The sequence below is a fragment of the Pinus tabuliformis genome, chromosome Q, assembly GCF_031772625.1.
Source record: "Pinus tabuliformis cultivar Carrire ecotype Pingquan chromosome Q, CPIR1, whole genome shotgun sequence".
NCBI lineage: Eukaryota > Viridiplantae > Streptophyta > Pinopsida > Pinales > Pinaceae > Pinus > Pinus tabuliformis.
Window position 1 is genome coordinate 319303366 of NC_142296.1, and position 288358 is coordinate 319591723.

The 288358-nt window shown below is 38.6% G+C and overlaps 1 pseudogene; it reads left to right on the top strand.

Annotated features, from left to right (window-relative positions):
• Positions 1-17525: 17525 nt before the first annotated feature.
• On the top strand, positions 17526-151286 carry LOC149219472 (magnesium-chelatase subunit ChlH, chloroplastic pseudogene; annotated as a pseudogene).
• The last annotated feature ends 137072 nt before the right edge of the window (positions 151287-288358 follow it).

Below are 288358 nucleotides of genomic sequence, written 5' to 3' on the forward strand. Positions count from 1 at the left end.
ACAACTGTCATATGTTGCAGGAGTACATAGAGAATTCACAACAGTTGTTCTGAAATTTCTATAGATTAGTGGGACATGATGAGCGCACCTGTAGAAGTTATGAGGTAATGATGGGTAGAAATCCTACCTATAGGGTTCAGGCTGAAATGCGGTCCCTAGACCATGGAGGAGGGATGGTGTGGGACAGATTCCAGGGACATGGACGAGGCCAAGGTGGAGGAGGACCTTGGAGAGGTCACGGGCAGCTGATATGCTACAATTGTGGAGGGCCAGGACATTATGCCCGTGATTGTACGAATCCAACCCATCTAGCATGTCTGTATTTATCCTGTTTGATCATGAGATAGAGGATTGTCCCATGCTAATAGCTAGGATATGCGATAAGGGAGCGCTCCAACCTCCCTTGACTCAGAACCTGGAAATGATGAGGTCTGAGCTACGCGAGGAAGATCCAAATGTAAACGTTATGCTCTGAAGTGGGATTATGATAGGAGAGGATAAAGGAAAACAACCTGAAGGTATTACTTGGGTTCACAAGGCTCTGATGAAAGAGCCAGAGTTTTATTTGGAGCATGCTAAGGAAACCTTCATGGAAGCTAGGAAGAGCTTCACTAATGCCTCCACTTCAGGAAGAAAAGATAGATCGGAGATGGAAATGGACTCATCTATACTTATGACATTCCTAGAAACATGTATGAAGTTACTGTGCGATAGTAAGGTAGTAAAGGGACTACAGGAACTCATTAACAGATGCGCTGGGATCATGGCAGGAGAACCGTTCATGGTTCATAATATTGGAAAGCACAAGGCAAGAACAGGAAGAGAAATGAGGCTAACTCTGCAAATTGCCGAATATGAGATGGACCAAGTAATTTTTGATCTAGGATCAAATGCGAACGTTCTGCCCAAGCAGACATGGGAGCACATGGGTAGGCCTACACTGCAGTGGTCTCCTAATCAGCTGCACATGGTGAACCAACAAAATATAATACCCCTAGGGCAATTACAAAGAATCCCAGTGGATATTGAAGGAGCGAGTGCGCTAGTCGACTTTGAGGTGATAGAGATTGTCGATGACAACAATCCCTACCCTACACTCCTAGGAATCGATTAGGCCACTGACATGAATGGGGTGATTAACGTGAAAAAGTGCAAGATGATTTTTGAGAAGAAGTCTCTGCATGTAGTGACATCTTTGGACCTTGCTGAGGGATCACTCTACACTGAGCCAGTGCGCAACTATGAAAGTGATGATGACTTAAACTACATCTACAAGATAACCACACGAGAGAAATACTAGTTAAATCCCACCATGGATGGACGAATCTCATGGGAGCGCGAAAGATCCTGTACGTAGGATTCGGGTGAAGAAATAGAGCGATGGCAGAACCGGTTACATGAGGTAACCACGCTGAACTACAACATGATGACAAGATTGTTGTGCTATGTTTCAATGGAAATGATAGATTTACCTATTTGTGATGGATTAGGTGAGGTAGATTCTTTCTTGGATAGATTTGAGAGGGAGGTGCTAGAGAAACAATGTTTCGAAGCCTTGAACTGGGTACTAAACGCTACACTCATGAGATGGTCAGGTATGCACAAAGGAAACTTTGATGACTGGCGCGCATGTAGAAGGATGATGTGCACATGGTTTGGAAAGCCACAAGTATGATTCACAGATAAATACGATGGGCATGATGATCCACGCATGCATTTGGCTAAGTCGACGGAGGCCTATGGGGAAAATCCATAACCAGAGTGGGTGCACCTGCTATATCATGATCTAGATGTTATATCGATGAACTGGTATATAGAAATAGAGCTTCGCCACAGGACGAACGAATGGGATGTTCTACATGAAGGATTTGTGATGACCTTTAACTTGGATTATGGATGGGATAATATTAATGAAGCGCTACAAGAAGTAAAGGCAGCCATATTTATAATGCCATAGGAGCAAGTAGCATTGACTTAGCCTGAGTGGGTTGCACAATTAACTTGTGCACTGGAGTGTTATAATGTAACTACTGAGGAAGAGGATGAAGATTCGAGGAACACTGATATTCCAGAGATAGAAGGCCAGCACGAGGTTCAAGGACCACAAATTGAGAACCCTAACATAACCGCGCCAATAAAGACTAAGTAGGTAAATATTGGTACAGAGACAAAGGCTAAATTTGTGAAGATTGGGGACTACAGGGATGCCATGATGGTATATAAGCTCACTGAATTACTCTGCGAGTATTAGGACTTATTCCTGACCAAGTTCGCGAACTTAAAGGGAATAATCAGAGACTTAGGAGTAATGAGGATCACGTTAAAACAGGACGCGAAGCCTGTGAAGCAAACATTGTATCGCTTAAACCCAAAGTATAAGGAGAAGGTCCATGTAGAGTTAGATAAGATGCTCACAGAAGGCATTATTGAGCATGTTGAACAATCTGATTGGGTAAGTCCAATGGTGGTACAGGAAAAGAAACAGAAGGAAAAAATAAGAATATGCATATATCTTAGAATATTCAACAACGCATGCATCCATGATCCATTCCCAACCCCATTCACAGATGAAGTATTGGATAATGTAGGTGGTCAGGAGGCATACTCTTTCATCGATGGGTTCTCAAGATACCACCAGATCAGGATCATGCTAGAAGATAGGAGTAATAAAACCTTCCTGACAGAGTGACATTGCTTTCAATACACTGTCATTCCATTTGGATTGAAGAACGTGCCAGCTATCTTCTCGCGCATAGTCATTGCAGCATTGAGGGAGTATATTCATAAGTTCTTGGACGTCTATTTCGATGATTGGACTATCTTTGGGTTGTTTAGGAACCATGTAGAAAATCTATGCTTAATGTTGGATACATACTGAAGATACCAAATCACGCTCAACCTCAAGAAATGTACATTTCTTGTTCCTTTCTGAAACCTATTGGAACATGTGGTTTGTAAATAGGGGCTGATGGTAGACCTCGTGAAAATTGTAGTAATTATGGATTTGGAAGCACCGCACAGTGTCAAACAACTACATTCTACTTTGGGACACACTGGGTACTATAGAAAGTTTATCAAGAGTTACGCTCAAATCACCACACCGATGGAAAAACTACTGAATAAGTATGTCATGTTTTGCTGGGATGATGACTGTAAGAAAAGCCTAAAGATATTGAAGTAGAAGATGGTTACTGCACCAATTCTTGTCTTCTCAAACTCGAAGAAAGAATTTCATGTTCATGTTGATGTGTTGTGTATAGCATTTGGGTCCGTACTTACACAAGAGGATGGACAAGGATTGGATCACCCTATCATGTTCGCGAGCCGTAGATTATCTAAAGCAAAAAAGTACTACTCCACCGCTGAATGTGAGGGACTGGCTATGGTGTACGTGCTCCAGAAATATCGGCACTATTTGCTAGGAGGACACTTCAAGATGTACATAGATCATTCCATGTTAAAATACTTGGGCAATAAGCCTCTGTTAGGGGGGCGCATATGCAGGTGGCTCTTATTGTTCCAAGAATACGATTTCGAAGTTGTTGTGAAGCCTGGACGGTTGAATGCGAGACCAGATCACTTGTCGTGCATTGAGACAGGGGAGGAAACTACTAGTCTGGAGGAAGTACTATCTAACGTGCAAATTTTTACTATGAACATAGCAGATGGACACTTTGACGATATAATCCACCTCCTAACAACTGGAATTGCGTCAGAAGGTTACTCTATCCAGCAAAAAAAGGAGTTAGTGGTGCAAACGGAAGACTTTTCTGTCATCGTGGGGCATCTGTATAAGACGTGGAATGACAAGATACTGCGAAGGTATGTACCAGAGTTTGAATGAAGTAGTATCCTCGCAAATGCTCATGGACGCCCCACAGGAGGTCATTATGTAGGAATAGCAACTGCATAAAAGATTCTCCATGTAGGTTTGTGGTGACCGACCCTTCATCAGGATTCAAAAACACATTGCAAGGCATGTGATATATGTCAAAGAATTGGAAAACCATCACGAAGGGAAAGATAGTCTTGCAATATATTATTACTGTGACTGAATACCCGATGCATTGGGAAGAAGCACAACCAGTAAAAGATTGTGCAACTGCGACAACTGCAAAGTTTCTATTTGAGCACATACTGACATGATTCGGGTGTACAAAGATCTTGATGAGAGATTGCGGTACACATTTCTTGAATGATACAATCAGCGCGCTGACAGAAGAGTTTTAGGTGTATCATTAGAAAATCACGTCGTATCACCCACAGGCTAATAGGACTGTAGGAGCCTTTACCAAAGTATTGGAGACCATGTTGACAAAAGTATGCAATGCATAGTGAAGTGATTGGGACTTACGCGTCCCCGGAGTACTATGGGCTTACAGGACAACATGCAAGAAACTCACAGGACAAATGTCCTTTAGGCTAGTCTATGGAGTGGAAGTCGTAATTTTGATGGAATATATCGTGCCTAGTCTACACATAGCGGCGCTCAAAGGCGTGACGGCTGCGGAGCCCTAGAGGAGAGTCTTGCGTGGTTGGAAGAAATTGAAGAGGAACGATTTTTGGTAGGATTTCATCAAGAGGTACAAATGTATCATGAAAAGGCATGGCATGATTGACATATTAAGTTACGCACATTTAAGGTGAATGATTTGGTGCTGTTATAACATAGAAAGTTTAATAAATTCCCTGGGAAACTCCAAATGCATTGGCTGGGACCATATGTTATTAAGGAAGTCATAGAGGGTGGCGTGGTGCAGTTGGTGAAACTAAATGGCAAACTCTTCTCTGGAAAAGTAAACGGTAGTTGATTGAAGCCTTACACATGTGGCCCCGCCATATGACTAGTCGATGGAGATACAACAGGAAACTGATCAATGTGCTCTCGACCTTGTAGCAGTCTGAGTAGAGTTGGGAGGTCTCCATGCAAAGATCTTCACGTCGAGAGAGTGACTTGAGGGTGAGTCATGATGTTTGTATTGGGAGCCTGTTGGGCATGGGATCCTCTAAGGAAAGTTTTTGGGCTTTGAGCCCAAGTTTTGACTAAGTCTAATGTAAAGACTCCGCGATGTGTGGGCATGGAGCACAAAGATTGTAAAAGAGTTAGAGGGTTTTCCACCCTCATTTTTGTAACATAATGTTGGCTTGAGAGATCTACCCATGGCCCACGGACCATGGATTGTATAAATAGAGTGAGGCTCTAAGTTGTAGACAATAATAAAAAAATTAGAATAGAATGGAATGAATGATAATGAATTGAGTCTAATCTAAGTATAGGGTAAATCGTTGGGTCATAGAGTAGGATAAGGCTCTACAGATGAGTGTGGAGAGGCCTAGTAGTCTGCAGCTGAGTGTACGGACCCTTGCAACTATGTGCGTAGGGCAGGTTGAGTCTGTAACTGATTGAAGCAATAATAAAGAGAAGTTTTACATTATTTATGTGTATTGTTTCCTGTCTTATGCTTTGAAGTATATTGGGCATGAATTGTAAGGTTACTATTTATTTGCTATGAGGACTTATATGAATATGTTGAATAAGTGAATATAAGACAAAGTATCAATATACACAAAGATAACTAATTATTATAAGAAGATAAGTAAGATCTGCAATGTAACTTGGGGAAATTATGTACATCGCTACTCTAGCTAAGCGAAGGCCTTGCAAGTCAGGAAAGTGTTTAGAGTAAACTACATGAAGGTATTCATTGTTGGACTACATCGACCCCTTAGACATCTCAAGAGTGCATAAACCTAGTTCCAGCATCCCCCCATACTGCTTCAGGTGAGACCTCAGTCTGCACTCCGCTGGCCATTTCTGAAAGGGCCAGTAGTACAGGGATTTGTTTGGCTAAATAACTCCGAACCTAGGTCAGGCCCCATCAAGCCAACAACAGGGAATCACTTTGGATATTGAGGGAGAGAGCACGCTAGCAAACTTGGAAGTAATAGAGATTGTTGATGACAAAAATCCCTACTCTGCACTCTTAGGAATTGATTAGGCCATTGACATGAACAGGGTGATTAATCTGAAGAAGCACAAGATGATTTTTGAAAAGAAGTCACTATGCATAGTTATACCCCTAGACCCTAATGAAGGATTGTGCTATATGGAGCTGGTGCACGACTATGAAAGTGATGATGATTTGGACTGCATCTATAAGGTAAAAGTGTGGAACCAAGACTAGGCGAATCCCACAGCGCATGGGTTGATTTCATGGGAGTGCAAAAGCTCCTGTACTATGGATTCTGATGAGGAGATAGAGCGATGGCAGAACCAGTTACATGAGGTAAGCATGCTTAATTGTAATTTGATGACAAGGTCATTGCGCTGCATATCGACAGAAGTGAGAGATCTACCTACTTATGATGGGTTAAGTGAGATAGATGCCTTCTTGGACAAATTTGAAAGGGAGGTGCCAAAAAAGAAATGCTTCCAGGCCTTGAACTAGGTACTGTGCGCTACGCCTGTGAGGTGGTGGGGTGCGCACAATGGGAGCTTTGACAACTGGCGTGAATGTAGAAGGATGATGTGCACATAATATGGGAAGCCTAAGGTGTGATTGACAGATGAATACAATGGAAAAAATGATCTACGCACAAGGCTGGCTGAGTGGATGCAGGCATATGGAAAACAACCTGCATAGATGCACATGATCTTCATGCTTAAAGGTATGGTCAATAAGTATGTACTGGGGGGACAAATGTGCAAATGGCTCTTAACATTGGAAAGACAATACGTAGGAAGGACAATCATGTAGAAGGTTATACATGTGGAAGCGTTTAGTAAGGTGTGCAATGCACTGACCAAAGTATGCAATCCATAGTGAACTGATTGGGACCTGTGCATGCTCGTAGTACTATGGGCTTATATGATGACATGCAAGAAACTGATGGGACAGACACATTTTTCGCTTGTCTATGGAGTAGAAGCCATAATGGCTATGGAGTACATCATACCTAGTCTATGCATAGTAGTGCTCATAGATATGATGGATCACAGAGCCCTGAAGGAGAGGTTCAAGCAGTTGGAGGAACTCGAAGAAGAATAGTTTTTGGTTGGATTCCATCAGTAGGTACAAAAGCAGCATGAAAAGGCCTAGCACGATTGACATATCAAGTTGTACACCTTTAAGGTGAATGATTTGGTGTTGTTATACGATAGTAAGTTTGATAAATTCTTAGGGAAACTCTAAATGCATTGGATGGGACCGTATGTTATTAAGGAGATCACAGATGGTGGCGCGATGCACTTGGTCAAATTGAATGGTGAACTCTTCCAAGGAAAAGTAAATGGTATTCGTTTCAAGCCATACTAAAGTGACTCGGCCCTCTAACTAGCCAAGGGGAGCATAGTCTTAGTGCTCCAAGCAGCTGAAAGGAGGTGGGGGACTATAAACTATTCTGCCCAGGAGTTGCGCGATGTCAGGACTGCGTGCACTAGCGAAGTATCACAAGGTTCGCGACAACACCAGGGTAGCTATGCTACCACATGGATTGGCTAGAAAGTGACTTTTACAGTCACTATTCATGATGTGATGCTTGGTTTGAGATCAAAGAGAGTGGGTGAAAGGTATTTAAGGTGAACTTTATGGGCTAGATTTGGGAAAATATTTCGCCAAGGAAGCATTAATGGAATGAATGTGGGGTGAACAGTCGAATTCAAAATTCAAAAGGCGCTATATAGTGCAAAGGGATGCCTAGCAGACAACACTTCGAAATTTAAGAACTAAGATATTGCACACCCAGAGATTCATGAACCCTGATTCGTTCGATTTTTTGAAGTTGAAGGGATTGTTTGAGCACTTACCCGATCTGTTGAGAGAATTCTGGAATAGCAGTATGGCCACACCAAGGGAAGCCATGGATATTGGAGAGATGACCACTGAGGAGACCACACAGGCCATAATAGTAGGAGAAGCCCCAGAAAGCACCAAGATAGTCATAGAAATCCCTAAATCACCACACACACCGAGACCCAAGAAAGATAAGCAGCCTATGGAACTAGTGCACATGTCCCCCATGAATCCGTTAAAGATGAAGCTCACCATGGGGAAGGCGATCAATTTTGAAGCCAATGAGGAGGAAGAATACTTTGAAGAAATCCTAGTAGAGGAGGAGGACAGGGAAATGGAAGAAGAAACCCAGGGTGTGGACCCTCTGACCAAGCTACCCGTGTATGTTCCTCTGTGGAACGAGAAAGCAAGGGTCCCCAACGACCTATATGAGAGCAAGAGCTCTCTGCATACTCTAGTGCTCCCCGATGACATCATATTTTATGGAGTGCACTTGGGACGGGTGTCGATTTTAAAATTTAAATATTGGGATCTCGCAGACCATGAGAAATTCCCACATTTGGCAACTGCACAACTAGTGCACTAGAAGAAAAACACACTGGTGGGAGTCATAGAGTTGGAACCCCACAAGTGGTTCCGAGGAGTAGAGAAAGTAGGATTGTTAAACCTACTCTGGGTGTTGCATTACCATCGCGCTCCAGTGACTATTTTTGTCATCAGGTAGCTGCTCTACCTGGTGCATGATGGGTGTTTGTGGCCAAAGGAGCCCATCCCCATCACGAATCATTTGATTCATAGAATTACTCGGCTCACTTGCGAAGGGGGGGATCCAACGAACATATCTGAGGGTAAAAGTGATGATTTGGCCATCATGGAGGACATGAATAAGAAGTTCAAGCTGGAGAAGAAAAAGAGTGGGTACGCGATCTTTAGTATCAAAAAAGTTGCAGGTCGGAGTCGTGACATAGATGCTGGCTAGGAAGGTTATGAGGAAGTGTGATGCAGATGCGGTGCCCACGCCAATGGTTGCACTTGTCGCGTAGTGCACAGAGGGGGTCCAGTTTAACTAGGCACATTACTTGTGCAGAGAGTTCCTGGAAAACTGCCGCAAGGCACAGGAACAAGGGAAGACTTTCCACTATGAATGGATTCTATTTTCCATAGTGTTGGTGGCTTAAGAATTGCCCGAGGACAGCTAGTTCCCAACGATTGCATAGGATCTTCTAGAGGCAATGAAATACACTTCGCTATGGGAAACTAAATATGCACAGAGGATCAGAGACAACAAAATATTCTGGGTGTTCATGGAGATGAACATCAGAATGGGGATTCACCACAAGATGTAGTTATCACCCACTGTCTATAACAGTATGTAGAGCTTCACGGAGTTCAAGGCAGAATTTCATCACATGTACATCAAGGTGAGGAAGGACCGCATGAAGGCATGGAAGGAGCTACCTTATCTGGCAATGGATGATTTCATATTCGTCATTCTTGATTCACGACCACCAGAGTGGCATGCTCCAAGTAGCTCCACAGTGGAAGCAGAGAAGTCCGCTGCACAAAGGAAGAAGGAGGAGGTAAAACTACAGATGGCACAGCTCGCAGAGAAGAGGAGGAATGAAGCAACAATAGCCAAGGTGTAGGAGGCGTAGGATGTTGCGAAGGTAGTAGAAGGCAACTGAGAAGGAGTGTGAGGGTGAAAAGTTGCCTTCACTTGAATAGGAGACAAAAACGAAGGAAGGTAGCACAAACCCACAGACAGTGTCCACATAGCTAAAGCAACAACACCCGAGAGAGCAAGTGGGGCTACGGAAGAAGTCAAAGGCCTCAAAGACTTCTTTCGACCCAATCACCCTCACTGAGGGGGATCTCCATGACATTGGGGAGAAGGTGCGTGATGTCATCGCGGAGGCCCTCTAGTAGTTCTTGGAGGAAAGCTAGATGGTGTTAGGGGCCCTTTGGGCACAGACACAGGAGTTACAGGTGCAAACTCCATAGGTTGGTACTTTGTTAACCAGCCTCATAGTAGGTATGACCGCGACTGAGGAAATGTTGCGTGCTTGCATGACCAACACTATAGTGCAACTAGAAGGAGCACTGGTTACAGAAAATGAGGCCAACAGGCCTATGGTCAGTGTGATGAAGGGAGTTGGAATAAATATGGCTGTGCTCCCTCGGGATGCGCTCTATGTTCTGTAGGACGGAGTGACTCCAGAACTGCGATCCAAGGAGGGTCACATGGTCCAGGTCATGAGCGAGCAACCTGTTATGCTCCTATACCAATAGGTGTCATATATCATGATTGACTTGATGAGCTATGTAATATGTTCGTACCTTTACTTGTTGCAAAGGTTTTCCATATTTTCAAAAAATCAAAAAATTTAAAAAATGTAAAGAGGGTATAACCTAAAAGAAAAATAAAAGGGTAAAAAGAATAAAAGATGATCAAAAAATCAAAGAAAATGAACCCCAACAGAAAGAAAGGCCAAGGAAAGTGTGCAAGTCTAAATGCCACTACTTTTTTACTTTATGTATAATAAACAATTGTGTGTAGCTTGTCACCTATGCCACAATTCATGAATAGTCAAATAGTTTAAGCTTGGCTAGTTCATATTTCAATTTCATGTTTTAGATATAGAGAATAAAGATATGACCAAACAGTATAATCTTGGCAGATAAGTGGATAGGTAGAGTGAAAAAAGGAGCTCAACAGTTTAATCTGAGCCCTTGGATGTAATAAGTGTAGACTTAGATAGGCATTTCCATGTAAAAGAAAAGAGAAGCTTGATAAGGGTTTTCCAATCTAAGTGCACCCAAATAAAGAAGTAAAAATGCTAGGTTAAAGTAGGTAGGGTAGGTAGATGATGGTTACAGAATGATACATGATGAATGATGACTCTAAATGTGTTAATATTTTACTTTCATCACAAGGCTAAGGCATGTATTATATTGAAAACATCTCAAGCAAAGAAAAGTCAGAATAATTAACTCGCCTACTCATTTTCCCTAAATTTTCACTAATTTCCCCTAAGTGCTAAGGTATTTGTCAAATTAGAGGGGCTCAGAGTATTTCTCTGACTTCTGGAGGGACCGGACCCTCGACCCAATATTTTATAAAGCCTAAGTACTTAAAACCATTCATAAATCATTCATTTACCTTCATAAGTATTTTCCTAAGTAAAATCCTATTTTACTTACGAAAATTACAAAATTTCTCATAAAAACCCTTTTTCACTTTAAGCCTAAGTTTAAATACACACATAAAATGTTTTAGACTTAGCGATTTTTATTTCATTATCATATTAACTATTAACATATTATTATATAAATTCCTTGTAAAAATTAACCCACTCCCATATTATTGTAACTATATAAACCCCCAAATTTCTATATATCCCGCCCCTTGGTTAATTATAACCATAATACATCCTTAAACTGGGATTAATTAGTTAGTCAGTAACTAATTAACAGCCCCGACCCACCGCTACATTAAAAGGGATTAATTAACCCTTGTGGTTAATTAATAACCTCCCCGACCTATCCCACCGCTCCTGATATGGTTAAATTAATCCTTAATTATATTGGGCCCACCTTTGTTAAAACCCCGTCAAATCACATCACCCGTCAACCGTTAGATCATATCTCTCACATCCAATGGCTATAATAAATTCCGCACGACCCTTTGTGACCGCACGTTAGCGTGCGATCACAGAGCGGTTTCCTAAACAATACCCCGCCATGCGTCAACCGCTCTATGGAATCCCTGGCCCAACACTAAATACCGCCCTCTCCCATAAGCGGTGCGATATGAAACCATTTACTACCCTCCCGCAAACAACAAAAGATCATGTCATCTGCCACTGACGTCACCCATCCAAAATCCAAAAGCTTGCCAACCCTTGACTTTGTAAATAAAACAAACAAGTCATTTTCAATGATTTATCCTATAAACCTGTACGCCCATGGAAACGAATGTCGAGGTCAACTAGCTCGACCTTTCAGTCGCCAACCTGCTCCAAACCTTGTAGTCGACGCCGCCTAGAACCCTTCGGCCACATCCAGTACTTGCATTTCATTTCTCATCCCCCAAAAATAGGTATTTATCGAATTTCCGACAAAAACCCTGCAAATACTTGTTTTCCACTGTAAATTGATGAAAAAGGCCCAAATTCATTATAATTCAGCTATTATTTTCATCATTCAAGTCCCCTATAGCCTCTGTGTTGCCCATTTCACAAAGAAAACCACAGTTTCCTTTTGAATCCACAAGAACCAGAAATGGAAACCTTGGTGGCTTTGAATGTTGCACCCATTAATGCCCCTCATCGAGATTTAGACTATTTGTCTTTGGTAGATAAGGACTTCCAAATAAAAGACCTAACTGATGATAAAAATCACCTCAAAGTCTTTTGCCAAAGTAGAGATGACTACTTGAAAGGCTCTAATGTCAAAGGATCATGGGAATCCAATCTTCCCATATACTTTCTCCCCTCAGTCCATGTTTTCCCTAATATAATTCATCAATTCCATGCCAATTATGACCCTAGTCGCAGAGCAGTTATGTCTCCCAGCCAAACATTCCTCTTCCCAATAACTGCTGAATCAATCAATGAGATGTTGTAATTTCACCCCAGTCAAGCTCTCACTCCCATTTCCATTGGAGATTTACTTGAGAAATCAACTAAATTATCCCAATCAGAACTTAATCGCCTCTATCAAATTTTCATACTACAATAACATCAGCCTAAGGACCCACCTCCTTATATTCAAACTTTCCTAACAGATATGGGTAGACTCATAGTTGATATGATATCTGTAATTATGGGATTCAACGCTAGTGAGTATGTTGATGAGTTTACCCTAGTGTTGTTGTCAATATTTACTCCTAGATAGCCCCCTGCAGTCAAGTATGATTATGCCTCCTTTATTGCTGATAAAATTCATGACTAGTTCATGAGATTGGAGAATGAAAGGGTTTTCAAATATACCACCTTCATATATCATCTCATGCTTTATTATCAGTCAGATAATTTCCCATTCCCTGTCATGAAACTTGATACCAAGGGAAATCTAAGGTCTGTTATCTTTTGGACTTCCATTTTCCATGAATCCTTTGATTCCCTTACTCATATAATGAGTTCATTGATCAGTTTGTTCATCCAGCAACCACCTTATTGATAGGGATTTCCCCTCCCAAGATCAGTGGTGACATTAAGAGGATCCTTCAGCTCTCCAAGTAGTATAGAGTGGGTGACTAGTATCTATACCAGAACTATACAGAAATCAAGATGTATGAGTGTGAACTTCCCCTTTCAAGTTACCAAAATATGTTCCAATGAGACTGTTTGCATTGGAATACTATACGCAAATGATAAATTTAGACCTGGTTCATTTTACTAAAGCCAAAAAAAGCACAACTCAGAATCAAACATCAATTAGGCCCTTTCATCTGCAACACTAGAGAATCGGGGAAAGAAGCAGAGAGAATTCTAGAAGATCATCTCAAATTGCACAAAAGTTTTGGCTGGATTCCATATGACCCTCATAGCTTTATCTATGATAGAAGGATGAAGAATAGGTTGTCACCATATTTGCATGAAAGAATCCCAGAGATTGAATAATTTGCCAACATGGATGAATGGAGGGAAGGGACCTTAGTAGAAACTGAAAGTGAGGAGCAGGTCAACATAGAAAATGTAATGAAAGATCTTGAAAATACTCTTGACCTAGATTCTTTTGGACAGGTACATTTTGAGACTTCTCAGAAGTCAGCATCAGGGATAAGTGCCTCAATAGTTGGGACCTCTCAAAGGCACTCATAGCAAACCGATACACTAGTTACAGGGACTTCCAAAGGTAAAGAAACAAATACAAGCACTCAGGCTACAAAACATTCAATAATGTCTAAACAGCCTGAAACTTCTAAGGAGCAGGCACAAACACACACTCCTCCAACTCAAGTCAATGTGGGAGAACCCCCAATCTTGCAGACTCCTCTGAATGAGGAAAAGAACAAAAAGAGAGACATGGAGGTAGCTACCCCTGCCAGTGGACCCTCAGAATAGCTTGGTGCTAAAAGGCATAGGCTAAATCCTCTTTCATAAGGGGAATTTTTTGAAGAGACTACTAATAGTCAAAGAAAAGAAGGTGTAGATAGTCATCAAACTTCCCCAATAGGTGGGACACCTTCTAGCTCACAAAGATAGAAGCTGGAGAGATAAAAAAGTGCAAAACTATCATCTTTCAAGCCGCCGGGAAAAGACAATCCAGATATCAAAAAGAAGTTTAAATAAATAAAAGCCAGAAATGAGCCATTAAGGATCCAGGTCTACAATCAGTATTTGAAAATGGTTACCACTAATCAGAACAGGTTGATGTGAGCCTATGACATCAAAGAAGGTAAAATGCTAATGAGTTTTTTCAAACCCAAAGTGCAATAGCCTTAATCAACAGTAGATTACCTTAAAACCGATTTTGAGGTCATGGCAAAGGACATTAATCCCTTGGACCAGATTGAGTTACACAAATAGATAGGGGAGATGGTCTATTCTACATTGACTAGTAAGGCCATGATTGCCCAAAGACTAGAAAATTCTTTGAATAATACAACTGCCCAATTACAGCTGGAGAATGCCTCCTCACAAGATAAAGACAATAGAATTAAATCTTTAGAAGAATTGATCATTGGATTGGGTCATGATCCAAAATATGTGAAGGCTGCAAAAGCCTTAATTAAAAAGAAAGATGAAGACATAGATTCCTTAAGAAAGCAGCTAAATTTGCCTCCTTCAAGGCATCCACAGACTACTGAGGTCATACAACAAAGGTCTAAAGAAGTGCTTATGGACTTAGTCCTAAAGATTAATGAATAGCTCAAGGAGACTGAACAAGAACTATAAAAATCATTGAAGGACAAGTAGGGAGAGTCGACCTCTCAGCCTCCCAATGTGATTCCAGTAGTTTCCACTACAGTCCCTTCAACCCTTGGAACAGCTCTGGCACCAAACGTTCTAGTGGTCACAACAGAAGCAATAGCAGGAACAACAATAGTAGGAACAACACAAGCAGGTATTTCAGGTCTAAGCATAGAAGAATTGATAAAATCAATGGAGGAATTGAAGCTCCAAGTTTCAGAGTTACAAAAGGTAAAAGAACAATTTGTTACCTTAGAACAAAAATATGATCTTTCAAAGATAAATTTTGCAGAAAAGGTGAGGGAAAATAAAGGGTTAGAACAAAAGGTGAAATCATTAGAAAAAGACCTCACATTTGATAAACCCTTAGCAGATATTAGGAAGATTCTTTGGACCAACATCACTCAATCAATAAATGATGTTTGGCCATCCATACAAATAATTTTTGAGCAGATTGATTTGGTAAAGCTAGCTCTTGAAGAAGTCCAGAGAACTAAGGAAGAATTAGGAAGGATGCCTAAGGAAGCTACCAGACTAATCAATTTTTTGAATACCAAGAATAAGTACCAGCTCGAAGAACTGGGCATTGGAGACAGAACAGGGACTATTCTGGAAATCAAGAAGGTTTTAACTAAAAGGTCTTTAATGCAGAATTTGGAAAGGAGATGCCTAAACATGCAAGAGGAAATTGATGATTTTATGCAGAAATTTGGCATATTGCAGAGTAAAGGACTTCCCAGTCCTTTAGTTATCAATGAAAAATTGATGACACAGATAGACTATGTTGACAAGTTGGCTAAATATGCAGACAACTAGGCTAGCTCATCTGCTAGTGTAGCTGCACCAAAAGCAATACCTACAGGCAGAGTTCTTTTTTACAGTCTAGAGAACCTATTCTATGTGGAGCATGAAGTAAAACATCTGTTCCAAGTTCAGCCTAATTTTTTCAAATACACCGAAGCTAATGAGATCCTTAGAAAACTTCAAAGGACTAGAATACCATAAGAAAAATGGTGGACAGATATGACAGAAATTTTGTGATTTACCCTTGGTAAAAAGGTAAATTTCCATTTTTTTACCATAAGTCAATGATGGTAACAGAAGATGAATAAGGATCAAACAGGTAAAGAGTATCAGTAAGAAGATGAAAAGAAAAGTAGCCAGCACAAAATTACAAAGAAGACAGTAAGATGCCAAATCATAGGGCCTGCTTCTAGCACATACACAAGAATAGGGAAAACAAGCCATCAATTTTCCTTTATCTTCTATCTACAAGACCATCTGTCTCTAATTTCATGTAACATATAGTTAGTCATCCTAGAATATATCTCACTTTGTCATGAGATATTTTTATTGTATGTTTTTGTATAAATACTCCCTCATTCAGAGTATTGAGTGTGGATTCTCAGACATTGCCATAAAACTGATTACCTTGGAATAAAGTGTTGTTGGACAAATCTTGCATGGTTGGCTGGATGAAGAATTAATTCAAAGGAATTTTCACAAGATTCATGTATCAAACACCGGACAAATAAGTATATTATATCTCATGTGTTATTGTTTTCTTGTTTATTATATCAATTGTGTTTCATATCTGAATATTAAAATGAAAAAGAATAATTCAGAAAGTGCTTAAGTGCAATCTGTCTTCAATCGTTTTTATTCTAAATGTTTTCCTCTAAACTAGCATAAGTAGTGAATTCTTAATTGCTCTTGTTTCCTAGTTTACTCATTTTGATCATTTAGCAAAAAATCCTTAATTTCTTTCTATTGGTGATCATCCAAGTTCCCTCCTCTTAAAATATGTTGAAGGATTCTTAATTGCCCTTCATCCCTTTTAATTCCATTCCATCTTTTCAACTCTCTATTTGCTCCTTGTTTAGATATCTTTCCCTGTGAAGCCATCCTTTATTGAAAAGCCAAATCTAGTTGAGCTATCATTTTTTGACTCCATTAGCCCAATGGCCTAAAATATTCGGTCCTACCCCTCTGCTATTGAATTTCACCACCAAACACAATCAAAACCCCAAGCTTTCATAACTAGCCTAATATCTATCTAAACAAAGCTAAATCCTAAAGAGAGAGCCATCTCTGGATACAGATTGGCTAGATTATGTACCTAAAAGTTGGTTTGTGGTTACCTCGGACCCCTTTCCCTCTTCTTACAACTTCTGGGAAAATCTGAGTGATAACACAACCAATAAATATGGAACAGTTGAGCTTGCAGCATGATGAGGTAGTGGCGTAGAACTGATAGATTGTGCAGGTAGTCGAGGACACCTGCTAGATGGTCTAGGAGTTGACCATCCTAGTAGAAGACCCAGTGGAGGCGTGCATCTAGAAACTCATAGTAGGGGTGCATGAGGCGAAGGAAGAGATTGCCATGGTTCATCTAGAGCTCAATCTTCATATAGCTGAGCTCCAATTGAAGGCGTAGCCTTCAACTCCGCTAGAGGTGAACGAACAACACACCAACACTATTACAACAGGAATAGCGAAGATCAACAGTGTAGTGAAGGACTGTACGAAGTTATTTGAAGAGTTCTTTGAGGTCCTCACCACTCTACAGGAGGGCCAGAACATACAACACTTAGAAGCAGAGGTGTGTGAGCTACAGGAGAAGTACGATGAAGTAAAAGGGACTGCACAGATGGTGGCCCTTACATAGAGGCTCGCGTGGATGAATTAGGAAAAATCGCTCAAGGAACAGGTAGCTGATGTGCGACATAAGGAAGTTTTTTCTAAGGTGCACGTACAACCATGGATTGATGAGGAATTCATAATTACCACCTCGATTGAAGCAAATCCCGCACAAATGCGGGGAATGCAGGAACAGATTCACAAAAGCAGTTCAGATGCCGCGGTCTCTGAACATCACGTCCAGGAAGTGCATCAGGCAACCACTCAGTGCACTGTTGATCTTTCTGTAGTCCATGAAGAGTTGGGGGGTATGCGCACAAAGATCTCTGCACTGACAAAGTGACTCGAGGGCAAGTCACGATGTTCGTGTTGGGGGCTTAATGGGTGTGGGATCCCCCAAGGAAAGTTTTGGGGCTTAGAGCCCAGATTTTGGTTATAAATTGTATCATTGATGTAAGGACTTCACATTTTGTGAGCGCGGAGCACGTAGCTTGTAAATGAGTCATAGGGTTGTCTGCCTTGATTTTTGTAATGTAATGTTGGCTAGAGAGATCTACCCATGGTCCACGGACGATGGAATTGTATAAATAGAGCGAGGCTATAAATTGTAAAAGAATCAATTGAATGATCATGGAATAGAAGCATAGTGGAAGATCTAAGGGTAAAGTCAAGTCTTTGGGTCATAGAGTAGGAGAAGGATCTGCAGCTAAGTGCACAGAGGGCTAGTAGTCTGAGCTGAGTGCGCAGACCCCTGTAGTTGAGTGCGTAGGGTGAGTCGATTCTGTAATTGTTGGAGCATTAATAAAGAGAAGTTTCGTATCAATTCTATGTATCTATTTCTTGTTTTATGCATTGAGTATATTGGGTATGAATTGCATCTTTATTGTTTATATGGTGTGTGAACATATATGATTGTGTTGATTAAGTAAATGTGAGATAAAGTATCTGTTTACAAGAAGTTAACTAACATTTGTAAGAAGATAAGTAAGGTACGTGGTGTAACTTGGGGAAATAGTGCAGATCACTGCCCTAGTAGCGCGAAAACATATCAGCCCTTGGTTAGGGCTACGTGCAGGTGATTATAACTGATCGCGAAGGTCTTGCAGGTCAGAATAGTGTGCAAAGTAACCTGCTTGAAGGTAGGCACAGTTGGACTAAATCAATACCTCAAACATCTCAAGGTTGTGGAAAATTAGTTGTAGCGTCCCCCCATACTACTTCAAGTGAGACTTCATTCCGCACTCGCAGACTGATGCCAAAAGGGCCAGTAGTGTAGGGATTTGTTTTGCTAATTAACTCCGAACCTGGGTCAAGCCCCATTAGGCCAACAAAAATATAAGAATTGAGCGTAAAATTTTAATAACCTCACAATTATTGATTCATCCCCCTCCCAATAAATAATTATTCCAATAGTTTGCTTTTGTGAAGCTTTTACTTTGTGGAAGACAAAATATGTGTATGAGTACATGGTATAGAGGGAACTTTATTTCATAACGATGTGATTAATTTCAAAATTATTTGCATTTAAAAATTATACATATTTAAGTATGCCAAAGAGAAGTCACATAGCGCTATGAATCGATGTGGGATGGAGGGTGTATGGAGGATGGGATATGTTCAGGAGAATGAGGATGAAAAGGGAACTTTCATTAATGTAACTATGAATAAATATCAAACTAATATTACTATGTTTCATTGTGAAGAGGTTTCTTGTGCAAATCTTTCCTTGTGCAAATATTTTACTGTTTGAAGGACAAGGTTCATAGGAAACTTTATTTAGTACTAATGAAATTAATGTTAAAATATTAATGTTAATCTATGTGGAATGAAGAATGTGCAGAGCATGTGAGGAAGGATTTGACATTTTCCTATTACATGTGTAGATTTTCTTAATATATAGATTAATGTTGGTGAGCACAAAATGGTGGTGCACAGGGAACTTTATTCAACATGGAAGAAATTAGTGTCAAAATATTAATGTAAATATCTGTGGAATGAAGGATGTATGGAGGATTTCAGGAAGGATTTGTCATTTTCCTATTATGTATGTGTAGATTTGCTTAATATGCATATTGGCATTAGTGGGTGTAGAATGAGGGTGCATAGGGAAGTTTATTTGGCAATGATGAAATTAATCTTAAACTATTAATGTTAATTTGTGTGGAGGATGTGAGGAAGGATCTAACATTTTCCTCTTACATATGTGTAGATTTGTTTAATCTCCAAATTGACGTAAATGAGTGCTCTGAGGCTGGTTTGGTTTTCCTTTTGGATTAGGTATGCATAATTAATTTAACTATTAATGAATCTTGAAATAATATTATTATGTTTCATTATGCAGAGCTTCCTTGTGTGAAAATTTCCTTGTGCAAAGCTTTTACTGTGTGGAGCTTTCTTACACGAATATTTCCTTGTGTGGAAATTTTACTATGGAGACAAAGAGGAATGTGTAGGAGAATGGGGGTGCAAATGGAACTTTATTCCCCATGGACAATATTAATTTTAAACTATTTTACATTTAAAACTATTACAAATTTAGCTATGTGAGAGAGAAGTGGCATAGAGCTATGAATCTCTGTGATGAAATTTAAAACTACTCTTTTGCATTTAAAAGTTTTACAAATTTAACTACGTGGGAGTATATTTGCAGAGAGCTATGAATCGATGGAGAATGAAGGATGTGTAGAGTACAGAGAATGAATCCATGTGTAATGAAATATGTGGAGATGATGGGGTTTGTGTGAGAGAACTAGGTTTTGTGCTAGTGACTATAACATTCACATGGGCATCAAAGTGTGTTGAATCAATATTATTTGACTGTAAAAAAAGCTTTCATCTATTGCACTATGTTTTATCAGATAAATTTCATGTTAGTGGATTTTTTTTAGTGTTTCCACACATTATTCTAAAAAATCCATGACTCACAACACAGTGGGCAATAAATAGTTGCTTAACATCAACCCTTTCAACAAGACCCACGAAGTGAGTGAAGTCTCACTAAAGACGCTAATGGGTGACTTTTGGAACTAGGTTTCCATAGTCTGACAAGAATATCTTATGGCTTACAATTCAATAATCCTGATTGACACATGTTACAATGCCTAACTATGGTTGTGGACCTTGAAAGGTGCTAACCCTTTATATCCATCCACTAACTTAATTCCATAATAACTATGCATGGTATATGACCTTGGATATAGACTCAGTATATTGAAGGAAAATTATAAGCCAAACTCTGACAATTCTGCTATTGACACATAACATTAATTAACACTTTCAAACCCTTTCAGTCATTTGGCCCTTCATGTTTATTCAAAAGGATTCAACACACAACATTACAAGTGCATACTAGACCAGGTCATCACCATACACAAAAATTACATAGCATAGTATTAACATAGACATCAAGTTTATTAGTCAGAGTTATAAACCATCAGCCTATCACAAGTGATACTATAAAATAACACAACAACATTTACATAGATGCAAAACAATAGGTTAAAGTAACATCTCCAATTAGTAATTTATATTCATATTCGAAGAAGAAGCATTGTATCGAAGATTACATTTTTATGTTAACAGGCTAGTCGACCTTCCATAACAATTCTACACAACATTGTTAACCAAACTGTAAACATCAATGTTAATCTCATATAACCAGAGACAAAAATAATTAAAACAAGGCTATGTGTCAGTGATAGACTTAACCACATACCCACATGTTACATCTAAAATATATATATCATATAAAGACTCTATGAGTCAACTTATTTTGTGCTCGATCATCCAACAATTTCTCAGCATTCCACCACCATCTACTGCTACTAATTCCTTCACCCCATCCCCACTTTGTCTTCCACGAGCCATCTTATAGCTTCTTGGAACCCTCTCGAATCTTCTTATATTTGCACCTAACCAATCTAGTTGTCCTGTGAAATTTTTGAGATATTTCCTTTATCCCCCTTAGTTGTCACATGCATTTTAAGGATTGTCTAAAATTTAACTTCCACCATTCAGATCAACTCCACCCCATCTCTTACTTCTTCAAAATATCTCCAACTATCTTCTCGCTACGATCTCCCAATCATTTCCATGCAATGCAAAATCATAACCATCAATCCTTTGCATGCGTCTTATTTCCTCAAATGGAACTATCAAATTTTTGTACGGTGTCCATCTTCGTCATGCTCTTATTCATGCACAAGACCTATGTTTCACTTTGTCTACATTTCTAGCCCTATGATGCACTCAATCTTATCCTTTCTACACCCCCATCCTCATTGTGGAGTCCTACAATGCCAAAAAAAATAAAATAAAATTATGGGCTACATCAAGCATCCAACAAAAAAAGTGGCTTATCCTCAAGCCACTTAGTCTTGCGTTGAATAAATATTCTCCTTCACAACATTTTGTAATGATTCCCGCGTATATTCCTGTTTTTCGATCATGGCTTTTATTTCCTCCATTTCGACAGTTGAATCCCAAGTCACAGCATTGAAGTCCTCACTATTTATAGTTTTCTCATTATTTAGAAGTTAATTCAATTCATTAATCGTAACCTAATCCTAGATATATTTCTAGGAATTTTGTTACTCGCAGAGTTTACCCATAGGTTCCCTAAGTCATGCCTTATCATGCATTACTTTCATTTTGTCAGTGGGGTTCATCTTCCCCACAATTTGACCAATCTAGTAGATTTCGTCATCTGTTTCATGTATTTTCTTAGTAACCCTTTTAACAACTGTAACTTCATAAATATGTTTCATAATTAATCTCCCTCCGATACCACATCCTGACACTTTTCTTCATATTTAGCCACCTATTCTCTCTTCGGTCGACTCATTTCCTCTCGATGTTGACCCTCTGATGACACTTTGGGCGCTGCAAGGAAAATTCCTTCTAGTAGGGGTTATAACAAAGGCTTCTAGTGTTATAAAATTTGTAAAAAAAACCTCTCCTACAACATCCATTTGCACTAGAAAATGTTTTAGCAGAGTTAATAACATAACTTCATCATGATTTAAAAATTTAGGCAACCATAGGTTTTAGTGGATGTTTCTTTAATAGTATGCTTAATGGAAAATAACACTGGTGCAGTACCACTATAAAAGAACCAATGTTGTAAATTTAAATAAAAGCACGAAGAATGGAAACAAACATTTAGAGCATCGGTGCATTCTATTCATAAAAGCACCAGTGCTTTAATAGTAAAAATGCACGAGCTCACACAATATATGATACCATGCATTCAGGCGTTGAATTCAAACAACACCAGTGCTTGAAAAGTATACAACCCAGTGCTTTTGTCTTTTTCAAATGCCTCAAGTCATACTTTTTAGCAATGACATCAGGGCTAGAAAAAAATATTACAGACCCAGTTCTTTTATTTAAATTTACAACACCAATGCTTATGAATTGTAGAAAAGCACTGGTGCACTAATAATATAAAATAATTAGTATTGTTAATTTGAATAATGCATGAGGGTTGGAAATAATATTTTGGAGCACCGGGGCTGTTATCACAAAACTAGACCCTGATAGGCTGCTGATTAGGAAGACTTTGAGTAACTATTTCAAACCAATCTTGTGGCTGAGGCTTAGCCTCCTAAACCTAAGAGGGCTCTCCCACTGGGTTAAAGATTTTAATTTAAGGATTAGATGGCTAACTCTATGGAAAAATCAAACAAAAGGTATAAATGGTTGAAATGTCAATCAACAAACATTCATTGGGTTATGGAGTTTGAGCATGTTTCAGTACAACAGAAAGATCAGCTTAACATGTAAGTCAGGGCATAAAGAGTCTTAATACATTAGCAAAACAGAGTCATAATGCCAGGAACACAGTTCATAAACACATGAAGGAAGTTAGAGCGCTGTCAATGAATTCTAAGTAACATGTGTCCATACCACTACAAGTAGGTAGATATAAAAGCCCATGATAGAATTAGACATTAAAACTCTCTCTAAATCTTGAGTAGTGAAGCCAAAATATTTGTATTAATATAAAACATACAGTCTCTTACAATAACATAGTATGCTTGTTTCTTTTGAAAATTGCCAACCATGAGGCATTCCACCTCTTTTCCTTTATAGATTTGTCATTACAATTTTGGATTCCCTGATCCAACATGAGGGGAATTCGAATTTCCTATCTTGACACCTATTCATTCCTAAAACAAACTATTAATTACGAGTAACAATTATCTAAGAGTCTTAGAGTCCTAATACAATTAGGAGTACAACTCCTTATTATGATAGTAACAACTTAAAGTAGGAAATAAATATGACATTTGACAGTTGTTCCTCCTTAACTTCAACCTTGGTGATGACCATAACCCTGCTGCTCGCCTTCAATAATTTCTTCCCCATCGGTCCTGAAAACTAGGAAACTGTCCCTTGTAGTGCAGTCTTGGTCTTCCATGATGTTCCTCAAATCTCCTGCTGACCAAACTAGCCCCTTTAATCATACAACACATGTTGAATTAGCCATAGAACCCTGCTCTTACACTTGTGCCAAAACTAAACTCCTTGAAGTTGCCTGAAGAAAGTCAAACTGGATGAGCTACGAAATGAATTTTTGTTTTTGTACCGCAAGGTTTAGTTCTTGCATAAATCTTTCATTCCTTGAATTTTTCTTTATTTAGGCTTTAAGCCTTCTTAAATGATATCCTTACATTTCTGCAGTAGCATCCTTCTTCAAAAATAACCTCTTCTTTCCTTCGAAGATTTACCAAAAATAACAAAACTGTACTGACAGTAGTTTCGTAGCGCGCTACAAAACTACTGTGCATGTCACCTGCAGCAGTTTCATAGTGCGTTATGAAACTATTGTGTGAATCGATTTACACAATTTTTCCCCAAAAACATTCTTTCTAAGGATTTTTCATAGCTGTTTCCTTATGTAAATATGCCACATATACTTGAGATCACCCATCTATGAAACTACTTCAAAAAGTAATATCTTTGTTTCAACCGAAATTTTACTAGGGCTTCATCACTTACTGCCCTGTTTATTTGAGCTGAGGCTGACCTCTAGGCTTGCTCAGCTAAATCTCAAGGTCTTCGATTTGTCTTTTCATCACCTTGATATTAGTTCTTAATCTGTCATTGATCATTCTAATATACCTTGTTTCCTTGATTGCAGGGATGGTCCAGGTGAAGTATTGAGCATCTTTGCCAACTACTTTAGGTTTTGGAAATTTTCCATATTCCCACATGGCTTTTATTCTTTTGAAATTAGCTTTTTCAATTTCATGTTTCCTTGCCCTTTTCTTAAGTTGAGCAATCTCAAGATTGGCAAGCTTTAATTTCTTCTTGACCTCCTCAAACTATTTTCTTCTTCTTGAGTATCAACTACTCTATTTCTGTCATCTTCGTGCATGAGTGATGGTTGCACTACTGGACCTATGGGCTCTTCACAGAATCCTGATATCTCCCTTGTGTCACTCACCTCTGGCTCTACCTCCTGTAACCTTTTGGACCGCCTAGTCATAGGCCTTCTAGGGTTAAAAAAAAAAAATCTGAAACTTGATCATCAAACTCTAACTTTTTGGAGGATTTCATCTTTTTTGACTTTCTCTCACCTAATTCAATGAAGTCTTCTTGGACCATAGGGGACTCCTCAATGTCGATTTCTTGGAGAGGATCATTCAAATTGCCCTTTGAGGCTGGGATTTCATCAGTGATCACTTTTTTACCCTTTTCTTTGGTTGTTTGGCTTCTAATTATCCTTCTTTGGACTGTTTCACCAATGGACTGCTCTTGTGCTGATTCCTTAATTTGAACTTTCTTCTTCTGTGACTGTTGAGGAGTATCTTGAACAATCAATGGTGTTCTAGTCACTGGGTCCTTAACTTGTTTTCTAGCCTCCAGCTTAACAAACCTATTTGAACTTTCTTCTGCATGGTGACTAATCACTGGTGATGATATTTCCTTAGCCCTATGGCTAAGTCTTGTTTCAGCTCTCAGACCAGACATAAAGAGAAATGTACATCACTCTCTATCTACCTTCTTAAGTTCATGTAAGACCATTAATTTAACTAAGCCATGATGGAACAATGATGTCTCACATGTCTCTTTATTCAACTGTATTTTATTAGACATCTTGCCTAAGCTCCGAAACATAAACAAAGGTATATCTAGAGATATTATGCCAGTGAAATGCAAAAGGAGTTTGAAATGGTAAGAATACACCTTGTGGTATCTTCCTTCACAGGTGAAATACCTTTGTATGCATGAGAGTAAGTTGGCAAATGAATCTTTGACATAACCCCTTGGCACTGCTTTAGTCAAATCTATGTCTACGAACTCTAGCTTCAGGAATATCTTGCAGGGTGCCATTTCAAACATGAAATTCTTAAACCACTTTTCCTGACCTCTACGAATTTCTATAACTAAAGATATCACTTCAGGAGAAATTGGCAATTCTAACACCCCAATCTTTGTATGTAAACCTGTGAAGTTAAGAGAAAATTCCTTAGTCACCTGGCTATGTCCTCCCTGTAGTTTCTCACAGAACCTCTAGCAACCTACTTTTTTGAAAGCTTCTTCCACTATTTAATCCTTTGTGAGAGCATCTAAGCCTCCAGGTTCAGTTCTCAGACATCGACCTGACTTGTGCTTCTTTCTTTCTTTTGACATTTCTCCTTTGAAATCCCTGTAGATAGAACAACTTGGAAGAAAATTCTTTGCTTAATTGAAGAGTTGCCTCGCTTGAATTTGATGAAGGGCTACCTCACTTGAAACCTGTAGAAGAATTTTGGTCTCTGCTCACCCTGGGTTTGTTTACTTCAAACTTAAGAATAGCATCAAGAGTCTCTTGCATGAATATGACCAAGATCACATGGATATGACCAGGATCAACTAACCCTTTCCTTTTTTGAAATTTGAAATGACTGCGGAAAAATGACCCCTAACGAATCTAAAGATGGATATGAATGGTTGTATGTGAGTGGTAAGGTTCATGGATTGACACCTAATGATGAAAATCTAACGAATTTTGGTGGATTTGATAGTTAGACAAGATTGAACATGAATCCCCAATTTCATAGCACATCTAGTGTAAATTTGAGGTTTTGTGCTACGAAAACACCTAACTACGAATCCCCAATTCCCTAGTGCAGTTATTTGAATTTCAGGACTTTGCGCTATGAAAATGCCTAGACAGTTTCATAGCGCGTTCAAAAGTTTGAAATGACTAGACACATGAAACTTTAAACATGACATGGGATCCATAAGGGGCCAAGCAAGGTTGTTGAACTTTATTTGATGATGGAAATGAGACTCTAATCCTATGACTTGGACTTAAAAACATAAAAATGACTTGATCATGTTTAACAAAAAAACTTTGGAACCATGCGGGCTGTCCAAAATTAAAAAAAAAAAAAAAAAATTATAGTGATAACAGGGGCATCGGTTCTATGAAATCACATATTATTTAAGAATTACAATGCATTGGGGTGCACAAGCTATGATACCAGGAACTGAGGTGCTAAATGCAAACAATAGCAGTGCTTGAAAAGTATAACGCTTAGGTGATTTTTTTTTCCAAATGCCTCGGTGCTGTACTTTTCAGAAAAGGTGTTGGGCCATGTAGAACAATATTGTCATAGAATTGTTTTTACGTAATATAACACACCAGTTACATCTTTTATTATTATAAATATCGTTGCTACAAATTTCATATTCAAACCACTATGCATTATTAATATATGATGTCCCGATATCCATTTTCTCTTTTTTAGAAAGATCGACTTGTGATAGTGGAATTATTGTGATTTTATCAAGAATTTATTCGTTGAAAAAACGACATATATATTATAAAAATATTCATATAAGTTAAATTTTGATTATTGCATTTGTATATGATGTCTAGACTAATTTGTTATATCAACAGATTTTACATCTCTTTACTATAATATTTAATCATCCATATATTTAATCAGTGTTGTGACATTTCATAGAGAGATTAGACAACACAATAAAAAAAATTAAAATGTATATTATTATATATAAATAAGAGGCTCTTTTTCATACAAAATAGGATAGTTATTGGTAACCCCTTGTCTTTCAATTGAGACACTATGTCAATTACATTAACCAAAATGTCTGATTTCCACATACAATTATTTCAAAAAATACAACAACTTGCATTGATATCCAAATAGATCATCTATCTTCATTGGACCTGATGTCGATTCTTGAGCTACTTCCATGACTTTTGTTATTTTGATGAATTTTTTAGTGATGGCATCGAATTTTTTCGTCTTCTTCAAGTTTCTTATGCAAACATAAAAATAAAGTGTAATGAGTGTATCTACATTGGTGAGAATAATAAAAACTGAAATAAATAATATACATCAATATAAATTGAATAGAAATGTACCATAGCAAGAAGTGAGTCATGAATTGTACACATGATTTCAAAACAAAATCTCATGCCTTGTTTCAACAACTCTTTTGTTGACCTAGTGCCATACCTTGTTTCTTGCAAGTTTTATACCCCATAATAAATCATAGATTTACTATAAAGGATTCTTGTGTTCAATAATTATAAACTTAGAGAATTAAAACAACATAGATACTTACAAATGCCAAAATTAATTTTTTGATATGCCAAAATATACTCACCACCCATATTTAACCCATTGTCATTCAATTTTTTTGATGGCTCTTCTTTGTATTTTAGCACCTATTTGAAGACATTCACTGATGCTTGCTGTAAAAAACTTAAAATATACAAAAATGAAATCTTAAGTTGTTATAAGGAAATATTAACAACTAATGAAAAACGTTGATATCAACCCTTTTCTTCCTTGTTGACCTGTTTTATGCTAAATGGGTTCCATCGTTTTTCTTTTCTACAAGAAAATACTTGAAAATTAATATTTAATGCTAAATTATTTGTTTATGATGATGACGATGATGATGGTTAACGTCCACTGAGACCAAACTTTAGTCTACTGGACCTAAAGAAAATGAGTTATTTAGTTTGATTTAATATTTTATTCCTATGCTCAAAAATATTGGAGAGAAGCCTCTCGAGCTCACTATAATTTTGACATCGAAGAAGGATAGGAAGGTCAGTATTGTAACAAAGATTATGAAACTAAGATCTAATGTGGTTGTATGCGGGCAACGCTAAGAGGAAATGATTTTCATCCTCGATGTTCATATTCTCATAGAGATGGCATATCCTTTCCATCCATGGTGTTTTAAGAACTACCCAATGACCCATTTCACTACGGAGCTCATGAGAGTTCATTCTAATATTGGCTATATTAATTTTCTTCTTTGCACTAGTTAAAACTGAGAGATACTTTTGATCTTCTGGGGTGGGGTTGATGACCTCCTTATAATATCTTAATTTTCTTTTAGCTGCTAAATCTTTCTAACACCATATTTTTTCTTTGAACTTAGAAGTAACAATATTTTTAATGTTATTAATGTTTTGCGATGAAACATTCTCGTCGATCTCCCAATCGTTTAACCAGGCCCTAGTGTCTTTATACCAACCTTGTTTAAGCCTTAGGTGGTTTTAGCTAGAATTTAAAGCTATCTTAGAAAGTCTATGGTCTCCTATGTTATTGAGTTTGTGCTTGTACAACAGAAGCCTAGTCATAGCTAGGCTCTCAATAGGGGGAATACCCACTTCTATAAGGAGAATAGGATAGGGTGTATATTTACCTAATAGAAGAATTCAATTATTACATACATTTGAAGCATGTTGTTGTTGAGATGGCTCCTCCTATGAATAAATTATGTCTATTTGTTTGACCATCTCCTTATACACTTTTGGGCATTCCTATTGGCATATTTCAAGTATCATATCATTGATCCTTTGGGATTTTCAGAATCTTCTTCAAAAAGTAATAAACCATTTTTATATAACAAAATTCATATCAATAAATGAATTGTTTGTAGTAATATATACATATAATTCTAGAAAATCATTTTAATTAGGAATATTATTTTATGAACGATTCTTTTTTTTTTTGTTTTATGATTTTTCTATTGCAAGCCTAAATATTCTCATTGACCATTATTCTAGAAACACTTCCTATAGTTTTAATATAACTTGGTTCCTAGAATGATTGGATTGATTTCTATATTGTAAGTGGGAAGTATGTCTACAAGTTCATTCCATTATATCCCTCATAGTTTTGTAAAATCTCCCCTCCCCCACCCTTTTCATTAACCTCCAAAACCACTCCAGATGAGCTAAGGACTAATTCATCGTCATTTACATGTTATATTTTATTTTTTCTTAGAATGACATTATTTTCCTTCGTTGTTGGTCCCTGTAGAAAATTAAGCATATGTGAGTTAATATATTGTTTGAAATATGTTGTCTAATATTCTTAAGTATTTTATTAATGAAAACTAAAAAAAAACTTAAATTGAGTGGTATTTTTTCATTCGCCTGACTCAACCTTTTGCAATTTTTCCATTAGGATTTTATGCTCCTCTAGATTTAGATCATAAATAACCTTATTGAGCTTGCTCATTTTATGGCTCTACATGACACACACTAAGAAATAGATATCAGTTACTTACATATAGTTCAAACATATTAATTTTGTAAAGAATTTACAAAGAACTTGTTTTTTCTTCTTTCTTGGATGCATTATCATTGTGCCAATAATTATTTTTCTTACTTGACTTCTTCTGAGACATTTTTTTATCAATATACAACCTGTAACATTCAATACAAACTCCATTAATAAATATATTTTATAAATAAATCACATAAGCTTCAGGTGAAAAGAATCTTGTAACTGGTGTGCTTATGTGAATAAATGCCTTAGTGCATTTAATTTATAAAACACACTGGGTGTTTAATTGTTTAGTACCAAAAACATAAAGTATTTTTTAAAAAAACTTTAAAATATGAAGGTGTGTTATATAATGATAAAAGCACCACCATCAAAGTAAAAAACAAAAAACATTAAAAAATAAACATAATTTTTTTTTACTTAACAATGCTTTTCTCATAGGTTCACTGTTGCACTATATTAAACATGATGCACCAATAAACATATGCTATTTAAAAAAATTGGATAGGGTTTATAGGGTTTGATTCCCATCAAAAACTGGTCCCCTTGCTTTACATGTTAAACACCTTATATATAGACATAAACCCATTAAATCTAAAATGCCTAGAATGAAAATCCCTAATTGTTAAGTGGTAGAGGGAGTTAAACCCTAAGGTGAAATTTTGTAGTCACATAATTTTGGTTTAAGGGGCCTTGACCCAGGTTTAGTGTTTTTTGTGCACCAACAAAACCCTCAACCACTAGGCCTTTCGGCAACGACCTACAAGAAAATCATAGTATCACTGGAAGCGGTTATGGGAGGTCGTAGAATGAGGTTTCTGTAGCCAAAGGGATATGTGCGCTATTGTATTTGTGTATTTAGTTACATTTTATACCTTCCTACAACTTCACATACACGAATAGTTTCACACTGATGTTTAATCTTATAGATTGGAGCTTATAACAGAAAACATCATAACATGTATTCTTCCACAAAATTTAGTAAACAATATGCATACTGATAGTAGTGACAATAGAGAATGAATACAGAAAGGTGAACAATAATTCACCAAAACTTCTTCTTTATTAATAAGGATCTTCAATACATCCTCTTCCCTGATCTGCACACTCAGCTACAAGTTCTCTGTGCACTCAGTTGTAGAATCTTCAAGGCCTCTGCCCACTCAGCTACATAGCATTCCCCCGAAATACAAACTCAAGACAAAGAATAGAAATAATATATGCTTAGTTCTTCTATCATGATATCATTTAAAAATTATTACATATTCTTTAAATAGACTTCCTTACTACAAGACCACGGTCCACATACCATGGAACTGACAAAAAAATGAGTAAAACCCAATACCTATTACAAAATAAGGGTCTTTGACTCACCCTAAAGCCCCTAAAACACCATATGATCAATATAACTTCATCGGGTCTGCACGCTCCGCTCCTCAAAATGTGGAGTTTTTGAGCCATAACTTGGACCAAGTTGTGCTACACCTAACAGGCTCCCAACAATCACCTCTGAGTCATCCCAGGTCACTCAACTTCGTTTCCCTTGATTTTCACTGCAGTTTCATTGTAAACTACATGATACTGCTAGACTGGCTCTGCCATTTATTTCTCTTATTTGTGTGCTTCCTCCAACAATACCTTTGTGGTTGGGCCATCACTCTTCTGTGGTATCTATGATTCCCTTTTCTTCAATTATTTGAGCCTTTTTTCCATTGCCTGTGATATTTTAAGGGCATCATCCTCCCATGGCTAGGTCCTTCCCTACAAAATTTTCTCCTTCCTCCAAATCCCATCTATATACTTTTGGAGGTTCTTTCCTTCATTAATACTAGAGAGTTTTTGTAAGACTAGTAGGGTCCTCACATCTCCCAATTTTTTTTTGCGCTACTGCTGCTTCACCTATAATTCCTCCTTGATATTTTTGATGTCTGGATCCTCTTGTATTGAGGTCCAAATCTACATTGTGTCGTCCAATCATTTACCATAGTCTACCACTGTGTCAGAGATGCCTTTTAACGTTTCCTTTAAATCATTTTGCCTCTGATCCTACACTTCTGGTAGCGTGGCTAGATGTAACCTTATTTGCAGCTTTGATATTGGTACTTCATACTTGAAATTTATCTTTGCTATTATATTCTTCAATTCCTTGATTGCAAGGGTGAGGTTCACAACCTTCTCTATTGGTGGTTCCTCCTCACCAATCTTCACATTCAGGACTGTGCTTTAACTTTGTTCGATGGATTTTCCAACTATTCTTGCCACTGATATGTGTTGTCTCTTTTCTTAGCCACCTCCTCCAACTGCTTTATCATTGGAACTTTATCCTTTTATGTCTGCATCATCATCATTAAGATTAGTTATGCCCAATGTTGTTGCTAAGTTGTTAAACTTTGATGCAATTTGTGTCGCATTTGAATGGGAAGCACAAAAATATTTATGCTAACATTATCCCATGATTTGGCTCATTCTTTTTCCTCCGATGAGTACCAGTTAAGTTCCCTAACTAGCATTTACACAATTCTAATGTCGAATTGTGTCTTTATTGTTTTCTCTACCTGCAGTGACTGAGCTCTTTCTTCTGGTTGTTTTTCTACTTGTGGCAACACCTTTAGCTCCGTGATTCCCTTCTATACCTCAATCAAGATCATTATATATCAATCATTGATTATGTCCCAAGTCTCCACTATGATCTCCTAAACCTTCTCTTTGATCTTGTCGATGTCCCCATCAGTGAGGAAAAGCATTCTATGCCCTTGGCCTTATATGCCTTCTTCTTTTTCCTCTTGCCTTCTACAATTGTTGTATCTCTCCTTCTAAAAATGAAAGGTGACTCCTATGCTACTCCTACATCACTGAGGGGTTCCTCATGGTCCTTCCTTGTTTCCTCTATTTCCACCTATACATCCTTTCGACTTGTACTTGTATCGTGTGTGGTACCCTTCTCTGTTTGAACCACTCCACCTGGTGGAGTCATCCATTATTCTAGCCATTGTTGTACTACGATGAGAAAATTGCCTTCAATTACTAAGTATGGAAATGGGTTCCATGTCTCAGTTGGGTCATTCGTTGCCTTCACATAAGCTCTATGGAAGTCTACTTTCAAATCTACAAAGTGAGAATACTGCATATACAAACTAGGTGAAAACCTTGGATGTTGATTCACGACCATGTGTAGATCCATTGCTATCACCACAAAGAAAATCATTTTCTTTGTTGAGCGCATCGACTCCTTAGTAAACCAGAGGTAGGCATACCTCGCTGCCTCAGAAACATATACCTCGAAAGATGGAAACTACAATCCTTATAGTTCTTTCCACGCAATCAACGCGATGAGTATTAACAACCAAGCGTAGTGGAATGGCTTCCCCTCTTCCTGTGATTCCCTACAGTCTATCAAGAATTCCTCCCACAGATTAACAACCTAGTTAAACTGGACTCCTGCACTCACTGTGCAGCCAAAGATACTACAACTGCAGGCACCTCATTTTCTCTACACTTCCTCATTATGTTATCTCGACAACGAAACCATTTTTTGGTTTAAGGGGGCTTGACCCAAGTTTAAAATGTCTTGTGAAACAACAAAACCCTCAAGGACTGGCCCATTCAGCACTGATCTATAAGCATATCACAGTCTCACTTGAAGCAGTTATGGGAGATTGCAGAACCAGGTTTGTGCAGCCAGAGGGATATGCACGTTGTTGCGTCTGTGTATTTACTAATGTTTTATAGCTTCCTGAAACTTTGCATACTATAATAATTTCGCACTGATGTTTAATATTACAAAATTGTACTTATAAAATAAAGAAACATAACATGTATTCTTCCACATAATTCAATGAATAGTATGCATAACGATATCAATAACAATAGAGAATGAATACAAAAAGGTACACAATACTTCACCAAAACTTCTTCTTTATTAATAAGGATCTTCAATTGATGCTCTTCCCTAACCTGCGCACCCAACTACATGTGGTCTGCACACTCAACTACACACTCTTCAAGGACTCCACACACTCATCTACGGATCATCCCCCCAAAATACAAACTCAAGGCAAATAATACCAAAAATCTATGCTTAGTTCTTCTATCATGATATCATTTACAAATTATTACATCTTCCTTACTATGAGACCACAGTCCACATACCATGGATCTGACAAAACAATGAGTAAAAATAAATACTTGTTAGAAAATAAGGGGCTTTGACCCTCCCTAAAGCCCCTAAGAAATCACGTGATGAATATAACTTGGTCGTATCTGCGAGTGCCGCTCCTTAAAATGTAAAGATTTTGTCCCAAAACTTCGACCAAGTTGGGTTGCGCCCAACACACAGGCAAGAAGAAGCAAGTGTTTAAGATAAGTATTATTTTCTTCTTATTTTTAATTAAATATAAATAGTAGCAACGATTGTAAGAATTCTTATTAGTAAAATCAATAGTAAAATTTTGACTGTGTAGGGTTTTTATTTTTTTCTGAATTTAATTAAATCTAACAAAAATCATAAAAAATTTATTAGTAAAATCAATATTAAAATTTAAATTTTTCACTATTCAAGGTTTTCAGTAAATCACCATACCTTTCAAATTCTGATCTTCTGAATACTTTTGTTGTTCCAAAGTATTTTGTTGTTCCACAGTTATCCTAGTATGCCTCTCTTGCAAATATCTCTTTTAATTAAATTTAACAAAAATTGTAAAAAAAATTATTAATAAAATCAACAGTAAAATTTAAAATTTTTACTATGGAGGGTTTTGAGTGAATCACCATACCTTTCAAATTCTAGTCTTTCGAATAGCTATGTTTGTTCCAATGTATTATGCTTTTCCATAATTCTCTTGGTATGTCTCTCTTACAAATATCTCCCTTTAAATTTTGGGAAAAATAATGAAATAGCGAATAGCTTCTTAGTATTTAAAACATTTTTTCAAATTAGATTTTGAAAAATCAATTACTGCTTATTTTTCAATTTGAAAAAAATACGCATGCAATTTTTTTTCACATTTTTCTGAACATTAGTTTGTTTCATAGCAAAATGTACCAGCATGTTTACTAGTAATGTGCATCGATTACGATAACTTATTGGTCCACTACTTGTTTTTTAATGCACTGATATGATAGAATTATTTTTTATTTTATTTTTGAAATCCTAGAAACATATGCAGTTATTATTTTAATGTATCGATGCGGTTATTACTTAAATGCGTAGGTGCCATTAGTTTATAAGAGCACCAATATGATAGAATTCCCTTTTTTATTTTCAAAATCCCAGAAACGGTGTGGTTATTATTTTAACGTATTAGTGTGGTTATTACTTATCAGTGTGATTAGTTTTAAAAGAGCATTGATATGATAGAATTCCTTTTTTTTATTTTTGAAATCCTGGACACTGGTGAAGTTATTATTTTAATGCATTGATGTGTTTATTACTTAAAGGCATCGATGTGTTTATTAATTAAATGCATCTTTGTGTTTATTACTTAAACACATCGTTGTTATTAGTTTTATAAGAACACTGAAATCCCAAAAATCAGTGCATGTATTACTTAAACAGTTCAGTGTGATTATTACTTAACGCATAAATGAGGTTAGTTTACAAGAGTGCCAATATTCTTTAAAAGTTATTTTAATTTTTACCACATAAAATGACATACACATCTCAAATTATCTTTTAGGATGCATCCACATGAGTTATAGTAGTTCATAGTATAAATTTCCCACTTAAAGTCACCTTATTCTTGAAAAATGGTTTCAAAACTATATTGAAATTCAAATTGTGGTTATATGGCTCTCGGTATTAATTTGAGGTACGTACACAAAAATATATTGTTGATTTTGCTCAAATGCAAAGAGAAAATATCATAATATCAAATGGCCAAATCTTCAAATTCCATCTTGTTCCATATTGTTCAAAGTCTTTCGCCGAGTTCACCCTTTCCATCTCTAGCAAGTCCACATTTTATTATATTTTGATTATCTAATTGACTTTCTTTTTATCCATGTCAATTTGAATAAAAGTGTATCCAAATTTATAGGATCTTGATTTAGAATCGAGCTTATAGATGGAGAAAAAATTCCACCATTTCAAAAATGTTGGAAGCTCTTACTAGGAGCAGCATACCACAAGTAGTTGGTATATGAAGATGGCCAGCCACTTCACCCTACCAATTGGAACATGGTACCTTTCAGCCGCAATCTTGGGTCAACGATGGTAATAATTGTTTGGTATAATGTAATTTCAACAAACCAATTGCATTGTTCTTACTAATATCATTGATGTACTAACGTTCAATATCTTTTGAAATTAGGATTCTAATGATAATGAGTGACCAACCTTCCATCTTCTGGTGCACCCTAATACAATGCCAACTTGAGAGAAGTTTGCATTAAGAGAAAAAATCATAGAGGAAGCATAGAAGAATGGTTGAATCAACCACCTATTCAATTCCCACTACGTCTAGATTCACCAATCAAGAATGACTACAACAATAGTAGCTCTTCATCACAAGTTGGAAATGGAGGCAATCAAATAGAGTTTGGTATGGATTATTACTTACAACATATGACTACAATGGAGGAAATGTTGTTAGATGTATTCCATAATGATGAGCTAGAGGATGATGCTCATATCACTGACACCTTATTCGAAAGCCTAAACTTTTCTTCCACCACTACTCCCTTTCGACCTGCCAGGTAGTCAAAGTCTACCTAGTTGGGAACAACAACATTATTGTACAACTTGAAAGGATCATTTTGCATGTCGAATGAATGTTTCTCAGAAATATTGATATAATTGAGCATGATCAAGTCCCTTATATTTTGAGAAATCTTGTCACACAATCAACATTAAAAATGCCAATTTATGAACATTAAATACTTACATTCTACATTTATATTTCCCACCAACTGCGTGTTATTCAAAGATAAGGTTCTTCCGAGTGATAATTTCTTTCCCGGTAGCTATGGAGAGGAAAACAAGTTCTTGAAAATATTGCATGTTGAGTACATATCATATCATGCATGTGTGGATGATTGTTTTCTATATAGAGAAGAATATGCAGATAGAGATTTGTCTGAAATGTGAAGATGACAGGTACCATAAAAATTAAATCACAGGGTCCTCTTCATAATATATTAAGGCATATGCCTATAATACCAAGGATTCAAAAGCTTTTTCATTGCAAAGAATTAGTTATGTTGTAGGGATGGCATGCCTCACACAGAAGTGATTCGGGATTTATGTGAATCAGAACAAATTAAATAGACATGAAGCATATAGAGGATACATTGCCCGAAAAATTCAAGGATGAAGTACAAAGTGTACGACTCATCATAGTCATGGATGGCGTCAACCCATTTTCCATCCAAAACATAAATTATTATGTTTTTCCTGTAGTAGTTATCAATTAAAATATCCCCCCATGGTTGTCCATGAAGAATGAACATCTTATGTTGGCTCTCATAGTCCCTGGTAGAAGACAAGTGAATAATATGGATGTCTACCTATAACTGTTGGGAGATGAATTGAAGGAATTGTGGGAAGGGATACATGTATATGATGTATCAATAACCATCACAATAGAGAGGATTTTTACAGTGTATGGCATATTTGATTACACTATACATGATTATCGAAGCTTAGGAGTTTGATCTAGTAAATTACATGTTTGTTGATTTGTTTATATATGTAACAATATTTTTTCACATATTAATTTAATTTGTTGCAATTGTTATGATGTCCATGATCGCTAACGTGCCTTATATTATACACTAATTTCATATTTCTTGTGACAAAAGGTTATCATGGATGTAAATGTTGTGGACCTTCTATAAAGGCTAGGTGGTCCAACCATGTATGGAAGATAGAGTTTGAGTGCTCTAGGGTATTACTCCCATAAGAACACCATTATGTAATAGAAACATCTATTTTCAATGGCAAACTAGAGAGAACCCAAACGCCTACAATAATTACACAAAATGAATGGCTTAGAGCATATGAGAGAGGGAAGGATAATGAGAATACAAAGATGTTAGATTCAAATGGGTAGCCATTGTTCAATGATCCAAAATTCTTCGACGCCTATGTTGAGAAACTGCCCACTGGGATGAAAAGGAAAATTTTATTTTATGAACTCCCATATTGGGAGCATCTTAAGATTTCCCACTTACTAGATACAATGCATATATTTAAAAAAATTTCATCTTCTTTATGGAGGCCCAAATCATCATTAGAAAATTACCCATTAGTTGTTAGGAGAGATATTATTTCTTAAAAAACTAAAAGGAAAAGTTATCCACTACAAGAAAGTAGAGGAGAGGCTAGTCCCTCTTGGTCTTTGAAAGAAGGTTATGTCCCATGGATTTTAAAGAAAGATGATCTTTCTTGAAAATAAGTTATAATGGATGTAAGGGTCTCATGTTTATATGCGTCTTCACTACAACACTGCTTCACTGTGGAAGACCATTTTTCAGGGTTCAAATTACATGACCATTTGAACCTTTTAAGAGTATGTATGTTAAAAATATGATTATATTATTTGTTATTATTTTCATGCAATATTGGAATAAAATATAATTATTTTTTGTATGTGTTTAATTTGCAGTATCATTATCCTTTGCTCATGCCTAGGTGTGTAAACCATGACTTCCCCCAAGACCTATGATGTGACATATTAAAATTATTTGCATTTGTACCTTGGTTCACATCAAAGGAGATTCATATGGTGAGCATTCCACAGTGGCGTCAAGAGATAACTCAGATTGTTTCTATGCTTGAGAAGGAATGATCAATGAGTTTTATGGACTTACATGTCCATCTTATAATTAACCAAGTAGATAAGGTTGAATTAATTTGGATGGTTTATTGTTGGATGTTCTTCTTAGACAGGTACATGAATAAATTTGAAGGTTTTGTTCGACAAAGGGGTAAACCTGAGGGGTCTATGGAAGAGGGGTACATATAATATGAGTCTTTCTATTATTCCAATGAGTATATTAAGAAAACTGACAACACACGAGGTGCGGCAATTTGGTACGATGAAAGGGATGAAGACAAATGAGAAGGGGATCTTCTCCAATCAAATTGAAAAAGGAACATAATAACGAGTAAGTGACTTATCATTTGTCAAATTTATACACAGTAACTATTCACACAGAACTTCATAATGCATATTTTGACTCATACATACTATATTTGTTGGTTTGATTTCATCAACAAATTTAGAAACTGAAGCCACCGACAGATTAAGTCTTTACAATTGACATAACCATGGGTCACATTATACGAACATAAGAGGAGGAAATGGGACAGTGACATGAAATAATTCAAATAGTTGAATAATAGAAGTGTGCTTTATCTTGATCATTTAAAAGAAAATATGCAAATGATATGCCCCAATGGTTGGATTGATGATCAAGTTAGAGAGAAATATGGTGCATCTGGTCATTACTTGTGTGTTGAATAAGATGCACTAAACATAGGTATTAGGTGCAGAAACTCAATAATAATATATTTAGATACATTTTTAACTTCATAATGCACTTTTGAATTATAACATCTATATTTTATATTTTAATTATGTATGGGCTATTAGATACATGAAACTATGATTTTTTCACTTTTTTATAGGTGCATTTGCTCCCAACTATGTGGGCATATGGATATCATTTTGCACAAAGGATGTCAATGATGAATACATGACACAAGATATTGGATTGGAAGTTAAGTTTGACCAATCTAGTCATGCTAGCCAGCACGATCAAAGCCTAATACATGCAACACTAGGTTACATTGAAAAGATACAAGACATCATTGAAGTGCAATTATGTTTTTTCCAATGTGTTATTTTGAGGTGAAAATGGTGGGACACATTTGATAGGAATAATGTAAAGGAAGATCATGATAGTGCGTTGATATCTACCAACTCTAGAAAGATGTGGCATGAAGCTAGGGAGCCTTATGTTTTTCCCAAACACTCCAGCCATGTGCTTTTCAACTGACATGTGTTGGATAGGGATTGGTGGTTCATATTAAGACAAGACCCTAGATCAAAACATATTTTTGAGAATAATTGTATTATCATGCCAAGCGAGGAAGATAATCAGAGTGCTGACAATGAAGATTGATATGTACTTGTGTTATTTAATCATTTATATTATTTTTGTATGTTTTCATTTTCTTTATTTTGATAATTATATTGTTTTTTATTCATTTTGTTGCATTTTATATAATTGGTAAGATTCACAAAAAACTTCACATTTTTTTGCAGTGGAAACATTTTTACACATAAAACTAAGTATTTCCAATTATGTAATTTATAACTTAAAAATTAAAAGTTTAGCATATTTGTTTAATTTTTCTAAAACTAAAATATATAAAAGATAGATCAATGCCTTAGAAATAAGCCTCTTCAACGGGAAACCCTCCTTTACATTACACAAATGAACAATTCTTGGATGATTCAAATGGCAAGACCTCCTTTCTATATATAGGAGTCTAAGGGGTCCCTCCTTTCTATATATAGGAGTCTAAGGGGTCATAATGTAATCAAAGCTAACATAACAATAATAATGTAAGGGCACAACAATAACAATATTGGGCTTCTATGGGGCACAATAATAACAATATGGGGACTACACAGGAACAACAATATAATAAGGGGGTTGCACTAATAACAATAAGGGGTTACACTAGTAGTATAGGGGCCTGACATGCCCCTCTCCTTCAAAACGAGTTGTCCACAACTCTTGAGTAGTTTTGGATGCTTCTGTATAAAATTTTCATCCTTCCATGTGGAATCTTCTCTAGGTAAGTTCTTCCACTTGATGAGATACTCTGAAATTGATCGATTTTGTAGCTGTTGACTTCTCAATTCTGTGACTGCTTCAGGTTCCAATATGATTTTCCTCCCTTGCCAAGTTTTGGCAATATTGTTTGAACTGGGATCTTCTGCAACTTTCACTAGTACCAAATGGATAATTAATTACTAAAAAGATGACTAAAATTTGCATACAAACAACGATTTTTTAGTCAGTGACCAGTAGTAGCTAATTTACAGTATCTTACAACGTGACCAAATCTTAGTCATTTTAACTTAGTCATTAATTGGTTTTCTCAATTTTATCATCTAGTAGTATATTTAGTCATAAATTTAGTCATTGACTTAGTCATTAATTTCCACAATTAATGACCAAATATACAACAAAATATATTACTATATGGTCACCCAAGAAAACCAATTAATGACCAAAGAAATATGACCAAAACGTTAGTCTTGTTATAAGATACCATAAATTAGATACTAATAATCATATATATGAAAATTTTAGTCATCGTTTGAAACCAATTAATGACCAAAGAAATATGACTAAATTTTGGTCGTGTTATAAGATACTGTAAATTAGCTACTGATAGTTGTATATATGCAAAATTTAGTCATCATTTTTAATCACACATTTATCATTTGCAGTAGTCATTTATCTTTTCTTGGTAGTTTCATATTCATTATATAAACGACTAATTTAGTAGTTTATATTCATTTCATTTACTTTCATTAATAATCATTATAAATGACTAATTTAGTCATCTATTCATTTTATTTCTGTTCATCATTAGTCAATATAAACTACTAGTTTAGTATTTTTACATTGATTTTATGTGTTCATTATTAATCCACATGAATTAATTAGTATGATTTTGTGACTAAATTTAGAAAATGTCATACAATGTGCATGTTCATCTAATATGAAAACACATAGTTACATATGTTAATTACAATACTAAACAATATCAAGTGCAACCATAAATAATTTCAACACCATAAATTATAGTATATGAAATATTAAAGTATTACAATCTGAGTTTCCAACATAATATTGGTTGGACTATAATTTACACATGAAATGATGTTTCATCACTTCAAAACATTATCATTGTGTTTCCAAGGCATTGCAGGTCAATTCACCAACTTTGAAGACTTTACCATCAGTCTCTATGCATGTATCTTATGTGGTATATTGACTCTAATGGTATCACTAGATCGACTTTCTTGTCTCTCCCTTTTGGCATTTTTCGCTCCAGTGTTATTTCTCTCAGCCTATTTGTTATCAGGAAAACTAGTGTCTATGCAGCGCTGCTAGTCCCACTAAGGCTGGTAGCTACCTTAGAAACAAACAAACTAAAACTACTTTCGTTTTCCTTTATGAGAAATAGATAAGAGGGGAATAAGGAGACCAACCTCTGTCTTGCGCTTAGTTCCTTGCTCGATTCCTCTCCCTTCTGATAGATCTTTGCTACTCGCTTCCTTATCTACCCAGCTTCACAGAGCACTTGTAGAATCAAAGTAGCATAACACTATCCAAGAACATAGATCTATTATCATAAACAATATAGGACCAGATATATATTGACCACACAAATGCACATAACATCAACCATACAAGAATGTGGAGGAAAAATTGAATAGCTTTATTGATAATCAAGAAAGAGCAAAGAGGATTACAACCAATTGTTCTGACCCAACATCATCCTCTCAGCAAGAAAGCCCTTCTTCACCTCATGAAAAGCTTAGATCACCCAACACTATGATATTGCACCAAGAAACTAGCAGCACTTCCTTACAAGATACAAAATTCCAGCCTCCGGATCTCTGGGATGAGGGATCCATCTATAGATGTTTGCAAGGGGGGTGAGTCAGCTTTTGATAGTTTATTAGTGTCCTCTCTCTGATAGTTCTTGATTCCACTTGGAGATTGATGATCTCTTACTCATCCCTGGGCGAATGCAGAGAGGCAAGTGTCACAGGAGAAGTTTCTAGAATATTCCATGATCCTCCACCTTGCAGATTGACCCTGCCATTTGTCCACTCTCGCCCATCGCACCCCATAGAAGGGCTTTTCAAGATGCATCGCACCTACTATGTGTATTTAGGTGGGATGCAGTGCACTTTGGCCATGGAGTAGGTGAGATGGTCCAGTTTTGACCAGTTCTGAGCAGTTTTTTATGGAGAACTTCTGGGAGAAGATGTAATCAGTTGACCTTGTTCTTTTAGAGGTTGGAACAACACTTTTAGGGACTTAAGAGCCCTTGGTTTATGGACATTTATGATTGGGGTTGCAGTGCCCAAAAATGTCTATAACAGTTGCCCCCTAAAGCATGAGTTCGTTAATCTGTTGATGTCGGGTGAAATGCTTTATCATGAGGATCTGAAGTTCTTTCAAGCTGGAAGGTGACCTGTAATAAGATACAATACAATAGATTATCTTCATAATATTTTCATGATCTAGCTGAGGCAGGCATTCCCATGCTCAGCTTTATAAATTCATTTTCATGTACATAAGACAGACAATCGTCTGAGTGTAGACTGATGGTTCTGGTGGAGCCATCCTCCCTTAGATTGGATGATTATCTGTGCAGTAATGATGTACATTTGATGTCTTTATTTTCCTGAATATATATCGCAACCCGGATGGATGAAACTAGGTCCGGGGTCTTCAATCGCGTTCAATCTTCACTCAAAGTACAAGTCGATCCATGTGAGAGATGTTCTGGAGTCGAACATGGAAAGACATCGTCTGATTACCAGCCAATGATGTAAGTTGTTAACAGGCACGAGAGGAATCACCGATAATGATGATGACCCTAAAGGTACTACAGTACAATTCACGTGGTGTGAATAAGGGACTTGGAATCAAAAACCACGCAAAATCTTTCGGTCGAAGGCCATTGATGTAAACCTGTCGCCGGAAGTGAGAAACTTGCCATTGAGGCATGCAAGCTTCAAAGTACTGAAAGGGTTGTTCCTAGATCGACTTCTTGGATAATGAGCTGATGTCGACAAGAAGCGATCCGTCATAGGAGGGCCTTAGTGAATCCCACATCAATGACATGGAACATAGCAAATGACTTTAATGGAGGTGAAAACGATATGGTGATATAAGGTTCAGGGTGGCGGTCATGAAAGAATGGAGCGTAAATGTATTGCAGTGGGTGAGACACAGGTGAATTCTCTGAGCGACTTCTCTTGAACATACCGGCGACACTGACATGATGGATTGGTAGAATTAACCCCAAATATGGATGGTGTGACGGAACCATGGTGATGTGACCAGTGAATGGAACAACCCAACCCGACTCGGATGCAAAGTGAAAGTGTCATGTTCAAGAGCGACTTACTACCAATAAAGTTTTTTCAAGTTTTCTTCCCATTTTTTCCCCAGTCATTGCTGACCAGTACCTCTTTATTTTTATCAAGCTTGAGGAGGATAACATATGCTTGTTCTATAATTTTCCCTTTGGGCAAACCCATCGCTATGTTTTAACGAGCCTAGCGATAGTGAAACTCGTTCTTGTCTGTATGGACAAGTTTGTTGCTATTAGGTTTTAACGAGTTTAACGACAAAGATAACTCGGTCCTTTTCAATTTTAGAGATTCTGAAAAACGGATGTAAAGAAAACTCCAATAATCCTTTTTCGTCATATAATCCCTTGAGTCTGAAAAAGTATAAAACAATACAAAAGGGATGAATTTTCGGTACTTTTAACGAGCCGAACAAAACAAGCGCTTGATATTTTTGTGTAATAATCCCTCAAGTCCAAAAAGATTAAAATCTAAAGGAGGGATTAGCACTTCTGGTCCCTTTAACGAGCTGGAGAGGCCAATGGCTCGGCAATATTTTCATATTTTACGAGTCAGTTGAAAAGAGCTTAATGGAGACTCGTGTTTTGACGAATGAGTGATAAATATGGGTAGCAGCTGATTCCAGGTAAGGTTTGGAATTTTCCAATCACAACAGTGTCACAAGGATGGCTAATAGGATCACTCTTCGTAGTTGTTCCTCAAAAGGGTAAACAATCAAATGGAGGTGAATGATCAGCCAAAACAAAGTGGAGGCGATGATGAGAACACGACCAAGGCTTCAAAGGCTGATGGTAATACATTCACAATGGTTATTTACCGGAGAATGGTTCATTTTTTAATGAGCTTAAACTCTGGGGGAACATTTGCTCATTGCTTATGTTTATTTTTTAACGAGCTTGAATTCCGCATTAAAACTACTCGATTAATCCAGTCATATAATAAGGATGTCTCATATATAAAAACGGCATTATTTCAAAGCTTTTCCCCGCATCCTTTCTTTATGCAAGTTAGGAAACGACCAATCCTACGAGTTTAAAGGGTTAGAGGACCTATAAATTTAAAAAAATAAATGGTCACTCTTCGCTTGCACGCCAAAGGGTTTGCATGCCCCTAGGTATAGTGAAGTACAGTTTCCAGGTTACCCCTCAATTTGCAGACAAAACATTTGTTTTATCGGGAAAGGCCTACCTTTTCAGGTTACCCCTCAATTTGCAGACAAAACATTTGTTTTATCGGGAAAGGCCTACCTTAACATAGGTATCTTATTCTAGTCTAATCCAATTTTCAAAAATGGACGGGTGTGTCATGCCAGTCATATACTCTTCACGGAAACCCACCCTATACCCAAGGTTTTCCTGTCGAAATAGGCCAGGGTGCATGCCCCCTGGGTTTCAATCATATCCTATGAATCACTCGCTCTCATCAGGAGGACGGACTGGGGATTGATGAGACATTCCTTGCGTGAAAAGACCATTCATGGTTGGTATATGACTATTTTCTATGTGTGAACCGGGGAATGAAAGCTGGTCTACAAGCTTGACCACTCTTCCTTCATGCGGAAAACACATTACTCTAAAGAGTGAGGAGACAATGGCTCCCATGCAATAAATATAGTCTCATCCAAGGAGTAGATTATAATCCAAGGGTCCTTGGACTACCATTACATTCATGTGAACAATTTTCCTTCTCAATGTTATTGGCACATTGGGAAGGATCCCTAATGGTCAACTGGTTCCTTTGTCAAAGCCTATTAGATTTCTCATCTCATGCAAAAGTGATGGTGAAACAAGTGCTTTCGAAGCAGTTGAGGAAAGGATACTCACAGAAGCCCCTTCATCTATGATGGTACCGACCATGACCATTCTATATATTTGAGCAATGATTCGAAATGGTACACTAGCTGGTAAGCAGGGTCTACCTAGTAGATTCCAATCAAAGGAAACAACTAGGTTGCTTGGAGGTGGGACCGAATAGATGGCCGGATACGACTCTGACGAACTTCCTTCCTGTGGTAAAGGAACGGGTAGACTGCCCCCATGTTCATTGAAGTCTATGCTTACGAAAAGAATTTGGATGGTGTCATCCTTGTTCTCTTCGATGACTGTATCATCTGAAGATGGATCCTCTGAAGGCAAGACCGGGTCAACTGCTTCCTCGACCTTTTGACTTTCGTCTGGTGTGGATTCAGATGCTTTATCTTCAATGATAGATGCTTCGGCCGACCACAAGGGCGTGTCAGCTGGATTTTCAACTAGTGACAGACTCGGCAAGAGTTTCTTATATCTTGGAGGAAGTTGTAACGATGAAACCAAATGGTCGTCCAAAACTCTTTTAGCCTCATCTAAGAAGGGACAACGGTGGACGACGTGATCACCTTCACACAATTTACAAGGAAATTTACATCTTCCTTTTTGTCCAGGGGCTTCACTTTCACTAGTTGACAGTGTACCTTCAACATGATCATCAGAGGTTGACGACACCGGATTGTGGAAACGGGGAGACCAGTCCCTTAAGATCCGAGGGATGCAAGTACAATCTCGATGATAGTGGTCTCCTTTGCAAATGACACATGGAAACTTAGGCCTGGTCGGTGCAGTGTGTGGATTTTCACTAGATGATGCTTGGTTGCCACTTTTCGCCTTTGGCTCCTTCTTCTTCTTCTCTTTCTTCTTCTTCTCCTTCTTCTTCTCGGTTACTTGATTTTTGGCCTTACTAGCTTCATCAAGAGAAGAGGAAGGAGGAGAGGAAGAATTGGATGAAATAGAGGGTTGGGGGGTAACTTTGGTATCGTTTAGTTGCTGACTTGATTGTTCAGGAATCACGGGGTTTTGAATGACAGAAGTTGAGAACAGCCATATGGGAAAACCAATTGTCAATCTCGGAAGCGACAATGTGGCCATATGGGGCACACCAACATCTCCCCAAGAGGAGAAGGGACTAGGATCTCCCCCAAGGGGAACTCATTGGTTGGTGGGCTCCATTCTTCTCAACCTAAGACCAACGTAGGAAAGGTGATATTTATTCCATTTAAAATAAATTTTAGACGCTTTGACACAACTTGTTTTTTCAATTTTTAAGAGTCGAGAAAAAACAAAAGATGACTCTAGTCGCCTTTGATTTTTAATGAGCCTGAAGTGACAAGTGCTCAGATGGACCTTTTCCTTTAAGGAGTCTGAAAAGGAACGAAAGGGACTGCTCTGGAAATCTAGACAGAGGGATTACCAAACCAATCTCAAAACTGCAGAATACTTTTTACGGTACGACAGTCAATCTTCCCGAATGCTGTGTTCAGTGCATTGCGATCGATAGGGCGGCAGACACGGCTTCCTATGGATAAAGGATAAAGCCTATTGTGGTCTCCCAATATATACTCGACGGTACATGGGAGCACAAGTCCTTATTGGCATTTATCATCTCAAGGTCGAGGAATCACCCAACCAACAATTAGAACAACAGTTACCAGGCTTAACGACGCTGGAATACGTCTCTAGCCTAGACTTCTAGATGTTGTGCGTTAGGTTCCAAAGCATTTTTAGATTCATTAAATTTATTTTACAGTTGATCTTGCTTAAGAAATTTGCCTTTCAGGTTCACCGCGTGATGTAGATGTACAATTCCTAAAATGCAATCTAAGATGATAAACAATCGTTTAATCTTCTTTTTGCAATGAAAATCCTAGCTACTAAGGAAAGAGAGATAACGTTCTTTCAACATAGAGCAGAGAGCACACACTATATGCACTGTCCTAAATCAAACCAACAAACAGTCTAAATGCAAATGCACATGCATGTATTTGTTTTTAGCCTTCTTAATGCGTGAATGATAAAAAGAAAGCTAAGCGCAAATCTGAATTATTTTTCAAAGCAATGTTACTAACAAGTTCCTTTTCAAGACAAAATGAGGACAATGACGAAACTTTGTGATTTGGAAATGAAAATTTGCTTTTGACACTTGAAAAACTACTAATTCAAATCAAATACAAGAGTAACAGTGTAATTGACTATCAAGAACAATCAGATTCTCTTCTATGACTAAAAATGACACTTGCGACACTTTCAAATCAAGAAGCGACAATACGATTACGCTACTTCTTTGTAAAAGATAACTGAAAATGGCTCAAAATACATAAAAACATTTACAGTCCTTTGCACAATAGAGGTGGAATAATGGCAAGGAAGGGGGTTTCAACAGAGGTGTACTGACTACAGGCAGCAAAACTCTTAAATAGAGCTGAAAAGAGTGAACACAGAACCCAAATCTAGGAGCAGGAAAGGCCTTGTCTGATCAGTGCACCTGTAACACAGTGAACTGGAGATGCAGTGCACCTACTACACTCAGGAAGTGCGATGCATATAGAATTCACAGAAGAGACAGTGCGCTAGACCAGGGACGAGACTTTAATTGGGTTCCGAGTCACAGTTTGCAGCTCAGTTCAGGGATTTAGGCCGAGCAAGTGGTAATCAGTAAATCAATCACAGGGGTAGATCTAAAGAGGTTACTATAGCCTCGAAAAGGGCAATTAGAGAGCTTGTAAATAAATTGTTCAGTTTAAAAACAAAACCTGGAGATAGACTAAAGTAGCATTGATCTACTTTGCACTTGCATAGCAAATGCAGTTTGAAGGCTAGTTGGCTTAACTTCAGGCTCCGTCTGTAAGTTTATAAAGTAAACAAATGCAAATAAACAAACAATCTATTTTCTCCCCAACGGAGTCGCCATTTTGTTATCAGGAAAACTAGTGTCTATGTAGAGCTGCTAGTCCCACTAAGGCTGGTAGCTACCTTAGAAACAAACAAACTAAAACTACTTTCATTTTCCTTTATGAGAAATAGATAAGAGGGGAATAAGGGGACCAACCTCTATCTCGCGCTTGGTTCCTTGCTCGATTCCTCTCCCTTCTGATAGATCTTTGCTACTCGCTTCCTTGTCTACCCAGCTTCACAGAGCACCTGTAGAATCAAAGCAGCATAACACTATCCAAGAACATAGATCTATTATCATAAACAATATATGACCAGATATATATTGACCACACAAATGCACATAACATCAACCATACAAGAATGTGGAGGAAAACTTGAGTAGCTTTATTGATAATCAAGAAAGAGAAAAGAGGATTACAACCAATTGTTCTGACCCAGCATCATCCTCTCAGCAAGAAAGCCCTTGTTCACCTCATGAAAATCTTAGATCAACCAACACTATGATATTGCACCAAGAAACCAGCAGCACTTCCTTACAAGATACAAAATTCGAGCCTCCGGATCTCTTGGATGAGGGATCCATATATAGATGTTTGCAAGGGGGGTGAATTAGCTTTTGAGAGCTGATTAGTGTCCTCTCTCTGATAGTTCTTGCTTCCACTTGGACATTGATGATCTCTTACTCATCCTTGGGCGAATGCAGAGAGGCAAGTGTCACAGGAGAAGTTTCTAGAAGATTCCATGATCCTCCACCTTGCAGATTGACCCTGCCATTTGTCCACTCTCACCCATCGCACCCGATAGAAGGGATTTTCAAGATGCATCGCACCTACTGTGTGTATTTAGGTGGGATGCAGTGCACTTTGGCCATGGAGCAGGTGAGATGGTCCAGTTTTCACCAGTTCTGAGTAGTTTTTTATGGAGAACTTCTGGGAGAAGATGTAATCAGTTGACCTTATTCTTTTAGAGGTTGGAACAACAATTTTAGGGACTTAAGAGCTCTTGGTTTATGGACATTTATGATTGGGGTTGCAGTGCCCAAAAATGTCTATAACACTATTTCTTCAATTCCTGCTTCTTACCATGAATATTGAGTTCCTTTTCTGAAAACAAAAGAATATACAATGCAGAGTGTAAGACATAAAATACAATGAACACTAGAATATAAACTAAACTAGACTATAAAGATTTTATACAACATATACCTCAACATCAAGAATGTCATTTTTCCCCATACAAGCAAGAAACTCGAACAAGTTTTCTTCAGTTGGATGATAGTGGCCATTATAATGTGGATAGATGACCTGTATAAACAAAGAGAATAAAATGTCACCATATGAAATAACACCTTAGTAACTTAGTATTCAACCTTCAAAGAAAACCTAAGAACAATCATGCCAACTAATTTACATGCTAAAATAACCAAGTTGTAGATAACTTGTGAAAACAAATAATCTAAGGTGTGATGTTTAATTCTTGTCATTTTATTCACAACAAAATTTCATTTTCTAATGCATGAACTTGGTCAATTATATAAACATGTGCTCAATAACCACATGAAAGTAAACCTTTTTCACATTCATGATTTTTTTAACACAAAATAGCTATAAGGATTCCAATCAATATCATGTAACACTTATTTCATCTTCAAGCCTTGGTTGTTGTTTAAATGGAAATGATACAAAGTATTTTATATTTCATAGTTAAAGGACAAAAAAAACAAAACAAACGTTCAAAATACAATCAAACAATAAAGAGAGGATATCATGGAATGGATATTGCAATTATAAAAAATGTGTTTACCTATCCACCGATGTCTTGTCTGGCATTCCTAAAACATTTTCTTATCTAAAATAACCATGAGGTGAAATAATCACGACATTAAAATCCATAGGAATCCATAATAGAAACATTTCCAAAGTTGAAGGCTCAGGTGCCTAAAGGATCTCTAACAACAAATGAATAATATCCAATGCATGCTCTACATTGTCTCCCTGTCCTTTTTCCAATCATATTTCCTGTAACCTTCCCACAACAAAGTCAAGTAACAATTAAATGAAGGCATTAACATTTTTTTAATCTTTTGTATCCATAATACTTGAATCTAATTTCTTTCAGGAACATATTATTTCATATTTAAAGTCTTCTTGACATAAGAGAAGGTATCAATCAAGCATGACATCAGAAAATCAAACTCAATGAGGTCCTCAAACAATTTCTACAATATCAATATTTTTCTTGCTATGATATCTTGGGTAGAAAAAATAACATATCTGTAAAAGAAAAATCTATATATTGCTTATGTTCAAACTCTGTATATGGTGTATTCTTAGGAAACATTTTAAGATGTTCCTTTGCCTTTACCAAAGTGAACTGTAGCTTGGTTAAACTTTGTATCCTTTCATTGGGCATCAATTCCTGCAAGATGAATGTCACACATTATTCTTTCCCATTTCTCAACATGCTACATATGATAAATTGAAATTCACATAAAACCAAGAGAAAAACCTTTTCTAACCAAAACAAACACACAAACAGTACCTTCAATAAAACTTCATTCTAATATCAGCATATGAAAAGAGAGTGGAAACATTTTGCTGCTTGACTTTGCCTTTTTTTGTTATGAAAGTGCTTGAGCTTCAGGAACCAACAAACGTGAGAGAAGTTGTGAATATGAAAAAGATTATGTTAACCTTTGTAGACTTCTTCAAAATGATGTGAATGATGCCATTTTTAAATGTGGTAAATCTCATAATAAGAAATGGCCACATTGGATGCAAAGATTAAATATAAAAACTTGTGGATATGGCATGTAATCTAATAAATTGCATTGCAATGACTACCCTAGATCTCCACGGGTTACAGGTCGTCAATATGTTAGTATTGATGACGAAAGAGAGATGACAACAATAAGTATGGGTGGTCCTAGTTTGTATGGTGGATATCTTCAAACCAAGGTCGTCATCTTAATGAACCTAGGTTCTGACATGGTAAATCTGGATCTGGTCCTCACCCAGTTTCATTCCATCATACTTTTTCAAGACTCAAGAGGACATAATGGTCCTTCAGCTTATAATAGGGTTTCTTTTGAGGTTATAGATAAAGCTTATCCAAAGAAAATGGATTTTTGGGCTCCAAGAGATATGGATAATTTAAATGATAACAATCATATGTTCTTTTCCCAAGATTCAAATGTAGGGATACATTTTGTGGATTTTACATGTCCATCGGTGTTTTGTCTAGCATTCCTAAAACATTTGCTTGCCCAAAATAACCATGAGGTGAAGGAATCACAACATTAAAAACCATAGGAATCCCTACTAGAAACATTCCCAAAGTCTATGGCTCAAATGCCTCAGCTCTTTTTGTATTGGCAAACCATATAATGTAAAAAATGAACTGCCATAAGCTATTTTGTCTAGCAAATCCTTCATAGTTGAATTTGGAGGTAGTTCTTGCACAGTAATCTATTTAACAACAATAAGAAATCCTTTATTCATGAAATTGATATGATGGTAGAAATTTCAAAAAGAATACATAAAAAATTGTGTAAAAGATTAGCAAATGAATTTCAAAACAAGCAGATTATAGAGCAGCTACATCATAATATGATGTTTTTAAGAATACAATACTGACTTTATCATCTTCGAACATAATTACAGGGAGACTACTATTTGTGCAACATGGTGGGCTCTATAATTTATCCATATGCGGGCATAAATCTTTATGAGAAGTGACAATAACACCCATAAATCGAGTTGGATGCATTGGATTCTAGGTAGGGAAATCATAACATGGTATCAGTTTCATATTAACAAAACAACCAACACTGCTAGCATTAACAAGCATATTAATAACAATAAAAAGTGTATTATGAACAATGGCTATATAAACATTGCTACATCCCATGCCTCTAAATTTTTAAGAAGTCAATCCATCATCTTATGAAAAAACTATTATTACATCTTTCACAAATGGTTGTCTCAAGATAAATGAGCAAATATTGTTGTAAGTATAGTGTACACCACCCTTTCCATGACATTAGGGGCAATTCAATAATATTTAACTACTTATTCACTTGTAATAAGAGGAAAAACATAAGGAATGCCCCAACTTACACAAATGGCCATTGTGGAATCCCACGCAACAAGGTAAGTGGGAAGCATGGGGTTATGGTTGAGGTTCGAGTGTCACCAGTTAAAAAAACACACTAACAACAATAATAATACTTTTCATTCGCATGGACACATTAAATTTCTCCCTGGTTGGCTCTGCCTTCAATGTGAGCAGAGATTTTCACTTCATGGCACAAAAAATACAAACAAAATTTTGTTAACAAACCAAATTCTAAAACACACCTCGTCGGCCATGCCTAAATTCATATGTTTGAAAATGTGGTTGGATAGAAACATAATTGTCATCCATCAAGAAAAAATATATCAAAAAAGTAGCAGCCAAATTTTAGGGATCTTGATGGGAATAATACAGGCTAATGGAATGAAGAGGAAGAATATCCAGATACTAGAGCAGAAGGAAAAGAGTTGGATCAAAGATCTATTTTAGAAGGGATGGCACATCAAAAATGTATCCTCAAGAAACCCAGATCAGTTTCGGTTGCAAATTTGAATGGATGAGGATGAATCCCAAAAATCAAAAATCTCAGAAATAATTATCTTTCTCAACAGCGTAAAAGGGAAATCCACTACCCGGTGTGGCAAGTGGAATGTGCTTGATCCTGTGGAGGAAATAGAAATAGTTGTGGGTGGGTTTTAGGGAGGCATCAAATAATTGATCAACTGATCATCATAGGAGATTCTTCTCTTATTATGAGATACATACCAAATCTATCCAGTCCAGTGGTTCTTAATCATGCAAGTATAATCTCAAGGGTCAAACAATATGGAAAAAAGGTTTGATTTCATTGATTTTTACCATGTTCTAAGAGGACTAAACTAGAAGGTAGATCACTCAACAAATGTAGAATCTTTCCTACAAGCCAAAAATCTAGTTACAAATGGAAGGAACATCACTCCTCATTGTCCCTATACCATGAGCTTTAATTATGATTTATTCAAAGTTTAATTTTCAAGATATAAAATCAATATCACAGTTCATATGTCATGACAAGAAGAGGCCTGCAAGCTTGTGGCAAGGATGAGCATCAATATTCCTGTGTACAGAAGGGTGTGACTATTAAATACTAGAGAAGATTGTTTTTAACATGCTACGTAGCTCCATAATGAGAAATGTAGATGGAATTGACCTATTGAATGGGTTTTCACATTTCCATTTCTAATATTCTGCAGCTCTTCCTGCTGGAAAATATATGGAAGGAAGTATGTCAGATCCTTATCCTTCCTTCCCTAGGGATTGGTGTTAGGCATCAAGAATGTATATTCACAGGGTAATGACCACTCTGTATTTTAATGGATGGAAGATAAATAATAATAAATAAGGCAACTCATCAAGATCCACTCCTCAAGCTTTAGAATGACAAGCCAATTGATCTTACAAGAGGAAACTCAATGCTCAGTACACCGAGATGTTAGAAATAGTAAACTTACAAAACGTCAAAATTCTCAGCTATAGATAGTTTGTGCAATGACTCTGTGTTCCATTCGACCATGAAGAAATATCTACTATGGGATTGTTATTACAAAATATTTTTCCTTAGTGCAAATCATTTCAGAAGGGGCTAAGAAATTGTAACATTGGAACATACCACTGTCACATAAGTAACCAATTCCTCTTTTTATTCAAATATAAATCCAACACAATGGAGGATTCCCTTGTAGCCTCAAGGAATCCTTAGGGAAGACAAAATCAATTCTAGGGCCTTGCATACTAACTACTTATTACTACAACTTCAACCTAACATTCAAGGAAAGAAATAAAATGGTTTGTGAGGATATTTTGTAGATTTTAGAATATAAACCTTCTAAGACAATTTTTGGATGTTTATCAAGTTAGCATAAGTCAAAGAGTAAACCACAAACAATACAAATGAAGAAAAAGTTATGGCCATTGCGGAAATTGCAACTAAGATAGTATATTTCAGAACACGATTTATTATAGCAGCAAGTAAAATGGCCCTTGAACTTGAATCCCAACAAAAATTAGGGCTGGAAAGAAAAATTACACCATATTTTAATTAACATATAAATTATGAAATTAAAAGGGCATATAAAAGCGCTAAAATGCAAATTGTCTAGCCCTACGAAGGTTGTGAAATAAATCAACAATACAAGATATGATGAATGAGTCTATTTTCAACCATACAAATGCTCAAGTGTGATATTATTGTTAAACAATTCAGAGAATATTATGGGTCAATTATTGGATATGTTGTAAGTTCTTTTCAACTCAAGGCAAGTTAGCGCAAATTACATGTATGAAAGATAGATCTTTGACTTGGGTTTGGATATTGTGATATGCCTTATGCAAGATGAACTATTATGGGCAGTAGCATGGCTTCGTGAAGCAAGAAAAGACCAATACTACCTGAACTAGATGATTGGCAATGGAGGTCCACTTAGTGGGAAAACGTAGGCCATGAATGAACTTAGTTGGGATGATAAATATGCAGGGGTCTAGGTGATTGCATCTAAAGTCATTGTGCAATATCAATAAATAAACCAATTTTCTAATGGTTGTTTATCTAGTTATAAGTAGTATTTTCAATAAGCTTACATTGCAGGCTTCATACAAATGGCCAGATTGGGTTGCTCACCAACTCAATCAGTATGGATTGGAATTAAATGGATAATTGGCATTGTCTCTGGTCTTTGTCATCATCTTCATCATGAGAGAAACCAACATCTTCATCACGGGCTTCCTAAATTTTAGAAATGGACTTGTTGAGAAATAATTAGAAGATTTTCAAGGAAGTTTTGGAAATATTTTTTTAGCAACAATGACTACTTGAATTTGGAGAAATTGTCATCAATTAATGAGGCATCAACATTGAAGTTCATTCCACCTTTGCAGAAATAGCAGAATAGCCAATAATATTGGTACATCTTCATGGAACTAACAAAGTCATGGAAGTTTTGAGATATTTCAATTACTTAACAGTGAAGAGGAAAGGAATATCCATGTTCTGAAATCCCAACCAATGAAAAAATCCTAATTTTGTAGAGTTGTTAGTGCTTCACAATGTGGGTTCAGTTTCAAACCTATGACTCTATCATGGCCCACTAAAATTTGGTTGAGATAGGAGGCCCAAGAGTATAGTTGTTCACATCACAAGGTTGAATATATTGTCAAATACCTCACATTCTTTAATGAGAATGGGTATAATGTGTTTTCATTTTTATTATTTATAATTGTGAATATTAGTAGTATCTTGCACTAAATAGACAATGTTAACATATAATCTTTTATTGTGTCTTTTACTCTGTGTCACAAATTTATTGATATTTTATGATTCTTGGTTTTGATTTCCATGCTAAGACTAGATACATGATGCCTTCTAGGATTTTTAGTTGTACACACATCATATTGCTCACTTCTAATTGTATAAAAATTAGAGAGTATGCACAATGACATGTAGTGACATGTGGGTGTTTATTTTACTCAATGATATGCTTGACTTTTTAACCCATTCTAATCCTAGCGCAATGAAATTAAGAGAGACAAGGACACAACAAGGACTATCAGTAAATGAAATTAGAGACTTTAGAATGCAACTCAAATTGTACTTGAATGTACAATAAGTATTTTCAGCTACCTAGTCCCTGATGAGCATCGAATCACACTACGAAAAATTCCTTGCATTATGAGAATTTGGTTTCACATGCAGTAATCCTCTATAGTTGTTCCTTGACTTTCCTATAGATATAATTTTAGAAACAATCCTACTCTTGTAATTCTTCCCAATATGGAACATCTTTGTCCCCCCATTGATAGTTATTTTTTAAGGCAATAGAATAGAACTATCTACCTTTCAAAACAATGCTTGAGTATTTCTAGGTGATTGTCGAACCAATCTCTACTCATGTCCACAAAATACTTGATTTGTCTCCATCCCATAAACCTCATTTCATAATAAAAATATAAATCTCACATCTTCATTACTCGTTCCTAACATACGAATTCTTTAAAGTGGAATACTTTATCGTTTCTCCCTCGGTACAATAGAGATCCACTACTGTAGCATGGAGATGATTATTGTCATAAAATGGTGCAGTGCATCCTTCAATATATGTCACAGAACTCCTCTCACCTCAAAAAAATCCTCTCATCTACAAAAATAAGAGTCCTATGAAACTACCTCATCTCCATCCCATTCATGCTGAAGTAAGTGGATATTTATATGGGTGACAAAGTGTGCTTGGGGATTTAATAGAAGAATCTATCACTGAAAAAAAAATACAATGTGGAATAATAGTTATCAGCAAGGGGAACAACCCTACCAAGCTACTTCCTAACTAGATCAAGATACTCTCGAATTACCTCTTATAATGATAAAAAGACAACTTCAACTACATATAGATTCTACCTATGCATGGTAGCAATGAAAACACTATCAGAAACAACATCTACAAGAACATTTCTCAATTTCTTCTTCTAGTCAAGGGCATGCCCAACTTTTGAAAAGTATCAAGTAGGTCAGGGTCCACCTTATTTAAGCTCCTCTTCTTCTCCTACTCTTTTTGTTTAGGTTCAAAATAATAGAAAATGTCTTGGAGATTTATGGGTGGGTAAAAGTTATCAGACCATTTGGGTTCATCCATTTTTAATCATTGTCTAGAAGCATTGAGTCTAAATCGCAAAAGCCATTCAAGTTCCTTCTTTTTAGCTGAAATTAACCTAAGATTTGGAGATTTGTAAGGTTTAATGAATCTAATTATATTCTACTTGAAATATAATAACATTGTTTAAAACTGTAGGCATTAAGATCAAAATCTAAGGATGAAACAGAAAAGATTTTATGTTCATGATTACAAGAAATTTACTCATGATTAAAGGTCTAGTATTTGTAGGTCTAGTATTTGCATCCTACCAGAAAATGTACTTGCATCACTTGAGCCCTTTGAATTTGGGCATGGTAGAGTCCATTACACAAAAAATCAAAGACTAAAAAAAGGTCAAAAGAAAAAATAAAATTTCATGCATTTTGACACTAGAAAAGTTAGGGAGGAGTGAATTGATTTGTACAATGAGGACATGAAAAATGCTTACTTGTCCATTGTCTTTTGATTAATTGTTGGTCGCAATATTTGCATTATCATAATCATTAAACGCTTTGTACAATAAGGACATGAAAAATGCTTACTTTTTCATTGTCTTTTGATGAATTGTTGGACGTAATGAAGAACTGCGTTATCATAATCATTAAACCCTAAACTCTAGGTGAAATTTATAATTTGATCAAATAAACCCTTAAAATTGTTTACCCATAAGAAAAAAAATCATATTTAGTAAAAAGGAAGAACTCTCCAGAGCCAAAATTCATACCCATGTACAAATGGCCTGAATCCATAGATCACGTTGATGGTCTTCTTTCTTTTGGAACTTCCACGCAGATATTAACAAGGTAGAGAAAAATACAGTGCTACAATGTGATGTTGTAATCTGTGAATATTTTTTTTATTTAATAATGATTTGTTATTTTTGTGTAAGACGCTAAATTAAAAAGAAGAAGTTAAAAATGATATTGGGATGAGTGTAAACATTTAAATATGGCTTCAATTAATAATAAAAAGTTAAATTAATAAAAGTAATAAAATTCAATTTGGTATATTTTGATTTTGTTATTAACTTGTGAATAGGGTTTGTTACAATACCATGGGCCAATACCATGGCTTATCAATACTACAAGGCCAAAAACCATAACTTATTTCACAACCAAAATATTTTATAACTATATGACAAGATTATAACCGTGGATATTCACCCCACATTGCCGTAGATATTATTAACTTGTAAAAAATAGGCTTTGTTAAAATACCATGGGCCAATACCATTGCTTATCAATACTAAAAGTCCAAAAACCATAACTTATTTCATAACCAAAATATTTTATAACAATATGAAAAGATTCTTAACCCTAGACATTCACCCCACATTACCATAGATATTATTAACTTGTAAAAAATAGTATCTGTTACAATACCAATACCACATGCCCAAAAAACATAAATTATTTCACAATCAAAATATTTTATAACAATATGACAAGATTGTTAACCATGGATATTCACCATCACTTCGCCATAGATATTAACTTGTAAATCAGATTTGTTACATTACCATGGGCCAATACCATGGCTTATCAATATCACATGCCAAAAACCCATAACTTATTTCATAGTAAAAATCTTTTATTTTAATTTAATTTTACAACATTTTTTTAATTGAATCTAAAATGGAAAATGTTACAATTTGAGATATATCTAAACCTTCTATCCTCACAACTACTAAAAATATTCCCATATAAATTAAATTAAGATTTTAATAAAATTAAGCTAAGATGGATCTATGTCAGTTATATATATATATATATATATATATAAGAACTAGCATAGATCCATCTTAGCTAAGGATAGAAGGGATGAGAGCAAGAAAATTGACTAATTATAATAGATTAAATATAGTGCATGATTATTTAAATTTTTTCATTATTTTATTTTTTTGACATGATTGATCCAAAATATAGGTTTAATATTCTACAATGAATTAAGTTTTTTTATTTAGTGTTGGGCAGCGGATCCCCCCATAGCGGGTTATTGGGGCTTGTAGCCCTAGTTTTGGTCAATGTAATGTAAAGACCCCTGTTATAGACATTTTTGTGCCTTACAGCATTGAGCATGAGATGTCCATAATCCAAGGGATCCAAAGTCCCTAAAAGAGTTGTTCCTACCCCTAAAGGAACAAGGTCAACCAATGACAGCTTCTCCCAGAAGTTCTCCACCAAAAACAACTTAGAAATGGTCAAATCAGGATCAATTCAGTGGCTCCACTAGCTGCCTGCGTTGAAATGCAGAGGTTACACTGGCTAGGTGCACTGCAACACAGGTAGAAGCACTACCAGGGTGCGCTGAGCGGGAAATGACAAATGGCAAGTTCATTCAACGAGGTGGAAAGACCCTGGAAGCTTCCAGAATCTTCCTCAATGACACTTGCCTCAATGAATTCGACCAAATGATGAGTAAGAGGTTCTCAACCTCCAAGTGGAAGAAAGAACTGACAGAGAGAAGCCACAAGTCAAAACATAAGCTGACTCATCCTCTCTGCTTACATCTATATATGGATCTCTCACCCAGAGGTTAAGGAGGCTGGAATTTTGTACTTTGCAGAGAATTGATGTTGGTTTGAGATTGAGATTAGTACATTGGGTGATTTATGCTTTGTTGGAGGAGAGGAAGGGATTCCTTTGCTGGGAGGTAGATGCTGGATCGAGACTCATTTGGTTGTATTTCCTCTTGAACCTTGTTATCATATCAATAAAGCTATTTGAGTTTCTCCTATATGCTTGTATTTCAATGATGTTTTGTTATATTTGCATATTTAGTTTACATCTGATCCTAAACTAGTTATGAATGTGAATCTATGTCTTTTGTGTAGTTTTCCTCTCTTGTGATCTTGCAGAAACTGGGTGAAGCTGGACCAGTGAAAGAGCAGGCAGCGGGAAGCGAACAAAAGAGAGAGTGATTGGATCGACAAACTAGCGGAAGACACCGGTTAGTTACATCCTTCTCTCTCTATTTACATCTCATAAAGAAGAATACTCAGATAGTTTTCCTTGTTTGTTGCTAAGGCACTATCACCTCTTAGAGTGGGATAGGGGCATTCCGAATTGGATACTTTTCCCAACAACAACCCCGCAAAATACGGGCGCGGAGCGCGAGAGTCTAGGGTTGTCCTCCCTAAAATATTGTAATTTAATATAGAATGTGTCAGCATACCCATGGTCTGCAGACCATGGGAATGTATAAGTAGAGTGAGGCTCTAAGTGTAGAAGTTAGTTTTTTAGTCCTGATCTTAAGTAATATGGGTTTTTGAATGAGAAATTCGCTCTAAGTCTGTAAACCTGAGTCATGGGTTGTAGTAGTAAGAAGAGGTTGTGTAGTTGTGTGCGCAGAGGCCTGGTAGAGTACGCAACTATGTGCGTGGACCCCTACAGCTGAGTGCGCAGGACAGAGTTGGGATTGTAATGGAACAAAGGCTTAATAAAATATAAGTTGACTATGAAATATTGTGCATCTGCTCCTAGATATGTGTATTTATGCTTCTGTTATATTTTTATGCATCTCTTTACAGTTTATGATTCTGCGCACTTGTTATGAATGTTGAATGATGGATATGACCACTAGGCCCATAGAATTACGTCAGATCTATAATAATAACATAGTAAGGGTAAAGGATCTAGACAGTGCCTCTTCACACTCTATACAGAGCTATGCGAAGGTTGGACGGCTACACAAAATAGTGCAAGTGTGCAGGATTGGTTTGTGAACTTCCTAGACGTCAACAAGTCTACATCCCTAGGGTGTAGAAACCTAGTTCCAGCACCCTCCCATACTACCTCGGGTGAGACCTCAGTCCGCACTCTGCGCACTATTCCTTAAAGGGCCGGTAGTTTTGGGCTTTTTTTGCCTAAATCACTTCAGAACTTGGGTCAGGGCCCAATAAGCCAACAAATGGTTCTGTTGACAGGACCAGGGTCTGCCTAAGGAATGTCTAATGTCAGAACATAGGAATCCTACGAAGAAGGAAACTGAAGAGTGGCTGGATCAGAAGCTTCACGAGTTCATGATATAGGAGGACAGAACTCCACATATATCTGAGAAGAGGTGTCTGGATCACTACATCTATACGGAAATCCACGAGATCTTCTTTGCGTCCTTCTCTTCAGAGCTGTATGTTTGGATCGCGAGGATAGCCAAAAGCCAGGGAAGGTAAGAGCTTGATCAACTGATAGTGTGGACTCCAGAGTTAGTGAACAAAATAGAGGCATCCGAACATAAGATTGTGCAGTCCATGGACCATTGGCTCGACCAGATAATAGGGGGGTTTATCAATGATTTTGTAGTAGACATGAATGTGAGCTATAGTGAAGCTAAACAATGTATTCTCAAGGGATCGCGAGGTAGGTACATCAAATGCCTGAATATCTAAATTAAGATGTTGTTATGTGGAAAGCATTTTATGTGAATACATTGATGTTTCGAATGACGTGGAGCAGAAAGATCTACAAAAATATCGAAGGATTAGGAAACATTCCTTTAATTTCACCTCCATAAGAGAGCGAAGAAGAGTGCGCTCGGGTTTCCCTGAGAAGTGCGGTCAGCTTGATAAGGTAGCGCATTCTGCAGTTATCACCTCCACTTACACCTTCACCCACTTCACCTATTTCATGTCCATCTTCACCCACCCCACCTCCACCAACCCCACAGTTCAGCATGTCGAGCGTGATCAAGCTACCTGTATTCAGAGGAGTAGGGAATGAGGATTTGGACCAATTCTGGTTCGTGTTAAGAGTAGTGTGGGAAGCACAAGGCGTCATGAATGACAACATTAAGAAGGCCACATTGGTAAGCATGCTGCAGGATCGCGCGCTGACATGGTATATCAAGCATTCAAATGATCACCCAAATGCAGGAATAGCGGAGATCCAGAACGTGTTAAACAGAGAATTGTTAAGTTATGGTATGTTCTATGCTTATAACAATTTACTTCGTTTTCTTATTATATTCCATAGATTAGCAATCATATGTACATAAAGTAAAGTGTGGATAGAACATTAAATGATCGACAGAAAACAGGCGAAGACAAGAGACACAATATGTGGCGGCTAGCCAGGGACAAACCCCACAATGTGTGGGGAAACCCATTGATCAAATCTTATTTTATCTTCAATAATTTAGCAGAGAGAAATAGTACAATAAATCTGATTTATATCAGCAGTAGCAAACCCTATATCAGCAACATCAACATTAGCAGCTTCATCATCAAAACTAGGGCAGTCGATATCTCATAAACTAACCGTCGGATCAACTTGATTCCACAACTAAAAGCTATAGCCTTCAGAGGAGGTTCAGGTGAACCTACAATGCAGTTTAGAAGAGGAGGTTTTATGTTCCACACTGGTCAAACTTTGGATTTGCAGTTGCAGCTTCAGTTTTAGCAGCATCCTTCAAACTAGGGCAGTCAATATCTCGCAAATCGATCGTCGGATCGACTTGATTCCACCAAAAGTTGTAGCATTCAGAGGAGGTTCAGATGAACCTATAGTGAAGTTCAAAAGAGGAGGTTTGATGGTCCATGCTAGTTAGACTTTGGATCTGTAGTTGCAGCTTTAGTTTCAGTAGCTTCCTTCCACATGTGTTAGAGAGAGACTCTTTTTTACGCAGTAGAGAAGACCCTCTTTTCTGCACAAGAGAGAGAGAGATGTGATGAGATGACTGAGTGCAAATGAGGAAAAGTCCTCCTGTATTTATACACAATGTTGATGTTTGAATAGATGCGACTGTTGGGCTTCTGAGCCTACATGAGTTGTAGGTCAGCTTGATAATAATTCCATAATCAAAATAAATTCATATCTCCATAAATACTTATCGGAATCGGATGATCTTTAGATCAATTCCACACCTCTCGATGAGAGAAATCTAATAAAAATATTATTAATGATGAGTAATATGAACCACATGAAGTTTGGTCCTAGTTTCCAATTTAACACTCCCTCTCAACTAGGGAGAACTTCATCTGTAATATGTATGTAAGTCGCTACTATTCATCCATCAAATGCACTACCCTGTACAGCCTCACCCTTGCCCTACTCTGCTCTATTCTGCCTGTTCTACCTTGTACTGATCTGTACTGCTCTACTCTGTTCTGCTTTGCTTTTGTCCAAATTATGAAGAAGAAGAAATGATCGAGGATGTATCATACTAACTTAAAGTCAGCCTCGAAGTATGTACCACTAGTCCCAGACTAGTCTCAACGAACCCAAAATTAGTGTCATAGTATGTACAACTCCAACCACTAGTCCCAAACCAGTAACATCCTCCACTAACTCAAAGTCAGTCTCAGAGTGCGTACGACTGGTCCCAGACCAGTCTCAACAGACCCGAAGTCAGTGTCATAGAATGTACCGCTCCTACCATTAGTCCCAAACCAGTACCATTGATCCGAGAACAATGGAGGTCATCCTAGTGTACGGAGTATGGTAGATACAGTGATGCATCCATCGATACTACTATGGTCCCTAACTTCATTTCCCTGCTCATTGATCAAATGAGAGGTACTTCCCATGAGTCCCAGACTACATGGGTAGGATGCCTCGACAAGAGAACTTAATCAATCCTGTCCTCATAGGAGAACACATGAATCCTACTATAATCACCATGGAGAACACATCAATCTATGCCTCAAAGGAGAACACATAAATCCTACTACAATCGCCATGGAGAACACATCAATCCAAGCCTCACAGGAGAACACATCAATCCTACTACAATCGCCATGGAGAACACATCAATCTAGGCCTCACAGGAGAACACATCAGTCCTTCTACAATTGCCATGGAGAACACATCAATCCAGGCTTCGCATGAGAACTAATCATCCTGCTACACAGGAGAGCGAATCATCCTATTCCACAAGAGAGTGAATCATCTTGTCCCACAAGAGAATGAATCATCTTGTTCCAGTGCACACTACTAGGGGAGGGTGAGTCACCTTGTGGTCGTATGTTGCTCCAGTAAGAACTGCAAGCCCTTAGAGCTCCCAAAGCTCAATGTATGCAACATGCAGGACCCTTGTACAGGGGTTTCTTGATGATTCCAAGTCGTTTTGGAAAATAACATATTAGATCTTTCCTCAGGGCTTTGACAAGGTGTATCGACCTGTACATCATCTTAATGTGATGGAGCCTCCTTGCTCATCGACTTACCATATCCCAGATGATGTTTATCTGCTAAAGCAATCAACGAATATGGGATTCCTCAATATTCAACTCCCAGCTCTGGTTGTTACAGAGAAACACAGTGGTATGTGTTCAAACAGTGCACTGAAGAGCTTCCCCAACCAGGTAGCTTCATATGAGATCATAATTGTAGATATGTATCTAGTCTCGGCGATGCTAATGGCAACCAATTTCTGCTTCCTGCTCATCCATTATCTCAAAGTAGAATCCAAAGAGAAACAGCACTAAAAGTGCTCCAGTGATCCTCCACACTACCTGCCTAATCAGCATTTGAATAATCATGCAGTTTCATATTTCCAGCAGTGTATCTCAATCCATGAGAGATTGTGTCCTGAAGACATCTTAGAAGATTCTTGGCAACAATCTATTGAGGTTCAACCAAATATGAGCTCACAATGCTAATTGCAAAACATATGTTCGGACGGAGGTTCACCAAGAACATCAACGCGAATGAGTTTTTGAAACTCAGAGGAATTTCCCAAATCTAGTCCAACATCACTACCATATAACTTCTAAAAGTTAAGATCCTATAGGTAGTCATAGGCTTGCAGTCCACCATACCAAATATTTTCATAATCTTCACCACATATTTTCCTTGAGATAGGAAAATTTCCCTTGGCTTCTGCCACACTTCAAGTCCCTGGTTCTTCATTTCAAATTCAGAAGCCAACTCCCTCTTATATTTGTGAATGAGAGGGTATGCACCTATTAGAAAGAGGTCATCCACATACAACACCAGTATGAGAGGCTCGTCATCTTCAACCTTAAAGTAAATATTAGGATCAGCTTCACTCCTAGTGAATCTCAGCTTCATCAAGTAGCTATCGATCCTCTCATACCATGCTCAGGGTGCTTGCTTCAGCCCATAGAGAGCCTTCTTCAACCTGCATACATGAGATTTTCAATCATAAATCTCAAATCCTTCGGGTTGCTCCACATAGACCTATTATTTGATCTAACCATGCAATAACACAGTCTTGACATCCATCTGATGTAGGTTCCATCCTTGTGAAGCCACAAGGGATATGATCAAGCGGATGGTCATATATCTGGAATCAGGTGCAAATATCACATCATAGTCTATACCTTCCTTCTGGGAGAAACCATGAGCAACAAAACGAGCATTATACTATTACGTACTTCCATCTGCTGCAGCTTTATCTTGTAAATCCATTTTGAAGTAACAATTGGCTTGTCCCGGGGCCTGGGAACTACTTCCAAGACATCATTCTCCATAATGGTCATAGAATCCTTTCATACTTGATGGTTGATGACATTTGAGAATGATGAAGGCTCATTTTGTATGATTGTGCTCATACATGGTCAGTTATCCCTCATACCTGTTGGGTTTCTTACTTTCACGGAAGGTTTCTCAGGGTGCAGCATGTCTTTTAGCATCATCAAGTATCCCCCTAAGCCATGAAGGCCTCTTCTTAGAAGAGGAAGACTCAGGTGGATAAATAGTATCCATCAGTTCTTCCGCATCAGGGATTATTACATCAACTACCCATAGAGACAGCTTCCACAATCATATGGTGCCACACCATTATGCTCTGGAGTATGCAGTGTAGTGTCTCCCTCTTAATGCCAACCTTTGGTATGCCTGAGTGAACCAACTCTAATATATCGGAGGTCTTGCTTAGGCTTGAGGGTAAAGGTCCCCTTTTGAGCTTTCCTTTGGCACATCTTGAACATACACCTTCTTTCTCTACTCGGAATTCAAGAATCCCTATTACCATATGTCTTACCTTAGGTAGATATTTTTAATGAAGGTGGGAAAACCTTCAATTGCAAAGTTTAGACTGAAGAGATGTGTCATAAGGCATGACACCTACCTAACTTTCATTGACCTGATATAATGAATCAACACAAAACCCAAGAGTAAAGATATCTTTAACATTATTTTTCGATACACATACCTTGCCATTGTTGAAGGTTACCTTGTAGCCTTTATCTTCCATTGCTGAGATGAACACCAGGTTCTTTTGGAGGTCACGTGCATTTAATATATCGTGGAATTTATAGCCTTCTTGAATGGTTGTCCTCTTCCTTGATTTCTAGCATTCATTTTACCCTTTCTATTGAATTTTCCATCCCTTCAATTACCATAAGAGGGATTTTGATCATCATCACGGTGAGAGTCCTTTCTATCAGGGCATTCCCTTGCATAGTGACATGCTTTATTGCAAATGTAACATTGTCCTTTTCTTCCACCCTTAGGTCCAGCCTTTCTTTTCGATTTAGACTTGGAATTATTTCTTTTCTTAGCATGAGAAGAAAAGGCAGCAGGAGGACCTTTAGGCAAGGGCATTTCTTGCTCTTCTACCCTTGCTTCTTCTTAAATGCATCTAGCCATTAATTCCTCGAAACCAGGAATTACATTATTGTTTAGAAGAGTAGTCCTGAACATGTACCATTCGGATGGTAATCCTCCAAGAGTTGTGATTGCCATTTCCCTATCAGTAATAGTCCCCCCAATATATAGGAGATCGTTCTTGATCTCGATGATTCTTAAGAAGTATGCTTGCATACTCTTATCTTTACCCTTCATGATTTCCCTCAGCTTATTTGTAAGAAGAAAAACTTGATTTGCATCATTAACTTTAAATAAACTCACCAGTATATCATAGATTTCATTGGAAGTGATCAGGTCAGAGATGTAGGCCACCAAGTTCTTGTCGATAGAGTCTCAGATGATCTTCTTTGTTTTTACTTCTCCATTTTTCCATTTGTTGCAGGTAGCAACGGATGCATTTGATGGAGGCTCAACAATATTGCCTCTTACATGGTCCAACACTCCTTAATCTTCTAGGGTTAAATCGATAGAAATCTTCCATCTGTGATAGTCAGCTTTCTCATGGAGCTTGTCTTCAATAGGAAAGAATGTTGAGGACCCCATAGTTATTTTAGGATAGCCTTGCTAATCTTCTCTTCGGTGATTTCTCTTGCTCTTGCTTAGGCTTTGTCTTCACCTCAGCTCTGATACCATGTTGAGTTATGGTATGTTCTATGCTTATAACAGTTTACTTCTTTTTCTTATTATATTCCATAGATTAGCAATCACATGTACATAAAGTAAAGTGCAGATAGAACATTAAACGATTGACAGAAAACAAGCCAAGACAAGAGACACAAGATGTGGCAGCTAGCTAGGGACAAACCCCACAATGTGTGGGGAAACCCTTTGACCAAATCTTCTTTTATCTTCAATAATTTAGTAGAGAGAAATAGTACAATAAATCTGATTTATATCAGCAGTAGCAAACCCTAGATCAGCAGCATCAGCATTAGCGGCTTCATCATCAAAACTAGGGCAGTCGATATCTCACAAAATGACCATCGGATCGGCTTAATTCCACCACCAAAAGTTGCAAACTTTAGAGGAGGTTCAGATGAACATACAGTGTATTTCAGAAGAGGAGTTTTTATGGTCCATGTTAGTAAAACTTTGGATTTGTAGTTGCAGCTTCAGTTTCAACATCTTCCTTCAAACTAGGGCAATCAATATCTCACAAACCGACCGTCGGATCGACTTGATTCAACCACCAAAATTTGCCTTCAGAGAAGGTTTAGATGAGCCTACAACATAGTTCAGAAGAGGAGTTTTGATGGTCCATGCTAGTAAAACTTTGGATCTGAAGTTGTAGCTTCAATTTCAGCAGCTTCCTTCCACATGTGTGAGAGAGAGACTCTTTTCTGTACAGTAGAGAAGACCCTTTTTCTGTGCAGGAGAGAGAGAGATGTGTTGAGATGAGTGAGTGCAAATGAGGAAAAGTCCTCTTGTATTTATACACAACATTGATGTTTGAATAGATGTGACTGTTGGGCTTCTGAGCCTACATGAGTTTAGGTTAGCTTGATAATAATTCCATAATAAAAATAAATTCATATCTCCATAAATACTTATCGGAATCGGATGATCTTTAGATCAATCCCACACATATTCATGAGAGGAATCTAATAAAAATATTATTAGCCATGAATAAGATGAACCACATGAAGTTTGGCCCTCGTTTCCAATTTAACAAGAATTTAGCTGGCCAAAATCAGAGACACAATCAATCATCAGGTTTAAAGAGATTGCGATGCTTCCAGGTGAGACCCCCTGGGATCTGGATCAGAGGCTGACAAGTATGATTTGTGAGGCTAATATGATGCTATTGGATGTGTAGCACCACACGTGGTTTGTGGCATCCTTGACACCACACCTGAGGACGACGTTATCACAACAGAAGCTTTCAACCCAGGCCGAAGCATTGGAAATGGCGATGAGGTTGCATGAAACACTAATATTGGATCCAGCATTGGGAGTCCAACAAATCGATGTGAAACTATAGAATCTATGCTTGGAGGTCTAGATTTTGAAGCAGGATAGGGTGCCACGGCTAGAGGTGCGCAAAGAAGTGTGGTGCATAAAATGCAAAGGCTAGGGCCACGGCAAAGACCACTGTTCGGTATTAACAAACTACTTGGTAGGAGGAGGGCCAATGCCATTAAGACCAGAGGCACAGGCAGAGCTAAGTATGGTGCCCGTGATCTGGTGTGTGATCTATCAAATAAGAGGAAAGAAAATGATGGATAACTATCATTTGTTGTAGAAGTATACACAGACTCCCCACAACTGTTTTGTAATTTTTTTAGATCAATGGGCCACGACGAGCGTACTTGTCAGAGCTATGAGTTAATGATGGAGCGGACCCTTACATATAGAATGCAGATGGAAACGTGAGGCCTCGACCTAGCTGCAGGGATGGCACACACTCGATTTTAGGGCCAAGGTCGAGGACGAGGAGGGATGGGGCCAGGAAGGTGCCACAAATAGTTAATTTGTTACAACTGCGGAGGACTAGGGCACTACACTCATGATTGTACCAATCTGATGAGACTATCTTGTTCATACTGTGCTCAATTTGATCATGAAGCAGTAGATTGTCCTACATTGATCGCGCAGATGCACGAGAAAGGGGTACTTCAGCCTACTTCGACACATAATATTCAAATGATGAGGTCTGAACCGCACGAAGAAGACCCAAATGTGAATATGGTGCTTCAAAGTGGCGTGACTACAGGGGAAGATAAGGGGAAGCAGCCCGAGGAAGATACATGGGTTCACAAGGCTCCTACAAAGGAACCTGAGTTTGACTTGGAACATGCAAAGGAGACATTTATGGAAGCTAAGAAGAGCTTTGCAGAGGCCTCTACTTCAAGTAGTAAGGATTAGCCAAAGCCAGGAATGGATCCTTCTATGCTAACTACCTTTTTAGAGACATGCATGAAACTACTGCACCATAATAAGGTAGTTAAAGGACTACAAGAGCTGATAACTAGGTGCACAGGGTCAAGAGAACTGCACATAGTCCAAAAACTAGGAAAGAAAGCATTGAACACTGGGAGGGAAATGAGATTGATGGTGCAGATTGGCAAATATGAAATGGATCAGGTAATTCTATACCTGGGTTCAAACGTGAATGTGTTACCAAATAAGACATGGGAACGCATAGGTAGGCCCACATTATAGTGGTCCCCTATTCAATTATGGATGGTGAACCAACAAAAGGTCTTGCCCATCAGGAGGCTGCAAGGGGTAACAGTTGATATCGAAGGCGCAAGCACGCAAATATAATTTGAGGTGATAGAGATTGTTGATGACAACAACACCTACCCTGTGTTGCTAGGAATAGACTCGGCCACAGATATGAATGGGGTCATCAACCTGAAGAAGTGGAAGATGATATTAGAGAAAAATTCCCTTCACATTTTAGTTCCGCTAGATCCAACCGAAGGTGTGCACTACACCGAACCTATGTGCGACGATGCACTGGATTTCATTTACCAGATAATGGTGCAAGACTAGGATCGAGTGAATCTGACTGCTGATGGGAGAATCTCATGGGAGCGTGACAGTTCTTGTGCTTCGAATTCAGATGGAGAGATAGAATGCTGGTAGAACGGGTTGCACGAAGTGACAACACTGAATTGCAACATGATGACTAGATCATTGTGGTGCATGCCAACCGAAGAAAGGGAATTGCCAACATATGAGGGGGTAACAAGAGTGGATGAATTCTTAGACCAATTTGAAAGTGCAATACCAGAACAACAGTGGTATGATGCGCTGGAATGGGCATTGTGCATGACACCCACACGATAGTGGAGTACATATCAAAATACTATGGGGAGCTGGTGCAAATGTGGAAGATGGATGTGCTTACAGTTTGAAAGTCCCCAGTGTTGAACATGAGTCAAGCAGCCAAGATGAAGGAGTCTACACACCCACTTGTGCCGATGGGTGCAGAGGTGTGCTATGGAAGCACCTCCCAGACTAAGGATCGAAAATCAGAACCCAACGCGGTAGCAAGAAAGATGACGCACTCCACAAATATTCCATGATGGATCATTAAAAGGGATATGTAGAGTCATGAACAAAGTTCACCAGGAAATATGAACTGATTGGGACCTGTGCGTACTAGTGGTTCGATGGGACTATAGGACCATAAGCAAAAACTAGAGCACAGAAATGACCCCAACACTAACAAGAGGAGATGAAACCAGGAGAGAGGAGAAGTATCCCCAGACCATAACTCCCGTAGTTGGGACAGGACGCGGGGACCTGGGTAAAGGAATTATGTAGTTACAGGAAGCCATTCAGCGAGGGAGCTTGAATGTAATATTCCTAATTAGCTATGGCTAATTGGAATATTCGATTTTGTTCAATTTTTGCCTTCTATAGTTATTCGTAAATAAAAAGTGAGGAATGGGGAACATAACTCACTTTAGAATAAAAATTCACTTCCTAGGTAGCACAACATTGTGACTTAAGGGGGAACCAAGGGGACCAAAGGGGGACGTAGAAATGGGGCCCACGTAGAGACATAGAGGGACTGCGCAGGAGGGAAGGACATATAGAAAGAGGGGAATCACGTAGGAGGAGGTGAGCCTAGGGAATGTGAGAGGTAGAAGCTATAAAATAGATAGGAGCCCCCTCATTTTGGATCATTCTAGTTATGAGCATTTGTGATAGTCATTTTGACTTAGTGCATGTTGGCTGTTTAGCTAGTCTGCAGCACTGTTTAGTGCATTGAGTGTCTCTGTTCAGAGATCTCACCCTTAGCCCTGGGGGACTTTTAGTGCCTGCTCAGGAAAGGTATTTCCATTGGCATTCTAGCATTAGTTCCATCAACATTTCAGCAACAGTTTCATCAGCATCTTTGAGGAACTGCACAGAACCCCAAGGGGGTGATTTTTGGGGGTTGGCCATTTCAGGAAATCTTTCTGGATTTTTCTGGGTTTCTTGAGTAGAGCCTGAATCCAGAGTCTTAGCTTTTTCCGAGGAGGGAAGTAGCCCCATATCATCATTTGTTTTCTAGCAGTAGCAGCAGTGCAACAACAACATTCACACAGAGAGGCCATCCTTGTCATTCTGAGAGTATTTCTTCACTTGCCTTGTGCAAGTCGAGGTGCCATGTGTCTGATCACCTCTTGTACTCATTTATTGCTCAGTATAATAAAATGGCTTAGCATTTCTCTCTGCATTTCTTGAGTATCTGCTTATAGTTATATTGTTATATGTTGCACCGTTGTTATTTGTATCTCTTTGTGCATTCTCAACCATTATACCACTTGTGTGTTTCTCCTATACTCTTAGACAGGTCTAGAAAGGGCTAGGTAGCCTCCAGATCTCGTCCTCTTTTCAGAGGCGACATATCCGGTAAATGCCCTCCCAGTCCATCTCTGGTTGGAGTTTGCTTGTGTTTGAGGAATATTCTTGGTAAGGGATATTACATTGAAACTTCGTGAACTCGATGAATATTGGGCACGGCTGAGGAAGAAAAGCATGACATTGGATGAAGAAATCAGCGAACTGGAAACCGAAGTCGTGCAAGCGAGCCACAAGAAACTAAGCATGATAGGACCAAGTCTATCCGGCCCCACTACTGCATTAGAAGGAGTTGCGACCCTACTACCATGGCTGCGACCGCACCTTACTAAACGGGGAAACATAACATACAAAGAAGAACGCGACGCACTAATAGACGCACTAATAGACGCAAGGGTATTTGAAGGGTGCCCGCTGCTCAGTCTAGCAGGAAAATTGAAGCCTCAGACCGGGGGTGCAACCACCTAACTATCTGTAGGAAGAATAGTCTCAGCTCTCCAAGTAGATGAAAGAGTGCGTGGGACTATAAATAAGTTTGCACGAGAGCTGCGCAGGAAGGAGGTTCCGCATAGGGCCAGTATCTCACAGGGGGCATGGTCACGCGTAAGTGGCTGCGCTGCTGTGTAGGTAGGCTGGGAGGTGAGAGGTGATGTCATTGTTCATGACAAGAGGTCCAATTTAAAGTAGAAAGGAGTGGGTGACAAGCCATTAAGACAAGAATTAAGAGCTAGATTCGGGACGATCTGCCGCTAAGAAGGTATTAATGTCTCGGAAGTGGAGGGAATGGTTGAGTTCAAATTCAAATGTTACTATAAAATCCCTTGGGGTAGCCTCGAGGCAACACTTGGTTGTTTAATATTTGAACCAGTATAGAGCATTGAGCACCAAGCTACTTTGCCACCCATGCATACGCGACCAAACAGATCCAGTGTAGAAGCGATGACAACTACGAGAACCAGAGTGTGATTCGCAGAAGTTTCCTCAGAGCCCCGTGTGACCCAGGAGGAGCCTGGAGAGGTGGCAGCTACACCAGAGGTTCCAAAGTCCCCACGCATGTTGCGACCATAGAAATACAAGTAGACAATAGGGCCAGTCTAGATATCACCACAGAACCCACGATTTAGTAAATTGTTAATGGGAGAGAAGGGCAAAGCTATCACCGTTGAAACAGAGGAGGAGGAGGAAGATTTGCAAGCCCTGATCATCCAAATTGGAGCACAGGATGATGAGGTGGAGAATGTTTCCCAAGTACCTTTGTCAATAACGTTACCCCCCTATAGCCCCCCATGGAAAGGGACAGCCAAGATACTGAAGGACCTAGAAGCCATGAAGAGTGCACTCCAAACCCTGCTTCTTCTGGTTGAAATAAGGTTTCAAGGTATGCCACTAGGACGGGTACCTAATATAAAGTTTGAATACTGGGACCTTGCGGATAGCGAGAAGTTCCCATAATTGGACACGGAGAAATTTCTACAGCAGAAATGGTTACGCGGTGTGGAGAAGGCTGGGTTACTCCATCTGCAGTGGATACCCCACTACCACTGTGTGCCCATCACAAGTTTTGTCATATGGAAGCTACTATGTCTAGTACATGATGGGTATAAAAGTGTTTTTCTAACCCCTAAAGGAACAAGGTCAACTAATTACAGCTTCTCCCAGAAGTTCTCCATGAAAAACTGCTCAGAACTGGTCAAAACAGGATCATTTCACCTGCTCCATAGGCAAAGTGTGTTGCATCTCACCTAAGTACACTCTATGGGTGCGTTGCATTTCAAAAAACCCTTCTATGGGGTGCGATGGGCGAGAAGTGACAAATGGCAGTGTCAATCCACGAGGTGGAGAGGCATGGAATCTTCCAGAAACTTCTCCTATGACACTTGCCTCTCTGAATTCGACTAAGGATGAGTAAGAGATCATTAATCTCCAAGTGGAAGCAAGAACTATCAGAGGGAAGACACTAATCAAATCACAAGCTGACTCATCTCCCTTACAGATATCTATATATGGATCCCTCATCCCAGAGATCCAGAGGCTGGAATTTTGCATCTTGTAAGGAATTGTTGTTGGTTTCTTGAGGCAACATCATAGTGTTGGGTGATCTAAGCTTTGCATGAGGTGAAGAAGGGCTTACTTGCTGAGAGGATGATGTTGGGTCAGAACAACTGGTTGTAACTCTCTCAGCTCTTTCTTGATTATCAATAAAAGCTATTCAAGTTTTCCTCCATACTCTTGTGTCATTTATGTTTTATGCAGTTGTATGGTCAATTTACATTTGATCCTAGATTGTTTATGATAATAGATCCATGTTCTTGTATAGTGTTATGCTACTTTGATTCTATAGGTACTCTGTGAAGCTGGGTGTACAAGGAAGCAAGTAGCAAAGGACTATCAGAAGAGAGAGGAATAGAACTAGGAGCCAAGTGCAAGACAGAGGTTGGTCTCCTTTATTTTTCTCTCATCTATCTTTCATAAAGGAAAAACGAAAGTAGCTTTACTTTGTTTGTTTCTAAGGTAGCTACCACACCTTAGTGGGATTAGCAGTTCTGCATAGACACTTTTCCCTGTACCAAAATGGCGACTCCACTGGGGAGCGACTAGGTTGTTTGTTTATCTACCTTGTTGTTTACTTTATAAACTTACAGACGGAGCCTGAAGTTGAGCCAGGTAGCTTTCGAACTGCATTTGCTATGCAAATGCAAAGTAAATAAATGTCGCTTCAGTCAATCTCCAGGTTTTATTTATGAATTAAACAACTGATTTACAAACTCTCTAATTGCCCTTGTGGTGGCTCTAGTAACCTCTTTAGATCTACCCCTGTTGTTGATTTACTGATTATCACTTGCTCGGCCAAAATCCCTGAACTGAACTGCAAACTGTGACCTGGAACCCAATGCGCTGCATTTCAAGTTCACTGTGTTACAGGTGCACTGATCAGACTAGACATTGTTCCTGAATGTTGATTTTGTTCATTCTTTTCAGTTCTATTCATGAGTTTTGCTGCCTATGGTCAGTACACCTCTGTCTGAAACCCCTTTCCTTGCTATTATTCCACCTCCATTGTGCAAAGAAATGTAAGTGTTTTTGTGTATTTGTTGAGTCATTTTCAGTTCTCCTTTGCAAAAAGTAACGTAATTGTACTGTCGTTTCTTGATTTGAACGTGTCGCAAGTGTCATTTTCAGTCATAAGAGGGAGTTTGATTGCTCTTGATAGTTGATTACCCTGTTACTATTGTATTTGATCTGAATTTGTAGTCTTTCTAGTGTCAAAAGCAAGTCTTCGTTTTGAATTTAAAAGAAACTTGTTAGTAATTGTCGCTTGAAAGTAATTCAGATTTGCGCATTAGCTTTCTTTTTATCATTCACATATTAAGAAGGCTGAAAAAAAATACATGCATGTGCATTTGCATTTAGACTGTTTGATTGGTTTGATTTAGGACAGTGCATATAGTGTGTGCTCTTTGCTCTTTGTTGAAAGAATTCTGTCTTTCTTTCCTTAGTAGCTAGGATTTTCATTGCACAAAGAAGATAAAAGACTGTTTATCATCTTAGATTGCATTTTAGGAATTGTACATCTACATCACGCGGTGAACCTGAAAGGTAAATTTCTTAAGGAAGATCAACTATAAAATAAATTTAATGAATCTAACAACGCTTTGGAACCTAACGCACAACATCTAGAAGTCTAGGCTAGAGATGTATTCCGGCGTCGTAAAGCCTGGTAACTGTTGTTCTCACTGTTGGTTGGGTGATTCCTCCACTTTGAGACGATAAGTGCCAGTACGGACTTGTGCTCCCACGTACCGTCGAGTATATTTTGGGAGACCACAATAGGCTTAATCATTTATCCATAGGAAGCCGTGTCTGTCGCCCTATCGATCGCAATGCACTGAACAGAGCATTCAGGAAGATTGACTGCCATACCGCAAAAAGTATTCTACAGTTTTGCGATTGGTTTGGTAATCCCTCTGCCTAGATTTCCAGAGCAGTCCCTTTCATTCCTTTTCAGACTCCTTAAAGGAAAAGGTCCATCTGAGCACTTGTCACTTTAGGCTCATTAAAAATCGAAGGCGACTATAGTCATCTTTTGTTTTTTCTCGACTCTTAAAAATTGAAAAAACAAGATGTGTCAAAGCGTCTAAAATTCATCTAATTCAGAAACATACTTCCCCTTGATTTTTAGTTGATCGAGTAATCCACAATTGTGGAATAAAGTTAATTGAAACCCCGTCATTCACGGAGGCTTACGAGTCAACCGTCTTTGTCTCCGAAATCGAAACTATTACGGACAAGGCGAACTCGGTTAACCGGTTCGAAATCTCCTGGTAAAGTTAGAACAAGTGTTCCAACAACATCAGAGACTCCAGTTACTCCAAACATTTCTGGTATCCCTGCCTTTACAGAAGAAGTTCAGCAGCCACCGAAGGACAGTAGTATTGATCCTAGTCTGAGGGTAAACACTTGTATCACTGAACCTGTTCCATCTACAACTGGTTCGGAGAGTGTTGTTCCCCAAACATCTGTTGCTGCAGATTCCATACCTTCTTCGGCACCAGAAATATTCTACAAACCTGACAGTCTACCTCTTCCACCTGGTCTGATTGCTATAGAAGAGATTGTGGAGGATCCTCCATCTAGTACTCCATCGCAATTTGGAGTCGGGATCACTCTATATCCTTCTTCATCAAAAATTAGTCTACCGCCAGGGGAAGCTCCTGTAGAATAGCTAGGTAATCTTTTGGATAGACTACAAATGTTTGAACAACCGTCAACATCTAGGACTGCGTCGTCTGGCACAGCGACGACAGAACTTCCTGCTATCACTCCAACAATGTTCGCCGGTATACCATCTGTCCCAACTAGCTCTCAATCGCTAGAAGGAGCCCACTCAGGGGCTATTTCGACGGTATGGTCCGTTCCTATTTGTTCATCCGGAATAATATCTGGAAACTCTTATGTTGAGTCTCAACAAATTGATCCATTTGGAGGTCAATTTGGGCAGTCTGGTCCTCAAGGACAAACCATTCCCTTAAGTACCAGATTACCGACGTATGGGGGGCAGTATACCCTTTCATTGTCCCCTCCAGGAGGATAGCCATACGGGAGTTCACAACAAAATTCAGGTTATGCTGGGATTACGTCAAGCGGTTGGGTACCGATACTACCTCAACAACCAAGAGTTGTATATTCGATGCAACAATGTTTACCTATGTCAAGTATACCAACTACGCCAGCTATTGTGACAGTGTTGCAAGTACAAGCGCTGCCTGTTGTATGCCAACCTCAGGTTTCTCAGGTTGTAATGCAATAGCCTCTTGACCCTGCAACTCAACCACAATCGCCGACTGGTGGAATAACACAGGTTCAAATGGGTACAATTACCTCTCATCTTGGTCAAACAGTTAGTATTGGGCAACAGCACATGGTTTCACAACCATGGCTAGTGCAATACCAACAACCACAGTTCCAACAAGTATACCAAGGTTTTGAGCAACAAATCTTTGCAAATAGTGGGCAGCCATATATTCAAAACATTCAAAATCAACCATTCTACAATGGTCATGCCCACCAACCTTACCAAAGTTACCAGCATCAAATGCATTATGCTGGTATGCAAAGACCAACTGCTCAGGCGATCCCATCTTATCCTGGGTATGCTTCACCTAACCTGAATCAACAGTTACCCTTCGTGGTGACTTTAGAGTTACCTGATTTAAATCGGTTAACAAACGATCCAATCGCTTACGCCCCTTGGTGGCGAGCGATTCCACATAAACTTCCATCAGATATTCCTAAATTTAATGGAAATCCGGGTGAAGATCCATCGAATCATGTGATGACCTTTCATCTGTGGTGTCCATCAAACACCCTAAACGATGATTCGATTAGGCTTCGCCTTTTTCAGAGGATGTTAACTGGTCCAGTAGAAAAATGGTATATCGAATTGCCTAGAGCTTCATTTGACAACTTCAGTACCCTAGCCACAACCTTTCTAACCCATTTTCAGTTATCGATAAGGTACGAAACGGGAACAGAACTTCTTATCAATTTCAAACAAAAAATGGCCACTCACATATCTGATCATATACATGAGTGGTGACGTCATCGTAGAATGGTAAAAACGTATGTTCCTGATCAGCTTTTAGCTGAATGGTTTATTCAGTCATTATTGCCTTCCATCACAGAAGATGTGGCAAAAGGGGGAGTTGTAACCGAAGAGCAGGTTATCGCTCGTGCAAAATATTTGGACTTGATTTATACTCAGTCTGGCACGCTCTACGATAAAATACCTGATGCTCCTAGACCGGAATTCTCAGTCCCTCCTCCTCCTAAATTAAACAATGACTCTCATGCCGGCGATGGTGTGATTGGCGCAACAGACACGAAATCGAAAAAGGCTACATCTAAAAAGGCCCATAAGATTTCCAGTCAAAATGCAAAAGAAGACCTTCTTGCCTTGGAATTAAATGCCATCTCGACAGATAAAGGCAAAGAAACCAAGCAACCAGGGGGAAAGAAGAAAAGAAAAGGGAAGAAGAAGGAACACGAAGAATCATCACCTGAAAAATCTTCTGCAAACCCTCCTGGAAATAGGAAACCAAGAAATCCATGCTTTATATGTGATGAGGATCATTGGACAGCAGATTGTCCACACAGAGCTGAGCTTAATTTTTTTTTCAAGAATTCAAAAGCTTCAGCAGTATTAACTGATCCGTTTCCAAATCCAGGAACAAATTTGGTTGACAGTGGAAATGCTTCCCCGTCACAAGTGCTGATGTTGTCGGTTTCCAAATAGCAAAATGATGCTTTGATATCGACAAGTAAGAAAGATTACGGGAATCCACAACTGTCGAACAACAAGGATAAAGATCAACCTAGTAGTTCGACAACAACTTTGACAGAAGTTGCGCCACCCATCATTCCTGAGTTAACAATAAAACCGCCAAAGGGAGTAGTACACAAGTTGACGTTTAGTCCTCGTGCTAGAGTAGCACAGCATTATAATATAGTGGAAGATTTGGCCCAATCGCCATCTGCTATGTCGACGCTTGAGGTACTGCAAAATTGCCCATCCCAAAAGCAGGCTTTATTATCAGCCATCGGTGGGATAGACCCAAAGGATTCCAATCTTGTATCCTTTGATCATAAAGGATACGATCCTCAGTTACCAGCTCAACTAGCTTTCCTCGTTCAAGTGAAAGCCCTCAACAAAACTGTTCATCGAATGATTATTGATGAAGGGACATCTACATGTATTATGTCGATGAGTTGCTGGAAAACTTTAGGATCTCCAACCTTGTCGTGATCTTCGACGACATTAAAATCATTTGACGGACGAACATATACCCCATATGGTATTCTAAGTAACTTGAAGGTGGAACTAGGAGGGAAAACAATAGAAATAGATGTTGAAGTAATCGACGGAAACCTCGATTACAACATCCTACTGGGAAGACCATGGATATATGCTATGGCTACTGTTGTGTCGACCTATTTTAGGAAATTGTAGTTCCCTTTCAAGGAGGGATTACAATCGTCGATCAACAAAACTTCCTCCCCAATGGTTCTCAAGTTACGGGAAGCATTCCAATGATCCATGGAAGCCCCCATTCGCTTCAAAATATCAGAGTAGGCCTACTAAAAGACCCTATATTAATGGGAACTTTTTCCCTTCCACCTCCAATCAATTTGGCGGAAGTAGCGTTAGTAGGAACCTGCAATATGATATCTTCGATTAAAAAGATCTCAAAAAACGATATCAACATGGATCATACGTAGGTATTGCCTCCAAGCCCAACAGAAATATTGTAGCAATCAATGTTCCTAGCATGGGAGGCAAACCCAAATCAATGCTCATCAAGCATTTGGATAGATAGGTCTAAGGAATATGGCACCCCTTCAGATCCTTGGTCGCGAGTGCATGTCATCGACGAAGGAATTGTTCAATCAATGGTAATTGAAGGGGCACCATGGGAAGATTACCACCATCGTTCCCTTCTTCCGGATTGTGAAGAAAATACCCCTGATGACCTTTATCATCCTTCAGTTTTCGATTTTCTATCAAATACTATAAACACGGTGGATTCCGAGCGAAACTTGTCCAACATTGAAGAGACTATCGCCATAAATATCTCGACCAAAACACATGTTGTAGAGAATATTTATGTTGGCAAATGTTGTTCTCCTTCAGAACTGGAAATATATAACGCTCTTTTTCGCAAATTCAGAGATGTCTTTGCTTGGTCATATAATGAAATGCCAGGCATTGACTCGAGTATCGTTGAACACGAAATCAAGATGTATCCAGATGTCAAACCAGTACGACAACGGCTACGATAGGTGCACCCCAAGAAAGCCACTTCCATCAAGGTAGAAGTTGAAAAACTTCTCCATGCTGGTTTCATTTACCCGGTTCCTCTAACCGATTGGGTATCGAATATTGTCCATGTTATGAAAAAACAAGGAACGATTAGAGTGTGCGTCGATTATAGGGATGTAAATCAAGCTTGTCCAAAGGACAACTACCCTACACCCTTCATTGACCAGATAATTGATGAATGCGCCGGATGTGAAATATTTTCCTTTATGGATGGATTCTCCGGGTATAGTCAAATAAATATCCGCCGACAGGACCAGTCAAAGACTGCATTTATTTGTCCATGGGGCATATTAGCATATCGAAAATTACCCTTTGGTTTAAAGAACGCAGGGGCAACATTTCAGATGGCAATGAATTATGCATTCCATGACATCAAAAACATCGTTCAACTGTATCTCGACGACCTCCCGACTCATTCGCGAAAGCGGACTGATCATCCGCAGCATTTAAGAGCGATATTTCTACGTTGCCGACGCTACAGATACGACTCAATCCACACAAATGTGTATTTTGTGTCAGTTTTGGTCATTTACTTGGCTTTGTAGTCTCGAAATACGGGATTCGTCTCAACCCATGTAAGGTTCAGGCAATCATAAATTTACCTCCACCTTCGAATTTGCTTCAAATTCAGAAACTCCAAGGGAAAGAAAACTTTCTGAGGAGGTTCATTCCAAATTACGCCGAACTTGCTAAAGGTTATACACGTATTTTGAAAAAGGAAGTACCCTTCATCTGGGATTAGGTCGTGCAAGCTTCCTTTGATGCTTTGAAAGACTCCCTAATGAAAGCATCATTAATGTACACTCCTGATTATCAAAAAGACTTTAACCTATATCTGGTTGTAGCGGATACAACCATCGCAATGGTTTTAGTTCAAGAAGACAAAGGAATTGAACATCCTATATATTATTTAAGTAAGAACTTAAATGATACAGAAAGCAAATATTCTTATGTTGAAAGGCTAGTGCTCGTAGCTGTTCAAGAGATACAGAGATTTCGACACTATGTCCTCTTTCGAAAAACTACCATTCTGTCAGATTGCAACCCCATGACTTATATATTGTCGTGACAGTTGCCGGGGGGAAAATATTCAAAATGGATGGCAATTCTACAAGAGTTTGATCTGGAATTTGTAAAATCCAAGTCAAAGAAAGCTCTGGTTTTCGCAGAATTATTATGCGATCTCCCATCATCGTCCAACGATGAAACATCCGAAGAAACGATCGTGGATGAAAATTTGTTTCTGATATCTTCAAGCAATCTGTGGTATGGGGATATAATCATTTATCTCCAAACCCAAAAATATAGGCCCAATACCTCCCGCTCCGAACAAAAACATATTCGATACCAATCAAAAGACTACATGATCGTCGGTGATACACTTTACCGTCGTGGTGTCGATACAGTTCTACGGAGGTGCCTCACCCATGAGGAGGCCGAAAAAGTCCTGAATGATTGCCATTCAGGCGCATGTGGGGGGAATCAATCAGGTTACGCTACAGAGCAAAAATTTTTATGAGCAGGATACTTCTGGCCAACAATATTCAAAGATTGTATAACGACAGTCAAAAGTTGCCATGCCTGTCAAGTTTTTGATAGCAAAACCAGAAGACCACCCACACCTCTGCAGCCAATAGTTGTTGTTGGGCCATTCGCGAAATGGGGCATCAATTTCATGACATGTAACCCCACCTCGACCGGGGGGCATGGGTATATCATAGTCGCAGTTGACTATTTTACCAAATGGGCCGAGGCGATGCCTACATTAGATAATACTGGTGAAATAGCTGCCCTCTTCTTTTTCAATCATGTAGTCGCCAGACTCGGCGTCCCACAAGCTATAGTCACAGATCATGGATCGCATTTTCAAAATCACATGATGGTCGAATTAGCTGCCAAATTAGGGTTGTCTCACGACAGCTCCACTCCATATTACCCGCAAGCCAACGGACAAGTTGAAGCAATCAACAAGGTCCTGAAGCGCATGCTGCAAAGGATGATTGGAGTGCACAAAAGAAGTTGGCACCTAATCCTGTACTCAGCCTTGTGGGCTTACCGAACATCGGTAAGGAATTCGACCGGGTTTACATCTTTCCAACTGGTGTATGGCCTAGAAGCAGTCTTACCAATCCAGTGTGAAATCTCATCCCTCAAACTCGCAATCGACCTTCTCCCCGGGACTTCAGAAGAGAAGGCTCGTTTCTTGGAACTAATCCAATTGGATGAAACCCGTCGTGATGTCGCTTTGGCTAACGAAGCCCATAAGAAACGAGTCAAGGCGCAGTTTGACAAGAATGTCAAACCCCGTGTCTTCTCAGAAGGTGACTTGGTCTTACTTTATGACCAAGAATCCGATAAATTGGGGGCAGGTAAATTCAAGTCCTTATGGATGGGACCCTATATTGTTAAGCGAGTGTTAGCAAAAGGAGCATATGAGTTAATGGATTATGACGGGATTCCACTGGCACAACCTCGTAACGGGTTGTACCTTAAGCGTTACTATGCGTGATTTAGTATAGTAACCTATATGCTTTTGTTATGATTTTGTTTTCGCTAAAGTATTTGTTTTGGTCAAGTAATCCACTTTTTACATTTATTGCAGATGTCAAACCTATTGGAGTCATGTGTTGGATATGCCGACAGAGCGAGTCGTAGTTCGCAGAACCTATCTTCCGCGGCCTGGGCCATTTTTTATCCAAGCGGTGAGTTAGTAAGTTTTAGAGGGGTATGTATTGGTCGATCAACGAATAACATTGCTGAATATAGCGCGTTGATAGAACTTCTCTCTGATGCCATCACACATGGCATACGCCGACTGATTGTTAGGCTAGACTCACAACTCGTCATACTACAACTCACTAGTATCTACTCTGTCCGAAATCCAGCTATTTATCGCATGTTCCTAAGGGTTAAGATTTTGGAAAGGCAATTTGATTTTATTCAATATCAGCATATTTCCAGAAGCTTAAACACATTAACTGACTCATTGGTAAATTATGCGTTAGATAGACATTTGCAACATTTATAAAAAGAAGCATCTCATCAATATTTGCATCAGGATCATGCATCTTAACCAAAATAAAACTCTGAAAATCAAAAATATATATATAACTGTTTATGGTTTACACATAATGTTCTGTAACCAAGACAAAATTGGTCAAATGACCCAAAACGCAAAACGCTAGGGGGCACCCTAGTCTAATGATGCTCGTGATAACAAGTCACAGCCTGTGCGATCATGCGTAAGAGTCTAGTCCATCGTCTTGGCACACCAGTAGTATGCCACTGCAACCTCAAAGGTAGCTCATCATTCCTCACATCTGGAATACCGAGAGTGAGGCCCTCGACCTGATCCTGTAATGCTGTGAGAGTCTCGGCCACACCAAGGTCGCAAAGGATAGCCCTTCCAACAGCCTCTCCTGCTGGGGCGGCAACTGGCACTCTCAGGCATACTATTGGCCAAACAGGACCGACGTCTGCATGAACACATGAGTTTTGATTAGTCTTGATAGAATAAAGCACAAGGACATTGTAAAAGAAAAACGATAAACAGGAATATGGTCAAAAGAATTTACCAATGGCACCCCACTGTTCGCCAGCCGACAGTACCAAATCTGGGTCACCCCGGAAGTCCATACCGGCATATGGATACTTGGAATAAACCATCTCCTGACGATCAAACCACCCGAGGAAGGTATCAAAAAGGAATCTGAGACTGGCCAGCATGCCTAGACATATGGTCGACCCATCTTTGCATACATAGTTTAGTCGGTGGAGGTAAATCGAGTGCAATATACTGTGGCTGCATCAGTGGTATCTTTTCTAAGGCGAAGGCGGTCAAGATGGAACCATATCCAAAGTTCTTCAGTCTCCTGCTCTTCACCTTGGTCAACTGTTCTTTCATCACAAGGAGTACTGCGTCGCACCAGTTGAACACCTTTGGTTGGAGACATTCTAAGGCGTACTGCATATAAGATCAGTTGGCCACATGAAGAGCCGCTCCACCAGCCATCCTACCAAAAGTGAACAGAATAGTCCTCAAGGACCTGTCAGTGACATCTCGGATGATAATCTTGCCATCTTTACTCAGCTGAGATCCCTCTCTACAATACTTGTGAACATAATCTCTCACAGATTCACCTCGGACCGAACCTGATAAAGAGATGGGGGCACCCCGCCTCGATAAGCCGGTCAAAAAATAGATGTCCACCACAGTCAAGGGGATGGATTTGCCCCTAATCTGGAACACTTGGCTGGTAGGATCCCAAGCATCGAGCAAATACTACAGCAAGTTGATTTGTTGTCTCATGTTAGAAATGCGGAAAAAACTTTAGCAAGCCACAGTTCCGTAGTGCGTTTACTGTGACCGGATCATGTAAAACAAGCATGTCCTCTTCTTCATGCTCACGTTCTTGCCATGTAATAGTCATCTTGCTCCAAAAATCTCTGAAAACAAACAAGAGAAGAGTTAGATCCTGATTTGGTGAAAAACAGACAAAATTTCCATCAAAAACTGTGCATAAATTTCCTTCCTTGCGCTCGTCGCACCTACAGCAGTGTTTTGGGTGCGTTGCATGTTAGTTGGCCAGTAGACAGGCTAACATCCAACGCACCTTTCGATACACAAGGGGTGCGCTGAAGCCAGGGCGAGTTTTTCAAACCCAAGAGGCTCAGAAAAACCAGAAACCAAGCTCAGAATGCAAAATGGAAAGCATGAAATGAAAGAGCTCAGGTTTAGCTCCTACCTGGTCCAGACGGCGCCGAGAATTGTCCACAGAATCTCCCGGAATCAGCTGATGAAAATCAAGGAGGGAAAGCACCTCCAAAGCTCCAACAAGCCAAAGTTCAAGTGAAATGGTAAAATGAGAGGTAAAATCACTTTTAAATTACTTTTTACGTAATTCGAGTAAAATATTAGTGTTCTAACTCATTTTTCAAACATATATTGTTCATTTCTGACTAGTTTGATGAAGCGATTGAAAATGCAGTACAATCTTTGAAAGAACAAAGCTATTTATGGTAAAGTCATGAAATGACTATTGTATCGAGCAGTTTTAACGCGGACTTCATGCTCATTAAAAAATAAACATAAGAAATGAGAAAATGTTTCCCCCAGTGTTTAAGCTCAATAAAAAATGAACCAATTCCTGGTAAATAATCATCGTGAATGTAATACTTCAGCCTTTAAAAAGCCTTGGTCGTGTTCCCATCATCACCTCCACTCTGTATTGGCCGATCATTCACCTCCATTTGATTGTTTACCCCTTTTGAGGAACAGCTGCGAAGAGTGATCCCACTAGCCATCCTTGTAACACTGCCGTGATTGGAAAATTCCAAACCTTACCTGGAATCAGCTACTACCCAATTTTATCACTCGTTCCTCAAAAGACGAGTCTCCTCTAAGATCTTTTCAACTGACTCGTAAAATATGAAAATATTGCCGAGCCATTGGCCTCTCCATCTCATTAAAGGGACTGGAAGTGTTATCCCTCTAGATTTTAATCTTTTTGGACCTGAGGGATTATTACACAAAAAGATCGAGTGCTTGTTTTGTTCAGCTTGTTAAAAGTATCGAAAATTCATCCCTTCTGTATTGTTTTATACTTTTTCGGACTTAAGAGATTAGATGACGAAAAAGGGATTTTGGAGTTTCCTTTACGTCCCTTTTCAGACTCTCTAAAATTGAAAAGGACCGAGTTATCTTTGTTGTTAAACTCATTAAAACCTAATAGTGACAAACTTGTCCATAGCAGACAAGAACGAGTTTCACTATCACTAGGCTCGTTAAAACATAGTGATGGGTTTGCCCGAAGGGAAAATTATAGAACAAGCATATGTTATCCTCCTCAAGCTTGACAAAAATAAAGAGGTACTGGTCAGCAATGACTAGGGAAAAATTCGGAAGAAAACTTGAAGAAACTTTGTTGGTAGCAAGTCGCTCTTGAACATGACACTTTCACTCCACATCCAAGTCAGGTTGGGTTGTTTCATTCACCGGTCACATCACCATGGTCCCATCACACCATCCACATTTGGGGTTAATGCTACCAATCCATCACGTCAGTGTCGCCGATATGTTCAAGAGAAGTCATTCAAAGAATTCACCTGTGTCTCACCTGCTGCAATACATTTACGCTCCATTCTTTCATGACCACGACCCTGACCCTTATATCACCAGATCGTTTTCACCTCCATTAAAATCATTTGCTCCATTCCATGTCATTGAGGTGGGATTCATTAAGGCCCTCCTATGATGGATCGATTCTTGTCGACATCAACTCATTATCCAAGAAGTCGATCTAGGAACACCCCTTCCAGTACTTTGAAGCTTGCATGCCTCAATGGCAAGTTTCTCACTTCCGGCGACAGGTTTACATCAATGGCCTTCGACCGAAAGATTTTGCTTGGTGTTCAACGCCAAGTCCTTTATTCACACCACGTGAATTGTACTGCAGTACCTTGAGGGTCATTATCATTATCGGTGATTCCTCTTGCGCCTATTAACAGCTTACATCATTGGCTGGTAATTAAGCGATGTCTTTCCATGTTCGACTCCAGAACATCTCTCACATGGATCGACTTGTACTTCAAGTGAAGATCGAACGAGATTGAAGACCCTGGATCTAGTTTCATCCATCCGGGCTGTGATATATATTCAGGGAAATAAAGACATCAAATGTACATCGTTGTTGTACAGATAATCATCCAATCAAAGGGATGATGGCTCTACCAGAATCATCAGTTTACACTCAGACGATTGTCTGTCCTATGTACATGAAAATGAATTTATAAAGCTGAGCATGGGAATGCCCGCCTTAGCTAGATCATGAAAATATTATGAAGATAATGTATTGTATTATATCTTATTACAGGTCTCCTCCCAGCTTGAAAGAACTTTGGATCCTCATGATAAAGCATTTCACCCGACATCAAAAAAGATTAACGACCTCATGCTTTAGGGGGCAACTGTTATAGACATTTTTGGGCACTGCAACCCCAAGCATAAAATGTCCATAAACCAAGGGCTCCTAAGTCCCTAAAAGTGTTGTTCTAACCCCTAAAGGAACAAGGTCAACTGATTATAGCTTCTCCTAGAAGTTCTCCATGAAAAACTGCTCAGAACTGGTCAAAACATGATCATTTCACCTGCTCCATAGGCAAAGTGCGTTGCATCTCACCTAAGTACACTCTGTGGGTGCATTGCATTTCAAAAAGCCCTTCTATGGGGTGCGATGGGCGAGAAGTGACAAATGGCAGTGTCAATCCATGAGGTGGAGAGGCATGGAATCTTCTAGAAACTTCTCCTGTGACACTTGCCTCTCTGAATTCGACCAAGGATGAGTAAGAGATCATCAATCTCCAAGTGGAAGCAAGAACTATCAGAGGGAAGACACTAATCAAATCACAAGATGACTCATCTCCCTTACAGATATCTATATATGGATCCCTCATCCTAGATATCCAGAGGCTGGAATTTTGCATCTTGTAAGGAATTGTTGTTGGTTTCTTGAGGCAACATCATAGTGTTGGGTGATCTAAGCTTTGCATGAGGTGAAGAAGGGCTTACTTGCTGAGAGGATGATGCTGGGTCAGAACAACTAGTTGTAACTCTCTCGGCTCTTTCTTGATTATCAATAAAAGCTATTCAAGTTTTCCTCCATACTCTTGTGTCATTTATGTTTTATGCAGTTGTATGGTCAATTTACATCTGATCCTAGATTGTTTATGATAATAGATCCATGTTCTTGTATAGTGTTATGCTACTTTGATTCTACAGGTACTCTGTGAAGCTGGGTGTACAAGGAAGCAAGTAGCAAAGGACTATTAGAAGAGAGAGGAATAGAACTAGGAGCCAAGCGCAAGACAGAGGTTGGTCTCCTTTATTTTTCTCTCATCTATCTTTCATAAAGGAAAAACAAAAGTAGCTTTACTTTGTTTGTTTCTAAGGTAGCTACCACACCTTACTGGGATTAGCAGTTCTGCATAGACACTTTTCCCTGTAACAGTGCACGTAGCCACCTAGCTGCTGGCAGGCAAGCTCATGAGGAAATGTCATGCAGACAAGGTACCAGCATCTATAATTGCGCTGGCAGAGCAGTGTGCGGAGGGGGTTCAATTCAATTGGGTGCAGTTCCTTCGTGATGAGTTTTTGAAAAATTGTAGGGAGGCCCAGGAGCAGGGTAAGACCTTTCACTACATGTGGTTGCTCTTATCCATCATGTTGGTTGCAAGGGAGCTACCGAAGGATAACTAGTTTCCCACCATTGAGAGGAACCTACCCGAAGCCGTGAGGTACACCTTGCTCTAGGCAACGAAAGACGTGATGAGGGTTCACGAGATCAATATGTTTTGGGTGCTCATGGAGGGGAGCATCCGAACATGGATCAACCGTAGACCACGCTTGTCCCCGACAATATATAACAGTTTGCAAAGTGTGGTATAATTCAAGTCAGATATGCATAATCTGTATATCTAGGCGCGAAAGGATCCAGCCCGAACGTGGGTGAAGCTTTCGTTCATTGCAATGGATGATGCAAACTTCGATGTAATGGTGGCATGGTCTCTAGAGTGGCACACTCTAGACTTAGCAGAACTAGAAAGGATCACAGCACAAAAACAAAAGAAGGAGACCAAGCTTCTTATTGCGAAGCTGGCAGAGAGAAAGCATCAGGAACAGGAAGCGGCCACATAGCGAAAGGCGGCTGAGGCAATAGAGACAATGCAAATGGCAGAACCCACAACTGCACCCATCAAAGAGACTGAGGATGGTCAGGAAATGTCCACAGAGTAGGACATATAGGTGGAGGTTGAGATAGAGGAACTCCTGGACCCTACAACAAAATCGATCCAACTCAAGAGGCTGCACGTCCAAGAAAATCCAACCACAAGGAAAAATACAAAGGCAACGAAGACCTCTGAGGGAGCCCTTCTTGATAGTGGTGAACCAGTTCATTATGTCACTAAGAATGCCCTTCCAGAATTAATGATGGAGCAAACAACTGTGTTGGGGGTGCTCAAAGCGCAATTGCAGGCATTATAGGTGTGACCCCTAGGAATGATGACACTGCATCTTGTGGAAGGTGCATCCGAAGCTGCGCAGATGTTGCATGCCCACACAAAAAACACTTTGGTGTTACTAGAAGGCACAGTCTTAGCAGAAGCCAAAGGTGACATGAGGGGCTAGGGGTTAAATTTGGCCATTGTTCCCATAGAAACCCTCTATTAGTTGCAGGATTGGGTAACTGCTGAGCTTTGTGCCAGGGAGGGCCATGCCCTCCAAGTCTTGAGTGTGCAGAAGTTAAATTTAGAATAGCTCAACCTGCAGCATGACAAACTGATCACACAAAACCAAGGACTACAACAAGCCTTGGAGGAGGCCTATAGCAGCATACTAGAGTTGGCCATGTCGGTGGCACTCCCCACCACGGAAAATATTCAGCAATTATTAGCGGAGTCCGCGAGACCCGGGAGGAGGCCGCGAAGGTTCAGTTGGAATTGAACTTGCAGATCACGGAGCTATGACTGAAGACACAGTGCTCTACACCCCCGGAAGTCAGAGAGCAATGCCACCGCACAATTCAATTAGGGTTGGAAGTGATAGAGCACACTGTACATGACTACACGGGATTGTTAGATCAGTCCCTTTTCATGCTCACTTCACTACAGGAAGACCCAACGCTACAACAGTTAGAGATAGAAGCATGGGAGTTGCAGCAGGCCTATGACAATATCCGACGGACCACGCAGATAGTTGCCCTTACTCAGCGATTGCCCAAGATGAGGGAGGCCCAGGCTCTGATGGAACAGGTGAACACCACACCCCAAAAAGAAGTAGAGCTTAAAGCACGCATGCAGCCTTGGCTCGAGGAAGCATTCACGGTCACTGCCACGATCGAGGGGAAGCTGGCATAGATGCAGGGCATGTATGCACTCAAGCAAGGAGTTGCATCAGACAACGATGCAATAGAGAATCGCGCACAACTGATACAATGGACAGCAGAATAATGTGCTACGGACGTAAGTGAAGCACATAAGTTGGTGGATGAACTCTGCGCAAAGATCATTGCACCAGTTGAGTGACTCAGGACAAGTCACGATGATTGTGTTGGGGGCTTGTTGGGTAGCGAATCCCCCCATAATGGGTTTTTGGGGCTTGTAGCCCGAGTTTTGGTCAATGTAATGTAAATACCATGCAAAATGCGAGTGCGAAGCATGAGAGTCTAGGGTTGTCCACCCTAGATATTGTAATTTAATATAGAATGTGTTGGCCTACTCATGGTCTGTGGACCATGGGAATGTATAAGTAGAGTAAGGATCTAAGTGTAGAAGTCAGTTTTTTAGTCCTGATCTTAAGTGATATGGGTTTTTGAATGAGAAATTTGCTCTAAGTCTGTAAGTCTGAGTCATGGGTTCTAGTAATAAGAAGAGGCTCTGCAGCTATGTGCACAGATGCCTGGTAGAGTCTGCAGCTATGTGCACGGACCCCTACAGCTAAGTGTGTAGGGAGGAGTTGGGATTGTAACAGAACAAAGGTTTAATAAAAGATAAGTTGACTCTGAAATATTGTGCATCTGCTCGTAGATTTGCGTATTTATGCTTCTATTATATTTTTATGCATCTGTTTATAGTTTATGATTGAACTCACTTGTTATGAATTTTGAATGATTGATAAGACCACTAGGCCCACAAAATCATGTCAAATCTATAATAATAATACAGTAAAGGTAAAGGATCTATACAACACCTCTTTGTGCTCTATACAGAGCTACGCGAACATCAGACGGTTGCGCGGAATAGTTCAAGCGCGCAGGATTGGTTTGCCACCTTCCTAGACCTCATCAAGACATCCCTAGGGTGCGGAAACTGGGTTCCAGCACACTCCCATACTACCTCAAGTGAGACCTCAGTCTGCGCTCTGTGGAATATTGCCGAAAGGGCTGGTAGTTTCAGGATTTGTTTGGCTAAATCACTTCTGAACCTGGGTCAGGGCCGAACAAGCCAACATTTAGATAATTTCTTAGACACAATACAATGTGGTTAAATTTAAGAGAGACTTGGAGAGGGAGCAGAGAGAGGGAAGGAGATAGTGAAAAATTTGGAGGGCGGAGAAAGAGAGAAAGAGAGAGTGATGGGGGGAGAGAGAGTGAGGTGGGTGAGAGGGAGCGAGAGAAAGGAAGAGTAAGGAGAGAGAGAAACAAAGAGATGGAGTTGAAGTGGGAGAGAGAGGGAGGAAAGAACAAAGACATAGAGAGATAGAGGTGGAGAGAGAGAGGAGTGAGAAGGGAGACATGGAGATAGAGTGAGGGAGACGAGAGGAGGGAAGAGAAAGAAGAGGATAGGATAGAGATAGGGAGAGAAGGGGAAGGGAGAGAGATGGAGACATAGATGTGGAGAAGGACAGGGAGGGGGACAATAGTGATAGAGTTGGATAAAAGAGATACAGAGAGAGGGAGAGTGATTTGTGGGGCGAGATAGAGGGAGGTGGGAGATAAGCGATAAATAGGAAGGAAGATAGAGATGCTAAGAGAGAGATGGAATTGAATGGGGAAGGAGAGGGAGGGAACAAGAAAAACATAGAGGGAGAAAGGTGGAGAGAGAGAGAGGGGGTGACAAGGGAGTCATGGAGGGAGAGTGAGGGAGAGAGGAGAGTGGGATCGAATAGATAGAAGGATATAGATAGAGAGGGGAAGAAGGGGAAGAGAGAGATGGACAGAGAAGGGGAAGAGAGGGAGAAAGAGTGCGTGTATGTTTGGGGGGTGAGATAGAGAGAGGGAATAACAAAGAGACACAAATACAAATATAGATATTACATATTATTATATTATTAACCCTATAACTATCTAGTGCTGAGAGGGATCCAATATCTCGAGGTGCAAACCTTTCCTCAAGTTTTGCACTAGAAAACTTTTTGTTTACCTCAAGAGTTTGGATCCCTCTCGGCGCTTGATAGATCTGGGGTTAAGATGGATCTAGGTCGTTTAATATGAAATGGAAGTAGTTTTTATTTGATATTATAGTCCTAAAATAAAAATTCTCTTAAAATTAATTTCAAATTGGACTAGATTCAATGAATAGAGTTTTAAAGAATACATAAAATAATTGTTTTTATTAAAACATATATTTTTAGAATTACAAATTATTAGAGATAAATAATGAAAATTTGGCTCACCTATACACCATATGAGGATGAACAAGTGCTTAAGGAAGGATAGCCTTTCAACCAATCTTTAACAGCCTTTCAATTCCCTATCACTTATAAGTTTATATTTCTTGACAAAATTAAGATGACTAACATAAAAAATCAATTCATATTATTGTAGTACTTGTTAGGTAGTTGTAGTTCTATTCTTAGACTAAATTAGTCATTCATGTTAGTTATTTTTAGTTGTATTACTTATTAACTAGCAACATATTTTAACCCACGACTAAATTATTTATTTAAGTTAGTCGTTTTTAGTTCAATCACTTAAGATTGCTCATTTTTTGGTAGTATTTCACTTGGAAAAGTTGTGGTCACTAACCTTTTTAGTCATCCAGTCACTAATTTCTCATTTTCTACTAGTATTTTGAATGAGTTCCAACCCTGCTTCATCATTTCTCCATTCATCCTTTCCTTTGTTTATCAAATTTGGTTGGATAATTATACCAACCTCTAGCATTTCTGCAACCATACATTTAATTTCACTCCTTTGGGCATATGGATATCTATAAGGCCTTATGTTTGGAGGAATGGTTACTAGAATCAAATGAATAGCATGATAATAATCACAAATAGGTGGGAGACCTTTGGGAGTCTCAAATACCTTGGAATGATTGTCCAATATTTTTTGGAGATCTAGAGAAATAGATGTTTTCGATGTGGGAAGCTCTAGCGAACATAATTGTGAAATTATGCCCCATTGTTCTTTATTTAGAATCTTTGTCATTCACTTAGAGTTGATTATCTTTCCTAGTTTGACTATGATACCCCTTAATTCAACTTCCTTTCCTTTTGAAGAAAGTTTCATGAAAAGTTCTTGAAAATTAAAAGCTATTGTACCCATGGATTGTAGCCATTGGACTCTTAGTACAACATCAGCACCACCCATTGGAATGGAAAGCATTGGGCTATTCAATAAATATTCTCCCATGGATAGCTTGATATTATGACACTTTTCAGAGTAATTTATGGTTCCTCCACTTGCAACCATCAATTGTAACTCTAGTGCTGGATATAGGAAGCAATTCAATTCCCTGGCTAACTTACAATGAATTAAATTATGGGTACTACCCGAATCAATCAACAATATTACCTATTTATTCTTGATATGTTTTTCTATCCTTATAGTTTTAGGAGTGGTAATTTAGGCCAATGCATTACAATTTATGGTCGGATTCATTTCTTCATTCTCTAGGGTTAGTTCCTGGTGAGTATCCTTTTCTTTTGATGTTTCTTCATACTTTTCTTCCTGATATTTCACTGCTTAAACCTTCTTCTTCTTGATATGTCCTTCTATCTTCAGAGTTTGAGGAGTGGTAATTCCTTCCAATGCAGTATGATATATGGTCGGATTCATTTTTTCTTTCTCTAGGGTTGGTTCCCAGTGTATCTCCTCTTCTTTTAACGTTTCTTGATCCTTTTCTTCCTCCTCTTCACAATCTATGTAAAATAATTTCTTCTCGGCACACTTATGACCTTTAATGTATTTGCTATCACAATTGTAACAAATCCCTTTTTCTCTTTTTTCTTCCAATTGTTGAGGTGTCAACGTTGTAGGCTATGGAAGGCTAGTAAAAACAACACTTCCATCTTTATAGCTATGAGGGGTAGACTTCCTTTTTTCCATAATTTTTCTTTCCAATTTCTTGCCAACCTATATGCCTTCTCCAATGAATCAGGTTCCCAAAGGTGAACCTCATGTTGGATGTTATCCTTGAAAGTTCGTATGAAGCCATCAATCCTCTACTTCTTTGAAATATCATTTACCCTTATATTCAATTTTTGAATGTCCTCAATGTTCTCTTCCATTGAACCCTTTTTTTTGGTATTTATGAATTGGCTAAAGAAGGTGTTACTCTTTGTACTCTCATAATGTGCTATCATTACCTCCATGAAAATTGACCACGTGACAAGTGGTTTATGAGAAAAAGGCCCTTTATACCATAAAAATTGATTTGGTTCTAAATATAAAGATTCCATACATACCTTTTGTAAAAATTTCACATCATGTAGATCAAAATATTGCTCCATCTGTAGTATCCAATTTACTGGATCTTTGCCATCAAACTTCCTCATATTGATTTTTCTTGATTTTAGGAGCTCGATCTTGATATGAATGTAACTTTGTAATTTCAAATCTTTAAGTTCTAAAATATTAGCATGTGATAGCCCTATGAGCCCTCTTTCTAACCGCACAATTATGATCACAATTGGATTCCCGAAGAAAGAGTTATTGCCAATATTCCACGCTGACCTAATTATAGATTGGTCCAGTATAGCGAACTTGTATGACGTGCCACATGTCATAGTTTCAACCTTAGGTTCTGAAAATGATAACCAACAAACTACCGTCCATCTTTTTTTGTCACTTTTTACACAATTTGAATCATATGCTCCGAGAGAGAGTTATGATGATTTTTCCAAGCTGACTTGTTTGGGATGTAATTCGGGGGCCTACAGAAACCCTCATGGCTTAGACTATATCTACGAACATATAGCAAAGAAAAATCTGAAATTTGCAACCAAAATTCACCACGATTTCGGCTCAAATGGTTTTTAATTTTAGAATATAAAACTTCGTACGAATATAGCAAAAATTCCACGATGACCTGTTTGAGATGGAATTCTAGATCTTGCAAAAACCCTAACTTCATCAGATCATATCTCTGAAAATATAGTGAGACAATATCGGAAATTTGGACCTGAGGTTTAGAAATATTTTGTCTCAAATGGGTCTTTCTTATTTATTTTTTGAAACATCGCAGAAAAAAATCTATAGTTAAACTTCAACGAAGGCCTGTTTGGAGCAATGAAACCCTAGAATCCAAAGCTCTAATACCATATGTTATTGAACTAGCTCACAAAAAGATAGAAAATATAGATCAATGCCTTAGAAATAGGCCTCTTTGAGAGGGCAACCTCCTTTACATTACATAAATGAAAAATTCTTGGATGATACAAATGACAAGACCACCTTTCTATATATAGGAGTCTAAGGGGTCATGATGTAATCAGAGCAAACATAACAATAATAATGTAAGGGCGCAACAATAACAATATTGGGCTTTTATGGGGCACAATAATAACAATATGGAGACTACATGGGTACAACAATATAATAAGGGGGTTGCACTAATAACAATAAGGGTTACACTAGTAGTATAGGGACCTAACAATCTTTGGATAGACATCAAGATGAACCAAAGAATTGTAATTCTAAGAATGAGTTATCAATTTTGTACTCTTTTGTTGTAATTTTGTGAAAAGTATTTTTCAAGGATTTAGCATTTTTCCTATATAGTATTGTGGTGGACTATTCTGATTTGAAAATTCATATGTATAGAACATAGGAGAATATTCAATATAAAACATGTATTTTACTATTAAATTTGGTACATTTTTGGAAAATATCATCCATTTTATCATATATATGTAAAAATAGGCAAATGTTTAACCAAATTGGGGAATATTTTTTCCGAAAATGTCCAAAAAATAACCCATTTGTGAAATTTCACCCCTAAAAGTTTCCCTACTTTTGTGACCCCAAACATATATTTATAATCTTCTGCGGCTAGATTTAGATCTAATATTCTGCCTTATTTCTCTATGTCTTTTGTTCTCACGCATCTTATGTATCACCGCCCACGGCAACCAAATTACTGCGAGGAATCTGTTGAATGATCAGGAAGCAAAGAATCTAGAAATAGTATTCACATACTCGAATGTTAGATCTCTGCACAATGAGTAATCATGGGTTCTTTTATCTAGGAAATGCATGTCATGCTCTGAACCTCTGGTGCTACTGAAATCGTGTTATAATAAAAGTTCTGGCTTTGTCAGATCGTGAGGTTACAATTTACTTGGTGCTATAATAAAAGTTCGGCCTTATTTCTCTATGGCTGGGTTATAGATCTAATCTTCTGCTGGGTTCTAGATCTAATCTTCTGTGGCTAGATCTAGATTTAATCTTCTGCCTTATTACTCTGCAGCTGGGTTCTAGATGTAATATTTTGTTCAATCTTCTGTGGCTAGATCTAGATCTAATCTTCTACCTTATTTCTCTGCAGCTGGGTTCTATGAGCAAGTAAAATATGGCTCCGAGCTTCGCAAAAACAGTTGCTGGCTCAATTCCATCCGCTTTTGGATGGCAAGCTCCTACCCATATCGTTAGTGAAGCCATAGCTCCCACTGTCCAGGTGGTCTAGCCCTCACTCGATGAGGCTTTGAAGTTTTCTAAAAGTGCCCTAATCTGCTAGTTCAATGGTTTTTGGCCGTGGTTGATAGCTCTCCACAATTGGATCTCGGAGGTATGGAATCCTGTCATTTCTGATGAAGTTAATATCTACCCATGTGCTAGGGGTTTCTTTATAGTATATTTTGAAAATCCAAAAAGCAGACAATGTATTCTAGATTCTGGCCCTTGGTTTTGGGAAAACTCAGGCCTATTCATGAAGCCATGGAACTCATCATTCAATCCATCAACAACAACCATAACCTCAGCACCAATTTGGGTGAGATTGCCTAGCCTACCCTTGCATCTTTGGAATCTCTCCTCGCTAAAAGCCATTGGAATGCAATTGCCAAATTTTACTACAGGTGCCCAGAAACAGAGGAATATTCTAGAACCACCTATGTACACATCTATGTGGAAATGGACTTTAGTGACGGATTCCCAGCTGAAATAAACCTAACAAGTAAAGACTATGTGTGGAACCAAAACTTCGATTATGAAAGTGTCCTCTTCCGATGTCGATCCTACTTTGAGACAAGCCATCTAGCCAAAAATTGGCCAAAAGCCTCCTAGAAAAATTCTGCTAGAAAAAACCACCACAGATCTACATGGTGGGAAGGAGCACAAAAAGAACACTACACTGTCATTAGAGAAGAATACTCTAGAGAAAACTCTGAATCACAAGAAATCAGGCAAGAAAGAAACAACTCTCAAGACAAGCAGGGACAAAGCTCCACCAAACAACAAAATAGTGAACGTGACAACCCCTCAAGCATCAATAGATATGAAGATTCGAATACTGCACAAAATAAATCTTCATTTAACAGCAAAGCAAATCTCCTAGACCAAACTTCTTCTCTGACTATCTTCAGAAGGACGAACACAATAGATCGCGAAGCTAAGACAACAATGTCCCAAGAACCAGAAGAGTAGAAGGAGATGCAAGATAAAGGAAGCTGGAAGACTGTAGAGAAAAAAACAAAAGCTACAACACCAATCTTGCCAAGAAAGATGAGGAGCTAGACAATTAAAAACTAAGAAAATTACACGTCCGATAGACCAATTTGGTCTCAGTGGACGTTAACCACTATCATCATCATCATCAATATAAAACCTTTTCTACTCTATATAATATAAAGGTCCATGTTGAATCCTAAAGGTGAGTAATCCTTTAAAGGAGCTCTTATGTGCATGTGTAAAATGTTGGTTTCATTTTTTATGGACTATAAGAGAAACAAATGGGCTTGCATGGATGCCTAGGGGTTTTGATTTTTTATGCATGGATAATGGAAGAGTTTTAACTTCTTTTGAATTGTAATTATAAATGAAAGTTGAATTAATAATTATTTTATGGCTAAGAATTAAATGATAAATATTGTGATGATGATTAAGAGGCATTGGTTTGACTTCCTAATAGACTTGGTGATGCATTTTTCTTCCTATTTAGATTATGTGAATAAAGATATATTTTTATGTATTTATAAGTAAAATGTTTAAAAAGATGTGTCTTTATGATTGTAAACATGATGTACTAGCTAGGAAAAATTTAAAAATGTAAAAATGTAAATTTTAGTGACTATATCGTGATAAGTATGTGGAAAAAATAATATTTATTGAGTTGTTCATTAAGAAATAATCAAATATGCCCATGGGGCTTTGGATTGACAGTGAATGGGTGCACTATTAAGGCACTCCTTGCGATAGGTCACTGGTTCAAATCCCCATGGGTACTTAGGTTAGTCTTAACTAGAAAAAAAAAAAAAAATCAGATATATTATTTGCCAAAAATTTAAATCTAATATAGTACGGTTTTTAACTCAAATTTATTATTAAAAAAAGATAAATTTGAACCACAATAGAAAATAAAGAACCAAAATAACACGAAAATGTTCTCTTTATTACTAGAAAAAATTTCACTTGCCTCTTTAAGGGAGAACTTCCCATAGAGAAAATACCTAACTACAAGTAACTCCAAAAACCTTAACTTTACATTTCTTCCTCATCTTTAGAGAGAGAAATTTCTAATTTAAATCGGTAAAAGTTGCTATAAATATTGAATTTAAATTGCTTAAAACTCTCATAACTTTAATGATAAATTAACTTTCATTAAAATATTATTTTTTAAGTTATATTAAATCTAAATTAATTATAAAAAAATATGACTTAAGTTTTTTGAATTTAACAATAGATTGAATTTTATAAACTAGTATAGATCGATCATCACAACAGATCTACTAAGAGTTGAGAGGGATCGAATCTCATTATTGATCCAGACATATGTAGGAACGTAAAAAAATAAAGATATAAACATAAACTTGGAGATGCAACAAAAGTAAATCTTCATTTAATTAATATCAAAGAACTGAAACATGCTTACAAGCAAAATTGAAATAAACTAGCTCAGGCGATGCTAGCTTATCTCTGAGAATAGACGTGGTGGCTACATGCCCCTCAACTGTGTGATAATGAAGCTCAAGGGCCTTTTTATTATTGAAAAACAAATGGAAACCCTATAAAACCAAAAACCTAACCCCAAGGGATGGAACACCAAGAGTTTATGGGCCCCATTAGGGTTCATTGGGAAGCCAACTTCTCGAGGTCGTAACTTGCTCATCTGATCGACGTTTGGCATGTTCAAGACATAGTTAGAGATACCTCTCCGAGTACTATGGGATTTGTGGCTAGATCTTGAATATAGCTACATGCCTACTTCAAGCCTCAAAAAAATGTTGTTTAGGGGGTCAAAACAACTCCAAAAATTCAGACCAAAAGAATACTAAAAATAGTAAATGTTGATATAGTCAAGGAAACTGATCAAAACTGACTTGAGGTCTAGGTGAAATACATGGGTGGCCACCAATATCCACCTGGATCATTCTGTTACACAAAAATATCATCACCATGATTATTTGCAGTCAGTATGGGTCTATCATCACTTGTATTGTCCTCCTTAGCAAGTCTAAGACCTCAGCTCTTCAAATCAAGCTTTGGAAATGGGAGAAAGACATTAAAAATCAATGTAACTCTGGTTCCGCATTTTCTCTCACGGTCACCTATGGTCCCACACCTTCTGTGTACAAAAGCTACGTACCTACCCGCTATGTCCCTAATGGTGTAGGTGCAGACCCTTGTGAAAGTCAAAAGGCGCAAGTTTTATCTTAAAAAAACTCACCTTGGGTTAATTCTAGAGTTTTCTAGAAGGAATTTTGACGTGGATTGTTCGCTCTGAGGTGGTTCATGCATCCCAAAAGAGAAGGAGCTAATCCCTTGACTAAAGGAGCTATCCCTTTGAAGGAGGGCTTTATCCCTTTGAAGGAGGACCTAGTAACTTCCCTCCATTGCACTATAAATACAGGCATTGGGGTGAGGACTAGGGAGGTTAGAAGCTGAACATTTTGAGGGTAAATGCTGGTGAAATTAAGACTTCCTAGTTGAGCTTAAGAGGAGAGATCACATACCTTTTTGGCTTCATTGGGGAGTGAGTGAAACTTGTCAAAGTAGAGGAGACTTCTTGCTGGACCCTGGGAGGAGCTTGTACAACGTCAAGGCAAAGGTTGTAAAGTTCTTCTTCTTTTGAATTAATACAATCAAACTCATTTTTCTCAACAAGTATCTTATGTTATTTGTTTCATGGACTCCTTGACTTTCATGTTAAATATGTTTTATGCAATTGGCTTTTCAGGTGCTATTTAATTTGTTTGCCTTGTTTGTGTTTGCAGATTCGCGAAAAGGAGCTCATTTGGATCAAAGGAGCGAGGGCATCCACAAGCTTGCATTGGACCAAAGGTAGGCCCTAAAAACACTTGTTTGCTATTGTTTATTAAAGCATATTTAAAGAAAGATAGTGTCTGGTTGGTTTGCTTGTCATTAGGTCTTCTTTAGATTCTAGGAAGGTCTATCTTGTCCGCAAGATCGACCCCTTCCGTGTGACAAAATGGCGACTCCGCTGGGGACTTGATTGTTTTCCTTGTTTATACTTTGACCTGAGAAACTGTATTTTCTGTTTCTGTTTTTGACTTGATGATTGTGGGATTAGGTGAATTTAGTTAATTTTTAGTCAATTTTTATTTTTCATAGTTTTGGGAGAAGTACGCACCCTCTGAGTTAAGCACAGTGCGTACCTGTACGCACTTTTTCTTTGTGCACAGAGCGTGAACGCACCTGTGTAAACAGGTTGCCTGCATACCCTATCAAAAATTTGAGAAATTTTAAATTTTTCTCCTTTTTATCAGTTTAGAATTTCTTTATAGGTTTTAGCCATTGCCCAGACCTGCTTGTTCCCTGTCAAAAAAATTCCTTGGTTTAATTTCATTAGTGTTAGGGTTTTAGGTGGAATTCCTAGGAGTTTTTCTTGTTGGGATTGTTTTTCATTTTTGGTTGTGTAGTGGCTCTGAGCTTAGAAGCTGTAGGGACCTCAGATTACCTTGGTGTCTACCAGCCTTCTTATGAGTCTGACCATTTATGAAATCTCCCCTTGTTGAGGAATCCGCTTTGTGTTTTCTCATTTCAAAATTTCGAAAAACTTGTATTTGAAAGTTTGGATTTTCATTTTTAAAAAAGAAAATGAAAGATTGGTTGTTTTTTGACAAATTGTGATTCTGCATAAATTAGTCCTTAGCTCACATTTAGCTAAGTAAAACATCCTCAAAAAGACACTTAGTAGGCTTTGACTTCAAGTAGCTTTTTATAGTTTGTAGCTCTCAAAGTTAGTCATTTTCATTAGTTTTGAGTGTTTTATTTACAAAATATAAAAAAAATCTCTTTTGAAAAAAAGTTTGTTTTTTGTAGTGATTGAGTGCTTTGAAACGAAAAAGGGAAATTTTTGTGAAATAATTAGTTGTCTCGTTTTGAGTGCTTTGGAAAGGAAAAAGCTCTTCTTTTAATTTGTTTAATTGAGAAAGATTTGTGTTTACAAAGTATTTGCATTCTCAAACTCTTTCTTAGTTTAGAAGTTCATCGAAGAGAAAAGATTGTTTAAATCATCTTAGGTGCATCTTTTTAGTGATTTCGAGTCGAGTCTTTACACCACGAGTTTCATCTCCGCCACCCCTTGACTTAAACAAAAACCACTAAAATTAACGCTTAAAGTAAAATTCACCTAGTAACATTTTATTTCTAGGGCTCTGATACACCAACTTAGCTTAGGCTAGTGTCTTGGAGTAGGAGAGTAATTAACTCTCCAAGACAGTAAAAACAAACAAGTAGCTGTATCTTGTGGTAGGAAGAAATCCAATTGTTGCATTTATGCTCTGGGAAAGCTCCTCTTAAAGGAGAAGCATGAGATCGTGTCCGAACCAGTGTGGGAATCAATCCTTCCTCATTGGGAACGACGCCAGATATTCACGTATTAAAAACGATAAACCTCGGATTAACCATTGTCGAGGAACCTGGGGTCACTTGTTGATAAAACTTGGATTATGTCAAGGAGCCTTCAAGGGGATTGAGCTTGCTACTCTGCCCTTGTGTGCGTATCGGATCGTAGACTATTCCCCCAGGTGTATTTGTCTCAGTTGGTAACCTTAGTGGCCATATTCTTTAGGATTCTTCCTAAGGTGACAATGGTGGGAAGATCCCACTGTACCTGGAGCAGACGTCGGCTAGACTCACTTGGATTTTCTGGGGGGTTCACTTCACTCGAGACGGTTAAGTGGAGGAACTTGGTCCAGTCTATTCATTAAGCAGGTTGTCGGGGTAACTGTTCCAACTGCCATTTCTGTACTGAATTCTGCGACGTTGGATTTCATTACCAACTAGTGTTTTCGGTCCGGAAAGTTACTGTTTGTGTGTGTTTGATCTCTAGATTCTTTAGGTGTGTGATTCAAATTTGTTTGGTTCTTTAGAGGCTTTAGGTATTTTTCACTGAGATTTTACTTTGTTTGCATGTGAAGTAGTTAAAAGTTTTTAACTATGGCTGAATTACCAAGACAATCCCATAGACTTTGGGGCCAGTCTCCTGAGTTTGTAACCGTGGCTGATTTACTGAGGAAGTCCCGTAGACTTCGAGGCCAACCTCCTGAAGAAGTCTCGAGCTAGCTTGAAGGCTTGAAAGTCCTCGTAACTCCTAGTGGTAGCAAAGTTGGGTCACTTGAAGAAGGAGAGTCTTCATTGGTTGTACATCCTGATTACCAAACTCTAGTAACGGGTTACGATCCGCAATCGATTTCAGTTTCTGAACTTGCTGGTAGCTTTTCATCTACTAGTGATATAGGTGAAGAACCTGAGATATTTGAACCTGTTACTCCAACATTGGGGTTTGTCTCTCCAACTTTTAGTGGTCCTAATTCACCTAGGGTAGAAAGAGTAATTACCCAAGATCTTCCTTCTGGACTTATTGCTATTGAAGAACTTGCTCCGGAAGAAGAAGTAGGCATCCCTATCCCTGAAAATCAACCTGTTCTTGATCTAAGGGAACGTGAATCAATTTTTTACAGTCCGCCTAGGAGTACTACTTGGTATCTTTCTTTGACTAATTATTTGGAAAACCCAGGGTTAAGTTTTTCACCACCTCGTGCTCCTTATCATCCTAGAGGTTTTTATACTCCCGTAAATATGTCAGGTCAGTCGTCCATGTTTACTCAATCGCTTGAATATTTTTTGTACGACGGTCCTTCTGTTCCTCTAGGTATCAGTCACTTTCTGGTACTTTTTCGGGAGCATCTCCTCAACCCATTGAGCAAGGGTTATTAACTGGAAGCAATGGTACAAAGCCGTTGAGCGTAGAAGACATTCTTATGATGTCAGGTTCTATTCCCAATTCTCAACCTCAAGGTGGCCAGTTACCGCCTGGGGGGCAGCCTTAATTAACGCCTGGGGGGCAACCTCAAGGACAGTACGTACCGACAGTACAGTACGTTCCTCGAGGTCAACCCCAGACTCAATATGTACCCCAAGGTCAAACCCAGTATCAATTTATCCCGCAAGGTCAACCCCAGTATCAGTACGTGCCTCAAGGGTATCTACCCCAAGGTCAGTACTCGAATCAAGGTTTCCAACCACCCCAAGGTCAATCTTACGTTCAAGGAACGGGAAATGTACCTTTCAATTATCAATCCTACCCTCAACCCGGTTATGGTCCTCAATATTCTCAACCTGTTATGGGTCAGTACCCCGGAATGAACATAGTGTGGGATCCATCGCAAACCCAATAGGTGTTGCAGCCAAGTGTACAATTGTCATCTCAAACTGGACAACCCTTAGTTTCTGGTACACCCCAGTAACCAGTCCAGTCTAACATTCAAACTTCTGTACCTTCGGTAGTTTCTTAGTCTGGGCCTACTGCGCCTCGTACTCCATCTCAAACGACTACTGCAACTGCCGCAACATCTGTTCAATCTACCCACCTACTTCTGGAGTATCGACAGCTCCAGTTTCTACTGTTCCTGTATCTACTCCTCAGACATCTTTAGCACCGTCTAGATCCACGATTCAAACTACGATTGTCACAAGTCAACCACAATTCACTTATCAACCGTACCAAGGACAGTACCAATTCGGTCCTGCTGTGCAGCAGCCAGTCTATCAGTATCAACCGTACCCTGGGTACACTTATCAACAACCTCAACAACCCTAGTATGGTCCAGTTAATCCTGGTTTTCTAGGAGGATACAATATCCCGAACGCGATTCCTATTCCAAGTTTTCCCGGATATCCTCCTCCTGGGGCTGGTCTCATGACCCAGAGTTTTAGGGATCCTAATCGGCAGTTACCGTTTATCGAAACTTTGGACTTGCCTGACTTGTCGCGCCTAACGAAAGATCCGATTAATTATCTTCTGTTTTGGCCGCCAATGCCGAATAAGTTGCCCAGTGACATTCCCAAGTTCGAAGGTAAATCAGGAGAGGACCCGTCGAACCATGTGATGACTTACCACCTCTGGTGTGCATCTAACTCCATCACAGATGATTTGATCCATCTTAGACTTTTCCAGCGCACTCTAATTGGTCTCGCGGCCAAGTGGTACATTGAGTTACTGCGAGCCACTTTTTATAATTTTAGTCAGTTAGCTACCTCGTTTTTAACTCATTTCCAGTTGCCAGTCAGATATGACAATGGCACGGAATTACTAACTTCGTTAAAGCAATCGACATCCACTTATATTTCCGATCATATTCATGAATGGAGACGTCGATGGCGTTTAGTGAAGGTATTTATTCCGGATCAGATTTTGGCAGAATGGTTTGTAAAATCTTTGTTGCCAAAGATCACTGAAGATGTGGCTAAAGCCAGAGTTGTTACTGAGGAGCAAGTAATTGCTCAAGCACAGTACCTTGACTTGGTTTATACTCAGTCAGATACGTTACATGAAAAGATCCCCGATCTTCCCAAGTCAAATCAAATTGTTGCAGCTCCTTCGGGATCTCATGCCGCTAATGGTATGATTGGTACAGTTAACACTAAAAGTAAGAAGAAGTCTTCCAAGAATTCTTCTCCTATCATAACCTTGCCTGATTCCCCAACAGGAGATTCTTCTGTAGAGGTTTCTGCCGATATTCACGTTGTAGAGTCATCTACAGCTAAATCAAAATCCGGTGGGAAGAAGAAAGGAAAGAAGAAGAATAAAACGAACAAAAGTTCAAAGGAGAAACCTGAAAAGGTGGAATCTAATGATGAAAAGCGCAAACCTCGTTATCCATGTCTCATTTGTGATGATGAACATTTTACAAGAGACTGCCCTCATCGTGCAGAGGTTGCGAAGATCATCAAAGGTTCCCAAACTCCTGCTGTTTTGAAGGATCCATTTCCAAGTCAAGACAGCAAGATGATAGGTTCTTCCTCGAGTGCCAATGAAGAACCCATATTGATGATGTCCCATGTTAGGATTGCGACTCAATCGCAAGATTATGGTAGTAAAAGTCCTGACCCTGATGATGGATCCCATTTGGGATTTGAAACGTTGGTGTAAAAATTCTCTTACTGTGGATTCTCCGGTCAAAGATTCAAAAAGCACAAACCACAGATCTCTGAAATCCAGTAAAAGTCCTGTTGATGGCAAAGAAGCAGAATCTTCTCATTCTAATCCATCAACCTCAGCTCCCGGTTCCGATCCACTATAGATCGAGAAACCTAATCCAAACTTAGTAATCAAACCACCCACTAAGGGTATACTTCGAAATTCAATTTTCAATCCACATGCGAGAGCGGCTCAGAACTATAACATTGTTGAGGATTTAGCTGTTTCACCCTCAGCAATGTCGGCTTTGGAAGTGCTGCAATCATGTCCAGCACAGCGTAAATTACTTTTGTTGACTATAGGAGCTGTTGACGTTCAGGACCCGAACCTAATAATTTTCGATCTACAAAATAGTACACTGCGTCTCCCTCATCAAATGGCTTTCTAGATCCTAGTGATAGTCAAAAACAGGCCTATTCATCGAACTGTAATTGATGAGGGAGCCTCAACGTGCATTATGTCGATACAGTGTTGGAGATCGCTTGGTTCTCCTTCACTAAATCAATCCCCGACAATTCTTAAGGCCTTTGATAGCCGTGGGTTTCATCCTTTTGTCATTCTACAGGATTTGCCTATAGGGGTTGAAGGAAAAACCGTTAGTCTAGATGTGGAGGTGGTTGATGCCCCTCTAGATTACAACCTTCTCTTGGGTCGAAGTTGGTCTTACGCTATGACAGCAGTTGTTTCATTGATCCTTCGAGTAATAAAGTTTCCACATAATGGAAAGATCGTAACAATAGAACAACTGGCTTACTTTTCATCTGACCCAGCCTCTTCGGAGAGTATTCAGCATGTTGGTAAAACGAATATCCCATATAAGGATGTTGGAGTAGGATTAGTTAAAGATGCCGGTTTACTGGGAAATTTTCCTTTTCCTCCAATCAACACATCATCTTCATTTGCAACCATTCATATGATTACATCAGACACCATTGTTTATGATGATCCTTGGATCATTCCTTCTGAATCTGAGATAGACTCATTTGGTAATTCCATGCCTTTGAGTCCATATGAAATTGCCTATGAAGCCATGCAGTCTTTTGCCAACCTGTGTTCAACCGAAAATGACTTAATGAATGTGGTCCGTGAGGAATCACTTTTCACATCAACCTCGAAATTAACTACGTTTTCTGAACTTGTTCACTCTGATGAGCAAATTCGTGAAATCCTATGTGTAGATGATTTACCATGGGAAGATCTCCATCACAGGTCTTCGTTTTTACCCGAGAATGGTCATTTTGAAAATGATTTCTCATCAATTTTTACGACTGAATATGTCAAGGAACCTCAGAATCCAATGAAACATCCTGATTCAGAGTTAAATTTGGGAAACATCTCTCGAACTATTCCTATTGACATTTTGGTTAAGCCCAGAATTGTTGAGAACATTCATATAGGTGCCTCGTGTACAGATGACAAAATTCAATTATATAAGGCCCTATTTCAAGAATTCTGCGACGTGTTTGCCTGGTCCTATGAGGAAATGCCAGGAATTGATCCTGCGATTGTTGTTCATGAGATCAAGACTTACCCAGACGCTAAACCCATCCGGCAATGTTTGCGTCAGATTCACCCACGAAAAGCTGCTGCAATTAAAGCAGAAGTTGAAAAACTGTTGAAAGCAGGTTTCATTTATCCGATCCCGTTAATGGATTGGGTATCGAATATTGTTCCGGTTAACAAAAAACAGGGAACAATAAGAATATGCATCGATTATAGGGACATTAATCGAGCCTGTCCAAAGGACAATTACCCAACTCCCTATATCGATCAAATCATTGATGATTGTGCCGGTAGTGAAATATTTTCCTTTATGGACGGTTTTTCCGGATACAATCAAATAAATATTCTACCTGTCGATCAACCAAAAACGGCTTTCATTTGTCCATGGGGGACATTTTCTTATTGCAAGTTACCTTTTGGGCTTAAAAATGCCAGAGCAACTTTTCAAAGGGTGATGTCTTATGCGTTTCATGACATCAAACACATTGTGCAACCCTATCTCGATGACTTGCCTGCTCATTCATTACATCGAGCTGATCACCTCGTCCATTTACGAGCAATCTTTATGAGGTGTAGGCATTATCGTATTCAGTTGAACCCACACAAATGTGTCTTCTGTATAGAAACGGGTCGATTGCTGGGATTTGTAGTTTCGAAATCCGGCATTCGCGTTGATCCCTCGAAGGTCAAAGCCATCATCAATTTGCCTCCTCCTTCGAGTCTTCGCCAACTCCAAAGTTTGCAGGGGAAAGCAAACTTTTTACGACGATTCATTCCTAACTACGCCGAGGTTACAAAGGGTTTTACTCGGTTGTTGAAACAGAACACTCCATTCTATTGGGATGAGATAGCTCAGAAATCTTTTGATGCACTCAAACACGCGTTGACCCATGCACCGTTGTTGCATCCTCCCAACTACAACCAGGATTACTTCTTGTATCTCACCACCTCCCATTCCACCATTGGAATGGTCTTAGTTCAGGAAGATGAATTCAGAACAGAACATGTGATATATTACCTTAGTCGAACGTTAAATCGAACTGAGCTAAAATACTCACATGTGGAGAAATTGGCATTGGCAGCCGTTCAAGCTGTCCAACGTTTTCGTCACTACATCTTACTACGTAAAACTATAGTAATTTCGGATTGCAACCCTATGATCTACATTTTGACCAAGCAATTGCTAGGGGGAAAGTACTCTAAATGGATCGTTATCCTACAGGAGTTCGACTTGGAGTTTGAGAAATCTAAGTCTATGAAATCTTTAGTTCTTGCGGAGTTATTGTGTGACTTCCCGCGTGCCGACACAGAAACTGTGGCAGAGGAGCCCATTGCAGACGAATCCTTGTTTCTAATCAGCACTTTAGATCCATGGTATGGGGATATCATCGTCTATCTCCAGACCCAATCCTTTTGGCCAGAAATTTCAAGGTCAGAACGTCGGAAAATTCGATTCCAGTCCCAACAATTCAAAATTATTGGAGATACTCTTTATCGCCGTGGGGCGGACTCTATTTTTCGCCGTTGCTTAACTCACGAAGAAGCTGAAAGGGTTCGAAATGACTGTCACTCTGGAGCGTGTGGCGGTCATATGTCTGGGTATGCCACAGCCCAAAAGATATTGCGAGCTGGCTACTTCTGGCCGTCTTTGTTTAAAGATTGTATTACGGCGGTCCGAAAATGCCACAACTTCCAGATTTTTTATCATAATATGCGTGCTCCACCTACTCCTCTCCACCCTATAATTGCCGTTGGTCCTTTTGCTAAATGGGGTATCGATTTTATTACATGTAACCCTCACTCGGCTGGGGGGCATGCGTATATCATCCTTGCGGTAGATTATTTTACTAAGTGGGCCGAGGCAATGCCTACATTTGAGGCAGACGGCAAAACATCTGCAATTTTCGTGTTCAATCATATAATTGCTAGGTTTGGTGTCCCACAAGTGATAATCACTGATCATGGGCGTCATTTTCGAAACGTTATGATGACCGAACTTACAGGCCAGCTTGGTTTACGTCACGATAGTTCAACCCCTTATTATCCACAAGCGAATGGTCTGGTTGAATCCATCAACAAAGTTTTAGTTATCATGATCCGACGAATCATTGTCATTTATCGGTCGAATTGGCACAACATGCTATTTTCAGCACTTTGGGCGTACCGAACTTCAGTAAAAACATCAACATGGTTCACTCCTTTCCAACTGGTCTATGGTTTGGAAGCTGTGTTACCCATTGAATGCGAAATCCCATCACTGCAAATGGCCATCGAGTTACTTCCAGCCACTTCCGAAGAGGAAAAGCGTTTGTTATACTTAGCTCAATTAGATGAGAATCGACGTGATGCTGCATTGGCAATCGAGACTCACGCAAAACGTATGAAAGCTCAGTATGATCGAAATGTGACCCCTCGAAATTTTTCGGAAGGAGACCTAGTGTAATTATATGATCAAGCTAATGATAAATTAGGCGCTGGAAAATTCGTTCCTATGTGGCATGGTCCCTATATTGTCAAGCGAAAGCTAGCAAAAGGGGCCTATGAATTGGTAGACTTTGACGGGGAATCTTTAGGTAAACCCAGAAATGGTCTTTACCTGAAGAGGTATTATGCTTAAAAGAATGGGTATGGAGATTTTTTTTTAGTTAGGTTAGTTTTTCTTTCTAGCTGGTGTGTTTTAGTTTAAAAAGTGTGCTTAGCTTAGAGAGTGTTTTTTCATCATTATTCCTGCTTATCTTGGTTTTACTCTTGATATTACAGATGTCGATGCCTCTCCAAACATACATTGGATTTGTTGATGGTGCTTGTCGCAATACACGGAACATCTCTTCTGCAGCTTGGGTTATCTATTCGCCCTCTGACGAGTTAGTTTCTATGCATGGGGTAAGCCTCGGTCAAACAACAAACAACATTGCAGAGTATAGTGCATTGATTGAGTTATTATTTGAATCTATTTCATTTGGGATTCAGAGTTTGATAGTGAGGTTAGATTCTGAACTCGTTGTATTACAGCTTAATAGAGTGTATGCCATTAGAAATCCAGTGTTATTGAGATTATTTTTGAGAGTGCGTCTCTTGGAACGTGAATTTGATTACATTGAATATCAACATATTCCAAGGTCTTTAAATACATTAGTAGATGCAATTGCTTCTCGAATGTTAAATAGACATTTGCAATAATCATACATGTAAATTTAAAACCATTCCATAACATGATTTACAAGATAAGCCGGTAATAGTGATATATATATATAGGAGTGTGTCAAAAAATACATCGTCTTCGATCATAGGTTGAAAAACACCTTATGATCGGCAAAAATGATAATCGTAGGAATTTACAGGGTAAGTTCCTCAGAAAGAACACCAAAAGGACACCACTCACAACCAGATCACAGATCAATACACCAGTATTTTTGACGTGGTTAAAACCCTCAAAGAGGGAAACAGTCCACGACCCAAGCCAACGCGGCCACTTCAGGCAATTTATTAATCAAATAATGAAAATTTACATAAGCTTCTCTCATGCACGGATTACCCTACAAATGACCCTCCATGCGCTTTAAATAGAATTCATGGACCAATCGGGTGTCAAGCCACGGATCAAGTGTCGGTAATACCGAGGAGAGAATGAACCGTCGGATCACTACATATCGTGACCGTCGGATTGTAAGTTACAAAATGTACAACGGTAAAGAAACACACTTTACCTAACTCTATATCTAACTCTACACTAGACCAAGTTGAACTTAACTATTTCCTATGTGTCGGAATATCCTAACATCCCCCCTTAAGAACAACTTGGGATAGGATTGAAGGATTTACAAATGTGACACAATAGGAGAAGGAAGGAGGCACTAGAGCCTATCCCCCCTTAGTGACAACTTCCTGAACTCCAACCATAAATCGAAGTTTAGTGAACTTTGCCTCTGTGAGAGCCTTTGTGAAGATGTCTGCAACTTGATCATCTGTTGAACAATATTGCACTTCAGGAACATGGTCGTGAATGAGCTTTCTGATGAAGTGCATGTGCAGTTCAATGTGTTTGCTGCGCTGATGTTGAACTGGATCTTTGCATAGCTGAATGGCACTTTGATTATCACACCAAAGTGTAGTTGAATGTTGCTGCTGAAAGCCAAATTCTGATAGGATCTGTCGAAGCCACAAGGCTTCCTTACTAGCTTCTACGGCACCACGATACTCTGCTTCTGCTGATGAAAGAGAAATGGCACCCTATTTCTTGCAAGCCCATGTAATAGGTCCTTAACCAAGAGTGAAGACATAACCGGCAATAGACTTCCGATCATCAGGGTCACCAGCCCAATCAGAATCAGTGAAACCAACCAATAGAGGAGCTGCTTCGGCACTGTAATGAATCCCAAACTGAACTGTACCTCGAACATAATGAAGTATTCTTTTAGCTGCTTTCCAATGACTTTCACGTGGGTTTTGCATAAACCAAGCAACAAGGCCAACAGCAAAGGAAAGGTCAGGACGAGTATGGGTTAAATACAAGAGTTTTCCTACAAGTTGACGGTATAAGGTAGCATCAACTTCAGGAGAAGTACAAGTGACTGAAAGTTTGACTCCAGACTGAAAGGGAGAAGGGGCTGGCTTACAGTCTTCCATGTGAAAATGACGAAGAATATCACAAGCATACTTGGACTGGGAAAGGGAAATACCTTCCTTGGATTGCAAGACTTGAAGACCGAGAAAATAGTGTAAGTGTCCTAAGTCTGTCATTTCAAATTTCTTTTTAAGGTTGGACTTCACATGGTTTATAAGGTTGGGATCACTACCAGTGAGGATAAGATCATCAACATAAAGAACAAGGATGATACGAGACTTGCCCACTCTCTTGGTGTAGACAGTATTGTCAGAATGACACTTAGAAAAGCCAGATTCTAAAAGAAAGCTATCCATTTTGGCATACCAAGCTCGAGGAGCTTGCTTGAGACCATAAAGGGATTTCTTAAGTCGACATACAAGGCTGGAGTCTATTTGTATGAAGTCAATGGGTTGTTCCATATAGATTTCTTCATGCAAGTCCCCATGCAAGAAGGCAGATTTAACATCCATCTGATGGACTTCCCATTTGAAAGAGGCAGCAAGGGAAAGAACAAGGCGGATAGAGTTCATTTTGGCAACAGGGGAGAAGGTTTCAGTGTAGTCAATGCCTTCAACCTGTGAAAATCCCTTAGCAAAAAGACGAGCTTTATGTTTATCAACTTTCCCATCTGGTCCATACTTGGTTCTGTAAACCCATTTGCATCGAACAAGTTTTCGTCCCTTTGGTAAAGGAACAAGATCCCATGTATCATTTGCCAATAATGAATGATATTCTTCATTCATAGCTGCTTCCCAATCTGGATGGCCTGAAGCTTCTACAAAGGTGTCAGGATCATAATTTACTGGAGCTTGAGCCAGTAAAGAAGAGGCTCTCTCGAACTGAGAACGTGTGCGTCGCTGATCTGTATGATCACCGGCAAGATCACCTGCTGCATCTCGAGTAGCACGAACCCATTTTGGAAGCTCAGGAGCTGAAGGAGGATCCTGAGATGGTGGGGGAGGATTGTCATCCTCACTTTCATCATCTGAAGAAGAAATGTTTTCAAAGGTAGAAGAGATAGAGAGAGGTGGCACATCCGCCGGACTAGGCTCGCAGGCCGATATATTTTCATCAAATTTTACATCTCTTCTAATGATAACATTTTTGGACTTAAATGGAATAAGTCTATAGCCTTTGACATCTTCAGAATATCCAACAAAAGTACATTTTTCACTCTTAGGTTCTAAAGCTTTATGCTTTTCATCTGGAATATGGGCCCATGCTTCACTTCCAAAAACACGAAAGTGACTTACATTTGGTTTGATTGAACTCCATGCTTCTTCTGGAGTGATATTCTTTAGAAGCTTAGTAGGAGTGCGATTTATTATATAATTTGCACAGTTAATTGCTTCTGCCCAAAAACTAAGACCGAGTCCTTTAGATTGCAGCAAACAATTAGCCATTTCCTTTAAGGTGCGATTCTTCCTTTCAACTACACCATTTTGTTGTGGAGTATATGGAACAGTATGTTGCATTTGAATTCCATTCTCAGTGCAATAGTTGATGAATGTGTTTTTAACATATTCTCCACCATTATCAGATCTTAACTTAAGAATTTGATGTCCAAATTGTTTTTCAACAAAGGCCTTGAAGGCCAAAAAAGTGTTAAAGACTTCACTCTTGAGTTTTAAGAAGTATACCCAAGTGCGTTGGAGAAATCATCAATGAAAGTTAAGAAATACTTGCAACCAGAGAATGACACAACTGGAAGTGGACCACATAAATCACTATGCACAAGCTGTAAAGGGGCTGAGGCGTGCCAAGAGGCATGTTTTTCAAAACTGTCCCGATGATGTTTTCCGAGTACACATCCAGAACAAACACCATCTCTGCAAGATACCATAGGAAGACCTGTCACCATATTTTCTTTACATAGATGCTGAAGGGAGCGATAGTTTATGTGACCAAATCGCTCATGCCAAAGTTTGCTCACTTCATCGTTATGAGCAACAAATACTGAGCGAAGATTTGATGACCCAAAGTTGTGAAACTTATACAACCTTGTAGAATCATCAGCAATGCCAGTAGCCAAAATCTGTTTAGGATCTTTTAAGTCCTTGATTACAACATCATGAGGTGAAAATTCAACGATTTTACCTTCACCTGAATGAGTTATCTGATATACAGATAGAAGGTTGCAGGATAAGGTTGGAACACATAATACATCATTAAACTGACCATTGTCTAGATGAACAGTTCCAGTCCCTACAACATTAAGAGATCTATCATCGCCAACATATATATTTTTGGTGTTACAATCATTTAAAGAAGAGAACATGGCTTTGTTTTTGGCCATGTGATAAGAAGCTCCAGAATCAATGAGCCACTCATGAGAATGAGAAGAAGAAGATACATTTAATGCATAGCCAGACCGAGATGCTTGACAACAACATGCAGAAAGTGCCATTCCTGAAGATGAAGTTGAAGTTGAAGATTGCCCCAAATGGATGTTATGCTTCTTCATTGATGCTTCCAAGGCTTCCATCTTTTTAAAGCATTTTGATTCTAAGTGGCCATCTCGATTACAAAAGTTGCAATGTCTGTCAGTCTTCTTCCATTTGTTTTTATTGGTCTTATCATTTTGCTGAAATGATCTTTCATTTTGAGGCTGAGTTTGCTTAGGACCCTTGTTTGGTTTAGGACCATTCTTTTTAGGATATGACTTCTTAGGATTCTTTGAATTTGGTTGCTGCTGGGCGGCTAATGCTTTCTTGGAAGAGTTTCCAAGATTAAGAAGACCAAGGTGTAAGAGTTTTTCTTGTTCTCTTATTAAAGAATCACAAAAAGAGTCAAAGGAAGGAGGCTTATAGTCTTTTCCTTGAGAAATGAAGGCTTCCCTTGTAGAATGGAAGGTGGAAACAAATACAGAGTAGGCTGGTCCCAACTTAGTAAGGATGGAATAAATAATGTTACTATCTTCTTTCTTAACCTTAACACCTTCCAAAAGATATCTAAGGGTCTTGAACTTAGACAAGAAATCTTCAATGCAAGAAAAATTATTAGGGTCCAATGTAAGCAACTCATTTTCAAGTTGATGGGCTCTAATTTCATTTTTAATCCCAAAAACTTTATTGATTTGTTCCATTGCTTCATGAGGAGTTTCAAGTTCTGCAATATGGAATCTAAGATCTGGAGAAATAGACATCCCTATCAAACCATGTGCTTGATCTTGTCTATTTTCCCATTTAGCAGCCTTGTCTTCATCTTTCGGTTTCTTTTCTTGGCCTGTGGCTATTCGGTAGAGACCTTTACTTCTAAGTAAATCCTCCATGTAGGACAACCATTGGAAGTAGTTGGTGCTGTCAAGCGTAACTTGGTATTGACTTTCCATTTCAACAGAAAATGAAGCTGAAGATGCTGAAAGTAAGTGCTCCAATGGATAGATCTCGAAAAGTTAGGTTGGTTTAAAAAAAACGGCTCTGAAAAAGGCTTCCGGATGAAGAAGTTATGGCTTTTTAAAAAAAGTTGTTGAAGTTGCCGACGAAGTGCGGGAATGTGCGGAAATGAAAAAAGTCCGCCCCCAAAAAATGGAGACTTGAACCCAAGACCTCTACTCTCTTAAAATAGTTTTGAACCAATTGATCTATACAAAAAATTTGAGAGAGAGAGAGAGAGAGGGGGGGGGCTTTGGTTTGCGTGCTTGCCTTGAGAAAGCTCTTTTTCCCTACAAAACAAAAAACACAAAACCCAACACGGACATGCAAAGAAAACGAACCTTACGGCTCGAAGTTAGCTTTACCCAAAAAACTAAATATTTTCAAAAATGAACCTTGCGGCTCAAAGTTAGCTTTAGCCGAAAAACTAAATATTTTTCTCAATGTTTCTGATTTTCCGAGATCACACTAAGGTGTAGGGAAAAGAGCATACGCATGAGAAAAATCCTTCCTTTCTGTTTCTGATTTGCCTGGATCGCACAGAGTCACAGGGCAAAGAGCATACGCAGAAATGAAAGGTATAGATCTTGTTAAAAAAAGCTAAATAAACCGAAACCAAAATAAGCAGAGAGAAAATAACAGTAAACTACAAAAACACTGTATACCTCCAGATCTTAAAAATGACGCAGTTAGGGCTACCGGAAACCTTTTCGCATGAAACGAAAGGGGTTCCTCACTGGAACAGATGCTCCGAACACAACAGAGCAGTCCTCTCGGCCTGAAAGCAGTAAAAAACAACAGATCTAGGGAACGACAGTCAGATACAGTTCTACCGGCTTCAGATTTGGATCACCAACGGACGCGGCCCTCAAATAGCTCTGATACCATGTAGGAATTTACAGGGTAAGTTCCTCAGAAAGAACACCAAAAGGACACCGCTCACAACCAGATCACAGATCAATACACCAGTATTTTTGACGTGGTTAAAACCCTCAAAGAGGGAAACAGTCCACGGCCTGAGCCAACGCGGCCACTTCAGGCAATTTATTAATCAAAGAATGAAAATTTACATAAGCTTCTCTCATGCACGGATTACCCTACAAATGACCCTCCATGCGCTTTAAATAGAATTCATGGACCAATCGGGTGTCAAGCCACGGATCAAGTGTCGGTAATACCGAGGAGAGAATGAACCATCGGATCACTACATATCGTGACTGTCGGATTGTAAGTTACAAAATGTACAACGGTAAAGAAACACACTTTACCTAACTCTATATCTAACTCTACACTAGACCAAGTTGAACTTAACTATTTCCTATGTGTCGGAATATCCTAACATGACTTTCTGATTAAAAAAGTCATAACTTCTTTCATCCGGAAGCCTTTTTCAGAGCCCACAATAGGCGATCATCCTATCACTGGTGATGATCTCTATAAGAACAAAAATGTCACATGTGCCCACAATAGGTGATCATCCTATCACTGGTGATGATCTCTATAAGAAACCACTACCCGGGCCACCTTGGAATGGAACCTCCTAAAAGGTCCTAGGACTCCAATCACATAGCGCTGAAGTCGACGAGGAATGTCATCTATAGTGGTCTCAGGAATATCTCCTGTCAAACGCTTGAGATGACCCTCCAACTCGGCCAAAACCTCTGCTGATTCATCCTGCGGGGCAGGCACGGGTGCAACTGGTTGCTTCCTATCGAAAGGCCAGAGAGTGGCTGGTCACTGTGGACCCACATCTGCATTTGAAACTTTTGCTATCAGTTTTGAGATGATGGAAAATAACAAAAAAAAAATTAAAATAGGAAAAATGTTGAAAAGGATTTTACCTGAGTCATCCCACTGCTCTCCTGGTGGAAGAGCCATGTCTGGGTCACCAAGAAAATCTATCCCAGCATAAGGGAAGTCCTGAATGGAAAAGACCTGGTTTTCCAGCCATTGGAAATACTCAGGTTTGAATCGAGCAACCTCTGTCCTCTCGTCCGGGTGACGGGCCATGACTGCAACCCATCGCATCAGTTTGGGCTCTCGAGGAAGCCCAGCTCCAACAGTAAGGTGCTGCGGGATCAGCATAGGAACCCTCTCCAGGCCAAAACTCACGACCAAAGCCCCATAACCAAAAGTCTTTAGTCGTCCGCTCTTGGCCCTGGTCAGTTGGCCTTTCACATTGGCCAGCACAGCATCGCACCAGTTGAAGATGGTGCCTCGAATGCAATCAACTGCCATACGCATCTGGGATCAGGTGGCAATATGTAATGCGGCAGCTCCACAAAGTCTGGTGACAGTAAATGCAATCACCATGAGTTTAGGACAGGATATGGTCTTTATGTCTATCCCTTTGTCTCTAGCCTCGCTGTCGCAGTACTCTAGCTGGAGACTATCGACAGACTGGCCACCTGGCCTAGTCCCATGCAGAGTCAAGTCTTTGCCTCTCTTAGGCAAACCAGTCAAAAAATAAATGTCCGCCGGCTCGATTTCAAGCTAGTGGCCGCCAATGAAGAAGCACTAGTCTTGTATGCTCCATCTGTCAACCAGCCACTGTAAGAAATCCACCTGAGCCCTCATGCCATGAATGGCCCAAAATTTGTACAGTCTGCATTCCCTCAAAGCATCAAGTGAAGGCTGATGATTCCATGCGGCAGCATCCACGTCTTCATGCTCTCGTTCACGCCAATCTAGCATGATGTACTCTCTGCATCAAGTATAATGATAAATTAAATTGCTAGAAAACATTTTGTATGGTCCATTTTTGAGAATTTTTGGGTTCAAAACCCTTGCGGCGGGGTACGCACCCTTCGGGTTAGACACAGTGCGTGGGACCGCACTTTGTCTACGCGGAAGGTGCGGACCCCGAGCTTTTTCCCAATGGAGAAAAAGTTGGGGTTTGCGGGTCTGCAATGGTAAACCTACAGACCCTCGCGCACGGGTTTTGCGCCTAAAAACCCTCCCAAAAAATGAAATGAAGGACTAAAACAAAAAATTAAACGGTTAAAAATGAAGAGTGGGATGATGTGGATTACCTGGAGAAGACGGCGTTCGATTCTGACGGTTCGATTTTCCACAATCTTCGCAGGACGTTTTCTAAGAAAAAGCACTATTTTCTCACCCAAACTCAAACGGTAAAAATGAATTGACAAAGGCCCTTTTTATAAGTTTTTTGAGTAAATGAATTGCAAATTTGTTTATGTTTCACTTTGAAAAGGTATTTTTGAAACATTTTTATCCATTTCAAACAGGTATGAGTAATGTTTGTGTTTTTGTGCAGAATAAAGGATTATTCAAGTGAAATCTATCATTTTCGACGAAGAAAAATGTAGAGTCATCTTTAAGCTCTTTTCTGACTCCTAAAACATGAAAAGATTGCTGGGTGTTTCTTTTAAACTCGTTAAAACGGAATTAAAAGACGGTCCACTTACAGCTCTTTTCCGACCATAAAAACATTAAAAGATTGCCAGATTTTTGTCGTTTCGAATTCGATATTAGTTATAAAACGACGTGTCATTGATCGCTTTTTTACTTTTTCAGGTGAAGGGCACTAATAACGAAAAGTACTCCTTGGTCGTAAAAGATCAAGCGGTTCTCTCAAGTATTATTTTATACTTTTTCGGGCTTGGGAGACACAAATTTATGAAAAAGGTCAACCCTGGAGTCTTCTTAAATTTTTTTCAGACTCTCGAAAATTGAAAAAACACCGAGTTTCTCCTATACTAGACTCGTTAAAATTTCACAGTAAAGGACCTGTTCAATTACAAACAGGAACGAACCACTCCTTCTTAGGGTTCGAATTTAAACTAAGTTGGACTCATCCGAAGGATGAGCTTATAATCAAGCAAATGTTATCCTCCTTAAGCTTGTCAAAAATAAAGAGGTACTTGCCAGAAATGGTGGGGGAAAAAGAGAAAAATGAGCCTGTTTGTCATACTTTTTAACCACTCTTGAACACGACACTTTCATTCACCTGGGTTGGGAAATCCTTTGCCTAACAGTTGATCAAACCACATTGAAAGTCTTCAGCCGGTTTCTGGGTATTAACTTTGGGTCAATTGTCACCAAACCATCTGTCGTGTCATTATGTGTTCAAGAGGTCACTGCCAATAAGCCATTCATCTGCAAAATATCTGTCATCCATCTTGACCATCCCTGAGTCAGTCCTTGCAACTATATTTCTTCAACTTGATCTATGATTTCGTGTTGTGGGCTTGCCTGCGACGGATCGCTTTCTATCGACATCAGCTCATTATCTAGAAAGATGATCTAGAGATCGTCAGTACCTTGGGATCTGCATTCCTCAATGGCAGGTTTCTCGCCTTTGACGACAGTTTACATCATTGAATTTCGATCAAAGGATTCTGTGATATGTTCGACATCAACACATCTATTCACATCTCATGAATTGTACTGGGTACTTTGATAGCCATTGACATCACTGGTGGTTTCTCTCACACTTGTTAATAGTTTACATCATTGACTGGTAATCAAGTGGTTTCTACCATGTTCGACTTCAACACATTAATTCGCATGGATAGAATCGTACTATTTTGGGAAGTAGAAATGAAGACCCTGGATCTAGTTTCCACCATCCAAGCTGCGAGGAATTTTGTATTCATTATGTTGTGGACTATTCATAAACAGATGGCTGCGTCCATACTGTGTTCACATGAGTCTATACTTGTGATGTTTTACAAGATCATTCCTATATCAGAGCAGTAGATAGTTTTCTAGTTAGTTTTGATCTGAGTATGGGAATGCCTACCTCAGCGATGATATGATCTCATATATATATCTTGCATTGAATGTTTTTACAGGTTCCGACCGGGCTCTCCACAAGATGATCCTCCAAATGATAAAGTACTTTACTCTTCCTATATGATAAATGAAATCCTCATCTACTACAGACTTCGCACTTTAGGGGGCAATTTGTTACACAAAAATATCGTCACCATGATTATTTGCAGTCAGTATGGGTCTATCATCACTTGTACTGTCCTCCTGAGCAAGTCTAAGACCTCAGCTCTTCAAATCAAGCTTTGGAAATGGGAGAAAGACATTAAAAATCAATGTAACTCTGGTTCCGCATTTTCTCTCACGGTCACCTGCGGTCCCGCACCTTCTGTGTACAAAAGCTACATACCTACCCGCTCTGTCCCTAATGGTGTAGGTGCGGACCCCTGTGAAAGTCAAAAGGCGCAAGTTTTATCTTCAAAAAACTCACTTTGGGTTAATTCTAGAGTTTTCTAGAAGGAATTTTGACGTGGATTGTTCGCTCTGAGGTGGTTCATGCATCCCAAAAGAGAAGGAGCTAATCCCTTGACTAAAGGAGCTATCCCTTTGAAGGAGGGCTTTATCCCTTTGAAGGAGGACCTAGTAACTTCCCTCCATTGCACTATAAATACAAGCATTGGGGTGAGGACTAGGGAGGTTAGAAGCTGAACATTTTGAGGGTAAATGCTGGTGAAATTAAGACTTCCTAGTTGAGCTTAAGAGGAGAGATCACATACCTTTTTGGCTTCATTGGGGAGTGAGTAAAACTTGTCAAAGTAGAGGAGACTTCTTGCTGGACCCTGGGAGGAGCTTGTACAACGTCAAGGCAAAGGTTGTAAAGTTCTTCTTCTTTTGAATTAATACAATCAAACTCATTTTTCTCAACAAGTATCTTATGTTATTTGTTTCATGGACTCCTTGACTTTCATGTTAAATATGTTTTATGCAATTGGCTTTTTAGGTGCTATTTAATTTGTTTGCCTTGTTTGTGTTTGCAGATTCACGAAAAGGAGCTCATTTGGATCAAAGGAGGGAGGGCATCCACAAGCTTGCGTTGGACCAAAGGTAGGCCCTAAAAACACTTGTTTGCTATTGTTTATTAAAGCATATTTAGAGAAAGATAGTGTCTGGTTGGTTTGCTTGTCATTAGGTCTTCTTTAGATTCTAGGAAGGTCTATCTTGTCTGCAAGATCAACCCATTCCGTGTGACAAAATGGCGACTCCGCTGGGGACTTGATTGTTTTCCTTGTTTATACTTTGACCTGAGAAACTGTATTTTCTGTTTCTGTTTTTGACTTGATGATTGTGGGATTAGGTGAATTTAGTTAATTTTGAGTCAATTTTTATTTTTCATTGTTTTGGGAGAAGTAGGCACCCTCTGAGTTAAGCACAGTGCGTACATGTACACACTTTTTCTTTGTGCACAGAGCGTGAACGCACCTGTGTAAACAGGTTGCCTGCATACCCTGTCAAAAATTTGAGAAATTTTAAATTTTTCTCTTTTTTATCAGTTTAGAATTTGTTTATAGGTTTTAGCCATTTCCCAGACCTGCTTGTTCCCTGTCAAAAACTTTCCTTGGTTTAATTTCATTAGTGTTAGGGTTTTAGGTGGAATTCCTAGGAGTTTTGCTTGTTGGGCTTGTTTTTCGTTTTTGGTTGTGTAGTGGCTCTGAGCTTAGAAGTTGTAGGGACCTCAGATTACCTTGGTGTCTACCAGCCTTCTTATGAGTCTAACCATTTATGAAATCTCCCCTTGTTGAGGAATCCGCTTTGTGTTTTCTCATTTCAAAATTTCGAAAAACTTGTATTTGAAAGTTTGGATTTTCATTTTTAAAAAAGAAAACGAAAGATTGGTTGTTTTTTGACTAATTGTGATTCTGCATAAATTAGTCCTTAGCTCACATTTAGCTAAGTAAAACATCCTCAAAAAGACACTTAGTAGGCTTTGACTTCAAGTAGCTTTTTATAGTTTGTAGCTCTCAAAGTTAGTCATTTTCATTAGTTTTGAGTGTTTTATTTACAAAATATAAAAAAAATCTCTTTTGAAAAAACGTTTGTTTTTTGTAGTGATTGAGTGCTTTGAAACGAAAAAGGGAAATTTTTGTGAAATAATTAGTTGTCTCGTTTTGAGTGCTTTGGAAAGGAAAAAGCTCTTCTTTTAATTTGTTTAATTGAGAAAGATTTGTGTTTACAAAGTATTTGCATTCTCAAACTCTTTCTTAGTTTAGAAGTTCATTGAAGAGAAAAGATTGTTTAAATCATCTTAGGTGCATCTTTTTAGTGATTTCGAGTCGAGTCTTTACACCACGAGTTTCATCTCCGCCACCCCTTGACTTAAACAACAACCACTAAAATTAACGCTTAAAGTAAAATTCACCTAGTAACATTTTATTTCTAGGGCTCTGATACACCAACTTAGCTTAGGCTAGTGTCTTGGAGTAGGAGAGTAATTAACTCTCCAAGAGAGTAAAAACAAACAAGTAGTTATATCTTGTGGTAGGAAGAAATCCAATTGTTGCATTTATGATCTGGGAAAGCTCCTCTTAAAGGAGAAGCACGAGATCGTGTCCGAACCAGTGTGGGAATCAATCCTTCCTCATTGGGAACGATGCCAGATATTCACGTATTAAAAACGGTAAACCTCGGATTAACCATTGTCGAGGAACCTAGGGTCACTTGTTGGTAAACCTTGGATTATGTCAAGGAGCCTTCAACGGGATTGAGCTTGCTACTCTGCCCTTGCGTGCGTATCGGATCGTAGACTGTTCCCCCAAGTGTATTTGTCTCAGTTGGTAACCTTAGTGGCCATATTCTTTAGGATTCTTCCTAAGGTGACAATGGTGGGAAGATCCCACTGTACCTGGAGCAGATGTCGGCTAGAATCACTTGGATTTTCTGGGGGGTTCACTTCACTTGAGACGGTTAAGTGGAGGAACTTGGTCTAGTCTATTCATTAAGTAGGTTGTTGGGGTAACTGTTCCAACTGCCATTTCTGTACTGAATTCTGCGACGTTGGATTTCATCACCAACTAGTGTTTTCGGTCCGGAAAGTTACTGTTTGTGTGTGTTTGATCTCTAGATTCTTTAGGCGTGTGATTCAAATTTGTTTGGTTCTTTAGAGGCTTTAGGTGTTTTTCATTGAGATTTTACTTTGTTTGCGTGTGAAGTAGTTAAAAGTTTTTAACTGTGGCTGAATTACCAAGACAGTCCCGTAGACTTCGGGGCCAGTCTCCTGAGTTTGTAACCGTGGCTGATTTACTGAGGAAGTCCCGTAGACTTCGGGGCCAACCTCCTGAAGAAGTCCTGATCCAGCTTGAAGGTTAGAAAGTCCTCGTAACTCCTAGTGGTAGCAAAGTTCGGTCACCTGAAGAAGGAGAGTCTTCATTGGTTGTACATCCTGATTACCAAACTCTAGTAATGGGTTACGATCCGCAATCGATTTCAGTTTCCGAACTTGCTGGTAGCTTTTCATCTACTAGTGATATAGGTGAAGAACCTGAGATATTTGAACCTGTTACTCCAACATCGGGGTTTGTCTCTCCAACTTTTAGTGGTCCTGATTCACCTAGGGTAGAAAGAGTAATTACCCAAGATCTTCCTTATGGACTTATTGCTATTGAAGAACTTGCTCCGCAAGAAGAAGTAGGCATCCCTATCCCTGAAAATCAACCTGTTCTTGATCTAAGGGAACGTGAATCAATTTTTTACAGTCCGCCTAGAAGTACTACTTTGTATCTTTCTTTGACTAATTATTTGGAAAACCCAGGGTTAAGTTTTTCACCACCTCGTGCTCCTTATCATCCTAGAGGTTTTTATACTCCCGTAAATATGTCAGGTCAGTCGTCCATGTTTACTCAATCGCCTGAATCTTTTTTGTACGGCGGTCCTTCTGTTCCCTCTGGGTATCAGTCACTTTCTGGTACTTTTTCGGGAGCATCTCCTCAACCCATTGAGCAAGGGTTATTAACTGGAAGCAATGGTACAAAGCCGTTGAGCGTAGAAGACATTCTTATGATGTCAGGTTCTATTCCCAATTCTCAACCTCAAGGTGGCCAGTTACCGCCTGGGGGGCAGCCTCAATTAACGCCTGGGGGGCAACCTCAAGGTACACAATTTGCATCTGGGGGGCAACCTCAAGGATAGTACGTACCGACGGTACAGTACATTCCTCAAGGTCAACCCCAGACTCAATATGTACCCGAAGGTTAACCCCAGTATCAATTTATCCCGCAAGGTCAACCCCAGTATCAGTACGTGCCTCAAGGGTATCTACCCCAAGGTTAGTACTCGAATCAAGGTTTCCAACCACCCCAAGGTCAATCTTATGTTCAAGGAACGGGAAATGTACCTTTGAATTATCAATCCTACCCTCAACCCGGTTATGGTCCTCAATATTCTCAACCTGTTATGGGTCAGTACCCCGGAATGAACATAGTGTGGGATCCATCGCAAACCCAACAGGTGTTGCAGCCAAGTGTACAGTTGTCATCTCAAACTGGACAACCCTTAGTTTCTGGTACACCCCAGTAACCAGTCCAGTCTAACATTCAAACTTCTGTACCTTCGGTAGTTTCTCAGTCTGGGCCTACTGCGCCTCGTACTCCATCTCAAACGACTGCTGCAACTACCGCAACATCTATTCAATCTACCCCACCTACTTCTGGAGTATCGACAGCTCTGGTTTCTACTGTTCCTGTATCTACTCCTCAGACATCTTTACCACCGTCTGGATCCACGATTCAAACTACGGTTCAGATGCCTGTAGGACAACCTAATTTGAGTATGGTTGTCACAATTCAACCACAATTCACTTATCAACCGTACCAGGGATAGTACCAATTCGGTCCTGCTGTGCAGCAGCCAGTCTATCAGTATCAACCGTACCCTGGGTACACTTATCAACAACCTCAACAACCCCAGTACGGTCCGGTTAATCCTGGTTTTCTGGGAGGATACAATATCCCGAACGCGATTCCTATTCCAAGTTTTCCCGGATATCCTCCTCCTGGGGCTGGTCTCATGACCCAGAGTTTTAGGGATCCTAATCGGCAGTTACCATTTATCACAACTTTGGACTTGCCTGACTTGTCGCGCCTAATGAATGATCCGATTAATTATCTTCCGTTTTGGCCGCTAATGCCGAATAAGTTGCCCAGTGACATTCCCAAGTTCGAAGGTAAATCAGGAGAGGACCTGTCGAACCATGTGATGACTTACCACCTCTGGTGTGCGTCTAACTCCATCACAGATGATTCGATCCGTCTTAGACTTTTCCAATGCACTCTAATTGGTCTCGCGGCCAAGTGGTACATTGAGTTACCGCGAGCCACTTTTTATAATTTTAGTCAGTTAGCTACCTCGTTTTTAACTCATTTCCAGTTGCCAGTCAGATATGACAATGGCACGGAATTACTAACTTCGTTAAAGCAATCGACGTCCACTTATATTTCCGATCCTATTTATGAATGGAGATGTCGATGGCGTTTAGTGAAGGTATTTATTCCGGATCAGATTTTGGCAGAATGGTTTGTAAAATCTTTGTTGCCAAAGATCACTGAAGATGTGGCTAAAGCCGGAGTTGTTACTGAGGAGCAAGTAATTGCTCAAGCACAGTACCTTGACTTGGTTTATACTCTGTCAGGTACGTTACACGAAAAGATCCCCGATCTTCCCAAGTCAAATCAAATCGCTGCAGCTCCTTCGGGATCTCATGCCACTGATGGTATGATTGGTACGGTTAACACTAAAAGTAAGAAGAAGTCTTCCAAGAATTCTTCTCCTATCATAACCTTGCTTGATTCCCCAACAGGAGATTCTTCTGCAGAGGTTTCCGCCGATATTCACGTTGTAGAGTCATCTACAGCTAAATCAAAATCCGGTGGGAAGAAGAAAGGAAAGAAGAAGAATAAAACGGACAAAAGTTCAAAGGCGAAACCTGAAAAGGCGGAATCTAATGATGAAAAGCGCAAACCTCGTTATCCATGTCTCATTTGTGATGATGAACATTTTACAAGATACTGCCCTCATCGTGCAGAGGTTGCAAAGATCATCAAAGGTTCCCAAACTCCTGCTATTTTGAAGGATCCATTTCCAAGTCAAGACAGCAAGATGATAGGTTCTTCCTCGAGTGCCAATGAAGAACCCATATTGATGATGTCCCATGTTAGGATTGCGACTCGATTGCAAGATTATGGTAGTAAAAGTCCTGTTGATGGCAAAGAAGCAAAATCTTCTCATTCTAATCCATCAACCTCAGCTCCCGGTTCCGATCCACTACAGATAGAGAAACCTAATCCAGACTTAGTAATCAAACCGCCCGCTAAGGGTATACTTCGAAAGTCAGCTTTCAATCCACATGCGAGAGCGGCTCAGAACTATAACATTGTTGAGGATTTAGCTGTTTCACCCTCAGCAATGTCGGCTTTGGAAGTGCTGCAATCATGTCCAGCACAGCGTAAATTACTTTTGTCGGCTATAGGAGCTGTTGATGTTCAGGACTCGAACCTAATAATTTTCGATCTAGAAAATAGTACACCGCATCTCCCTCATCAAATGGCTTCCCAGATCCCAGTGATAGTAAAAAACAGGCCTATTCATCGGACTGTAATTGATGAGGGAGCCTCAACATGCATTATGTCGATACCGTGTTGGAGATCACTTGGTTCTCCTTCACTAAATCAATCCCTGACAATTCTTAAGGCCTTTGATGGCCGTGGGTTTCATCCTTTTGGCATTCTACAGGATTTGCCTATAGGGGTTGAAGGAAAAACCATTAGTCTAGATGTGGAGGTGGTTGATGCCCCTCTAGATTACAACCTTCTCTTGGGTCAAAGTTGGTCTTACGCTATGACAGCGGTCGTTTCATCAGTCTTTCGAGTAATAAAGTTTCCACATAATGGAAAGATCGTAACAATAGACCAGCTGGCTTACTTTTCATCGACCCAACCTCTTCGGAGAGTATTCAGCATGTTGGTAAAACGAATATCCCATATAAGGATGTTGGAGTAGGATTAGTTAAAGATGCCGGTTTACTGGGAACTTTTCCTTTTCCTCCAATCAACGCATCATCTTAATTTGCAACCATTCATATGATTACATCAGACACCATTGTTTATGATGATCCTTGGATCATTCCTTCTGAATCTGAGATAGACTCATTTGGTAATTCCATGCCTTTGAGTCCATATGAAATTGCCTATGAAGCCGTGCAGTCTTTTGCCGACCTGTGTTCAACCGAAAATGACTTAATGAATGTGGTCCGTGAGGAATTACTTTTCACATCAACCTCAGATTTAACTACGTTTTCTGAACTTGTTCACTCTGACGAGAAAATTCGTGAAATTCTATGTGTAGATGATTTACCATGGGAAGATCTCCATCACAGGTCTTCATTTTTACCCGAGAATGGTCGTTTTGAAAATGATTTCTCATCAATTTTTACGACTGAATATGTCAAGGAACCTCAGAATCCAATGAAACATCCCGATTCAGAGTTAAATTTGGGAAACATCTCTCGAACTATTCCTATTGACATTTCGGTTAAGCCCAGAATTGTTGAGAACATTCATATAGGTGCCTCGTGTACAGATGACGAAATTCAATTATATAAGGCCCTATTTCAAGAATTCTGTGACGTGTTTGCCTGGTCCTATGAGGAAATGCCAGGAATTGATCCCGCGATTGTTGTTCATGAGATCAAGACTTACCCGGATGCTAAACCTATCCGGCAACGTTTGTGTCAGATTCACCCACGAAAAGCTGCTGCAATTAAAGCAGAAGTTGAAAAACTGTTGAAAGCAGGTTTCATTTATCCGATCCCGTTAACGGATTGGGTATCGAATATTGTTCCGGTTAACAAAAAACAGGGAACAATAAGAATATGCATAGATTATAGGGACATTAATCGAACCTGTCCAAAGGACAATTACCCAACTCCCTATATCGATCAAATCAATGATGATTGTGCCGGCAGTGAAATATTTTCCTTTATGGACGATTTTTCCGGATACAATCAAATCAATATTCTACCTGCCGATCAACCAAAAATGGCTTTCATTTGTCGATGGGGGACATTTTCTTATTGCAATCTACCTTTTGGGCTTAAGAATGCTGGAGCAACTTTTCAAAGGGCGATGTCTTATGCGTTTCATGACATCAAACACATTGTGCAACCTTATCTCGATGACTTGCCTGCTCATTCATTACATCGAGCTGATCACCTCGTCCATTTACGAGCAATCTTTATGAGGTGTAGGCATTATCGTATTCGGTTGAACCCACACAAATGTGTCTTCTGTATAGAAATGGGTCGATTGCTGGGATTTGTAGTTTCAAAAGCCGGCATTCACGTTGATCCCTCGAAGGTCAAAGCCATCATCAATTTGCCTCCTCCTTCGAGTCTTCGCCAACTCCAAAGTTTGTAGGGGAAAGCAAACTTTTTACGACGATTCATTCCTAACTACACCAAGGTTACAAAGGGTTTTGCCCGGTTGTTGAAACAGAACACTCCATTCTATTGGGATGAGATAGCTCAGAAATCTTTTGATGCACTCAAACACGCGTTGACCCATGCACCGTTGTTGCATCCTCCCAACTACAACCAGGATTATTTCTTGTATCTCGCCGCCTACCATTCCACCATTGGAATGGTCTTAGTTCAGGAAGATGAATTCGGAATGGAACATGTGATATATTACCTTAGTCGAACGTTAAATCCAACTAAGCTAAAATACTCACATGTGGAGAAATTGGCATTGGCAGCCATTCAAGCTGTCCAACGTTTTTGTCACTACATCTTACTATGTAAAACTATAGTAATTTCGGATTGCAACCCTATGATCTATATTATGACCAAGCAATTGCTAGGGGGCAAGTACTCTAAATGGATCGTTATCCTGCAGGAGTTCGACTTGGAGTTTGAGAAATCTAAGTCTAAGAAATCTTTAGTTTTTGCGGAGTTATTGTGTGACTTCCCGCGTGCCGACACAGAAACTGTGGCAGAAGAGCCCATTGCGGACGAATCCTTGTTTCTAATCAGCACTTTAGATCCATGGTATGGGGATATCATCGTCTATCTCCAGACCCAATCCTTTCGGCCAGAAATTTCAAGGTCAGAACGTCGGAAAATTCGATTCCAGTCCCAACAATTCAAAATTATTGGAGATACTCTTTATCGCCGTGGGGCGGACTCTATTTTTCGACGTTGCTTAACTCACGAAGAAGCTGAAAGGGTTCGAAATGACTGTCACTCTAGAGCGTGTGGCGATCATATGTCTGGGTATGCCACAACCCAAAAGATATTGCACGCTGGCTACTTCTGGCCGTCTTTGTTTAAAGATTGTATTACGGTTGTCCGAAAATGCCACAACTGCCAGATTTTTTATCATAAGATGCGCGCTCCACCTGCTCCTCTCCACCCTATAATTGCCGTTGGTCCTTTTGCTAAATGGGGTATCGATTTTATTACATGTAACCCTCACTCGGCTGGGGGGCATGCGTATATCATCCTTGCGGTAGATTATTTTACTAAGTAGGCCGAGGCGATGCCTACATTTGAGGCAGACGGCAAAACAGCTGCAATTTTCGTGTTCAATCATATAATTGCTAGGTTTGGTGTCCCACAAGCGATAATCACTGATCATGGGCGTCATTTTTGAAACGTTATGATGACCGAACTTACAGGCCAGCTTGGTTTATGTCACGATAGTTCAACCCCTTATTATCCACAAGCGAATGGTCTGGTTGAATCCATCAACAAAGTTTTAGTTATCATGATCCGACGAATCATTGGCATTTATCGGTCGAATTGGCACAACATGCTATTTTCAGCGCTTTGGGCGTACCGAACTTCAGTAAAAACATCAACAGGGTTCACTCCTTTCCAACTGGTCTATGGTTTGGAAGCTGTGTTACCCATTGAATGTGAAATCCCGTCACTGCAAATGGCCATCAAGTTACTTCGAGCCACTTCCGAAGAGGAAAAGCGTTTGTTATACTTAGCTCAATTAGATGAGAATCGACATGATGCTGCATTGGCGATCGAGACTCACGCAAAACGTATGAAAGCTCAGTATGATCGAAATGTGACCCCTCGAAATTTTTCGGAAGGAGACCTAGTGTAATTATATGATCAAGCTAATGATAAATTAGGTGCTGGAAAATTCGTTCCTATGTGGCATGGTCCCTATATTTTCAAGCGAAAGCTAGCAAAAGGGGCCTATGAATTGGTAGACTTTGACGGGGACTCTTTAGGTAAACCCAGAAATGGTCCTTACCTGAAGAGGTATTATGCTTAAAAGAATGGGTATGGAGATTTTTTTTTAGTTAGGCTAGTTTTTCTTTCTAGCTGGTGTGTTTTAGTTTAAAAAGTGTGCTTAGCTTAGAGAGTGTTTTTTCGTCATTATTCCTTCTTATCTTGGTTTTACTCTTGATATTGCAGATGTCGATGCCTCTCCAAACATACATTGGATTTGTTGATGGTGCTTGTCGTAATACACGGAACATCTCTTCCGCACCTTGGGTTATCTATTCGCCCTCTGACGAGTTAGTTTCTATGCATGGGGTAAGCCTCGGTCAAACAACAAACAACATTGCAGAGTATAGTGCAGTGATTGAGTTATTATCTGAATCTATTTCATTTGGGATTCAGAGTTTGATAGTGAGGTTAGATTCTGAACTCGTTGTATTATAGCTTAATAGAGTGTATGCCATTAGAAATCCAGTGTTATTGAGATTATTTTTGAGAGTGCGTCTCTTGGAACGTGAATTTGATTACATTGAATATCAGCATATTCCAAGGTCTTTAAATACATTAGTAGATGCAATTGCTTCTCGAATGTTAAATAGACATTTGCAATAAACATACATGTAAATTTAAAACCATTCCATAACATGATTTACAAGATAAGCCGGTAATAGTGATATATATATAGGAGTGTGTCAAAAAATACATCATCTTCGATCATAGGTTGAAAAACACCTTATGATAGGCAAAAATGATAAGTACAAAAAACAAAAATGTCACATGTGCCCACAATAGGCGATCATCCTATCACTGGTGATGATCTCTATAAGAAACCACTGCCCGGGCCACCTTGCAAAGGAACCTACTAAAAGGTCCCGGGACTCCAATCACATAGCGTTGAAGTCGACGAGGAATGTCATCTATAGTGGTCTCGGGAATATCTCCTGTCAAACGCTCGAGATGACCCTCCAACTCGGCCAAAACCTCTGTTGATTCGTCCTGCGGGGCAGGCACGGGTGCAACTGGTTGCTTCCTATCGAAAAGCCAGAGAGTGGCTGGTCACTGTGGACCCACATCTGCATTTGAAACTTTTTCTATCAGTTTTGAGACGATGGAAAATAACAAAAAAAAAAAATTAAAATAGGAAAAATGTTGAAAAGGATTTTACCTGAGTCATCCCACTGCTCTCCTGGTGGAAGAGCCATGTCTGGGTCACCACGAAAATCTATCCCAGCGTAAGGGAAGTCCTGAATGGAAAAGACTTGGTTTTCCAGCCATTGGAAATACTCAGGTTTGAATTGAGCAACCTCTGTCCTCTCGTCTGGGTGATGGGCCATGACTGCAACCCATCGCATCAGTTTGGGCTCTCGAGGAAGCCCGGCTCCAACCGTAAGATGCTGCGGGATCAGCATAGGAACCCTCTCCAGGCCAAAACTCACGACCAAAGCCCCATAACCAAATGTCTTTAGTCGTCCGCTCTTGGCCCTGGTCAGTTGGCCTTTCACATTGGCCAGCACAGCATCGCACCAGTTGAAGATGGTGCCTTGAAAGCAATCAACTGCCATACGCATCTGGGATCTTGTGGCAATATGTAATGCGGCAGCTCTGCAAAGTCTGGTGACAGTAAACGCAATCACCATGACTTCAGGACGGGATATGGTCTTTATGTCTATCCCTTTGTCTCTAGCCTGGCTGTTGCAATACTCTAGCTGGAGGCTATCGACAGACTGGCCACCTGGCCTAGTCCCGTGCAGAGCCAAGTCTTCGCCTCTCATAGGAAAACCAGTCAAAAAATAAATGTCTGCCGGCTTGATTTCAAGCTGGTGGCCGCCAATGAAGAAGCACTGGTCCTGTATGCTCCATCTGTCAACCAGCCACTGTAAGAAATCCACCTGAGCCCTCATGCCATGAATGGCCCAGAATTTGTACAGTCTGCACGCCCTCAAAGCATCAAGTGAAGGCTGATGATTCCATGCGGCAGCATCGATGTCTTCATGCTCTCGTTCACGCCAATCTAGCATGATGTACTCTCTACATCAAGTATAATGATAAATTAAATTGCTAGAAAACATTTTGTATGGTCCATTTTTGGGAATTTTTTGGTTCAAAACCCTTGCGGTGGGGTACGCACCCTCCGAGTTAGACACAGTGCGTGGGACCGCACTTTGTCTACACGGAAGGTGCGGACCCCTAGCTTTTTCCCAATGGAGAAAAAGTCGGGGTCTGTGGGTCCGCAATGGTAAACCTGCAGACCCCCACGCGCGGGTTTTGCCCCTAAAAACCCTCCCAAAAAATGAAATGAAGGACTAAAACAAAAAACTAAACGGTTAAAAATGAAGAGTGGGATGATGTGGATTACCTGGAGAAGACGTCGTTCGATTCCGACGGTTGGATTTTCCGCAATCTTCACAAGACGTTTTTTGAGCAAAAGCACTATTTTCTCACCCAAACTCAAACGGTAAAAATGAATTGACAAAGGCCCTTTTTATAAGTTTTTTGAGTAAATGAATTGCAAATTTGTTTATGTTTCACTTTGAAAAGGTATTTTTGCAACATTTTTATCCATTTCAAACAGGTATGAGTAATGTTTGTGTTTTCGTGCAGAATAAAGGATTATTCAGGTGAAATCTATCATTTTCGACGAAAAAAATGTAGAGTCATCTTTAAGCTCTTTTCTGACTCCTAAAACATGAAAAGATTGCCGAGTGTTTCTTTTAAACTCGTTAAAACGGAATTAAAAGACGGTCCACTTACAGCTCTTTTCCGATCGTAAAAACATGAAAAGATTGCCGGATTTTTGTCGTTTCGAATTCGATATTGGTTATAAAACGACGTTTCATTGATCGCTTTTTTACTCTTTCAGGTCAAGGGCACTAATAACGAAAAGTACTCCTTGGTCGTAAAAGATCAAGCGGTTCTCTCAAGTATTATTTTATACTTTTTCGGGCTTGGGAGACACAAATTTACGAAAAAGGTCAACCCTGGAGTCTTCTTAAGTTTTTTAAGACTCTCTAAAATTTAAAAAACACCGAGTTTCTCCTATACTGGACTCGTTAAAATTTCACAGTAAAGGACCTGTTCAATTACAAATAGGAATGAACCACTCCTTCTTAGGGTTCGAATTTAAACTAAGTTGGACTCATCCAAAGGATGAGCTTATAATCAAGTAAATGTTATCCTCCTCAAGCTTGTCAAAAATAAAGAGGTACTTGCCAGAAATGGTGGGGGAAAAAGAGAAAAATGAGCCTGTTTGTCATACTTTGTAACCACTCTTGAACACGACACTTTCATTCACCTGGGTTGGGAAATCCTTTGCCTAACAGTTGATCAAACCACATTGAAAGTCTTCAGCCGGTTTCTGGGTATTAACTTTTGGGTCAATTGTCACCAAACCATCTGTCGTGTCGTTATGTGTTCAAGAGGTCACTGGCAATAAGCCATTCATATGCAAAATATCTGTCATCCATCTTGACCATCCCTGAGTCAGTCCTTGCAACTAAATTTCTTCAACTTGATCTATGATTTCGTGTTGTGGGCTTGCCTGCGATGGATCGCTTTCTATCGACATCAACTCATTATCTAGAAAGATGATCTAGAGATCGTCAGTACCTTGGGATTTGCATGCCTCAATGGTAGGTTTCTCGCCTTTGACGGCAGTTTACATCATTGACTTTCGATCAAAGGATTCTGTGATATGTTCAACATCAACACATCTATTCACATCTCATGGATTGTATTGGGTACTTTGAGAGCCATTGACATCACTGGTGGTTTCTCTCACACTTGTTAATAGTTTACATCATTGACTGGTAATCAAGTGGTTTCTACCATGTTCGACTTCAACACATTAATTCGCATGGATAGAATCGTACTATTTCGGGAAGTAGAAATGAAGACCCTGGATCTAGTTTCCACCATCCAGGCTGCGAGGAATTTTGTATTCATTATGTTGTGGACTATTCATAAACAGATGGCTGCGTCCATACTGTGTTCACATGAGTCTATACTTGTGATGTTTTACAAGATCATTCCTATATCAGACCAGTAGATAGTTTTCTAGTTAGTTTTGATCTGAGTATGGGAATGCCTACCTCAACGATGATATGATCTCATATATATATCTTGCATTGAATGTTTTTACAGGTTCCGACCGGGCTGTCCACAAGATGATCCTCGAAATGATAAAGTACTTCACTCTTCCTATATGATAAATGAAATCCTCATCTACTACAGACTTCGCACTTTAGGGGGCAATCTGTTACACAAAAATATCGTCACCGTGATTATTTGCAATTAGTATGGGTCTATCATCACTTGTACTGTCCTCCTGAGCAAGTCTAAGACCTCAGCTCTTCAAATCAAGCTTTGGAAATGGGAGAAAGACATTAAAAATCAATGTAACTCTGGTTCCACATTTTCTCTCACGGTCACCTGCGGTCCCGCACCTTCTGTGTACAAAAGCTGCATACCTACCTGCTCTGTCCCTAACGGTGTAGGTGCGGACCCCTGTGAAAGTCAAAAGGCGCAAGTTTTATCTTAAAAAAACTCACTTTGGGTTAATTCTAGAGTTTTCTAGAAGGAATTTTGGCGTGGATTGTTCACTCTGAGGTGGTTCATGCATCCGAAAAGAGAAGGAGCTAATCCCTTGATTAAAGGAGCTATCCCTTTGAAGGAGGGTTTTATCCCTTTGAAGGAGGACCTAGTAACTTCCTTCCATTGTACTATAAATACAGGCATTGGGGTGAGGACTAGGGAGGTTAGAAGCTGAACATTTTGAGGGTAAATGCTGGTGAAATTAAGACTTCCTAGTTGAGCTTAAGAGGAGAGATCACATACCCTTTTGGCTTCATTGGGGAGTGAGTAAAACTTGTCAAAGTAGAGGAGACTTCTTGCTGGACCCTGGGAGGAGCTTGTACATCGTCAAGGCAAAGGTTGTAAAGTTCTTCTTCTTTTGAATTAATACAATCAAACTCGTTTTTCTCAACAAGTATCTTATGTTATTTGTTTCATGGACTCCTTGACTTTCATGTTAAATATGTTTTATGCAATTGGCTTTTCAGGTGCTATTTAATTTGTTTGCATTGTTTGTGTTTGCAGATTCGTGAAAAGGAGCTCATTTGGATCAAAGGAGCGAGGGCATCCACAAGCTTGCGTTGGACCAAAGGTAGGCCCTAAAAACACTTGTTTGCTATTGTTTATTAAAGCATATTTAGAGAAAGATAGTGTCTAGTTGGTTTGCTTGTCATTAGGTCTTCTTTAGATTCTAGGAAGGTCTATCTTGTCCGCAAGATCGACCCATTCCATGTGACACATTCCTCCCCCCCTTAAGAAGTAATGGTCCCCATTGCGTGTAGAGCTTCCATGAGGTGAGGAAATTTCTGGTTAACCTGGTTCCTGGTGAACCGCTACATTCGAGAAGGATTTGACCTGCTTTGACAAGTCAATATAGTTGGATTCTTTGTTGGAGAGTGTTATTGACATTTGTGCCCATGATCTTGTTATTTGTGGCTTATCCAATGCAGCTTGGTTTGAGCATTGTTGGTGTCATTTTCTCAACAATCTTAGATGTGTCCAACAATGGGGGAGAGTATAGTATTTATCAATCCACATTGAATACTGGGTGTAAACCAGGGAATGGTGGAATGGTGAGCTCGAAGGAATTATCCCCTACAACCTTGGTAATGGTGTATGGCCCATATCAAAGAGGAAAATTCTTACAGTTGGGCCCAGTGAGGTGCTTCTTCTACAAATGTAACCAAACTTTGTTTCCCACCTAGAACTTGTGTGGCACCTGATGTTGATCATGATGCTGGGTGTAATTAGCATTGGCTCTATTGAATATGTCATGTACCTACTAATAGATGTGAAGAATTTTCTAAATGATGTTGTTATCCCTATTAGCTTTAGACTAGACACGAGTCGAATCTACTTGAGTATCTACAAATTATATGGCCACGTCAATGGGACATAGTGGACAGAATCCCAACTCCACCTAAAATGGTTTGTGGTTAGTTGAGCTATGGAGAACTCTGTTGTAGTTGTGCTAGACATAGGGAAGGCTTTCATCCCATGTGCATGGATGCTTTGATTTGTCCAGACACATAATGTGCACAATAATCATGTTGATAGCCTCTGTTTGGCCATCAGTTTGGTGGTGGAAGGTCGTGGACTTAGTGAGCTTGGTACCTAGAATCGACCAGAGGCTTTACCAAAATTTAATTAGGAAACTACTATCTCGATCTAAGATAATGCACTATGGGATCCAAAACTGTACCCACACGTGTTCAAATGAGAGCTTTGCAGTGGATTTTGTTATGATAATCTTCTTGCAGACCATCAGAATATCCATCTTAGAGAATATATCGATGATCACAAATATGTAGTCATTTCCATGCTTAGTAGAAGGATGTACCAACATGTAATCCATGGAGATGGATTCCCAAGGCTGACTAGGAATAGGCAGAGGAGTATATATTCCTTTCTTCTTGATTGTCGGTTTCGAAATGGCGTAGCCAATGTAGGATCTAATGTGCTTCCCAACATTGTGTGAAAGGTTCATCCAATAAAATACTTCTGCAATGCTACCATTGTTTTCTTTACTCAAAAATGTCCAATGACTTAACTCTAGTGTGCTACCAAAATAATTTTGGCATGCTCACTTGCAGGGAAACAAAGGTGTCCCAGGTGGCATAACAGTGCACCTTGGAGGTGGAAATATGGAACTTTCTTGCCTTTTAGGAGCATCTGGTATGTGTTACTGAATTTTGGAATGCTCTTGTAAAGATGTGGCCACCACGAAGTATCTTTTCCACAAGATTCGAGCATAGTGGTGAGCGCCATAACTAGTGATCAGCTAAGACAGTTTGGAACATTATTGGTTTTCCCTTATTGTAATTGATAATGTAACTGTTGCAGATATTTGGACCATTTCTGATGGCGATCATTCTGCAACTTCCCTTGTGTCTGTATGAACTACAAGGGTCGGTAGTCTGTGTAGATGACCGTTTCCTTCTCCATAATGTAATGCTTCCATTATCGAAAGACCTGCACAATGGAATACATCTCTTTGTCATAAGTGGGATACTTTTAGACTGTATCCAAAAGTGTCTCACTATGATATGCCACAAGATGCCCCTTATGGGTAAGAAAAACACCAATAGCATAGTCAAAGGTGTTTGCCACAATTTCAAATCACCAGTAGAAAATGATAAATTAGTGACTAGGTGACTAAAAAAGTTAGTCACCACATCTTTTGCAAGTGAAATACTACCAAAAATGAGGAATTTTAAGTGGCCCAACTATAAACAACTAACATAAATGACTAATTTAGTCGCGGGTTAAAATATACGACTAGCTAGTAAGTAATACAACTAGGAATGACTAATGTAAATTAAAGTATGACTAACTTCTAATAGGGTATTTTTGAGCTACTACAACTACTTGGAGTTTATTAATAACATTATTACCAAAAAATAATGGGATACCTAGGACTATTTAAGTTTATTAATAACATTATTCATAGAATTACGTATATTTTCCACCTCCTTAAGGGTTAGTTGATATTCCTCTTATGTGTAAACCTCATGTCCTCTTTCCCTCTTTATGTGAACATACTTGCTTAGGGAGGTCTTTTATACTCTCATGTGATGATTCTTGAATAAATACTTCAAAATAAGGTTTTTAATCATTTTTATTGATACACTCAAGCCAAAATTATCACTCTCTAGGCCTTCAACAATAATAAATATATATCCTCTATGTGAATTGACCTCCTTTTACTCAAATAAAAAAACTTAACTCACTGGCAAAATAGAATATTGACAAATTTTTAAAATCTAATCTAACGCTACTCTAGAATCTGAAACTGACCCATTACTCAATTGACCCATTTCCCGTTACTCAATTGACAAATTATTAAAATCTAATCATTTAATTTCTCGGTACTCTTATTCCTTCCTAGGTTCAGAGAGGGTTCGATGCTCTTCCTCTTCACATGATCATCTCTTATATTTTGCTGTAGAATTCAAGGGGAATGTGTGGATTCTTTAATTGGGTTGTAGAATCCATTTGTTCATCATGGACAAGGGTTTGATACCTCAAGTGGACAACAAGCTTAGAAGGGCGATGCTAATAACGTGGAGATTTGTTCAGCTATTGCTATCATCATCTCATACAATCAGTTATAATAATTGGGATCCATTTCTTTTAGATTAATTGCACAATTCCTCAGTTCTCATTCTCTTCTATAGTTTGTTAAGAGTTTGTGATATCTATAATAGCAGTGAGGATTGCAGTCAAGCCATCAAGAATAGGCCCTGGAGGTCTTTTCAATGAATTCACCATCAGTTTTCCTACCCATGTGACGATTCAGGATTTACCCCACTTAATAGATTACTTATAGGTACCTAGTTTTCATAATCCTCTGATGCAGAACAAGTATATTCATCCTGGTGGAGGGTTTTTTATTACTCAGAGTGATAAGGTCATGGAGAATATAGTTGTGGAAACAAAAGCAATAGGGAAAGAGATGTAGAGGATTTATCATAGAACTGGACCTAGGTCTAATGTATGTTTTATCCATAATGAAGTCAAGGTTGTCATTATTACATGTGGGGGTTCATGTCCTAGGCTTAATATTGTTACCAAGGATATTGTAGATGGTCTATGGATTCAATATGGGGTGAGGGATATGAAGGGAATGAGGTGGGATTATCATGGGTTCTATTCATTTGGTCCTGGTGTTTTGAATCCCATGTTGGTGCATAATTGGCACAAGAAAGGGGGGGGTGGTGGGGAGCTCAAGTGGGGGCTTTGATTTGCACAATATATTTGATTCCATCGAATACCATGGTTTTAAGCAGGTTTATAACATTTTTGGGGATGGAACCATGAGGAGAGTAGTCAACATATTTGAAGAGGTCAAGAGGAGGAATCTTAGGGTCTCCATTGTTGGGGTTCCAAAGATTGTGGATAATGATTGTTGGGGTTCTGAAGCAAGAAAATAACAAAATCAGTGCTAATTATGATGATTTTGACAAACTTTCTATGGTCAATATTTAGGTGCCAAGAAAATCCTCATCTTTTGATGTTGTTCTGATTCCTAATTTTTAAATCAAATTAGCACAATATAGCCTAACATTTGTGTTTTGCAGCAACAGGATAAACGATTGTGGGCTTTTGTGGCTACAATGTACTGGGTTTCAATTGTGACATACATTGTTCTATAGAAAACCTACAATCATGTTCGTCAACTTAGAGCAAGGGAGAAAACTTCATTGGAGTCTAAACCAACACAATTTTCAATAATTGTTGGAGACATTTCTCATGTACCAAGTGGGAAAACACACAGAGAAAAATTGGACTCCATATTCCACTAACAACATCTATACTTGTAGAAAAATAGTTATAATGAATGACAAGATGGTTAGGGGTAATAGCATGGCCTTTCATATAATTTTCAACAACCCACAAGATTCAATCCCTGACACCAATAGATCTTCCTCCCATGCCTTCTCTATGTGAAGACAACATGCTCTACACCTCATTAACCATCCTTGTCTAGCTGCTAGAAGCTTCTCAGATTGGTATTTTTATGATGGGCGTTTTTTTTCTCTGAATAGACCTTTGAATTCTTTCTGAACAGAAATAACCAATCATATTTGTAGAACCACCTCCTAGTATTTGTAGCACCACCTCCTAGGCTGAAATCAAGGCTACACCATAGAGATGAAATATCAAGTTCAGAAGAATACACATATTTATCACTGTAATATTGGCAAGGATATCTCAAATTGCACAATTGAAAATTCCTTGAACAACACTTACTACTAAAACCTGAATTCAAGTAACATTTCATGCCCAATCTACTATTGCATTATTAGAAATAATTGAAGAGCTATTTTATGAACATTACTCAAGTCTATTTAACATTTCACAACACTAAAAACATCTCTACTTGTATCAAAATAGTGATACTGAATGACAGTATGGCTAGGGGTAATAACATGTCCATTCATATAATTTTCAACAAGCCATTGGATTCAATTCATGACACCAAAAAATATTCCTCCCATACCTACTCTACGTGAAGACAGCATGCTCTACAGCTCATCAACCATCCTTGTGTATCTGCTAGAAGCTTCTCACATTGGCATTTTAATGATGATAATTTCCTTTTTCTAAATGGACCTTTAAATTCTTTGTCAACAAGAATAATCAATCATATTTTTAGCACCACCTCCTAGGATGAAATTAGAACTACTCCATAGAGATGAAATACCAATTTTAGAAGAATACACATCTTCATCATTGTACTATTGGTAAGACTATTGGTTGGACTATTAATATTGGCCTTAATATTAAGACTATTAATGTATTATTAGTAGTCCAACCAATTTTGGTAAGACTATTAATATTGCTGGAGTATTTCTTGTATGATGCAATAAAAAAGAAATCTATTGTAGATGTTGTGGTTTCCTTGACTAGTTTTGAACTTGTAGGTGGACCTACTAGATAGGATCATTGTAGTGTCCTATTTTTTTCCTAGTATAGTTTTTTTTTCACTCCTATCAAGGGTGATTTTTGATGAGTTATACATATGATAGATTGATCACTTGATTGAAGAATAATGTTTTATACACAGTTATATTTCCTTTTATGTTTATGTATGGAAGATTGATCACTAGATTGGGGAACAATGATTTATATATTTATATTTCCTCTTATGTGTGGTATCTTTGATTATCTGTATTAGATAGTTTTGATTAAGTAAATTTATACATATGTTTCTCCTTTTTTTCATCTGATTTATGAAGCAAGGGTATGACATGGATGGTGATCCAAGAATGAGACACACAAACCCATGGATGCTCATGTTTATGTGGAATACATGGTTAATTATCATTTATGGATGATACATGATTTGTCTGATTATATATGTCTAATATTGTACTAAGCAGGATGTGGTAGGGTACCTGGTCATTTTCCAACAAGGATGATAAATTATGAATGATTGTGGAATTCATCCATCATTCTTGGTAAAATGTGATTAAGTTAACTTCATTATGAAATTCATTTGATTCCTTTGATCTATGAGATTGTAAAGTGTGCAGGTCTTTGAACAAGGCCTTACCAACGAACCATCAGATGGGTAAAATCTCATAATCAGTACCATAAGGAGAAATGGAAAGTTTCAAAGCACAATAGATGAGAGGGCATGGAAATTAGGGCACGGAGTCGTAAATCCAGTAAAGACAAAGATGTCAAGTCTTGTATATTTAGGTTGTGGATTCTTGAATATTTAAAAAGATCAAGTTGTGGAATCTTGGATCTTTGGAGTAGATCAAGGTGTGGAGTCCTCAATCTACTAAGGCACAGAGATGCATGAAATAGGGCTGTAGAATCATTATTCTCCAGAAGAAAAATACCACTCATGGATGAATTTCCGTAGACAAAATTTCATTCTCACAATTCTGGAAAGACTTTCTAAAAATAGAAAATCATGTCTAGCATCTCAAGGACAACATGTAAATCAATAAATTGGTAAACAATTTTGAAGTAAAACAATATCATTAATGTAATATTGATTTATTTTAATGTTAATTTCTTTTATGTTATGTTACAAGTCATTTTGACTCTCATGGCATGTCAGTTCAAAGATTTCACATCATGTCATAATGCGTGTGAAGCTCCTTATGATGCATTCTTTATTGATAAGTTACACTCCTCTAAATGGAATCCAATGAATGCATTAAAAAAGAATTGGTTGCTTCCTATATTCTCATGTTTCTCACAATTATGATACAATGGAACAAACTTGAGTTTGCACAAAATTACATTCTTACTAAAAGCATTCTCTAGCTATTGAGGTTGGCCAGAGTGGTATTGAGAATGATTCACTAGTAGGAAAATTCTGGTTGTTTTTGGTACTTTTTTGAGCTTTTGTAGTTGGGGAATTCGTATTTCTGGGAGTTTTCTATTTCATTGGATTCATGTTGTATAAATTCAGGGTATGTTGTTATATGTTCCAATTATGGCCTGATTGTCACCACTAATTTTTTTGCATTTCAAAAATTTACATCATGTCTTAATGGTTGAAGATGAGTCAGGTTCTTTAATTGTTCTTATAGTTTAGAGATTTGTTACTGTTGCCTGGTGGTTTGTTTTGCTGTTTTTTTTTTTTTAGTTGTGATTTAATGCTCCAGGGGGATATTAGTGGCAACCCACCAATTCCACTTGGACCCCCACCATTGTTTCCTTTAGCTTTTTCATTTTCCTTAATTCTCACACAGTTTACTATTTTTAGCATTTTTTCAGGTCTTGAACTTCTAGAGCCATTTTGAGGCCCTAGACGACATTTTTTGGGAACATTGGGAGAAACATGGGCCCATGGACTGATTTTTCTCAACCCAAAGTTGTATTCCTCAGATAGATATTTCTAATGAGGTATTGTGCGCATAAAATGGAGATCATATGCCAAGGTTACTACCCCGAGAAGTTGATGTACCAATTTACCCAAACAAGGCCCATAGTTTGGCGCTTCATCTCCTAAGGTTAGGTTTTTGGATGTTTAGGGTTTTCCATTGTTTCTCAACAATAAATAGGACTTTGAGCCTCATTTTAAGATAGTTTAGAGGCATGTAGATGCCACATCTCTCCTCGGAGATAAGCTACCATCGCCTGAGCTAGTTTATTTCCAATTCTGTTTGTAAGTATATTTCAGTATTTTAGATTAATGAAATAAAGTATTATTTATGTTGCATCTCTGTATTTATGGTTATTTCTATAATTTTTTGCATTCCTGTTTAAATCTGGATCAGTGGTATCAGAGCAATCTACTCTTTCTCTATTTTTCTTTTCATGTCCCCAACGAGGTCAGGATATAAGGAGTTAGGGCTTGAACTAGTCGAACCTTTCCTAGTCCAGCTGCACAAATCCTGACGGCCTCCCGTGGTAGATGAAAAGAAAGATGAGGGGGTAGGAGATCCTATCAAAATATTGCTCGAAGAGGCCCTCGAGCGACAAAGGAATGGAATGATGGACAACTTTGCCCAGATCCTTCAACAACTACCCAAAGGTGACACATCTTCTTCCAGCAGCTACTCTGGAAGCACCACACCCTTTAAGGTACAAGTTAACTTTGACATTCCCATATTTGAGGGTCATATAAATGCAGGCACTGTAGATAAATGGTTAAATCTGCTAGAAGTGTATTTTTTTGTTCATGATTTTTCCGGCAGGGAAAAGATTACTTTCACTCTTATCAAAGCCCCCCCCCATCAAGGACTAGTGGGAAACCTATTGCGAATAGAAGGATGAAAGTACGACCTCACTATTTTTAGCCACACCCACTTGGAATTCATTCCGTAATTCCATCAAGGAGAAGTACTACCATGTTAGAATATATGAGGATAAATACATAATGTGAAGCACGCTACAGCAGGGAAGGGACCAAGACATGCCAGAGTTTACCAATGTTTTTCAAACAATTCACACAAAGTTGGGTATCAAGGATTCTCAGCTACATTTGGTACTCAAATATTATGGATTCCTATAGCAGGGAAGGGACCAAGATGTGCCAGAGTTTACCAATATTTTTCAAACCCTTCGCACAAAGTTGGGTATCAAGGATTCTGAGTTGCATTTGGTACTCAAATACCATGGATGCCTACACAGGTACATCAAGGATGAGATGGAGTTCCTGGACATCTCGTCGCCTGACACGGCATATTGATATGCTGTGAAGATCTAGTAGAAGTTTAAACAGAAGAAGTGAGACTTTGGATCTGCAAATCCGAAGCAAGGGAAAGGCACCCCTAAACCGCTAAACAAAGGACAAAGCCAAGGTAGGGCCGCCCAAGATAACCCTCCAAAGCCACAAAAAAATAACAACACCACAAAGCCGAAGAAGGACATGTGAAAGTGGTGTGAGTTCCATAAGAAGTCCACTCACAACACAAGTGAGTGTTGGGTCAAGCAGTCACTAGTGGCCAAGATAAAGTCTTTGGAATCCAAGGCATGTTCCAACTCTAAGTCAGAACCCAATAAGGGGAATGACAAAGGGAAGCAAATTATCGATGCAGAGCCTAACGCCACCATTGCCACTATGAAGATCTAGAAGGAGGAACCCAAAGATCCAGAGGAGGAGGAGCACCTCTTTCACTCCCAGATTTGGGTAAAGGGCTCCCCGCTACAGTTCATTGTTGACAACAGGAGCCAAAAGAACCTCATTTCAGTAAAGGTCATGAAGCGGTTGGAATTACCGACCACAACACATCCACAACCATACACCATCGGGTGGATTCACCAAGGACGGGATCTTCGCATGAGCCAGCAGTGTCACCTTCCATACAACATTAAGCCCTTCATGAATGAGGTATTGTGTGACGTTGTTCCCCTTGATGTTTGTGATGTATTATTAGTCCAACCATACTTGTGGAAGCGACATGCGGTGTATGAGTTAAGGCCTCGTGTTGTTATTGTTACTTTAGGAAATAAGTTGTACAATATACCAGAGGTAGCACCACCTACCGCCATCTCTTCGGTTACTGCAAAACATTGCAGTAAGCTCATTTCCAAAACTAGGAAGTTTGTTTTCCTAATGATACTCCCTCAAGGAAAGAAGAAGACGGTGACTATAACCTCTACATAGGGCCTCTCAGTATGACAACTATAGATGGACAAGGTAATCGAGGAGTACGAGGACGTCTTCACCTCCCTCATAGGGGTTCCTCCGCACTGTCAGGTCAAGAACTCCATCGATCTAACCCCAGATGCATCGCTGCCTAATGGACCAATGTATCGGTGCCTCATTCTGGAGAATGATGAAATCAAGAGGTAGATTTAGGAGCTACTACATAAAGGTCACATATGACTGAGTTCATCACCCTGTGGGAGCCTGATCATGTTGGTACAAAAGAAGGATGGGACTTGGAGACTATGTATTGACTATCGAGCACTAAACAAGATCACTATTCAGAATAGGTACCCGATCCCATGGATTGATGACCTTCTGGACCAACTGAAGGGGGAAAAATATTTCAGCAAGATCAATTTGAAGTCAAGATATCACCAGGTACCAATCAAAACCTCCGGTGTGTGGAAGACTACCTTCAAAGCCAAGGAGGGACTTTTCTAATGGTTGGTTATGCTTTTCAAGTTGACGAATGCTCCTGCAACCTTCATGAGGCTAATGGATGACATCTTGCGGTAGTTCACCAACTCATTTGCAGTGGTATACTTGGATGACATCCTGATCTTTAGCCAGAGTTGGGAAGAGCACCTCCACCACATCCCACAGGTTCTCCAAACACCAAGGAAACACAAGTTATGTACCAGTTTGGAGAAATGCACTTTTTGCACCACCCAAGTTTAGTATCTGGGATACATTATTGGCAAACGGTGGGGTGCATATGGATCCAACCAAGATCCAAGTCATTCGAGATTGGTCAACTTCAAAAACTCTGACAGAGCTTCGTAGCTTTCTGGGTCTTGCCAACTTCTACCGCAGGTTTGTGTTGGGATTTTCTCATATCCCTTGGCCCTTAAGTCAAGTCACCAAAGAAGGAGTGAAAGCAAAATTCTTTTGGTCTGAATCTCAACAAAATGCATTCATAGAGTTGAAACATCACCTCTACCTAGCACCAGTGCTCGCATTCCCAAACTTGTAACAACCATTTTAGATTGAGACAAATGCCTTAGACTATGCTATTGGGGCATTCCTTACTCAACACGGGCATCCAGTGGCATATCACAGTGAGACACTTTCAGACATAATCCGAAAGTATCCTACTAATGACAAAGAGATGTATTCTATTGTGCAGGCTTACTGACAATCGAAGCATTACCTTTTGGGGAAGGAAACAATCATCCACACAGACCACCAGCCCCTGCAGTTCATACAGACCCAATGGAAGTTGCAGAATGATCACCATTAGAAGTGGTCCACTTACCTACAACAATTCCATTTGAATATCAAGTATAAGAATGGTATCACCAATAATGTTGTGAATTGCCTCAGTCAACTACCGACCATGGCATTCACCACCGTGCTCAACTCTTGTTGGCACGAGAGTTCTGATTGGCCACTTCTCTAAATAAGCAACCCAGAATTTGGCCACACATACCAGACACCCTTGGGGGGTCAACATGTTCCATATTTTCACCTCCAGGATGCACTGTTATGCCACCTGGGTCACCTTTGTGTTCCTTCAAGGGAGTGTGCCAAGATGATTTGGGAAGCACACTATAGTCAAGATGCTGGGAATTTCAGGGTCAAGAAAATGGTGGAAGTATTGTAGATGTATTTCTATTGGCCAAATCTTCGTTAGGACGTCGGGAAGTACATCAAATCCTACACTTGCTGCACCATTTCCAAACTGAACATAAAGAAGCAAGGCCTCTATACTCATTGCCCACTCCTAGTCGACCTTGGGAATCCATCTCCATTGATTACATGTTTGGCCTTACTTCTACTAAGAATGGAAATGACGGTGTTTTTGCAGTCATTGACAGGTTCTCGAAGATGGCCATTATGGCAGCCTGCAAGAATAATATCACAACAAAAGCCATTACTAAAATCTTATTTGAACTAGTGTGGGTACACTTTGGGATCCTACACCCTATCAGCTTAGATTCGGACAACAAGCTCATCAGTACATTTTGGTCCAGTCTTTAGTCAATGTTGGACACAAAACTCACTAATTCCATAGCCTTCCATCCCCAAACTGATGGCCAGACAGAAGTTGTCAATAGGATGATCGTACACATTATGCTCATGTACAACTCAAAGCATCCACACACAAGGGATGAGAGCCTCCCCTATGTTTAGCACAGCTATAACTAGGATCTCCACAACTCCACTAGCCATAGCCTTCTCAGGTGGGCTTGGGATTCCAACCACTATGTCCCATTGATGTGGCCATGACATTTGAAGCTACTAAGGAAGATTCGGCTCATGTCCAATCCAAAACAGATAAGGTAAAAAAAATTCATTGAAAAAATCCAACATATCCACCAAAAATTCCATGACATTCTAGAGAAATCAAATGTCATGTACAAGCAGCGACATGATCAACATTGTGTGCCACACAAGTTTCAGGTGGGTGACAAAGTGTGGTTAAATTTGCAAAAGGAATGCCTTACCGAAGCCTATCAGAAACTCAAACCACTCTGACATGGTCCTTACACCATTACCAAGGCTATGGAAGACAATGCATTTGAGCTCAGCATTCCCCCATTCCTTGGCCTACACCCAGTGTTCAATGTGGACCGCCTTCATCCATACTTTCCACCATTACTAGACACATCCGGCATTGCAGAACTTCTCACACCAATAGAGTTAAATCCATATTGTATGGAACAAGATGCAACTAATTAGATCATGGACATGTAGATCAAGCACACTCATTAGCAGAAGATCCAACAGTATCGAGTTGTCAAAGCAGGCCACCTCCTCCACTAGGGCAAGTGGCTCACCAGGGACCAAGTTCAGCAAAAGTTTCATCATCTCATGGAGGATCTCAACGCAATGGGGACCATTGATTCCTAAGGGGGGAGGAATGATCCAGGGGGATATTGGTAGCCACCCGCTAATTCCACTTGGACCCCCACCATTATTTCTTTCAGTTTTTCGGTTTCCTTATTGTAGCGCAGTTAACTATTTTTAGCAGTTTTTTGGGTCCTAAACTTTCGGAGCCATTTTGAGGCCCTAAACGGTGTATTTTGGAAAATGTGTGAGTAACATGGGCCCATGGCCAAAAATTGTTCATCCCAAAGTTGTAGTCCTTAGATAGATCTTTCTAATGAGGTATTGTGTGTGTCAAATGGAGATCGTATGCCAAAGTTACGACCCCAGGAAGTTGATGTACCAATTTACCCAATCATGGCCCATAGTTTGGCGCTTCATCTCTTAGGTTTAGGTTTTTGGATGTTTAGGTCTTTCCATTGTTTCTCAACAATAAATAGGCCTTCGAGCCTCATTGTAAGATAGTTCAGAGGCATGTAGCTGCCACATCTCTCCTCAGAGATAAGCTACCGTCGCCCGAGCTAGTTTATTTCCAACTCTGTTTGTAAGCATATTTCAGTATTTTACATTAATGAAATGAAGTATTATTTCTGCTACATATCTGTATTTATGGTTATCTCTGTAATTTGTTGCATTCCTGTTTAAATCCACGTCATTTACCTGGTAATATCTATTTATGAAACGAGCCTGTTATATAAACTTGGAATTCTTATTTTAAAGTCTCAATGGGTACTACATTGATAGTTTAAATAACTTGTGACTACTTGCTTAATAATTTAATAGCTAACAACTTGTTTTGTGACTGGTAACCATTGTCCAATATTCTCCAATCATTGTAGCTACATTTCTGTGAGCTATTTGTAAAAAAACATTAAATATTTATAGTCATTTATGTGCTTAAATTTTTTTATATGCAGCAATGAAGATGGATGACAGTTCTACTTATGTATTAGGTTCACTTATTGGCATTAGCGACAATGAAAAAGAAGTTAAGTAATCTTAGATTCATGTTAGTTAATTGTGGTGAAATCGCCTTAAGGGTTATGGTCGTAAGTGTTTGACAAAATGCCTCAATGGATGTACATTTCATGATTACAAACTGTTTGACATAATGCTTCAATGGTTGTAACTAATTACATCTATGAATTGTCTATAAATATGACTAAGTGAATTTAGGATTTGCAACCAAGGTGTTTGTGGAAATATCTCAAATAATAAGCATGATGATTCCATTGAACTAAAGATCCATGGATGGAAAATTGGGCAGGTGAATTGTTGTAATTGTTAGCTCAAATATGAATTCATAATAATTGGAAACCACTCCTTTAGAGGTTGAATTGTCTTGTTTTTCTTCCCTCTGTTCTACCAAAGAATTCATAGGCATATTATTTAGAACAAAATCAAATTAGTCTCTCCTAAACACTTTTAATTGCAATAGAATGAACAATTAGCTTATTGGAAATTATGGTTTGTAAATATTGATATTATTTATCCCACTAAAAACTCTATCATTTAAATGTGATTTTAAGACTTATGGCTATAATTTTTGGATCTTGATGAACCATGACCCTGTAGATTTAATGAAAATTTTAATATTACCATGGTTTAGTTAGTTAGTAGAAATTAGTGTGCAATGTAAGGAATACCAATAAAAATAAAAATAAAAATATAGATATATGACCATGCATTAACTTTTACGTCTTAAAAAATTAAACTTAAAATAAAATAATATCGAATTTTGAGTTAGCCTTAGTATAATACTGATGGCTGGTAAGGTGGGACCTTACAATCATCCTTGTGCTATACAAGATTTGTTCGAGCTTGATGTTCCCTACATTGTGACCTCTCCACTAGTGTTGCAGCCTACAAAGGAATGGGTTATTAACACTTTTGGATTGCATCCAATTAAAGTTACATTGCATGTTTCTCATGCTAAGCTTGATGGTGTTTGGAGCCAATTTTTTTCTCCGTCTGTGATGCAAGAAGGGGTATGTTTCATTGTTTTTCTAAACAATGTTTCAGCAACAGCAATGCAAGAATACCAAAACAGGGCCATGGTACCATACAAATATTTAGGATCAAAGTTTCTCTCTACCCATTGCAAGGTTCTTTCGAAGTGGTTGTAAAAGTTTGTTCTAACCTCTTTATATTGATGTGTAGGTAATTCCCATGCACTTGATAAGAATTTTTAACATCTTTCTATAGGGGCTATCAAGTGAGCTCAACTAAAGCGAATAAAAAAGGTGATCATGTCAAAATTCCATTTTAATTTGTTTTTCATGTTACAACCTAATGAGATAATTCAAGTTAGTTGTAATGATAGTCTTCACTGATGCAATGTATTATTACTTACATGTTTTTAGGAGGATAAGAAAATAGCCATAACAAAATTTAGCTTCCCACCCAACAAAGGCAATGTTGGCACTGCAACCTACCTCTTTTTCTCTTCAATTTTCAGTGTATTACAATAACTAAATAAATATGGCTCTAATGTAGAAGGTTTTCCATATACTTATGAAGCACTCATTGAAGACATAATTCATGATGAATAAATTGAGTTCAACAACCGAAATCTTCATATTTCTTACACAATGAATGTGACTGAGTACCAACACCTCACACCTTATGTTAAGGCTTTGGAAGAAAAATAGGGCAAGCCTCCAGGGAACCTTAATTTTGATGGGAAGAACGTACTTGTATATGGAAAAAATATAGAAATGTTTACATTGGAGTGAAACCAACTTTTAAATATGAAGGCAACCAAATGATGTTTCTTTTCACAAAATTAGCAAGTCCACACAATGGATTTGTTTCTTATTACTCATTTTTGGATAAAATATTTAAGGCCAATGCTATCTTGCATTTTGGAACTCATGGATCCTTGAAATTTGTGTTTGTAAAGAAAGTGTGGATGAGTGATGTGTGTTCCCAGACAGTTTGATAGGAAATCTCCCCAACATATACTACTATATTTCAAACAATCCTTCTGAAGCTACTATAGCCAAGTACTGTAGTTATGCCAACACAAGTTATGTGACACATCCAACAGATATTTTTAGCTTATATGAAGGATTAAAACAACTAAGTGAACTCATATCTTCATACCAATCACTAGAGAACAATGGAAGAGGAACAAATATAGTCAATGGTATCATTAGTACTACCAAACAATGAAAGATTGGCAACACACTTGATTAAATTTTCTTGATCATGATGCACCAACTAGGGACATTAATAATTTTTTATAGTCTATTCTCTTAATATAAGTTTTATCTTGGCTTATCTATCTAAAATTTTCCATATATATGTTTTGTAGTGCCTCAGTTGCTAAAATTTATCTGAGTCATTTCCCTAGACACATAGCTTGGTGTCCTTTTCTAATTATTCCATACTCAGATTAGAGTTTTATGTGGAGAGTGAGTTCAAGAGTGATATGGTTTTTAAATAATTAAACAGGAAGCAGATTATACATTCTAATTTTGAGAGGACTTTCATGTAGATAGATTATATTTGGACACTGGTCAAAGTTTTTATAAGGGATTTGAGATTTCCTTACATATTCAGCTCTGTTGAAATGACTTGGAGGGAACAAATGGAAATATAGCAGTTACTTTATTATTCATTACTCTAAGCAACACATAGGGTGGTTGTCATTCTTCTTTTTATAATTTGGAAATTTTTGACATGCACATTACAGGGCAACAAGTTTTACTCCATTGAGAAAAAATTATTGAGATGGATGAAAAACTGGAGAGGCTAGCTGAAAACACCAATATTTATAGGCAGGATGGCTCTAGACCCCAGGCTATCACAAATGAGGAATTTTGACAATTAAGGCAGGGGATAACATGTGAGTCAAACTTTATTCCATAAAATTTAAGTCATATAATCTTTAATTAAACCAAATGGAGGAATGTGCATTGCAAATCTCTCCTTGCAAACTGGTGAGTCATTTTCACAGGAAGCATCAAGGATCCAAAAGGGAATTGGATTCAGAAAGTTACTAGTTTTGAAAGTAAATTTTATTTAGGCTAACCCCTATGTTTATGAGGATATACCATATATACTTGACATAGGTCGAACTGATTCGGGTAACAATTCTAAAATTTCTACGTGGGAAATAGACAAAGTAAACTTGAGTGATTTTAGGAGAAACTTGAATCCTAGATACGTTGAATTTGTCAAAGAAATGAAAACTTCCCACTATGTTGATGATGGTATGTATCAACTGGATAAAGGATTTGTTGCTCATTCTTCTCGACAAACTAGTCATCCTCATATTTTTCCACATACGAACAACCTATATTTACAGTAGAATAGTTCTTGGTTAGCCTAAAGAAATAATAATATTTGACATCTTTCTCTCTTTTATTTACTGTTCTAGGCTGAAGCTTTGATATATCATCGGGGCACTTGTCTAGGCAGTTTCTATCGGTCACTTCAAAGACTTTGCTATTGGGAACTCAGAATTTAGACTTGTTACTGGATTGAAGATCCATTTATTATTAGCTTCTATTGGTAACTCTTAAACATCTCTGAAGAACATTTTCACCTACTTTATTAATGTAGCTCTGAAACTTTCTCGTACAACTCCGAAGCTTTCACCTAGACCTCCAAATGTGAGAACTGAAGGAATAACAAATAGTATTGCCTTATCACAAGGATAATATTAAGTTATTGGAGTTTTCAACAATTGTAAGTTTCAGCTTTGGCATGCTTATCTCTGAGGGAATAGGTAGGGTAGGAGATCTGACCTTCACTCAAGCTAGGTAGGCATTGGTAGACTAGCGTACCAAATGAGTTATGTGATGATTTCCTACGAGATGAGAAAGTACTTTTCAACCTATCCCTAATCCCATATGTTCTAGTAGGATTCTTTAGTAGGGAGATGGGATAAGGATAGGGGAGATTGTTTATGGAGAAATTTCAGTAGGATCATCCCACTTATCGCTATGAAATGTATTGAATATTGGTATCTGTATGCCAATGTATGATGCTTATAAGGATGGGTCTCGATGAGGAGATCAAAAAATAAAGACAAAGCCAGAAAGCCTAAATCCAGTAACTTGAAGCAAGGTGAACTAGTGATGCAACCAACGAAGATCGAAGTAGTATTTCCACCATCAAGCGAGACTTGTAACTATGAATGGTAAGACGAGGAATGGTATGGTTCGAGATGTAATGGTAAGTGTAGTATAATACATGGTCAAAGTGTATTATACATGGTAAATTTAGTATACATTGTCTGAGAGTATATGACATGGTTAGCGGAGTATACATGGTTGGGGGTACATGATGGATTTATTAGGGTACTCTGTCGTAAGTGTGGTTTTGGAACTAAGATGTTGTGGTTCCACGCCTGATGATATAGAAATGTTAGTACTAGATGACCTGTAAAATCTGGTTGAGGTTCTTGTGCTATGATGGCTATGAAAGAGGTGGTTTTGTTGTTCCACATGTTGCAAGGGAATAATTGTAGTGGTGGGAACAGATAATAATAGTGTTGGTTCCCTTGATTGATGATATATAAGTAATAAGTGGGTGGCTAGTAGTATCTAATAAGTGGGTGTCTATGATTTGTGATCAAACTACTAAGTGGGTTGTGGATAAAAAGTAAATAGGTGGTGGGTGATTCTTGCATGACAATAAAGGTAAGTAGTGGGTTGTTTGTTCTTGATGACAAGGGGTATCATATTTGAAATGAAGAGCACTATCTCAGGAGATCTCAATCTAATGAATAAATTTTCTTTTTGGTTCAAAGAATAAAGAAGCCTTAAACTTTAGCTTACAGTCTACAAATTTTTTGACAGAGTGGATGTTTTTGGTGCAATACATGCTTCAAATTATAGGCAACATTATGTTGGTGTGAATGTTTTGATAGGGGTTTGGATTGTGTTGATGATGTTATGTGGTTGGGAATGCTCACAGTGAACAAAAATAAGGTGCATGTATGGCAGAATTTGCTATAGATATTTAATATTTTTCCTGAGCTTATTTCCAGTAGAATGAAAATGTTGTAGGCTGTCTAGCTTATTTTGTAATGATGTTATTTGAAGAATTTTTCATTCACAAGCAGAATAAGAAAGGATATATTTCTAGATCACTACCCAATAGTATTCTAGAATGCTCAATATTTTCAGCAAATGTCTTCATACTCCATATATCAATCTTACCTTTCAGGGACATGAAATGGTTCTCCCTCATGGAAGCTAATGTTCATGTGATCTTTGGAGAAAAAATTATACCTAGGCCAAGTGATGGGAAGCTCAATTATGTGGGTGGAGAGACCCGCATCATCAATGTGAATAAGGATATAACTATGAGGAACTCATGGACAAGATTAGAGATATTGATTGCCTGGTTCTTATTCTGAATTATCAACTACCTTCTAAGGATCTTGATGCTCTTGTTTATGTTACCTCTGAGGATAATCTTGACAATATGATGGAAGAATACAACAAAATAGAAGACAATGATGGATCTTCTAGACTCTGAACCTTTCTCTTCATTTCATTTAACTAGGTTCTTGCCAATTTAATGCACTAGTTGATAGAAGGAATTTAGAGCAGCTATATGTTCATGATGTCAATGGAATCACTGGAATTGGCTTTAGAAAGTATTCATACAACATGGGAAGTATCCCATTGCAACAATCATAGAGTTTGGTTGGGCTAGATGTCATAGAGAATTAGAGAATTACTCAAAGAGATTAAGAAGGTTGTCTTGATACATTTCTACCTCAATTTTCCAAATATGGTGTGAATACTGCAAATATGTCATGCATGATACCACACTTTTCAAAGCCACCTGTATCTATTTCTTATTTCGAAATCAAGTCACCTACCCTTGTACTGCCATCCTCTACTCTTCCCATTCATGTCCAATAATCTGAAGTAGCAGAGACATTTATCCACATTATTATTGATAAAGGATTATAGGTTTATCGTTAATCATAATGTACAATTACGTCTTATATTATAAAGAAATTGAATTAATTCATGGAGCCATGTGCACTAACCTATATAGTTTCTACTTTCATTCTCCATTTTTCCTTCATGGTCGTGTTCTATTGTGGCTTGGTGTTTAGCCATCCCCTTAAGCTACCTTTTGTGAAATAATTTTTTTTGGTTGAAAATCATTATAGAAATTTTCTATGAGAAATAGAGTGAACTTTTCTAATAGATATCCCTTCCACTCAAGGAATACATTGGCAAATTTTTTTGAAGATGATGTTTTGACAAGTCAGTTGGTATGGGCACGTGTGTTTAGATAAAGATAACTTTGATGATTTCTAGAAATTACCCGATATAGTTAGTGGGACAAGATATTCAATGCAACTGAGTAAAATTTGGAAAATAAAATGTTAAAGTGTATTCCTTCTAACTTTCTAAATCTACTTATGTTCAATAGGTATCAATGGAGAGGGAATTGAAAATTGAATACAAATTTAAAATTGGCAAGTTGATTTTTATAACATTTTGGTTATAGAAGAGGATGAACAAATGCAAATTGAACTGGCCTTTTATTTTATGGATTTCTTTCATTGTAAGTGGGCACGATACTGTTCATTTTCGCCTGGTGCTAATGATTTCAGATGTTTCTTATGTTTCACCTGAAGGTTTGAACACCTATGCCAATGTGTCATTTTGATGCATAGAAAAAAACTATATGAACAAACCTCTTTATTTCAGATGTAGGCTCTATCAATAAGTTCATTTCCAATTTGATTGGTTACAAGCCATTGTTTGATGAGTTGGGAGTCAGAAAAACTTAGTAAGGAATTTTTCTTGTTACAAGCCGTTCCTAAGTTAGGGGTCAGAACAACTTAGCAAGCAATGCACATTGATGCACATTGCACAATTACTGGTCAAAATTGTCCACTAAAGTATGAAATGCAACTTTTCTTTATGGATAATATTGGACAACGCAACCATAAAAAAATTAAAAGCTTCAATGTTGTGCATACAATTTGGATCTGTTTAGGAAATATTTCATGCATGATTCACTAATTGTTGTCATAATGTTAGAAAGGAAATTTTACTTGCATATTCATTATATTTGCTTCTTGGTGGTGTTTGAGTGGCAACAAAACTTAGCTATGTATAGAGTTATCAAAAGAATGTATTTGCAATTTGAAGCCAAGGAAATCTCTAGAATGGAGTGAAAGAAAAATAGTCCATGGCAATCTTACAATAATTTATGTTGCATGAAAACCTCATAATTCTTTAAAACATAAATTTCCCTTCTCACCTAGTATGTAATTTGTTGTTGTTTATGATTAGAGGCTTATACCATCTTTGCCAGTTTGTATTGTAGTCAGTATGATAATCTGAAAGAAAAGTTAGGGGGAATATTTCTATATATTTTCATTATACACAAAAAATCCATCCTACTTGATAGTTTCAGTTTGGAATATATTTTTATCCGCAAGTTGATTAACAAGTGAATATTTCCTAGTTTTTAATAATAACTTTGTTTGAGATCTTTTTCTCCCTGTATTTTCGACCATCAGTTACATATGAAAAAATAGTTTCTTGTGAGTCCCCCTTGTTTTTATTGTTTGCATGATTCCTTCTTAACTAAAATCTTACTAAGTCACAATGGAATACCCCTTGTTGAGAACTACATATGCATTGACAAAACATTTCTTTGGGCATTCTGCTAGCCAGACAAGAGTTATCTTGATCTATCACAAGATATTATTCCAGAGGAGAAGTTGGAGCGTTACTGGTTTATGAAATCACAGGGTATTTTTCTCTAGATTTATGGTGATTTTTTCAAAACATTTTTTTTAGTGAAACTTATTTCAATTCATTTAGTAGAAGTGCAAAACATACTTTAAAATATGTTCAATAGTATGCTATATGTTGGGCTGGCATTTTCTTTATATTAAATGAGGATTTTTCTCTAGAATTTTCAGAGGAAGCATCAAGGATCTAATAGGTATCTGGATTTGGAAAGGTATCAGTTTAAAAGGTAAATTTTCCTAAGGCTAACCCCTATGTTTATGAGGATATAACATACATACTTAGTATAGGTCAAACAAATTTAGGTAGAAATTATGGAATTTCTACATGGGAAATAGACAAAGGAAACATGACTGATTTTGGGAGAAACTTGAATCCTACATATGTTGAAATTGTCCAAGAAATGGAAACTTCCCACTATGTTGATGATGGTATGTATCAACTCAATAGAGTGTTGGTTTCTGATTCTTCTAAGAAAACTAGACTTCAACAAATGTCTTCATACTCCGCATATCAATCTTACCTATCAAGGACATCAAATGATTCTCCCTCATGGAAGGTAATTTTCATGTGCATCTTTGGAGGAACAATCCTACCCAGGCCAAGTGATGGGAAGCTAAGGTATGTGGGGGGCGAGACCCACATCATCAATGTGAATAAGGATATTAACTATCAGTAACATATGGCTCTTGTTTTAGTTACATCTGAAACAGATATTGATAATATGATGGGAGAATGCAACAAACTAGAAGACAGAGATGGATCTTCTAGACTCTAAATCTTTCTTTTGATTGCATTTGACCAGGATCTAGCCAATTTGATGCATGAGGTGATAGAAGGAATTTAGAGCAACTATATGTTTATAAATAATCATTTTTAATGGAGTATTCACCTTTAGGATTGAAAATGGACCTTTATATTATCTAGAGTAGAATTTTTTTTATATTATAAATATATGTTTCAGGTCACAAAAGTAGGGAAAAGTTTAGGGGTCAAAATTTCACATATGGGCTATTTTTTGGACATTTCCAGAGAAAAATATTCCCCAATTTGGTTAAAATGTTTCCTATTTTTTACATATATATGATAAAATGGGTGATATTTGCAAGAAAATTACCAATTTTATAAATTACATGTTTTTTGTTGAATATTCTCTTACATTGTATACGTCTGAATTTTTGAATCAGAATAGTCCCGTACAGTACTATATATAGGAAAGATGTTAAATCTTGGAAATATACTTTGCACAAAAGTACAACAAAAGAGTACAAAATTGATAACTGCCTAGAATTACAATCTTTTGATTCATATTGATGTCTATACGAAGACTATAGAAGAATTATATTGTAAATTAGGATTAGACAAATTAAGCAAATATGTTAAAATTTTAATTTTTAAATTATAAATTGCACAATTGGAAATACTTAGTTTTATGTGTAAAAATGTTTCCACTTCTAAAAGTTGTGAAGTTTTTTGTGAATCTTACCAATTATATAAAATGCAACAAGATTAATAAAAAACAATATAATTATTAAAATAAATAAAATAAAAACATAAAACAACAATATAAATGATGAAATAATGCAAGTACATATCACTCTTCGTTGTCATCACCCTAATTATCTTCCTCGCCTGGCATGATAATACAATTATTCTCAAAAATATCTTTTGATCTAGGGTCCTATCTTAATACGAACCACCAATCCCTATCCAATGCATATGGGTTGAAAAACACATGGTTTTAGTATTTGGGGAAAACATAAGGCACCCTAGCTTCATGCCAAATCTTTCTAGAGTTAATATATATCAACCCACTATTGTGATCTTCCTTTACATTATTCTGATCAAAGGCGTCCCACCAGTTGCACCTAAAAATAACAAATTCGAACAAACAAAAGTCCAATTCAATGATCTCTTGTAGCAACATTACCTAGAGAGATCAAGAAGGTTGTCTTGATACATTTCTACCTTAATTTTCTAAAGATGGTGTGAATACTACAAATCTGTTATGTATGATACCACATTTTTAAAAGCCACCTATATCTACTACTTATTTTGAAACCAAGTCACCTGCTCTTCCAACACCATCTGCCACTCTGTCATTTCAAGTCCAGCAATCTGAAGTATCAAAGAATTCTATCCACATTCTTCCTAATAAAGGCTTACAATTTAATTGCTAATCATAATGTAAAGTTATGTCTTATGTTATAAATAAATTGAATTAATTCATGGAGCTATTCATTCAGATCTATGTTGTTTCTACTTTCATTTTCTATTTTCCCTTAATGGTCATGTTGTGTTGTGGCTTGGTGTTTAGCCATCCCCTTAAGAGACTTTTGTAAAATAAATTATTTTTGGTGGAAAAGCTTGATGGCAATTTTCTGTTTGAAACGAGTGAACTTTTATAGTAGATACCCCTAGCAAGTTCCATTCAACTCGAAGAACCTGATTTTTTCAAGTGATATTTATTTGGAAAGTATGAGACACTCAAGGAATTCATTGGTAAATCTTTTTCAAGATGATCTTTTGACAAATCAGTCGATATGTGCATGTGTAAATAGATAAAGATAAATTTTCTGATGTCTAGAAATGGCCTGATATAGTCACTTGGATAAGACATTCAATGCACGGGAGTAAAATTTGGAAAATAAATGCCGTGTATTTCATCTAACTCTATAACTCTGCTTATGTTGAATATGTACCAATGGAGAGAGAATGGAAAATTGAATACAATTTTCAAATTGGAAAGGTGCTTTTTATAACATTTCAGTTACAGAAGAGGATGAGGAAATGCAAATTGAACTAGTCCTTTATTTTATGGATGTCTTGGATTGTAAGTGGCCATGATACTATTCATTTTCCTCTGGTGCTAATTATTTCAAATGCTTCTTATGTTGCACCTGAAGGTGTGAACACCTCTGCCAATACGTTCTTTTTATGCATAGAAAAAACATATATGAGCAGAACTCTTTATTCCATATGTAGGTTCTAACAATAAGTTCATTTTTAATTTTTTTGGTTACAAGCCATTGTTGAATGAGTTAGGAGTCAGGACAACTTAGCAAGCAATGCATATTGATGCACATTGCACAATTATTGCTCATAATTGTCCATTGAAGTATGACATGCAACTTTTCTTTATGGATAATGTTGGACTAGGAAACCATAGAAGAATCAAAAACTTCGACATTGTGCATACCATTTGGATCTATTTAGGAAATATTGCATGCATGGTTCACTATTTCTTGTTATAATGTTAAAAATGGCAATTTACTTGCATATTCATTATATTCACTTCTTGGCAGTGTTTGAGTGGAAAGATAACTTAGCTACGAATGACCTTATCAAAAGAATGTATTTTCAAATTGAAGCCAAGGAAATCTCTAAAATGGAGTGAAACCAAAATATTCCATGGAAATATTACAATAAGTTATATTGCATGGAAACTTGATAACTCTTTAAAACATACATTTTCCTTATCACCAAGTATGTACTTTGTCATTGTTTATGATTAGAGCTTTGTAGAATCTTTTCCAGTTTCTATTGCAGTGGGTGGGATAGTCTGAAAGAAAAGTTGGGAGGAATATTGCTGTACATTTTCATTATACACAACAAGTCCATCCAACTTGATAGTTTCAATTTGGAATATATGTTTATCTACAAGGTGATTAATAAGTTTTTTTTTCCTAGTATTAATAATAACCTTATTTGAGAATTTTTTTCTCCTTGCAGTTTTAGCCATCAGTTGAATATGCAAAAATTGTTGCTTATGTATCCCCCTTTTCATTATTGTCTGTATGGTGCATTCTTAATTGTAAGCTTACTAACTTAGAATGGCATATCGCTTGTTGAGAACTACATATCCATTGGCAAAATATTTATTTGGGCATATTACAGGCTGAACAAGAGTCATTTCAATCTAAAACAAAATCTTATTACCAAAGAGCAGCTAGAGAATTACTGGTTTATGACATCAAAAGGTATTTTTCTATAGATTTATGGTGACCATTTCAAAAAAAATTGTTTATGGAAACTTTTTCAATTCATTTAGTGGATCTGCAAAAGATACTTCAAAATATGTCCAATAGTATGCTTTGTGTTGGGCTGCCATTTTTTTATACTAAATGAGTAATTTACTCTGTAATTTTCACAGGAAGCATCAAGGATCCAGAAGGGATCTGGATTTGGAAAGGTACCATCTTTGAAGGTAAATTTTCCTAAGGCTAACCCTTATGTTTATCAAGATATAACATATATACTTGGCATAGGTCAAACAAATTTGGGTAGAAATTCTACAGTTTCTACGTCGGAAACAAGCAAAGGAAACTTGATTTTGGGAGCAACTTGAATCCTACGTATGTTGAATCTATCAAAGAAATGAAAATTTCCCACTATGTTGATGATGGTATGTATCAACTACATAGGGGATTGGTTTCTCATTCTTCTCGACAAACTAGACTTCAACAAATGTCTTCATACTCCACATATAAATCTTACCTTTCAGGGACATCAAATTAATCTCACTCATGGAAGGTAATGTTCATGTCCATCTTTAGAGGAACAATCCTACCCAAGCCAAGTGATGAGAAGCTCAGCTATGTGGGGGGCGAGACCCGCATCATCAATGAGAATAAAGATATTAGCTAAGAGGAGCTTATGCACAATATTAGATACATCTATGGTCTCACTCCTATTGTTAAGTATCATCTACCTCATGACGATCTTGATGCTCTTGTTTATGTTACCTCTGAGGAGGATCTTGATAATATGATGGATGAATACAAAAAACTAGAAGATAATGATGGATCTTCTAGATTTTAAATATTTCTCTTCATTGCAGTTGACCAGGATTTTGCTAATTTGATGCACTAGTTGATAGAAGGAATTTAGAGAAGCTATATGTTCATGTTGTCAATGGAATCCTTGGAATTCGATTAAGAAATAATTCAGACAACATGGGAAGTGTCGCATTGCAACATTCATAGAATTTGGTTTGACTGGATGTCACAGAGAGTTAGAGAATTACTCAAAGAGCTCAAGAAGGTTGTCTTGATACATTACTACCTCAATTTTCCAAAGGTTGTGCGAAGTCACCTACTCTTCCAGCACCACCCTCTACTTTGCTAGTTCATGTCCAACAAACTAAATTAGTAGAGACTTATATCCAGATTCTTCTGGATAAAGGCTTGGATGTTAACTGTTAATCATAATGTACAAATATTTCTTATGTTATAAAGAAATTGAATTAATTGATCGATCCATCTGCACTGATTTATGTAGCTTCTACTTTAGTTTTCCATTTCTCATTCATGGTCATGTTGTGTTGTGGCTTGGTGTTTAGCCAATGACTTAAGAAACTTTTGTGAAATACATTTTTTTGGTGGAAAATACTTATAGAAATTTTCTATGAGAAAATATAGTGAAATTTTTTAATAGATTTCCCTTCCAAGTTCCATTCAATTGGAAGAAACTAATTTTGTCGAATGAGTTTTATTCTAAAAGTGTGAGATACTCAAGGAATTCATTGGTAAATATTTTTGAATATGATGTCTTGACAAGTCATTCATTATGTGCATGCGTGTTTAGATAAAGATAAAGTTGTTGATGTCTATAAATGGCCTGATATAGTTAGTGGGACAAAAGATTCAATGCAAGGGAGTAAAATTTGGAAAAATTAAATGCCTAAAGTGTATTCTTTCTAACTTTCTAGCTATACTTATGTTCAATAGGTACCAATGGATAGGGAATGGAAAATTGAATACAAATTTCAAATTCGCAAGGTGCTTTTTATAGCATTTTGGTTATGAAAGAGGATGAGAAAATGCAAATTAAATCGGTCCTTTATTTTATATATTTCTTTCATTGTAAGTGAGTCAGATAATATTCATTTTCCTATAGTGCTAATTCTTTAAGATGCTTCATATGTTGCAACTACAGGTCTAAACACCTCTGCAAATGTGTTCGTTTAATGCATAGAAAAACAGATATGAGCATGCCTCGTTATTCTAGATGGAGGCTCTATCAATAAGTTTATTTTCAATTTGTTTGGCTACAATCCATTGCTAGATGAGTTAGGAGTTAGGACAACTTAGTAAGGAATTTTTCTTGTTACAAGCCATTTTTGAGTTAGGAGTTAGGACAACTTAGCAAGTAATGCATGTTGATTCACATTACACAATTACTGGTCAAAATTGTCACTAAAGTATGACATGAAACTTTTATTTATGCATAATGTTGGACAAGAAAACCATAAAAAATTAAAAAGCTTCAATTTTGTGCATATAATTTGGATCTATTTAGGGAATATTGCATGCATGATTCACTAGTTCTTTTTATAATGTTAAAAATGGAAATTTACTTGCATATTCATTATATTCACTTCTTCATGGTGTTTTAGTGGAAAGAGAACTTAGTATGGATGGCCTTATCAGAAAAATGTCTTTGCAAATTGAAGCCAAGGAAATCTTATTGGGAAGGGGTCCCTGGGTAAATTTTGGTAAATTTTGTAATTTTTTTTCTAAAGATGTAAAGTCTCCACAAAATGTGGAAGAGGAGTGTGAAGCTAGTTAGAGTCAAAGGGGCTTTAGTCCCTTAGGTGGGTAGGTGATAGGAAGGCTTTGAGACCTGCCTATAAATAAAAGAGTTATAGCGAGTCTAAGGAATAATGGAAAATTGATATAAATCATTGTAAGGGAAAGTGAGCTAAGGCAGGAAAGGCCTGTTTCCTGTACTTATGTGAAGGGGAAGGCTCCCGCGACTGAGTGCGTGGATACCTTAGTAAGTCGACATGGTGAGTGTGCAAGCCCCTGCAGCTGAGTACACAGGGAAAGTAAGTTTGTACTTGAATGATCATATCTAATAAAGACAGTTTTGAGCCAATTCTTGTGCATCTGAGTATTATTTCCTACTTCTGCAAGTTTCTATATTTTTACTCTATGTTGCAATTTATATGAATTAATGTGTATTTGGTGTGAGAAAGTAATAGATCAGTAATCTTTATGTATGTTATAAATGATTAAAGGAAGTCGTGAAGATCTAGAAGTTGTTTAAGGAGAATATTGTAATTATATGTTTTGGAAGGGTTAAGGTTCATGAAGATAAAATTAGCACTAGGAACCACAATAACCTATGACATTAACACTTGGATGCAGAAAGATGATTCTTCCTTCCCCCAATACTACTTCAAGTGAGACTCCAGCCTGTGCTACATGGGTTGTTGTCGAAAGGGCCAACAATTAGGGTTTTGTTGGTTGGCACAAATAATGTTGAACCTCGGTCAGTCCTCATTAGCCAGTAAATGGTTTCATTGCCAGGATAAAGATCTTGCTAAAGGGACATGTGATAACTGGTTCCCCACTAAGAAATAAATTGAGAAGTGGATCGATCAGAAACTCCACGCGTTTCCAGCACAGGAGAAAAGAAATACACGCTTGTCGAAGGAAGAGTGGTTGAATAGGTACCTATATATAGATGAACACAAAATTTTCTTCTGCTCTTTCCGCTTTGAACTGCATGAGTGGCTGTCCAAATTAGTGGATACTTAGGGTATGTGGAAGCTTGATAACGCTATTGTGTGGACCACTAAATGTGTAAAGTACTTGGAGGCTACTGGAAACAATATCGCACGGGCTGTTGACCATTGGATCGATGGTATTATGGGAGGATTCATCATTGAATTTGTGTTCGATACATCCATCAGCTATAGTGAAGCAGAGTAGAGGTTCTTCAAGGGACAAAGAGGTAAGTACCTGAAATTTCTGAAGACATGGATTAATATTCTATTGTGTGAAAAGTGGGTTATGCCTTTAAATTGGTGTTTGGGACTATGTTGATGGTGGAGAACCCGCCAACATCAGGGATCTCCCTGGTATGAAGTCCCAACTAGACCTCACACCATTAGGTGTAGGAGTCCCATCCAGTATGATGGCCTGATTGCCATTATCTTAAATATTTTCCTCCACTCTTACTTGTCAGCACAGGAGAGTGGTCTGCTTTGTCTTCTGAGAAGTGATGTTTGCGTGCCTGGTTAGTGTATGTGTCACTTGTGTCAATGGTTCTTTCACCATAGAGGGAGAGGGTTGTAGTGACTCCTAAATCGGTTGGGAGAAGTCCCAAATCTGTTAGGAACATACAACACAATAGGACATGTGTAGCTTCCAGCGGAATAGTCCACATGGATGTGACAAACACAACACACAAGGGAAGATAACACGTATAACACTCAGAAGATTAGTCCATGTGAATACAACAATTGTTCTAGCAAGTTATAACACTCAGCAGATTAGTCCATGTGATAGTTTGGGGGGATAGCCATGATAGGTGAGATAGTATTAACAACATATACAACTCATTTTAATTAACAAATTATGTATTACAACAAGTGAAATAGTTCAAGTGATGAACACAGGTTAAAGAAACATGCATTACAAGTGTTCAAGATTAGTCTTACAACAGTTACAATACATGTGTGCAAACGTGCTAGCCTGTTAGCAGGCTTCAAAATTAAGTGAAAGTTCCAAGACACATCATTACACCATACATCACTAACCCCATGCATGGGGTGTTGGATCTGCTACTTACTCCTCAAAGAAAAGATTATACACTATTTTTGCTATGTGGGAGGAGCTAAGGTGAAAAGTCCTTTGCATGTACAAATGAGGGGGTATTTATAACCAAGGACGAAACTGACCCTTGTGGCTATTCGACTACCCTCATGATTGTTTGACTTCCATGACTTTTCTACTTTACATGACTCTTTGTACAACAAGTGTGTCTCTTCGACTTCCATGTTACATTAAATTGTTTGACAACATGGCCCATAATAGAGATGTTGGTGACATGACTCAACATCACAATGTTGGTACATTCGTGCTACTGTTGGAGAGCATGTCGAGCTGCAGTGCTGCTAGGTCATGAATGTCTTCATGGTGTGTCACAGCTTCACCTCCGCCGACAAGGTGTGCAGAGTCTTCGATGGTCGTTCATTCTCTTGATGTTGCTTTGGCACATTTCCCCTTACTTGTATGTTAGAAGGCTTGACAGGTTCGTCTACTTGCAAAAAGTGCATGTTCGTTTGTTCTTCCGTTCTTGAGCACATCTTGCATGTTTGCTTGCTTGTCCATCCACGAACACATCTTTGCATGATCATCCGTTCATCAACACATCTCTTCACATGCATCATTTGTGCATCCGTTGGTGGACCTGTCCTTTTTGCATGTGCTCTTTTAATTCATCACATTCGTCGTCATGCCATGTCTCTTAGTATAAATGTACCTACAGTCACTCATGATGAGATGACATCAAATATGAAAACCTCCTAGTCTACCATAACACATGATCAATTTAGATGTAGGTGACCAGGAGAAGCAGCGAGGTTTTGAGGTGGGATGATGGCTCCAGATACTGCTGATGAAAACTACGTAAGAGTCACTAGGTAATGAATATGGGCAATCTGAGTCGACAATGACTATCTACGAGGTCAAGATCGGATGGAAGGAAAAACTGTGCAAATTTTGGGAGTGGTAGTCAAGGCTATAGGAAGGCAAGGTAGACAAAATTTGCGCATTTTATGGAATGAGCGGTAAGTCATGGCTTGATAGAAAAATTTGAACAATTTTTTGGAGGAACAAGCCAGGCTGCTTGGAGGATCGGAAAGAAGAAATTGTGTAGTTTTTTGGAGGAACTGGATGGGAGCCTGGCAACAGAAACTGCATAATTACCAAGGGGAATTGGTAGTCAGCTAACTGGGTCACTCGTAGCAAAAACTACACAATTCCCAAGGGGAATTGGTAGTCGGCTGGTCGGGTGCTTGGCAGTAGAAACTACGTAATTCCTGGAGGGAAATGGTAGTCTGCTACTAGTGAGAGAAACTGCATGTGGCTGGGAGGCCGAACTTCTTATCATCTTTGCACGATTTTTGTGCTAAGTGAACTGGAGGGTAGCAAAGGGCCTGCTCATGAAAACTATGAAATTTTTTGGATAAGAAGCTAGTCGACTGTCGAGAGGACTCGCTGGAAAAACTGCACAATTTTCTGAGGGAGACAGCGATTGGCACTCGGTGGCTTTCCGACATATCTACGCAATTTTCTTAGACAGTGGAGTGGGAAAGGTCTGTAGTTTCTATGCAAATTTTGAGGGGAATGAGTCTCGGGTTGGCTACCAGGTCAAATCCTCTTTTCAACCAGCTTGAAGGCTAATTGATATGCTTGCAGGAAACACAACTTGAAATGACTTTCTTGATTCCTCTACATTATTGTGGGTAACAGTTGATCGAGTTAATGGCAGGGTGATGTTCAGGATGTCAGAGGGGAGTCCGGTCGTTGAAACTTCAAAAAAATGACTAGGTGTGTGAATGAGTGAAGTATGCACATGTGATCTTACAAACACACACCAACATGACTTGATGACGAGATGACCAAAACCATCCAGACACACATGATCAATGTGACTGACCGATGGTGTGAGTGACAATTGTGACACTTGTGATTCCTTGTTGATCGATCATGACAACGCTTGTGTGACAATGAGTGTGAATCAATGTGTGAGTGTGACAGATGCTTTCATAGCAAACACAACATCTACACATGAAGTGAAGACCTTGAGCATGATGAGAACATGGTCGCAAGCATATCTTCGATACCAACATGCAAAAAATTGGATGAAGTGAAAAAGCAAGGTGAATGCAAAGACTCACATGGGCTCACGGAGTGAACCCGAGTCTGTGCAATTATCAAGTGAAACTCTCAAGGGAGGCTCCTAAATTGTGCGTTGGCCAAAATTTTGGAGGATGATTGTAGCCGCTACAACACTTGGTGACACACTAGTAGAATTCCAGCTTCTCTGTTTTGGTTCATTGATAGCACAGGGTCATGGTCTCTTAGGGAGTATCGAATCATTGTGCAAGTTACTTCGGCTTCCCCACTTAACCCATGGACATACATGGTTTTCCTTTTGCTAACTGAGTCAAACAAAACCAAAAGTTCAGCTTGATCACAATGTTTCGAATCCAGAAAGAGCATTTTAGCTTGCGAGTTGAAAAATTTTATAGTATAAGTTTTCATCTCTGGTGTTGCTCTGCTGTGAGAAGGCCTGGAAAGTACCCTGACGGAGTCACACAGGAACACACACATTGCTCCATTTCCAGAGAGCCTGGTCAGTACTCCGGTGGAGTTGCATGCTTCACCTCTCTACGCAGGAAGCCTTTCTCTTCTTTCGCCTTTGTATTTTTCAAGAGGACTATGCATAGGAACTTATTTATTTTTGGGGTAGAAGAGGGATCCCGACTTATTGAGATTAGAAGAGGTTGTTCCTTTAGAGAAGCATATAAGACCTCTGACATAGGTTTGCTCATTTAGATTTTCCCCTCCCCCATTTCTACTAGTTGGATGAGCTTGATCACACAAAGCAAAAGGTTGAGTACATGCGTGGGGCTTCACAGTGTGGAAATAGGTTCATGCTTGGACCAAAAATTCCCTTGCAGATGGTTCTTATTTTTTTTTAAGACTTCATCAGCCAAAGGTTACAAGCCAGCAGAAAGAAGATAGACATAAGACTAGCCAAGTGTTGCAGTGTCACAAGTCTCTTCAAATTTCAGCCACATACTCTATTTAGAAGCCAAAACATAGTAGTTGGCAAGACTTATTTCTGGAAACAAAAAGAGTAAGGTATTAAGAAAACCAAACAAATGAAAAAAAAATAGTAACCAAAACAAAAAAAGTGAAAACAACAGCAAGAAAGCAAAGAAAACAAACATGCAAACCAAAAAGAAAAGACAAGTGAAAAAGAAAACACTACTCATACTCCTATGTTAAATAGTCAAGGTTACGTGAAATAAAATTTCCAATGAAACCACTGTAGGCATACCCGAACTGCAGTCACAAAGACACGAGTGATTAAAACAGATAAAAAATAGTGTGCAATAGAAAATGAAAAAACATGAAAAACTTGCATACGACAGAGAAGGTCTCGCCTGTGGGCGGAAAAATGTGTTACAACTACCAAACACACATGCTTATCTCTTCCATGAATACCGTTTTTCAACAAACCTCAGAGGCCTCTTGCGAGTGTGTGTAGTTCTACACCACGTTCCTCAGTGAGTGCGAGGAAGGACTGAAGCTTGTTACCTGCAACATGACTCATCAAGTAAGATTGTTCCATCCATTCAGTGACTGGATCATAAAATTTGTGATGGCTATTTTGAAAGGTTCATGATCTTTGAGAAGATGGATTCTTCATTCAAGAGAGGGGATCATGGTGGGAATCTGATACAGATAGATAGATCTGGTCATTCTCACCATTCATGTCAAGATAGTGAGGGCCTTCCATAGCCATCAGTGTATGCCGAAGTGCCTCACTTGCTTGACAGAAGTCTAAGAAGAAAGATGTTACACGGTGAAGATCATAGTGCGTGAAGTGACTGTCATTGGATGTATTGTTAGGACAATGATAAATTATGTGACAGCCACCCAAGATAGAAGAGAAATCAGACCAGTTGGTTGAGATGTCGGATTTCTAGTTTGATATGAACAAAGAAACCTTTTGAATAATCGTGCGAGCACTCTAAATGAGGGAAACAAGTTCGTTGTGTGCTAGGCGTAATAGAACACACACATGCAACTGGTGGAAAAGTGTGCAGGCATCATGGTAATCACAAAAATTTAGAAATGATGCCATCATTTTGAATATGTAAAACTGGTTTGGGTGTGGAAAAATGAGAGTAAGTTCAAGCACATGATAGGTTGTGTGCTCGTCCTCACACAAGGAGATTTCTTCTGTGATTAGTGGGTAGATTTGATGTGAAAAAATTGCTAAAAGACCAAGGAACTGATTAAGAGAGAGAACATCTGATAAGTGTGATTATGGATGGAGATAGTCTTTGAGATGATCAAATTCATTGTCCCATGATTAGATGAGGGACAAACACTCCCAACTTGAATTGGATGTAAGAGAGGTGCATGGAGACATACATGTTGTAATGGACTCATGAATTTGATCATTAGCGAAAATATGAAATTTTGTAATATCATACCCTGAATAGTAAATATCCTTTACATAGGGATCCATGTCAAGTACAACCATTTAGATAGATGGATTGTTCGTGAGAAACGAGATCTGATTTGGTTTGACAAGCTTACTAGAGTCGTGAGGTCCTAACATAACCATTAATGAACGTTGAAGTGCCTCGACTCCTTGGCACGTCCTGAAACATTCCAGAATTGAAAAATTACATTTTGGGATGTGAACCAGATCATGCATGGCTTGAGTATGGTTTTTGTTACTAATTTCATAACTTCTCTTAGTATGATAGCCATCTCTGTCACACACTTCATCAATATTTACAGCAAGCTGACTTGACGAGCTATCTTCATGCAACACACAAAATGATGATGAGTGGGAAGTGTCTTATGTGTTGAGACTATTTTCATAATGGAAAACCTCATGGTCTTGTGTCGATCGATGAGATAACTCAGAAGATGAAGAATAAAGAGAATGCAAGTGTCTTCGACGCAGGTTGATGCACTGTGAATGATAGGACACACGGGCAAGTGAGGTTCAGAGGAAGCTTCGATATGGATGTCTGCTTTGACCGGTGCACATTCCAGATCCAAGTTAGAGTGTACATGAGATGAAAATAGATCATATGATGTGCTTGGGCATTCGTCATAACATCATGAAGCATGGTAGTGATGAAATCCCAAGGTTGGAGGTTGATCGAAAGAATTGATTGTGCATGATGTCTCACCAAGATTTGCAAATCGAGGATTGATCAAGAATGGAAGCTCAATGTTTTGAGAGGAAATGATTATGTCTTCACGGTCAAGCTCATATGCTTGTATGATGAGACTACCTTGCACATGACTACAAATTGAGCCAACAGCTCGAGAATCAAGAGAGTGTGCACATCTAGCTTGTGAAGTAGATCACTCAACCATGTCATGGTGCAAGTAGTCATGGCTTATAGATGATGGGGGATGGTAGAGATGCAGATTAGACTCAAGACTTGGGTTATGAATGATGATTTCCTATTGCAGAATGGAGGGATGAGTTTTTACCATAGGCTTTCCTAAACATTCTGGAATTTCCTCCATTGGGGTGGGAGACAACTGAGCAGATGGTTTGGGGACATCCTACATATATTTCTTAGCTTTCCAACCACTGCAAGGGGGGACCTGCTGCACATATTTCTTATTTTTCTAGTTGCCGCGAGGGGGCACCCTCTTCGAGACATGAGGTGTCTCGTGATCTGCAAGAGTCAAGAAAGAAGGGAAATAAAAAATTTCACCATTTTGGGAGACATGAACCAAGCGTTTTAACTCTTGGCTCATGAAGTCAAGGTCCATAAACTTCTCAGGAATTTCGTGACATAGGTGAAGGAAGTGGGTAGTAAATTCCTCAACTGATTCACTAGGCTTCATTCTTAAACAAGAGATTCTTTCATAGACATCTTGGTGGTCACACTCATCGAAGGCTTGATGGAGCTCCTTAAGGAAAGTGAAAAGGGAATGGAAAAAATCAAGTGGTAGGGTATGACACCACTAATTAGCATGACCTTCAAGGGTGAGGAAGAAGAGTACGCAAACAATTTCATCCCTATCGATTTCATGAGATTAAAAAAAAATGAAGAAAATCATAAATGTGCTCGCTTACAGATGTTCTGTCCTCACCATCAAACTTTAACAAGGACAAGTGATTGAGAAGCTCATCGTGGATTGATAACTGAATAAGGGAGAAATGAGAGAAACACCCCGAGAGCAGGAATTATGTATTATTCATTGGGTAAGAGATTCAACCCAGATGTAAGGGCTCAACTTGTCATCTGGTCCTCCTTTTAGTGCCAAAATGTTGACGGTGTTGGACTTGCCAACATCAGGGGTTCTCCCCTATATGAAGTCCCCACTAGACCTCACACCATTTTGCGTAGGAGTCCCATCTAGTACGATGGCCCAGTTGTCATTATCTTAAATATTTTCTTCAACTCTTACTTTTCAGCACAGGAGAGTGGTAAGATTTTTCTTCCAAGTGATGTTTGCGTGCCTGGTGAGTGTAAGTGTCACTTGTGTCAATGGTTCTTTCAACATAGAGGGAGAGGGTGGGAGTGAGTTCCAAGTCAGTTGGGAGAAGTCCCAACTCTTATAGGAACACACAACACAATAGGACATGTGTAGCTTCTGGTAGAATAGTTAACATAGATGTGGCAGTCACAACACACAAAGGAAGATAACACATATAACACTCAGCCGATTAGTCCATGCGAGTATAAGGACCGTTATAGCAAGTTCCATGTGAAAGGTTTGTCTAATGTCTGGGGGGGATATCCACCATGGACGAGACAATGTTAAAAGCATATAAAACAAATTTTCATTAACATGTTATGTATTACATCATGTGAAATAGTTCAAGTGTTCAACACAGGTTAATGTAACATGCATTACAAGTGTTCAAGATTAGTCTTACAATAGTTACAATAGATGTGTGAAAACACATTGGCATGCTAGCAGGCTTTTGAATTAAGCAAAAATTCCAAGACACATTGTTACCCCATACATCACTAACCCTGTGTGTGGGGCATTGGAGCCAAAACTTACTCCTCAAAGAAAAGATTATAGAGTCCCTTGGCTATGTTGGAGGAGCTGAGGTGAAAAATCCTTTGCATGTACAAATTATGCAGTATTTATAAACAAGGGAAAAACTAACCCTTGTGGTTGTTCGACTACCCTCACGACTTTAAATTGTATGCTTATGTGATTTATGATATAATGTTCATATTTTTTAGAAAATATGAACATTATACCCTCATGACTATTTGACTTCCATGACTTTTAAACTTTACATGACTCTTTGTACAACAATGGGTCTCTTGGACTTCCACGTTGCATGACATTGTTTAACAACATGGCCCATAGTAGATATGTGGGTGACATGACTCAACATGACAATCCTATTACATTCATGTTGCTTTTGGAGTGCATGTCAAGCTGCATCGCCCCTGGGTGATGGATGTCTTCATGGCGTGTCATAGCTTCACCTCTGCAAGCAAGGTGCATAGAGTGTTCAATGGTCATTGCTTCGCTTGATGTTTTTTTGGCACATTTATCCTTGCTTGTATGTTAGAAGGCTTGACATGTTCATCTGCTCGCGAAAGGTGTGTGTTCGTCCATTTTTCCATCTGTGAGCACATCTTGCATGTTTACTCATCCATCCATCTGCGAACACATCATTCCACGATAATCTATTTGCGAGCACATCTCTTCACATGCATCATTCATTCATTCGTTGGTGGATCTGTCCTTTGGCATGTGCTCCTTTCATTCATCCCGTTTGTCATTGTGCCATGTTTGTAAGTATGCCTGTACCTGCTGTAACTCAGGACGAGACAACATCAAATCCAAAAACCTCCTAGTCTACCATGACACATGATCAATTTGGATGCAGGTGACGAGGAGAAGAAGTAAGGTTGCGAGGTGGGATGATGGCTCTGGGTACTGCTGATTAGAACTGCGCAAGAGTCACTAGGTGATGAAGATGGGAAATCTGAGTCGACAATAACTAACCGCGAGGTTTGGCTCTGCTGGAAGGAAAATCTGTGCAAATTTTGGGAGGGATAGTTTGGGCTACAAGAAGGCAAGGTTGACACAATCTGCACATTTTCTAGAATGAGTGGGCAACCAGGGCTTCACAACAAAATTTACATAAATTGCTGGAGGAATAGGTTGGGCTGCATAGAGGATCAACAAGCAGAAATTGTGTAGTTTTTTGGAGGAACTCGCTAGGAGCCTCGAAGAAAAACTATGCAATTCCCAAGGGGAACTGGCAGTCACCTGGCCATGTCACCAGTAGTAGAAACTATGCAATTCCCAAGGGGAACTAGAATTCAGCTGGTCGTGTGCTTGGTAACAGAAACTGCACAATTCCTGGAGGGAACTGGCAGTTCGCTATTGGGAGATGTTGGCGAGATAAACTACACTGAGGCTGAGAGGCCGACCTACTGATCATCTTTGTGCAATTAATTAGCTGAGTTGACTTTTGGACAATAGAGGGCCTGCTCATGAAAACTACACAATTTTCTGGATGAGCAACTAGTCGACTTTCTGGAGGAATGGCTGGAAAAACTACACAATTTTATGAGGGAGACAGGGATGGGAACTAGGTGTTTGTCTGGCCTGTCTGCGACATTTTCCCAACCAGTGGAGTAGGCAAGGTTTGCATCTTCTATGTGAATTTTGAGGGGAATGAGTCCTGGGGTGTCTGTCGGGTCAAATCGTCAAATCAACTAGCTTGAGGGATGATTGATATGCTTTCAAGCAGCATAGCTTGAAATGACTTGCTTGATGCCTCTACGATGTTCTAGGTAACAGTCAATCGATTCAATGGCAGGGTGATGGTCCATCTGTGAGAAGGGAGTCTAGTCGTCGAAACCTCAGAAGAATGACTAAGTGTGTGAATGAGTGAAAGATGCACATGTTATCTTTCAAACATACACCAACATGACTTGACGACGAGATGATCCAAACCATCCAGACACATACTCAACATGACTGACCGATTGTGTGAGTGACAAGCATGAAACTTGTGATTGATTATTGATCGACCGTGACAATGCTTGTTCGATAGTGAGTGTGACTCCATGTGTGAGAGTGACATATGCTTTCATAGAGAACAAAACATGTGCACACGAAGCAAAGACCTTGAGCATAGCTAGAACATGGTCGAAAGCATGAATTCGATGCCAACATGAAAAAACTTGGATAAAATGAAAAATAAAGGTGGATGCAAAGACTCACATGCGCTCATGGAGTAGACCCGAGTGTGTACAGTCATCAAGTGAGCTCTCAAGGGAGGCTCCGAGATTGGGTGCAGGCCAAAATTTTGGAGGGTAGTTGTAGCCACTACAATAGACTACACGAAGTGGAAGGGCACTCAGACGAAATGAAGAAGGAGGCCCTGAATATAATCTGCTATCAGGATATTTTGATACAAAAGAAGAAGGTAATATTCTGAGAACACTGCAAAGTGTGCTATAACTTGTAAGTGAGGGTATCCTAGGAACACCTCATATATCTAGTCCACCCCTACTTGCACGTCCACCTCACACACCTACACCTCTGCCTCCATCTCCACCCCCACCTCCATCATTTAATATGGCGAATACAATGAAGTTACCTGTTTTTAAGGGTGTAGGAATTGAAGACCCCAAACAATTCTGGTTTGTTGTAGATGCTGTATGGATGACACAACAAATCACTGATGATAATATGAAAAAGGCGTAGCTAGTCACAGTGCTACAGGATAGAGTGCTAAGTTGGTACAACAAGTTCTACACGGATAGGCCCACTGTGTCTATGCTAGATACCCAACAAGCGCTAAATAGTGAATTCAAGAAGCCTAAATCTCAAGCTCGGTCTGTAATAGAGTTCAAGGAGATTCAACAGAGGGTAAATGAGTTTGCATGGGACTTTGATCAAAGGTTAAAATTTCTAATTCAATAGGCTAATATGACAATTATAGATGTTCAACATAGAGACTGGTATATTGATTTTCTCCTCCCGCATCTGAGAGTGCCATTGTCACAACAGAAAATAGGAACGCAAGTAGAAGTAGTGGATATCACTATGAGATTAGAAGCTTCGACAGTGCAAGATATGAATATAGGGGTACAAAAAGTTTAATCACAACTAGAAAGCCTACACATGGAATTCCAGAGCCTAAAGAATGAAAAGGAAGCACAACCCAAGATGCATGCAGAAGTTTGGTGCCTGAAGTGTAAGGACTAGGGTCATGATAAGGACTACTATCTTGTTTATCAGAACTCCCTCATTGGGGGAGATCTTGTCGCTATAAAACTGGAAAACATTGTTGGATTGAGCGCAGGAGTACCCTTATGGTGAGTTATCTGTTAAGTAGCTAGTAAGAACGTGACTAATAACTGTCATCTCCTACAGAAATTTGTGCACACGCCTCAAAAATTATTTTATACTTTCTGTAAATTGATTTGGCATGATGAATGCAATTGTCAAAGTTACAAAATGATGATGGAGCGAACCCCTATGTATAGAATGAAAATGAAAATCATCCTCTGGATCAAGGCATGGGTGTAGTGCACAGAGGATTCCAGGGTAGAGGAAAAGGATGAGGAGGAAGGGCTGGAAGGGGTCGTGGCAAAATTATTTGTTATTATTGTGGAGAAGCATGCCATTTTGTGCGCGACTGTCAGAACCCAACGCATCCCTTCTTCCAGTATTGCCAACAATTTTCTCATGATATAAATATTGCTCGATACTAATAGCTAAGATGCCAGAGAAGAAGATGCAAACACCAATGCAGAACATTCAGATGATGAGGGTGGAGCCTCGCAAAGAAGAGCCTAGCTTTAACATAGTAATGTGTAGTGGTGTTGCCACAAGAGAAGATAATGGAAAGTAGCTAGAAACTGAAGGATGGGTACGTAAGGATGCCAAGAGGGAAGTGGGATTCGACCTAAACTAGGCTAAATAAGCCTTTATGGAAGCCAAAAAGAGCTTCATTGAGGCCTCTACCTCATGAATTCATGATAATTCTGGTGAAAATAACAAAGCACAAAATGTAGATCCTTCATTATTAGCTACCTTTCTGAAGACTTGTACGAAGTTGTTACGAGATAGAAAGATAGTAGAAGGGATTCAAGAGTTAATTGCTAATTGTACAGGTAAGGTCAAACCTACTCCAAAAATGTACACTGTACAAAAAATGGACAAAAGAAAGAAACGAATAGGCCGTAAAATGAGGCTAACATCACAGATTAGAGAGTACGAAATGGAGTAGGTAATTCTCAATCTAGGATTGGATGTGAATGTACTGCCAAAACAAACTTGGGAAGGAATGGGGATACCTACGCTGCAATGGTCACCTCTCCATCTTTGCATTTCCAATTAACAGAATAAAATTCCTATGGGGCACCTGTATGGGGTAACGATGAATATTGAAGGAGCAAGCACTTTGGCCGATTTTGAAGTGATTGAAATAGTAGACTATAGTAATCCTTACCTGACGCTATGGGGCATGGATTGGGCCTTTGATATGGATGAGATAATTAATATGAAGAAACAAACAATGACATTTGAAAGGAAGGAGATCCAATTAATTGTTATTTTAGATGCATATAAAGGTGTGTAATACACATAACTAGTCCATGAATATGAAGAAGAGGATGATCTTGATCAGATATATAAGATCACTACGCGATATGAGGACTGGATCAATCCTACATCAGATGGATGAATTACGTGGGATAAAGATAGCTCCTGCACTTGAGATTCTATTGAAGAGCTTGAGCATTGATAGAACATATTACTTGAAGTCTCTTCGCTGCATTGTAACATTTTGACCAAATCACTTCGATGTGTATCCATGGAGGTAAGAAATCTACCTCATTATGATGGTTTAGATGACGTTAATTTATGTTTGGATAAGTTTGAAAGGGAGGTGCCAGAAGAACATTGGTTTGAGGCACTAGATTTGGTGTTGCGCACTATGCCTGCCTATTGGTGTGATACACATAATTATAGTTTCACTGATTGGAAAGACTACGGGCGAATGATGAAGCTAAGGTTCGGGTACACCAACACACGTATCACAAAGAGATATACTGGAAAAGATGTTCCACGTCAGAATCTCGCTCGTTGGACTAAATCTTGGGGAGAGGGACCTTAGCCTAAATGGGTGCACATCTTTTTTCATACTTTGGATACCATTCTAATGAATTGGTACCTGGAAAGAGAGCTATGCCATGGAACACTTGAGTGGGATATCCTCAGGGAGAGTTTCTTGTTAAGCTTTAGCCTTGAGGATGGCTTCGAATGTATTGATGGAGTGCTCCAAGAAATTAAGGTTGTGATATTTAGAAGGCCTAAGTACTTGGTAGAATGGGTTCAACCAGACTGGAATACGCAGATGCACCACCATATGTTGAAGAAAGACGTGACATTCTGCTGGGATGAAGAGTGTCAAAACAGTTTGGATATTCTGAAGAAAAAATGGTCACTGTGCCCATTCTAGTATTCCTAGATTGGAAAAAGGAGTTTCATGTGCATGTGGATGCTTCTTGTATAGTGCTTGGTGCGATGCTAAGCCAACCAGGTGAAGGAAATATTAATCATCCTATAGCGTTTACAAGTAGGAAGTTGTATAAGGCAGAGAAGAACTACTCAACTACAGAGCGTGAGGGACTAGCTACGATATACGCGCTACAAAAATTCCAACACTATCTGTTAGGCTCACACTTCAAGATGTATACAGACCATTTTTCTCTAAAATTCCAGGTCAATAAGCCTGTGTTGTGGGGGAATATATGCAGATAGATGTTTCTCTTTCAGGAGTATGATTTTTGGTAATTGTGAAGCCTGGATGATTGAATGCTAGTCTTTGAACATCTCTCTCGTATTGAGTGTGGTGAAGATCCTACCAGCTTGGAAGAAGGGTTGCCTAATGTCCAACTCTTTGTTGTTCGTGTCGCAAATGATCACTTCACTGACATAATCCAGTTTTTAACTATTGGCATAGCCCCAAAAGGATATTCTACACAATAAAAGAAGGATTTAGTGGTTCATGTGGTGGATTTTTCTATGATTGCTGGACACCTATATAAAATGGGCTACGATGAGATACTTTATTGATATGTCCCATAGTTTGAATGACAGATCATCCTCGCAAGAGAGGAGAGAGGAGTGGCAGGAGACCACTATACAGGAAGAGAAACCACCCAAAAGATCTTGCGTGCAATATTGTGGTGGCTAATGGTGCATAAGGATGAAAAAGCATATTATAGGGCATGCGATGGTTACCAAAGGATGAGGAGACCATCGTGGAGGGATGAATTATCCTCGAATCCAAAGATACCTTTGTAGGCATTTGATAAGTGGGCGATTATTTTGTGGGTCTGATCCAGTTGCTAGGAAGGAAGACTAGAGCACGATATACTATTACAACCACTGAATACTTGATGTGATGGGTGGAAGTGCAACTAGTAAAGGATAGTACTGCAGCTACTGCTACAAAGTTTATTTTTGAAAATATCCTCTCCCAATTTGGCTGTCCTAAGATATCAATGAGCGATACGGGTACACATTTCTTAAATGAAACGATTGTCGCGATGCTTGAATAATTACACGTGTATCATCAAAAAATGATTCCCTATCATCCTCCAGCTAATGGTGCAAGTGAAGCCTTCAAAAAAAATCTTGGAGAGTGCTCTAACGAAGGTTTTCAATGCAAAGCGAAATGACTTGGATTTAAGCATACCAACAGTCCTATGGGCATATGGAACTACTTATAAGAAGATGACAGGCAAAACCACGTTCGGATTGGTTTATGGGAAGGAGGCTATGATGCCCATGGAATATATTGTGTTGATTTAGTACATTGTAGCACTGACTGATATGGTTGATCGCAAGACCATGGAGGAGCACCTCGCGCAGCTAATGGAGTTGGAAGATGACTGATTTTTAGCAAGATTTCACCAATAGGTGCAAAAGCAGTGTGAAAAGGCATGGCACGATTGACATATAAAATAATGCACCTTCCAGGTTAATGATTTGGTCTTGCTATATGATAGAAAGTTTATGAAATTTTCAGGAAATTTTCAAATGCATTGGCTTGGATCTTATGTGGTCAAGGAAATTACAAATGGTGGCGCAATCCAACTCGTGAAACTGAATGGAGAATTGTTTCTAGGAGAAGTCAATGGTAGTTGATTGAAGTTGTACAAGGGTGATCCCACCCCTGTACAGTGATTATATGATGCCGAGATAGTCTTAGTACCCTAGGTAGCTACAAGGAAGTTTAGGATTATAAACTACATTGCTCAAAAATTGGAAAGAAGTAAGGACGTTGTGCGATGGAATAAAGAAGGGTGCCAAGGGAAGCTGTGCCATGGAGGTTGGTGCCATGCTACTCGGTCAAAAAGTAGTCGTTGGGTGTATTGTAGCTGATTGGATGGAAAATCTTCCATTAGAAGGAGCAGGGAGGGCATATTTATGGCGAAAATATTTGGAAATTTTCATCCAAAGATGCATTTATGACATAAAATTGGAGAGAATAGTTGGATTTGAATTCGAACTCACCTATAAATCTAGTAGGCTGGCCAAGCTAATAACATTTTTCATCTTGAAAATTGAGTTTGAGTATTTCTACCTTGTGTTGCACCAAGAGCTGAATTGTATGTCTAACCCAGATTGGTACTAGAACTTCTCAAGACCCGGATTAACTAACATCACCGAGGATTTTCATAAGGCCTTTCTAGCTGAAATCACTGTCACTCCCCTTGAAACTGAAGCCTCACCGTCTGCTTATGTACCACCACCTATTTTTATTAGGGTTCTAACTCTAGTGCCTAGGTCTCCCAGACCTAAGCCCTCTGCCACTGATAAGAAACAAAAGAAGCGCAACAAGTTCAGATTAAGCAACCACCACGAAAAAACCACACAAAGATTCGCCAAAAGGGGAAAATGGAAAAATAACAGTAGTCACATCAACCCCTTGATCTCAATGAAGAAGAGCTTCATGGAGGCATCAAGGAGATGGACATCGAAGAGGGTGAGCCTATGACTTGTCTCTGCATGTACATCCCACCATGTAAGGGCAAAGCCAAGGTGCCTAAAGATCTGGACAATGCCAAATTCATTGTTTCCACACCACTACTACTAGAGAAGGTGGTGCTTGAGGGCACCTGTTTGGGGCGCATTCCATCGATAAAGTTGGAGGATTAGGACTTGGAAAACAATGAGAAGTTCCCTCAACTTGCACCAACTAAATATTTGGAAAATATATTCTATGGGGAAAATGGAGTCACACGACTGGAGCCGATGAAGTGGGTTATGCGAGTTGAGAAAGTGAACCTGTTGAACTTGCTTCGCGTGCCACATTTCAGTCGAATGATCATTAAAACCATTTGTGTTAGACAATTTCTCACTCTAGTGCACGATGGCTGTCTCTACCTAGGAGAACCCATCCCTATTACTAACATGCTAATCCACAAGATCACTTTGCTACCCTATCAAGGTATGGATCTAGCAGAGGCCCTTAGAGGGAAAAAAAAGAAAAGCAACTCGCAGACCAAATAAAGAGCGAGTTTGGATTGGTGAAGAAGTCATGTGGATATTCCATTTGCTCCATTATAGATAAAGAGGTGCAGTTCATCACATAGATCTTGGCCTATAATATTAGGCAAAAGTGTCATGTAGATGAGGTTCCCATGCTAGTGATTTCATTAGTTGCATAATGTGCTAAAGGAGTCGAGTAGAACTAGGCTCAAAACCTCTATAAAGAGTTTTTGGCAAACTATCACGAAGCCCAGGATGAGGGAAAGGCATTCCATTATTCCTGGTTATTATTGTTAATAGTACTAGTAGCATGGAGGATGCCGGAGGACATCCAGTTTCCTCTACAAGACCTAGACCTTCTGGAGGTAGTGAACTTCTCTTCACACTAGGTGACCAAAGATGCAACGTTGGTCATGGAGACAAATATGTTTTGGGTACTTGTAAAGATGGATCTCTACATGGTAATCAACCAAAGCTGAGGCTGCCACCTACTCTATATGAATAATTGGAGCCTTATGTAGAATTCAAGGTGGGTTTTCACACTGTCTCTATTCGTGCACGATGAGGTCCAAAGAAAGTCTGGTATAAGTTACCTTATCTTGTGGATGATGCAAATTTACAAGGAGATCATTGGTAAATGGTTAGGGGATTGGCTGGTCCCATAATATCCAGGCATTGGAACAAGTAAGGTCGGGAAGGTACCTCTGTGCAGACCACAGTAGCACAAAAAAAAAGAGGAGGCAAAGCAGGCTGCAACTCAAGAGAAAGTTGTATAGCAGAAGGAAGCTACTACCAAGGAAGTTGCTACTAAAGCAATTGCTGACAAGGACTGTGCATCCAAGGAGATCACAATGGAAGTGGCGGAATCTGACTCCCAACATACTTAGGACTAGGAGGAGTCAAATATTGGAAGAGGTGGGGGTGAGGGGCTAGAAACCCCCTTTGTGTGTAAGAAGAGGCCGAAGTAAACAACATCGAGGCCGTGAAAGAAACAAAAGTCCACCAGATTCTCTCTGGTGGATCCGCTAGTCCTCACTTAGGGAACTTAGATGATATTGGAGATAAGGTCCATGACATGACCACAGAACTATGGACATAGCTCGAGCAGCAGTACCAGCAGGTGCTAGGAAATGTATAGAAGGATCTCCGTGACCTGTAGATCTAGATGGGGTGACTCCAAGTGAGTGTTGGCTAGGCGAGTAGGATTCTGGCGAGCCTGCAGCAAGAAAGTGCGAGAGTCCTAGATACAGATAAAAATCTGGATCTCAGAGTCATTCAATTATCGGACAAGACCCTGCGTACCCAATCAGAGGAAGAAAACACCCAACTATCACAGATCAAGGATTTGGGTGTCAATCTCATGGCACTCCCTATCCAGACCCTACACGAATTGCACCAAGGTGTATCCAATGAGCTGAGGGTAAGGAAGAAACATGTGTTATTTGTGATTAATGAAGTCAAAACCAACAACCAACAAATATTTGTAGAAAAGGCATAGGCATGGAAGGAAAACGACGAACTCGCTACGCACAACCAACAATTGGAAGCATTGATTACACATGGATGTAATGCACTACCTGAAATCAATGGTTTTGTAGAAGCAATTAGCAGGAAAGATACACAAGTTGTTTGGGGTGGTCTTGGAGTCAAAGGATGAAATTGGTCAAGCCTGATTTGAACTACAATTCTAGATTTCAGAGTTGCAATTGAAGTTGCAACCAAAAGATACGCCAGAGGTCTGGGAACAGCGTGGCACAACGATCAAGGAAGGTATGGCCACATTGGATGGAGTAGTAAAGGACTGCACAGACTTATTCGAGCCGACCATGGAGATCTGGACATCTCTATAGGAGGATCCTATTATGCAGAAGATCTACACTAACCTTAGGGAGAAGCAGCAATATGTTAGGTCCCTATAATACTAGTGTTTTCCCCATTACTATTATCGTTGTATCCCTTATTGTTATTGTTGTGCCCCTGTTGTCCCCATATTGTTATTATTGTGCCCCATAGAATCCCTCTATTTTTATTTTTGTGCCTTTATATTATTATTTTTAGGTTGGCTTGGTGATATTGTTGTTAGTTCCAGTCTTTGCAGCCTGTCACCAGGGATCAACATGAGCTCTTACTATGTCTGGTTTTGTTAGATGTTTTGCACGTGATGTTTAGCATAGAACATGTCACAAATGTGTCCATCAAAAGAAGGTCGGGAAAATATTTCCAACAGTATATCACACTCCTGTAACTGGCTCCTGGATTAGAAGATATGATCTAAATGAATGAGTGATTCTTGGTTATGCATGTTTTGAGGTCAGTTGCTGCACACAATGAAAACTTTAGTACAAAATCAGTTTCTAAATTAATGGTAAGGAATTTTTCAAAAGTGAAAGAGGTTTTTGTTCACCACATACCAAATAACAAAAACCCCCTTCAGTTTATGCACAGGTTCTACTATGTGGGAGATATATAGTGTTATTTGGAGCCTACATTAAAACAAAGCAAAATTTTCATATTTTTTACTGTTTTAGTCATTTTACTGCGGGGTCATTTTACAATATATGGAAAGTAATTTTACAAAACCCAAGGACATTTTGTGAAGTGCGAGCAATATAACAAAAACCTCTTTCATTTTACTCACATGTGTCACGAATTGGGAAATGTGACTAGATCTTTACAACTCATTTTCACAGCTTTAAATTTTTAATGATTTTCTGTTTTAGAGATGATTTTGTGGAACAGATTTCGAGCAACTGGAGATGAATTTCCTAAATTTGAGAGAGGCTTCTCCAACATGAACTTATCTACAAAAACCTCTTTCAGTTTTGTAACAGGTGCTATGGTTTAGGAGATACGAGTTCATCTTCAACACCTATTTTCAGAAATTCGGCCCAAGTTTAATGTAACTAATTCTATTTTGAAGAAAATGGTTGAGCTCAATCCCTTAGTACAAGGATGAGAAAATTTATATATTTTATGAATTTCATAGTGTAGGGGTTGGGTTTTGGTAGAAGGTTGGACTTTTCAAAAAGCCTTGAGCTTCATTGTACATTCATATCGGCATTTTGGCTAAGGAATTGAGACCAGGGTTTGCAGCACTCTTTGGGATCCATGCGACAATTTGTCTTGGTATAGTTTTTTCTTTTGTAATTGTGAATTTTCTTATGTGTTATGTATGCCATTATCTATCTTATTTCTTCTTAACTAAACAAACAAGAGTGTAAGTAGAATCCACTGAAATTGCAGTGCTCTACTTGAGGTTTGCTTTAGTTTCTTGATGTTTTCAGCTGTTTGGAGAGGATCCATGGCTTCTCTTGTCCTATTGAGCTCCTAACCTATCTAATCCTTCCATATCACTCAAATTGAAGTGCCAAAAACAATTTCCTACCTTTCCCCAATGAGATCTTTACAAGACTGAACCTCAATCCCTGCACCCAAAATATGCTTTCCCATTTGAGCCAACAAAAACATCATTTCATTCAATCAAACTCTTTTGCACATATACCTAGCCTAATATAATTATTTCTACCAGTCATCTCAAGCCCTCATTGATCATAATTTGCTGAGATTGATCCAGAGAGAGCCCTCTCCCGACCTAGTAGGGCTAGCTACCAGGCTGAGTGTGGTTTGATGTTGGCCCTAGATCCTACCTTTTTAGCCTGAGGTAAATCTAGGCACTAAAAATTATGACCCCTTAGACTCCTATATATAGAAAGGAAGTTTTTTCATTTGAATCATTCAAGAATTGTTCATTTGTGTAATGTAAAGGAGGTTTCCCGCTCGAAGAGGCTGAATTCTAAGGCATTGATCTATATTTTCTATCTTTTTGTAAGTTGGTTTCATAACACAGTAGTTAGATGAAATAAGGTAGATTGTGTGCACTTTGTCGTCGGTCTAGCGGTTCGCGTGCTTACAAGGTGGTAAGAAACTACAGACGAAGATTGAGGAGCTACACCAAAAAGAGGCCATTCTAAGGGCCAGGACACAACCTTGGATGGACGAAGCCAGCCAGCTCACTTTGTCAATTCAAAATAAGTTAAAGGGTATCCAATAGACACAAAGGACAATAGATCTTGCAGTGGAAGACCCTACTATAGAGAAGCTTGTCGAGGAAGTATAGTAGCCAACTATGCAAGGCACAATTGACTTTTGGGTTCTGAAGATAGAGTTTCACGAACTCTAGGACAAGATTGTAGTGCCAACTGAGTGACTGGAGGACGAGTCACAAAATTTTGTTGGGGACATGTTGGGAAGGGGCCCCTGGGGTAAATTTTGGTAAATTTTGTATTTTTGTTTTGTAAAGATGTAAGGTTAATGTGAAATGTGGAAGCGGAGCATGAAGCTAGTCAAAGAAAAATGGGCTTTAGTCCCTTAGGTGGGTAGGTGATATGAAGGCTTTGATACCCACTCATGGTGTGGACCATGGTATTGTTAAAGAAAATCTATAAATAGAAGATTCATAGCGAGTCTAAGGAATAATGGAAAATTGATAGAAATATTTGTAAGGGAAAGTAAGCTAAGGCAAGAAAGGTTTGTTTCTTGTACATAGGTGAAGGGGAAGGCTCCTGCACGGAGACCTTGGTAAGTCCACAGGATGAGTGCTCAATACCCTCCAGATGAGTGCGTAGAGAAAAGAAGTCTGTACTTGAATGATCATATCTAAAAAATAATTTTGAGCCAATTCTTGTGCATTTGAGTATTATTTCTTACCTCTGGAAGTTTCTGTATTTTCACTTTATGGTGTAGTTTATATGAATTAATGAGTATTTGGTGTGCGAAAGTAATAGATCAATACTCTTTATGTATTTTATGAATGATTAAAGGCCTTCGCGAAGATATGTAATTTGTTTAAGTATATTACTGTAATTATCTATTTCATAAGGGTTAAGGTTGGCGAAGATAGAAATAAGGTCTTGGAACCATAGGAACCTATCACATTGACCCTTGGATGTAGAAACCTAGTTCTGTCATCCCCCAATACTACTTTGAGTGAGACTCTATCCTATTCTACACGAGTTTTTGTCGAAAGGGCTAGTAGTTAGGGTTTTTTTTTGTTGACGCAGCTAATGTTGAACCTGGGTTAGGCCCCATCAAGCTAGCAAATCTCTAGAATGGGGTGAAACTAAATAGTCCATGGCAATGTTACAATAAGTTATATTTCATGAAAGCCTAATAACTCTTTAAAACATAAATGTTTCTTATCACAAAGTATGTACTTTTCCATCCTTTGTGATTAGAGCTTTATAGCATATTTGCCAGTTTGGCTGTACTGGGTAGGATAGTCCGAAAGAAAAGTTGGGAGGAATATTGGTATATATTTTCATTATACACAATAAATCCATAAAACATGAAAATTTTAGTTTGGAATATATATTTATCCCCAAGGTGATTAATAAGTGAATTTTTCCTAGTTTTAATAATAACTTTGTTTGTGAAAAATTTTCTCCGTGCAGTTTCAACCATTAGTTGAATATGCAAAAAAGGTTGCTTGTGGGTTCTGCTTGTTGTGATTGTTTGTATGATTCCTTCTTAACTGCAATATTACTAAGTCACAGTGGTATATCCCTTGTTGATAACTACATATGCATTGACAAAACATTTCTTTGGGTATCGTGCAGGCTAGACAAGAGTCATTTCAATCTATCACAAGACCTTATTACAGAGAAGCAACTGAAGTGTTACTAGTTTATAACATCACAAGGTATTTTTATCTAGATTTATGATGAATTGTTCAAAACAAATTGTTTAGGGAAAGTTATTTCAGTTTATTTAATAGAAGTGAAAAACATACTTTAAAATATGTGCTATAGTATGCTCTGTGTTGGGATGCCATTTCTTTATACTTATTTAATAGAAGTGAAAAACATACTTTAAAATATGTTCTATCGTATGCTATGTGTTGGGATGCCATTTCTTTATACTTGGAATTCTTGTATTCAGTTATCACATTTAAAAATCTATCATCATTTTAGATAAAATAACATATATTTACCTTATTTTCATATTCCATCTTCCATTAAATTCAATTTTTGAACCGACATTTGTCTTCAACATGATTTCATGATAAAGAAAGAATGCAACCATTGTTGGATTTCCTTTGAGCACACAAATACCACAACCATGTCATTTTTTTTCCTCGGTTAATATATTGCATCATTATGTTTGATAATTAATTCATTATTCTTCAATACATAATAAATCTCTATCAAATAGAAGCGAAGGATGGCTTGACTATTTTACAGATATATAATATGAATTGATTAAAAATTTAGAGGGCTATTTTGATTCACATCTTTCTATTTCATTTCTTTAGAGAAAAATAAATATTCAAATACAAACTCAAATCATATCAAACTAAAATAGAGAAGCCTAATTACAACGATGTTTCTCTCTCCACTACCTTGTAATGACATCATTTTTTTAAATTATACTTGAATTTCACAGATAATAACCTAGATTTATATATATATATATATATCTTTTAACACCAATTTGACATCACGATAAACATATGAATATCCCATTAAGTATGACCTAAATATCATTCAAATAATATTACCTTTAGCCTCAACATGTGATAGAGTAATTTATCAGGTGTGAAGTTTTATTATAGGAATTGTTTCTTTGTTTTGGTTAGAAAAGGGTTTTCTCTTGGTTTTATGTGAACTTCAATTTATCATTTGTATCATGTTGATAAATGAGAAAGAATAATGTGTGACATTTATCTTGCATAAATTGATTTCGAATGAAAGGATATGGAGTTTAACCAAGATACAATCCACTTTGGTAAAGGAAGAGGAACATATTAAAAATATGCCTAAGAATACACCATATACAAAGTTTGAACAGAAGTAATATATGGCTTTTTCTTTTCGAGATATGATTTTTTTCTACTAAAGGCATCACAAAAATAAAAATATTTATATTAAAGGAATTGTTTGAGGACCTCATTGAGGTCTATTTTTCTGATGTCATATTTGATCGACACCTTCTCATGATAAGAAGGTTTCAAATATGAATTAATATTTTCTTGAAACAAATCAGATTCAACATTTATAGATATAAAAGATAAAAACAAATGTCAATTCCTTTGTTTGATTGCTACTTGACTCTGGTGTGGGCATATTACAAGAAATGGGATTAGAAAGAGGATGGGGAGACAATGAAGATCATATCTCAGATATGATTCATTTGATGTTGGAGATCCCGCATTAGGGGAATTTTGATGTATAAAATGGGCCTCCTAAGGAAATTATAAAATAATAGTGCAAATAATAAAATAAGATTAGATTACATCATCAAAATTTAGAGGGTAAAAAGAAAAAACTATCTTTTCAACTCGTATTTTCAACTTATCTTACTATGGGTTTACTCCAATATCGAGAAACAACATAATTTGAATGCAAAATTTGATTCCTCATCCAAGGAGTACCCATGTTGCATACTTTTGATGAACTCTACTACATGAAAAATGAGAAGTGCATGGAAAACGTGATTGAAAACACATTTTTTCATGTATTTCTCAATTTTTGTGTAGTAGGGTCCATCAAAAGTATGCAACATTGGTACTCCTTGGATGAGGAATCAAATTTTCCATCCAGTGAGTATTACCACTAGAAATTTAAGTAGAACGTTATGGAGATAAGTTGAAAACACAAGTTGAAAAATTAGTTTTATTATTTTTATTTTTTAAACTTTTTACCTTTTTACTCCAAAAGTGGTGAATCATCTCCCATGGTTGAAATCATCATCTTGAATCCTATTGGTTCTTATAAAGTTTATTTTGGTTTTACCTTTTTCTTAAGATGCCCATTTTAGACCTCAAAATTCCCCTAACGTTTAGGCGCCTGAGCCATCGACTTTGGAAATGTTTCTAGTAGGGATTCCTATGGTTTTTCATGTTGTGATTCTTTCACCTCACAATTATTTTGGGCAAGAAAATATTTTAGGAATGCCACACAAGACATTGATGGACATGTAACATATTTTTTGTAATTCCAATGTCCACTCCATGATATCCTCTCTTTATTGTTTGATTATATTTGAACATTTCTTTTGATTTTGTTTTGTATTTTAACTATGGAATTTAAAATAATTGGCATCATTTCCATTTAAACAACATCCAAAGCTTGAAGATGAAATTAGTATTACATGATATTGATTGAAGTTGTTTTCTGTTAAAATATTCTGATGCTTATTATAAAAGCTTACTTTCACGTTGTTATTTGAGCAAAGGTTGTCTATATACTTCACCAAGTTCATGTGTTAGATATTGAAATGTTGTTGAGAATAAAAAGACAAGATTTAGACATCATGCCTCACATTATTTTCTTTCACAAGTTATCTACAACCTGATAATTTTAAAATGTAACTTAGTTGGCGTGATTGTGCCTAAGCTTTCCCTGAAGGTTGAATACTAAGTTACTAAGGTGTTATTTTCTATGGTGAAGCTTTATTTTCTTTGTTTATATAGGTCATCTCGCAACATAGTGGCCACTATTGCCCAACTGAAGAAAACTTGTTCGAGTTTCTTTCTTTTATGGGGAAAAATCGCATTGACATTGTTTATGTTGAGGTATATTTCATATAAATCCTTTATAGTCTAATTTATTTTATATTCCATTATTCATCTTATTTAATGTCTTATACTTTGCATTGTATCTTCTTTCACTTTCAGAAAATGAACTCAGTATTGATCGTAAGAAGTAGGAATTTAAGAAATAGGAGAATAATAACATCGAAGTGATAAATGAAAAAAGAGAGAGAGAAGAGAAATGGTCTAGTGATATCCATAGATCCAATATCATGCATAAAACACACACATAGAGATTCATGATCAAGTCTTAAAAGTTGGTGAATTCACCTGCAATGCCTTGGAAACACAATGATAATGTTTTGAAGTGTTAAAACAATATTTCATCTGTAAATTGTAGTCCAACCAATATTAAGTTGGAAACTCATATTGTAATACTTGACATTTTATATAATATAATTTATGTGGTTAAAATTATTTATAGTTGCACTTGATATTATTTAGTATTGTAATTAACATATGTAACTTTGTGTTTACATATTATATGAACATGCACACTGTATGACATTTTTTTTTTTAATTTAGTCGCAAAATCATACTAATTAATTTGTGTTGATTAATAATGAACAAAAAATCAATATAAAACTACTAAATTATTAGTTTATATTGTTTAATTATGAACAAAAATAAAATGAATATATGACTAAATTAGTTGTTTATAATGATTTTTAATGAAAGTAATTGAAATAAATATAAACTACTAAATCATTCATTTATATAATAAATATGAAACTACCAGAAAAAGATGAATGAATATTGCGAATGATACATTTGTGATTACAAATGAAGACTAAATTTTGCATATATATGACTATTAGTAGCTAATTTATAGTATCTTATAACATGACTAAAATATAGTCATACTTCTTTGGTCATTAATTGGTTTTCTCAGGTGATCATATAGTAATATATTTTGTTGTTTATCTAGTCATTAATTGTGGCAATTAATGACTAAATCGATGACCAAATTTATGACTAAATATACTACTAGACAATAAAATTGAGACAACGAATTAACGACTAAGGTAAAAATGGTTAAAATTTGGTTGCGCTATAAGATACTGTAAATTAGATACCCATGGTCACTGACCAAGAAATGGTCATTTATATGCAAATTTTAGTCATTGTTTTAGTAACTAATTAGCCATTTTGTACTAGTGAATGGTTGTTGCAAATCTGGTAATGTGAGCACTAGTTCAGAGCATAGGCAATGTGTTAACTTGAAAAATAACTTCTATTTGGATCCATAACAAAATAATTTACTTTCACTTCATCCTCTGTGAGTTGAATCGAAGGCAAAGTGATAAGAGAGAATCCCAACACGAACTTGCGATACAAATTGGCAAGACAAAAAAAGGTGCAGGGATCTATTAGAGCAGTTGGGGTTAGCCAATCTCTAATAAATTGTATCTTGGTTGCGTCCACATGTACACCCCACTCATCAATGACATACCCTAAATATCGAACCTAGGTCATACCAAAAGTGCATTTCTCCAAATTGTCACACAATTTGTGCTATCACATGTTTTGGAGGACATGTCAGATATGGTCTATGTGCTCTTCCAAAATCTAGCTGAATAACAAGATGTAGTCCAAGTATACTACCATAAATGAGTTGATGAAGGGACACAAGATGTTTTCCATCCATTGCATGAAGGTTGTGTGGGAATTCATCAACCCGAAAGGCATGATCAACCATTCGAAAAGGCCCTCGTTATATTTTAGGGAAACCTTCCATGCATTAAAGGGTTCAATTGGCACCTGGTGATAACCAAAATTTAAATCAATCTTGCTGTAGTATTTTTCCCCCTTGAGCTGGTCTAGAAGGTCATCAATATGTGGGATTCAATACCTATTCCAAACAATGATGTTGTCCAACACTCGATAGTCAATACAAAGTGACTAGGTGTCATGTTTCTTATGTACCAACATGATTGGGATCCCATAGGATGATGAATTTGACCTGATGTGCCCTTTCTACAAAAACTGTTGAATCTTTGTCTTAATTTCATTGTTCTCTAGAATAAGCATCGATAGATTGGTCTGTTGGGTAGCGACACACCTTGGGTTAGATCAGTGGAGTGCTTGACCTAATAGTGCAGCAGTACCCTTATGGGTGAGGTGAAGATGGCCCTGTACTCCTCCATGACGTTATACATATGTTGTTATCATGTGAAGCAACCTTGTTTATAGGTTGTGGAGGTGGCCACAACATTCTTCTTTCTCTGTGGGTGAATCATAAGGAAGAAATAATTTATAGTCTAGGAAATTATCTTACTATATTGCCTCAAAGAGATCAAAGAGATGGAGGTAGGTGATGCTACCTTTGGTATCCTATATCAATTAACGTCCAAACTAATAATAAAATTGTGAGGCCTATACTCATACACAACATGAAACTTTCATAAGTATAGTTGGCCTAATAATACATCATAAACTTCAAGAAGAGAAACATCACACAATACCTCATTTGTGAAGGGCTTGATGTTGTAGGGAAGGTGGCACTACTGGCTAATGTAGAGATCCCGCCCTTGGTTAAGCCACCCTATGGTGTATGGATGTGGGTGTGGTGTGGTCGGTAGGCGAAACCGCTTCATGACCTATGCTGAAATGAGGTTCTTTTGGATTTTGTAATCGAAAATGAACTGCAACAGAGAAACCTTCACCCACATATATGAGTGGAAAAGTCCCTCCCCATCCTCTGGATCTTTGGGCTCATTATTCTAGATATCGGTTGTGGTAATGGTGGAACTAGGATCCAAATCAATAATCTAGTTCCCTTTGTCATTCCTCTCATCAAGTTGTCACTCAGAGTCCGAACATCCATCTAATTCAGAAGCCTTTAGCTCGGCCACTAGTGACAGCTTAGCTCAACACTCACTTGTGTTGTGAGTGGGGCTTTTATGTAATTCACACCATTTCCCTATGTCCTTCTTTGTCTTTGTGGTTTTTTTCTTTGCTTGCGGCTCCCCGAGATCGTCTTCGGTCGCCTAACCTTGCCTTCGTCCTTTCTTCTATGGTTTGGGGGTGCCCTTCCCTTGCTTCAGATTAACAAATCCAAAGTCAGGATTCTTCTATTTAAATTTATGCTTGATCTTGGTAGCATATCGATAGGCCACAACAAGTGAGGATATTTTCCATAACTCCATCTCAACTTGTATGCACTTGTGTAGACAACCATGGTACTTGAGTACCAAATTCTGCTCATAATTCTTGATACCCAACTTCGTGCAAAGTGTACGAAAAATATTTGTGAACTTCAACACGTCTTCGTCCCTTCCCTACCACAACATGGTCCACTTTATGTATTTATCTTCATAGCTCCCGACAAGGTAATATTGTTCCTTGATGGTGTCTCAGAAATAATTCTAAGTGGGTATGTCTAAAAGTAGTGAGGGTTCCCACTTGTCCTCCTTTTCATAGTAGGTTTCCCACCAGTCCTTGAAATGAGGAGTGGCTTTGAGGAGTTAAAAAAGTAATATTTTCCTGATTAGAAAATTAATGAACTAAAATATATCCTTCCTACTAATTTAACCATCTATCTACGGTGTTTTAACCTACCTAAACTTCAAATATGGGAATGTAAAAGTTGAATTGTACCTTAAAGGGAGTGTCACCTCCAAAGTGGTTGTTGGATGAAAATGCATCGCCTGTGGGTAGCCCACAAAAAATTTGAATAAAGTTTTCCATCATCACATTCCTTTATCACTCAAGGGCTTCCTTAAGAAATATTTTGAAAGGATCTCCTACTCCCTCATCTTTCTTTTCTTCTGTCTTGGGAGGTCATTGGGGTTTGCGAGGCTAGTCTTGCAAAGGTTCAACCTGTTCAAGCTTGAACTCCTTATACCCTAACCTTTTTGGGGACATGCAAAGAAAAATAGAGAAGAATTAGGTCACTCTAATACCACTAATCCAAACTTATGTAGTTATGAAAAAAATACATATATAAACATAAACATAGATATAAAGTAGAAATAAATTGTCATTTCGTTAATATCAAAGAACTAAGACATGCTTACAAGAAAAATGGAAATAAACTAGCTCGAGCAAAGGAAGCTTATCTCTGAGAAGATTTGTGGTAGCTACATGCCTCTCAATTATGTTATAATGAGGCTCAACGTCCTTTTTATTTATGAAAATCAAAGGGAAACCTTAAAAAACCAAAACCATAACCCCAGGACATGGAACACCAAGAGTTTGTGGGCCCCGTTGGGATTAATTTGGGTAGCCAACTTATAGAGGTCATAACTTGGTCATATGATATCTATTTGATGTGTATGATATCTCACCAAAAATATCTCTCTGAGCACTATAAGATTTGCAACATGTTTTATAACTTAAAAAAAAAAGCGTCATTTAGGGGGTTAGAACAACTCCAGAGCTTCAAGACTCGAAAAAGTGCTAAAAATAGTAAAGGCTACAATAATTAAGGGAATTGATGAACTCACTAGAGGTCTAGGTGGAATAGGCATGTGGCCACCAATACCCACTTGGATCAATTATATGAAAATCTATTTTTAGAATTGAAAACTTGAAAAAATATGTACATGTCAAAATATTTTATCGTGTTTAGGGCTTCTTAATTTTGTGATTAATACAAATCTATAGTGGTTTTATATCTCTATATATAGACCATATGTAATTTTTCATTGTTTAAATTGTCTTTTTGAATAATTTATTATTATTAATATTTTAAATTGAAAATTGAATGAGTTACACATTTTTTTCTTATTAAGAACTAACTAAATTATTTTACCTTTAATTATGTTTTCCTTGTGAGTATTCAAATATTTTAGTAATTAGGTTAGAATGAATATGTATGAACTATCTAAGAAATAGAAAAGTAGTTATGGTAATTTTATAATTATAGTTTCAACCACATTAAACTTTATAATATATATATATATATATATATATATATATATATATATATATATATATATATATATATATATATATATATATATATATATATATATATATATATATATATATATATATATAAAGTAAATCATTTTGCATGTAATTTCATATATAAAATTTTGCTACAATTTCACCAATACATAATCTATAATAAATATCATTTCATAAAGATAAACATAATGATGATGACCATCTAACAAACATAAACATCATTTAAAATACACATTCAAATTCACTAACATCATCGAACTAAATAAACCTACAATACATATAAATGTCATTAGCTAGCACACATATCTAATAATCTAATAAGGCATCATCATTGTGATCACATATAACAAAACACAAGCATTGTAATATAACATCATCACCACACACATCCTCAAATATACATCTCATGTCAAATAACTGCTATCACATATATGTCTATCTGTAAGCATATTAAATGAACATATTTAACATGACTTACAAATATACACATCAACACCAACATATAAATTAAGTACATCAACATGAACAAAACAAAATTTGGCATATATATATAAATGATTCAATTAACTACATCAAGTCAAATATATGATACAAAATTAGTAGTGCTAGCCAGGTCTATCGTAGAAGACAATACAATAGGAATAGTGACAGCTTGGTCTATAATAGAATATGATGGATGGTCAACCATCTCAACAGTCAAACTATGAGGTTGAGGAGAAAGTGGTTGGTCTCCTCTCTGAGAAGAAACATGAGGAAGTGGGTGATCATGAGGTGAATGATGAGGAGGCGGAGTACTACCAAAAGGATCACTAACACCCTGACCATTTTCCAATGGGTAGCAAATCTAGGTGAAAAGTATGTATCAAAAGGATCACTAGAAGGATCACCACCCTGATAAATAGAAGGATCATCTTTTGATCATCATGATCCGATGGGGTAGTACTTGGTGAAGACTCATGTGTATCTACCGCATGCCCATCCCTCATTGCTCATAGTAGCCTAATAGATTTATTGATATGATGCACAAGACTCATCATATTGGTTGACCAACCCCTCAAGAGCTTCAAGAACCTAGGATCTACCCTGATGTCTCAGTCGTCGCATGGAATACTCCCTCAACCAAAAATCTAGAGAGTTGGTCATAGTACTCCATCATGAATTTGACAACAATTCTACGTGGCCGCATGCCTACACCCATCCACATCCGAGGATGTGCCTCACCCACCGCAACCTCGGCCACCTAATTGAATATGCCAATATATGCAAAATATACATTACATAACAATACTTAAACTATTTCATTAAATAATTTAAAGAATGTGATAGAATAAATTTTAATCTAATTAATTAAGACAATAAAATGAAATTAGATTAATTTAAGGGAAAAACTAATAATATCTCTATCATCTATAGGTTCATCCGTTATGAAGAGCATGTTGGGACATTGTCATCAATCCATCCCCCCAAAAGGAAAAAACACCAAGACAAACATGCAGTCAGCCTCCTTGGCAAGTAGCCCCAATTCCTTGGAAAAAGTCCTTGTTGGATACTCCAATTGGACCCTCTTAAGCATGATATTATCCACATGTTTAGTTGCATCATATTGAATAGCCTAGGAGGGAAAAGGTAAAAAGTAGGCCTTTTCTCCAGAAATATATCAAACAAAAAATAAAAAATCTCTGAAGAAACAGGGAAGTTTTTCCTCCCATGTATCATAGAACAACATATATTATCTAAAGCCATATAAAACTACCACAAAAAATGGCAACCCATTTGATACATCATGGTCTATGCACCAAAGAATTGACATAAAACAAACAAGGGTAACTAATGTGCTTCCCATAACTAGTATAGCATGCAATGGTACTCAATAGTCAGAGGAACCTAACCTCCTCTACGCCAAAAGAAGTGATTTGTAGTTGTCCACGAGATGCTTGAAAATCTACTAGATGCATTAGACTATCCACAACATATCCCTTGAGAGTAGGAAAGATGAATCTTTGCTGCAACACCATGGGGGACATCAGGGAACTGGGGAATCCTCCCCTCTCCTCGATAGGTTAGTGATGAAATAAATTTTCTCCTTAGTGGGCTAATACCTCTGATCATGAATGACAGAAAAATCCTATTGGTGGAAATCCCACTGACGGATCAATTGTGGAAACAAACCAGAGTTCCTATTCATGGATGCAGCCTCCTCATAGTACTTAAGGAGACATACATTTCTTAATAGGCCTTGGGTCACTGTGGTAATGGGGTGAGGGTATACATATCTCTCCCTCTCTCATGCCTCCCATGGTCGAACCATATTGTATTGGTCTACCCTTTGATCCTCCTATTGTTGCTCCTCCCTTTGTTGATGTCTATGCATGATTGACATAAAATACATCAACCTCATCCATAAAGCATAATTTTTTATTATAAATATGGACATATAAATTTCAATTAAAAAAATTCATCCTTTGTGTGTCAAAAAAACAAGAATGCACCAAATATGGTGCACTACAAAAATAGGAAAGCAACACTGAGAGTCCGTACATTAAATTAACACACCCGTTTTAATATGCATACATACAAACACATTGGTTATTTTTATTTTTCAATGCAGTGCATTGACATCAGATTTTTCACGGGTACATAACCATAAACTTCTCAAATTGAAATGGAATGTTCAGGTAAATTAATGCACGTAACTATAATTTTTTAATATTATGTAAGTGATGCATTTGGTAAAAACAAATGCACTAGGAAGTAAATTTTACCAGATGCACCACTTTAAAAATTATAAATTTTCTAGGTGCATCTCAATTTAGCAAACACAATGACAAAACTACAGCGCATTAACTTGATGCATGGATTTACAATGTACCCTGTAAATTTATATGGTATACCATAATTGATGCGAGTTGAACTTGTCGAATAAACTACACAGGAACAAAAAATTCAAAACAATGGATTTTTTACCTAATTTTGAATTCTATTATTCTAAAAAATTAAAATAGACAGAAACATAAACATTACATGGTCATTTTCTCATCAGAGAGGCATGGTTTCCACATAAATGAAAAAATGAATTTGACCATTGTTTGAGAAAATTCAAAAGGCATGTAGTGACAAAGGATGGAAGTATGGCAGGCATGGGAAGCACCGACAATAGGGAACGTCAGAGAGGAAAGAGTAGCACTAGTGCTTGAGAGCTCTATAGCACTACAAATGGTAAAAATGATTTTTACGGATGGTAGTATTTTTTTTAATTTAATAGGCTTGTTATAGTGCACTTGAGTAACCACACCAATGTGTATCATTTTCTAAGCACAACACTATTTTTTAAATTAAAAAACCTATAGGAGTGCGCCTTATTCTTTATGCACTAGGGAATTTCAATACAAGAATAACACTAGTCTCATTTACATCTTGTAGCTGGCCATTCATATGTGTTTATGTATGCAATATGCTGGTATAGTTAGTATTCTCCATATATCCATTGAATACATAGATTATTGAGCATTGGTGGTCTAAAGCCTTGTACTATTGAGAGTGTTCATGCATTTCTTAAGTGAGAGTAAAGTTGAAATGGTTATCTGACTTGATCCAAACCATCATCAATTCCAATAGTTCTGAGAATAATATTGAAGATTATATGTTACCAGGCATCTCTAAGCTGCAACCATAGGAGAGTTTCTTGGAGTGATAACATAATTGACGTTATTGCCAAGGAGAGGAAACTGAAGCTCAATTTCCCTAGGAAATGACATAGATCGAGCTTTCATGATAGAAAAAGTCTGGGCACTTTTTCGGTTGTAATCATCTATCTTGGTGACTCCACTTCATAGTTTTGGCTCAGCTTGTGAGGCATACTCGGAGAAATCCTCATAAGCTACAAGCTAACCCAATACCTGACCCTGAAAAAATCATCAAAGCGAGAAAGGTATTACATAAAGGAGCATCAGGTTCACGTAAACCTAAACAATCTTATATATCTCTTCAAGAAAGGCCTGTAATAGGACAAATACATGTTGAGAGTATAGCATCTAATACTAGCAGTGAAGAAAAACTCTCAAAGATTCATAAAGCTCCTTATTCTTTAAGTTCTCCTTTTAGTCCTGTCAGTCACTCCTCAACCCTTTATCATTTAGACTTCCAGTACTCTTTTAGCCACCACAGCTATGGTAGGTCCACAACCACCTACTAAAATGGAAAGAATCATAGCTGCTAGGTATGGACCTCTAATACTGCCCACCCCTTTCAATGCCATGCCTACTGGAGAATATCATAAATATAGCCCTAAGTTCACTAGGACTGATGGTGTTATTGCTAAAGAACATCTTGAGTCATTTTATAGCTATGCTGATAATCTGGACATTAGTGAAGATGATGTGTGGATGAGAATCTTCGTCTAAAGCCTAGATGGAGAGGCTAGAAAATGGTTCAAAGAACTAACCGTCAGACCTATAGCAGATATTAAGGGTTTAGATGATGCATTTCTAAAGCATTGGGGGCATAAGAAGGATCTCCTCTACTACCACACTGAGTTTGGGAACTTAAAGAGAGAAAATGGTGAGTTTCTATCTGATTTTTATAAGAGGTTTAACCGTATGTACAGCAAGATACCGGCTGAAGCAAAACCAACTACTACCTCTGCTAAGCTCACCTATACCAGTGCTTTTGATTATGAATTCTGCCTATTTTTGAGGGAGTGGCGATGTGCTACTTTGGCTGACATGCAGGATGCAACCTTGGAAGTGGAATCAAACATTATGGCTATAGAGAAGCTCAAAGGAAATGTTGATAGAAGAAGACAAAGAGGCGAGTCTTCATCATCATCCGATCCCAAGATAGATAAAATGACCAAAATGATAGAGTCATTAGCCTCTGAAATCTCCAAATTAAAGGTTGAGCAACAACTTGGGAAAGGGAGAGTTCCTAATACCTTTTCTTCTAGAAATCCAAATCCAAATCCATATAGAAGAACTAATGAGCAGTTGCAGATTTTGCAAAGAAGCAAGGATGCCAATGAAAACCAAAGGGTGAAGGCCCCTTTTCAAAATTCAATCATGGAAGAAGAGCAGTTTGAAGAAGATTATGAAATCCATTGTCTAGAAGACAAAGGCAATGCTTCCTTTTTTACCTCAGCTACCTATGAAAAGTCATTATTCAATGACCAGATCAGCCAAGAGTGGGATGGTGACGTTGTTCTACAAATTGAAGATGAGAAAAGATATAATCTGAGGTCAAAGATGAATAATGCCAAGGAGGCTCCTATTCAAGGAGTTTTTGTTCCTACAATACAGTACGCTAATAAGCAGAAGCAACCAGCAGTTGATCCCATCATCTTCAAAGCTCCAGCTCATGAGGTGAGAGGCCTTGACAAGTCTCCTTATCCTTTCAGTTTCTAATCAGAAATTCAGAAGCTAAGAATACCTATGCCTCTGATTGAACTAGTGAAGAATGAGTTCTTCAAGAGATCCATCCTCGAGGCCCTTGAGCCTAAAACCATCCAAGCCTCCACAGACTATGTAAATTTGCAAGATGACAAGCCAACTGTTATTCTCGGCCTAATGATTGAAAATTGTGAAGACGGCTCCACATCATTCTATGTATCTCTGACTATTCATGAAAAATTCCTTCACAAATTACTATTGGACACTGGAGCCAGCCATAATCTAATGCCCAAGGCTGTCATGGATGAGTTGGGTCTTGACATCACCAAGCCTTATCATGACCTGTTTTCTTTTGACTCTAGAAAAGTGAATTTTCTGGGATTAATCAAGGACCTAGCCATCACTTTCTCTTAGTTTCCCACGAAAAGCATGATGATGGATATTGTGGTAGCAAATGCACCCCCCAAGTTTGGCATGTTACTTTCTAGAGGTTGGATCAAGAGATTAGGTGGATGATTACAAAATGATCTGTCCTATGCTACTGTCCGAGTTTTCGGAGGTGAGAGCAGGAGATTATACAGAGAAGGTCACTTGGCTTATATCATCAGCAATGAAAGGAATCCGACTAATCATCCTATCTATTCTGTTGAAATTGATTTTGGAGTCTGTATTTTTCATATTGAGGGATCCCAATTAGCTTCCATGCAACTTAAAGAACTAGTTTTCTAGATAGTTGAGGAAGAAGGCCCACAGATTTGGGACATGTTCTTTGATGGGGCTTGCTCTAAAGATGATGTAGGGGTTGGTGTAGTCCTTGTGTCCCCCACACAAGAATACATTCATTTATCTTTCAAATTAACCTTTCAGGTCACAAATAACATAGTGGAGTACAAAGCTTTGATTTTGGGCTTAAGCGTTGCTAAAGAAATGGGTATCAAAGGCCTGAAAGTGTTTGGAGATGCAGACCTCATCATTCTGTAGGTCAATAAAGTGTTCCAAGCAAAGCATCCAAGGCTGAAAGCATATAGAGATGAGGTATGGAGGCTCAAGGATTCTCTTAATAATTTCAGCATTTCTTATATTCTGAGAATGAAGAACCAACTTGCCAACTCCCTTGTTGTGTCTGCTAGCACGTTTATTCCTCCTTTGCCTCATAAATTAACGTATGAAGTTCAGGTAAAATATAGACCATCTTTGCTTGAAAATGTCAAATACTGTAGAGTTTTTGAAGACGATGAGGAAATTAACAAGTTTTTACAAGTCGTTGAGGAATTTTCTAAAATTTACATCGATCAAGAAAATGAAACCATGGAATAATACGGCTAGTCCATGCTAAAGGATGAGATCAGCTGAGGAAGCATTGTCCAGTTGCCTAGTAATCATATACTAAAAGGATTGGTGCCTCTAGAGAAGTTGTTCGATCATAACGATGTGCCTTATAAGCCTGCCAAAACATAAATTGAGTTTGATGTTTGTAAACACAATATAGGGAGCCCAGCCCATCCGAAATACATCAATCTATCCACTCATTTGTCTTCTACACATAATTCTGAGTATTGCACCCTCATGAAGCAATTCATTGATAATTTTTCCTGGGAATACAGTGATCTTAAAACCTATCATACAAACATCATTCAACATAAGATTCCACTAGAAAAAAACACCAACCCTTTCAAGCAGAAATTAAGACCTATTAGCCCTCTCTTATTACCTTTGATTGAGAAAGAGATGAAGAAGCTATTGGATGCCAAAATCATAGTTCCCCTAAGGTATTCAAAGTGGATAGCTAACCTTGTGGTAGTAAGAAAAAAAATGGGGAAATCACGCTTTGTGTTGACTTCATAAATCTGAAAAAGTCCTCTAAAAAAGATAACTACCCCCTGCCTAAGATGGAACACTTATTGCAAAGAGTTTCAGGGGCTAGAGTCATGTATTTGTTAGATGGATTTTCAGGTTACAATCAGGTTTTTGTACATCCAGAAGATTAGGAAAGGACTGCCTTCACTACTCCTTGGGGCACTTTCATGTACTCCAAGATGCCTTTCGGACTCATGAATGCTAGGGCTACTTTTCAAAGGGTCATGGACATAGCCTTTGTGGGAGAGAAGGACAAGTTTGTACTTATTTATCTTGATGACATAATAGTCTTCTCCAGCAGTCATAAAGACCATTTACAAAATTTGAAGAAGGTCTTTCTACAGTGCAGATAGTTTGGAATTTCAGTTAACCCAAAGAAGTTATAGTTTGCTCTAGGAGAAGGCAAGATTTTGGGACATATTGTTTTTGCTGAAGGTGTGAAGATTGATCCAGTAATAGTTCAAGCAATTCAAACATTTTCCATCCTAAGATCAAAAAGGGACATTCAATCGTTCCTCAGTAAGATTAACTTTGTAAGGAGGTTTATTCCAAACTTTACAGAGCTAGTAAAGCACGCCACTTCCATGCTGAAGAAAGGATCAGAGATAAAATGGACAAATTCTTCAAGAAGCTCTTTTGAAGCCACCAAGCAAGCTATCATGGAAGATCCCACTTTAATCAGCCCAGATTTCAGTAAGGAGTTTTGTATCTTCTCTTTTGCCTCTTATGATACACTTGCAGTAGTTCTGTTGCAGAAAAATGATGAAGGCATAGAACACCCCATGGCCTTTTCCAGCAAAACTCTAAGGGATGCTAAACTAAGGTATGACCTTATTGAACAAAAAGCTTATGCTCTCATAAAATCTTTAAAGGTATTCTGAATTTATATTCTGCATTCCAAAGTGGTCACATATTTACCTTCAGCCTCAGTAAATGATGTCTTAACTCAGCTAGATATAGATGGAAAGAGAGCTAAATGGATTGCAAAATTCATAGAGTTTAACATACAGGTCAAGCCCACTAAGCTTGTCAAAGGACAGGGCTTGGCTAAACTTATGGATGAAGAAAATTGTAGTTTCTTAGACATAAATTGCATGGTTCTAAATTCAGATGTTGAGTAGACAGAGTGAGCAGCAGAAAAGCAAAAGAAAAATCAGTCTTTGGCTAAAAATCTAGCCACCTATGAATGGTATTCTAGCATAGTTCATTTTTTGCATAAGCTAAAAGTCCCTCGAGGGCTTAGCTAAAGTTAAGCCCAGGCCATTAAACTCAGATCAACCAAATTATGCATTAATAAAAATATTCTTTATTGGAAAGACCCATCAGGAATCCTCTTGAGATGTCTAGATAAAGAACAAGCTATGGAAGTCATACACCAGTTCCATTCTAGCATCTGTGGAGGGCATCATTATTGGAAAACCACAGACCAAAAAATCCTGAGTGCTGGGTATTATTGGCCTACTATATTCTCTGATCTTTTTTATTTTGTGAAATCTTGTGACAAGCGTCAGAGGTTTGTAAGAAGACAACAGATAAAATCTCTGCTCTTGAAGCTAGTGCATGTTAATGGCCCCTTTCAACAGTGGGGTTTTGACTTTATAGGTGAGATCAACCCACATTCCAGTGGCCAACACAAATGGATCTTAGTAGCCACTGATTATTTGACCAAGTGGATTGAGGCTATACCCACTAAGAATGCCAATCATCAAGTTGTCATAAAGTTTTTGAATGAGAATATTTTCACTAGATTTGGTTGCCCAACCAAACTAGTCATGGATAATGCAGTAGCTTTCAAGGAAGAATAATTGGTGGACATGATTGAATCCATGGGAATTCATGTCGTGCATTCTACCTCATATTATCCTCAAGGCAATGGCCTGGCAAAATCATCTAACAAGAGTCTGGTAAGGGTAATCAAAAAAATATTAGAGGACAACAAAAATAGTTGCGATTCCATGTTGAAGTTTGTGCTATGGGCTGATAGAGTTACCATCAAAAATTCAAAATGGAATTCTCTATTTACGCTGGTTTATGGCACTGATGTTGTTTTCCCTATCCAACTAATTCTCCCTGTGGCTAAATTCTTGCAAGAAGAACAAGAAGAAGAGAATGACATAGTAAGAAGAATGAATAACCTGGTTGAACTATAGTAGATCAGAGAGAATTTGGTTGAGAAGTCAATGGCTCATCAGAAGGAAATCAAAGAAACCTTTGACAGGAAGGAAAAAGTGGACAATTTCCAAGTTGGTGATTGGGTGCTTAAATGGGATGCATTTAAGGAAAAGAAAGGTAATCATGGCAAGTTTGACTCCTTATGGACAGGTCTGTTTTTCATCGCTCAAATTCAACAAAAAAATACATTCGTTCTGCACAGTCCGGAAGGAGGAGATAATTTTGGTAGCCCAGTAAATGGGTGGTTCTTGAAACTTTATTGTGTTTAAGGCTTTAAGCCTTGTTATTGTAAATATTTTTTTTCCAGTTTTTATTTTCATTACAAAATAGACTCCATGCCCAATGGAGCACTACGAGGAAGATTTGATTTTGTTTTTACAAGAAAGGCATTGATCTGTGATCCTTGAAACCTCATAGGGAGGATTTCATCCCTAAAAGGAGCTAATGTTAGCCTTGCTAGAAAAAGGCCCAAAATTGGATCCATATATGCTCTTAAAGTCTCCAAATTTGTTTAAAATCATGCCAATGGATCCAAAAATGCTCTTGAAATCTTCAATATTTCCTCAAGATCATCCAAAGGTCAAAATAAGCACAAGAGGAGAGCCCTTGGAATGGAAGAAAAACACTATCGGGAGGGAAAAAACACTCCAAAACCATGTAAAAACTAGGAAAAAGAGTCAAAGCACATCAGCCATTAGATCTAGCCGATCAACAACCCAGATCTAAGTGGAAAACCGCAATCGGCACTACAGAGAGGATGACTTAAAGAAGGGGCGCAAGACATGATTGATCAGCAATCTCTGATGATCGTATCGGTGGGTCACATCGACAGAGGCACATTGGCGATTACAATGTGGGCATTACGATTGCAATCGGTGATTAAATGTGGAGTGTCAATCACACAGGCAGATCGACAGCCCACGTTACATGATTGGATCTCTATTGGAGAAACATTAAGGAGCGCTAACCATGGCCCAGTGCGACCCGATGACCAGACCAGACGACATTATATATGATATTTCATGAATTTTGAAGTCTGTGGGAAGGCCGGTTTTAATGTATTTTTGCATATTATTGTTATATAATGAAACACAAGGGGGAGCTTAGCAACGCCAATAGTGATGAGTCCTAGACCTGAAAGGGTTCAGGAACTAAATCTATAATATTTCAAGTTTTCCAAAGGCCAATTTTCATGTATTTCCCATGTTTTTCAAGGATTTCAAAATACAAAGGAATACAAAAGGACCCAGCCATTGGTGATATGCAACAACGCACCAAAGGGCAGACCCAATAGATATATACACCATGTTTAATGACTTTTGAAGTCTGAAAGGAATAGGTATTGGCAGGATCTTAGAATATATAGTGTTTTCTGTGTAAAATAGAAAATTCTCATTCCAATATTGCAGTGTTTTCTGTGTAAAATAGAAAATGCTCATTCTCAAGCATGTTAAAAGGAAAACAGAGGCCGAGAAGTAGCACAGTGCAACACAGCACGCACAACATAGCCACAACAATAGAGATCATGGAGCAGACAGTGTAGCTAGCCTAAAACAGAAATATCGTGGGCATCAATAGCGCAACACAACCTGAAACAAAATCTGTCATGAGGCATCAACAACGCAGCAAACTACCTAAAGCAGTTACTCTCTGTCAGAAGGAGAAATCCTCTGAGCCATGCTTGCCTATTCAGGGAACCAAACAGTTAAGGGACAGAGAGGATATATTAAGACTTCGAGCCTTTGAGAGCTCAGGAGCATTGTAAAAGGCCTATAAAATTCTAAAAACTAAATGTAGCAAAGGTTCAACTTCTGGAGATTGTTGCTACTCTGTTCCTTCAAGCTTCTCATCTTCATTCTAGCAATATAAGCTTATTTTTCTATTATATGTTCAATGTCCATTTTCTCTGTTGTTCTATGTTTGCACTTGAATAGGTTATTCATGTTTTCTATTGTGTCTAATGCCAGATAACTGTCATCTTATCTCTGCATTTATAAATTAGATTTGCAAGTCTCATTTACTTCCTGTAGTTGGCCATTCATATGTGTTTATGTATGCAATCTGCTGGTACAGTTAGTATTCTCCATCTATTGATTGGATCTATAAATTATTGAGCATTAGTGGTCTAAGGCCTTGTATTCTTGAGAGTGTTCATGCATGTCTTGAGTGAGAATAGAGCTGAAATGGTTATCTGACTTGATCCAAACCATCATCCATTCGAATAATTCTGAGAACAATATTGAATATTATATGTTACCAAGCATCTCCGAGCTGCAACCATAGGAGAGTTTCCTAGAGTGATAACAACATTATAGTGCCGAAATGGTGCAAATGAATTTTATGACTAGGATTTTTTTAATTTAACCTTTGTTTGGTGCTATTGAGAAGCATACGCATTGGTGATCTAGTTTGATCTAGCACATTGTTTTTATTTTTAATTTTAAACCTTATAGCCATGCACCTTGTTATTTATGCATCGAGTTGTTTCAATACAGGAATAACGCTGGTGCTTCATGGGAGTGTTGCATGGAAATGGTGAAAATGAATTTTACGACCAATTTTTTTTAGTTTAACCTTTGTCTAGTGATATCGAGTAATATATGTACTAGTGCACTTATTATAGGTAGCACAACATTTTTTTTATTATTCTATAAAAAAAACCTTGCGACGGTGCACCACTTTCTATTAAGCATTGGGGCCTTTAGTTCAACGAATGGAAACAATGCGTCTAGTATTATCAGTGTACCACTATTTTTAGGTTAAAAACCCCACAATGGTGCATCATATTGTTTATGCATCGGGGCACTCGTATATAGGTTTAGAACCAGGGCTTCATGAGAGTATAGCACCAAACTAGGAAAATTAATTTTACGACTGACATTTTTTAAAATTTAACCCTTTTCAATGATATCGAGCAGTATACGCACCGGTGCACATTTTGTACTTAACGCACCATTATGTTTTTACTTTTATAAAACTTTACTCTATCATAGTGCACCATATGTTATTATTCACCGATGCGTATTATTGTATCACACATGTGCATTAGTGTATTATAGACGCACTATTAAAAAACATCTACCAAAACATCTACTTGAGCAAGTCCACTAGTGACCTTTGCCACAAACATATTTTTGGGCTATTTTTATAGGGGCTTCCGCAAAAACCTCCACTAGAGAATATTTTCCTTGTTGTGTGGTTCCTTCTTGACTTTAGCTTCCATCGCTAATTATTTTATCCCTTGAAGGTCTTCATAAATCTCTTTGTAATTTATTGCGCAAGGGTCATTACATCCATTGACCCTTTAATGCACTCCTCATAAACCTGAGTAATGGCATTTTGTTATTCTAAATTTCCCTCCCTCAACTTTTTCTGCTCTTGCCATAATTGTCGCCCTACCTTCTAATTTTGTTCCAACATCACTTCCATTATTGCAAGTTTATCCCGTAGCTCTCTGGTTGCATTTAGTTACAACCACATCAAATCCTTTGAACCCAACTCTGATATTAAAACCTCAATCTACACAGAGGTAGCTAAGGGTTTATGTGTATTCCCTTCCTAGATTTCTACTACAACACTTGGGATCCTATACACCCTCCTTGATTGCTTGGTTGATGAGGCCATGTGGGTCTGCGATCAAGCTTGGTCTTGCGACCCAGGTGCCATAGAAGGCCTACCTATAAATTATGTTGTAACTGGAGAAAAAACCATTTTGGCATCCATATCCCTTATTAGCTATTGTAATTGACCATACTTGGCCTTAGTGGCATTTTCCATTTGGTCCCCAATGTTCTTGAAGTCATCCTCCATTAATACGGTCTAAACTGGGGATGCCCGGGTAGCCATTCCTAGCCATTATTGTATATGCGCTTCCCACAGTGCTCCTTAGTAATCTATTTTGCTTTGACTATGGTTTCCCTCTAGGAGTCATAGGTTCCTCTTATGGTTCTTTCTTTGAAACAACCAATGAATAGAATACTTGTTGATCTTGGCCTCAGGGGGTTCCATTCGTTTGTTCCCCAGTCGAGATTGTTTTGACATCAGCAGATCCTTCCTTTAAGGTTCTCCATGCAAGGTACCATGCATCAAATAACCCTGAATTGATTTTTCATTAAGTCTATAGGGTTGCTTCTTCCAACACATATGGGTCTCTTCATGGTAGAGCAAAAATTTGGCGAGGATTTACCCTAAACTGCACTGTGCCCTTATACTTTTTCATGCTCTCGGTAGGAAAGTGCAATGTTTCCTCAATTATATTCCTTATCACATCCCCATACAAGAAAAACACAAGAGCATTTGGATTTTTATGGTCATACTCATTGGAAGCCCACAAATTCTAAAATTCGGCCACTTCAATGGGTTTTGTTGGATCAACCACTGGTTGTAAATGTTCTAGACTTTCCCATTTTACCAACACTATCAGAATTAATAGGCAAGAATAATTAAATTCCAGGTTTAGTTCGTGAGTGTCCAAGTAGTATTTCTTGAATCTGTCAATAGAAAAGGAACTCATGAAAAATTCTCCCCCTTGGCACATTCATCCACCACAATAATGACTCCTACAGTCACCACGTTCACCTGGAACTTGCACATTAATTTACATTTTATGCTCTATACGACGAACTTGATACCTTGGTCAAGTATCATTGAAATTAGGAACCCTCACTTCCCCCTCTCAGTCTTATATGTTTTGGTCATAGTTGCAGTGAGATCCTTATCATTAACAAGTAGCTTTAAGTATCCTCCCTCCGTGGGGAGACCAGTAATCATGTGGATTACCTCGGCGATAATAGGTACTGGTTGGTCAATTCAGAAATATCCATCATGCACACATGTAATTAGGCACATGATAACGAAAGTTACCTCATCTTCCCATCCAAAGTTCGGAATATGAAAAAAATTTAAAATACTATCAGTTTTAACCCTTTTGTCCACTCCTACAGTTCAACACAGGCACATTTTGTGAATTTAGCACCATCTGCATATAATCGTGAAGGTCAAGATATTGGGAGGGATCACACAGATCATGGTCACAATACTTAATCTTCTCCCTTATAGTGGTAGAGGTGGCATTTGAACTATATACTTTGCTCCCATGGGTGGCATCATTGATGCCAGATGTCCTAATAATGACAAGATATACCTTGGCTCGTATTTGCAACTGACAACTATTATTAAATCTATTGCTTGTGTACTCTTATATGAGCTTGTATCCTTTGATATTAGCTTATATATTTTCTTCTTTGGGACAACCTTGTTTTTTACTACCTTCTTTTCCTTTTATTTTGGTAGCGACATACAACATTTCGTGTGCATCTTCTGGTCTTCTATCACTAGTCTTCTTCCATTTTGGTTGAACTTCTACTCCATCACAACTTCCAACTCTTCCCTTAACTTTCCTCTCTTCTTAACTCTCTCATTTATTTTCAATATTTCCTCCAACTCTTTGTGTATGGCCATCTCCTAAATTACTAGTATCACTTACCAGCGTGCACTCATCCACTTGTTCAACTTCACATTACCAAGGTATTAATTCTCGCTAATTCCCCTAATTGATACGAGATTTTGTCATTATAATGGAAATTTGTATGCCATAGGTGAATAGGAAAATTGCCTTTCCTAATCATGATTGTGATCTTCCTACTAACAATTTCCCCATACATCTTCAATCTTCCTCATAATTACTAGTTATTCACACAAAGTAGGCTCATACTCCAAAACGTATATCAACCATCCACAGATCCTCCCCCCCAATGCAGGTTTCTTAACCAATTAGTTTAAGGTAGAATGTTCTATATATATCTTCACTTTATTCCTAGCAATGTCCAAAATTTTAGAGGGTTTACACCATCTCTATCCCTTCCCTTTCTGTTAGTGTAATTATTCATTGTGCTTGATAGCTTTTGAATAGGAAAATAAATGGGGTGATTGACCTCTCCCTCCCCTGGATTAGCAAAGATCACTCCTAGTGTGATTGAAGAAGCATCGGCGTGAACATGAACTCCTTAATCTAATATGGGAATACAAGAATATGCATCAATACCATCTTTGATTCAAAGTATCCAAAGCTCTTTGGCATTCCTCAGTCCACTAAAATTCTATGCTTTTCTTCAATAACTAATCCATAGGTGCAGTGAAATTTCATATCCCTGTATGAACTCTTGATAATTTCCTGTATGTCCTAGTGTCGATTTTAATTGTCATATTTTAGTAGATGGTGCCAGATCCATAATGATGGTGATCTTGGCCAATTCTACCAACAACCCCTATTACATATGACTTGTCTTAGCAGGATACCAAAATGAGTGCAAAATATAAACTTCTTAATATTTAAATAACTCAATAGTTTTCTACACCTTTCTAACATCAAATGTAATTGACTTCTATGTTACAGAACTAGTGGGGAAGGTGTTATAGACATTTTTGGGCACTGCAACCCCAATCATAAATGTCCATAAACCAAGGGCTCTTAAGTCCCTAAAAGTGTTGTTCCAACCTCTAAAAGAGCAAGGTCAACTGATTACATCTTCTCCCAGAAGTTCTCCATGAAAAACTGCTCAGAACTGGTCAAAACTGGACCATCTCACCTGCTCCATTGTCAAAGTGCACTGCATCCCACTTAAATACACACGAGAGGTGCGATGCATCTTCAAAATCCCTTCTATGGGGTGCGATGGGCAAGAGTGGACAAATAGCAGGGTCAATCTGCAAGGTGGAGGATCATGGAGTCTTCCAGAAACTTCTCCTGTGACACTTGCCTCTCTACATTCACCCAGGGATGAGTAAGAGATCATGAATCTCCAAGTGGATTCCGAACTATCAGAGAGAGGAAACTAATCAAATCTCAAAAGTTGACTCACCCCCCTTGCAAACATCTATATATGGATCCCTCATCCTAGAGATCCAGAGGCTGGAATTTTGTATCTTGTAAGGAAGTGCTGCTGGTTTCTTGGTGTAATATCATAGTGTTGGGTGATCTAAGCTTTTCATGAGGTGAAGAAGGGCTTTCTTGCTGAGAGGATGATGCTGGGTCAGAACAATTGGTTGTAATCCTCTTTGCTATTCTTGATTATTAATAAAGCTATTCAAGTTTTCCTCCACATTCTTCTATGATTGACGATATATGCATTTATGTGGTCAATATATATCTAGTTGTATATTGCTTATGATAATAGATCTATGTTCTTGGATAGTGTTATGCTGCTTTGATTCTACAGGTTCTCTTTGAAGCTGGGTAGATGAGGAAGCGAGTGGCAAAGATCTATCAGAAGGGAGAGGAATCAAGCAAGGAACCAAGCGCAAGACAGAGGTTGGTCTCCTTTATTCCCCTCTTATCTATTTCTCTTAAAGGAAAATGAAAGTGGTTTTAGTTTGTTTGTTTCTAAGGTAGCTACCAACCTTAGTGGGACTAGCAGCTCTGCATAGACACTAGATTTCCTGATAACAAAATGATGACTCCGCTGGGGAGGGAATTAATTGTCTGTTTGTCTATATTTGTTTTCTTTATAAACTTACACACGAAGCCTGAAGTCAAGCCAGCTAGCCTTCGAACTGCATTTTCTATGCAAGTGCAAAGTAGATCAATGCTGCTTTAGTCTATCTCCGAGTTTTTTTTATGAAATAAACAATCGATTTACAAGCTCTCTAATTGCCCTTGTGGTGGCTCTAGTAACCTCCTTAGATCTACCCCTATGATTGATTTACTGATTACCACTTGCTCGGCCTAAATCCCTGAACTGAGCTACAAACTGTGACCCGGAACCTAGTTCAAGTCTCGTCCCTGGACCATCGCACTATCTCTTCTTTGTATTCTGGATGCATCGCACTTCTCGAGTGTAGTAGGTGCCCTGCATCTCTTTTTCCCTGTGTTACAGGTGTGCTGATCAGACAAGGCCTCTTCTGCTCTCATATTTTGGTTTCTGTGTTCACTCTTTTCAGCTCTATTTAGGAGTTTTGCTGCCTGTAGTCAGTACACCTCTGTTGAAACCCCCTTCCTTGCCATTATTCCACCTCCATTGTGCAAAGAAATGTAAAATGTTTTTATGTATTTTGAGCCATTTTCAGTTCTCTTTTACAAAGAAGTAGCATAATTGAACTGTCGTTTCTTGATTTGAAAGTGTCGCAAGTGTCGTTTTCAGTCATAGAAGAGAATCTGATTGTTCCTGATAGTCGATTACACTGTTACTCTTGTATTTGATTTGAATTAGTAGTTTTTCGAGTGTGGAAAGCAAGTTTTAAATTCCAAATCGCAAAGTGTCGTTATTGCCTTCATTTTGTCTTGAAAAGAAACTTGTTAGTAATGTCGCTTCGAAAAATAATTTAGATTTGCGCTTAGCTTTGTTTTTATCATTCACACATTAAGAAGGCTGAAAAAAATACATGCATGTGCATTTGCATTTAGACTGTTTGTTGGTTTGATTTACGACAATTCATATAGTGTGTGCTCTCTGCTCTATGTTGAAAGAATATCATCTCTCTTTCCTTAGTAGCTAGGATTTTCATTGCAAAAAGAAGATTAAACGATTGTTTATCATCTTAGATTGCATTTTAGGAATTGTACATCTACATCATGCGGTGAACCTGAAAGGCAAATTTCTTAAGCAAGATCAACTGTAAAATAAATTTAATGAATCTAAAAACGCTTTGGAACCTAACGCACAACATTTATAAGTCTAGGCTAGAGACATATTCCGGCATCGTAAAGCCTGGTAACTGTTGTTTTCATTGATGGTTGGGTGATTCCTCCACTTTGAGATGATAAGTGCCAGTACGGACTTGTGCTTCCACGTACCATCGAGTATATATTGGGAGACCACAATAGGCTTTATCCTTTATCCATAGGAAGTCGTGTCTACTGCCCTATCGATCGCAATGCACTGAAGACAACATTTGGGAAGATTGACTTTCGTATCGTAAAAAGTATTCTGCAGTTTTGCGATTGGTTTGGTAATCCCTCTATCTAGATTTCCAGAGAAGTCTCTTTCATTCCTTTTCAGACTCCTTAAAGGAAAAGGTCCATCTGAGAACTTGTCACTTCTGGCTCATTAAAAATCGAAGGCGACTAGAGTCATCTTTTGTTTTTTCTCGACTCTTAAAAATTGAAAAAACAAGTTGTGTCAAAGCGTCTAAAATTCATTTAATTCGAAAACATATTTCCCCTTTATTTTTAGTTGATCGAGTAATCCGCAATCGTGGAAGAAATTCAATTGAAACCCCATCATTTGCATAGGCTTACGAGTCAACCGTCTTTGTCTCTAGAATCAAAACTATTACGGACAAAGCAAACTCATTTAACCGGTTCCAAATCCCCTAGTAAAGTTAGAACAAGTGTTTCGACACCTTCGGAGACTCCGGTTACTCCAAACATTTCTGGCATCCCTGCCTTTACATAAGAAGTTCAGCAGCCACCAAAGGACAGTAGAACTGATCCTAGTTTGAAGGTAAACACTTGTATTACTAAACCAGCTCCATCTACAGCTGATTCGGAAGGTGTTATTCCCCAAACATCTGTCGCTACAGATTCTATACCTTCTTCGGCACTAGAAATATTTTACGGACCTGACGGTCTACCTCTTCCACCTAGTTTGATTGCTATAGAAGAGATTGTGGAGGATCCTCCATCTAGTACTCCATCGCGATTTTGAGTCGGGATCACTCTATATCCTTCTTCATCAGAAATTAGTCTACCATCATCGGAAGTTCTTGTAGAATCACTAGGCAATCTTTTGGATAGACTAGAAATGTCTGAACAACCGTCGACATCTAGAACTGTGTCATCCAACACAGCGATGGCAGAACTTCCTACCATCACTCCAACAATGTTCGCTGGCATACCATCTGTCCCAACTAGCTCTCAATCGCTAGAAGGGTCCCACTGAGGGGCTATTTCAACAGTATGGTCCGTTCCTTTTTGTTCATCCGGAATAGTATTCGAGAACTCTTATGTTGATTCTCAGCAAATTGATCCTTCAGGGTGTCAATTTGGGCAGTTCGGTTCTCAAGAACAAACAATTCCTTTGAGTACCGGATTACCGCCGTATGGGGGGCAATATACCCTTTCATTGTCTCCTCCGCGAGGACAACCATACGAGAGTTCACAACAAAATTTAGGTTATGCTGGAATTACATCTAGCGGTTGGGTGCCAATACTGCCTCAACAACCAAGAGTTGTATATTTGATGCAACAATGTTTACCTATGTCAAATATACCAACTACACCGGCTATTGTGACGGTGTCGCAAGTACAAGCGTTGCCTGTTTTATGCCAACCTCAGGTTTCTCAGGTTGTAATGCAACAGCCTCTTGTCCCTACGACTCAACCACAATTGCCAACTAGTGGAATGAAACAAGCCCAAATGGGTACAATTACCCCTCATCTTGGTCAAACGGTCAGTATTGGACAACAGCACATGGCTTCGCAACCATGGCTAGTGCAATACCAACAACTACAATTCCAACAAGTATACCAAGGATCTGAGCAACAAATCTTTACAAATAATGGGCAACCGTATATTCAAAATGGTCAAAATCAACCATTCTTCAATGGTTATGCCCATCAACCTTACCAAAGTTACCAGCATCAAATGCATTATGCTGGTATGCAAAGACCAACTGCTCAGGCCATTCCGTCCTATCCTAGGTATGCTTCACCAAACCTGAATCAACAGTTACCCTTCGTGGCAACTTTAGAGTTACCAAATCTAAATCGGCTAACGAACGATCCAACTGCTTACGCCCCTTGGTGGCCAGTGATTCCGCATAAACTTCCGTCAGATATTCCTAAATTTAATGGAAATCCAAGTGAAGACCCATCGAATCATGTGATGAAATTTCATCTGTGGTGTTCATCAAACACCCTAAATGATGATTCGATTAGGCTTCGCCTTTTTCAGAGGAAGTTAACTGGTCCGGCAGCAAAATGGTATATCGAGTTACCCAGAGCTTCGTTTGACAACTTCAGTGCCCTAGCCACAACCTTTTTAACCCATTTTCAGCTACCCATAAGGTACGAAACGGGAACATAACTTCTTACCAATTTCAAGCAAACAACGGCCACTCACATATCCGATCATATTCATGACTGGCGATGTCATCGTAGAATGGTAAAAACGTATGTTCTTGATCAACTTTTAGCTGAATGGTTTATTAAGTCATTATTACCTTCCATTACAGAAGATGTGGCAAAAGGAGGAGTCGTCACTGAAGAGAAAGTTATTGCTCGTGCACAATATTTAGACTTGATTTATAATCAGTCTGGCACGCTCATCGATAAAATCCCTGATGCTCCCAGACCGGAATTTTCCATCCCTCCTCCTAAATCAAACAATGACTCTCATGCCGGCAATGGCGTTATTGGCACGACGGACACAAAATCGACAAAGGCTACATCTAAAAAGGCCCGTAAGATTTCTAGTCAAAATGCAAAAGAAGAACTTCTCGCCTCGGAAGTAAATGTCGTCTCGACTGATAAATGCAAAAAAACCAAGCAACCAGGAGGCAAGAAGAAAAACAAAGGGAAGAAGAAAAATAGGAGGAATCATCACATGAAAATTCTTTTGAAAACCCTTCTGGAGATAGGAAACCAAAAAGTCCATGCTTAATATCTGATGAGGGTCATTGGACAAGAGATTGTCCATATAAAGCTGAGCTTAGAAAATTCTTCAAGAATTCAAAAACCTCGGCGGTATTGACTGATCCGTTTCCAAATCAAGGAACAAATCTGGTTTCTAGCGAAAATGCTTCCCCGTCCCAAGTGCTGATGTTGTCGGTTTCGAAACAGCAAAATGATGCTTTGATATCGACAAGGAATAAAGATTATGGGAATCCACAGCTGTCGAACAACAAGGATAAAGATCAACCTAGTAGTTCAACAACAACTTCGACAGAAGTCTCACCGCCCATCATTCCAGAGCTAACAATAAAACCGCCAAAGGGAGTAGTACACAACTCGACATTTAATCCTCGTGCCAGAGCAGCACAGCATTATAATATAGTGGAAGATCTGGCCCAATTGCCATCCGCTATGTCGACACTTGAAGTATTGCAAAATTGCCCCTCCCAAAAGCAAGCTTTATTGTCAGCAATAGGTGGGATAGACCCAAAGGATTCTAATCTTGTGTCCTTTAATCACAAAGGATATGATCCTCAGTTACCAGCTCAACTAGCTTTCCTCATTCAAGTGAAAGCCCTCAAAAAAACTATTCATAGAACAATTATTGATGAGGGGGCATCTACATGTATTATGTCGATGAGTTGCTGGAAAACTTTAGGATCTCCAACCTTGTCACGATCTTCGACAACATTAAAAGAATTTGACGGACGAACATATACCCCATATGGTATTCTATGTAACTTGCAAGTTGAACTAGGGGGGAAAACAGTAGAAATAGATATCGAAGTAATCGACGGAAACCTCGATTACAACATCCTACTGGGAAGACCATGGATATATGCTATGGCTGTGGTTGGGTCGACCTACTTTAGGAATATTGCATTTCCTTTTCAAGGAGGAATTACAATCGTCGACCAACAAACATTTCTCCCCAATAGTTCCCAAGTTATGGGAATCATTCTGATGATCCATGGAAGCCCCCATTCACTTCAAAATATCGGAGTAGGCCTACTAAAAGACCCTATATTAATGGGGACTTTTGCCCTACCACCTCCAATCAATCTGGCGGAAGTGGCAATGGTAGGAGCCTGCAATATGATATCTTCTATTCAAAAGATCTCAAAAAACGATATTAGCATGGATCATCTGCAGGTATTGCCTCCAAGCCAAATAGAAATATTGTAGCAATCAATGCTTTTGGCATGGGAGGCAAAACCAAATCAACACTCATCAAGCGTTTGTATAGATAGGTCTAAGGAATATGACACCCCTTTAGAGCCTTGGTCGCAAGTGCATCACACCGACGAAGGAATTGTTCAGTCAATGATAATTGAAGGGGCGCCTTGGGAAGATTACCACCATCGTTCCCATCTTCCGGATTGTCAAGAAGGTACTCCTGATGACCTTCACCATCCTTCAGTTTTTGATTTCCTATCAAATACTGTAAACACGGTGGATTCTGAGCGAAACTTGTCCAATATTGAAGAGACTATAGCCATAACTATCTCGACCAAAACGGATGTTGTAGAGAATATTTATGTTGGCAAATGTTGTTCTCCTTCAGAACTGGAAATATATAACGCTCTTTTTCACGAATTCAGAGATGTCTTTGGTTGGTCATATGATGAAATGCCAGGCATTGACTCGAGAATAGTTGAACACGAAATCAAGATGTATCCAGATGTCAAACCGATACGACAACGGCTACGGCAGGTGCACCCTAAGAAAGCCGTTGCCATGAAGGCAGAAGTTGAGAAACTTCTCCATGCTGGTTTTATTTACTCGGTTCCTCTAACCAATTGGGTATCGAACATTGTTCCTGTAATGAAAAAACAAGGAACAATTAGAGTGTGCGTCGATTATAGGGATGTAAATCAAGCTTGTCCGAAAGACAACTACCCTACACCCTTTATTGACCAGATAATTGATGAATGCGTCTGATGTGAAATCTTTTCATTTATGGATGGATTCTCCAGTTATAATCAAATAAATATCTGCCCACAGGACCAGTCAAAGACTGCATTTATTTGTTCGTGGGGCACATTTGCATATTGCAAGTTACCCTTTGCTTTAGAGAACACAGGAGCAACATTTCAGAGGGCAATGAATTATGCCTTCCATGACATCAAAAACATCGTTCAACCATATGTCGACAACCTTCCAGCTCATTCGCAAAATCGGACCGATCATCCGCAGCATTTGAGAGCGATATTTCTACGTTGCCGACACTACAAGATACGACTCAATCCACACAAACATGTGTTCTGTTTCAGTTTTGGTCGTTTTCTTGGCTTTGTAGTCTCTAGGGATGGGATTCGTCTTGACCCATGTAAGGTTCAGGCAATCATAAATTTGCCTCCACCTTCAAATTTGCTTCAGATTCAGAAACTCCAAGGGAAATCAAACTTTCTGAGGAGGTTCATTCCAAATTACGTTGAAATTGCTAAAGGTTATACATGTCTATTGAAAAAAGAAGTACCCTTCATCTGGGATCAGGTCGCGCAAGCTTCCTTTGATACTTTAAAAGAATCCCTAATGAAACCATCATTAATGTACGCTCCTGATTATCAAAAATACTTTAACCTGTATCTGGCTGCAGCGGATACAACCATCGCAATGGTTTTAGTTCAAGAAGACAACGGAATTGAACATCCAATATATTATTTGAGTAGGAACTTAAATGATACAGAAAGCAAGTATTCCTATATTGAAAAGTTGGCTCTCGCAGTTGTTCAAGCGATACAGAGATTTCGACACTATGTCCTCTTTCGAAAAACTACCATTCGGTCATATTGCAACCCGATGACTTATATATTGTCGCGACAGTTGCTGGGGGGGAAATATTCAAAATGGATAGAAATTCTTCAAGAGTTTGATCTAGAATTTGTAAAATCCAAATTAAAGAAATCCTTGGTTTTCACGGAATTACTATGCGATCTCCCATCGTCGTCCAACGTTGAAACATCTGAAGAAACCATCATGGATGAATCTTTGTTTCTAATATCTTCAAGCAATCCATGGTATGGAGATATAATCATCTATCTCCAAACCATAAAATATAGGTCTAATACCTCTCACTTAGAACAGAAACATATTCGATACCAATCAAAAGACTACATGATCGTCGGTGATACACTTTATCATCGTGGTGTTGATACAGTTCTGAGGAGGTGCCTCACCCATGAGGAGGCCGAAAAAGTCCTGAATGATTGCCATTCAGGAGCGTGTGGGGGGCATCAATCTGGTTACACTACAGAGCAAAAAAATTACAAGCAGGATGCTTCTGGCCAGTAATGTTCAAAGATTACATAACCGCAGTCAGAAGTTGCCATGCATGTCAAATTTTCGATAGCAAAACCAGAAAACCACCCGCACCCCTGCAACCAATAGTTGTTGTTGGGCCATTCGCCAAATGGGGCATCGATTTCATGACATGTAACCCCACCTCAACCGGGGGGCATGGGTATATCATAGTCGCCGTAGACCATTTTACCAAATGGGCCGAGGCAATGCCTATATTAGATAACACTGGCGAAACAGCTGCCCTTTTCTTTTTCAATCATGTAGTCGCCAGATTCGGTGTTCCACAAGCCATAGTCACAGATCATGGAATGCATTTTCGCAATCATATGATGGTTGAATTGGCTACCAAATTAGGGTTGTCCCACGATAGCTCTACTCCATATTACCCGCAAGCCAACGGACAAGTTGAAGCAATCAACAAGGTCTTGAAGCGAATGCTGCAAAGGATGATTGGAGTCCACAAAAGGATTTGGCACCTGATCCTATACTCAACCTTGTGGGCATACCAAACATCGGTAAGGAATGCAACCGGGTTCACACCTTTTCAACTGGTGTATGGCCTAGAAGCAATCTTACGAGTTCAGTGTGAAATCTCGTCCCTCAAACTCGCAGTCGACCTTCTCCCTGGGACTTCAGAAGAGGAGGCTCGTTTCTTGAAACTAATCCAATTGGATGAAACTCGTCATGATGCTGCTTTGGCTAATGAAGCCCATAAGAAATGAGTCAAGGTGCAATTCGACAAGAATGTCAAACCCCGTGTCTTCTCAGAAGGTGACTTGGTCTTACTTTATGACTAGGAATCCGATAAATTGGGAGCAGGTAAGTTCAAGTCTTTGTGGATGGGCCCCTATATTGTTAAGCGTGTATTAGCAAAAGGAGCCTACGAGTTAATGGATTATGATGGGATTCCACTGGCGCAACCCCGTAACCGGTTGTACCTTAAGCGTTACTACGCATAATTCAGTGTGGTAACCCATATGCTTTTGTTACATTTTTGTTTTCGCTAAGAGTAATTGTTTTGCTCAAGTAATCAACTTTTTACATTTGTCGCAGATGTCAAACCCATTGGAATATTTTTTTAGATATGCCGATGGAGAAAGTCATAGTTCGTGGAACATATCTTCTGCGGCCTGGGCCATTTTTGATCCAAGCGGCGAGTTAGTAAGTTTCAGAGGGGTATGTGTTGGTCGGTCAACAAATAACATCACTGAATATAGTGCGTTGATGGAACTTCTCTCTGATGCCATAACACATGGCATAAGCCGACTTGTCATCAAGCTAGACTCACAGCTCATCATACTACAACTCACTGGTATCTACTCCGTCCGAAATCCAGCTATCTATCACATGTTCCTAAGGGTCAAGATTTTGGAAAGACAATTGATTTTATTCAATATCAGAATATTTCCAGAAACTTAAACACATTAACAAACTCATTGGAAAATTATGTGTTAGATAGACACTTGCAACATTTATAAAAAGAAGCATTTCATCAGTATTTGCATGAGGATCATGTAACTTAACCAAAATAAAACTTCGAAAATCAAAAATATATATATAACTATTTATGGTTTACACATAATGTTCTGTAACCAAGACAAAATTGGTCAAATGACCCAAAACTCAAAACGCTAGGGGGCACCCTAGTCTAATGATGTTGGTGATAACAAGTCACCGCTTGTGCAATCATGCGTAAAAGCTTAGTCCACCGACTCGCCACACCAGTAGTATGTCGCTGCAGCCTCAGGGGCAGCTTGTCGGTCCTCACGTCCGGACTACCAAGAGTAAGGCCTTCGACCTGATCCTGCAATGCTGAAAGAGTCTCGACTACATCAAGGTTGCGAATGATAGCCCTTCCCGCACCCTCTCCTACTGGAGTGGCAGTTGGCACTCTCAGGCGTACTACTGGTTGAACTGGTCCAACATCTGCATGAGCACATGAGTTTTGATTAGTCCTAATAGAAGAAAGCACAAGAAGATTATAAAGAGAAACGATAAACAGAGATATGGTCAGAGAATTTACTGATGACACACCACTGCTCGCCAGCAGGCAGTACCAAATCTGGATCACCCCGGAAATCCATACCAGCATATAGATACTCGGAAAAAACCATCTCCTGACGGTTGAACCACTCGAAAAAGGTATCAAAAAAGGAAACCTGGGACTATCCAGCATGTCTGGCCATAAGGTCAACCCATCTCTGCATTCATGGCTCAGTCGGTGGAGGTAAACCAAGTGAGACATACTACGGCTGCATCAACGGGATCTTTTCCAAGGAAAAAGCTGTCAAGATAGAACCATATCCAAAGTTCTCCAATCTTCCATTTTTCACCTTGGTCAGTTGTTCTTTCATCACACAGAGAACTGCATCACACCAGTTGAACACCTTTGGTTCAAGGCATTCCAAGGCATACTGCATATAAGACTTGTTGGCCACGTGAAGAGCCACACTACCAGCCAGTCTAGCAAAAGTAAACAGAATGGTCCTCAGGGACCTTTCAGTGACATCTCGGATAATGATCTTTTCATCCTTACTCGGCTAAAATCCCTCTCTGCAATACCTGCAAATGTAATCTCTCACAGATTCACCCCCATGGGCCGAACCTGATAATGAGATAGGGGCACCCCGCCTCGATAAGCCGGTCAAAAAAAAATATGTCCACGATAGTCAAGGGGATGGAATTTCCCCTAATCTGGAACACCTGGGTGGTAGTATCCCATGCATCGAGAAAATATTGCAACAGGTTGGAGATGCGGAAAAACTTGAACAGGCCACAGTTCCCCAGTGCATTTACCATAACCGGATCATGTAAAGCAAGCATGTCCTCTTCTTCATGCTCATGTTCTCACCATGTAACAGGCATTTTTCTCCAATGAATCTCTAAAACAAACAAGAGAAGAGTCAAGATCCTGATTTGGTGAAAAACAAGAAAAAATTTCCTTGAAAAACAGTGCATAAATTGCCCTCCTTGCGCCCATCGCACCCCCAGTAGTGTTCTAGGTGGGATGCATGTTGACTGGCCAATGGCCAAGCCAGCATGCATTGCACCTTTCGATGTAGAAGAGGTGCAATGGAGCCAGGGCGAGTTTTTCAAACCCCAGAGGCTCAGAAAAACTAGAAAACATGCTCAGAATTCAAAAAGGAAATGATGAAATTAAAGAGCTCAGGTTTAGCTCCTACCTGGTCTAGATGGCACCGAGAATTGTCCACAGAATCTCCTAGAATCAGCTAGTGAAAATCAAGGGGGAAAGCACCTCCAAAGCTCCAACAAACCAAAGTTCAAATGAAATGGTAAAATGAGAGGTGAAAAGCACTTTTAAATTACTTTTCACGTAATTCAAGTAAAATATTAGTGTTTTAAATCATTTTTCAAACATATATTGTTCGTTTCTAACTAGTTTGATGAAGCAATTGAGCAAGCAGTACAACCTTTGAAAGAACAAAGTTGTCAATGGTAAAATCAAGACAATCAATGACCATTATATCGAGTAGTTTTAACGTGGAATTCAAGCTCGTTAAAAAATAAACATAAGCAATGAGAAAATGTTCCCCCAGAGTTTAAGCTCATTAAAAAATGAACCAATTTCCTATAAATAACCATCATGAATGTATTATCATCAGCCTTTGAAGCCTTGGTCGTGTTCTCATCATCACATCCACTCTGTATTGGCCGATCATTCACCCCCATTTGATTGTTTACCCCTTTTGAGGAACAGTTGAGAAGAGTGATCCTGTTAGCCATCCTTGTGACACTGTCGTGATTGGAAAATTCCAAACCTTACCTGGAATCAGCTGCTACCCTAATTTATCACTCGTTCCTCAAAAAACAAGTCTCCTTTAAGCTCTTTTCAATTGACTTGTAAAATATGAAAATATTGTTGAGCAATTGGCCTCTCCAGCTCGTTAAAGGGACCGGAAGTGATATCCCTCCTTTAGATTTTAACCTTTTTGGACTTGAGGAATCATTACACAAAAATATCGAGCACTTGTTTTGTTCGGTTCGTTAAAAGTATCGAAAATTCATCCCTTTTGTATTGTTTTATACTTTTTCGGACTCAAGGGATTATATGACGAAAAAGGATTATTGGAGTTTTCTTTACGTCCCTTTTCCAGACTCTATAAAATTGAAAAGGACCAAGTTATCCTTGTCGTTAAACTCGTTAAAACCGAATAGCGACAATCTTGTCCATATAGACAAGAACGAGTTTCACTATCGCTAGGCTCGTTAAAACATAGCAATGGGTTTGCCCGAAGGGAAAATTATAGAACAAGCATATGTTATCCTCCTCAAGCTTGACAAAAATAAAGAGGTACTGGTCAGCAATGACTGGGGAAAAATTGGGAAGAAAACTTGAAGAAACTTTATTGGTAGCAAGTCGCTCTTGAACATGACACTTTCACTCTGCATGCGAGTCGGGTTGGGTTGTTCCGTTCACTGGTCATATCACCATGGGTCCATCACACCATCCATATTTGGGGTTAACGCTACCAATCCATCATGTCAGTGTCGCCGATATGTTCAAGAGAATTCGCTCATAGAATTCACCTGTGTCTCACCCACTGTAATACATTCACGCTCCATTCTTTCATGACCGCCACCCTGAACCTTATATCACCAGATCGTTTTCACCTCCATTAAAATCATTTGCTCTATTCCATGTCATTGATGTGGGATTCACTAAGGCCCTCCTATGACGGATCACTTCTTGTCGACATCAGCTCATTATCCAAGAAGTCGATCTAGGAACAACCCTTTCAATACTTTGAAACTTGCATGCCTCAATGGCAAGTTTCTCACTTCCGGCGACAGGTTTACATCAATGGCCTTCGACCGAAAGATTTTGCGTGGTGTTCAATGCCAAGTCCCTTATTCACACCACGTGAATTGTACTGTAGTACCTTGAGGGTCATCATCATTATCGGTGATTCCTCTCGCGCCTGTTAACAACTTACATCATTGGCTCGTAATCAGGTGATGTCTTTCCATGTTCGACTCCAGAACATCTCTCACATGGATCAACTTGTACTTTGAGTCAAGATCGAATGAGATTGAAGACTTCGGATCTAGTTTCATCCATCCAGGTTGCGATATATATTCAGGAAAATAAAGACATCAAATGTACATCATTACTGCAGAGATAATCATCCAACCTAAGGGATGATGGCTCTACCAGAATCATCAGTCTACACTCAGATGATTGTCTGTCTTATGTACATGAAAATGAATTTAAAAAGCTGAGCATGGGAATGCCTACCTCAACTAGATCATGAAAATATTATGAAGATAATGTATTATATTGTATCTTATTACAGGTCGCCTTCCAGCTTGAAAAAACTTTAGATCCTCATGATAAAGCATTTCACCTGACATCAACAGATTAACAACCTCATGCTTTAGGGGGCAACTATTATAGACATTTTTGGGCACTGCAACCCCAATCATAAATGTCCATAAACCAAGGGCTCTTAAGTCCCTAAAAGTGTTGTTCCAACCTCTAAAAGAACAAGGCCAACTGATTACATCTTCTCCCAAAGTTCTCCATGAAAAACTGCTCAAAACTGTTCAAAACTGGACCATCTCACCTGCTCCATGGTCAAAGTGCGCTGCATCCCACCTAAATACACATGGGAGGTGCGATGCATCTTTAAAATCCCTTCTATGGGGTGCAATGGGCAAGAGTGGACAAATGGCAGGGTCAATATGCAAGGTGGAGGATCATGGAATCTTCCAGAAACTTCTCCTGTGACACTTGCCTCTCTGCATTCGCCCAGGGATGAGTAAGAGATCATGAATCTCCAAGTGGATTCAAGAACTATCAAAGAGAGGACACTAATCAAATCTCAAAAGCTGACTCACCCCCCTTGCAAACATCTATATATGGATCCCTCATCCCAGAGATCTAGAGGCTGGAATTTTGTATCTTGTAAGGAAGTGCTACTGGTTTCTTGGTGTAATATCATAGTGTTGGGTGATCTAAGCTTTTCATGAGGTGAAGAAGGGCTTTCTTTCTGAGAGGATGATGCTGGGTCAGAATAATTGGTTGTAATCCTCTTTGCTATTCTTGATTATTAATAAAGCTATTCAAGTTTTCCTCCACATTCTTGTATGATTGATGATATATGCATTTGTGTGGTCAATATATATTTGGTCCTATATTGCTTATGATAATAGATCTACGTTCTTGGATAGTGTTATGCTGCTTTGATTCTACAGGTGCTCTTTGAAGCTGGGTAGACGAAGAAGCGAGTGGAAAATATCTATCAGAAGGGAGAGGAATCAAGCAAGGAACCAAGCGCAAGATAGAGGTTGGTCTCCTTTATTCCCCTCTTATCTATTTCTCATAAAGGAAAATGAAAGTGGTTTTAGTTTGTTTCTTTCTAAGGTAGCTACCAACCTTAGTGGGACTAGCAGCTCTGCATAGACACTAGATTTCCCGATAATAGAAGGGGTCATGTTCATAGGCATCATTTAACTTTTGTGGGTCCACACATATTTTCATTTCACATGTTTTCTTGTTTAGAACCACCAACAGACTAATCCATTCTAATTCCTCCACTGAATTGGTGATCTATGCCTAGATCACATTCTCCAACTCCTGCTTCACCTTTCCTTTGTAGATAGGATTCAATCGATATGGTCTTTTCTTTACTGGTTTCACGTCATGATTTAGGGAAAAAGTCCCTTCCAATGTATTAGGAAATAGGTCTTAGTATTCACGTAACAAGTCCACAACATTTTCAACAATTTCATTGTCCTAATAATCTCTAATAATTGCCATCTTGGGACTCTCTTTGGTCTCAATATTCACTTTCCCACTCACGATCAACTGCACATACTCCTTGAACTACAATGGTGGTCGCTCCACTATAAACCCACCTTCAACTTCTAAAATATGAATATTCAAGGATCCTCACCATCCTCTCCCTTTTTTTCTATGTTTTAGTGGTGAGCCCTGGTATTGCACCAAGAATGCTGTAACTCACAAGGGATCCTCGACTCAAATTATCAACCCAGGGTTTGTACAAACTTCAATGTGATAGTTATATACACACAATAGATAGGATTCCACTCATACCACCCTTATTTATGATATAGCAAAAAGTGCTCAAAGACTGCTACTCCTACTTGTTGGGCCGAGGAAAAAGTACGTTTTCAACTCATAAATAACTTAATTAAGCATTTGTCTTAACATGCTTATCTTCATTTCATGGACAAAAATAGAGGAAACAAAAGAAGAAGTTGGGTAAAATCGATTAGTGACAAATTAGATAAATATGGACACAAAAAAATGACTTTCACTATCTTTATATGCAGGGACATGGACTGGATGATTGTTGTTCAATTGACAGAACATCGGCAGCCAATAAAGGAAAAAAGGAAGCATACTGAGCATGGAAGATAGTGAAAGATAATGAGGACCAATTCTATTTTATGATGAAATCATATCAAGTGTTGTGAAATCCTCAAGATCCCCTGATCTTGAGGATTCACTTCTATATATTTACTTTTCCAAATTTTATATAAAGCCACAAGCAAACTGAACAGCTAGTTTAGGAATTCACAAATTGTAACTATTCTTTTTGGACATATAATAATTTCATCTCGGTGATATTGTAACTCTGTTATTGATTTTAATGAAGAATATTGCATTCAATTCATAATCATATTCTGAATATCTAATAATGGGCACTTTTGGAGACATTAGGCCCAATTAATAGAAGGCCTACGACTTCAATTGTGTTATAATAATTTATGTTTATCCTTAACTGCTTATTATTATTAGTTTGTAAAGTTAGTATCATTCTGATTACTTTGAGGATTGATGATTCTAATTTGTGTTTGTTGTTCAGTCAAGATTATAGATTTAGTTGTGTGATTATATATGCATTTTGTTCTTTATCGAATTGGTTATGTTAATTCCAGATTGTTGTTCATTCTAAGATAACACTATCATATATTTCAATGCTAGAGTGATTGCTTTCCATGAGATGTTTATATGGTTAATTGTTGTTCAATTGTCATAGCTTTCCTTCATGTTAAATGAGTTTGTTTCAATACCAATTAGATTTTCAAGTGTGATGCCTTCTATTTTCATTCTAATTTAGTTTCTTGCAGAATAGATTAAGTAGCCTTTAAAGTGTGTTATGAATTCCTTTCAGAAGTGTTTAGATTGAATTCAGAGAAATAGACATTAGCAATTGCAATGATTCCAACATAAATTGACCTCTGAATTCATTGCATATATGGTGATGACACTCTTGAAATAAAAAGACTTGCCTTGGGTTGATGATTAGTGTAGGTATTAAGATTTCTTGTAATAATACATCTTAGTGCATGAACATTTTGGCGTCGTTGCTGGGGAGAGTGTTTCAAAGTGATTTCCTTTTATCTTGTTGTAAAAGAATTGGGTTTTAAAAACAAGAGGTAAGGACTTGCATGAGTAGGATGTAAAGTGATTTCTCACCAGCCTGCTTTTCAGCAAATGCATAGAGGTTAAATAGGACTAGTATTTTATGAATGACTAGGAATAAAAATATAGAAAACGATCAAAACCCCCCAACTAAATCCAAAAAACCCAAGGGATCAGTGAGCCTTGGGAGAACAACTTTTATATACAAAACTGTAAGAAAAGCAGAGTCTCAAGCATTAGTAGGATTCCAGACTGTTTCTGGAAAAACCCCTACTATAATCCCTTAGGCAGCAAGATCACCATCTGTAGCCTATGCTGAGATTCATAGCCAACTTAGAGGATCTGAACAGAGTTTTCAAGTTACAGCAAATTTACATTATAATCTTCTACAAGAGGTAAAGTCATGCAACTTAAGAGAAGGAGAGGGAGAAACCAGTGGAGCTGCTAAGGCCGGACCTCAACTATTTGAACAAGTATCTCCTATGATCCCAGATCTAGGCAGTGCTGCAAAACCAATTCGGATTGCAAATCCTCCACTTACTCAAATAGCGCCCCCTGAAAGCCTTAAAGAATATTGGCACATTTTTTACCAAATGGAAAATATACCACCTCAAGGTCAGACCTCAACATTGGAATACCCTATAGTTGACCAAGTGGCCAAGGCCCTGATGAAAGATATTCCCTTGCAAAGCATCCAAACTTTTCATGGGATGATCACAAAGGATCCGAATGCATTCTTATTGGAGTTTTATGTCCTCTGCAGAGGATATCACTATACCACTAACCCTCAAAAATAAAAAATGATCCCTTCTACTCTAAAAGGAAAAGCTTTGAGGTGGTTCATGGGTCTAGATGGGCATACTATTAACTCTTGGGATGACATGAAAACTTCTTTCCTCACAAGATACCAAGACTTTTACAAGACTAGGGAATTAAAAGATGAAATCTTTAAGATGGTTGGAAAGGATAATGAAACTCTAGAAGAATATGTTGAATGGTTTCATTATAATTTGCAAAGATCCCCTCACACCACTTTAGCAAAAGAAGTCCTAAGAGCTATCTTAATTAAGGGAATGAAAGAAGAATGGATAGAAACATTAAATTTGATGGGGAAAGGAGATATTTCTCAAGAATATTATGGTAAAATCATTCGCTTGTGTATCAGGTCTTCATGAGGTAGCACACGCACAAGGTTAGGAAACCGAGATCCTATGACTAGAGGAAGCAAACCACATAGTGGAGGCATAAAAAGGATCGAAATCAGTAACCTAATAGAAGACTTCAAGACGTATATCCTTGGCACCCTTATAATGCAACTAGACATCCTCTAGGAAAAACAGAAACAAGCCTTAGCAGAACACAATTTGGCCATTTTCTGCCCACGCTGCTGGAAGAAGCACAACCAATAGGAGTGTCCATTGGGCATGGTCCAGACGTGTGACATCTGCACCAAGGATCACACCAATGAGTAATTTCCATCACTTCCAAGACTGAAAGTAATTTTCAAAGAAGCAGAAGAAGAGACAGAGCCAATATACTTAATGAACCAGCGTCGACAGTGGCAGGCCAACCCCACAGGTATGTCACAAGACACATCCCAATTATTTCCTTCTTCACCATTTAGTCAGTAGCAGAACCCCGAGGCAACATGGCAAGGCTAGTCACCTTACTTGAATTGGAAATCCCATCCATTCCCTGTGAAAACTTGGCCAAATTCTCCTTTTACTCTTGTTTGGCAAGGTAATCCATATCCATCCCAATGGACTACCTCTACTTCTCAAAATCCAAACTGCTCTCCGAATTGGCAGTGAATTTTGGGGATATCCAATACACCTATGGGGACAGGTTCTCAACCTCAACTTGCATTATCGGCCCCATATCCATTACAACAAAATCCTCAGCCCATCATGTGTCCTCAATTTCCAGCTCAACCAAATCTGAATCCCAATAACAAACTGGTTGAACTGGTGCAAATTGTTGAAAGCTAATACTATGAGATTGAACAAAAATAACCTAATGAACTTAGATTGAGGTCAGGACGTATCATCACCCTTGAGGAAAATAGAGACCAACCATCAATTGAGTTAGAAACCCCACCTATACATATACTTCAACTGTAATTGATAGAGAAATAAAACAAGCAGAAGATATAGATCAGCATTAAGACCCTAAGAAACTCATAGTCACTTCTCCCCCATTCCTTGATAGGTTAACAATACCTAAGCCAATTATTTATCTAGATTTTGATATTTTAGGGGAACTAAAAAATCTTTGTATTAAAATTCCTCTCCTCCAAGCCATCCAAGATATTCCTATTTATGCTAAAATGATTAAAGAGCTATGTGTAAAGAAGCTTGTGAGGAAAGAAAAAACTTCACCCACCATTCATGTTGTAGGGACCTTATCTGATTTAGTCTTGGGAGGGTCAACTCCGGTAAAGTATGAAGATCCTGGGAATCTAATAGTTACAGTTCAAATATATGGCTGCTCCTTTCCAAACACATTAGTTGATCTAGGTGCAACCATTAACATCTTAATAGCAGAAACCTGTTAGACACTGAGTATTACAACTCTGGAATGAACCACCACCCTGCTAGAACTTGTTGATCATTATGTGGTAAGGCTAGAGGGAACTTTACAAGATATTACGATTTATGTTGATTCATGGGAGTATCCAATATATTTTCTTTTTATAAACCCGAAGAGTCGATTGTATGGGCACCCTCTAATTTTGGGTTGACCTTGGCTGGCAACAATCGATGCTTACATAGGCTGCGGAGAGGGTAGTATAACAATTGATAAAGGGGATGTTGTAAAAAATATTTTTTATATCCTCCTACCAAGCCAAGTCTACCCATTGTAAAAATATGTAAAAAACCATCTGCATACCTCAAATAAAGCATTCGTTCACCACTTATAGTAGTAGAGGCACTTGAATTCAAGAATCATACTAAAGCTTATGTTATCAACAACTTTATCAATCATCCAGCCATTGTGAACAATGTCAAATGTTAAATGTTAACATCAATTCTTGATAATGAAGCCTTGGAAGACCCTTTGAAAGGAACTAATTATCAACATATTTATACAACTACTATTCATAACAACAAGCTTGTTGAAATTGAACCAGGAAAGATTTTAAACATTAATGATAGCCTAGACAATGACCAACATTAAAATCTCATTCAGGTACTACAAAAATATAAAGGGTATTTTGCCTAGGACTATCCTGACATGAAGGACATAGACCCACAACTATGTACGCATCATATCTACACTGAAAAGGATGTTCGTCCTATTCGGCAACCTCAGCGGAGATTGAATCTCCATCTTGAGGACATTGTAAAAGAAGAGCTACAGAAGCTGTTGGACATGAATTTCATTTATCCCATTTCGAATAGAAAATGGATCTCTCCATTGGTAGTTTTCCCTAAGAAAATTGGGAAGTGGCATATCTGTGTGGATTATCAGGAATTGAACAAGGCAACATAAAAACATCACTTCCCTCTTCCATTTATTGATCAAGTGTGTGATACTCTGGCCAAGAAGCAGTTCTTTTCCTTTTTAGATGGCTTCAATGGCTACAATCATATTAAAATCACCCCTGAAGACCAATACAAAATAAACTTCACCTATCCATGGGGTACATTTGCTTATATTACCATTTGGCTTATGTAATGCCCCAACTATGTTTCAAATAGCTATACTCAACATTTTTGCTGATCTGTTAAATGAAGGACTTGAATTTTACATGGATGATTTTACCCCGTATGGGGATGACTTTGATCAAGCGCTACAAACATTAGAGAAGTTTTTGGAATGATGCATCACTACCAGGCTATGTTTAAGCAATGTCAAGTGTCACATGATGATGACAGAAGGTGTAATCTTGGGACATTACATTTCTGCAGCATGGATACAGGTAGATCCAACAAAGATATAGTTAATTCTTTTACTACCTACACCTTGTACTCAGACAGAGGTATGTAGCTTCCCTGGATATGCAGGCTATCAAGTTTATCAAAAAAAATTCACAAATTTTTGTGCCTTTATATGCCTTAACTAGAAATATTGACTTTAAATGGTTTGACAAATGTAACACAACTTTTACAGATTTAAAGAAACTAGTTTCGACAGCACTAGTATTATGTGGACCTAACTGGGAGTAGTGCTTTCACATATCCACAGACACATCAGATGTAGTAATAGGCACTGTCCTCAGCCAAGCTGAGGAAAAACAACCTTATGTTATATATTATATCAACAAAAATCTTATTGTTGCCGAACTTAATGATACAATAATAGAGAAGGAATTCTTAGCTGTCATTTATGCCATAAACAAATTCAGACATTACATAGCTATCAAGTTTTTCTGTATACTGATCATTTCACCATTAGGTACTTAGATAACAAACCTATTACAAATGTCCAAGTGACTCAGTGGTTGTTGCTTTTGCATGAGGTTGATATCACCATCAAAGATCGTCCAGGGAAGGAAAACCTCATCGCTGATTTTCTATCTCGACTTCCAAAGATAAATGATCCATTAGAAGTGGATGACCAATTTCTTGATGAACATTTGGATATCGTAGTAGTCAAAACACCATAGTATGTAGATATAGAAAATTATCTAGTAGTAGGAAAGTTGCTTAGGCACTTGACAACAAGGGAAAGGAAACAGATTGTCCAGCGCAGTGCCCGGTTTTCTTGGATTGGCGGATACCTTTTTCACACAGCATCTGATATGTGTATATGCTGGTGTATTCATGAGGATGAGATTTATGACATCCTGAAGGCGTGCCATGATGAGCCCTATGGAGGACACTTTGCAGATCGTAGAACGTCGCATAAGGTACTACATATGGGCTATTATTGGCCCACTATTTTTAATGATGCTAAGAAATATGCCCAGGCTTGTGATAGCTACCAAAGGATGCACCGACCTGGTCAATATGATCAAATGCCACTACAGACCAAACTGGTAATAGAACCTTTTGAATGATGGGCATTGGATTTTGTTGGCCCATTTCATCTGCCATCAAACCAAAATGCCTACATACTAGTTTCCACATATTATGTAACAAAGTGGGTAGAAATAGTAGATTTTCCAAGAGCTATAGAAGAAGCTGTAATTAATTTCCTTTTTGGTTTATCTGTGCGGTATGGTTTAACTTGGGAAGTTATAATGGATGCAACCACCACATTACACATAGAGTCACTTCCTCGTATCACCTGCAGGTGAACTGGTAGGTTGAAAGCACCATTAAGATCATCGAAACAATTCTGACCAAGACAGTCTCAACACATCAGCAGGACTAAACTACTAGACTGTCAGAGGCCTTGTGGGCCTATCACACAACTTGGCAAAATACCACTAGATATTCTCCGTACCAACTTGTATTTGGCAAAGAACCTATTTTTCTTATTGAAGTTGAAATAAATACTCTACGAATAGCTGAGGTAGTGATATTTGATCTGACGGAAGCCCAAACCAAGCGACTTCAACAAATAAATGAATTATACAAGGCTTGACTACTTTCTCTACAATGCACCACAATTATTCATCAGTAAAGAGTGAAGTGGCACGATAGTCTTATTAAAATGAAGACGTTTCAAAAGGGAGATTGGGCACTTCTCTATGACTCCAGATTCTAAGACATTCCAGGCAAGTTATAGACAAGGTGGCTTGGCCCTTATTAAATTCAAGAAGTACATAACAATGGTACTCTCACTTTGACTACCATTGATGGGTCTGGCCATTCTTTCAAGGTGAGCAGGCATCACATGTGCCTTTATCACAAACCACTCACCAAGGAGTCTTTTTGTCAATAGGTACGTGATCACCCCACTATGAAAACATTAGCTGTAGGGAGTAATGACCCGAAAACTTTGCTCTCATGAAATTATATCTTTCTTTAGTTGTAAATAATGTATATATTCTTTTTTATTGCAATATAGTTAGGCATCACCATGTAAATATGAGGATTACTCTTGTCTTTGGGTGTGTTTAGTAAGTGTTGTTCAATTGATTGAACGATTGTTGTTCAATCAATTGAACAACACTTATTTTTGTGTGTCTGTTCTTGTTCAATCGATTGAAATATTATTAATCAATCAATTGAACAACCCTTATTTTTGCATGTATGTTGTTGTTCAATCATTTGAACAATTGTTGTTTAATTAATTGAACAACACTTATCTTTTTGTGTATGTTCTTGTTCAATCGATTGAACGATTGTTGTTCAATCAATTGAACAACACTTATTTTTGTTTGTGTTTTGCTTTCAATCGGTTGAACGATTTCTATTCAATCTACTGAAAAACACTTTTTTTGTTTTTTTGTTCAATCAATTGAATGATTACTATTCAATTAATTGAACAACACTTTTGTGCTTTGCTCTTCAATTGTTTGAATGATTGTTGTCCAATCAATTGAACAACACTTACTTTGGCGTTTTTTTCTATTCAATCGATTGAATGATTGTTGTTCAACCAATTGAACAACACTTCGTATATTTTACTATTCAATCAACTGAATGATTGTTGTTCAATCAATTGAACAACACTTTTTGCGTCTTTTTGTGTTTTGTTGTTCAATCGATTGAGCGGTTTCTATTCAATCATTTGAACAACACTTTTTATGTTTTGTTGTTCAATTGATTGAACAACTGTTTTCCAATCAATTGAACATCACTTTTTGTGTTTTGTTGTTCAATCAATTGAATGATTGTTGTTCAAGTCAATTTAACAACACCTTTTGTGTTTTGTTGTTCAATCGATTAAACGATTACTATTCAAATCAACTGAACAACACTTTGTGTGTATTGTTGTTCAATTAATTGAACCGTTGTTGTTCAATCAATTGAACAACACTTTCGTATTTTGTTTCTCAATCGACTGAACGATTTTTGTTCAATCAATTGAACAACACTTTTCGTGTTTTGTTGTTCAATTGATTGAACGATTGTTGTTCAATTAACTGAAGAACACTTATTTGTTTGCGTATGTTTTTCTCTTCAATTGATTGAATGATTGTTGTTCAGTTAATTGAACAACACATTTTGGATGTTTTTCTATTCAAAGATTTGAACAATTGTTGTTCAATCAATTGAACAACCCTGATTTTGCTTTATGTGTGTTTGATTGATCAATCGATAGAATGAATAAATGTGATTTCTTTTCATTGTTTCATTGTCGGTCATTCTTTTTGCCATTTTCTTTCTCTTTTATGTTTTCAATAAAAACCATCTGGTTGGATTTGTGGCTAAGATAAAGAAAAACAATAATGTTAATACCATTATGACCTATGAAACCTTTTCGATGGTCATCTTTATTCAGAAGTTGACATGGTGCATCTCTATAATGACTGGCTGAATATCTTCTCTTTGGACACATCATAAAATGATTTATTATTCTAATACCATGTTGGTTTATCTTTTACACTTTCAAATGGATAAATCCCTTTGATATGATGATATGGGGGTAAAAGCATAACTCTCATTGGCATTTTATTTACTTCTTACGTCATCACTGACTCTTAAGGAGTAAATAAGCCTCCCTATTTTTACAATAAAAGCATCAAAATATGAAAATATAAAAGTATGAAAATGCAACAAACATTGTCTTAAAGAGGATAGGGGCTTTTAGTACGAGCAATACTACCATGATCATAAGGATGTAACAGGTGACATTCCATTATGGCCACCACACCAAGGTACTTATTGATAATTAAAACTCTCCGAAGGACAGGGGGTCTCATCACGAGCCAGCCTAATCACTTTGCTACATCCTAGTGAATGGAACTATGATTATCTGGTTACCATGCTAGCATAGTGGTCCCTTTATAGTAAATAAAAAGAGAGAATCATCTAAATACTAAAAGGAGGACTCTTGCCCATTTGTGGGGTTAAAAAAAAAACTTGTCAAGGCTATGAATGCCTTCTGGCAGCAGTGGTTCTGCTTGTGGTATTGAAGTACTATGTGACACTACCAAATGCTCTTTATTCTATTACCACCTATGGATTTGTTTCTAAATGAAAATTTCTCATTTGAACAACATTCCTAAAAGTCAACATGCATGGTAACTTATATCTTATATCCATTATATCATATTTGTCCAATCACTTTACTGCCAGTCACTAATATTTATCGTCAGTTGTGTGTTTACTACTTTTCCACCTAAGGTAAAAATCTATTGACATAATGGTATAAATCCCTGTTTTATTTTACATGCATTTCAAATCTTCTGACATGTACTACTTTGATTATCATTGTCATATATTACACACTTTTATTGACTGGTTGCCTGCATTTATGATTTACTGATGCTTTCTCCTTTTTTCCCATGCTTGGTGGGCATGGACACCCTTTTTTGATTGGAGGGGGGATGGTCTGCATATGAACAACATGTGTGACAATTTATGGATAGTTGTGTGATGATTATTAAACTGATTTTCAATTAAAGGACTGCATGATGATCGCATGTGTGTAATAATTATCAAACCATTTCTGATTGGAGGAAAGAAGGAAACCATTATGGATAGCATGTGAATTGATTATGATCCTATGCCAAATATGGTTGATGAGACAAATGACTTAATTGTCTATGATATTAATTCTGAAAACAACATTTTCCTGTCAATAGCTTTAACATTCTTCGGTGTTGTTCCAAACTATGAAAGTGTGAGAGAAGTGCATGCAAGTGAATTAGCCATAGAAAAATATCCACCATGGGAGGAAAAGCCATTCGAAATGAACCCATAGTTCTCAGGGTATCAGACTAGGTTCGTGCAATTCTTGAGTGCGCCGACTAGTTACAATACATGACCAAATTATAGGGATTTCATGAGGAGATGACACTTGAATTCTGCAGAATTTAGAGAATCACCACACCATGGTGAAAGGTAGGAATATAATAGTCTCCGAGGCATTCATAGCTGAAGTCACTGGACTTCCAGCAGAAGGAACAAGATGGAGAGACAAACATGTTCTTTTGCAGGAAGAAGTCATAGTATTTTAGGACCCAGACGAGCAATTGGTGTGAAAAGGAAAAGGGTTTCACCCTACAGCTTTGAGACAACCATGGAAGCAATTAGCAGCCATTGTGTAGAGATATATCACGTGCGATGGATGATAGGACGTGGTAAAACCTCACCAACTTAAACTGCTAGCTATTTTGAAACAGAAAATTACAGTTAACTTGCCATTTTAATTAAATTATGTATTGTATGATGTTTCTAGTTGGGTCAGAAAGCCAAAGGACCCACATATAGTCATCAGCCATCATGGGCTGATTAAATTAATCATCATTCATGGACTAGCCCAGTAGCAGCTAACCTAGGATAACCTTGTGAATCCTACTTTGGCCCCACCTATAGAAAACCCAGCAATTGAACAGCAAGGGCCAAGAGTGACAGGTCCAAAAAGGACACAGAAAAGGAAGAATCCCTCTTTGGCCTCAGGCCTAGCAAAGAAAAGACACTCTGCAAGGATAAAGTCACAATGACACACCCCAATTCAAATAGACGAGGTAGGGCCATCTCAAATACCCCCTCCAAGTCCACATGATGTCTCTCTGCAAGAGTATGAGGAAGAGGTTGCCCGAGTACTGAATAATATGGGGATATTGGTGAAGGAAGGGAGTAATCTAGGAATTATGAAGGGCATAATTATGCCCTGAACCAATCTGCCCCTACTCGCATTCCTGGTCATGATGCAACCCTACTATTTACTGATAATGGGGAGGAACAGAGGGAACTCATTCCTTCTATGGAGAAGCCCTTTGAAGAAAAAGCGCATGAAAAGGAAACCATTAGGGAGGGAAATCAAGCAGAAGCTACTGGGCCACTAGACCCCCCACCTAAGGAAAACCTTATAGAAGAAACCCTTGAAGGTGAAAATCAACCAGGGAGCACCATTTTTATGAAGTCCCTAGAGGACGAGGCCCATATTGAAGAATACCCTGAAAATGATAATTGATCAGGAGACACCATTCCATTAGGGTCTCTTGAGAGGGAATCTCATGAAGATAGAGACCTGGAAGGTGAAAATCCATCAGGAGATACAGTCCCATTAGAACCCCATCCTGATGTTGACACAATTACACCTGAACATGAACCTAAAGTAAACACAGTCATGCCACCCCCAGTCAAAAGCCTCACAACAAATAAAACATACAAGGACGGACTCAGGAAGATGCGTAAAAAATATAGGAAGCAAAATAAAACAATTAAGAAGCTAAGAAATTTGTTTAAGGAAGCGGTTAGGGTCAGGAAATTGAAAGCAGAATTGGAGACAACAGGGACCCAAACTGAACATTTATTTTGGGAAGATGTTGAAACCTAGACTGAGACCCTTTCGTTTTATTCAAATTAAACCCAAACAGAGCCATGTCTTTTAGAAGATGGTGAAATACAGATAGAATATCCTTGTGTTTTCCGACAGAAAACCCAAATGGACTTCCCTACTCTTGATGTTTCCGTTCAAACTAATACTGAAGAAAACACCCAAGTTGATTATTGCATGATTCGAGAAGCAGCCAAGGCTATTCTTCAGACTGAACCAATGGAAACGCAGGATGATGAGGTCCATATAGAGGAGATGTCTACCTTCATTCCCCTGGTAAGGGAAGAAGTCATTAGGAAATTGCAGAATGAACTAGTCAAGAATCAATAGGAATTGACTCGACATAAAGAGGAAGTAGTTCCCCCGTGAGTACACCAATTTTTATGAAATAAATTTGAGACACTCATGGCCACAGAGGATGATACTTTTGATAATTACAAGATGAACATAAGAAAGTCTAAAAAGCATAGGTCAAGTTACAGAAAGCTCAAGAGGAATTGCAGACTGTTTGATCTCTTTATTTAGATGCCTTGTCATGTCAATCTCCTGGCACCAACTATGCACTATTATTACTAGAAGGATATCTCTTATTGAAGGTCAAATCTATTAAAGTTGGAAAGTCAGTGGAAATTAAGACCACCCTAAACTTTGTCAAGTGTTTCAAAGAACAGAATGAACATGTACAACACCTCTTGTGTGAATTGCACATGCATAATTTCTTTTTATAAGATGACTTAGACAAAAATCCTAGCCCCTTTATAGGGGATATCCAATTCCAAGCTTTTCTTTCCTTTGCCACTAACCAAATCAAATGGGATAAAGAATAGACTTATGGGTTATGGGAGAACCTAGAAAACTACTCCACCTCTCTGTCCAACACTAATAGTTCATGAAATGAACGGGTGTTGTGGGCCAATTAGGATTGATGTGCATAGACATCATACAGGTAGGGAAGGAGTACTTTCAAGGAATCAAATAAGAAGCTTTATCTGCAGCCAAATAGAGATGGGAAGCCTCCAACAATAATATCAAGAACATAGCTCCATTTGGATTCAACAATTTCAAAGCTGCCTCCACCCACTTACACAAATACAACAACGTGGTCTTGAGCATGGGCCCTAAGTGGATAGGGCATCGATATAGAAGTCCAATTATCTGGTATCCTCTGGATGGGTTCCGTAGTGATTATAACTTGTCAAACCAACAAATGAACCAGGCTTTTGTGGTGCTCAAAAATAAAAATGGTTTCAGGCTGTATAAGGAGGAAGTATATCCTGCCTATTCCTTAATCCAACTACATCTTAACCATCGGATTGCATGAGGACATGCAATAAGGTAAGAAGGGGAGTATGTTGGGCTGAGGAAAAGGTAATTTTTTCCTCGTAAATAGCTTAATTAAGCATTTGTCTTCAGATGTTTATCTTTGTTTCATGGATAAAAATAGAGCAAAAAACATCACAAGATGGGTAAAATTGATTAATAACAAATTAGATAAATGTGGGCATGGAAAACTAACTTTCACTATGTTTATATGAAGGGACATGGATTGGATGATTGTTGTTCAATTGACAAAACAATAGCAGCTAGTAAAGGAAAAAACATAACATCCTGAGCATGGAAGACAATGGAAGACCAAGAGGACCAATGCTATTTTATGATGAAATCAGATCAAGTGTTGCGAAATCCTGAGGATCCCCTGATCCTAAGGATTCTCTTCTCTATATTTACTTTGCCAAATGTTATATAAAGTCATAAGGAAAACTGAACAACTATTTTAGGAATTTGCAGATTGTAACTATTCTTTTTGGACATATAATACTTTCATTGCGGTGATATTGTAACTCTATTATTGATTCTAATGAATAATATTGCATTCAATTCATAATCGTATTCTGAATATCTAACAATGGGGACTTCTGGAGACTTTGGGCCTAGTAAATAGGAGATCTCCTACTTCAATTGTGTTATAATAATTTTTGTTTATTCTTAACTGTTTATTATTGTTAGTATCATTTTGATTACTGTGAGGATTGATGATTCTGATTTGTGTTTCCTGTTCAGTCAAGATTCTAGATTTAGCTATGTACTTATATATGCGTGTTGGTCTTTATCGAATTGGTTATGTTAATTCCATATTGTTGTTCTTTCTAAGGTAACACTATCATAGATTTCAAAGCTAGAGTTATTGCTTTCCATGAGATGTTTATATGGTTATTTGCTATTCAATTGTCATAGCTTTCCTTCATGTTAAATGAGTTAGTTTCAATACCAGTTAGATTGTCAAGGGTGATTCTCTCTATTTGCATTCTACTTGCAGAATATATTCAGTAGCTTTGAAAGTGTGTTATGAATTCCTTTCAGAAGTGTTTGGATTGAATTTAGAGCAATATACATTAGCAATTGCAATGATTCCAACATAAATTGACCTCTGAATTCACTGCATATATAGTGATGACACCCTTGAAATAAAAATACTTGCCCTGGGTTGATGAGTATTGTAGGTATTAATATTGATTGTAATAAGACATCTTAGTGCACCAACACTGCTAAATTAGAATGACATGAAGGGACAGTTGAAAATTTCTTCTAGATATGAAGATAGAAATTCCATTGACTCAACTTGTAAAAAATTAACTACTCAATTCATGAAAGTACAAAGGATAACCTACTTGTAGAAATAAAGTTATTATATCTTATAGAATTCATCAAATTACCTCATCTACTTGCAGAATGGAAACTAATTTATCTTGCACAATTCATGATACTACCAATCAAACATTTATGTACCATCTACTTACTTCATACTTGCTCATAAATTAGTAACCTACTTGCATGATAAAGAAATTAACTCTACTTTGTTTTTGCAGTGAAGAAAAGTAAGGTTTGGAGTGGTCTAGGAGCTTTCCCTAATAACAACATCACAGCTAGGGGTCATTATGCATTTATGTTAAGTCAAAGTTGTAGTGGGGATCAAAACAGAAGAAGGAAAATGATGCTACAATTTTGCTACCGGCAATTGCTATAACAACCCTGTAATGCTACAAGAAGGCAGTCAAGTGGTTTTTGAAGGTGAAAACATTGTCTTGAGGGTCTGGAGAGGTGGATAGTAGTTGAAGAAAATTAAATTACTTTGGTTTGAGGCACTAGCCAGGATCACAACCTCTCGGAGCCCTATCTTGCACTACGATGAGTGCTCTTAGTCACCTAGGGATAATGGCTTATAAAACAAGGTTTTGGGACAGGGTTTGGAAGTGGTAAAGATGCCCTTCCCTACAGATTAACCAACCCTTCAATCAATCACATGCATGCATCAATTTATCATTAACAAAATGAAATAACTTATCATGGAAAAGATGAGTTGAATTTAAATAACATCTAATTCATGAAATACCATTGATCTAATCACTAAACTAAATTCTAAGTTACAAAAATTAAATGTAAAATAGTAAAACTAATACTAATATATTTCCAAGAAATCATAAATACAATATTTTTGGGCTATGTTTGTGAATCCTTCCACTCATTCTCCCACAAGAGAGGTGATGTAGAGTTTGAAACCAGAGGATTTTATAGGTTAATCTCTACTGAAATGAAAGAAACTACGAACTTCTTGGTGTTTGGAACATGATCCCCCAAGGACAGTTTTTGGGCTAAAATCCCATGTTTTGGGTCAAGTTTTGTAATAAAGTTGTAAAGGCTCCGCATTTTGTGGTCGCGGAGCACGAAGGTGTCATGAGTCATAAAGGGTTGTCCGCCATTATTTTGTAAAGTGTAAAGTTGGTTGTAAAGATCTACCCATGGTCTTCGGACCATGTGATTGTATAAAAAAGAGATAAGTAAGAATGCTCTAACTAGTGATAAGTTTTTGTGAGTAGAAGACAAAGATTGGAGTCTTGGTAGAGAAGTCTAAATTTCAGGTCTTAGTGTAGGTAGAGGCTCTGCACCTGAATGCACAGAGGCCTAGGGTAGAAGTCCACAGCTAAGTGCACGGACCCCCACAGCTATGTGTGCAGGGTGGATAGAGTTTGTAATAATATGAAGATATCAATAAAGAGAAGTATTTCGCAATTCCTCTATATTTCCTATTAATACATCTTGTCATATTGTGTATAAATTTCATTTACAATGCTTATGTGATGCACGAATGTATGTAATTATGTTGGTTAATTGAACACAAGTAAGAATATATGTTTACACAGTGATAACTGTGATTATTTAGTAAGATAAGTAAAACACTTAAGATAACTTGGGAACCTATACAATACGTTGTTATAGCTGTTGGCATTATGTTCTCTGGTATGGCTATATGTTACAGATGTTGTACTTGATGGCAACTCCCATGATAAGGCTCTCAATTTATTGAAAACTAAGAAGGACACAGGAAATCAGTTCAGAAGATGCGTACCCGCAGGTACACCTTGCAGGGACCGCGTCCAGAGACGTAGACCAGCCATTCAGAAGGTGCGTCCACCCAGTGCACACATTTTAAGGCAGATAAAAGCACACGTGGGGGTTTCTTGTGTTTTACTCTTGGTATCTAGCCGACGGTATTGTGTTACTATGGTGTCGGCTCGTGGTATTGTTCCATGATTTGAGGAGGAGCTTGCCTATATAAAGCAAAGGAGATCATTTGGTTTGATATGTCTTTGGTTGAATATCTTATGAGGCTAGATCTGGTCTAGATCTAAAAAGGCAAATCTTCTGAAAGACTGAGATCTATTTGGCTCATGATCAGATCTGTAGATATGATTGTTTGGGTTACTCTTGAAGTCTTGAAATCATCTATGCCAGGAGGTACGCAGGTGCAGTAAGGGTTCAGGTGCGCCGGGACGCAGGCGCAGAAGGGTTTAGGTGCGCCGGGGCGCAGGCGCAGAAGGGTTCAGGTGCGCCGGGACGCAGGTGCAGAAGGGTTCAGGTGCGTCCGCGACGCAGTGCAGTTCAAGGAACAGTGCGTGGACACGCAGCGCAGCAGAAGGATCTCTGCGTGTGGACGCAGGAGAGCAGAAGGTTAACTGCGTCTGGTCGCAGGCCACAGAAGGGAAAATTGCGTCTCCGTCTTAAGAGATGTTCTGTTGATTGAATTTCTCTGTTGATAAGGTGTTCTGGGTTAGTTCTGTTATTACTGATCTGATAACTGTAGTGGAGTGTAACTGTTATGTACTTGATGATCATTTGATGCTTTATGAAAAGAAGTAGGGGGTTGTAGCTCCCTTTCAGGAGAAGACTGAAAAACGAGAGAGAGAGTTGTAGCTCTCTGCAGGTTGCAGCCTACGTACTGGTAAAGGACTGCACCAGTACAAAATCATTGTAAAAGGAGTTTCTAATTTGAAAGAAGATAGAGACATATTGCAGCAGGTGGTTTTCACCCACATTGGGTTTCCACCTTACATCTTGTGTTCTTTGGTGTGACTATCTGTTTTCTTTGTTCATGCTCATTATTTTATGGTACTGACATGCAAAAATAATTCAAAGATCAAATAAGGAAGATTTATTAAATTGCGAGATAATACTGATTCACCCCCCCTCTCAGTATTATTTCCAACAATTGGTATCAGAGCAGGTCCTTCAGAGAAGCTTGATCGCTTGAAGGTAGATCGTTCATCATGAGCAACTACGAGAGAGAAGCATCAATCAGGCCACCGGTTTTTGATGGGACAAACTTCAATTATTGGAAGGTAAGAGTTACTGCATATCTTCAATCTCTTGGTACAGAAGTTTGGGACATTGTAGAAACAGGCTATGCTTTTCCTTCAGCTACTCCTACAGATCCAGCTGAGAAAAATAAGTATGAAACAAATGCAAAAGCAGTCAGTACTCTGTTAGGATGTATATCCCAAACGGAATTCATGAAGGTAATGCACTACAAATCCGCAAAAGAAATATGGGACAAAATTGTCACAAGCTATGAAGGAGATGAACAGGTAAAGCATGCTAAACTTCAAACTCTCAGGATTCAGTATGAAACTCTCAAGATGTATAATGATGAAAGTGTGGCTAACTATTTTCTTCGGGTAGATGAGATTGTTAATTGTATGAAAAATTTGGGTGAAGAAATAAGAGAGGCTATAGTGGTTGAAAAGGTTCTAAGATCTTTGTCTCCCAAGTTTGAATCTAAAGTATCTGCTATAGAAGAAAAGGAAAATCTACGAATTCTCACTATGTCTCAGCTACATGGAATTCTAACTGCTTATGAAATGAGAAAGGGAGGTCCATCAGACAGAAGATAAGCTGCTTTCAAGGCATCAGGTAAAGAAGATTATTATGGAGCAAGCCAGGTCCCAGAAGAAGAGGAAGAAGAATCAATTTTTGTCAAAAATCTTCAAAGAGGTTCTGGAAGGTTCAGAGGTAAGTTACCTTTTAAATGCTTTGCTTGTGGAAGAGTAGGTCATTATGCTGCAAAATGTCCTTATAAGGATAAAGGAAAGGAACCTGCTAGATGGAACAAGAAACAGAACGCAAATAAGAAAAGCTACTACACTCATGAAGATAGTGATGGTCTATCAAACAGTGATGAAGATGAACAAGGTAATGAATATAAGTTTTTAATGGCATTTGAAGATGATGATTATATGGATGCTGTAGATGTGGATAACCTTTATGATGAAATTACTAGACTCAAGAGATGTATAGAAGAAAAGAACATGATCATTGATACTCTACAATTTCAAATTGATGAAAAGGAAAAACATCTTGAAAAATTAGAAGGTGAAATTGTTGGTCTTAGAAAAGAGATTGAGAAAACAAAAGCTATTAATCTCAAGTTTGTCAAAGGATCTGAAACTTTGGATGAGATTATCAATGTGCAGCGATCTCCTCTAAACAAGACAGGTCTGGGCTATAATGGAGAAACTTCTCAAGCATCCACCTCAAAAAGTTATCTTGATGCAGCAAGAAGGAATGAGCAAAAGAAAAATGAAGATCATCAGGTAAAGCAGGGACGAATTACAAAAAGAAACTATCAGGGGCAATCCATCTTAAGGGAGAACAAAAGCTACAACCAGCCACAGGTAAAATCTTCTCAATTTGGTTCAAGAATGGATGACAATAGAAGTTACAATCATTTGGCCGGTAGATTTGATAACCGCAGAAGTTTCTTCAATGGACAATGCTTTTCTTGCCATAACTTTGGTCACAAAGCAGCTCAATGTGTTGCATATAAAACAATCATGACTAGGGAAGCTCAAAAACAAAGAAGTATGACAGGGATTACAAAAGGACCTATAACAACTTTTCGGTTCTTGAAAATGAAGTTGAATGTTCTATTTGCAATAACTTTGGTCATGAAGATTCTGAATGCAGGAGCAGGTTCCAGCAGAAAAGGGAACAAGCCTCAAACACCAAAACATGGAGAATAAAGGAACCTCAAACAGAAAGATGTGGGATAGCATTTTATGCAGAGGGACAGGAAAATCTATGGTACATTGACAGTGGATGTTCGAAGCATATGACAGGTGATAAAGAAAAACTTGAATCTTATTCTGCTCTAGAAAAGGGAAAGAAAGTCTCTTTTGGAAATGATACTCCTGCGACTATAAAAGGAAAAGGCATTGCTCAGTTAAAAGAAAAGGTCAAGGCTGGAAATGTTTTGTATGTTGATGGATTGAAGCATAATCTTCTAAGTGTCAGTCAGATGTGTGATCAAAGAACCGAGGTTATATTCAGATCGAATGCATGTCTTGTTCGTGATCTTGATACAGGTAAAACAGTGCTCAAAGGCAAAAGAACTCCAAATAATCTGTACATATTTGAAGAAGGACAACAATAATGCTATCTGAGCAAGGATGAAGAGCACTGGTTATGGCATCGAAGGTTGGGACATCTAAGCTTCTCACAAATAAGGAAAGCATGCAAATATCAGGCAGTTCGCGATCTTCCAGATATTAAAATTCCTGACAACACCATATGCAAATCATGTCAGTTTGGAAAACAAACCAGAACTAACTTTCCAGAGAAAGAAGGATCAGCTAGCATGCCTCTTGAGCTAGTACATACAGATACATGCGGTCCCTTCAGAAAAAGGGCACCTCGAGGAGAAGAATACTTGATATTATTCATTGACGATTTCTCCAGGTTTGTCTGGTTAGGACTTATGAAGCACAAAGATGAAGCATTCGAAAAATTCAAATCCTTCAAAGCCTTGGTTGAAAATGAATCAGGTCACAAAATTAAGTGCCTCAGATCCGACAGAGGTGGGGAATTTACTTCAAATGAATTTTTCGATTTCTGTGATGAACATGGGATAAGGAGAGAATTCTCTACAGCTAGAACTCCTCAGCAAAATGGAGTTGTGGAAAGAATGAACAAAACAATCCAACAAATGGCTCGTGCTATGCTTGATGAATCAGGAACTCCCACAACTTTCTGGGGTGAAGCTACACATGCTGCGGTTGTTATTCTCAACAAAACAAATGTCCGGGTGAACAGCACTCAAACTCCTCATGAGCTTTGGAGTGGTAGGACTCCTTCGGTAAAGCACTTCAAAATCTTTGGGAGCAAATGCTATATCAAGAATACTGATGAGCAGCTTGGCAAACTTGAACCTAGGGCAGATGAAGGCATTCTTCTTGGTTACTCTCCATATAGCAAAGCATACAAGTGCTACAATAAAAGACTTGGCATAATTGTTGACAGTATTGATGTAGTGGTTGATGAGAAGGGATACATTCCTAGGCAAGTACATCATGAAGACATAGAAGAAGATGAAGGCTACCCTCAAAGACAGAATGATGAAGAAGAAGAACCTCAAGCAGAACCTCAAGAAGAACCAGAAGAGCAGACAAGAAAAGAAGAGAAAACCCCATCCAGATATGTTCAGAAGAATCATCCAGAATCTCAAATTGTAGGGCAGAAAGAAGCAGGTGTACAAACAAGAAGAACAGTTGCAGAAGCCTCAAGCTATTTGGCATTACTCTCCTCTACTGAACCACAAAATGTGAAAGAAGCATGAAAAGATGAATGTTGGGTGAAAGCAATGGATGAAGAACTTGAGCAAATCGAAAAGAACAACACTTGGGAGCTGGTTCCTAGACCAAAGGATAAGAATGTAATCGGAACAAAATGGGTCTTCAAAAATAAATTGAATGAAAATGGAGAAGTAATTAGAAACAAAGCCAGACTTGTTTGTAAAGGGTATGCACAGCAAGAAGGAATAGACTTTGAAGAAACCTTTGCTCCTGTTGCAAGACTTGAGGCCATCCAAATGTTCCTTGCTCTCTCAAGTTTTCAAAACTTCAAAGTATTTCAAATGGACGTGAAATCAGCCTTTCTGAATGGAGACTTGGAAGAAGAAGTGTACATTGAACAACCAGATGGGTTCATTCTTGGAAATGATCCAAATCTTGTATGCAGATTGAAAAAGGCTCTCTATGGTCTCAAACAAGCTCCAAGGGCTTGGTACTACCGTTTGGACAAATATCTTCATCAACAAGGTTTTTCAAAAGGATCAGCAGATAGCAATCTTTATATAAAAGTTGAAAATGACAAATTGCTAATACTTGTTGTGTATGTAGATGACATTATTTTTGGGAGCAATGAAGAAGCTATGAGTCAAAGCTTTGCCTCGGTCATGCAGAAAGAATTTGAAATGTCTTTACTAGGAGAACTGACATATTTTCTTGGTTTGCAAATCCAACAAAAAGAAGGAGGAATCTTTTTATCTCAAACCAAGTATCTCAAACAGATTTTGAAGAAATATGGTATGGAAGATGCAAAACCAGTATGTACACCCATGGTCACAGGATGTAGCCTCAGTGCAAATGATGAATCTGCAGCAGTACATCAACCAACCTACAGATCTATGATTGGAAGTTTACTTTATTTGACAGGTACCCGACCGGATATCATGCATGCAGTTGGAGTAGTTGGAAGATTTCAGGCAAATCCGAAGGAGACTCATCTACAGGCAGTGAAGAGAATTTTCAAATATCTTCAAGGGACTCAAAATTATGGCTTATGGTATCCTAGAGATACAAATCTTACACTTCATGCTTATACAGATGCAGATTGGGCCAGAAGCGTGGATGACAGGAAAAGCACAAGTGGTGGTGCATTCTTTATGGGTTCCAGACTGGTATCTTGGTTCAGCAAGAAACAAAGTTCGATTGCCTTGTCTACAGCTGAAGCGGAATATGTTGCTGCTGCATCTTGTTGCACCCAACTCCTTTGGATGATGCAGACTTTGCAGGATTTTCAAATCACTTGTACACCACCTATCCCCATCTTATGTGATAACACAAGTGCAATCAGCATCTCAAAGAATCCAGTTATGCATTCAAAAACCAAGCGCATACCAATCAAGTATCACTTTCTCCGGGAACAAGTGCTTGAACAGAAGGTCAAATTGGAGTATGTTCCTTCTAAGGAACAAGTTGCTGATATTCTCACCAAACCATTTCCCAGGGACACTTTTGAATACCTCAGGCAAAAGCTGGGGGTTGTTGATGCATCATCTTATTGTTGAATCTTTTATGATTGATGGTACAGGTTCAGGGGGAGCATATAATGCATTGTTGGCATTATGGAGGATGGTCAGAAGGAGATCTTGGAAATAGCTGCAATATGTCTCTATCTCTTTCATGGTGGATTATGGTTCTGTGTTGCATATCTGGTTCCTTTTTCAGGGGGTGCATGAGCTTAGGGGGAGCATACCCCTTTGCCCTTGATGTCAAAGGGGGAGAATGAAGCTGAAGATTGTAAGGTTGCCATCAAGTCCAAAGGGGGAGATTGTTGGCATTATGTTCTCTGGTATGGCTATATGTTACAGATGTTGTACTTGATGGCAACTCCCATGACAAGGCTCTCAATTTATTGAAAAATAAGAAGGACGCAGGAAATCAGTTCAGAAGATGCGTACCCGCAGGTACACCTTGCAGGGACCGCATCCAGAGACGCAGACCAGCCATTCAGAAGGTGCGTCCACCTAGTGCACACATTTTAAGGCAGATAAAAGCACACGTGGGGGTTTCTTGTGTTTTACTCTTGGTATCTAGCCGACGGTATTGTGTTACTATGGTGTCGGCTCGTGGTATTGTTCCATGATTTGAGGAGGAGCTTGCCTATATAAAGCAAAGGAGATCATTTGGTTTGACATGTCTTTGGTTGAATATCTTATGAAGCTAGATCTGGTCTAGATCTAAAAAGGTGAATCTTCTGAAAGACTGAGATCTCTTTGGCGCATGATCAGATCTGTAGATCTGACTGTTTGGGTTACTCTTGAAGTCTTGAAATCATCTATGCCCAGAGGTACGTAGGTGCAGTAAGGGTTCAGGTGCGCCGGGACGTAGGCGCAGAAGGGTTCAGGTGCGCCGGGGCACAGGCGCAGAAGGGTTAAGGTGCGCCGGGACGCAGGCGCAGAAGGGTTCAGGTGCGTCCGGGACGCAGTACAGTTCAAGGAACAGTGCGTGGACACGCAGCGCAGCAGAAGGATCTCTGCGTGTGGACGCAAGAGAGCAGAAGGTTAACTGCGTCTGGTCGCAGGCCACAGAAGGGAAAACTGCGTCTCTGTCTTAAGATGTTCTGTTGATTGAATTTCTCTGTTGATAAGGTGTTCTGGGTTAGTTCTGTTATTACTGATCTGATAACTGTAGTGGACTGTAACTGTTATGTACTTGATGATCATTTGATGCTTTATGAAAAGAAGTAGGGGGTTGTAGCTCCCTTTCAGGAGAAAACTGAAAAACGAGAGAGAGAGTTGTAGCTCTCTGCAGGTTGCAGCCTGCGTACTGGTAAAGGACTGCACCAGTACAAAATCATTGTAAAAGGAGTTTCTAATTTGAAAGAAGATAGAGACATATTGCAGCAGGTGGTTTTCACCCACATTGGGTTTCCACCTTACATCTTGTGTTCTTTGGTGTGACTATCTGTTTTCTTTGTTCATGCTCATTATTTTATGGTACTGACATGCAAAAATAATTCAAAGATCAAATAAGGAAGATTTATTAAATTGCGAGATAATACTGATTCACCCCCCCTCTCAGTATTAATTCCAATAATAGCAACGTGAAATCACTTGGACCATAGGTTAGGGCTACGAGAAGGTCAACCATACTCCATCGCGGAGGTATTGAAGGGCAGAATAAAGGAATATATTGACAGAGCCCAAGAGCTTAGTGACTTTCATGAAAGCAAGAAAAAAGGGTATAAACCTACATCACGACCATCTCAGGGTGCAAAAACTTGGTTCCAGCATCCCCCCATACTGCTTCGGGTGAGATTTCGGTCCGCGCTCCATGGGATGATGCATAAAGGGCCAGTAGAGTAGGGATTTGTTTGGCTAACTAACATTGAACCTGGTTCAGGCCCCATGTAGCCAACACCTGGAATCAAGAAGAAACATAAGTACAAGAAGAGGGACCAAAGCCTCTGGGTTAGGCCCAACCCCAAGGGTCTCAGCCCTCTGAAACTAACTCGGATGCAACTTAAAATCTAACTTCTCATTATCAAAAAGTGCAGGTCCAATACATCACATAAAATTTTCAAATAACAATCTAAATCTAGATGAACAAAAAATTTGAATCCTAATGAACTCTTCTTCTAATTTATTTATACAAAAGGCTAGCTGAAACAACTCCCTTGAAAGTAATGGTTCCCTCCTTCAACTCTAAAATGGTAGATCTTGTCCCTCTTGATCTTCACCTGGTTTAAGAGTCACTTGGCTACCAATGAAATCAAAATATTGAGAGAGGATATGGTGATCACAAGTCTAGTTTAATGAGTTAAGGAGGTAGACAAACCCCCTAGATTCTCTCGTAGTTGTCTCCATTAGGCCCCTGCATAGCAATTATAGCCTAACAAATGCCTCATTTTCCTGAAACTAAACCACATTAGGCTAGATACTATGAAAAAGACAATTTTCTCCTCCTACTAAGTATAATATAACAAAAAATGTGAATTAATGTAAGAGAGGGATAGTTTTAAGGCTAGAGGATGGTATATTAATCTTCAAAATGTCCCTATTGATGGGACTCATCATCACCCACCTGCTGATGGTGTTGCTCATCCTCTCAGAAACTTAGCCATCCATGTGCAACTCTTTTATAGCCCTAGTGGACTCCCTGACATCCCAAGGTTCCTCAGATGGTGTGCCTTCTTGGGGGTAAAATCCTACATTCCTCTCTATTTTTTTCCATTCCTTCTGCTCTCATGCTTCATCTCTTCCTTCTTGTAAGCCTAGCAACAAGGGTGGACTGACCTTGAGTCCTACCCACCTGATTTTCATCCTTTTCATGATCCTCTTATATAATGGTGTTCTATCTAAGGCATTCCTTAGTCTTTCAAGAGAGTGATATTCTCTAATTTGTAGAATGTGGGGTAAGTCATTCTATCTCCTCTAGAAGGCTTGTAGACGTTTTGTACCCAACAGCCTGAATGTGTCTTCAAAGTGTAGAATCACTTTCCCCTACGTAGAAATATATTTTGGTGCTAAGAAGTATCACTAGAGATGAGGCCATGATTTCTAATGATAGCCTTTCGACTCACTAGCTCTGCCCTTATATACAATGGTTCATTCTACTCTTTTTCCATTACCCTCTTCACTTCCTCAGCTCTTGTCTCCTCACGAGTCATCTAGGATGCTAAACCCATCAACTACACATATCCCAATCTTGAATTGGGATCCCAAAAATTAATATTTGTCAAAGTGAGGTTGTGCATGTAAAATTTAGCCAATATTTCTCTACCTTCCATGTTAGTTTGGCTACAAATTTCAATGAACTGTTTGTAGTCCTAAACGGGCATAGATCCATATTGTGCCAAAGTTTTGATTTTGAATTGTAGACACTATTCTTTGAGAAAGACGGCATAAGATTTTGATGGTTGTTTGCATTTTCATTCTCCATGGATAGACTTACCATGGTACAAAGTTGTGTTTATTTCTCCTGCAACCTCTTTCTCAACCTAATGTTCTTTACGTGTAGTTTCTCCTTCATTATAGACTCTCTCATTCTCAGCTCACTTAATTCTTTGCTAACCTCAATGACCCTTTTTTCCATGAGGCCTACATCATGTACCTTATTAGATTTAGAAATTCTTATCCACTTGTGGGTTCTACCTCTCTCTATCTCCAACTCATAAAGGAGTGGGATTGTAAACTTTTCAATGAGAATCCTCCCTCCTTCAATGAATTTGTAGTAGGAGCTCAAGATAGGTTGTGGGATAAGTTATTGGAGCTCTTGTAGGTATTTTCCAATAGTATTTGAGGTCGTCACTTCCTCTTATGAGTCTTTCTCAGGCTCCTGTAGCTTCCCCTATCCTACCTGTAGCACACTCTGCCCCTCTTGTAGAAAAATGTGTCTCTCATGTAGAAAACCCTGATCCTCCTGTAGCTTCTTGTTTTCCTCTTCCTAAAAGAAATATTGTGTCCTTGGATTCTTGAAGATGGTAGAATTAGTGGTAGGCCTACTCATAGGTGCTATGGGTGACTTGGTTTTAGTTTTAGGAGGAGTGAAATCCTCAATTTTTCTCTCACCAGTTCTTATTTTTTCCTTTTCGCTTGGTCACTCATCAATAATTATAGGAACCCTTGTAGGAGCTTTTGGATTCCCTTGTCTAATTATAGTGCTCTTCCTGGTTCTAAAATACATTTGACTTGGTCTTGATTTCCTACTCTTCGGCTTGAGAAGAGTGCCCAACTTAGCTAAGGTTGAAGCTACCTCCTGTTTAATGCCTTATGCTCCTTAGGGTGGAGAAGTCTTCTCAAAGCTTATTATTTCTTCTCCTTTCTCCCTCTCCTCTTCCCCTTTCATCTCTACTTCTCCTTCCTCTATCTCTGATGCTTATTTTCCTCTATTTTTCTTTCTTCCTCTTCTAACCTGGTTGACTCTTCCTTGTCTGTCTTTTCTCCTTCTTCTTCCTTTAATTTTCCTTATTTTCCTCCAACACTAGAGGACGGAGTCTCTCTTGCTGTGAGAGTTTGTGTTTCTATGAAAGTCTCCCTATCTGTTATAGACATTTTTGTGCCTTGCATCACTGAGCATGAAATGTCAATAATTAAGGGATCCAAAGTCCCTAAACATGTTGTTTCTACCCCTAGAGGAACAAGGCCAGCAAACCATAGCAGTTTATAAAAGTTCTCCACCTGAAAACACTCAAAAACAAGCAATTTCTGGATCATGTCAACTGCTCCACTGAGCATCTGCGTTGAATGTCAAGTGCTCCACTCTGTACCTGCACTGAATGTCAACTGCAAAGAAGGCCACCTGCGCTGAACGTACTTGGACAAGTGGCAGACTCATTCCTCAAGGTGTCAATGCCCAGGAAGCTTCCAAAATGACACTTGGATCAAGGAATTTGACTGGTGATGAGTAAGAGGTTCCAAATCTCCAAGTGGAAGTAAGAATCTCCAAGTGGACTCAAGAACTAAAGTGGGAGAGGACACTAGTCAGCTTCATGCAAGCCTCAAGCTAACTCATCCTTTCTCCAAAACTCCTATATATAGAGCTCTCTCATGAGGTCTAGGGAGGTTGGATTGTATTGTAAAGAATTGTTGTTGGATTGTGGTTGGATCATTGGGTGTTTATGCTTTTGAAAGGGGCTGAAGAAGGAATTCCTTGCTGCTGGGAAGGAGATGCTGGGTTGGAACCCTATGGGTTGTATCTCTTCCTGAACCCTGTTTATCAATCAATAAAGCTTCTTGGTTCTTTCCTATATTCTGGTGTTTATTGTATGATTTGCATTAGTGTATTTGATTTACTTCTAATCCTGAATCATTTATGAATATGAATATTTGTCTTTGTATTGTGTCCTTCTCTTGTTGCATGTAGCTGTTCTCTTGTCACAGGTAGTTGTTCTCTTGTGATCTCGTGGGAGCAAAAGTGTGGAGGCAAGTAGCTGTGGACACACAAAGCGGAGAGGATTTAGATCGAGGGACAACCAAAAGATAACAGTAAGTCTACCAATCTCCTCTTTTTCATTTTCATAAAGGAAAGAAACCGAAGTAGCTGCATTTGTTTGTTGCTAAGGCACTATCACGCCTTAGGTGGATAGGATCGTCCTGCATAGGCATTTTTCCCCACAACAAATTGGCGACTCCACTGGGGAAGAACTTTGTTTTAGTCATTTTGTTTGAGCTTGCATCATTGTTTACTTCATAGACTCAACGGCAAGAATCGAACTGCTTTGCAAAGTAGAATGTTGCTGCTTTGATCCTTTACTGGGTTTTTGTCTATGATCTTAACAATGGACTCATAAATGACTTGATGATCCTTTGTGATAGTCTTTAGTACCCTTTCAAAGTATCCCTCTATTTATAACTTGCTTGTGTTTCTGATTTGGCCTGAAACAGTTGATTTTTGAGCATTTTATGACCCGAAAACCAAGAGAGACGAGAGTTTCTCCTTTCAGCGCAGGCACTATGAAGGCAGTCTACATTTCAACGTAGGTCCCGTGAAGGCTACCTGCGTTGAATGTCAAACTGACAGTGTTCTACCTGCGCTGAACCAGTGTGGCTTTGTGCAGCTGGGGTTCCTTGCTGTCTTTTGCCCTGTTTTGATCTCTGTTTTTGCAGCCTTTAACCAGCATAGGTACCACATCTGTAATCCCTTTTCTTTGCTTGTATTCAGCCTCATTTTTGTACAAAAAGACTGTAAGTGTTTTTATGTGTTTGTGGCATCATTTACAGTTTTCCTTTGCATGAGCGAAATAGTCATCCTGTAGCCTTGATTCAGATCTGATTGAGTGATTGATTGTGATCTTAGAAGAGAGTTCATTGGCTGTTTGCAGTTTGATCTATCGTTTGCTTTTGCTTATTGGTTTGAATTTGTCATTTTTAAGTGTTGAAACAAGTATTTCTTTCGAAAAATCACAAAGTGATTGTAATCTCTTCTACCCTTGCTGATTTGGGAAAAAGTAAACTTGTTTATTTTCAGTCATTTAAAAGCAAATTCGGAGTTGTGCAAAAAGCTTTCTTTGTAGGCATTTATACTAAGAAAGTGAAAACAAACACCTGCATTCTGCATTTTGCATTTTGATAAGATTGCATGTTTGATTTAGGAAGAGTGCATTAGAGTGTGCTGATTGCTATTTGAGAAAAGATAGTCGCTCTATTTTCCCTTAGTAGCTAGGATTTTCAAAGTTGAAAGATTATAAAGCTTGCTTATCATCTTAGACTGCATTTAGGAATTTGTACCAATACATCTCGTGCTGATCCTGAAAGACAAACTTTAAAAAAAGATCAACTTAAAATATATAGAATGAACCTAACAACGCTTCGCAACATAACGCTCACAATAGAGGTCTAGGTAGAGACGTGTTCCGGCATCGTTAAACGTAGTGACTGTCGATCTCTAAGAAGGTGGGTGATTCCTCCTGAGGGACGATTGCACTAATACGGACTTGTGCTCCCACGTACCGTCGCGTATTTATTGGGATACCCCTATAGGCATATATCCTTTATCCTTAGGAAGCCGTGTCGGCCGCCCTACTGATCGCAATGCAGTGAACACAGCATTCACGAAGATCGACCACCCGTACCGTAAAAAGTATTCTGTGGTTTTGCGAAAAGTTTGGCACACCCTCTGCCTAGATCTCCAGAGCAGTTTCTTTTGGCCTTTTTCAGACTCTATAACAGAAAAAGTCCAACCGAGCATTTGTCACTTCGGGCTCGTTAAAACATCGAAGGAGACTAGAGTCATCTTTAGCTTTTTCTCAACTCTTTAAAACTGAAAAAGCAAGTTGTGTCTAAAAGCGTCGTTAACAATTTATTTTAAACGGAACAATCACCCTTATTCCCGCGTTGATCTTTAGGTTGAAAAGATGGAGCACACCAACCAAGGAGTTCCCCTTGGAGGGAATCCTAGTCCCTTCTCCTCTTGGGGAGATGTTGGTGCGCCCCACATGGCCACATTGTCGCTTCCAGGATTGACAATTGGCCTACCTGTTTGGCTCTTTTCAACCAATGTCGTTCAGAATGCCACCATTCCTGAGCAGTCGAGTCAACAGTTAGATTAGACAAGAGTTGCCTCCCAGCCTTCTACTTCATCTTCCTCTCCTCCTTCCTCTTCGCTTGACGGAACTGGTCGGTCAAAGAACCGAGTTCCTAAGGAGAAAAAGGAGAAGAAGAAGAAAGAAAAGAAGCAGAAGGAGCCTAAGGCGACTGGGGGCAAACAATCGTCATCTAACAAAAATCCACACACCGCACTCGTAAGGCCTAAATCGCCATGCGTCATATGCAGGGGAGACCACTTCCATAGAGATTGTCCATGTATCCCTCGGATACTAAGAGACTGGTCCCCCCGTCTGCACAATTCGGTAGCGTCGACCTCTGATAGCCATGTCGATTGTTCACCGTCAACTAGTGGGAGTGAAGCTCCAGGACAAAGCGGGAAAGCTAAATTTCCCTACAGACTGTGTGAAGGCGATCACGCCATCCACCGTTGTCCCTTCTTAGACGAGGCAAAAATATTTCTGGAAGATCGCCCGATATTACGAGCAAATCTTCCTCCTGGATATCAAAAACTCTTGCCATGTCCCTCGCTAGTTGAGAATCTGGTTGACCCGCCCAGGTGGTCAGCCGAAGCACCTGTCATTGAAGATGAACCGTCTGGATCCATGCCTGATGAAAGTCAAAAGGTTGATACGGCAGTTGACCCGGTTTTTCCTTCAGAGGCTCCATCTTCGAATGACACCATCACAGAGGAGAATCAAGACGACACCGTCCAGATTCTCTTCATCAGCACTGACTCTGATGATCAAGGGGGCAATGCCACCATTCCTTTATCGCAGGAAGGAAGTTCATCAGAGCGCTATCCGGTCGTTTACTCGGTCCCACCACCAAGCAACCTGGTTGTGTCCTTTGATTGGAACCAACTAGGCAAACCCCGGTTGCCAGCCAGTGTACCATTCATAATTATTTGTCAAATATACAAAATGGTAATGGCTGGCACTATCATTGATGAGGGGGCATCTGTGAGTATCCTTTCCTCTATTGCTTGGAAAGCGCTTGGTTCACCTGCGCTTTTGCCTGAGATGAGAAATCTATCAGGCTTTGATAAAGGAACCAGTCGCCCTTTAGGAATCCTCCCCAATGTGCCAATAACACTGAAGGGGAAGACCGTTCAAATGAACGTGATGGTCGTTCAAGGATCCTTGGATTATAACCTACTCCTTGGACGAGACTATATATATTGCATAGGAGTAGTAGTCTCCTCACTCTTTAGAGTAATGTGTTTTCCACATGGAGGAAGAATGGTCAAGCTCGTGGACCAACTTTTGTTTCCCAGATCACACATCGCAAATAGTCGCTTACCATCCCTAAATGGTCTATTCATGCAAGAAGTGTCTCAACCCACGGTCCATCCTCCTGATGAGCGCGAGTAATTCGGGAGGACATGACTGGAACCCAGGGGGCATGCGTCCTGGTCTGCTTCGGCGGAGAACTTTGGGTATAAGGTAGGATTTCCGCGAAAGAATATGACTAGTCCATACCCCATCCATGAAGGAAAGAGGGTTGTTCTAGAATAGGATTCTTTTGTCAAGGTACTTGGGAGAGACGGGGCCCGTCTCCCATCTTTGTCTATTTCGGTAGGCATTGCCGAAGAAGAGTTTGGTTTAACGAAACAATCTTTAGGTAACCTGAAAAAGGTAGGCCAAGGAAGTGTTTTGTCTAACGAGACAATCTTCGGGTAACCAGAAAGAGGTAAGCCTCCCTCAATAACACCAAAGTTTTGTCTTTGAGTAGTGTTCTTCTCTTGCGATCTGGCGAAAAATCTATTAAAAGTCGGGCTAACGAGAAGACAAGTATCGTATAGACCCGTTAAAATTAACGAGAAGACAAGTATCGTTAAACTGAACTAGCAAGACGACAAGTAGCTGTGAACACCCAAAGAAAAATAGAAGTGAGAAGGAGGAGGGGCGACCTTGAAATCATATTTTATACTTGGGGGCATGCAAACCCTTTTGGAGTGCAAGAAAAGAGTGGCTATTTACCTGTTTTTTGGGTTAGCTGTGTCGGAACCGGTTATTTATCTATTTTTTTGGGGTTAGCCGTTTCCGAACTTGCATAAAGGAAGGGTACGAAGCAAAGCGTAGTGAGATGAAGCTCCATAAAAAATAGGGATCTCACAATGAGACAATCTTATCATATGACTGGTATATCGAGCAGTTTTAGCAGCATAGTTCATGCTCGTTAAAAAATAAACATAAGCTTTCGAGCAGTTTTAGCAGCATAGTTCATGCTCGTTAAAAAATAAACATAAGCTTTCGAGCAGTTTTAGCAGCATAGTTCATGCTCATTAAAAAATAAACATAAGCTTTCGAGCAGTTTTAGTAGCATAGTTCATGCTCGTTAAAAAATAAACATAAGCTTTGAGCAAGTTTAAGCTCGTTAAAAAATGAACTTCCCGGTAAATAACCATTAAGAATGTAACCTGATCAACCATAAAAAGACCTTGGTCATGTTTTGTGCACCTTCACCTCCACCGTTCATTTGGCCGATCGTTTATCTCCATATGATTGTTTACCCATTTTGAGGAACAGCTGCGAAGAGTGATTTCACCTAGCCATCCTTGTGACACTGCCGTGATTGGAAAATTCCAACCTGTACCTGGAATCAGCTGCTATCCCTGTTCATCACTCGTTCCTCAAAAGACGAGTCTTCTTTAAGCTCTTTTCAATTGACTCGTAAAATATGAAAAGATTTCCGAGTTTTGGCCTTCCATCTCGTTAAAGGACAGGAAGAGCTATCCCTCCTCTAGATTTTAATCTTTTTGGACCTGAGGGATTATTACACAAAAAGATCGAGCGCTTGTTTTGTTCGGCTCGTTAAAAGTACCGAAAACTCATCCCTTCTGTATTGTTTTATACTTTTTCGGACTTAAGGGATTAGATGATGAAAAAGGAATTTTGGAGTTGACTTTATGTACCTTTTCAGACTCTCTAAAAATGAAAAGGGCCGAGTTTTCCTTGTCGTTAGACTCGTTAAAATTATTAAATAGCGACAAACTTGTCTTTAGACGAGAACGAGTTTCCCTATCGCTAGGCTCGTTAAAACATAGCGATGGGCTTGCCCGAAGGGTAGGTTATAGAACAAGCATATGTTATCCTCCTCAAGCTTGACAAAAATAAAGAGGTACTGGTCAGAAATGACTGGGGAAAAATCGGGAAAAATCGAGAAGTCTTTGATGGTAGCAGGTCGCTCTTGAACATGACACTTTTCCTCCGTATCACATCGGGTTGGGTTGTTTCATTCACCGGTCACATCACCATGGTCTTTGCCACACCATCCATATTTGGGGTAATGCTACCGATCCATCGCATCAGTGTCGCCATATGTTCAAGAGAAGTCGTTCAGAAAGAGTCAACCAGGTCCCATCCACTGCCATACATTACCCTTCATCCATTCATGACCGCCACCCTGAATCATATATCACAGATTGTTTTCACCTCCACTAAAATCATTAGCTCCGTTCCGTGTCACTGATGTGGGATTCATTAAGGCCCTCCTTTGACGGATCGCTTCTTGTCGACAGCAGCTCATTATCCAAGAAGTTGATCTAGGAACAACCCCTTCAGTACTTTGAAGCTTGCATGCCTCAATGGCAAGTTTCTCACTTCCGGTGACAGGTATACATCAATGACCTTCGACCAGAAGATTTCCCGTGGTGTTCGACGCCAAGTCCTTTATTCACACCACGTGAATTGTACTGCAGTACCTTGAGGGTCATTATCATTATCGGTGATTCCTCTCGCGCTTGTTAACGGTTTACATCATTGACCGGTAATCAAGCGATGTCTTTCCATGTTCGACTTCAGCGCAATTCTCACATGGATCGACTTGTACTTAGAGTGAAGATCGAACGAGTTTGAAGACCCCGGATCTAGTTTCATCCATCTGGGCTGCGATAATATATTCAGGAAAATAAAGACATTTGTTATGTACATCATTGCAGCAGATGATCATCCTCCTCAAAGGGTGATAGTTTCGCCAGAACTATCAGTCTACCATCAGACAATCGTCTGTTCTATGTACCAAAATGTATTTATAAAGCTGAGCATGGGAATGCCCGCCTCAGCTAGATCATGAAAGCAGAATGAATCATAATGTATTGTATTGTATCTTATTACAGGTCTCCTCCCAGCAAATGGATGAACTTCGGACTCCCCTGGATAAAGCATTTCACCCGATAAACGGCCTCATACTTTAGGGGGCAACTGTTATAGACATTTTTGTGCCTTGCATCACTGAGCATGAAATGTCAATAATTAAGGGATCCAAAGTCCCTAAACATGTTGTTCCTACCCCTAGAGGAACAAGGCCAGCAAACCACAGCAGTTTATAAAAGTTCTCCACCTGAAAACACTCAAAAACAAGCAATTTCTGGATCATGTCAACTGCTCCACTGAGCATCTGCGCTGAATGTCAAGTGCTCCACTCTGTACCTACGCTGAATGTCAACTGCAAAGAAGGCCACCTGTGCTGAACGTACTTGGACAAGTGGCAGACTCATTCCTAAAGGTGCCAATGCCCAGGAAGCTTCCAAAATGACACTTGGATCAAGGAATTCGACTGGTGATGAGTAAGAGGTTCCAAATCTCCAAGTGGAAGTAAGAATCTCCAAGTGGACTCAAGAACTGAAGTGGGAGAGGACACTAGTCAGCTTCATGCAAGCCTCAAGCTGACTCATCCTTTCTCCAAAACTCCTAAATATAGAGCTCTCTCATGAGGTCTAGGGAGGTTGGATTGTATTGTAAAGAATTGCTATTGGATTGTGGTTGGATCATTGGGTGTTTATGCTTTTGAAAGGGGCTGAAGAAGGAATTCCTTGCTGCTGGGAAGGAGATGCTGGGTTGGAACCCTATGGGTTGTATCTCTTCCTGAACCCTGTTTATCAATCAATAAAGCTTCTTGGTTATTTCCTATATGCTGGTGTTTATTGTATGATTTGCATTAGTGTATTTGATTTACTTCTAATACTGAATCATTTATGAATATGAATATTTGTCTTTGTATTGTGTCCTTCTCTTGTTGCATGTAGCTGTTCTCTTTTCACAGGCAGTTGTTCTCCTGTGATCTCGTGGGAGCAAAAGTGAGGAGGCAAGTAGCTGTGGACACACAAAGCGGAGAGGATTTAGATCGAGGGACAACCGAAAGATAACGATAAGTCTACCAATCTCCTCTTTTTCATTTTCATAAAGGAAAGAAACCGAAGTAGCTGCATTCGTTTGTTGCTAAGGCACTATCACGCCTTAGGTGGATAGGATCGTCCTGCATAGGCATTTTTCCCCACAACACTATCCATGTCTACAAATGTTTTCCATATGACATGGATTCTCAAGTGGTTCAGAGCATATTGCACTATCAATTTTATGAGACCTTGCTGAGAGAAATGTTGGTGTTTTTCTTCCCTTACCTTCTGACTCATCTCCATGATTGACTGTAGAAGGAAATCAGGGTCACTAAGTCTTTGATAAAGGCCTAATTCTACCTTGAATCTCAGCTCTTAGAGTATCTTGAAGTGGTATGCATAAACCACACTTAATCTCCCTTCACAAGATAAGTATTGAAGGATATGTGATGAGCACTAGTACTGCAACAAGAATGCTGCAACTCCTAGGGCTACCAACTTTACTTTATCAACTCGGGGTTCGTACAAAATTGGAGGTGACAGTGTTGTATACACAAGCAAAAGTGATGGCTCTACCTTTTTTCACTGTTCAGCTGGCGAGAAATACCAGTAGGTTTGTCAAGCCAGAGTTCTATGGATTCAGAAGAAGCTTGATTACTGATGAAAGAAAGAGAAATCTACTCTAAGAGAAATCGTGTCTACTGCAATAAGGAAAAGGACTGAAATCAAATGCTGAAAACACACCATTTCCTAACAAACTGTTGAGAAACCATTCTTTAAAATAATGCCAAGATAACATGTATGAAATGTTACTATCCTAAGCATGGAATTTCAAAACATCTAACATCACTATTGTGCATATAAAGGATTGAAATAAATCTATTTTTTCTTTTTATTCTTTTTATGGAAAAACAAGTGTGAAAGCTAATCTATTTTGGCAGTATGGCAGGTGGCTTAGGGATGCTCGTGGATGTTGGAAGGTTTGGGAGACCCTTATATGACCTTGTGTGGCTTCCTGGATGTTTTCCCTCAGTTTGACCTCAAAACAGGACACTACAGGAAAACCTACAGGATGTCCTAAAAACCTATAGTATTCCCTGTATTTCTATAAGATACAGCCGATAGAAAAATGATGGGTGATGAAGGTGACAGAAGGCATAGGGAAGGTGGTTGGTGGATGGAATGGAGTGAGAAAATGCATAGGATAACTCAGAACTCAAAGCCAAGGTTGGGAGATGGTTGGATTTGCTCAACATGCTTCAAGAATTTTCCTTGAAGAATGATGAAATTGGTGAGGGTCTTAGTGAAAGTGAGGAATGACCATGGATGGATGAAGTTGGAAGGAGGTTTCTTTCTATGAAATATTTGTCTACTTTTGAAACACATGCACTACATCAAAAAATGATATTTGCCCAAAAATCGTGTAAACAAGAAGAATTTCAATGATCTAGAAAAACAGAGTTTAGTGAGCTAGTTGACAGTTACTTCATGCATGAGGAGAATTTGCAGAATAAAGTGAAATCATTGATGATATCTATTGTAAGTCCAAATATGGAAGAAATGGAATTTAAATCCTACACTTGCAAACTGATCAAATGTTGGTTCAAGTACAATAAACTCTAAATTCTATGTGAAATTAGAATTCTATCTTTTTGGGGCTGCATGGGGGTCCTTTCCTCAAATCATGATCCCTGGAGGAAGAATTGAGGCCAAGATACCTACTGATAGCTTTTTGATGGTCCTTTTCCCCCTTGTAACCTACTGCTAAATTAAAGCACAAATGGAATCAAACTAATAAAAAAACTAATCAAATCTACACTACTTGCAATGAAATACTTCTAAGGACAATTTAACCATGAATCTATGAAGCTAATCTAATCATATAGATACAAGAAGAGCAGCATTTTCTACTAAGGTTGAGCCCTAACCTAAGAGATTCAACCCATTAAGTTAACTTAGTACTGGATCATTGAAAAGCTCATTCTTATTATCAAAACGGAAAATTACATAGCAATTCCTTCCACAAGTTTGGAGCTCAAAAATAACTAGTGTTTTTACAACAAAAATTCGAATCCTAACGAGGCCCTAGGCCTTTTTATTTATAAAATTAAATTCTCCAATGACTTCCTTAAATCTAGGGAGGCTCGGCTCCCAAACTCGAGATGAACTAACTCTTTGACTATCACTTTCTCGGCTACCTTTGGATCTTCATGACTTGGCTTCTTGTACTCTGAGCTGGTGTGATTGATGGAGGATTATTCAAATGAGGGAGGAGTAAATGAGGAGTTACCTACTACAATCTCTCTTCCTTGTCCCATTCAAGTTTTACCCCTTAATCTTGCCAAAATTCCTTGATTTTCTCTTTCAAACTTGCATTCATGCACATTAGTCCACTAGGCATAATATCTCACTTTAACTCATCTCATTAAACAAAATATAATCAAAACATGTAATAAATTGTGAGAGGAGTTGATTTGATGAAGCTAGGAGGTGAATTAAGGTACATATATTTACCCAACGATGAGGTTCATCATCACTCCCTACTAAAAGTGTTGCTCATCCTCTGAGCAACTCAATCAATATCCATGTCTTTCATAGCTCTAGTGGCTTCCCTGACATCCCATGCATGTATTGTGGGTTCTTCTTCTTGTGCATAGTATCCCACCTTCCTTTCTATATCATCCCACTACTTTCTTTCTTCCTCTTCCTTCCTTCTTTCTAACATCCTTGAGAGTAGTGGTGGACTAACTAAGTCTCAAGCCAATCCAATTGACTTTTAGCCTTTGGATGGTTTGTTTATACATGGATGTCATGTTCAGTGCTTCTCTCATCCTTTGAGGAGAATGGTACTCTATGATTTTCAAACTGTATGGCAAAGTATTCCATCTCCTTTGGCAAGATTGCATGCTATCATCCCCTAACAGTCTGAACATATCCTCAAAATGTGTAATTGCTTGCTCTTGGGTCGCAAGATAGCTGGGTGCAAGTTGAGGATCATTTGCAATTAAATTATGTGTTTTGGTGACAACCATTGGATTGGGCTACCCAACTCTTATCATGAGAGGCTCTGTTTGTTCCCTTACCAATATCTTCTTCATTTCTGTAGCCCTTGCTTCCTCATGGTTAATCCATGATGCCAAAGCCATCAATTGTAAATCCCCTAACTTTGCATTAGGGTCCCATACATTCAGATCTGTCAACGCCATGTTATGCAAGTAGAACTCAAACATCTTAGCCCTATCCTGCATTGTACTTTGTTCATAGAGATCAATGAACTATCTATAATGCTGGAATCACATAGCACCACACTGTGCTAGGGCTTTGATTTGGAACTGTAGCCACTATTTCTTAAGGTATAATGCATAGGACTTAGCTGTCATCCTGCACTGGATTGCTTCCAAAGATAGAATAGCCATGGATGCCAAATGATTCTCTCTTTCTTGCAGCTGTCCTTTCAACTATGCATTTTCTGCCTCCAACTGAGCCTTCATTATGGCCTCTATGTCCCTGAGGCGACTTATTTCTCTTTGCATCTCTTTGAACTTTTCCTCCATGTGACCAATGTCCTCCACTCCCTTGGACTTGGCAATCTACATCCATATATGTGTTCTAGCTCTTTCTTTCTCAAGCTCAAAGAATAATGGGATGGCACATTTTTGTGGAATGACCATGCGCCCTTCAATAAATCTATAGAAGGAGTCAAGGTTAGGTTGAGGACTAGATTCCCTTAGCTCTGGGTCCTCTCTCTTTGTTTCTTGTTGCATACTTTCTTCCTTATCCAATTTTTGAGTTTCTTGTACGTTTAGTAGAGTTTCCTGTAGGAATGCCTCTGCTTCCTATAAGTCCCGTTATGTATCCTATAGGATGTATTTTCCTGTGAATGAGGTAGATCTAGTCATAGGCCTTCTCTCATAAGTGATAGGAGACTTAGGGGAGGTTTGTGTTGAGGATCCTACTCCTTGTGTTTTTATAAGAGGAGCCATCTTCTCCTGCTGTTTAGGTGAGTCCTCAATAACAATGGGAACCTTAGTTGGAGTTTGAGGTTTTCCCTTCCTTATCCTTGTACTTTTCCTTGTTCTAAAGTATAATGGGGTTTGCCCTTGTCTCTTTCCTTTTTGTTTGATAGGGGTGCTAAGGGCAGTCAGGGTAGTTGTTGCCTCTTTCTTAGTGGGTTCTAGAGACACCCTGGGTGACTCCTCCTTGTCCTATGCCTCCTCTTTTCCATTGCCATTTTCACCTTTGTCCTTCTCCTCTTCTTCTCCCTCTAGATCCTCATCTTGTTTATTAGTTTCCTCCTTGACATCTTCCGCTGTTTCTTCATCACTTCCCTTATCTTTCTCTTCCTCTTCCTCCTCATATATTTCCTTTTCATCCCTCTCTGCTTCTTCTTCATCTATTTCATACTATTCTTCATCCTTTTTAGTCACAGTAGGGCTAATATCATATGTGAGGGCTTTCATATCCTCCTCTATTTGAATATCTCTAAAAATTTCCCACTGGATAGGAATTCTGAGCTTTTGGAGGGCATATTTTATGATGATTCTAATTAACCCATTACAAGCTAACTTTTGATAGTTTCCTTATTACACCTTTATGTTCATATCTATCAGTGATTGTAGAAGGAAGTATGGTATGCTGAGCCTGTGGTGAGGAGTTATTTCTTCTCCAAACCTCAATTCTTCAAGAAGTCTAAGTTGATATCCATAAAACACACTATACCTACCTTCACATGATATGTGTTTTATAAGATCGTAGCTTACCTCATTCCAGGGGTGTGGTAGGCTTGCTCTCCTCACTCCATTTTTTTTTTCAATGGGCTCCTCTCCCTCTAGAGAGAATTTCTTCTTAGCAGTTTGGCTATTTTCCTATTCTTCATTTCTTCAAGGCACTCCTAAGGGAAGTGTGGTAATTCTTCTTATGAGTTCAAGGGTGAGCTATATGGAGAGGCCTCTAACCACAACAGTGGCATGGGTCCTGCTCAGTGGAATGAGGGAGAGAGCAAAATCTATAGCTACTTCATCATCATACCCCCTCAAGTTTTCAAAGTACCCCATCCAATTATGCCTTGTGAATATTTCTATCACAAGGGGGTGTTGGTGAATCCTTACAGTGTTAATGGGATCACTTCTATTAAACCCCACTGTCATTTTTTTTGGTGAATTTGAGGAGTAGAGATGTATGATAAAAAAAATTAATGAAGGAGGAAATGGGACTGGAATTTTTGTGGATACAATTCCCTTATACAACTATCAATTTCAATCAACCTAGGAGATTTTTATGTTCTTTTTACTTGGAAAAATGGAAGGAAATGTAGAGCCTACCTCCTCATAGTTCTTGTTGTTGTAGCCAACCCCTGTGTTTCCCCGTTTGAAATTGCTCTCTGCCAATCCTGAAGACTGCCTGACTGTATCCTGTAGGATTCCTATGTGATATTGTAGGATTTCCTGTAGGATCCTATAGGAATTCCCGCATAGGAAAAAATGAAGTTTTCCTCTCCTGTAGGTTGCTTGGGGAAAAGAGAGACTTTTCTAGAGTGAGCCTTGAGAAGGTGAATGCACGAGTGCATGGGGATCAACGTTTATTTCCTCTTATGGTCGAGTTGAGTGAGGTGGTGTGTCAGCAACCGAGGTACGAATTTCTATTTTTGGACCATTGGTCCCCACTACCACATCATCATTCCCTTCACCTCGTAATCAACTACCACTTCGGGCATCCGTAGTTTCAAATGCTTCTAACCTCATTCTCCTTTTCTTTGACTTGACTGTTGTCTGTGTGTGAGGACTAACTATTTTGTTCTCATTGACTAAAAAAAGGTGGCCAAGTTAACTGGCCACCTTTCACTTATAAACCAACTCATTCAAAACCTTCACATATTTTGATTACATTATGAAAATGAGAGACTAAAGCAAGATAGTTACCGTGGAAACAATAATGTGTTACAGTTTGTTGAAGAAATGAGGTTTTGTTGTATGTTGGCTACGTGTTATCTCTCATTTTTTGTTTTTTTATTGTCCTTTGATGATTTCCTTGATGTGCAGGTACCTGGTGTTGAAGATGTTGGTGATTTTACTACTATGGAGCTTATTCTACCCTTGGATCTCCATGCTTGAAACTTGTTGCAACTTATGATTTTTATTATGTGGGATAGGCTGCTACAGGATTTCCTATAGGATGTCCTGTAGCTGCTTCTCCCTCAAAAATTTTAATTATTTCTACTATTGGGACTTGAGCATGATGAACATGGACAAAGAGGAGTTCTAGGGGTGTGTGAATGATGAGAAATAACCTTTAGGTGTTATTCCCATTTGCTCTCTGTCTCATTTTTTCTCTGCGTTTTCTCTTGAAGACTGTATTTTTTTGAAAATGATTTTTTTTAATGATGAATGTAGGGGTGATCAAGGTGGAGAGAGGCATGGTAATGAAGTGGTGATGTAAGGATTTTTTTTTTTTTTACAAGGGCAGGTCATTTCCTTGCCCTAGGTTACTTCCTTTAGGATTTCCAAGCCACTATTTAGGGGATCCTGTAGGTTTACTGGGAATCCAATAGAAAACACAGTACCCTTGCAAACTGAGGCAAATGAGCGAAAAAATGACAGGAATGGTGGAATGATGAAGGATAATGGATGGAGAAATAAAAATATGAGTGAAATAGGTCCCTTTTGATTCTCCTTTGATCTCTGATCGTCCTCCTGCTGACATGCAAACAATTTTTCATGATTTTTCTTTTCTCTTTTTTTTTGAAAACAACTAGTCTTCCTCCAAGAGGTTTTCATCCTAGTTGATTGCCCCAGGCACCTCAAGAGAGGTTTTCACCCAGAGATATTCTAATTTCTCTCTTTTTTTATTTTTCTTTTTTTTTTGACACCATTGGGCTGCCTCAAGATGTTTTCAACCCAATAGTAGGACTCAGGCGCCTCATGGAGGTTTTCACCTGAGTCACCTTATTTTTTCTTTTCTCGGTGACTTAATGAGGCAGGAGCTGAGACTTGCTCCACCACCATCATTGTTTTATTGATACCATCAATGAACTCTTGCTTTGACAATGGCCTTTTGTAAACTTTCAATAGGTGCCCATTAACAAGTAAAAGAATGGCCTCTGCATCTATGGTTCTGATTTGCACTAAACCATTATCATGAGATCTCTCTATAGCATAAGGCCCTAACTATTGTCTCCTTAAATTTCCCTTAAATTCTTTATATCTGGAATCATATAACAAATCCCAATCACCTTCTTGAGATTTCTTATCCTTGATGTTCATATCATGCCAGATCTTCCTCTAAATTTGAGTTACCTATGTGTGTAGGAGGGCCTGCATTATGAACTCATCTAAACCATTCAACTGGAGCAATCTCTCTTTTTGTGCACTACTGAGATCTAGATCTAGTTTGGATGTCATCCTCAATGTATTATACTAAAAGTCAATGGACACCAGGGCCTTTTTCCCATAGACCAACGCATATGGTGTGAATCTAGTGGTGGTCTTCCAGGTGATATTATAGGCCTAGGTGGCCTCAACTAGTCTATCTGCCCAATATTTCTTGCTGCTGCTAACCACTTTAGTCAGGATGCCCTCCAATGCTCTATTGGTCTCCTCCACCTGCCCATTAGCTTATGGGTGATATGGAGAGGAGGTTCTAAGCTTGATCTTATGCTGGATTAACAAGTCTCCAATCATGTTGGAGGTAAACTGGCTACCTTGATCAGTGACCAGTTCTCTAGGGTACCCAAATTTGTAAAATACATTATCCCTTAAGAACTCAGCCACCTTACCCTATATTGTTGCCTTAATTTCCTTGGCTTCAGCTCACTTAGTCAGATAGTCAGTGCACACAATGATATACTACTTTTTCTTGGAAGGAGGGTCAATAGGTCCAATGATGTCCATGCCCCATTTGTCAAATGGCTCGAAAGTCACTTGAGGTTGCAGAGGCATTTCATCTCTTGGAGTAGGTTTTCCCATCCTTTCACATCAATCACACTAACTAGTATATCTTTTCACATCCTGATGAAGAGTGGGCCAATAATAACCAGCTTGTAACACTTTAAATGCTATCCACTTTGCTGCAAATTTACCTCCACAAGGCCCATCATGATAGGTCATAAGGATTTCAAAGACTTCCTCCTCCCTAACACATCTTATCATAATTTGATCTGGGCCTAGTTTGAAGAGGTTCCCCAAATCTAAGTGAATGGGGCACTCTTCCCCACAATTTTGCTTTTCTCTTTGGAGGAAAAATTCGATGGGAATTGTGCAGATACCAAATAGTTTTCTATGTCAGCAAACAATGGAAAGAGAAATGAAATGGAAAATAAATGTTCATCTGGTAACTGATCATCAACCATTCCTTCCTCACATGTAAGAAATGTTAATCTGGACAAAAAAACTGCAACAACATTTTCCTTACTAGGCTTATCAACAATAGTTAGATAAAACTATTGTAATAAAAGTAACCATCTAATAGTTTGGGCATTCACATCAGGTTTATTCATTAAATTTGATTGTAGCATGGTCAATATGTACTAATGTTTCATAGTTTGTAATATAATTCGTAAATTTTTTCAATGAATGCACAATAGCAAAGAGCTCCTTTTCGGTCATTATGTAGTTTAGTTCGGCCTTTGAAAAATTCTTACTGATAAAGTAAATGGCACAAGGAAATTTTTCATCTATTTAGCTTAGGGCTGCTCCTATGGCTTTGTGTGAGGCATCAACATGTATATGAAAACGAAAGGCCCAATTTGAGCCTCTAAGAATCGGTGTAGTGTTTAACTCGTCCTTCAGGGTGTCTAGGGCCTCTTGATAGCTTTTTTACCATACAAACTTAGAGTCTTTGGCCAACAACCCAAATAAAGGAGAAGCCAACTTGTTGAAGTCTTTTATAAACCTTTGGTAGTATCCAGATAATCCTAGTAAAATTCTAACATCTCTTTTCTTTTCTAGAGTTGGAACCCTTTGGATGATAGCTATTTCGTTTGGTTCCACCTGCAGTCCTTGCTGAGATATTGAATGAACTATCACAGTCCCTGCAGCAGTCAAGAATTCACATTTTTCGTGACTAAGAGACAGGTTCATGTCAATGCATTTGTGCAACACCTTACCTAAGTCAGAAAAAGCCTCCCAGAAATCACATCCATAAGGCGTAAAATCATCTATCTAAATCTCTAACGCATCATGGACTAATTTAGCAAAGAAACTCAGGATTACTCTCTCAAAAGTGGCAGGAGCATTGCATAGGCCAAAAGGAAGGACCCTAAAGGTGAAAGTACCCCAAGGACAAGTGAAGGTGGTTTTATCCTGGTCTTCCAGGCTGATCTATATTTGATTGTCCCCGCTGAATCCATCTAGGAAAGAGAAAATCGTTTTCCTTGCTAAGCCATCTAGCACTTGCCGGATGAAAGGTAGAGTTGAATGGTCCTTCTTTTTTTCTTTGTTTAACTCGTTGTAATCGACGCAAATCCTCCACTTACCATTTTTCTTTGGAACCAACACCAAAGGAGAGACCCACTCACTGTCTGAGATAGGGTAAATGAATCTTGCATCTAGTAGCTTTTGCAGTTATTCTTTGACTATATCTTTAAGAGATGGATTCATCCTCCTTTGGGGTTGCGAGACTGGCTTGCAACCTTCTTTCGTATAAATGTCGTGAGTACACACTAAGGGGTGCACTCCATTCATTTCTTTGTAACTCCAAGCAAAGGCATCCAGGTGTTCCTTTAGTAGGTTGCACAACTTTCCTTCTTGGTGGAAAAAAAGAGATGGGTTAATTTTTAAAGATCTCTCGAGGCTGAATTCTATGGTTTTGACATGGATAGGGTAGGAATTGGGTAAGCTTAAATCAGTTTGATGGTTTTTTTGGGTTTCCTTTACTACTTCTTCTAAGAACAATGTACTGGGAGATGGTCTTTCGAGTATGTGTTCAATTAAATCATCTTCATCCTGTTTTCCCCTTCCTATGGTTGTTTCTAAGGTATAGAGTTGGGCGGAATAATCATCATCTTCTTCCTCCTCTTCTAGCCATAAAGGTAAGTCATGTTCTAGAGATGTCTCAACAAGAGGGTATATGACTAACTGCTTTGACATATGGCCATTTTTTATGGTCATATTTCTAGTCCTGCGCTCGTGTGGGCATCAGAAGTGGCTAACCAGGGCCTCCCAAGGATGAGAGGGTAACCAGTAAGCTTAGCATTAGGCTGGAGAACTAGGAAATCTGTAGGGTATTCCCAAGAGTCAATGGAGACCATTAGATGCTCCAAAATCCCGTCAAGGGTCATTGTGGAGCGGTCTGCAAGTTGCAGAACTATTGTGGTCTTTCTCAATGAACCTTGGAGGTTGAGCTTGAGCATGGTGTCCTTGGTCATCACATTAATGGCAGCCCCAAGATCGATCAAATTGTGTGTTACAATGGTTCCATTGATGTGCACATCTACTACAGGGCTTCCAAGGTCCAAATACTTTGGATAGACTACCTACCCTAGCATTAAGTCAGATAGCTATCGAATGGCATGAATGGTAGGGGCATCTCTTCTTTGCCTCCCTGGATGCTTGAAGCACTTCTCCTTAATCAACTTATTGTAAATAGGTACATCATTAATAGCTTGGAGAAGTGGAATTTTGACACATAAGTTCTTCATTTCTCCCAAAAGTTCCATCTCTTCTGGGGTAGGCTGGAGTGGTTGGGTTAACCTCTCAGGAAAGGGTGGTGGATTTACTTTAGGCATGATTTCCTCTCTTTCCTCCTCAACCTCCCTAGGTGGAGGTAGAGGTTGGTTGTCTAGGAGTACTCTCCTAGATCTCAGGTTGATTTCCTAAATCTCCACAGCATAAGTGGGATTTCTCTCCACTCTATACTTGTTGTGCTTGTCTATTGTTTGGGTTCAGATTTGGCTGGGCGAGCATCTGGGGTTGTTTAGGTGGAGCGGAGTGTAAAAGATATGGTTGATTAGGTGGTGAAGGCAATAAATCTGGAGCATTGTTGTATGGGTTCCTCCACCCCTGGGGCAGTGCATTGCACTGAGGTTGTGGTAGAGCATATGGTTGAAATAACTAGCTGGTTGGCTAGGAATGATAATGTGGTGCAAAGGACCAAGGAGGAGGTGTAGACAACGAAGGATGAGCAGGGGGGGCCCAAGAAGGTATTTATGTGTTCTAAATGGGGTTGTAATATGCATGGAATGACCCTTGCATGCCCTACTGGTATAGCCTAGGCCCATGAGGTCTCCTTTGGTTTATGTAGCAGAGTTGTTCAGGTACCCCTTTAACACCTTGATATACAACTTTTAGTCCAGGTAAAGAAGGGCACTTGTTTGTGGAGTTGTTTTCTTCACATACTGAGTAGATTTAAATAGAATTCAATGGACATTCATTCCTAGGGTGCCTCCTGGTGCATCTAGGGCAGAAAATGGCTAAGGCTCTCTATTCTTCCTCCTATTTTCTCTTAATGTGCATAATGTCCATCTATAGGGTAAGGGTTTGCAGCATATCACTCTTGAAATCCTCCAGCATGTTTCCAATTTGACCTTTGATGGATGAATTGTAAGAAGATGGATTCACCATAGGTTAACTACCCCTAACATTTTTCCTAGTTGCCCTAGAATGGTTTCTAAAGACAGTATTGATATCCTCATAGGTGGATTGGTAGATGTCCCCTCTTGCTAACAAGTTTAGGGTATCCACAAGATCTTCCCTTACTCTAAGCAATACCAACTTCAATGAATCAGGGTCAAGTGTGCACCTGGCCCTTTTGTAGCTAAGCTAGAATCTTTCTTCATAAACCTCTAGGAATTCATCATGCCGTAAGGTCACCCTAAAAAATTCCTCTTTAGTGTCTTTAGACCTACAGTAGTCTCGATACTTGTTGTTGAAAGCTTGCTACATATGAGCCCAAGTTGTGATGCTATCCCTAGGTAAACCCATAAACCATTATAAAGCTGCATCCTTGAGAGTGGATGGAAATAGTCTCAACTTCTGCTCATCATTGGTGTAGTCATAGGTTCAGCATATGACAACAAACTCAAATAAGAAAGTGTCTAGATCTTCTGAGGTCAATCCATGGAAATGAGGAAGGGTATAGGGGCTTATATTTTTCATCATAGTATCCACATTGGTTTCCCTTATAAGGAAGGCACCCTCAACTCTTTCTCTATTTCCTCTGTTATTTCTATTTTAAGCCATTGGTTCAGTAGGAATGGGTTCTTCCTGTTATTCTTCCCCTGTAGGTTGTTCAAATATGTCTAGTTTCTCACCTAAGATTTCCTCCTGTTCACAGCCACCGAAGAAGATGAAAGGTTGGCTATTTGAAGTAGTGGGGATATTTGGCAAAAATTTCCCTAAGTTATCCCTATTCCTACGAGGCATGGAAAAATTGTTTTTGTTCCTTTTTGTGTTGTTTCAAACTTTGAAAGTAATTGGAGAATTGAAATTACAGATAGAATGAAAACTACTGACTAAATGAAAAATTAACTACTTGATTGAAATATTACTTGCATAATGGAAATGAAAGCAAATAATGCAAAATGGAAAAGGAAGAAAACCAAATTACTTTTGTAGAAATGAAACTAATAGCAGAATATCATAAATAAGAAATGGAAGAAAGAAATCAATAATAACATATAACTCAGACACCTCCCTGGCAATGGCACCAAAAACTAACAAGCACTAGTATTGCAGCAAGAATGCTACAACTCCTGGGGCTACCAACTTTACTTTATCAACCCAAGGTTCATACAAACTTGGAGGTGACAATGTCATATACACAAGTAAAAGTGATGGTTTTGTCTTTTGTCACTATTTAGCTAGTGAGAAAGACCACTAGGGTTTTCAAGCCAGACTTCTATGGATTCAAAAGAAGCTTGATTACTAATGAAAGAAAGAGAAATTTACTCTATGAGAAATCTTGTCTACTACAATAAGGAAAAGGAATGAAATCCAATGCTAAAAACACACCATTTCCTAACTAACTTCTGAGAAAATATGCTTTACAAGAATTCCAAGCTAACATGTATGAAATGCTATTGTCCTAAGTGTGGAAGTTAAAAACATCAAACATCACTATTGTGCATGTAAAGGACTAAAATATTTTTTTTTTTCTTTTTATTCTTTTTATGGAAAAACAAGTGTGAAAGTTAATGTCTTTTGGTGGTGTGGTAGGTGGCTTAGGGATTCTAGTGGATGGTTGGAAGGTTTGGGAGACCCTTAGGTGATCTTGTGTGGCTTCTTGAAGGTTTTCCTCAATTCATCCTCAAAACAAGCCACTACATGAAAACATATAGGATGTCCTAAAAACCTATAGGATTCCTTATATGTCTACAGGATATATTCGAGAGGAAAATGATGGGTGCTGAAGGTGACAGAAGGCTTAGGGAAGGTGGTTGGTGGATGGAATGGAGTGAGAAAATGCGTAGGATCACTTAGAACTCAAAACCAAGGCTAGGAGATGGTTGGATTTGCTCAACATGCTTGAAGAAGTTTCCTTGAAGAATGATGAAATTGGTGAGGGTCTTAGTGAAAGTAAGGAATGATCATGGATGGATGATGTTGGAAGGAGGTTTCTTTCTATGAAATCTTTCTCTACTTCTGGAAGACCTAAACTATATCAAACAATGATATTTTCCCAAAAATCATGTAAATAAGAAGAATTTCAATGAGCTAGAAAAACAGAGTTTAGTGAGCTAGCTCACTACTTCATGCATGAGGAGAATTTGTAGAATAAAGTGAAATAATTGATGAGATCTAATGTAAGATTGAATATGGCAGAAATGGCAGTTAAATCCTACACCTACATACTGATCAAATGTTGCTTCAAGTATCATAAACTCCAAATTCTATGCGAAAGTAGATTTGTGTCTTTTTGGGGCTACATGGGCATCCTTTCCTCAAATCATGATCCCTGGAGGAATAAGTGAGGCCAAGACACCTATTGAAATCTTTACGATGCTCCTTTTATCTCTTCTAACCTACTTTTGAAGTAAAGCAAATGGAAGAAAGCTAATAAACAAACTAATCAAATATGCACTACTTGCAATGAAACACTTCTAAGGACGATTTAACCATGAATCTATGAAACTAATCTAAGCATACAGATACAAGAAGAGGATCATTTTATACTAGGGCTGGGCCCTAACCCAAGAGCTTCAGCCCTCTGAGTTAACTCAGTACTAGATCATGAAAAAGCTCATTCTTATTATCAAAATAGAAAATTACATAGCAATGCCTTCCACAAGTTTGGAGCTGAAAAATAACTAGTGTTTTTACAACAAAAATTCGAATCGTAATGAGGCTCTAGCCCTCCTTATTTATGAAAATAAACTCTCTGATGACTTCCTTAAATCTAGGGAGGCTCGACTCCCAAACTCGAGATGAACAAACTCTTTGACTATCACTTGCTTGGTTGCCTTTTGATCTTCATGACTTGGCCACTTGTACTCCAAGAGAGCGTGATTGATGGAGGAATATTCGAATGAGGGAGGAGTAAATGAGGATGATTTACCTCCTACAATCTCTTTTCCTTGTCCCATTTGAGTTTCAGCCTTAATCCTGCCAAAATCCCCTAATTTTCTCTTTCAAACCTACATTCAATGCACATTAGTTCACTAGGCATAATATCTCACTTCAACTCATCTAATTAAGCAAAATATAATCAAAACATGTAATAAATTGTGAGAAGAGTTGATTTGACTAAGCTAGGAGGTGAATTAAGGTCCTTATAGTTACCCAATGATGAGGCTCATCAATATGGTAAGCTACCTCATACCAAGGCTAAGGCAGAATTTCTCTTCTCACTCCATTATTGTCTAATACATGCTTCTCTTTTGAAAGGAAGAAGTTTTTCTTGGCTGTAACACTTACTTGATTGTCTTCTTTACTCCATTTAATTCCTATAGGTAAGGTGGTCATTCTACTAATAGTTTCAAGACTAAGAGACATGACGAGCCCTCTAACAACAATTGTGGCACTATCTTCCCCTTGAGAGTGCAATTCCATGGAAAATTCATGGGAAAGATCATCATCATACCCCTCTAGTATCTCAAAGAAACCCAACCACTGGTGGTTTCCGAAGATGTCAACTATAGGAGGGTTTTGGTGAATTTTCTTGGTGTTTGAGGGTTACCTTCTATTAAATCCTGCCCCCATCTCTTATCTATTAATCCTTGATGCTATGTAGGTGTGGAATTAAAAATTTTTAGGAAGAATCAGTGGTGAAATAGTGGCACAGTGCTTGGTAATAGCAAGGAAGAATGGTGCTCGAATTGATATAAACCAAACTATTTTATCTTATCTTAACCACAACAAGTTCCAAAAGGATCCCCTACTGATCAATTGGATGTTATACGCTCTTAATTTCAAGCAAACAACCCATGAAATTGGGTGTAGAAACAAAGAGGGAGGGTATCACTTACTTCTTATCAAAGAAATTCTAGATGTGCATGAAGGTTTTGAGACAATATTGAGCCACTCTGACTCCTTTTCCTCCTCTCAACTCTTCCTGTAGCTCCTCTTGGCCCTCTTATAGTAATTACAAGCCTACCTGTAGCTTTCTCTTGTAGCGCTGTGTAGATAGGGTTTGAAATTGCTTGGCGACACCCTGAGCTACTCGATGCACTAGCTTGTCCTTCCTCCACCAGTTTTTGGAATGAGTTATGGTGTAAATAAAGTTGAGCCAACACATAATATCCTTTTTTCGTTAAATTCTTTGAGCACTTTTGTGACTTGGCATTAACACAATTTTCATCTTTTGGACCATTGTCCCCACTAATTGTAATCATCATTGCCTCCTCATGATTATCACCCCACACTTCAAGGACTCCACATCGTTTTGAATTGACATTTACACGTTGCATGGGTGTCTTAACTCATACTTGAGTTTACTAGTCTATGGCGGACAAGTTCATTGGCCACTTATAACCTATTAAAACACCGTTTCTCACTTAAACATATTTTTTTCACTTTTATGTAGAAGGAAGAGGTTAGGGTTTCCATATCTGAGCCTACCTATGGATCGAACTAATGTGGAGGTTTGCATGATAGAGCTAGACCATACATCATTATGATCAAGGGAGTTAACCTATTTGACTTATTTCCTATGCAAGTCTTCATTTTTTATGCTAACTTGACTATTGTTGTTGTTGTGTGTTTACAGGTCCCTCTTTTGATATCTAAGCTGCTACTGTTGGTGGAAAAACTCCTTAAGAACAAGGTGTCTATTTATAGCTACAAAAAAATATTCATTATCCCTCTTGGTAGTGGAAAAAAATATAATATCATAGATTATTGTATGGATGTACAGGCTACTACATGAGGTGTTTCTTCTTATCAAAATATTTTGTTCTCCCCTTGAAGTCTTCAGTTTGCATGAGGGAGATGAGGGACATGATGATGATATATGAGGATAGGGTTAGATTCATGGAGGAGTAGTGTAGAAACTTTAGATAGAGAAAATAGTATCTTTTATGTTTTTTTCTTAAGCTAAGACAAAGTGGAGAATTTTGACCAAATTTTTGGTGAAATGAGTGAATGGATGATGGATGGATGATGGATGGATGATGGAAAAGTCATAGGAGGACCTTATTTATCATTTTTGAGAGTCCTGATGGTCTTTTCGATTTTTTTCACTCTTGTATCTCCCTCCTTTAGCTCCACAGTGTCCTCCTCTAGCATTACAGGATGTTCTTGTAGCAATACAGGTCCTTCCTGTAGCATCACAGAGAGGAGGTTAATTTTTTATTTCTTGATTATGGGATGGTGGAGAGAAATAGTAATGTGAATCAAGAGGATGGATCTAAGGTGTATGGATATAGGAATGGTTGGTATCTTGTAGGTCTTGGCCTATAGCCATGAAATCTGCCACTATGTACAAGTCTACAAAAAGAAAAGTTAGAAAATATGATATAAGTTTCTTCCTTATTCTCTTTTATTTTCTCTTTTATTTTCTTCTCTTTTTATTGAGACACACAAGCTACCTCAAAGGAGGTCTTCAACTTGCATTCCTACCATAGGTGCCTAAAGGGAGGTTTTCTCCTAGGGATCTTTATTACTTTTTTCTTTTTTTTTGCTCCTAGGCTTCCTCAGAGAGGTTTTCAACCCGGAGTTGGTCTCATATGCCTCATAGAGGTTCTTATTGAGGCCTTTTATTTTATTTTCTATTTTTTTAAATTTCTAGGAGCATTGTGGACTAGAAGCTATGAATATCCCAATCACATTCAATTTTTTTCTAATTAAATTGATAAATTCCTCCTTAGGCAGAGGTCTTTTATATAAATTCAACATGTAACCATTTACGATCAAGGGAATGCCTTTTTCATCAATGGTTCTAACCTTGACATATCCATTTTCATGATGGTTTTCCACTAGGTATGGGCCCAACCATTTTGTCATTAGCTTCCCTTAAAAATATTTGAACCTAGAATCATATACTAGGGCTCAATCCCCTTCTTGAAAAGAATTTTCCTTGATATTCTTGTCATGCCATACCTTTATTTTCAGTTGTATGACTTCAGTTTGTAAGAGAGCTTGCATTCTGAACTCATCTAAGCCATTCAGTTGGAGCAACCTTTCTTATTGTGATGTGGTGACATCTAAGTCCAACTGACCTACCATTCTCGAAGTATTATATTCAAACTCAATAGAAAGCAAATATTTTGTCCCAGAAGGTAAATCATATGGAGTGAATCTAGTGATGGTTTTCCAAGTGGTATTGTAGGCCCAATTGGCCTCTACTAGTCTCTCCACCCAATATTTCATGTTGCTCCTAAAAACCTTGGTGAGGATGTCTTCCAATTCTCTGTTTGTCACCTGTACTTTCACATTTGCTTGAGAATTATAGGAATTGGATGTCTTTTGCTTGATATGGTGCTACCTCATGAGATCCTCAATCAAATTGGATCTGAATTGTGCTCCTTGTTCAATGACTACCTCCCTTGGATACTCAAAGTTGTGGAAGATGTTTTCTCTTAAAAATTAGGCCACTTTATGATCAATTGTTGCTTTGACTACCTTTGTCTCAACCCACTTTTTCAAGTAATCAATTCATAGAATGATATACTTTTTTTCCCTGATGGTGGATCAATTGACCCAATGAAATACATGCCCCACTTTTCAAATGGATCTAATTCCACTTAAGGTTGTAGGGGCATTTCATCCCAGGGTGTGCGCTTTCCTATCGTTTGGCAATGATCACATCTAGTGGTATATATCCTTGCACCTTGATGCCATGTGGGGCAATAGTAATCATCCTATAAACATTTAAAGGTTGTCATTTTCGTAACAAAATTACATACAAAAGGACCACCATGACATGGTGAGAGGATGTTAAAGACCTCCTCCTCTCTTACACATATCCTCAAGATTTTATCTGGTCCCAATCTAAAAAGATTACCCCTAATCCAAGTGAAAATAGAGATTTTATTTACAATATTTCTTTTCTCCGTGGACGACAGATTAGGATGGAACCTCCCAACAACCAAGTAGTGTTCTATGTCAACAAACCAAGGATAAAGTACTAACGTGGAAAAGAGGTGCTCATATAGCAATTAATCATCCACCATCTCTTCATAACTTGTAGGAAAGGTTAACATGGGCAAAAAATCTGCAACCATATTTTCTTTTCCTAGTTTTTCAATAATAGTCATATCAAACTATTGTAACAATAACAACCACCTAATTATCCTAACATTAACATCAGGTTTATTCATCAAATATTTAATGGATGTATGATCAATATGAAAAAAAAATTGGTACCCAGTGATATGGTGCCTAAATTTATTTAAAGAATGTACTACAACTAAGAGATATTTTTCAGTGACAATGTATTTTAGCTCAGATTTAGACAAATTCTTAATAATTAAGTAAATATCATAAGGGAACTTGTCCTCTATTTGTCCCAAGGTCCCCCCATGACTTTATCTAATGCACGCTTATGGATATGGAAAGGAAATGCCAAGTTGGGACCTCTTAGGATGGGTGAAGTGGTCAAGCTTTCCATCAACACTTGATGGGTCTCTTGACAATTTTTGGTCCAAAAAAATATGAATCTTTGGTCAGTAAACCAAAAAAAGGTGAGGCCACTTACTAAAGTCTTGGATGAATCTCCTATAATACCCTGCTAGTCTCAAGAAGCTCCTGGCATCCCTTTTCTTCTGAGGTGTAGGGACCCTTTTGATGATGGAAATTTTGTTTGGGTCTACATGTATCCCTTCATTAGATATGGAATGGCCAAGGATAGTCCCCACATTCATCAAGAACTCACATTTCTCATGTATTAGAGAGAGATTCATTTCAATGTATTTCTTCAAAACCATGCACAAATTGGAGAGAGCTTCATGGAGGTCACATCCAAAAGGAGTGAAATCATCCATGTATATTTCAACATAATCTTGAACTATTTCAACAAAAACACTCAAAATTCCCCTCTAGAAAGTAACAAGGGAATTTCACAAACCAAATGGAAGAACTCTATAAGGAAAGGTACCACAAAGACATGTGAATGTGGTGTTTTCTTCATTTTCAGGGCTAATCTAGATTTGATTGTCTCCACTAAATCCGTCCAGGAAGGAGAGTAATTCTTCCCCGGAAGGCCATCTAGGACTTGGCTGTTGAAGGAAAAGAGAAAATGGTACTTCTTTGTAACCTTGTTGAGTTCACAATAATCCCCACAGATTCTCCACTTCCCATTCATATTAGGAACTAACACAAGGGGTGACACCCACTGACTATTTGAAATGGGTTATATGAACCCTGCATCCAGTATTTGTTGCAACTCTTCTTTCACAATGTCCTTAAGAGTTGGATTCATCATCCTCTGGGTTGGTGCACAATATTGCATCCCTCCTTGATGTAAATATGGTGAGCATATACCAAGGTATGCATACCTTTGATTTCCTTATAACCCCAAGAAAAATCATCCAGGTCTTGCCTCAGCACTTTACACAATTTTTCTTCCTATTTTCCGAGAGATAAGGGTTGATATTTAAGGTTCTGGATGGGAAAACTCTATAATATTGACTTGGTCTGGACTTGAAACATAGAGAATAAGTCATCCCAAGCATTACTTTAAAATTCTTTCATCAACTCTTCAATTGGAATATGAGTGGGAGGTTGATTGTGAAGGATATGTTTAATGCGGCCATCTTCATCAAGTTGCCACCCTCCTATATTGATGTCTAGAGTGCATACTAGGTGGGGTGGGGTGACACCGTTAATCTTCTTCCTCATCTTCTAACCACAAGGTTAAGCCATGCTCAATGGAAGGCTGAGAAGGAGGTTACAATACCAACTTTTTATAAAAATGGTCATTCATAATGGTCATGTTCCTAACCCTACAACTAATGTAAGCATCTGCAGTGGCTAACCATGGCCTTCCCAAGATGAGGGGATAGCCATTAAAATTGATTTTGCACTGGAGAACCAGGAAATCAGTAGGATTCTCCCAAGAGTCAATTGATACCATAACATCTTCAACAAGTCCCTAACGAGCTACTGTGGATCTGTCTGCAAGCTGTAGTACCGTGGTCATCTTTCTTAAATCCCCTTAGATGTTTCTCTTTAGCATGGTTTCCTTATTCATCACATTAATTTCAGCTCAAAGATCAATCAATGTATTAGGGACTATAATGCCATCAATTTTCACATCTACTATAGGGCTTCCACCTCTAGATATTTCGGGAAGATCACCCTACTAAGCATCAAATCATATAATTTCCCAACAATATTTATTTTGGGGGTGTCTCTTTTTCTTCTCATAGGATTTTTGAAAAATTTCTCCTTGATGAGCTTATTATAGATGGGGAAATCCTTAATAGCATGGAGAACGGGTATTTTAACAAAGAAATTCTTCAATTCTCCTAAAATTTCAATCTCTTTTGGGATGTGTTGGTTAGGGTGGATCAACCTCTCAAGAAAGGGAGGTGGATTGAATTGAGGAACACTCCCTTCTCTTCTTCAAGTGCTTTAGGTGGAGAATGTGGGTGGTTATCTAGAAGCACTCTCCTAGACTGAAGGTTGATATCCTAGACTTCCACAACATAGGCATGATAGGATGTCTCTCCACTGTAGACCTGTTGTGCTTTCCTATTGTTTGGGTTTAGATTTGGTTGAGAAAGAATTTGAGGTTGCTTAGGCAATGTAGGATGAGAGAGTTATGGTTGAGGTTGGCGTGGAGGTAGTAAAGCAGGAAGCTAGTTAACTTGAGGCCTCCACCCTTACGATGGGTTTCCCCATTGAGAATATTGGCGTGGAAATGGTTGACAAGTTGAGGAGGATATGGTGGATCATAAGACCAAGAAGGAGGTGTGGACCACGATAGGTGAGTGGAAGAGTACCAAGGTTGCAAGGGTGTATTTTGATTTGGATTATAATAATGGAAGTGTGCACCTTTCATGTCATGTTCATATGGTTGAGGTCCTCGAGATCTTGCTTCATTGATGAAACAAAGTTTCTCTGACCCCCACTTTTCTCCTTTATATACAACTTTTAGTCCTGTCAAAGAAGGGCACTTGTCTATTGCATGATTTTCTTCACAAACTAGGCCTACCTCTATGACATTTAATGGGAACTCATTCCTAAGATGTCTTTTGGTGCATCTAGGGAAAAATACAGCTGGTGCCCATTTTTATTCGTCCTACTTTCTTTTGATTTTCTTGGTATCCATTTGCAGTGAAAAGGTATGCAACATTTCACTCTTGAAATCCTCAAACATGTGCCTATCTCATTCTTAATGGATGTTGTGGAGGGAGAGGAATGACCAAGTCTTGAGTAGCCCTACCCTTCTTCCTAGTAGCCCTAGAGTGATTCTTGAACACAATTTTAATGTCATCATAGGATAATTGATAGATATCTCCTTCAGACATTATGTTGAGGGTTTCCAACATGTCTTCCATGATTCCTCGGAGAGGAACTAGTTTGAGTGATTCAAGATCAAGGGTGCAGCTAGCTCTCCTGTAACTAAGTTGAAATCTCTCCTCATACTATTCTAGGGATTCATCAAGTCCAAGAGTCATCCTAAATATTTCTTCCTTGGTTTCTTTGGACCTACAGTAGTCCCTGTACTAACTATTGTAGGCTTGTTTCTTTTGGGCCCAAGTAGTGATGTTACCCCTAGGCAGAACCATAAACAAGTGCAAGGCTACATCTTTAAGGGTAGAGGGGAATAAATTCATCTTGTGCTCATGATATGCATATTCATAGGTCCTACAAACACTAGTAAATTCAAACATGAATGTATCAAGATCCTCAAAGGTTAATCCATGGAAGTGTGGAAGGGAAGTAGGGCTTGTGTTCTTCATTCTAGCCTCTTGATTTGTCTCTCTGATAGGGAAAACCTCATTATCCCTATTTTTAGCCATAGTTTGGGTAGGTGAAGTGGGTTCTTCTTCTTCCCGAATAGGTTCTTGGAAGAGTTTAGGTTGCACACCTAGAGTGTCTTCTAACTCTCCTAAAGTCAAAGATGGAAGCTCATAGTCACTGAAGAAGAGTGAAGGTTGACTGTTTGAGGGTGTGCGGATTTTTGGTAAGAATTTTCCTTGATTATCCCTACTCCTACGAGACATTAAAGAAATTTTTGTTTTTTTTTTTTTACCTTTTCAAAATTGAATGCAAAATTGTAGGTTTTAGCCCCATACAGAGATTACCTGCATACAAATTCTAAAATACAGAAAATAAATAATGCGAGAGTAAAACACATATAAACAGAGATTTTCCCCTGGATCCCAAAACCGAGACTACTAGCTTGATTTTTCATTATCTTCCTTTCAATGTTACAATACATATTTATACATGTCGAAGCATCCAATACCATGGACTGAAAACCATCGCGTCCAAAAAACATGTGCGAAAATCATGCACAAAACCATAGGTGGGTCCACCCGACCTAACATAGGGTCCAAAACCATAATTTTCCGGGCACTTCCCCAGTCCCCATAAAGTGGGGTTATGGGTGCCCTTCAAACCCCCTGTTAACTACGTGGAAAGAATATAACACAACCCAACATTCTCCCACTTGTTGTTTTCTTTCCAAAGGGGGCCACAAGAGAGCTTAGTCATTTTTCCAGCCTTGAAATGCCCATTGTCTCTCTACACCAAGAGAACTTCTCAGAGCTCACAAATTTTGTCAATGCATCTGCAATATTCTTTAAAGTGTCCACCTTTACCAACAACACCTTTTTGTCTTCTATCATATCCCTCACAAAGTGATACTGAACATCAATGTGCTTTGTCTTTGAATGATATGCGGGGTTCTTTGCCAAGAAAATTGCACTTTGGCTGTCACAGTCTATCCTTATAGCTCCCTGTACTAACCCCATACTTGAACACAATTTATGCAACAAAACTGCTTCCTTGCTTGCATGAGTGGACTCCATGTATTCTACCTCTGTAGTTGATAGTGCCACTACATATTGTTTCTTAGTCATCCAACTGACTACACCTCCAAATAGGTTAAACACATACCCACTTGTAGATCTTGTCTGATCTAGATCGCCAGCCCAGTCTGCATCAACAAAGCCATGAATATCCAACACTCTATCCAATCCTGGTCTTCCTTGGTAGCACAAACCATAATCACTAGTGCCACGCAAATACCCGAAAACCCACTTCACTGCTGTCCAATGCTCCTTTCCTGGTTTTGACATAAACCTTCTCAATACTCCCACTGCATGTGCAATGTCTGGTCTAGTATAGACCATTGCATACATTAGGCTACCGACTGCACTTGCATATGGAACACGGGACATGTCCTCTTCCTCTTCTTGTGTCTTGGGACACTGTTCAATAGATAACCTCACACCTACAGGAATAAGAACCTTCACCGGTTTACTATCCTGCATATTAAACCTCTGTAGTATTGTTTCGACATACTTCCTCTAGTTTCACTAGAGCTTCCTCTTTGCCTGACCTCTTTTAATTTCCATGCCAAAAACATAGTTTGCAGCACCAAGATCTTTCATGTCGAATTTGGAGGACAACTGGGTCTTAAAATCCTAGATAATTTCTTTGTCATTTCCAACCAGCAACATATCATCCACATACAAGACCAGATAAATAACATGGTCACCAATTAACTTAAAATACACATAGTGATCTACTTTACTTCTGGTGAAGCCAAGTCCCTGTATAAATATATCAAATTTCTGATACCACATCCTTGGTGACTATTTTAATCCATACAGAGACTTCTTTAACTTGCATACCGGTTCTTTCTTACCCTTCACCGCAAAGCCTTCAGGTTGCTTCATGTATATTTCCTCTTCCAGATCCCTGTGAAGGAATGTTGTCTTCACATCCATCTGTTCTACCTCAAGATCAAAAGTAGCAGTAACAGATAAAAGTAATCTAATAAAAGTTACCCTGGCAATAGGAGAAAAAATATCACCAAAATCAATTCCCAGCACCTGGGAATAACCTTTTGCCACCAACCAATTTGTATTTTTCCACCTTTCCTTCTGCATTTTTCTTCTTCTTGAACACCCATTTGCTGCCTATGGGTTTCCTTCCAGCCGACAACTCCACCAGATCCCATGCCTCATTTTGTGCAAAGATGCCATTTCATCAACCATGGCCTCTTTCTAGAGTTTTCCATCCTTTGAATCCACTGCTTCCTTCACAGTTCTGGGATCATCATCAGTAATAGATAAAGAAAAATTTGAATGGAAAGCAGATGGACTATACCTTTCTGGCTGCCTTCTTTCTCGAACTGATCTTCTCACAGCCGGAGTTTGTGGCTCTTCATCTTCTAATTCCTCCTCTGCTGTAGAGTCCGATTCTTCCTCCTTTAGCTCAAACTCTGTCTTCTTAGGTTCCTTTGGTTGGACTTCATGTTTAATAACATACTTTACCTCTCTGAACACCACATCTCAACTGTACACAACCTTCCGTGTGACTGGGTTCCAAAGCTGATAACCTTTTAAACCATCCTTATACCCAATAAAGATGCACTTTTCAGATTTACTATCCAACTTGGTTCGTTTTTGCTTTGGAACAAGTACATATGCATCACATCCAAATACCCTCAGATGTGAAAGAGAGGCTTTCTTACCAGTCCATACCTCTTGTGAAGTCTTATCCTCCAACGCTGATGAAGGTAACCTGTTGACCAGGTAACATGCAGTATCCACTGCCTCTGCCTAGAATTCCTGTCCTAACCCGGCACCACTAAGCATGCTTCTTGCCCTTTCCATCAATGTCTTGTTCATTCTTTCTGCAACTCCATTTTGCTGAGGTGTATATGGAGTAGTCTTCTATCATGCTATACCACACTTCTTGCATAATTCTTCAAATTCCTTACTGCAAAACTCTCCACCATTATCTGTCCTCAGCACCTTTATCTTCTTCTCTATCTAGTTTTCCACTAGAGCCTTAAATTATTTAAACCTACCAAAGACTTCAGATTTCTTCTTAAGGAAATATATCCATGTATTCCTTGAGAAGTCATTTATAAATGATACATAGTACACAAACTTACCTAGTGATGGAACCTTCACAGGTCCAAACACATCATTGTGCACAAGCTCTAATATATGTTTCATCCTCTTACCACTAGAGGGGAAACTCACCCGATTCTACTTCCTGTATACACAATTTCACAGAAATCAAAATCCAAAGAGCTATTACTCATACCTTCTACCATCCCTTTACCATGAAGTATTCGAAGGCCCTTCTCTCTGATATGTCTAAGCCTTTGATGCCACAACCTGGTCTTTTCTCCAGAGACCACTAGATTTTCTGCTCCACTTTCAGGAACCATGAAACTATTGCACCCATCAACAACAGTGCTACCTTGCAACTTGTACAGAGTTCCAATCCAAACTTCCCACATCAATACTAGTGCTCCCCAAACCATCTTGTAGGTATCCTTCTTGAACATTGTTTTTACACCTGCATCATCCAGCTTACTAATAGAAATCAGATTTCTGGCTAATGCAATAATATGTAGAACAACCGGAAGTGTTCTAATGCTTCCACCTTGCAGCTTCAACTTTGCTTTTCCATGACCAATGATTCTAGCCTTCCTGTCATCCCCCAAGAAGACATCACCACCATCATATTTCTCATACTCACAAAACCACTCTCTGTGGGGAGTGAAGTGAAAGGATGCACCTAAGTCAATCAACCATGCCTCATGATCTACATGTGTACTTGAAGAAGCCAAGTACACATCGCCACCTTCATCTCAGGTGGTTTTCGCCTATGCAAAAGGAGCCTCATCAGATCCCTTTCCTTTGTCAGGAGCTTTAGATTTACAGTCCCTTTTGAAGTGGCCTTCCTTTTTGCATTTCCAGCATACCACCTTTACAGGTTTTCCTAGAGATTTAGATCTCCCACTCGATGACTTATTTTTGTTTCTGTTCTGGGACTATCCTCGTATAGACAAGGCATCACCATTTTGGCTCTCCATATTTTCCCGTCTCATCTCCTCCATTAGCAAGGCTGAGACTATTTCATCAAACTGTAAGGAAGTTGCATTGCTACCTATTGCAATAACCAGACTATCCCACAAATCTGGTAGAGAACACAAAAAAATAATGCACTTATCTTCATCTGAAATTTTAATATCAATAGATGCTAACTGAATTACCACAGTATTAAATGCATTCAGATGCTCTGTCACTGAGTCTCCATCTTTCATCCTCAGGTTATACAGCTTTTTCCGCAGGAAAAATTTATTCACCAGAGACTTAGATTGGTACAAAGTCCCTAACTTGTTTCACAAAGCCTTTGTTGTAGCTTCCCCTAATATATTTAGCAACACTGAATCTGAGACACACAATTGTATTGTGCTCTTTTCCTTCTGATCCAACTTCTTCCATTCTTCATTGGACACTCCCATTGGTTTAGTGCCCAGATCTACCGCGATCCACTGATCTTTATCCACCAACAGATCCTCCATCTTGAGTTTCCACAACTCAAAACTTTAACCATTAAATTTCTCGATCTCTATCTTTCCACTTCTCGCCATCTTCTTTCACCACCATAATCGATCTCGCAGATCTCCCACTGAACAGGGTCTACCACAGGCCCAAGCGAAACCCCTCAACAACAAAGGCGTCCCCTTGAAGCCAAATCTGCTCTGATACCAAATGTAGGTTTTAACCCCATACAGAGATTACCTGCATATGAATTCTAAAACATAGAAAATAAATAATGTGAGCGCAGAACACATAAAACACATATACATAGAGATTTCCCCTGGATCCCAAAACCAGGACTACGAGCTTGATTTTTCATTATGTTCCTTTCAATGTTACAATACATATTTATACATGCCGAAGCATCCAATACCATGGACCGAAAACCATCGCATCCAATACCATGGATCAAAAACCATCACTTCCAAAAAACATGTGCAAAAATCATGCACAAAACCATAGGTGGCTTCATCCAACCTAACATAGGGTCCAAAACCAAAATTTTCTAGGGCGCTGCCCCGGACCCCATAAAGTGGGGTTATGGGTGCCCTTCAAACCCCCTATTAACTACGTGGAAAGAATATAACAAAACCCAACAAAAATGGAAAACAAAGAAGAAACAACATCTACTTAGACACCTCCTCGACAACGACGCCAAAAAATGGTGAGCCCTAGTATTGCACCAAAAATGTTGCAACTCCCAAGGGCTCCTCAACTAAAAGTATCAAACTGAGGTTCATACAAACTTTGAGGTCACAATTTTATATTCACATCAGATAGGATTCCACTCATGCCACCCTCAATTATGACATTATATCAAATAGTGCTCATAGACCCTTCCTCCTACCAAATTAGAATGAAATATTGCTGATAAACAAAGAATTGGAAATTTC